Source organism: Rhipicephalus microplus, unplaced genomic scaffold (assembly GCF_043290135.1).
Source record: "Rhipicephalus microplus isolate Deutch F79 unplaced genomic scaffold, USDA_Rmic scaffold_13, whole genome shotgun sequence".
Taxonomy (NCBI): Eukaryota; Metazoa; Arthropoda; class Arachnida; order Ixodida; family Ixodidae; genus Rhipicephalus; species Rhipicephalus microplus.
Window position 1 is genome coordinate 26,376,193 of NW_027464586.1, and position 288,358 is coordinate 26,664,550.

The following is a 288,358-nucleotide window of genomic DNA, read 5'->3' on the forward strand; positions in this document are numbered from 1 at the left end:
CGTGGCCGCCACCGCGTACCCCGTGGTCATAAAACACGTGAAGCAGCTTTACAAGCAACTAGCTGCTCTCCTCTCTGTTTTTCCTTCGTTTCTTGCACTCTTGCCACTTCCGTTGCACTGCGTGTACCTGGCTCTATTTTCGGCTCTCTGGTTGTCAGACTAAAGCAGATGGTCTTGAAAAGACATGACCTTTTCTACAACTTGGCTCTACTTCTATTGACTGCGCAATGTTGAAGTTAGGCGCCCGATAAGAACAGGCTAGCCTTCTCTCTAAGGGGGGAGCAATCTGTAGCGACGTGGGCGCCACCGCTCACCCCACCGTCATAAAAACACGCGAAGCAGCATTACAATCAGCTCTGCTCTCCTCTCTGTTTAAACTTCGTTTCTTTCACTCTTGTAACTTCCTTTGCACTGCGTGAACCTGGCTCTATTTTTTGCCTCTCTGGTTGTCAGAATAAAGCAGATGTTGTTACTGAAAAGACATGTCCTTTTTTACAACCTGGCTCTACACTTCTATTGACTGCGCAATGTTGTAGTTAGGCGGCCGAAAAGAACAGGCCAGCTCCCTCTCTAAGGGGGGAGAAATCTGTAGCGACGTGGCCCCCACCGTTAACACCACCGTTATAAAAACACCCGAAGCAGCATTACAATCAACTTGCTTCTCTCCTCTCTGTTTAAACTTCGTTTCTTTCACTCTTTTTACTTTAGTTGCACTGCGTGCACATGGCTCCGTTTTCCACTTTCTGGTTGTCAGAATAAAGCAGATGTTGTTACTGAAAAGACATGTCCTTTTCTACAACCTGGCTCTACACTTCTATTGACTGCACAATGTTGCAGTTAGGCGGCCGATAAAAACAGGCGAGCTTCCTCACTAATGGAGGAGCAATCTGTAGCGACGTGGGCGCCACCGCTCACCCCACCGTCATATAAAATTCCACCATATCCACGAAGTTAATGATGATGATTGGCCGAAGCTCCGGAGGTAAACCTGGTAAACCACGAATTCTCTGTACATTTTGACCACTCGATTTTATTACATCGCTCCCCCTAGCGTACGTCGCCGCACTAAATCGAACGATTGCCTTCAACCAATGATACGCGCCATATGTGACATCATTCCTATTTTATAAGATCTCGTGTCTTTCATCAACTACAAGTACCGCTTTCTAGTTTATAACATCTTGCATCTTTTCATCATCAGCTACAAGTACCACCATCTAGTAAACACTACAAAAACTAAACGAGAGGTGGCTACATACAGAAGATGGTACCGCCATCTAGTGATCACAGCAACAACTAAACTAGAGGTGGCTACATACAGGGGACGGTACCACCATCTAGTGAACACTGCAAGAACTAAACTAGAGGTGGCTACATACAGGCTACAGGGGACGCAGAGCCCACGCCTTAAGGAGCTTCGCCCCTAAAGCACGCGAAGCAGCTTTACAATCATCTTGCTGCTCTCCTCTCTGTTTAAACTTCGTTTCTTTCACTCTTGCCACTTCCGTTGCACCGCGTGTACCTGGCTCTATGTTCGACTCTCTGGTTGTCAGAATAAAGCAGATGTTCTTGAAAAGACATGTCCTTTTCTACAACCTGGCTCTACACTTCTATTGACTGCGCATTGTTGTTGTTAGGCGGCCGTTAAGAACAGGCCAGCTCCCTCTATAAGGTGGGAGCAATCTATAGCGACGTGGCAGCCACCGCTAACACCACAGTCATAAAAACACCCGAAGCAGCATTACAATCAACTTGCTGCTCTCCTCTCTGTTTAAACTTCGTTTTTTTCACTCTTTTCACTTTCGTTGTACTGCGTGCACATGGCTCCGTTTTCCACTTTCTGGTTGTCAGAATAAAGCAGATGTTGTTTTTGAAAAGACATGTCCTTTTCTACAACCTGGCTCTACACTTCCATTGACTGCGCAATGTTGCAGTTAGGCATCCAAGAAAAACAGGGCAGCTTCCTCGCTAAGGGGGAGCAATCTGTAGCGACAAGGCCGCAACCACACATACCGCGGTCATAAAAAAAAAGAGAAGCAGCAATACAATCAACTTGTAGCTCTTCTCTCTGTTTTTCCTTCGTTTATTGCACTCTTGCCACTTCCGTTGCACTGTGTGCGCCTGTCTCTACTTTCGAGTCTGATTGTCAGAATAAAGCAGATGATGTTACTGAAAAGACATGTCCTTTTCTACAACCTGGCTCTACTCTTCCACAACTGCGCAATGTTGCAGTTAGGCGGCCGATAAACCCAGGCCAGCTTCCTCGCTAAGGGGGGAGAAATCTGTAGCGACATGGCCGCCACCGCGCACCCCGCGGTCGTAAAAACACATGAAGCAGCATTACAATCAACTTGTAGCTCTCCTCTCTGTTTTTCCTTCGTTTCTTTCACTCTTGCCACCTTCGTTGCACCGCGTGCACCTGGCTCTATTCTCGGCTCTCTGGTTGTCAGAATAATGCAGATGTTGTTACTTAAAAGACATGTTTTTTTTCTACAACCTGGCTTTACACTTCGTTTGACTGCGCAATGTTGCAGTTAGGCTGCCGATACAAACAGGTCAGCTTCTTCGCTAAGGTGGAGCAATCTGTAGCGACGTGGCCGCCACCGCACACACCGCAGTCATAAAAACACGCGAAGCAGCATTACAATCAACTTGTAGCTCTCCTCTCAGTTTTTCCTTCGTTTCTTGCACCCTTGCCGCTTCCGTTGCACTGCGTGTACCTGGCTCTATTTTCGACTCTCTGATTGTCGGAATAAAGCAGATGTTCTTGAAAAGACAAGTCCTTTTCTAAAACCTGGCTCTACACTTCCATTGACTTCGCAATGTTGCAGTTAGGCGGCCGATAAAATCAGTGCGGCTTCCTCTTTATTGGGGGAGCAATCTGAGGCCACTTGGCTGCCACCGCGCACCCCGCGGTCATAAAAACACGCGAAGCAGCCTTACCATCAACTTCTGCTCTCCTCTCTGTTTAAGCTTCGTTACTTTAACTCTTGCCACTTCTGTTGCACTGCGTGAACCTGGCTCTATTTTTTGTCTCTCTGGTTGTCAGAATAAAGCAGATGTGTTTACTGAAAAGTCATGTCCTTTTCTACAACCTGGCTTTACACTTTTACAACTGCGCAATGTTGCAGTTAGGCGGCCGATAAACACAGGCAAGCTTCCTCGCTAAGGGGCGAGCAATCTGTAAACACGTGGCCGCCACCGCGCACACCGCGGTCGTAAAAACACGCGAAGCAGCTATACAATCAACTTGTAGCTCTCCTCTCTGTTTTTCTTTCGTTTCTTTCACTCTTGCGACTTTCGTTGCGCTGCGTGCACCTGGCTCTACTTTCGACTCTGCGGTTTTCAGAATAAAGCAGTTGTTACCGAAGAGACATGTCCTTTTCTACAACCGGCTCTACACTTCCATTGACTGCGCAATGTTGTAGTTAGGCGGCCGATAATAAGAATCATGCTCCCTCTCTAAGGGGGGAGAAATCTGTAGCGACGTGGCCGCCACCGATAACAACACCGTCATAAAAACGCACGAAGCAGCATTACAATCAACTTGCTGCTCTCCTCTTGGTTTAAACTTTGTTTCTTTCACTCTATTTACTTTCTTTACACTGCGTGCACATGGCTCTATTTTCGACTTTCTGGTTTTCAGAATAAAGCAGATGTCTTTACTAAAAAGACATGTCCTTTTCTACAACCTGGCTCTACACTTCCACAACTGCGCAATGTTGCAGATAGGAGGCCGATAAAAACAGGCCAGCTTCCTCGCTAATGGAAGAGCAATCTGTAGCGACTTGGCCACCTCCGCACACCCCGCATTCATACAACACGTGAAGCAGATTTACAAGCAACTAGCTGCTCTCCTCTCTGTTTTTTCTTCGTTTCTTGCAGCCTTGCCACTTCCGTTGCACTGCGTGTACCTGGCTCTAGTTTTGACTCTCTGGTTGTAGGAATAAAGCAGATGTTCTTTAAAAGACAAGTCCTATTCTAAAACCTGGCTCTACACTTCTATTGACTGCGCAATGTTGTAGTTAGGCGGCCGATAAGAACAGTCCAGCTGCCTGTCTAAGGGGGGAGCAATCTCTAGCGACGTGGCCACTACCGCTAACAACACCGTCATAAAAACACCCGAAGCAGCATTACAATCAACTTGCTGCTCTCCTCTTGGTTTAAACTTTGTTTCTTTCACTCTATTTACTTTCTTTGCACTGCGTGCACATGGCTCCGTTTTCGACTTTCTGGTTGTCAGAATAAAGCAGATGTGGTTACTTGAAGGACATGTCCTTTTCTACAACCTGGCTCTATACTTCCATTGACTGCGCATTGTGTCAGTTAGGCGGCCGATAAAAACAGGCCAGCTTCCTTGCTAATGGACGAGCAATCTGTAGCGACGTGGCCGCCACCGCGCACACTGTGGTCATAAAAACACGCGAAGCAGCTTTACAAGCAACTAGCTGCTCTCCTCTCTGGTTTTCCTTCGTTTCTTGCACTCTTGCCACTTCCGTTGCACCCCGTGTACCTGGCTCTATTTTCGACTCTCTGGTTGTCAGAATAAAGCAGATGTTCTTGAAAAGACATGTCCTTTTTTACAACCTGGCTCTACACTTCCATTGACTTCGCAATGTTGCAGTTAGGTGGCCGATAAAATCAGTGCAGCTTCCTCTTTATTGGGGGAGTTCTCTGAGGCCACTTGGCTGCCACCGCGCACCCCGCGGTCATAAAAACACGCGAAGCAGCCTTACAATCAACTTCTGCTCTCCTCTCTGTTTCAGCTTCGTTACTTTCACTCTTGCCACTTCCGTTGCAATGCGTGCGCCTGGCTCTACTTTCGAGTCTGATTGTCAGAATAAAGCAGATGTTGTTACTGAAAAGACCTGTCTTTTTCTACAACCTGGCGCTACACTTCCATTGACTGCGCAATGTTGCAGTTAGGCGGCCCATAAAAACGTACCATCTTCCTCGCTAATGGAAGAGCGATCTGTAGCGACGTCGCCACCTCCACGCACCACGCGGTCATAAAACACGTGAAGCAGATTTACAAGCAACTAGCTGCTCTCCTCTCTGTTTTTTCTTCGTTTCTTGCACTCTTGCCACTTCCGTTGCACTGCGTGTACCTGGCTCTATTTTCGACTCTCTGGTTGTAGGAATAAAGCAGATTTTCTTGAAAAGACAAGTCCTTTTCTAAAACCTCGCTCTACACTTCTATTGACTGCGCAATGTTGTAGTTAGGCGGCCGATAAGAACAATCCAGCTGCCTGTCTAAGGGGGAGCAATCTGTAGCGACGTTGCCGCCACCGCTAACAACACCGTCATAAAAACACCCGAAGCAGCATTACAATCAACTTGCTGCTCTCTTCTTTGTTTAAACTTTGTTTCTTTCACTCTTTTTTACTTTCGTTGCACTGCGTGCACATGGCTCCGTTTTCGACTTTCTGGTTGTCAGAATAAAGCAGATGTTACTGAAGAGACATGTCCTTTTCTACAACCTGGCTCTACACTTCTATTGACTGCGGAATGTTGCAGTTAGGCGGCCGATAAAAACAGGCGAGCTTCCTCACTAATGGAGGAGCAATCCGTAGCAACGTAGCCGCTACGGCCCACCCTGTGGTCATAAAATATGCGAAGCAGCTTTACAAGCAACTTGCTGCTCTCCTCTCTGTTTTTCCTTCCTTTCTTTCACTCTAGCGACTTTCGTTGCACTGCGTGCACATGGCTCTATTTTCGACTTTCTGGTTGTCAGAATAAAGCAGATGTTGGTACTGAAAAGACATGTCCTTTTCTACAACCTGGCTCTACACTTCCACAACTGCGCAATGTCAGTTAGGCAGCCCATAAACAAAGGCTAGCTTCCTCGCTAAGGTGGGAGCAATCTGTAGCGACGCGGCCACCACGGCGCACCCCGCGGTCATAATAACACGCGAAGCAGCATCACAACCAACTTGCTGCTCTCCATTCTGTTTAAACTTCGTTTCTTTCACTCTTGCCACTTCCGTTGCGCGGCGTACCTGGCTCTATTTTTTGTCTCTCTGGTTGTCAAAATAAAGCAGATGTTACTGAAAAGACATCTCGTTTTCTACAACCTGGCTCTACACTTCCACTGACTGCGCAATGTGGCAGATAGGTGGCCGATAAACACAGGCTAGCTTCCTCGCTAAGGGGGAAGCAATCTGTAGCGACGCGGCCACCACGGCGCACCCCGCGGTCATAAAACACGTGAAGCAGATTTACAAGCAACTAGCTGCTCTCCTCTCTGTTTTTTCTTCGTTTCTTGCACCCTTGCCACTTCCGTTGCACTGCGTGTACCTGGCTCTATTTTTGACTCTCTGGTTGTCGGAATAAAGCAGATGTTCTTGAAAAGACAAGTCTTTTTCTAAAACCTGGCTCTACACTTCTATTGACTGCGCAATGTTGTAGTTGGGCGGCCGATAAGAACAATCCAGCTGCCTGTCTAAGGGGGGAGCAATCTCTAGCGTTGTGGCCGCCACTAACAACACCGTCATAAAAACACCCGAAGCAGCATTACAATCAACTTGCTGCTCTCCTCTTGGTTTAAACTTTGTTTCTTTCACTCTATTTAGTTTCTTTGCACTGCGTGCACATGGCTCCGTTTTCGACTTTCTGGTTGTCAGAATAAAGCAGATTTTGTTACTGAAAAGACATGTCCTTTTCTAAAACCTGGCTCTACACTTCTATTGACTGCGCAATGTCTGTTAGGCGGCCGATAAACACAGGCCAGCTTCCTCTCTAAGGGGGGAGCAATCTGTACTGACGTGGCCCTCACCGCATACAACACCGTCATAAAAACACCCGAAGCAGCATTGCAATCAACTTGGTGCTCTCCTCTTGGATTAAACTTTGTTTCTTTCACTCTATTTACTTTCTTTGCATTGCGTGCACATGGCTCCGTTTTCGACTTTCTGGTTGTCAGAATAAAGCAGATGTTGTTACTGAAAAAACATGTCCTTTTCTACACACTGGCTCTACACTTCCACAACTGCGCAGTGAAAGTTAGGCGGCCGATAAACACAGGCCAGCTTCCTCTCTAAGGGGGGAGCAATCTGTACCGACGTGGCCTCAAACGAGCACCCCGTGGTCTAAAGCACACGCGAAGCAGCATTACAATCAACTTGTAGCTTTTCTCGCTGTTTTTCCTTCGTTTCTTGCACTCTTGCCACTTCCGTTGCAATGCGTGCGCCTGACTCTACTTTCGAGTCTGATTGTCAGAATAAAGTAGATGTTGTTACTGAAAAGACATGTCCTTTTCTACAACCTGGCTCCATACTTCCATTGACTGCGCATTGTGTCAGTTAGGTGGCCGATAAAAACAGGCCAGCTTCCTCGCTAATGGAAGAGGAATCTGTAGCGACGTGGCCACAGCCGCGCACCCCGCAGTCATAAAACACGTGAAGCAGCTTTACAAGCAACTAGCTGCTCTCCTCTCTGTTTTTCCTTCGTTTCTTGCACTCTTGCCACTTCCGTTGCACTGCGTGTACCTGGCTCTATTTTCGACTCTCTGATTGTCGGAATAAAGCAGATGTTCTTCAAAAGACATGTCCTTTTCTACAACCTGGTTCTACACTTCCATTGACTTCGCAATGTTGCAGTTAGGCGGCCGATAAAATCAGTCCTGCTTCTTCTTTATTGGGGGAGCAATCTGAGGCCACTTGGCTGCCCCCGCGCACCCCGCGGTCATAAAAACACGCGAAGCAGCCTTACAATCAACTTCTGCTCTCCTCTCTGTTTAAGCTTCGTTACTTTCACTCTTGCCACTTCCGTTGCACTGCGTGAACCTGGCTCTATTTTTTGTCTCTCTGGTTGTCAGAATAAAGCAGATGCTGTTACTGAAAAGACAGGTCCTTTTCTACAACCTGGCTCTACACTTCCACAACTGCGCAATGTTGCAGTTAGGCGGCCGATAAACACAGGCCAGCTTCCTCGCTAACGGGAGAGCAATCTGTAAAGACGTGACCGCCACCGCGCATCCCGCGGTCGTAAAAACACATGAAGCAGCATTACAATCAACTTGTAGCTCTTCTCTCTGTTTTTCCTTCGTTTCTCTCACTCTTGCCACTTCCGTTTCAATGCGTGCGCCTGGCTCTACTTTCGAGTCTGATTGTCAGAATAAAGTAGATGTTACTGAAAAGACCTGTCTTTTTCTACAACCTGGCGCTACACTTCCATTGACTGCGCATCGTTGCAGTTAGGCGGCCGATAAAAACAGGCCAGCTTCCTCGCTAATGGAAGAGCAATCTGTAGCGACGTGGCCGCAACCGCGCAGCCCGCGGTCATAAAACACGTGAAGCAGATTTACAAGCAACTAGCTGCTCTCCTCTCTGTTTTTATCTTCGTTTCTTGCACCCTTGCCACTTCCGTTGCACTGCGTGTACCTGGCTTTATTTTTGACTCTCTGGTTGTCGGAATAAAGCAGATGTTCTTGAAAAGACAAGTCCTTTCCTAAAACCTGGCTCTACACTTCTAATGACTGCGCAATGTTGTAGGTGGGCGGCCGATAAGAACAATCCAGCTGCCTGTCTAAGGGGGGAGCAATCTCTAGCGTTGTGGCCGCCACTAACAACACCGTCATAAAAACACCCGAAGCAGCATTGCAATCAACTTGCTGCTCTCCTCTTGGTTTAAACTTTGTTTCTTTCACTCTATTTAGTTTCTTTGCACTGCGTGCACATGGCTCCGTTTTCGACTTTCTGGTTGTCAGAATAAAGCAGATTTTGTTACTGAAAAGACATGTCCTTTTCTAAAACCTGGCTCTACACTTCTATTGACTGCGCAATGTCTGTTAGGCGGCCGATAAACACAGGCCAGCTTCCTCTCTAAGGGGGGAGCAATCTGTACCGACGTGGCCCTCACCGCATACAACACCGTCATAAAAACACCCGAAGCAGCATTGCAATCAACTTGCTGCTCTCCTCTTGGATTAAACTTTGTTTCTTTCACTCTATTTACTTTCTTTGCATTGCGTGCACATGGCTCCGTTTTCGACTTTCTGGTTGTCAGAATAAAGCAGATGTTGTTACTGAAAAAACATGTCCTTTTCTACACACTGGCTCTACACTTCCACAACTGCGCAGTGTGAGTTAGGCAGCCGATAAACACAGGCCAGCTTCCTCTCTAAGGGGGGAGCAATCTGTACCGACGTGGCCTTAAACGAGCACCCCGTGGTCTAAAGCACACGCGAAGCAGCATTACAATCAACTTGTAGCTTTTCTCTATGTTTTTCCTTCGTTTCTTGCACTCTTGCCACTTCCGTTGCAATGTGTGCGCCTGACTCTACTTTCGAGTCTGATTGTCAGAATAAAGTAGATGTTGTTACTGAAAAGACATGTCCTTTTCTACAACCTGGCTCCATACTTCCATTGACTGCGCATTGTGTCAGTTAGGTGGCCGATAAAAACAGGCCAGCTTCCTCGCTAATGGAAGAGCAATCTGTTGCGACGTGGCCACAGCCGCGCACCCCGCTGTCATAAAACACGTGAAGCAGCTTTACAAGCAACTAGCTGCTATCCTCTCTGTTTTTCCTTCGTTTCTTGCACTCTTGCCACTTTCGTTGCACTGCGTGTACCTGGCTCTATTTTCGACTCTCTGATTGTCGGAATAAAGCAGATGTTCTTGAAAAGACATGTCCTTTTCTAAAACCTGGCTCTACACTTCCATTGACTTCGCAATGTTGCAGTTAGGCGGCCGATAAAATCAGTGCGGCTTCCTCTTTATTGGGGGAGCAATCTGAGGCCACTTGGCTGCCCCCGCGCACCCCGCGGTCATAAAAACACGCGAAGCAGCCTTACAATCATCTTCTGCTCTCCTCTCTGTTTAAGCTTCGTTACTTTCACTCTTGCCACTTCCGTTGCACTGCGTGAACCTGGCTCTATTTTTTGTCTCTCTGGTTGTCAGAATAAAGCAGATGCTGTTACTGAAAAGACAGGTCCTTTTCTACAACCTGGCTCTACACTTCCACAACTGCGCAATGTTGCAGTTAGGCGGCCGATAAACACAGGCCAGCTTCCTCGCTAACGGGAGAGCAATCTGTAAAGACGTGACCGCCACCGCGCATCCCGCGGTTGTAAAAACACATGAAGCAGCATTACAATCAACTTGTAGCTCTTCTCTCTGTTTTTCCTTCGTTTCTTGCACTCTTGCCACTTCCGTTGCAATGCGTGCGCCTGGCTCTACTTTCGAGTCTGATTGTCAGAATAAAGTAGATGTTGTTGAAAAGACCTGTCTTTTTCTACAACCTGGCGCTACACTTCCATTGCTTGCGCATCGTTGCAGTTAGGCGGCCGATAAAAACGGGCCAGCTTCCTCGCTAATGGAAGAGCAATCTGTAGCGACGTGGCCGCAACCGCGCAGCCCGCGGTCATAAAACGCGTGAAGCAGATCTACAAGCAACTAGCTGCTCTACTCTCTGTTTTTCCTTCGTTTCTTGCACTCTTGCCACTTCCGTTGCACTGCGTGTACCTGGCTCTATTTTCGACTCTCTGATTGTCGGAATAAAGCAGATGTTCTTGAAAAGACATGTCCTTTTCTAAAACCTGGCTCTACACTTCCATTGACTTCTCAATGTTGCAGTTAGGCGGCCGATAAAATCAGTGCGGCTTCCTCTTTATTGGGGGAGCAATCTGAGGCCACTTGGCTGCCACCGCGCACCCCGCGGTCATAAAAACACGCGAAGCAGCCTTACCATCAACTTCTGCTCTCCTCTCTGTTTAAGCTTCGTTACTTTAACTCTTGCCACTTCTGTTGCACTGCGTGAACCTGGCTCTATTTTTTGTCTCTCTGGTTGTCAGAATAAAGCAGATGTGTTTACTGAAAAGTCATGTCCTTTTCTACAACCTGGCTTTACACTTTTACAACTGCGCAATGTTGCAGTTAGGCGGCCGATAAACACAGGCAAGCTTCCTCGCTAAGGGGCGAGCAATCTGTAAAGACGTGGCCGCCACCGCGCACACCGCGGTCGTAAAAACACGCGAAGCAGCTATACAATCAACTTGTAGCTCTCCTCTCTGTTTTTCTTTCGTTTCTTTCACTCTTGCGACTTTCGTTGCGCTGCGTGCACCTGGCTCTACTTTCGACTCTGCGGTTTTCAGAATAAAGCAGTTGTTACCGAAGAGACATGTCCTTTTCTACAACCGGCTCTACACTTCCATTGACTGCGCAATGTTGTAGTTAGGCGGCCGATCACGCTCCCTCTCTAAGGGGGAAGAAATCTGTAGCGACGTGGCCGCCACCGATAACAACACCGTCATAAAAACGCCCGAAGCAGCATTACAATCAACTTGCTGCTCTCCTCTTGGTTTAAACTTTCTTTCTTTCACTCTATTTACTTTCTTTACACTGCGTGCACATGGCTCTATTTTCGACTTTCTGGTTTTCAGAATAAAGCAGATGTCGTTACTAAAAAGACATGTCCTTTTCTACAACCTGGCTCTACACTTCCACAACTGCGCAATGTTGCAGATAGGAGGCCGATAAAAACAGGCCCGACTTCCTCGCTAATGGAAGAGCAATCTGTAGCGACTTGGCCACCTCCGCGCACCCCGCGGTCATAAAAACACGCGAAGCAGCTTTACAAGCAACTAGCTGCTCTCCTCTCTCGTTTTCCTTCGTTTCTTGCACTCTTGCCACTTCTGTTTCACAGCGTGTACCTGGCTCTATTTTCAACTCTCTGGTTGTCAGAATAAAGCAGATGTTCTTGAAAAGACACGTCCTTTTCTACAACCTGGCTCTACACTTCCATTGACTGCGCATGGTTGCAGTTAGGCAGCCGATAAAAACAGGCCAGCTTCCTCGCTGATGGAAGAGCAATCTGTAGCGACGTGACCACCACCGCGAACCCTGCGGACATAAAAAACGTGAAGCAGTTTACAAGCAACTAGCTGCTCTCCTCCCTGTTTTTTCTTCGTTTCTTGCACTCTTGCCACTTCCGTTACACTGCGTATACCTGGCTCTATTTTCGACTCTCTGGCAGTCAGAATAAAGCAGATGTTGTTACTGAAAAGACATGTTCTTTTCTACAACCTGGCTCCACACTTCCATTGACTGCGCAATGTTGCAGTTAGGCGGTCCATAAAAACAGGCCAGCTTCCGCTCTAAGGGGGGAGCAAACTGTAGCGACGTGGCCGCCTACGCACACACCGCGGTCATAAACACATGCGAAGCAGCATTACAATCAACTTGTAGCTCTTCTCTCTGTTTTTCCTTCGTTTCTTGCACTCTTTCCACTTCCGTTGCACTGCGTGCACATGGCTCCATTTTCGACTTTCTGGTTGTCATAATAAAGCAGATGTTGTTGCTGAAAAGACATGTCCTTTTGTACAACCTGGCTCTACACTTCCATTGACTGCGCAATGTTGCAGTTAGGCGGCCGATAAAAACAGGCCAGCTTCCTCGATAATGGAAGAGCAATCTGTAGCGACGTGGCCGCCACCGCGCTCTCCACGGTCATAAAACACGTGAAGCAACATTACAAGCAGCTTGCTGCTCTCCTCTCTGTTTAAACTTCGTTTCTCTCATTCTTGCTACTTTCGTTGCACCGCGTGCACCTGGCTCTCTTCTCGGCTCTCTGGTTTTCAGAATAATGCAGATGTTGTTACTTAAAAGACATGTCCTTTTCTACAACCTGGCTCTACACTTCCATTGACTTAGCAATGTTGCAGTTAGGTGGCCGATAAAAATAGGCCAGCTGCCTCTTTATTGGGGGAGCAATCTGTAGCCACTTGGCCGCCACCGCGCACCCCGCGGTCATAAAAACACGCGAAGCAGCATTACAATCAACTTGCTGCTCTCCTCTCTGTTTTTGCTTCGTTTCTTTCACTCTTGCGACTTTCGTTGCGCTGCGTGCAACAGGCTCTACTTTCGACTCTCCGGTTTTAAGAATAAAGGAGTTGTGAACAAAAAGACTTGTCCTTTGCTACAACCTGGCTCCACACTTTCATTGACTGCGCAACGTTGCAGTCAGGTCGCCGATAAAAACAGGCCAGCTTCCTCTCTGAGGGGGAAGCAATCTGTAAAGACGTGGCCGCCACCGCACACACCGTGGTCGTAAAAACACGCGAAGCAGCTTTAAAATCACCTTGCTGCTCTCCTCTCTGTTTTTGCTTCGTTTCTTTCACTCTTGCGACTTTCGTTGCGCTGCGTGCACCTGGCTCTACTTTCGACTCTCCGGTTTTCAGAATAAAGGAGTTGTGAACAAAAAAACTTGTCCTTTTCTACAACCTGGCTTCACACTTTCATTGACTGCGCAACGTTGCAGTCAGGTCGCCGATAAAAACAGGCCAGCTTCCTCCCTAAGGGGGGAGCATTCTGTAAAGACGTGGCCGCCACCGCGCACACCGCGGTCGTAAAAACACGTGAAGCAGCATTACAATCATTTTGCTGCTCCCCTCCCTGTTTTTCTTTCGTTTCTTTCACTCTTGCCACTTCTGTTGCACTGCGTGCACATGGCTCTATTTTAGACTTTCTGGTTGTCAGAATAAAGCAGGTGTTGTTACTAAAAAGACTTGTCTTTTTTTACAACCTGGCTTTACACTTTCATTGACTGCGCAATGTTGCAGTTAGGCGCTCGATAACAACAGGACAGCTTCCTCGCTCAAGAGGGAGCAATCTCTAATGACGTGGACGCCACCACGCACCCCTTGGTCATAAAAACACGCGAAGCAGCATTACAATCAACTTGTAGCTCTCCTCGCTGTTTTTCTTTCGTTTCTTTCACTTTTGCCCCACCGCGGTGTTCTAGTGGATAATGTACTCAGCTGCTGACCCGCAGGTCGCGGGTTCGAATCCCAGCTGCGGCGGCTGCATTTCTGATGGAGGCGGTATTGTTGTAGGCCCGTGTGCTCAGATTTGGGTGCACGTTAAACAACCCCAGGTGGTCTAAATTTCCGAAGCCCTCCACTATGGCGTCTCTCATAATCATAGGGTGGTTTTGGACGTTAGGCTCCACATATAAATCAATTCTTTCACGCTTGCCGCTTCCCTTGCACTGCGTGCACCTGGTTCTATTTTCGACTCTCTGGTTATGAGAATAAAGCAGATATCGTTACTGAAAACATGTCCTTTTCTACAACCTGGCTCTACACTTCCATTGACTGCGCAATGTTGCAATTAGGCCGCCGATAAAAACAGGCCAGCTTCCTCTCTAATGCCTAGTTCACACTGAAACATCCGCTGTCTACAGCGACCTAAATTCTCCTGCCACCAAAACGCAGCGTCATTCGCACTGGACGCGCCCCGCGCCGCCGAATATGCCATCTAATACGGGGCGAACGCGGGATGGATGCGCTGTCACCCGGTTGCTGTCGTGGCTCGCAAACGCCACTACGCTATCCGGTGGTGTATAATTCCATGTTTCTGCTACGCAAGAAGCAAGAAAAGACAGTACTGCTTACTTTGCTGGCAAGTGGCTGTCTTGTAATGCACGAAGAGCAGAAAAACCACCGACGGCAACGGCTTTGGTGGGTTTCTTTTGCTTTGCAAGACCGCAGCAAGCTCGGTCACGCCAACAGCAAGCTCGGTCACCTCTTTCACGAAATACGGAGGCGAAGTAAGAACAGAGTAGGTTAAACTTCCGTTGGTTTCAAAATTCAGTTACGTGCACAGCGGCATAACAAGTGAGTAGGGCTTGGCCGCTATTTTTCAAAATTCGTTGACTAGAGCTTCTATCGGTCCGCGATGACCGATTCGGTGGCAGACGCCGCAAAAATTGATCCGAGAGCGATCGGCGCGGAGAGGGCCCTTTCGGCGGAACTCGCCGCCGCCAAACCGGATTCGGAGCACTTTCGGCGGCCGGAATGCTCAGTGTGAACGCGGCCTAAGGGGGGAGCAGTCTGTAGCGACGTGGCCTCCAACGTGCACCCCGTGGTCTCAAAAACACGCGAAGCAACATTACAATCACCTTGCTGCTCTCCTCCCTGTGTTTCTTTCGTTTCTTTCACTCTTGCCGCTTCTGTTGCACTGCGTGCACCTGGCTCTATTTTCGACTCTCTGGTAGTCAGAATAAAGCAGATGTTGTTACTGAAAAAACACGTCCTTTTCTACAACCTGGCTCTACACTTCCATTGACTGCACAGCGTTGCAGATAGGCGGCCAATAAAAACAGGCCAGCTTCCTCGCTAATGGGGAGCAATCTGTAGCGACGTGGCCGCAATCACACACCCCGCGGTCATAAAAAATTGCGAAACATCAATACAATAAACTTGTAGCTCTTCTCTCTGTTTTTCCTTCGTTTCTTGCACTTTTGCCACTTCCGTTGCACTGTGTGCACATGGCTCTATTTTCGACTTTCTGGTTGTCATAATAAAGCAGATGTTGCTGAAAAGACATATCCTTTTTTTCAACCTGGCTCTACACTTCCATTGACTGCGCATTGTTGCAGTTAGGTGGCCGATAAAACCAGGCGAGCTTCCTCACTTATGGAGGAGCATTCGGTAGCGACGTGGCCGCTACAGCGCACCCCGCGGTCTTAAAAATATGCGAAGCAGCTTTACAAGCAACTTGCTGCTCTTCTTTCTGTTTTTCCTTCGTTTCTTTCACTCTTGCGACTTTCCTGGCACTGCGTGCACCTGGCTCTACTTCCGACTCTCCGGTTTTCAGAATAAAGCAGATGTCACCGAAAAGAGATATCGTTTTCTACAACCTTGTTCCACACTTTCGTTGACTGCGCAATGTTGCAGTCAGGTGGCCGATAAAAACAGACCAGCTTCCTCTCTAAGGGGGGAGCAATCTGTAGCGACGTGGCCACCACCACTCACACCACCAGCATAAATACACACGATGCAGCATTACAATACTTGCTGCTCTGCTCTCTGTTTGAACTTCGTTTCTTTCACTTTTTTTACTTTCCTTGCACTGCGTGCACATGGCTCTATTTTCGACTCTCTGGCAGTCTGAATAAATCAGATGTTGTTACCTAAAAGATATGTCCTTTTCTACAACCTGGCTCTACACTTCCATTGACTTCGCTATGTTGCAGTTATGCGGCCGATAAAAACAGGCCAGCTTTCTCTTTATTGGGAGAGCATTCTGTAGCCACTTGGCTGCCACTGTGCACCCCGCGGTCATAAAAACACGCGAAGCAGCATTACAATCAAATTGCTGCTCTCCTCTCTGTTTAAACTTCATTTCTTTCACTCTCGCGACTTTCGTTGCGCTGCGTGCACCTGGCTCTACTTTCGAGTCTGATTGCCAGAATAAAGCAGATGTTGTTACTGAAAAGACATGTTCTTTTCTACAACCTGGGTCTACACTTCCATTGACGGCGCAATGTTGCAGTTAGGCGGCCGATAAAAACAGGCCAGCTTTCTCGCTAAGGGGGGAGCAATCTGTAGCGACGTGGCCGCAACCACAAACACCGCGGTCATAAAAACATGCGAAACAGCAATACAATAAACTTGTAGCTCTTCTCTCTGTTTTTCCTTCGTTTCTTGCACTCTTGCCACTTCCGTTGCACTGTGTGCACATGGCTCTATTTTCGACTTTCTGGTTGTCATAATAAAGCAGATGTTGCTGAAAAGACATATCCTTTTTTTCAACCTGGCTCTACACTTCCATTGACTGCGCATTGTTGCAGTTAGGTGGCCGATAAAACCAGGCAAGCTTCCTCACTTATGGAGGAGCATTCGGTAGCGACGTGGCCGGTACAGCGCACCCCGCGGTCTTAAAAATATGCGAAGCAGCTTTACAAGCAACTTGCTGCTCTTCTCTCTGTTTTTCCTTCGTTTCTTTCACTCTTGCGACTTTCCTTGCACTGCGTGCACCTGGCTCTACTTACGACTCTCCGGTTTTCAGAATAAAGCAGATGTCACGGAAAAGAGATGTCGTTTTCTACAACCTGGCTCCACACTTTCGTTGACTGCGCAATGTTGTAGTCAGGTGGCCGATAAAAACAGACCAGCTTCCTCTCTAAGGGGGGAGCAATCTGTAGCGACGTGGCCACCACCACTCACACCACCAGCATAAATACACACGAAGCAGCATTACAATACTTGCTGCTCTCCTCTCTGTTTGAACTTCGTTTCTTTCACTTTATTTACTTTCCTTGCACTGCGTGCACATGGCTCTATTTTCGACTCTCGGCAGTCTGAATAAATCAGATGTTGTTACCTAAAAGATATGTTCTTTTCTACAACATGGCTCCACACTTCTATCGACTGCGCAATGTTGCAGTTAGGTGGCCCATAAAAAGAGGCCAGCTGCCGCTCTAAGGGAGGAGCAATCTGTAGCGACGTGGCCGCCACCGCCCACACCGCGGTCATAAAAACATGCGAAGCAGCATTACAATCAACTTGTAGTTCTTCTCTCTGTTTTTCCTTCGTTTCTTTCACTCTTGCCACTTTCGTTGCACCGCGTGCACCTGGCTCTATTTTCGACTCTCTGGTTGTCAGAATAATTCAGATCTTGTTACTTAAAAGACATGTCCTTTTCTACAACCTGGCTTTACACTTCCATTGACTGCGCAATGTTGCAGTCAGGCTGCCGATACAAAAAGGTCAGCTTCTTCGCTAAGGTGGAGCACTCTGTAGTGACGTGGCCGCCACCGCACACACCGCGGTCATAAAAACACGCGAAGCAGCATTACAATCAACTTGTAGCTGTTTTCTCTGTTTTTCCTTCGTTTCTTGCACTCTTGCCACTTCCGTTGCACTGCGTGCACATGGCTCTATTTTCGACTTTCTGGTTGTCAGAATAAAGCAGATGTTACTGAAAAGACATGTCCTTTTCTACAACCTGGCTCTACACTTCCATTGACTGCGCATTGTTGCAGTTAGGCGGCCGATAAAAACAGGCCAGCTTCCTCGCCTATGGACGAGCAATCTGTAGCAACGTGGCCGCCACCGCGCACCCCGTGGTCATAAAAACACGTGAAGCAGCTTTACAAGCAACTAGCTGCTCTCCTCTGTGGTTTTCCTTCGTTTCTTGCACACTTGCGACTTCGGTTGCACCGCGTGTACCTGGCTCTATTTTCGACTCTCTGTTTGTCAGAATAAAGCAGATGTTCTTGAAAAGACATGTCCTTTTCTACAACCTGGCTCTACACTTCCATTGACTTCGCTATTTGTCAGTTATGCGGCCGATAAAAACAGGCCAACTTTCTCTTTATTGGGGGAGCAATCTGTAGCCACTTGGCTGCCACTGTGCACGCCGCGGTCATAAAAACACGCGAAGCAGCATTACAATCAACTTGCTGCTCTCCTCTCTGTTTAAACTTCATTTCTTTCACTCTCGCGACTTTCGTTGCGCTGCGTGCACCTGGCTCTACTTTCGAGTCTGATTGCCAGAATAAAGCAGTTGTTGTTACTGAAAAGACATGTTCTTTTCTACAACCTGGGTCTACACTTCCATTGACGGCGCAATGTTGCAGTTAGGCGGCCGATAAAAACAGGCCAGCTTTCTCGCTAAGGGGGGAGCAATCTGTAGCGACGTGGCCGCAACCACAAACACCGCGGTCATAAAAACATGCGAAACAGCAATACAATAAACTTGTAGCTCTTCTCTCTGTTTTTCCTTCGTTTCTTGCACTCTTGCCACTTCCGTTGCACTGTGTGCACATGGCTCTATTTTCGACTTTCTGGTTGTCATAATAAAGCAGATGTTGCTGAAAGGACATATTCTTTTTTTCAACCTGGCTCTACACTTCCATTGACTGCGCAATGTTGCAGTTAGGTGGCCGATAAAAACAGGCCAGCTTCCTCGCTAATGGAGGAGCAATCTGTAGCGACGTGGCCGCCACCACGCACCCCGCGGTCATAAAAACACGCGAAGCATCTTTACAAGCAACTAGCTGCTCTCCTCTCTGGTTTTCCTTCGTTTCTTGCACTCTTGCCACTTCCGTTGCACCGCGTGTACCTGGCTCTATTTTCGACTCTCTGGTTGTCAGAATAAAGCAGATGTTCTTGAAAAGACATGTCCTTTTCTACAACCTGGCTCTACACTTCCATTGACTGCGCATGGTTGCACTTAGGCAGCCGATAAAAACATGCCAGCTTCCTCGCTAATGGAAGAGCAATCTGTAGCGACGTGGCCGCCACCGCGCACCCCGCGGTCATAAAACACGTGAAGCAGCTTTATAAGCAACTAGCTGCTCTCCTCTCTGTTTTTCCTTTGTTTCTTGCACTCATGCCACTTCCGTTGCACTGCGTGTACCTGGCTCTATTTTCGGCTCCCTGGTTGTCAGAATAAAGCAGATGTTCTTGAAAAGACATGTCCTTTTTTACCACCTGGCTCTACACTTTCATTGACTGCGCAGGGTTGCAGTTAGGCAGCCGATAAAAACAGGCCAGCTTCCTCGCTAATGGAAGAGCAATCTGTAGCGGCGCGGCCGCCACCGCACACACCACGGTCATAAAAACACGCGAAGCAGCATTACAATCAACTTGTAGCTCTTCTCTCTGTTTTTCCTTCGTTTATTGCACTCTTGCCGCTACCGTTGCACTGCGTGCACATGGCTCTATTTTCGACTTTCTGGTTGTCAGAATAAAGCAGATGTTGTTACTGAAAAGACATCTCCTTTTCTACAACCTGGCTCTACACTTCCATTGACTGCGCATTGTTGTAGTTAGGCGGCTGATAAAAACAGGCCAGCTTCCTTGCTAATGGACGAGCAATCTGTAGAGACGTGGCCACCACCACGCACCCCGCGGTCATAAAAACACGCGAAGCATCTTTACAAGCAACTAGCTGCTCTCCTCTCTGGTTTTCCTTCGTTTCTTGCACTCTTGCCACTTCCGTTGGACCGCGTGTACCTGGCTCTATTTTCGACTTTCTGGTTGTCAGAATAAAGCAGATGTTTTTGAAAAGACATGTCCTTTTTTACAACCTGGCTCTACACTTTCATTGACTGCGCAGGGTTGCAGTTAGGCGGCCGATAAAAACAGGCCAGCTTCCTCGCTAATGGACGAGCAATCTGTAGCGACGTGGCCGCCACTGCGCATCCCGCGGTCATAAAAACACGCGAAGCATCTTTACAGGCAACTAGCTGCTCTCCTCTCTGGTTTTCCTTCGTTTCTTGCACTCTTGCGACTTCCGTTGCACCGCGTGTACCTGGCTCTACTTTCGACTCTCTGGTTGTCAGAATAAAGCAGATGTTCTTGAAAAGACATGTCCTTTTCTACATCCTGGCTCTACACTTCCATTGACTTCGCAATCTTGCAGTTGGGCGGTAGATAAAAACAGGCCAGCTCCGTCTCTAAGGGGGGAGCAATCTGTAGCGACCTGGCCGCCACCGCTCACCCCACCGTCATAAAAACACGCGAAGCAGCATTACAATCAGCTTGCTGCTCTCTTCTCTGTTTAAACATCGTTTCTTTCACTCTTGCCACTTTCGTTGCACTGCGTGCACCTGGCTCTATTTTCGGCTCTCTGGTTGCGAGAATAATGCAGATGTTGTTACTTAAACGACATGTCCATTTCTACAACCTGGCTTTACACTTCCATTGACTGCGCAATGTTGCAGTTAGGCTGCCGATACAAACAGGTCAGCTTCTTGGCTAAGGTGGAGCAATCTGTAGCGGCGTGGCCGCCACCGCACACACCACGGTCATAAAAACACGCGAAGCAGCATTACAATCAACTTGTAGCTCTTCTCTCTGGTTTTCCTTCGTTTCTTGCACTCTTGCCACTTCCGTTGCACTGCGTGCACATGGCTCTATTTTCGACTTTCTGGTTGTCAGAATAAAGCAGATGTTGTTACTGAAAAGACATCTCCTTTTCTACAATCTGGCTCTACACTTCCATTGACTGCGCATTGTTGCAGTTAGGCGGCCGATAAAATCAGGCCAGCTTCCCCGCTAATGGATGAGCAATCTGTAGAGACGTGGCCGCCACCACGCTCCCCTCGGTCATAAAAACACGCGAAGCAGCTTTACAAGCAACTAGCTGCTCTCCTCTCTGGTTTTCCTTCGTTTCTTGCACTCTTGCCACTTCCGTTGCACCGCATGTAACTGGCTCTACTTTCGGCTCTCCGGTTTTCAGAATAAAGCAGATGTTGTTACCGAAAAGACATGTCCTTTTCTACAACCTGGCTCTACTCTTCCATTGACTGCGCATGGTTGCAGTTAGGCAGCCGATAAAAACAGGCCAGCTTCCTCGCTAACGGAAGAGCAATCTGTAGCGACGTGGCCATCACCGCACACCCTGCGGTCATAAAAAACGTGAAGCAGCTTTACAAGCAACTAGCTGCTCTCCTCCCTGTTTCTTCTTCGTTTCTCTCATTCTTGCCACTTCCGTTACAGTGCGTATACCTGGCTCTATTTTCGACTCTCTGGCAGTCAGAATAAAGCAGATGTGGTTACTGAAAAGACATGTTCTTTTCTACAACCTGGCTCCACACTTCCATTGACTGCGCAATGTCGCAGTTAGGCGGCCCATAAAAACAGGCCAGCTTCCGCTCTAAGGGGGGAGCAATCTGTAGCGACGTTGCCCCCACCGCACACACCGTGGTCATAAACACATACGAAGCAGCATTACAATCAACTTGTAGCTATTCTCAGTGTTTTTCCTTCGTTTCTTGCACTCTTGCCACTTCCGTTGCACTGCGTGCACATGGCTCTATTTTCGACTTTCTGGTTGTCATAATAAAGCAGATGTTCTTGAAAACACATGTCCTTTTCTACAACCTGGCTCTACACTTTCATTGACTGCGCAGGGTTGCAGTTAGGCAGCCGATAAAAACAGGCCAGCTTCCTCGCTAATGGAAGAGCAATCTGTAGCGGCGCGGCCGCCACCGCACACACCACGGTCATAAAAACACGCGAAGCAGCATTACAATCAACTTGTAGCTTTTCTCTCTGTTTTTGCTTCGTTTCCTGCACTCGTGCCACTTCCGTTGCACAGCGTGCGCCTGGCTCTACTTTCGAGTTTGATTGTCAGAATAAAGCAGATGTTTTTACTGAAAAGACATGTCCTTTTCTACAACCTGGCTCTACACTTCCATTGACTGCGCATTGTTGCAGTTAGGCGGCTGATAAAAACAAGCCAGCTTCCTCGCCTATGGACGAGCAATCTGTAGCGACGTGGCCGCCACCGCGCACCCCGCGGTCATAAAAACACGTGAAACAGCTTTACAAGCAACTAGCTGCTCTCCTGTCTGTTTAAACTCCATTTCTTTTACTCTTGCCACTTCCGTTGCACTGCTTGAACCTGGCTCTATTTTTTGTCTCTCTGGTTGCCAGAATAAAGCAGATGTTGTTACTGAAAGGACATGCCCTTTTCTACAAACTGGCTCTACACTTCCACAACTGCGCAATGTTGCAGTTAGGCGGCCGATAAACACAGGCCAGCTTTCTCGCTAAGGGGGGAGCAATCTGTAGCGACATGGCCGCCACCGCGCACCCCGCGGTAGTAAAAACACGTGAAGCAGTATTACAATCAACTTGTAGCTCTCCTCTCTTTTTTTCTTTCGTTTCTTTCACTCTTGCCACTTCTGTTGCACTGCGTGCACCTGGCTCTATCTCGGCTCTTTGGTTGTCAGATTAATTCAGATCTTGTTACTTAAAAGACATGTCCTTTTCTACAACCTGGCTTTACACTTCTATTGACTGCGCAATGTTGCAGTTAGGCTGCCGATACAAACAGGTCAGCTGCTTCGCTAAGGTGGAGCAATCTGTAGCGACGTGGCCGCCGCCGCACACACCGCGGTGATAAAAACACGCGAAGCAGCATTACAATCAACTTGTAGCTCTTTTCTCTGTTTTTCCTTCGTTTCTTGCACTCTTGCCACATCCGTTGCACTGCTTGCACATGGCTCATTTTTTGACTTTCTGGTTGTCAGAATAAAGCATATGTTGTTACTGAAAAGACATGTCCTTTTATACAACCTGGCTTTACACTTCCATTGACTGCGCATTGTTGCAGTTAGGCGGCCGATAAAAACAGGCCAGCTTCCTCGCTTATGGACGAGCAATCTGTAGCGACGTGGCCGCCACCGCGCACCCCGCGGTCATAAAAACACGAGAAGCAGCTTTACAAGCAACTAGTTGCTCTTCTGTCTGTTTAAACTTCATTTCTTTCACTCTTGCCACTTCCGTTTCACTGCGTGAACCTGGCACTATTTTTTGTCTCTCTGGTTGCCAGAATAAAGCAGATGTTGTTACTGAAAGGACATGCCCTTTTCTACAACCTGGCTCTACGCTTCCACAACTGCGCAATGTTGCAGTTAGGCGGCCTATCAAAAACAGGCCAGCTTCCTCGCTAAGGGGGGAGCAATCTGTAGCGACATGGCCGCCACCGCGCACCCCGCGGTCGTAAAAACACATGAAGCAGTATTACAATCAACTTGTAGCTCTCCTCCCTTTTTTTCTTTCGTTTCTTTCACTCTTGCCACTTCTGTTGCACTGCGTGCACATGGCTCTATTTTCGACTCTATGGTTGTCAGATTAAAGCTGAAGTTGTTACTGAAAAGACATGTCCTTTCCTACAACCTGGCTCTACACTTCATTGGCCGATTTGACTGCGCAATGTTGCAGTTAGGCGGCCTATCAAAAACAGGCCAGCTTCATCGCTAAGGGGGGAGCAATCTTTAACGACATGGCCGCAACCACACACACCGCGGTTATAAAAACACGCGAAGCAGCAATAAAATCAACTTGTAGCTCTTCTCTCTGTTTTTCCTTCGTTTCTTGCACTTTTGCCACTTCCGTTGCACTGAGTGTGCCTGGCTCTACTTTCGAGTCTGATTGTCAGAATAAAGCAGATGTTGTTACTGAAAAGACATGTCCTTTTCTACAACCTGGCTCTACACTTCCATTGACTGCGCAATGTTGCAGTTAGGCGGCCGATAAAAACAGGCCAGCTTCCTCGCTAATGGAAGAGCAATCTGTAGCGACGTGGCCACCACCACGCACCCCGCGGTCATAAAACACGTGAAGCAGCTTTACAAGGAACTAGCTGCTCTCCTCTCTGTTCTTCCATCGTTTTTTGCACTCTTGCCACTTTCCTTGCACTGCGTGTACCTGGCTCTATTTTCGACTTTCTGGTTTTCAGAATAAAACAGATGTTGTTGCCGAAAAGACTTGTTCTTTTCTACAACCTGGCTTCACACTTTCATTGATTGCGCAACGTTGCAGTCAGGTCGCCGATAAAAACGGGCCAGTTTCCTCCCTAAGGGGGGAGCATTCTGTAAAGACGTGGCCGCCGCCGCGCACACCGCGGTCGTAAAAACACGTGAAGCAGCATTACAATCACCTTGCTGCTCTCCTCCCTGTTTTTCTTTCGTTTCTTTCACTCTTGCCACTTCCGTTGCACTGCGTGCACCTGGCTCTACTTTTTGTCTCTCTGGTTGTCAGAATAAAGCAGATGTTGTTACTGAAAAGACATGTCCTTTTCTATAACCTGGCTCTACACTTCCAGAACTGCGCAATGTCAGTTAGGCGGCCGATAAAAACAGGCCAGGTCCCTCTCTAAGGGGGGAGAAATCTGTAGCGACGTGGCCGCCACCGCTCACCCCGCCGTCATAAAAACACGCGAAGCAGCATTACAAGCAGCTTGCTGCTCTCCTCTCTGTTTAAACTTCGTTTCTTTCACTCTTGCCACTTTCGTTGCACCGCGTGCACCTGGCTCTATTCTCGGCTCTCTGGTTTTCAGAATAATGCAGATGTTGTCACCGAAAAGAGATGTGTTTTCTACAACCTGGCTCTACACTTCCACAACTGCGCAATGTTGCAGTTAGGTGGCCGATAAACACAGGCCAGCTTCCTCGCTAAGGGGGAGCAATCTGTAGCAACGTGGCCGCAACCACTCACGCCACCATCATAAAAACACACGAAGCAGCATTACAATCAACTTGCTGCTATCCTCTCTGTTTAAACTTCGTTTCTTTCACTTTTTTTACTTTCGTTGCACTGCGTGCACATGGCTCTATTTTTGACTTTCTGGTTGTCAGACTAAAGCAGATGTTGTTACTGCAAAGACTTGTCCTTTTCTACAACCTGGCTCTACACTTCCATTGACTGCGCATTGTTGCATTTAGGCGGCTGATAAGAACAGGCCAGCTCCCTCTCTAAGGGGGGAGAAATCTGTTGCGACGTGGCCGCCACCGCTCACCCCGCCGTCATAAAAACACGCGAAGCAGCATTACAAGCAGCTTGCTGCTCTCCTCTCTGTTTAAACTTCGTTTCTTTCACTCTTGCCACTTTCGTTGCACCGCGTGCACCTGGCTCTCTTCTCGGCTCTCTGGTTTTTAGAATAAAGCAGTTGTTGTTACCGAAAAGACTTGTCCTTTTCTACAACCTGGCTCCACACTTTCATTGACTGCGCAACGTTGCAGTCAGGTTGCCGATAAAAACAGGCCAGCTTCCTCTCCAAGGGGGAAGCAATCTGTAAAGACGTGGCCCATACCGCACACACCGTGGTCGTAAAAACACGCGAAGCAGCTTTACAATCACCTTGCTGCTCTCCTCCCTGTTTTTCTATCGTTTCTTTCACTCTTGCCACTTCCGATGCACTGCGTGCACCTGGCTCTATTTTCGACTCTCTGGTTGTCAGAATAAAGCAGATGTTGTTACTGAAACGACGTGTCCTTTTCTACAGCCTGGCTCTACACTTCCATTGACTGCGCAATGTTGCAATTAGGCGGCCGATAAAAACATGACAGCTTCCTCGCTATTGGGGAACAATCTGTAGCGATGTGGCTGCAATCACACACACCGTGGTCATAAAACACGTGAAGCAGCTTTACAAGCAACTAGCTGCTCTCCTCTCTGTTTTTCCTTCGTTTCTTGCACTCTTGCCACTTCCGTTGCACTGCGTGTACCTGGCTCTATTTTCGGCTCTCTGGTTGACAGAATAAAGCAGATGTTCTTGAAAAGACGTGTCTTTTTCTACAACCTGGCTCTACACTTCTATTGACTGCGCAATGTTGTAGTTAGGCGGCCGATAAGAACAGGCCAGCTCCCTCTCTAAGGGGGGAGAAATATGTAGCGACGTGGCCGCCACCGCTCACCCCACCGTGATAAAGACACGCGAAGCAGCATCACAAGCAGCTTGATGCTCTCCTCTCTGTTTAAACTTCGTTTCTTTCACTCTTGCCACTTTCGTTGCACCGCCTGCACCTGGCTCTATTCTCGGCTCTCTGGTTTTCAGAATAATGCAGATGTTGTCACCGAAAAGAGATGTCGTTTTCTACAACCTGGCTCTATACTTCCATTGAGTGCGCAATGTTGCAGTTAGGCGGCCGATAAAAACAGGCCAGCTTCCTCTCTAAGGGGGAAGCAATCTGTAAAGACGTGGCCGATACCGCACACACCGCGGTCGTAAAAACACGCGAAGCAGCATTACAATCACCTTGCTGCTCTCCTCCCTGTTTTTCTAGCGTTTCTTTCACTCTTGCCACTTCTGATGCACTGCGTGCACCTGGCTCTCATTTCGACTCTCTGGTTGTCAGAATAAAGCAGATGTTGCCACTGAAAAGACAAGTCCTTTTCTACAACTTGGCTCTACACTTCCATTGACTGCGCAATGTTGAAGTTAGGCGGCCGATAAAAACAGGCCAGCTTCCTCGCTAAGGGGGAGCAATCTGTAGCGACGTGGCCGCAACCACTCCCGCTACCATCATAAAAACACACGAAGCAGCATTACAATCAACTTGCTTCTCTCCTCTCTGTTTAAACTTCGTTTCTTTCACTTTTTGTACTTTCGTTGCACTGCGTGCACATGGCTCTATTTTCGACATTCTGGTCGTCAGAATAAAGAAGATGTTGTCACTTAAAAGACATGTCCTTTTCTACAACGTGGCTCTACACTTCCATTGACTGCGCAATGTTGCAGTTAGGTGGCCGATAAAAACAGGCCAGCTTTCTCTTTATTGGGGGAGCAATCTGTTGCCGCTTGGCCCCCACCACGCACCCCGCGGTCATAAAAACACGCGAAGCAGCATTACAATCAACTTGCTGCTCTCCTTTCTGTTTAAACTTCGTTTCTTTCACTCTTCCCACTTCCGTTGCACTGCGTGCACCTGGCTCAATTTTTTGTCTCTCTGGTTGTCAGAATAAGGCAGATGTTGTTACTGAAAAGACATGTCCTTTTCTACAACCTGGCTCTACACTTTCATTGACTGCGCAATGTTGCAGTTAGGCAGCCGATAAAAACAGGCCAGCTTCCTCGCGAAGGGAAGCAATCTGTAGCGACGTGGCCGCAACCACACACACCGCGGTCATAAAAACACGCGAAGCAGCAATACAATCAACTTATAGCTCTTCTCTTTGTTTTTCCTTCGTTTCTTGCACTCTTGCGACTTTCGTTGCGCTGCGTGCACCTGGCTCTACTTTCGAATATCCGGTTTTGAGAATAAAGCAGTTGTTGTTACCGAAAAGACTTGTCGTTTTCTGCAACCTGGCTCCAAACTTTCATAAACTGCACAACGTTGCAGTCAGGTCGCCGATAAAAACAGGCCAGCTTCCTCTGTAAGGGGGAAGCAATCTGTAAAGACGTGGCCGCCACCGCGCACACCGCGGTCGTAAAAACACGCGAAGCAGCAATACAATCAACTTGTAGCTCTTCTCTCTGTTTTTTCTTCGTTTCTTGCACTCTTGCCACTTCCGTTGCACTGCGTGCACATGGCTCTATTTTGGACTTTCTGGTTGACAGAATAAAGCAGATGTTGTTACTGAAAAGACTTGTCCTTTTCTACAACCTGGCTTTACACTTCCATTGACTGCGCATTGTTACAGTTAGGCGGCCGATGAAAACAGGCCAGCTCCCTCTCTAAGTGGGGAGAAATCTGTAGCGACGTGGCCGCCACCGCTAACCCCGCCATCATAAAAACACGCGAAGCAGCATTACAAGCAGCTTGCTGCTCACCTCTCTGTTTCAACTTCGTTTCTTTCACTCTTGCCACTTTCGTTGCACCGCGTGCACCTGGCTCTATTTTCGGCTCTCTGGTTTTCAGAATAAAGCAGTTGTTGTTACCGAAGAGACTTGTCCTTTTCTACAACCTGGCTCCACACTTTCATTGACTGCGCAACGTTGCAGTCAGGTTGCCGATAAAAACAGGCCAGCTTCCTCTCTAAGGGGGAAGCAATCTGTAAAGACGTGGCCGATACCGCACACACCGCGGTCGTAAAAACACGCGAAGCAGCATTACAATCACCTTGCTGCTCTCCTCCCTGTTTTTCTATCGTTTCTTTCACTCTTGACACTTCTGATGCACTGCGTGCACCTGGCTCTATTTTCGTCTCTCTGGTTGTCAGAATAAAGCAGATGTTGTTCCTGAAAAGACATGTCCTTTTCTACAACCTGGCTCTACACTTCCATTGACTGCGCATTGTTGCAGTTAGGCGGCCGATAAAAACAGGCCAGGTCCCTCTCTAAGGGGGGAGAAATCTGTAGCGACGTGGCCGTCACCGCTCACCCCGCCGTCATAAAAACACGCGAAGCAGCATTACAAGCAGCTTGCTGCTCTCCTCTCTGTTTAAACTTCGTTTCTTTCACTCTTGCCACTTTCGTTGCACCGCGTGCACCTGGCTCTATTCTCGGCTCTCTGGTTTTCAGAATAAAGCAGTTGTTGTTACCGAAAAGACTTGTCCTTTTCTACAACCTGGCTCCTTACTTTCATTGATTGCGCAACGTTGCAAACAGGTTGCCGATAAAAACAGGCCAGCTTCCTCTCTAAGGGGGAAGCAATCTGTAAAGACGTGGCCGATACCGCACACACCGCGGTCGTAAAAACACGCGAAGCATCATTACAATCACCTTGCTGCTCTCCTCCCTGTTTTTCTATCGTTTCTTTCACTCTTGCCACTTCCGATGCACTGCGTGCACCTGGCTCTATTTTCGACTCTCTGGTTGTCAGAATAAAGCAGATGTTGTTACTGAAAAGACATGTCCTTTTCTACAACCTGGCTCTACACTTCCATTGACTGCGCAATGTTGCAGTTAGGCAGCCGATAAAAACATGACAGCTTCCTCGCTATTTGGGAACAATCTGTAGCGACGTGGCCGCAATCACACACACCGTGGTCATAAAACACGTGAAGCAGCTTTACAAGCAACTAGCTGCTCTCCTCTCTGTTTTTCCTTCGTTTCTTGCACTCTTTCCACTTTCGTTGCATCGCGTGCACCTGGCTCTATTCTCGGCTCTCTGGTTTTCAGAATAATGCAGATGTTGTCACCGAAAAGAGATGTGTTTTCTACAACCTGGCTCTACACTTCCACAACTGCGCAATGTTGCAGTTAGGTGGCCGATAAACACAGGCCAGCTTCCTCGCTAAGGAGGGAGCAATCTGTAGCGACATGGCGGCCAACGCGCACCCCGCGGTCGTAATAACACGCGAAGCAGCATTACAATCACCTTGCTGCTCTCCTCCCTGTTTTTCTATCGTTTCTTTCACTCTTGCCACTTTTGTTACACTGCGTGCACTTGGCTGTATTTTCGACTCTCTGGTTGTCAGAATAAAGCAGTTGTTACTGAAAAGACATGTCCTTTTCTACAACCTGGCTCTACACTTCCATTGAGTGCGCAATGTTGCAGTTAGGCGGCCGATAAAAACAGGCCAGCTTCCTCGCTAATGGGGAGCAATCTGTAGCGACGTGGCCGCAATCACACACACCACGGTCATAAAAACATGCGAAGCAGCAATACAATCAACGTGTAGCTCTCCTCCCTGTTTTTCTATTGTTTCTTTCACTCTTGCCACTTCAGTTGCACTGCGTGCACCTGGCTCGATTTTCGACTCTCTGGTTGTCAGAATAAAGCAGATGTTGTTACCGAAAAGACTTGTCCTTTTCTACAAACTGGCTCCACACTTTCATTCACTGCGCAACGTTTCAGTCAGGTCGCCGATAAAAACAGGCCAGCTTCCTCTCTAAGGGGGAAGCAATCTGTAAAGACGTGGCCGCCACCGCGCACACCGCGGTCGTAAAAACACGCGAAACAGCATTACAATCACCTCGCTGCTCTCCTCCCTGTTTTTCTTTCGTTTCTTTCACTCTTGCCACTTCTGTTGAACTGCGTGCACCTGGCTCAATATTCGACTCTCTGGTTGTCAGAATAAAGCAGATGTTGTCACTGAAAAGACATGTCCATTTCTACAACCTGGCTCTACACTTCCATTGACTGCGCATTGTTGCATTTAGGCGGCCGATAAGAACAGGCCAGCTCCCTCTCTAAGGGGGGAGAAATCTGTTGCGACGTGGCCGCCACCGCTCACCCCGCCGTCATAAAAACACGCGAAGCAGCATTACAAGCAGCTTGCTGCTCTCCTCTCTGTTTAAACTTCGTTTCTTTCACTCTTGCCACTTTCGTTGCACCGCGTGCACCTGGCTCTCTTCTCGGCTCTCTGGTTTTCAGAATAAAGCAGTTGTTGTTACCGAAAAGACTTGTCCTTTTCTACAACCTGGCTCCACACTTTCATTGACTGCGCAACGTTGCAGTCAGGTTGCCGATAAAAACAGGCCAGCTTCCTCTCTAAGGGGGAAGCAATCTGTAAAGACGTGGCCGATACCGCACACACCGCGGTCGTAAAAACACGCGAAGCAGCTTTAGAATCACCTTGCTGCTCTCCTCCCAGTTTTTCTATCGTTTCTTTCACTCTTGCCACTTCCGATGCACTGCGTGCACCTGGCTCTATTTTCGACTCTCTGGTTGTCAGAATAAAGCAGATGTTGTTACTGAAACGACGTGTCCTTTTCTACAGCCTGGCTCTACACTTCCATTGACTGCGCAATGTTGCAGTTAGGCGGCCGATAAAAACATGACAGCTTCCTCGCTATTGGGGAACAATCCGTAGCGATGTGGCTGCAATCACACACACCGTGGTCATAAAACACGTGAAGCAGCTTTACAAGCAACTAGCTGCTCTCCTCTCTGTTTTTCCTTCGTTTCTTGCACTCTTGCCACTTCCGTTGCACTGCGTGTACCTGGCTCTATTTTCGGCTCTCTGGTTGACAGAATAAAGCAGATGTTCTTGAAACGACGTGTCTTTTCTACAACCTGGCTCTACACTTCTATTGACTGCGCAATGTTGTAGTTAGGCGGCCGATAAGAACAGGCCAGCTCCCTCTCTAAGGGGGGAGAAATCTGTAGCGACGTGGCCGCCACCGCTCACCCCACCGTGATAAAAACACGCGAAGCAGCATCACAAGCAGCTTGATGCTCTCCTCTCTGTTTAAACTTCGTTTCTTTCACTCTTGCCACTTTCGTTGCACCGCCTGCACCTGGCTCTATTCTCGGCTCTCTGGTTTTCAGAATAATGCAGATGTTGTCACCGAAAAGAGATGTTTTCTACAACCTGGCTCTACACTTCCATTGAGTGCGCAATGTTGCAGTTAGGCGGCCGATAAAAACAGGCCAGCTTCCTTTCTAAGGGGGAAGCAATCTGTAAAGACGTGGCCGATACCGCACACACCGCGGTCGTAAAAACACGCGAAGCAGCATTACAATCAACTTGTAGCTCTTCTCTCTGTTTTTTCTTCGTTTCTTGCACTCTTGCCACTTCCGTTGCACTGCGTGCACATGGCTCTATTTTGGACTTTCTGGTTGACAGAATAAAGCAGATGTTGTTACTGAAAAGACTTGTCCTTTTCTACAACCTGGCTTTACACTTCCATTGACTGCGCATTGTTGCAGTTAGGCGGCCGATGGAAACAGGCCAGCTCCCTCTCTAAGTGGGGAGAAATCTGTAGCGACGTGGCCGCCACCGCTCACCCCGCCATCATAAAAACACGCGAAGCAGCATTACAAGCAGCTTGCTGCTCACCTCTCTGTTTCAACTTCGTTTCTTTCACTCTTGCCACTTTCGTTGCACCGCGTGCACCTGGCTCTATTTTCGGCTCTCTGGTTTTCAGAATAAAGCAGTTGTTGTTACCGAAGAGACTTGTCCTTTTCTACAACCTGGCTCCACACTTTCATTGACTGCGCAACGTTGCAGTCAGGTTGCCGATAAAAACAGGCCAGCTTCCTCTCTAAGGGGGAAGCAATCTGTAAAGACGTGGCCGATACCGCACACACCGCGGTCGTAAAAACACGCGAAGCAGCATTACAATCACCTTGCTGCTCTCCTCCCTGTTTTTCTATCGTTTCTTTCACTCTTGACACTTCTGATGCACTGCGTGCACCTGGCTCTATTTTCGTCTCTCTGGTTGTCAGAATAAAGCAGATGTTGTTCCTGAAAAGACATGTCCTTTTCTACAACCTGGCTCTACACTTCCATTGACTGCGCATTGTTGCAGTTAGGCGGCCGATAAAAACAGGCCAGGTCCCTCTCTAAGGGGGGAGAAATCTGTAGCGACGTGGCCGCCACCGCTCACGCCGCCGTCATAAAAACACGCGAAGCAGCATTACAAGCAGCTTGCTGCTCTCCTCTCTGTTTAAACTTCGTTTCTTTCACTCTTGCCACTTTCGTTGCACCGCGTGCACCTGGCTCTATTCTCGGCTCTCTGGTTTTCAGAATAAAGCAGTTGTTGTTACCGAAAAGACTTGTCCTTTTCTACAACCTGGCTCCTTACTTTCATTGATTGCGCAACGTTGCAAACAGGTTGCCGATAAAAACAGGCCAGCTTCCTCTCTAAGGGGGAAGCAATCTGTAAAGACGTGGCCGATACCGCACACACCGCGGTCGTAAAAACACGCGAAGCATCATTACAATCACCTTGCTGCTCTCCTCCCTGTTTTTCTATTGTATCTTTCACTCTTGCCACTTCCGATGCACTGCGTGCACCTGGCTCTATTTTCGACTCTCTGGTTGTCAGAATAAAGCAGATGTTGTTACTGAAAAGACATGTCCTTTTCTACAACCTGGCTCTATACTTCCATTGACTGCGCAATGTTGCAGTTAGGCAACCGATAAAAACATGACAGCTTCCTCGCTATTTGGTAACAATCTGTAGCGACGTGGCCGCAATCACACACACCGTGGTCATAAAACACGTGAAGCAGCTTTACAAGCAACTAGCTGCTCTCCTCTCTGTTTTTCCTTCGTTTCTTGCACTCTTTCCACTTTCGTTGCATCGCGTGCACCTGGCTCTATTCTCGGCTCTCTGGTTTTCAGAATAATGCAGATGTTGTCACCGAAAAGAGATGTGTTTTCTACAACCTGGCTCTACACTTCCACAACTGCGCAATGTTGCAGTTAGGTGGCCGATAAACACAGGCCAGCTTCCTCGCTAAGGAGGGAGCAATCTGTAGCGACATGGCCGCCAACGCGCACCCCGCGGTCGTAATAACACGCGAAGCAGCATTACAATCACCTTGCTGCTCTCCTCCCTGTTTTTCTATCGTTTCTTTCACTCTTGCCACTTTTGTTACACTGCGTGCACTTGGCTGTATTTTCGACTCTCTGGTTGTCAGAATAAAGCAGTTGTTACTGAAAAGACATGTCCTTTTCTACAACCTGGCTCTACACTTCCATTGAGTGCACAATGTTGCAGTTAGGCGGCCGATAAAAACAGGCCAGCTTCCTCGCTAATGGGGAGCAATCTGAAGCGACGTGGCCGCAATCACACACACCACGGTCATAAAAAAATGCGAAGCAGCAATACAATCAACGTGTAGCTCTCCTCCCTGTTTTTCTATTGTTTCTTTCACTCTTGCCACTTCAGTTGCACTGCGTGCACCTGGCTCTATTTTCGACTCTCTGGTTGTCAGAATAAAGCAGATGTTGTTACCGAAAAGACTTGTCCTTTTCTACAAACTGGCTCCACACTTTCATTCACTGCGCAACGTTTCAGTCAGGTCGCCGATAAAAACAGGCCAGCTTCCTCTCTAAGGGGGAAGCAATCTGTAAAGACGTGGCCGCCACCGCGCACACCGCGGTCGTAAAAACACGCGAAACAGCATTACAATCACCTCGCTGCTCTCCTCCCTGTTTTTCTTTCGTTTCTTTCACTCTTGCCACTTCTGTTGAACTGCGTGCACCTGGCTCAATATTCGACTCTCTGGTTGTCAGAATAAAGCAGATGTTGTCACTGAAAAGACATGTCCATTTCTACAACCTAGCTCTACACTTCCATTGACTGCGCAATGTTGCAATTAGGCGGCCGATAAAAACAGGCCAGCTTCCTCGCTAAGGGGGAGCAATCTGTAGCAACGTGGCCGCAACCACTCACGCCACCATCATAAAAACACACGAAGCAGCATTACAATCAACTTGCTGCTCTCCTCTCTGTTTAAACTTCGTTTCTTTCACTTTTTTTACTTTCGTTGCACTGCGTGCACATGGCTCTATTTTCGAATTTCTGGTCGTCAGACTAAAGCAGATGTTGTTACTGCAAAGACTTGTCCTTTTCTACAACCTGGCTCTACACTTCCATTGACTGCGCATTGTTGCATTTAGGCGGCCGATAAGAACAGGCCAGCTCCCTCTCTAAGGGGGGAGAAATCTGTTGCGACGCTGCCGCCACCGCTCACCCCGCCGTCATAAAAACACGCGAAGCAGCATTACAAGCAGCTTGCTGCTCTCCTCTCTGTTTAAACTTCGTTTCTTTCGCTCTTGCCACTTTCGTTGCACCGCGTGCACCTGGCTCTCTTCTCGGCTCTCTGGTTTTCAGAATAAAGCAGTTGTTGTTACCGAAAAGACTTGTCCTTTTCTACAACCTGGCTCCACACTTTCATTGACTGCGCAACGTTGCAGTCAGGTTGCCGATAAAAACAGGCCAGCTTCCTCTCTAAGGGGGAAGCAATCTGTAAAGACGTGGCCGATACCGCACACACCGCGGTCGTAAAAACACGCGAAGCAGCTTTACAATCACCTTGCTGCTCTCCTCCCTGTTTTTCTATCGTTTCTTTCACTCTTGCCACTTCCGATGCACTGCGTGCACCTGGCTCTATTTTCGACTCTCTGGTTGTCAGAATAAAGCAGATGTTGTTACTGAAAAGACGTGTCCTTTTCTACAGCCTGGCTCTACACTTCCATTGACTGCGCAATGTTGCAGTTAGGCGGCCGATAAAAACAACACAGCTTCCTCGCTATTGGGGAACAATCTGTAGCGATGTGGCTGCAATCACACACACCGTGGTCATAAAACACGTGAAGCAGCATTACAATCACCTTTCTGCTCTCCTCCCTGTTTTTTTATCGTTTCTTTCACTCTTGCCACTTCAGTTGCACTGCGTGCACCTGGCTCTATTTTCGACTCTATGGTTGTCAAAATAAAGCAGCTGTTGTTACCGAAAAGACTTGTCCTTTTCTACAAACTGGCTCCACACTTTCATTCACTGCGCAACGTTTCAGTCAGGTCGCCGATAAAAACAGGCCAGCTTCCTCTCTAAGGGGGAAGCAATCTGTAAAGACGTGGCCGCCACCGCGCACACCGCGGTCGTAAAAACACGCGAAACAGCATTACAATCACCTCGCTGCTCTCCTCCCTGTTTTTCTTTCGTTTCTTTCACTCTTGCCACTTCTGTTGAACTGCGTGCACCTGGCTCAATATTCGACTCTCTGGTTGTCAGAATAAAGCAGATGTTGTCACTGAAAAGACATGTCCTTTTCTACAACCTGGCGCTACACTTCCATTGACTGCGCAATGTTGCAGTTAGGCGGCCGATAAAAACAGGCCAGCTTCCTCGCTAAGGGGGAGCAATCTGTAGCAACGTGGCCGCAACCACTCACGCCACCATCATAAAAACACACGAAGCAGCATTACAATCAACTTGCTGCTCTCCTCTCTGTTTAAACTTCGTTTCTTTCACTCTTGCCACTTTCGTTGCACCGCGTGCACCTGGCTCTATTCTCGGCTCTCTGGTTTTCAGAATAAAGCAGTTGTTGTTACCGAAAAGACTTGTCCTTTTCTACAACCTGGCTCCACACTTTCATTGACTGCGCAACGTTGCAGTCAGGTTGCCGATAAAAACAGGCCAGCTTCCTCTCTAAGGGGGAAGCAATCTGTAAAGACGTGGCCGATACCGCACACACCGCGGTCGTAAAAACACGCGAAGCAGCTTTACAATCACCTTGCTGCTCTCCTCCCTGTTTTTCTATCGTTTCTTTCACTCTTGCCACTTCCGATGCACTGCGTGCACCTGGCTCTATTTTCGACTCTCTGGTTGACAGAATAAAGAAGATGTTCTTGAAAAGACGTGTCTTTTTTTACAACCTGGCTCTACACTTCTATTGACTGCGCAATGTTGTAGTTAGGCGGCCGATAAGAACAGGCCAGCTCCCTCTCTAAGGGGGGAGAAATCTGTAGCGACGTGGCCGCCACCGCTCACCCCACCGTGATAAATACACGCGAAGCAGCATCACAAGCAGCTTGATGCTCTCCTCTCTGTTTAAACTTCGTTTCTTTCACTCTTGCCACTTTCGTTGCACCGCCTGCACCTGGCTCTATTCTCGGCTCTCTGGTTTTCAGAATAATGCAGATGTTGTCACCGAAAAGAGATGTCGTTTTCTACAACCTGGCTCTACACTTCCATTGAGTGCGCAATGTTGTAGTTAGGCGGCCGATAAAAACAGGCCAGCTTCCTCGCTAATGCGGAGCAATCTGTAGCAACGTGGCCGCAATCACACACACCACTATCATAAAAACATGCGAAGCAGCAATACAATCAACGTGTAGCTCTCCTCCCTGTTTTTCTATCGTTTCTTTCACTCTTGCCACTTCAGTTGCACTGCGTGCACCTGGCTCTATTTTCGACTCTGGTTGTCAGAATAAAGCAGATGTTCTTGAAAAGACATGTCCTTTTTTACAACCTGGCTCTACACTTCCATTGACTTCGCAATGTTGCAGTTAGGCGGCCGATAAAAACAAGCCAGCTTCCTCTTTATTGGGGGAGTAATCTGTAGCCACTTGGCTGCCACCGCGCACCCCGTGGTCATCAAAACACGCGAAGCAGCATTACAATGGACTTGCTGCTCTCCTCTCTGTTTGAACGTCGTTTCATTCACTCTTGCCACTTCCGTTGCACTGCGTGAACCTGGCTCTATTTTTTGTCTCTCTGGTTGTCAGAATAAAGCAGATGTTGTTACTGAAAAGACGTGTCCTTTTCTACAGCCTGGCTCTACACTTCCATTGACTGCGCAATGTTGCAGTTAGGCGGCCGATAAAAACATGACAGCTTCCTCGCTATTGGGGAACAATCTGTAGCGATGTGGCTGCAATCACACACACCGTGGTCATAAAACACGTGAAGCAGCATTACAATCACCTTTCTGCTCTCCTCCCTGTTTTTCTATCGTTTCTTTCACTCTTGCCACTTCAGTTGCACTGCGTGCACCTGGCTCTATTTTCGACTCTCTGGTTGTCAGAATAAAGCAGCTGTTGTTACCAAAAAGACTTGTCCTTTTCTACAAACTGGCTCCACACTTTCATTCACTGCGCAACGTTTCAGTCAGGTCGCCGATAAAAACAGGCCAGCTTCCTCTCTAAGGGGGAAGCAATCTGTAAAGACGTGGCCGCCACCGCGCACACCGCGGTCGTAAAAACACGCGAAACAGCATTACAATCACCTCGCTGCTCTCCTCCCTGTTTTTCTTTCGTTTCTTTCACTCTTGCCACTTCTGTTGAACTGCGTGCACCTGGCTCAATATTCGACTCTCTGGTTGTCAGAATAAAGCAGATGTTGTCACTGAAAAGACATGTCCTTTTCTACAACCTGGCTCTACACTTCCATTGACTGCGCAATGTTGCAGTTAGGCGGCCGATAAAAACAGGCCAGCTTCCTCGCTAAGGGGGAGCAATCTGTAGCAACGTGGCCGCAACCACTCACGCCACCATCATAAAAACACACGAAGCAGCATTACAATCAACTTGCTGCTCTCCTCTCTGTTTAAACTTCGTTTCTTTCACTCTTGCCACTTTCGTTGCACCGCGTGCACCTGGCTCTATTCTCGGCTCTCTGGTTTTCAGAATAAAGCAGTTGTTGTTACCGAAAAGACTTGTCCTTTTCTACAACCTGGCTCCACACTTTCATTGACTGCGCAACGTTGCAGTCAGGTTGCCGATAAAAACAGGCCAGCTTCCTCTCTAAGGGGGAAGCAATCTGTAAAGACGTGGCCGATACCGCACACACCGCGGTCGTAAAAACACGCGAAGCAGCTTTACAATCACCTTGCTGCTCTCCTCCCTGTTTTTCTATCGTTTCTTTCACTCTTGCCACTTCCGATGCACTGCGTGCACCTGGCTCTATTTTCGACTCTCTGGTTGACAGAATAAAGAAGATGTTCTTGAAAAGACGTGTCTTTTTCTACAACCTGGCTCTACACTTCTATTGACTGCGCAATGTTGTAGTTAGGCGGCAGATAAGAACAGGCCAGCTCCCTCTCTAAGGGGGGAGAAATCTGTAGCGACGTGGCCGCCACCGCTCACCCCACCGTGATAAAAACACGCGAAGCAGCATCACAAGCAGCTTGATGCTCTCCTCTCTGTTTAAACTTCGTTTCTTTCACTCTTGCCACTTTCGTTGCACCTCCTGCACCTGGCTCTATTCTCGGCTCTCTGGTTTTCAGAATAATGCAGATGTTGTCACCGAAAAGAGATGTCGTTTTCTACAACCTGGCTCTACACTTCCATTGAGTGCGCAATGTTGTAGTTAGGCGGCCGATAAAAACAGGCCAGCTTCCTCGCTAATGCGGAGCAATCTGTAGCAACGTGGCCGCAATCACACACACCACTATCATAAAAACATGCGAAGCAGCAATACAATCAACGTGTAGCTCTCCTCCCTGTTTTTCTATCGTTTCTTTCACTCTTGCCACTTCAGTTGCACTGCGTGCACCTGGCTCTATTTTCGACTCTGGTTGTCAGAATAAAGCAGATGTTCTTGAAAAGACATGTCCTTTTTTACAACCTGGCTCTACACTTCCATTGACTTCGCAATGTTGCAGTTAGGCGGCCGATAAAAACAAGCCAGCTTCCTCTTTATTGGGGGAGTAATCTGTAGCCACTTGGCTGCCACCGCGCACCCCGTGGTCATCAAAACACGCGAAGCAGCATTACAATGGACTTGCTGCTCTCCTCTCTGTTTGAACTTCGTTTCTTTCACTCTTGCCACTTCCGTTGCACTGCGTGAACCTGGCTCTATTTTTTGTCTCTCTGGTTGTCAGAATAAAGCAGATGTTGGTACCGAAAAGACTTGTCCTTTTCTACAACCTGGCTCCACACTTTCATTCACTGCGCAACGTTTCAGTCAGGTCGCCGATAAAAACAGGCCAGCTTCCTCTCTAAGGGGGAAGTAATCTGTAAAGACGTGGCCGCCACCGCGCACACCGCGGTCGTAAAAACACGCGAAACAGCATTACAATCATCTCGCTGCTCTCCTCCCTGTTTTTCTTTCGTTTCTTTCACTCTTGCCACTTCTGTTGCACTGCGTGCACCTAGCTCAATTTTCGACTCCCTAGTTGTCAGAATAAAGCAGATGTTGTCACTGAAAAGACATGTCCTTTTCTACAACCTGGCTCTACACTTCCATTGACTTCGCATTGTTGCAGTTAGGCGGACGATAAAAACAGGCCAGCTTCCTCGCTAATGGACGAGCAATCTGTAGCGACGTGTCCACCACTGCACACATCGCGGTGATAAAAACACGCGAAGCAGCATTACAATCAACTTGTAGCTCTTTTCTCTGTTTTTCCTTCGTTTCTTGCACTCTTGCCACTTCCGTTGCACTGCGTGCACATGGCTCATTTTTCGACTTTCTGGTTGTCAGAATAAAGCAGATGTTGTTGCTGAAAAGACATGTCCTTTTCTACAACCTGGCTCTACACTTCAATTGACTGCGCATTGTTGCAGTTAGGCGGCCGATAAAAACAGGCCAGCTTCCTCGCTTATGGACAAGCAATCTGTAGCGACGTGGCCGCCAACGCGCACCGCGTGGTTTAAAAAACACGCGAAGTAGCATCAAAATCAACTTGTAGCTCTCCTCTCTGTTTTTCCTTTGTTTCTTTCACTCTTGCGACTTTCGATGCACTGCGTGCACCTGGCTCTATTTTCGACTCTCCCGTTTTCAGAATAAAAGAGATGTTACCGAAAAGACATGTACTTTTCTACAACTTGGCTCCACGCTTCCATTGACTGCGCAACGTTGAAGTCAGGTCGCCGGTACACATATGCCAGCTTCTTCGCTAAGGTGGAGCAATCTGCAGCGACGTGGCCGCAACCGCACACACCACGGTCATAGAAACACGTGAAGCAGCTTTACAAGCAACTAGCTGCTCTCCTCTCTGGTTTTCCTTCGTTTCTTGCACACTTGCGGCTTCCGTTGCACCGCGTGTACCTGGCTCTATTTTCGACTCTCTGGTTGTCAGAATAAAGCAGATGTTTTTGAAAAGACATGTCCTTTTCTACAACCTGGCTCTACACTTCCATTGACTTCGCAATGTTGCAGTTAAGCAGCCGATAAAAACAGGCCAGCTTCCTCTTTTCGGGGGAGCAATCTGTAGCCACTTGGCTGCCATTGCGCACCCCGCGGTCATAAAAACACGCGAAGCAGCATTACAATCAACTTGCTGCTCTCCTCTCTGTTTAAACTTTATTTCTTTCACTCTTGCCACTTCCGTTGCACTGCGTGAACCTGGCTCTATTTTTCGTCTCTCTGGTTGCCAGAATAAAGCAGATGTTGTTACTGAAAGGACATGCCCTTTTCTACGACCTGGCTCTACACTTCCACAACTGCGCAATGTTGCAGTTAGGCGGCCGATAAACACAGGCCAGCTTCCTCGCTAAGGGGGGAGCAATCTGTAGCGACATGGCCGCCACCGCGCACCCCACGGTCGTAAAAACACATGAAGCAGTATTACAATCAACTTGTAGCTCTCCTCCCTGTTTTTCTATCGTTTCTTTCACTCTTGCCACTTCAGTTGCACTGCGTGCACCTGGCTATATTTTCGACTCTCTGGTTGTCAGAATAAAGCAGATGTTCTTGAAAAGAAATGTCCTTTTCTACAAGCTGGCTCTACACTTCCATTGACTTCGCAATGTTGCAGTTAGGCGGCCGATAAAAACAAGCCAGCTTCCTCTTTATTGGGGGAGCAATCTGTAGCCACTTGGCTGCCACCGCGCACACCGCGGTCATAAAAACACGCCAAGCAGCATTACAATCAACTTGCTGCTCTCCTCTCTGTTTAAACTTTATTTCTTTCACTCTTGCCACTTCCGTTGCACTGCGTGAACCTGGCTCTATTTTTCGTCTCTCTGGTTGCCAGAATAAAGCAGATGTTGTTACTGAAAGGACATGCCCTTTTCTACGACCTGGCTCTACACTTCCACAACTGCGCAATGTTGCAGTTAGGCGGCCGATAAACACAGGCCAGCTTCCTCGCTAAGGAGGGAGCAATCTGTAGCGACATGGCCGCCACCGCGCACCCCGCGGTCGTAAAAACACGCGAAGCAGCATTACAATCACCTTGCTGCTCTCCTCCCTGTTTTTCTATCGTTTCTTTCACTCTTGCCACTTCTGTTACACTGCGTTCACCTGGCTCTATTTTCGACTCTCTGTTTGTCAGAATAAAGCAGTTGTTGTTACTGAAAAGACATGTCCTTTTCTACAACCTGGCTCTACACTTCCATTGACTGCGCAATGTTGCAGTTAGGCGGCCGATAAAAACAGGCCAGCTTCCTCGCTAATGGGGAGCAATCTGTAGCGACGTGGCCGCAATCACACACACCATGGTCATAAAAACATGCGAAGCAGCAATACAATCAACGTGTAGCTCTCCTCCCTGTTTTTCTATCGTTTCTTTCACTCTTGCCACTTCAGTTGCACTGCGTGCACCTGGCTCTATTTTCGACTCTCTGGTTGTCAGAATAAAGCAGATGTTCTTGAAAAGAAATGTCCTTTTCTACAACCTGGCTCTACAGTTCCATTGACTTCGCAATGTTGCAGTTAGGCGGCCGATAAAAACAAGCCAGCTTCCTCTTTATTGGGGGAGCAATCTGTAGCCACTTGGCTGCCACCGCGCACCCCGTGGTCACAAAAACACGCGAAGCAGCATTACAATCTACTTGCTGCTCTCCTCTCTGTTTAAACTTCGTTTCTTTCACTCTTGCCACTTCCGTTGCACTGCGTGAACCTGGCTCTATTTTTTGTCTCTCTGGTTGTCAGAATAAAGCAGATGTTGTTACCGAAAAGACTTGTCCTTTTCTACAACCTGGCTCCACACTTTCATTCACTGCGCAACGTTTCAGTCAGGTCGCCGATAAAAACAGGCCAGCTTCCTCTCTAAGAGGGAAGCAATCTGTAAAGACGTGGCCGTCACCGCGCACACCACGGTCGTAAAAACACGCGAAACAGCATTACAATCACCTCGCTGCTCTCCTTCCTGTTTTTCTTTCGTTTCTTTCACTCTTGCCACTTCTGTTGTACTACGTGCCCCTGGCTCAATTTCAACTCTCTGGTTTTCAGAATAAAGCAGATGTTGTCACTGAAAAGACATGTCCTTTTCTACAACCTCGCTCTACACTTCCATTGACTGGGCAATGTTGCAGTTAGGCGGCCGATAAAAACAGGCCAGCTTCCTCGCTAAGGGGGAGCAATCTGTAGCGACGTGGCCGCAACCACTCACACCACCATCATAAAAACACACGAAGCAGCATTACTATTAACTTGCTGCTCTCCTCTCTGTTTAAACTTCGTTTGTTTCACTTTTTTACTTTCGTTGCACTGCGTGCACATGGCTCTATTTTCGACATTCTGGTTGTCAGAATAAAGGAGATGTCACCTAAAAGACATGTCCTTTTCTACAACGTGGCTTTACACTTCCATTGACTGCGCAATGTTGCAGTTAGGCGGCCGATAAAAACAGGCCAGCTTCCTCTTTATTGGGGGAGCAATCTGTAGCGACGTGGCCGCAACCACACACACCGCGGTCATAAAAACTTTCGAAGCAGCAATACAATCAACTTGTAGCTCTTCTCTCTGTTTTTCCTTCGTTTCTTGCACTCTTGCCACTTCCGTTGCACTGCGTGCACATGGCTCATTTTTCGAATTTCTGGTTGTCAGAATAAAGCAGATGTTGTTGCTGAAAAGACATCTCCTTTTCTACAACCTGGCTCTACACTTCCATTGACTGCGCATTGTTGCAGTTAGGCGGCCGATAAAAACAGGCCAGCTTCCTCGCTTATGGACAAGCAATCTGAAGCGACGTGGCCGCCACTGCGCACCGCGTGGTTTAAAATACACGCGAAGTAGCATCAAAATCAACTTGTAGCTCTCCTCTCTGTTTTTCCTTTGTTTCTTTCACTCTTGCGACTTTCGATGCACTGCGTGCACCTGGCTCTATTTCCGACTCTCCCGTTTTCAGAATAAAAGAGATGTTACCGAAAAGACATGTACTTTTCTACAACTTGGCTCCACGCTTCCATTGACTGCGCAACGTTAAGTCAGGTCGCCGGTACACACATGCCAGCTTCTTCGCTAAGGTGGAGCAATCTGCAGCGACGTGGCCGCAACCGCACACACCACGGTCATAGAAACACGTGAAGCAGCTTTACAAGCAACTAGCTGCTCTCCTCTCTGGTTTTCCTTAATTTCTTGCACACTTGCGGCTTCCGTTGCACCGCGTGTACCTGGCTCTATTTTCGACTCTCTGGTTGTCAGAATAAAGCAGATGTTTTTGAAAAGACATGTCCTTTTCTTCAACCTGGCTCTACACTTCCATTGACTTCGCAATGTTGCAGTTAAGCAGCCGATAAAAACAGGCTAGCTTCCTCTTTTCGGGGGAGCAATCTGTAGCCACTTGGCTGCCATCGCGCACCCCGCGGTCATAAAAACACGCGAAGCAGCATTACAATCAACTTGCTGCTCTCCTCTCTGTTTAAACTTTATTTCTTTCACTCTTGCCACTTCCGTTGCACTGCGTGAACCTGGCTCTATTTTTCGTCTCTCTGGTTGCCAGAATAAAGCAGATGTTGTTACTGAAAGGACATGCCCTTTTCTACGACCTGGCTCTACATTTCCACAACTGCGCAATGTTGAAGTTAGGCGGCCGATAAACACAGGCCAGCTTCCTCGCTAAGGGGGGAGCAATCTGTAGCGACATGGCCGCCACCGCGCACCCCGCGGTCGTAAAAACACATGAAGCAGTATTACAATCAACTTGTAGCTCTCCTCCCTGTTTTTCTTTCGTTTCTTTCACTCTTGCCACTTCTGTGGCACTGCGTGCACCTGGCTCTATTTTCGACTCTCTGTTTGTCAGAATAAAGCAGTTGTTGTTACTGAAAAGACATGTCCTTTTCTACAACCTGGCTCTACACTTCCATTGACTGCGCAATGTTGCAGTTAGGCGGCCGATAAAAACAGGCCAGCTTCCTCGCTAATGGGGAGCAATCTGTAGCGACGTGGCCGCAATCACACACACCATGGTCATAAAAACATGCGAAGCAGCAATACAATCAACGTGTAGCTCTCCTCCCTGTTTTTCTATCGTTTCTTTCACTCTTGCCACTTCAGTTGCACTGCGTGCACCTGGCTCTATTTTCGACTCTCTGGTTGTCAGAATAAAGCAGATGTTCTTGAAAAGAAATGTCCTTTTCTACAACCTGGCTCTACACTTCCATTGACTTCGCAATGTTGCAGTTAGGCGCCGATAAAAACAAGCCAGCTTCCTCTTTATTGGGGGAGCAATCTGTAGCCACTTGGCTGCCACCGCGCACCCCGCGGTCATAAAAACACGCGAAGCAGCATTACAATCTACTTGCTGCTCTCCTCTCTGTTTAAACTTCGTTTCTTTCACTCTTGCCACTTCCGTTGCACTGCGTGAACCTGGCTCTATTTCTTGTCTCTCTGGTTGTCAGAATAAAGCAGATGTTGTTACCGAAAAGACTTGTCCTTTTCTACAACCTGGCTCCACACTTTCATTCACTGCGCAACGTTTCAGTCAGGTCGCCAATAAAAACAGGCCAGCTTCCTCTCTAAGAGGGAAGCAATCTGTAAAGACGTGGCCGTCACCGCGCACACCACGGTCGTAAAAACACGCGAAACAGCATTACAATCACCTCGCTGCTCTCCTTCCTGTTTTTCTTTCGTTTCTTTCACTCTTGCCACTTCTGTTGTACTACGTGCACCTGGCTCAATTTTCAACTCTCTGGTTTTCAGAATAAAGCAGATGTTGTCACTGAAAAGACATGTCCTTTTCTACAACCTCGCTCTACACTTCCAATGACTGCGCAATGTTGCAGTTAGGCGGCCGATAAAAACAGGCCAGCTTCCTCTCTAAGAGGGAAGCACTCTGTAAAGACGTGGCCGTCACCGCGCACACCACGGTCGTAAAAACACGCGAAACAGCATTACAATCACCTCGCTGCTCTCCTTCCTGTTTTTCTTTCGTTTCTTTCACTCTTGCCACTTCTGTTGTACTACGTGCCCCTGGCTCAATTTCAACTCTCTGGTTTTCAGAATAAAGCAGATGTTGTCACTGAAAAGACATGTCCTTTTCTACAACCTCGCTCTACACTTCCATTGACTGGGCAATGTTGCAGTTAGGCGGCCGATAAAAACAGGCCAGCTTCCTCGCTAAGGGGGAGCAATCTGTAGCGACGTGGCCGCAACCACTCACACCACCATCATAAAAACACACGAAGCAGCATTACTATTAACTTGCTGCTCTCCTCTCTGTTTAAACTTCGTTTGTTTCACTTTTTTACTTTCGTTGCACTGCGTGCACATGGCTCTATTTTCGACATTCTGGTTGTCAGAATAAAGGAGATGTCACCTAAAAGACATGTCCTTTTCTACAACGTGGCTTTACACTTCCATTGACTGCGCAATGTTGCAGTTAGGCGGCCGATAAAAACAGGCCAGCTTCCTCTTTTTTGGGGGAGCAATCTGTAGCGACGTGGCCGCAACCACACACACCGCGGTCATAAAAACTTTCGAAGCAGCAATACAATCAACTTGTAGCTTTTCTCTCTGTTTTTCCTTCGTTTCTTGCACTCTTGCCACTTCCGTTGCACTGCGTGCACATGGCTCATTTTTCGACTTTCTGGTTGTCAGAATAAAGCAGATGTTGTTGCTGAAAAGACATGTCCTTTTCTACAACCTGGCTCTACACTTCCATTGACTGCGCATTGTTGCAGTTAGGCGGCCGACAAAAACAGGCCAGCTTCCTCGCTTATGGACAAGCAATCTGTAGCGACGTGGCCGCCACCGCGCACCGCGTGGTTTAAAAAACACGCGAAGTAGCATCAAAATCAACTTGTAGCTCTCCTCTCTGTTTTTCCTTTGTTTCTTTCACTCGTGCGACTTTCGATGCACTGCGTCCACATGGCTCTATTTTCGACTCTCCCGTTTTCAGAATAAAAGAGATGTTACCGAAAAGACATGTACTTTTCTACAACTTGGCTCCACGCTTCCATTGACTGCGCAACGTTAACTCAGGTCGCCGGTACACACATGCCAGCTTCTTCGCTAAGGTGGAGCAATCTGCAGCGACGTGCCGCAACCGCACACACCACGGTCATAGAAACACGTGAAGCAGCTTTACAAGCAACTAGCCGCTCTCCTCTCTGGTTTTCCTTCGTTTCTTGCACACTTGCGGCTTCCGTTGCACCGCGTGTACCTGGCTCTATTTTCGACTCTCTGGTTGTCAGAATAAAGCAGATGTTTTTGAAAAGACATGTCCTTTTCTACAACCTGGCTCTACACTTCCATTGACTTCGCAATGTTGCAGTTAAGCAGCCGATAAAAACAGGCCAGCTTCCTCTTTTCGGGGGAGCAATCTGTAGCCACTTGGCTGCCATCGCGCACCCCGCGGTCATAAAAACACGCGAAGCAGCATTACAATCAACTTGCTGCTCTCCTCTCTGTTTAAACTTTATTTCTTTCACTCTTGCCACTTCCGTTGCACTGCGTGAACCTGGCTCTATTTTTCGTCTCTCTGGTTGCCAGAATAAAGCAGATGTTGTTACTGAAAGGACATGCCCTTTTCTACGACCTGGCTCTACACTTCCACAACTGCGCAATGTTGCAGTTAGGCGGCCGATAAACACAGGCCAGCTTCCTCGCTAAGGGGGGAGCAATCTGTAGCGACATGGCCGCCACCGCGCTCCCCGCGGTCGTAAAAACACATGAAGCAGTATTACAATCAACTTGTAGCTCTCCTCCCTGTTTTTCTTTCGTTTCTTTCACTCTTGCTACTTCTGTTGCACTGCGTGCACCTGGCTCTATTTTCGACTCTCTGGTTGTCAGATTAAAGCAGATGTTACTGAAAAGACATGTTCTTTCCTACAACCTGGCGCTACACTTCCATTGACTGCGCAATGTTGCAGTTAGGCGGCCGATAAAAACGGGCCAGCTTCCTCCCTAAGGGGGGAGCATTCTGTAAAGACGTGGCCGCCACCGCGCACACCGCGGTCGTAAAAACACGTGAAGCAGCATTACAATCACCTTGCTGCTCTCTTCCCTGTTTCTCTTTTGTTTCTTTCACTCTTGCCACTTCCGATGCACTGCGTGCACCTGGCTCTATTTTTTCTCTCTGGTTGTCAGAAAAGCAGATGTTCTTAAAAAGACATGTCCTTTTCTACAACCTAGCTCTACACTTCTATTGACTGCGCAATGTTGTAGTTAGGCGGCCGATAAGAAAAGGCCAGCTCCCTCTCTAAGGGGAGAGAAATCTGTAGCGACGTGGCCGCCACCGCTCACCCCACCGTGATAAAAACACGCGAAGCAGCATTACAAGCAGCTTGATGCTCTCCTCTCTGTTTAAACTTTGTTTCTTTCACTCTTGCCACTTTCGTTGCACCGCGTGCACCTGGCTCTATTCTCGGCTCTCTGGGTTTCAGAATAATGCAGATGTTGTCACCGAAAAGAGATGTCGTTTTCTACAACCTGGCTCTACACTTCCACAACTGCGAAATGTTGCAGTTAGGCTGCCGATAAACACAGGCCAGCTTCCTCGCTAAGGAGGGAGCAATCTGTAGCGACATGGCCGCCACCGCGCCCCCCGCGGTCGTAAAAACACGCGAAGCAGCATTACAATCACCTTGCTGCTCTCCTCCCTGTTTTTCTATCGTTTCTTTCGCTCTTGCCACTTCTGTTACACTGCGTGCACCTGGCTCTATTTTCGACTCTCTGTTTGTCAGAATAAAGCAGTTGTTGTTACTGAAAAGACATGTCCTTTTCTACAACCTGGCTCTACACTTCCATTGACTGCGCAACGTTGCAGTTAGGCGGCCGATAAAAACAGGCCAGCTTCCTCGCTAATGGGGAGCAATCTGTAGCGACGTGGCCGCAATCACACACACAATGGTCATAAAAACATGCGAAGCAGCAATACAATCAACGTATAGCTCTCCTCCCTGTTTTTCTATCGTTTCTTTCACTCTTGCCACTTCAGTTGCACTGCGTGCACCTGGCTCTATTTTCGACTCTCTGGTTGTCAGAATAAAGCAGATGTTCTTGAAAAGAAATGTCCTTTTCTACAGCCTGGCTCTACACTTCTATTGACTTCGCAATGTTGCAGTTAGGAGACCGATAAAAACAAGCCAGCTTCCTCTTTATTGGGGGAGCAATCTGTAGCCACTTGGCTGCCACCGCGCACCCCGCGGTCATAAAAACACGCGAAGCAGCATTACAATCTACTTGCTGCTCTCCTCTCTGTTTAAACTTCGTTTCTTTCACTCTTGCCACTTCCGTTGCACTGCATGAACCTGGCTCTATTTTTTGTCTCTCTGGTTGTCAGAATAAAGCAGATGTTGTTACCGAAAAGACTTGTCCTTTTCTACAACCTGGCTTTACACTTCCATTGACTGCGCATTGTTGCAGTTAGGCAGCCGATAAAAACAGGCCAGCTTCCTCCCTTATGGACGAGCAATGTGTAGCGACGTGGCCGCCTCCGCGCACCCCGCGGTCGTAAAAACACATGAAGCAGTATTACAATCAACTTGTAGCTCTCCTCCCTGTTTTTCTTTCGTTTCTTTCACTCTTGCCACTTCTGTTGCACTGCGTGTACCTGGCTCTATTTTCGACTCTCTGGCAGTCAGAATAAAGCAGTTGTTGTTACTGAAAAGACATGTCCTTTTCTACAACCTGGCTCTACACTTCCATTGACTGCGCAACGTTGCAGTTAGGCGGCCGATAAAAACAGGCCAGCTTCCTCGCTAATGGGGAGCAATCTGTAGCGACGTGGCCGCAATCACACACACAATGGTCATAAAAACATGCGAAGCAGCAATACAATCAACGTATAGCTCTCCTCCCTGTTTTTCTATCGTTTCTTTCACTCTTGCCACTTCAGTTGCACTGCGTGCACCTGGCTCTATTTTCGACTCTCTGGTTGTCAGAATAAAGCAGATGTTCTTGAAAAGAAATGTCCTTTTCTACAGCCTGGCTCTACACTTCTATTGACTTCGCAATGTTGCAGTTAGGAGACCGATAAAAACAAGCCAGCTTCCTCTTTATTGGGGGAGCAATCTGTAGCCACTTGGCTGCCACCGCGCACCCCGCGGTCATAAAAACACGCGAAGCAGCATTACAATCTACTTGCTGCTCTCCTCTCTGTTTAAACTTCGTTTCTTTCACTCTTGCCACTTCCGTTGCACTGCATGAACCTGGCTCTATTTTTTGTCTCTCTGGTTGTCAGAATAAAGCAGATGTTGTTACCGAAAAGACTTGTCCTTTTCTACAACCTGGCTTTACACTTCCATTGACTGCGCATTGTTGCAGTTAGGCAGCCGATAAAAACAGGCCAGCTTCCTCCCTTATGGACGAGCAATGTGTAGCGACGTGGCCGCCTCCGCGCACCCCGCGGTCGTAAAAACACATGAAGCAGTATTACAATCAACTTGTAGCTCTCCTCCCTGTTTTTCTTTCGTTTCTTTCACTCTTGCCACTTCTGTTGCACTGCGTGTACCTGGCTCTATTTTCGACTCTCTGGCAGTCAGAATAAAGCAGATGTTGTTACTGAAAGACATGTTCTTTTCTACAACCTGGCTCCACACTTCCATTGACTGCGCAATGTTGCAGTTAGGCGGCTCATAAAAACAGGCCAGCTTCCGCTCTAAGGGGGGAGCAATCTGTAGCGACGTGGCCGCCACCGCTCACATCACTGTCATAAAAACACGCGAAGCAGCATTACAATCAACTTGCTGCTCTCCTCTCTGTTTAAACTTCGTTTCTTTCACTCTGTTTACTTTCGTTGCACTGCGTGCACAAGGCTCTATTTTTTACTTTCTGGTTCTCAGGATGAAGTAGATGTTACTGAAAAGACTTGTCCTTTTTTACAAGCTGGCTCTACACTTCCATTGACTGCGCAATGTTGCAGTTAGGCGCTCGATAACAACAGGACAGCTTTCTCGCTAAGGAGGGAGCAATCTCTAGTGTCGTGAAAAGTCCCTGATAAATAAACTAAAGTAGCACCAACCGCACCTCTTCGCCTCTACCTCCTCTCCCAGCAGCCACAGCTGCGCCTCTAGAGTGTCCACCAGGAAATGCGAATGCAAAAGCGCGTGGGCGAACTGGATGTGCAAGACGCTTGGGCAGCTCGGGCACTGCGGCGCCGTGCGTTTTTCATCGAGCGGCCGTGCCTCGGGTATGCTGAAAGGGTACGCCGGTGGCGTCTGTTCGGGCAGCGCGCGCTCGCTTCACAAAAGCAAAGTGTACGGCGGCCATCGTTCCGAGATTCTTCATCGCTGCTCCAGCGTGTGTGCGGCGTTGCCAGTATTTCGTATTCGGTACACTTCCTTTGCATTTTTTCGTCGCTGAACAGTTCTTTGTATCGTTAGTGTGGTGACATTACTCGTTCGTTCGTTGGTCGATTCGAGGGAATAGAAAGCTAACTACCCCTCGCAAATCAGGCAATGGATCGTTCTACGTTTTCAAAACAAGCGTTTTGTGCGAAGAAGCCAACCTTTCTACTGTATAAAAAACTACGAAAGCAACTATGACTTTGGCACGCTCTTCTCGGACCGTCGGTACCAAAAGCTTTAAAAGGTTGCCGCAGCAGTATTTGATAGAGCGCCGTGCGCAGCCGAAAAAAAGACTCAGATATACGTTGTCGGCGCGGGGCCGACCAGTTCGAGTTCATCGACAATTGCATGAAGCGACTGCGTGGGCGAGTGAGGCCATGTGATACTACTGGCAAGTGCTGACAAAATCAGGTCCCATGGTCATGCTGATTTTTTCTTCGGTCAGTGAGGTCATATGCTGCTCGCATCATTCGTTGTACAGTAATTTAAACAACTACTGAACATCGTGCGCATATATTGGCAGACGTGGCTTGTTAAAGTCCGCATAGAAGGTATATTGATATGTAAACTAGTGTAAAACTGGGTGAGTTCGCTCATATTTGAAAAAAAGCGCAGCGGGGGAGGCAATAGAGCCCACAAAAGTATTACGTAAGACAGGCGGTAAGCAAACGAAATACTATCTGAAGAATACAAAAAAAAGGTAGCGTTCGCGCATGCATAGTGCTTTTTAGCATCTCTCTGTAGCAGCTGAATGCGCAACCCAACAAATAAAACATATATGAAGACTGAACTTTGTCCTTTTTCCCTGCATTTCTCTTCTATCTGCCAACGTGTTTGAGAGTTTAACCTCCTCGACAGGACCAAAGAATCTGCGTACAAGGGGTGCATGCAGCCCGACCATACTAACATTTGCGATTGCTGTAAAACATATTCCAATTGAAGACTTGCAGTTGTTAGCCCAGCATGTGTCCAATGAAATTTTCTACCTATGTTCTCATCCATGCCTTTATTCTTTTAGTAGGTGTGTTAAAATACAATCAATAAAAATGAATAAGCATAGCTTGCTCCATAAAGAATAACGCATCTCAAGCTACTTGGTTATTATTATAAGGTACGATCAGCTCGCATTTCACAAGGACAGAGGTTGGGGTAGTGCGATAATGTGCAGAATGTTTTTCCTCTTTGTTCTGGTGAGGTCCATACTGTTTGTGTCCAGTGTTACATGAAGTTCCTTCTTTGCACATATGATTGTCCCCATTGTTTAGGCAGAATACATCTCTGTTAGAATAATGTTTTACACTTATATACCGGCTCTAGGCCACTCAACATCCATCACACCTCGGTCTTTCCTGGCATGAATACATAGGAATGACTGCGCCTGGGAAGGCAGCATTGAGTACACACGTATAATTGGGATGTTCATGGCATGACATGTTTATGCATATGCCATCATAATAGCATGCAATATGTCGAGTGAACAAAAGGGCCTGGTATTCATTAGGAAACCACATTCCATAATGTCATTTTATTGATAAACACCAAAGTTCAAGTACACTTCATTCTATGCAAAAACTGAATGAAGGGCACAAAACATGACATTTATTCAACATTTCATGACAATGCAGGACTGCCTCAATCATACATGATATTTATGCAGTGTACACAATAAATGACATGAAATATGTGTTCACGGTGTACTGTTGCTATACGTGCACATCACAATGACAAGAGTAAAGAAAAGCGATGGCATTCGTGGTGCACTCACAACTAGCGACAAGTGGACGCAATTTGTGCCAAACACCTTTATCAAGATTAACACTCCACAAGTGGAATTTAGTGAATGAAGTACACATATTGAACTTTTGAAAGCACAGGAAAAGGAAGAAGACAAGGAAAGCCCCTACTGGAGATATGCAAAACATATTATGCAGATATGTAGGCATGAAACAGGACATACACGTAAAAGACATAATAAAACAGATGTAATAGGCACAGCAAAACAACGGACCTAATCATAGACTAGTGAGGGTAACAACAGCTCTATCTGAAGAGAAGAAGAGTGAAACTAGCCACTAAAATAGAGGCCAACCCAGATGTAGTTGGAATAAAAACACACGAGCTTATAGTTACCCTCAACAACAAGTGCAAAGCTGTAAAATCACAGGGCAACAATAGCTTCAGCTTCAAGGCAACAAGAGGAAAACCAGCCACAGGCCAACCTAGCAGGAGTCAAAATAAAAATACACGAGTTTAGAATTGCGTTTGGAAAGAAATTCAAAGCAAAGAGAGGAAATACGAGAAAACAGACACAGAGGCAATGAGCAAAACCATTACTACACTGATATCTGAAGCAGAAATTTAAGGCGGTAAACCACCAAGGCAGAAAGTAAGCAAAATTTCCCGAGTGACGAGGAACATAATAAAAAACAGGGACACTTGACACAGAATATTAAAAATGGGCTTAGCTTAGTTAACAAAGCTTCTCATCAAGAACTTTAGTCACACAGAATTACAACGTAAAGAGATCAAGGCACCACCGAAGATACTTAAAGGGAACTGCTTTTAAAGGACCAAAATGTACACACTGAAACAAACAGGGCAAACGTGTTAGAAATTTTGATGACATTGTGACGGCAACTGAAAAGATATGCTCTGAACTGTACGGATTAAAGATAAGTAATTACTGTTGAAATGAAATCACAATAGGACAAAACACTGCCGTTCCTCATGTACGGTATTGGGGGATTCAAACACAACTTCAATTTTTGGGGATAACTGGTATGCACACCTGCTCGAAATAACTACGTCATGTCGTGATAAATATAGTCTCTAAGAATAATTTTGGCTCTGATATACACGTTCTAGTCGAAATTACGCCAATATGACCCGAACTTAACGCAGTGTCAACAAAAGTATGTGCGTTAATTTCTGCATTCCTGCACCATAATTCCTGCCTTTCAATCCGTGAGTACTGTACCTACAGACTAGGTTAAGAAGCTATACCACATATGCATCACAAAAAAAACGGAAGGAAAACACGAAAGAAATGAGGCATACACACTATTTTACATTGGTTGTAGCAGCTTGCTTTCCAATGCTACGACTGCCAGTTTTTGCATCTTTAGCTTCATCAGTTGCCAAATGCATATTCTCTTTCCGCAGAAGAATGTTAATTCTGATTTTAAAAAATGCTCTCAGCAACCTCTCCTGAATGTTGTGACAAGATGGAAAACACTTGACAGCTTGCACACTGTCATTAGTGGTGGCCACAAGTTGACCAATCGTAACTTCATTGCACAGAAGCTTGTTGCTATTCACTCTAAACATATTCTCAGCTGTTTTGAGCAATGAAGTACTGCTGGCCCTGGTGATACGAGCTTGCTGTAATCAATGTAGGATTTTAACTTTGTGAGCACACTAGCTTCGTTCGACACTGTGGCAGTTTTGCACTGCTCACAAATCCCTGTGTGCTTTGCAACACTCTTTCCCACAAACCCAGCAAGGTAAATAAAAGACTCATGCTCCATCGTGCTTATGCCGAGAAGATCTCTGGGATATTCAACAGCTTCTGTATCATTGCTGTTAGGAGCTCTTGCGTGGCAATTTTCGATGCCAACTAGGAAAGGAGCATCGTCGATAGCATAGCTTCCACTTCTACTGGGCCGAAAGAACTGTGCCAAAGTAGCAGCTCAAATAGCACTGCGAAATCGAAGAGCTTTTCGTACTGCATTCTTCGCCCTCAGAGTGGAGAACCAATTCTCAAGGGCATCTTGGGCAAATCGGCTGAGCAAAACAAAAAAGAAGCCCTTCTCAATAGTATAATAATGCTGCAGTTCCAATGCAACTTTACACACCAAAATTATGCCCGTCTGCACAGGCTTCTACACGTGTTTCGATGGAGAGCCTATCTTCAGATCTGTAAAAAGAGTTACGATATCCTTTAAAAAATCAGTGAGTCCTCATATTTCTGATCATTTACCTTGCTGATGGCAAGCTGCGTTGTACGTGATGTCAATACTTTGAACCACCTATAAATGGTTTCTATGAACCATGCTGTTGTCAACGCGTCTTGGGGCAAATCTCCCCTTCGGACCAGGAAACGTAGTGCAGCTGCAGTATCGTAATTTATCAACAAAAATGCAGGCTCCACTTTCATTTTCTCATAGTGTCCTGGGTACAAGAAGGATGGTTTCAAGTGCGGTGCTATGTTTCATTGCAGTTCAGAGTCTATTTCTACCAGCTTCTGAATCAGCACAAGGTTAACCTTATTCGAAGGCAGCTTGTGCTTTTCGACCACATTTTCGGAAAGGAAAATCGATTGACCACGTGTGAGGTGGTTCCTCAAGTTCTTTAGCAAATGTGCAGCGTCTGACATAAAATAAAGCTTGCGATTTTGGTCAACAGGACGACAACAAGAAACTCTTGACACAGAAAGATTTCCCACAACTATGTCAAATTCTCTCCTGAGCGCCATATTTCCCCCACCCTTGTCGCTAACGACTGCATCTATACGAACCTCGATTGTTTCACATTCCTGAATAATTTGAATCAACTTTTCTTGAACTGCAGCACTGCTAAACGAGTTTCCAGTAAGATTATAAGCAACTGTCAGCTTCCATCTTTCTGTAACCCCTACCGGCATGAACACAAGTCTATGCGTTGCCACTGCAGCTTGTAGCAGAGAACCGTCGGCCAAAGGTGAAGTTGGCCTTCCAATAACAGTGCCAGTCGTTTGGTCAAACGAAAGCCCTGAGCTCAACTGAATTTCATTGAGCATCAGAACTGCATGCCACTCATGCTCCTTCATGGTGGTTATCTGAAATATGCAACATGCATTAGGCAACAAAGGCAATAATAAAGACATTTAAAATACAATGCTTTTCAAGAATAAACAGGCAGTGCACAGTGCAAGCTGTATTTCGATGTTTGCATGCAAGAAGATTATCACCTATTGAAATTTATGTGGAATTGCGCCTAGTTAGAGGACGTGAAGTCATAAGTGAAGGAAAGGTGAGAATATGTTGTGGAAAATTTACGAATGGCCGCTAAAACGTGCACGACAAAAAGCGCAGTGACAGGCGCTAACACTGGCACTAGCAACACATGAAAGATTAATAAATATTAGGTTTTACTCGCGAAAACCATGATACGATCATGAAACATGCCATAGTAGAAGGCTCTGGAAAGGGTTTCACCTTTTGCTCAAGGTGTACTGCTGAAAGAGATGCTCACGAGAATATATGTACCAAATATATTCAGCTACACCATCCTTTCACCTTTGAAGCAAGGGACTTCAGAACCTCATGTAGAATTCCTGGAGAGAACTTGTAGTTTTCAACATGGCGTTGTAAAGTTCTTTGAATTGGAAGGGGTACAGCAAGCTCCCTGACCGCATTGTAGCCTCTGGATCCACATGCCAAACGGAGCTTGAGGCCTTTCTGTATAGTCTCTGTAGACCATTGCTTCCCTCGCATACTGGAAGTCCACATGCCTTGCAGTTGACCTGGTGACAGGTACTTCTTAATGTTTCGCGTGAGTTCATGGTTTCGGCGGTTTGCTCTGCTTTCCTGTTGTTGCAGTGTAGCAACTTTCTGCTTCATGTTGTTCAAGCACTCTTCCAATGTAGCTATGCTTTTGTGAAGGGCAGCTACTACTGCTTGATCAACATCCCAACTACTTGAACTGGAGCCTGCAAAGCACAGCTTGAGCAGGAAGTGACAAGAGTTTGAAATTTTCACTATTTAACCCAGACTAGCGTTTGAGGGAGAACCATAGGGATTTAAAGAAACAAAAAAATCAGTGCCACTCCATAGTATTCAGCAGCAAAGGTTAGGCGTAACTTTGAGAACACAACAGTGGTTTTAACAAACAGCATAAGTTGACACTGTTCCTCAATGAAGAAGGACAAATGTAGCTGCGCAGAACCCGCAATGCATGCAGCTGAACTATTTTTTAGTGGAGGCGTGTCCTTGATCCGAAATAGGGGCAGGACCGTCAAGTTTGGTCACGTCCCACATTGTACTCTGCGTGTGAAGGCAGAAAGACATTTTGGGAGTAGCAATTGTCCGGTGTACCACCTCCTAGCTATGCCAATAGTTAGTGATGAGTAAAGACATGAATATATGTCACGTACTCTCGGTTATAACGTGGGGTTATCAATGGCGGTGGCTATTTCAAACAAAGTGGGGAGAGTGCCACGGTTCCACTGTTGTAGCTTTTTTTACAGAGTCGCTACAAGACGGCGGCTGATTGCGTGTCACAAGTGATAGTGTGATGATGTTGCGCAGTGTGTAGCAGTGTGCTATGCACTGCTGTACACAAAACACAGCCTACATGTTCCTCCAATAAACTTACGTTTTGTGCGACTACTCTCGCTTTACAAGAATGAGCATACCAGCAAAAGAAAGAGAATAGGGCACCAGTACTAGGAGCGCATCCGCACTATTAAATCTACCATTATATCAATCTGTTATGAGCGTGCACGTAATTTCCTGTAGGCGGCGATGTGTCACACTCAAGCGTATATTGCATAGTGTGTGAGAACAGTAGCACTGAACACTTACCGGTGACATCAGCGGTGCCCTCAGCAGACAGAAATCCTCCACAGGCAGCACAAAAGTTCTGCTGAGCTGTAAATGACGGATAATCTTATTAGTAGTACTGAAGATCGGTACAGTCCCTAAAGCTTTAAATTAGCACAGTTGCAGCACAGGCAATGAGGGATGGCAAGTGACTAAAATAAAAAAATGTATATGATACTGAACAGAAATTTCACCCACACTCAACAGGCACCGTCAAAGCTTGAAATGGCTGGCAGCTCGATTCATGTGTGGTTTCCACACCTGCGCACATTAGATAGTTGAAACCAACAAAACCATCTGGCAGACATATGCCTATACAAATCATGAAAAGTAGCACTCACCTGCTTAACAAGCTGGCAATGCGTCACATTCACAGCTTGAAGGTGCATCTGCAACATGAGATCAACAATAAATTATGTGAAATTTCAAAGCAACATGCCACTGTCACTACCTTCTGGAAAATCCGATGGTGCTGAATCAGTGGCAGTGTGACCTAAAAAAGATCAAGACAAATTGAAGAAGACCATCATCTCTGTTACATGGCAGTTTGGCAAACAAGCATCAACACTACTTGAAGCATTTACAATAAGCACCGGTGCATTACAATTTTCCAGTAATAAGAATGCATGCCAAAACCCAAGCGACAATGATTGCAATGCTTGCAATGTGCTGAACACCCTACTGCGGAGCAAAATGTTGTGGATCTGCAGCACACCCCCACAGACATGATTGTAAAATACATAAACCAACAGATACAATTTACAAGCCGTTACAATGCTTCGACTACATGCAGCATGTGTGTTAGCTACGTTACCTTGTGAAGAACGTAACCTTGCTTGAGTGGCATCACTGTTGGCTCCATAGCCTGCAACTTATAAAACATCATTGAAGGCATAAAGCACGTTTGTAATTACGGTAAGTAATAAATACAGTAAGAACTCACCATCAACAGCAGATGGTGTGAGAAGCATATTCGTAGCTGATGGGCAGTGTGTCTCTTTGGCTTCTGCATAATCCAAACATGTATTAATGATAACGAAGAGGGAAGAGGCGTGAGATGTGCTTAACCGTCAATTCATCATCAACAAGAGCAGCTGCTGTTAGTAGAATATTAAGGCCACAAGATGAGCGGGCTGAATCATTGCATTCTGGAGAATGCATTAATTGGAAACTGCATTAATTATACCAAAGAAAAGGCATTAGCTATACACAAACAGCACACAACACCTACATGCAAGACGACATGTTTCAGGTTAGTTAAAGGCTGAGAAGTAATTATGGATGATGCAGAAAACAATGAAGACGGACTAAACATTCTCCAGTTTTTTAACGCGATTGGCTTACCTGACGTTTGAAAATGCTCTTGACTGAAGATCGTAGGCGCCGCGTCTCTCTTCAACTTTTTAGTACCAAACTTGCGCAGCAGTATCGGCTCGAATCGGTCCGCAGTGAAGTGGTCCTAGGTAAGGAAATATTCGCGGCTACTGTTACACAAATGAAACAGCACGCTTTAAAAGAAACTAAAATAACCTTTAATGTCAACACGTACACGACTACGCACTGTTTGTCACATTCTCTTCCCACCAGAGTAGCACACGGTGCGTTCAGTATGTAGAAATACGCACCATTTAGCCTTGCGTGTCCTTATTTCAACAACAGAGCTGAATACTGAGCGCGCTGGAGCACATGCCTAAACGAAATGATGCGACATTCAGGTCACTGCCCACGCGTTTATACATAAAGTCCTTACACCCATACGCACATACACGCGGGAGTCATTTAGCTATACGTCGGCCAATAAACAAAGTTTAGTTTAGCACTTGAATGTATCCATTACATTTACTTTGTAACATAATCGATGATTATTTCTGGATCAAACGAGTAATATTATTAATAATAATAATAATATCTGGCGTTTAACGTTCCAAAACCACAATTTGATTATGAGGGACGCCCTTTTCGAGGGCTACGGAAATTTCGACTACCTGGTATTCAATAATGTGCATATAATGCTAAGTACACAGGCACCAACATTTCCGCCTCAATCGAAAATGCAGCCGCAGCAGTCGGCATGGATCAAGCCAGAGACGCAAAGTTTACACGGCGCTAAACGCGGCACGCGTTTTAACTGGCATGAACGTTTACCATCGACGCGGTTACTCTCTTTGTGTGATGCTCGATCTTGACAATACCGCAACACTGTAAACACGAATACAAGCGAAACGAGATAGCTTAGCTTGCCGGTACTCACCTCAAAAAGCCGCGACAATACAGGGTCCAAGTCAGTCCTTCCACACTTCTAGCAGAGCGGCATTGTATTTTCCTCGCGGAAGCGAAAATAGCTTCTTTCCTCTGCTGTAGCTGCTTTTGCAACCGCTGGCACAGCAGGTCGGCATCCCGAAACGCGCAGGATTACCATGCACACACTCACGCGCAATCGAACTCCGGCGACACAACAATACCAAGCGCGCACGCCTAGCCACAAACACCGCGAAAGTGGACAAACAAAATGGCGTTTGCGATACCTTCACAAAGGCTAGTGCGTCATGCTGCAGATTCTTAGCACCGCCGAGTTTATTACACGGACAGCAGTCGCGCTGCCATCGAGAGCGTCACCGCTGAGCGCGTCTGCATGCAAACGGTGGGCTATCGCGTTGAGTATTGCGTGCTTGCGGTGATGTTATTTGCCACTGCATGCCACTTGCTTATATACACGTCACATCGTCGTATTTAACGTTACTTTTTATTTTTTTTTTCTTTCTCAATCACTCTTTCGGTGCATCGCCTAGAACCGCTGCGCCCAGATGCACTTTAACAGAAACATGAGCACAAGATCATTTTTGCAGCCAGGAGCCATACAGCCCCTCAACTAGCGTCGTTTACTATCTGCAATGCACGCGAGTTGAGAGAAGTCTGAACCTTGACACGAATGGCGCTACTTTAATTTATTTTTCAGGAACTTTAGTGACGTGCCCACCACCACGAATTCCGTGGTCATAAAAAACCCGCGAAGCAGCATTACAATCAACTTGTAGCTCTCCTCTCTGTTTTTCTTTTGTTTCTTTCACTCTTGCCCCGCCGCGGCGTTCTAGTGGATAATGTACTCGGCTGCTGACCCGCAGGTCGCGGGATTCGAATCCCGGCTGCGGCGACTGCATTTCCGATGAAGGTGGTATTGTTGAAGGCCCGTGTGCTCAGATTTGGCTGCACGTTAAACAACCCCAGGTGGTTAAGACTCTCCGGTTTTAAGAATAAAGGAGATGTTGTTATCGAAAAGACATGTACTTTTCGACAACCTGGCTCCACACTTACATTGACTGCGCAACGTTGCAGTCAGGTCGCCGATTCAAACAATTCAGCTTCTTCGCTAAGGTGGAGCAATCTGTAGCGACGTGGCCTCCAACGCGCACCCCGTGGTCTTAAAAACACGCGAAGAAGCATCAAAATCAACTTATAGCTATCCTCTCCATTTTTCCTTTGTTTCTTTCAATCTTGCGACTTTCGATGCACTGCGTGCACCTGGCTCTACTTTCGACTCTTCGGTTTTCAGAATAAAAAAGATGTAACCGAAAAGACATGTACTTTTCTACAACCTGGCTCCACACTTCTATTGACTGCGCAATGTTGCAGTTAGGCAGCCGATAAACACAGGCCAGCTTCCTCGCTAATGGAAGAGCAATCTGTAGCGACGTGGCCGCCACCGCGCAACCCGCGGTCATAATAACACGTGAAGCAGCTTTACAAGCAACTAGCTGCTCTCCTCCCTGTTTTTCCTTCGTTTCTTGCACTCTTGCCTTTTCCGTTACACTGCGTGTACCTGGCTCTATTTTCGACTCTGATTGTCAGAATAAAGCAGATGTTGTTACTGAAAAGACATGTCATTTTCTACAACCTGGCTCTACACTTCCACTGACTGTGCATTGTTGCAGTTAGGTGGCCTATAAACACAGGCCAGCATCCTCGCTAAGGGAGAAGCAATCTGTAGCGACGTGGCCACCACAGCGCACCCCTCTGTCATAAAAACACGCGAAGCAGCATTACAATAAACTTGTAGCTCTCCTCCCTGTTTTTCTTCGTTTCTTTCACTCTTGCGACTTTCGTTGCACTGCGTGCACCTGGCTCTACTTTTGACTCTCCGGTTTTCAGAATAAAGGAGATGTTGTTACCGAAAAGACGTTTACTTTTCTACAACCTGGCTCCACACTTCCATTGACTGCGCAACGTTGCAGTCAGGTCGCCGATACTAACATGACAGCTTCTTCGCTAAGGTGGAGCAATATGTAGCGACGTGGCCGCAACCGCACACACCGCGGTCATAAAAACACGCGAAGCAGCAATACAATTAACTTGTAGCTCTGATCTCTGTTTTCCTTCGTTTCTTGCACTTTTGCCACATCCGTTGTACTGCGTGCACCTTGCTCTACTTTCCACTCTTTTTGTCAGAATAAAGCAGATGTTGTGATTGAAAACACATGTCCTTTTCTACAACCTGGCTCTACACTTTCATTGACTGTGCATTGTTGCAGTTTGGCGGCCCATAAAAACAGGCCAGCTTCCTCTCCAAGAGGGGAGCAATCTGTAGCGACGTGGCCGCCACCGCGCATCCCGCGGTCTAAAAAACACGCGAAGCAGCATCACAATCAGCTTGCTGCTCTCCTCTCTATTTTTTTCGTTTTTTTCACTCTTGCTTTTTTCGTTGCACTGAGCGCACCTGGCTCTATTTTCGTCTCCCTGGTTGTTAAAATCAAGCAGTAGTTGATACTGAAAAGACATCTCCTTTTCTACAACCTGGCTCTACATTTCCACTGAGTGCACACTGTTGCAGTTAGGTGGCCGATAAAAACAGGCCAGCTTCCTCTCAAAGAGGGGAGCAATCTGTAGTGACGTGGCCGCCACCGCACACCCCGCGGTCTAAAAAACAAGCGAAGCAGCATCACAATCAGCTTGCTGCTCTCCTCTCTGTTTAAACTTCGTTCTTTCACTCTTGCGACTTTCGTTGCACTGCGTGCACCTGGCTCTACTTTCGACTCCCCAGGTTTCAGAATAAAGCAGATGTTACCGAAAAGACAAGTCCTTTTTTAAAACCTGGCTCCACACTTTCATTGACTGTGCAATGTTGCAGTCAGGTGGCCGATAAATACATGCCAGCTTCCTCTTTAAGGGGGAAGCACTCTGTAAATACGTGGCCGCCACCGCGCACGCTGTGGTCGTAAAAACATGCGAAGCAGCATTACAATCAACTTGCTGCTCTCCTCTCTGTTTAAACATCGTTTCTTTCACTTTTGCCACTTACGTTGCACTGCGTGCACCTGGCTCTATTTTTCGAGTCTGGTTGTCAGAATAAAGCAGATGTTGTTACTGAAAAGACATGTCCTTTTCTACAACCTGGCTCTACACTTCCACTGACTGCGCAATGTTGCAGTTAGGCGGCCGATAAACACAGGCCAGCTTCCTCGCTAAGGGGGGAGCAATCTGTAGCGACGTGGCCACCACCGCGCACCCCGCTGTCATAAAAACACGCGAAGCAGCATTACAATCAACTTGCAGCCCTCCTCTCAGTTTTTCCTTCGTTTATTTTACTCTTGCGACTTTCGTTGCACTGCGTGCACCTGGCTCTACTTTCGACTCCCCGGTTTTCAGAATAGAGGAGATGTTGTTACCGGAAAGACATGTACTTTTCTACAACCGGGCTGCACACTTCCATTGACCGCGCAACGTTGCAGTCAGGTCGCCGATACAAACATGTCAGCTTCTTCGCTAAGGTGAAGCAATCTGTAGCGACGTGGCCTCCAACCGCGCACCCCGTGGTCTTAAAAACACGTGAAGCAGCATTACAATCAACTTGTAGCCCTTCTCTCTGTTTTTCGTTTGTTTCTTGCACTCTTGCCACTTCCGTTGTACTGCCTGCACCTTGCTCTACTTTCGACTCTGGTTGTCAGAATAAAGCAGATGTTGTTACTGAAAAGACATGTCCTTTTCTACAACCTGGCTCTACACTTCCATTGACTGCGCAATGTTGCAGTTACGCGGCCGATAAAAACAGGCCAGCTTTCTCTCTAAGGGGGGAGCCATCTGTAGCGACGTGGCCTCCAACGCGCACCCAGTGGTCTAAAAAACACGCGAAGCAGCATCAAAATCAACTTGTAGCTCTCCTCTCTATTTTTCCTTCGTTTTTTTCACTCTTGCTACTTTCGTTGCACTGAGTGCACCTTGCTGTATTTTCGACTTTCTGGTTGTCAAAATAAAGCAGATGTTGTTACTGAAAAGGCATCTCCTTTTCTACAACCTGGCTCTACACTTCCACGGAGTGCGCACTGTTGCAGTTAAATGGCCGATAAAAACAGGCCAGCTTCCTCTCAAAGGGGGGAGCAATCTGTAGCGATGTGGCCGCCACCGCGCAACCCGCGGTAAAAAAAAACGCGAAGCAGTATCACAATCAGCTTGCTGCTCTCCTCTCTGTTTAAACTTCGTTTCTTTCACTCTTGCGACTTTCGTTGCACTGCGTGCACCTGGCTCTACTTTCGACTCTCCAGGTTTCAGAATAAAGCAGATGTTGTTACCGAAAAGACATGTGCTTTTCTACAACCTGGCTCTACACTTCCAATTACTGCGCAATGTTACAATTAGGCAGCCGATACAAACAGGTCAGCCTCTTCGTTAAGGGGGAGCAATCTGTAGCGACATGGCCGCCACCGCACCCACCGCGGTCCTAAAAACACGCGAAGCAGCTTTACAATCAACTTGTAGCTCTTCTCTCTGTTTTTTTTCGTTTTTTTCCCTCTTGGTAGTTTCGTTGCACTGCATGCCCCTGGCTCTACTTTCGACTCTAGTTGTTAGAATAAAGCAGATGTTTTTGAAAAGAGATGCCCTTTTCTACAACCTGGCTCTACATTTCTATTGACTGCGCAATGTTGCAGTTAGGCGGCCGATAAAAACAGGCCAGTTTCCTCTCTATTTGGGAAGCAATCTGTAGCCACTTGGCCGCCACCGCGCACCCTACGGTCATAAAAACACGCGATGCAGCAGTACAATCAACTTGCTGCTCTCCTCTCTGTTTAAACATCGTTTCTTTCACTCTTGCCACTTCCGTTGCACTGCGTGCACCTGGCTCTATTTTTCGACTCTGAATGTCAGAATAAAGCAGATGTTGTTACTGAAAAGACATGTCCTTGTCTACAACCTGGCTCCACACTTCCATTGACTGCGCAATGTGGCAGTTAGGCAGCCGATAAACACAGGCCAGCTTCCTCGCTAAGGGGGGAGCAATCTGTAGCGACGTGGCCACCACCGCGCACCCCACGGTCATAAAAACACGCGGAGCAGCAATACAATCAACTTGTAACTCTCCTCTCTGTTTTTCCTTCGTTTCTTGCACTCTTGCCACTTCCGTTACACTGCGTGTACCTGGCTCTATTTTCTACTCTGGTTGTCAGAATAAAGTATATGTTGTTACTGAAAAGACATGTCCTTTTCTACAACCTGGCTCTACACTTCCACTGACTGCGCAATGTTGCAGTTAGGCGGCCGATAAACAGAGGCCAGCTTCCTCGCTAAGGGGGGAGCAATCTGTAGCGACGTGGCCACCACCGCGCACCCCACGGTCATAAAAACACGCGAAGCAGCATTACAATCAACTTGTAGCTCTCCTCTCAGTTTTTCCTTTGTTTCTTTCACTCTTGCAACTTTCGTTGCACTGCGTGCACTTGGCTCTACTTTCCACTCTCCGGGTTTCAGAATAAAGGAGATGTTGTTACCGAAAAGACTTGTACTTTTCTACAACCTGGCTCCACACTTCCATTGACTGCGCAACGTTGCAGTCAGGTCGCCGATACAAACATGTCAGCTTCTTCGCTAAGGTGGAGCAATCTGTAGCGACGTGGCCGCAACCGCACACACCGCGGTCATAAAAACACGCGAAGCAGCATTTTAATCCACTTGTAGCTCTTCTCTCTGTTTTCTTCGTTTCTGGCACTCTTGCCACTTCCGTTGTACTGCGTGCACCTTGCTCTACTTTCGACTCTGGTTGTCAGAATAAAGCAGATGTTGTTACTGAAAAGACATGTCCTTTTCTGCAACCTGGCTCTACACTTCCATTGACTGCGCACTGTTGCAGTTAGGCGGCCGATTAAAACAGGCCAACTTCCTCGCTAATGGAAGAACAATCTGTAGTGACGTGGCCGCCACTGCGCACCGCGCCGTCATAAAAACACGCGAAGCAGCTTTACAAGCAACTAGCTGCTCTCCTCCCTGTTTTTCCTTCGTTTCTTGCACTCTTGCCACTTCCGTTACACTGCGTGTACATGGCTCTATTTTTGACTCAGGTTGTCAGAATAAAGCAGATGTTGTTACTGAAAATACGTGTCCTTTTCTACAACCTGGCTCTACACTTCCACTGACTGCACAATGTTGCAGTTAGGCGGCCGATAAACACAGGCCAGCTTCCTCGCTAAGGGGGGAGCAATCTGTAGCGACGTGGCCACCACCGCGCACCCCGCTGTCATAAAAACACGCGAAGCAGCATTACAATCAACTTGCAGCTCTCCTCTCAGTTTTTCCTTCGTTTCTTTTACTCTTGCGACTTTCGTTGCACAGCGTGCACCTGGCTCTACTTTCTACTTTCCTGTTTTCAGAATAAAGGAGATGTTGTTACCGAAAAGACGTTTACTTTTCTACAACCTGGCTCCACACTTCCATTGACACCGCAACGTTGCAGTCAGGTCGCCAATACTAACATGACAGCTTCTTCGCTAAGGTGGAGCAATATGTAGCGACGTGGCCGCAACCGCACCACCGCGGTCATAAAAACACGCGAAGCAGCAATACAATTAACTTGTAGCTCTTCTCTCTGTTTTTCCTTCGTTTCTTGCACTCTTGCCACATCCGTTGTACTGCGTGCACCTTGCTCTACTTTTCACTCTTTTTGTCAGAATAAAGCAGATGTTGTGACTGAAAAGACATGTCCTTTTCTACAACCTGGCTCTACACTTTCATTGACTGTGCATTGTTGCAGTTTGGCGGCCCATAAAAACAGGCCAGCTTCCTCTCCAAGAGGGGAGCAATCTGTAGCGACGTGGCCGCCACCGCGCATCCCGCGGTCTAAAACACACGCGAAGCAGCATCACAATCAGCTTGCTGCTCTCCTCTCTATTTTTTTCGTTTTTTTCACTCTTGCTTTTTTCGTTGCACTGAGCGCACCTGGCTCTATTTTCGTCTCCCTGGTTGTTAAAATCAAGCAGTAGTTGATACTGAAAAGACATCTCCTTTTCTACAACCTGGCTCTACATTTCCACTGAGTGCACACTGTTGCAGTTAGGTGGCCGATAAAAACAGGCCAGCTTCCTCTCAAAGAGGGGAGCAATCTGTAGTGACGTGGCCGCCACCGCACACCCCGCGGTCTAAAAAACAAGCGAAGCAGCATCACAATCAGCTTGCTGCTCTCCTCTCTGTTTAAACTTCGTTCTTTCACTCTTGCGACTTTCGTTGCACTGCGTGCACCTGGCTCTACTTTCGACTCCCCAGGTTTCAGAATAAAGCAGATGTTACCGAAAAGACAAGTCCTTTTTTAAAACCTGGCTCCACACTTTCATTGACTGTGCAATGTTGCAGTCAGGTGGCCGATAAATACATGCCAGCTTCCTCTTTAAGGGGGAAGCACTCTGTAAATACGTGGCCGCCACCGCGCACGCTGTGGTCGTAAAAACATGCGAAGCAGCATTACAATCAACTTGCTGCTCTCCTCTCTGTTTAAACATCGTTTCTTTCACTTTTGCCACTTACGTTGCACTGCGTGCACCTGGCTCTATTTTTCGAGTCTGGTTGTCAGAATAAAGCAGATGTTGTTACTGAAAAGACATGTCCTTTTCTACAACCTGGCTCTACACTTCCACTGACTGCGCAATGTTGCAGTTAGGCGGCCGATAAACACAGGCCAGCTTCCTCGCTAAGGGGGGAGCAATCTGTAGCGACGTGGCCACCACCGCGCACCCCGCTGTCATAAAAACACGCGAAGCAGCATTACAATCAACTTGCAGCCCTCCTCTCAGTTTTTCCTTCGTTTATTTTACTCTTGCGACTTTCGTTGCACAGCGTGCACCTGGCTCTACTTTCTACTTTCCTGTTTTCAGAATAAAGGAGATGTTTTTACCGGAAAGACATGTACTTTTCTACAACTTGGCTGCACACTTCCATTGACCGCGCAACGTTGCAGTCTGGTCGCCGATACAAACATGTCAGCTTCTTCGCTAAGGCGGAGCAATCTGTAGCGACGTGGCCTCCAACCGCGCAATCCGTGGTCTTAAAAACACGTGAAGCAGCATTACAATCAACTTGTAGCCCTTCTCTCTGTTTTTCGTTTGTTTCTTGTACTCTTGCCACTTCCGTTGTACTGCCTGCACCTTGCTTTACTTTCGACTCTGGTTGTCAGAATAAAGCAGATGTTGTTACTGAAAAGACATGTCCTTTTCTACAACCTGGCTCTACACTTCCATTGACTGCGCAATGTTGCAGTTAGGCGGCCGATAAAAACAGGCCAGCTTTCTCTCTAAGGTTGGAGCCATCTGTAGCGACGTGGCCTCCAACGCGCACCCCGTGGTCTAAAAAACACGCGAAGCAGCATCAAAATCAACTTGTAGCTCTCCTCTCTATTTTTCCTTCGTTTTTTTTTCACTCTTGCTACTTTCGTTGCACTGAGTGCACCTTGCTCTATTTTCGACTTTCTGGTTGTCAAAATAAAGCAGATGTTGTTACTGAAAAGGCATCTCCTTTTCTACAACCTGGCTCTACACTTCCACGGAGTGCGCACTGTTGAGGTTAAGTGGCCGATAAAAACAGGCCAGCTTCCTCTCAAAGGAGGGAGCAATCTTTAGCGACGTGGCCGCCACCGCGCAACCCGCGGTAAAAAAACACGCGAAGCAGTATCACAATCAGCTTGCTGCTCTCCTCTCTGTTTAAACTTCGTTTCTTTCACTCTTGCGACTTTCGTTGCACTGCGTGCACCTGGCTCTACTTTCGACTCTCCAAGTTTCAGAATAAAGCAGATGTTGTTACCGAAAAGACATGTGCTTTTCTACAACCTGGCTCTACACTTCCAATTACTGCGCAATGTTACAATTAGGCAGCGGATACAAACAGGTCAGCCTCTTCGTTAAGGGGGAGCAATCTGTAGCGACATGGCCGCCACCGCACCCACCGCGGTCTTAAAAACACGCGAAGCAGCTTTACAATCAACTTGTAGCTCTTCTCTCTGTTTTTTTTTGTTTTTTTCCCTCTTGGTAGTTTCGTTGCACTGCATGCCCCTGGCTCTACTTTCGACTCTAGTTGTTAGAATAAAGCAGATGTTTTTGAAAAGAGATGCCCTTTTTTACAACCTGGCTCTACATTTCTATTGACTGCGCAATGTTGCAGTTAGGCGGCCGATAAAAACAGGCCAGTTTCCTCTCTATTTGGGAAGCAATCTGTAGCCACTTGGCCGCCACCGCGCACCCTACGGTCATAAAAACACGCGATGCAGCAGTACAATCAACTTGCTGCTCTCCTCTCTGTTTAAACATCGTTTCTTTCACTCTTGCCACTTCCGTTGCACTTCGTGCACCTGGCTCTATTTTTCGACTCTGAATGTCAGAATAAAGCAGATGTTGTTACTGAAAAGACATGTCCTTGTCTACAACCTGGCTCCACACTTCCATTGACTGCGCAATGTGGCAGTTAGGCAGCCGATAAACACAGGCCAGCTTCCTCGCTAAGGGGGGAGCAATCTGTAGCGACGTGGCCACCACCGCGCACCCCACGGTCATAAAAACACGCGGAGCAGCAATACAATCAACTTGTAGCTCTCCTCTCTGTTTTTCCTTCGTTTCTTGCACTCTTGCCACTTCCGTTACACTGCGTGCACCTGGCTCTATTTTCTACTCTGGTTGTCAGAATAAAGTATATGTTGTTACTGAAAAGACATGTCCTTTTCTACAACCTGGCTCTACACTTCCACTGACTGCGCAATGTTGCAGTTAGGCGGCCGATAAACAGAGGCCAGCTTCCTCTCTAAGGGGGGAGCAATCTGTAGCGACGTGGCCACCACCGCGCACCCCGCGGTCATAAAAACACGCGAAGCAGCATTACAATCAACTTGTAGCTCTCCTCTCAGTTTTTCCTTCGTTTCTTTCACTCTTTCAACTTTCGTTGCACTGCGTGCACTTGGCTCTACTTTCCACTCTCCGGGTTTCAGAATAAAGGAGATGTTGTTACCGAAAAGACTTGTACTTTTCTACAACCTGGCTCCACACTTCCATTGACTGCGCAACGTTGCAGTTAGGCAGCCGATAAACACAGGCCAGCTTCCTCGCTAATGGAAGAGCAATCTGTAGCGACGTGGCCACCACCGCGCAACCCGCGGTCATAATAACACGTGAAGCAGCTTTACAAGCAACTAGCTGCTCTCCTCCCTGTTTTTCCTTCGTTTCTTGCACTCTTGCCTTTTCCGTTACACTGCGTGTACATGGCTCTATTTTTGACTCAGGTTGTCAGAATAAAGCAGATGTTGTTACTGAAAAGACATGTCCTTTTCTACAACCTGGCTTTACACTTCCATTGACTGCGCACTGTTGCAGTTAGGCGGCCGATTAAAACAGGCCAACTTCCTCGCTAATGGAAGAACAATCTGTAGTGACGTGGCCGCCACTGCGCACCCCGCCGTCATAAAAACACGCGAAGCAGCTTTACAAGCAACTAGCTGCTCTCCTCCCTGTTTTTCCTTCGTTTCTTGCACTCTTGCCACTTCCGTTACACTGCGTGTACATGGCTCTATTTTTGACTCAGGTTGTCAGAATAAAGCAGATGTTGTTACTGAAAATACGTGTCCTTTTCTACAACCTGGCTCTACACTTCCACTGACTGCGCAATGTTGCAGTTAGGCGGCCGATAAACACAGGCCAGCTTCCTCGCTAAGGGGGGAGCAATCTGTAGCGACGTGGCGACCACCGCGCACCCCGCTGTCATAAAAACACGCAAAGCAGCATAACAATCAACTTGCAGCTCTCCTCTCAGTTTTTCCTTCGTTTCTTTTACTCTTGCGACTTTCGTTGCACAGCGTGCACCTGGCTCTACTTTCTACTTTCCTGTTTTCAGAATAAAGGAGATGTTGTTACCGAAAAGACGTTTACTTTTCTACAACCTGGCTCCACACTTCCATTGACACCGCAACGTTGCAGTCAGGTCGCCGATACTAACATGACAGCTTCTTCGCTAAGGTGGAGCAATATGTAGCGACGTGGCCGCAACCGCACCACCGCGGTCATAAAAACACGCGAAGCAGCAATACAATTAACTTGTAGCTCTGCTCTCTGTTTTTCCTTCGTTTCTTGCACTCTTGCCACATCCGTTGTACTGCGTGCACCTTGCTCTACTTTTCACTCTTTTTGTCAGAATAAAGCAGATGTTGTGACTGAAAAGACATGTCCTTTTCTACAACCTGGCTCTACACTTTCATTGACTGTGCAATGTTGCAGTTTGGCGGCCCATAAAAACAGGCCAGCTTCCTCTCCAAGAGGGGAGCAATCTGTAGCGACGTGGCCGCCACCGCGCACCCCGCAGTCTAAAAAACACGCGAAGCAGCATCACAATCAGCTTGCTGCTCTCCTCTCTATTTTTTTTCGTTTTTTTCACTCTTGCTTTTTTCGTTGCACTGAGCGCACCTGGCTCTATTTTCGTCTCCCTGGTTGTTAAAATCAAGCAGTAGTTGATACTGAAAAGACATCTCCTTTTCTACAACCTGGCTCTACATTTCCACTGAGTGCACACTGTTGCAGTTAGGTGGCCGATAAAAACAGGCCAGCTTCCTCTCAAAGAGGGGAGCAATCTGTAGTGACGTGGCCGCCACCGCACATCCCGCGGTCTAAAAAACAAGCGAAGCAGCACCACAATCAGCTTGCTGCTCTCCTCTCTGTTTAAACTTCGTTCTTTCACTCTTGCGACTTTCGTTGCACTGCGTGCACCTGGCTCTACTTTCGACTCCCCAGGTTTCAGAATAAAGCAGATGTTACCGAAAAGACATGTCCTTTTTTAAAACCTGGCTCCACACTTTCATTGACTGTGCAATGTTGCAGTCAGGTGGCCGATAAATACATGCCAGCTTCCTCTCTAAGGGGGAAGCACTCTGTAAAGACGTGGCCGCCACCGCGCACGCTGTGGTCGTAAAAACATGTGAAGCAGCATTACAATCAACTTGCTGCTCTCCTCTCTGTTTAACCATCGTTTCTTTCACTTTTGCCACTTACGTTGCACTGCGTGCACCTAGCTCTATTTTTCGAGTCTGGTTGTCAGAATAAAGCAGATGTTGTTACTGAAAAGACATGTCCTTTTCTACAACCTGGCTCTACACTTCCACTGACTGCGCAATGTTGCAGTTAGGCGGCCGATAAACACAGGCCAGCTTCCTCGCTAAGGGGGGAGCAATCTGTAGCGACGTGGCCACCACCGCGCACCCCGCTGTCATAAAAACACGCGAAGCAGCATTACAATCAACTTGCAGCTCTCCTCTCAGTTTTTCCTTCGTTTATTTTACTCTTGCGACTTTCGTTGCACAGCGTGCACCTGGCTCTACTTTCTACTTTCCTGTTTTAAGAATAAAGGAGATGTTGTTACCGGAAAGACATGTACTTTTCTACAACTTGGCTGCACACTTCCATTGACCGCGCAACGTTGCAGTCTGGTCGCCGATACAAACATGTCAGCTTCTTCGCTAAGGTGGAGCAATCTGTAGCGACGTGGCCTCCAACCGCGCACCCCGTGGTCTTAAAAACACGTGAAGCAGCATTACAATCAACTTGTAGCCCTTCTCTCTGTTTTTCGTTTGTTTCTTGTACTCTTGCCACTTCCGTTGTACTGCCTGCACCTTGCTCTACTTTCGACTCTGGTTGTCAGAATAAAGCAGATGTTGTTACTGAAAAGACATGTCCTTTTCTAAAACCTGGCTCTACACTTCCATTGACTGCGCAATGTTGCAGTTAGGCGGCCGATAAAAACAGGCCAGCTTTCTCTCTAAGGGGGGAGCCATCTGTAGCGACGTGGCCTCCAACGCTCACCCCGTGGTCTAAAAAACACGCGAAGCAGCATCAAAATCAACTTGTAGCTCTCCTCTCTATTTTTCCTTCGTTTTTTTTTCACTCTTGCTACTTTCGTTGCACTCAGTGCACCTTGCTCTATTTTCGACTTTCTGGTTGTCAAAATAAAGCAGATGTTGTTACTGAAAAGGCATCTCCTTTTCTACAACCTGGCTCTACACTTCCACGGAGTGCGCACTGTTGAAGTTAAGTGGCCGATAAAAACAGGCCAGCTTCCTCTCAAAGGGGGGAGCAATCTTTAGCGACGTGGCCGCCACCGCGCAACCCGCGGTAAAAAAACACGCGAAGCAGTATCACAATCAGCTTGCTCCTCTCCTCTCTGTTTAAACTTCGTTTCTTTCACTCTTGCGACTTTCGTTGCACTGCGTGCACCTGGCTCTACTTTCGACTCTCCAAGTTTCAGAATAAAGCAGATGTTGTTACCGAAAAGACATGTGCTTTTCTACAACCTGGCTCTACACTTCCAATTACTGCGCAATGTTACAATTAGGCAGCGGATACAAACAGGTCAGCCTCTTCGTTAAGGGGGAGCAATCTGTAGCGACATGGCCGCCACCGCACCCACCACGGTCCTAAAAACACGCGAAGCAGCTTTACAATCAACTTGTAGCTCTTCTCTCTGTTTTTTTTTTCGTTTTTTTCCCTCTTGGTAGTTTCGTTGCACTGCATGCCCCTGGCTCTACTTTCGACTCTAGTTGTCAGAATAAAGCAGATGTTTTTGAAAAGAGATGCCCTTTTCTACAACCTGGCTCTACATTTCTATTGACTGAGCAATGTTGCAGTTAGGCGGCCGATAAAAACAGGCCAGTTTCCTCTCTATTTGGGAAGCAATCTATAGCCACTTGGCCGCCACCGCGCACCCTACGGTCATAAAAACACGCGATGCAGCAGTACAATCAACTTGTAGCTCTCCTGTCTGTTTTTTCTTCGTTTCTTGCACTCTTGCCACTTCCGTTACACTGCGTGTACCTGGCTCTATTTTCTACTCTGGTTGTCAGAATAAAGTATATGTTGTTACTGAAAAGACATGTCCTTTTCTACAACCTGGCTCTACACTTCCACTGACTGCGCAATGTTGCAGTTAGGCGGCCGATAAACAGAGGCCAGCTTCCTCGCTAAGGGGGGAGCAATCTGTAGCGACGTGGCCACCACCGCGCACCCCGCGGTCATAAAAACACGCGAAGCAGCATTACAATCAACTTGTAGCTCTCCTCTCAGTTTTTCCTTCGTTTCTTTCACTCTTGCAACTTTCGTTGCACTGCGTGCACTTGGCTCTACTTTCGACTCTCCGGTTTTCAGAATAAAGGAGATGTTGTTACCGAAAAGACTTGTACTTTTCTACAACCTGGCTCCACACTGCCATTGACTGCGCAACGTTGCAGTCAGGTTGCCGATACAAACATGTCAGCTTCTTCGCTAAGGTGGAGCAATCTGTAGCGACGTGGCCGCAACCGCACACACCGCGGTCATAAAAACACGCGAAGCAGCATTTTAATCGACTTGTAGCTCTTCTCTCTGTTTTCTTCGTTTCTTGCACTCTTGCCACTTCCGTTGTACTGCGTGCACCTTGCTCAACTTTCGACTCTGGTTGTCAGAATAAAGCAGATGTTGTTACTGAAAAGACACGTCCTTTTCTACAACCTGGCTCTACACTTCCATTGACTGCGCACTGTTGCAGTTAGGCGGCCGATTAAAATAGGCCAACTTCCTCGCTAATGGAAGAACAATCTGTAGTGACGTGGCCGCCACTGCGCACCCCGCCGTCATAAAAACACGCGAAGCAGCTTTACAAGCAACTAGCTGCTCTCCTCCCTGTTTTTCCTTCGTTTCTTGCACTCTTGCCACTTCCGTTACACTGCGTGTACCTGGCTCTATTTTCGACTCTGGTTGTCAGAATAAAGCAGATGTTGTTACTGAAAATACGTGTCCTTTTCTACAACCTGGCTCTACACTTCCACTGACTGCGCAATGTTGCAGTTAGGCGGCCGTTAAACACAGGCCAGCTTCCTCGCTAGGGGGGAGCGATCTGTAGCGACGTGGCCGCCACCGCGCACCCCGCTGTCATAAAAACACGCGAAGCAGCATTACAATCAACTTGCAGCTCTCCTCTCAGTTTTTCCTTCGTTTCTTTTACTCTTGCGACTTTCGTTGCACAGCGTGCACCTGGCTCTACTTTCTACTTTCCTGTTTTCAGAATAAAGGAGATGTTGTTACCGAAAAGACGTTTACTTTTCTACAACCTGGCTCCACACTTCCATTGACTGCGCAACGTTGCAGTCAGGTCGCCGATACTAACATGACAGCTTCTTCGCTAAGGTGGAGCAATATGTAGCGACGTGGCCGCAACCGCACCACCGCGGTCATAAAAACACGCGAAGCAGCAATACAATTAACTTGTAGCTCTGCTCTCTGTTTTTCCTTCGTTTCTTGCACTCTTGCCACATCCGTTGTACGGCGTGCACCTTGCTCTTTTTTCCACTCTTTTTGTCAGAATAAAGCAGATGTTGTGACTGAAAAGACATGTCCTTTTCTACAACCTGGCTCTACACTTTCATTGACTGTGCAATGTTGCAGTTTGGCGGCCCATAAAAACAGGCCAGCTTCCTCTCCAAGAGGGGAGCAATCTGTAGCGACGTGGCCGCCACCGCGCACCCCGCGGTCTAAAAAACACGCGAAGCAGCATCACAATCAGCTTGCTGCTCTCCTCTCTATTTTTTTTCGTTTTTTTCACTCTTGCTTTTTTCGTTGCACTGAGCGCACCTGGCTCTATTTTCGTCTCCCTGGTTGTTAAAATCAAGCAGTAGTTGATACTGAAAAGACATCTCCTTTTCTACAACCTGGCTCTACATTTCCACTGAGTGCACACTGTTGCAGTTAGGTGGCCGATAAAAACAGGCCAGCTTCCTCTCAAAGAGGGGAGCAATCTGTAGTGACGTGGCCGCCACCGCACACCCCGCGGTCTAAAAAACAAGCGAAGCAGCATCACAATCAGCTTGCTGCTCTCCTCTCTGTTTAAACTTCGTTCTTTCACTCTTGCGACTTTCGTTGCACTGCGTGCACCTGGCTCTACTTTCGACTCCCCAGGTTTCAGAATAAAGCAGATGTTACCGAAAAGACATGTCCTTTTTTAAAACCTGGCTCCACACTTTCATTGACTGTGCAATGTTGTAGTCAGGTGGCCGATAAATACATGCCAGCTTCCTCTCTAAGGGGGAAGCACTCTGTAAAGACGTGGCCGCCACCGCGCACGCTGTGGTCGTAAAAACATGCGAAGCAGCATCACAATCAACTTGCTGCTCTCCTCTCTGTTTAAACATCGTTTCTTTCACTTTTGCCACTTACGTTGCACTGCGTGCACCTGGCTCTATTTTTCGAGTCTGGTTGTCAGAATAAAGCAGATGTTGTTACTGAAAAGACATGTCCTTTTCTACAACCTGGCTCTACACTTCCACTGACTGCGCAATGTTGCAGTTAGGCGGCCGATAAACACAGGCCAGCTTCCTCGCTAAGGGGGGAGCAATCTGTAGCGACGTGGCCACCACCGCGCACCCCGCTGTCATAAAAACACGCGAAGCAGCATTACAATCAACTTGCAGCTCTCCTCTCAGTTTTTCCTTCGTTTATTTTACTCTTGCGACTTTCGTTGCACAGCGTGCACCTGGCTCTACTTTCTACTTTCCTGTTTTCAGAATAAAGGAGATGTTGTTACCGGGAGGACATGTACTTTTCTACAACTTGGCTGCACACTTCCATTGACCGCGCAACGTTGCAGTCTGGTCGCCGATACAAACATGTCAGCTTCTTCGCTAAGGTGGAGCAATCTGTAGCGACGTGGCCTCCAACCGCGCACCCCGTGGTCTTAAAAACACGTGAAGCAGCATTACAATCAACTTGTAGCCCTTCTCTCTGTTTTTCGTTTGTTTCTTGTACTCTTGCCACTTCCGTTGTACTGCCTGCACCTTGCTCTACTTTCGACTCTGGTTGTCAGAATAAAGCAGATGTTGTTACTGAAAAGACATGTCCTTTTCTACAACCTGGCTCTACACTTCCATTGACTTCGCAATGTTGCAGTTAGGCGGCCGATAAAAACAGGCCAGCTTTCTCTCTAAGGGGGGAGCCATCTGTAGCGACGTGGCCTCCAACGCTCACCCCGTGGTCTAAAAAACACGCGAAGCAGCATCAAAATCAACTTGTAGCTCTCCTCTCTATTTTTCTTTCGTTTTTTTTCACTCTTGCTACTTTCGTTGCACTGAGTGCACCTTGCTCTATTTTCGACTTTCTGGTTGTCAAAATAAAGCAGATGTTGTTACTGAAAAGGCATCTCCTTTTCTACAACCTGGCTCTACACTTCCACGGAGTGCGCACTGTTGAAGTTAAGTGGCCGATAAAAACAGGCCAGCTTCCTCTCAAAGGGGGGAGCAATCTTTAGCGACGTGGCCGCCACCGCGCAACCCGCGGTAAAAAAACACGCGAAGCAGTATCACAATCAGCTTGCTGCTCTCCTCTCTGTTTAAACTTCGTTTCTTTCACTCTTGCGACTTTCGTTGCACTGCGTGCACCTTGCTCTACTTTCGACTCTCCAAGTTTCAGAATAAAGCAGATGTTGTTACCGAAAAGACATGTGCTTTTCTACAACCTGGCTCTACACTTCCAATTACTGCGCAATGTTACAATTAGGCAGCGGATACAAACAGGTCAGCCTCTTCGTTAAGGGGGAGCAATCTGTAGCGACATGGCCGCCACCACACCCACCACGGTCCTAAAAACACGCGAAGCAGCTTTACAATCAACTTGTAGCTCTTCTCTCTGTTTTTTTTTCGTTTTTTTCCCTCTTGGTAGTTTCGTTCCACTGCATGCCCCTGGCTCTACTTTCGACTCTAGTTGTCAGAATAAAGCAGATGTTTTTGAAAAGAGATGCCCTTTTCTACAACCTGGCTCTACATTTCTATTGACTGCGCAATGTTGCGTTAGGCGGCCGATAAAAACAGGCCAGTTTCCTCTCTATTTGGGAAGCAATCTATAGCCACTTGGCCGCCACCGCGCACCCTACGGTCATAAAGACACGCGATGCAGCAGTACAATCAACTTGCTGCTCTCCTCTCTGTTTAAACATCGTTTCATTCACTCTTGCCACTTCCGTTGCACTGCGTGCACCTGGCTCTATTTTTAGACTCTGAATGTCAGAATAAAGCAGATGTTGTTACTGAAAAGACATGTCCTTGTCTACAACCTGGCTCCACACTTCCATTGACTGCGCAATGTGGCAGTTAGGCAGCCGATAAACACAGGCCAGCTTCCTCGCTAAGGGGGGAGCAATCTGTAGCGACGTGGCCACCACCGCGCACCCCACGGTCATAAAAACACGCGGAGCAGCAATACAATCAACTTGTAGCTCTCCTGTCTGTTTTTCCTTCGTTTCTTGCACTCTTGCCACTTCCGTAACACTGCGTGTACCTGGCTCTATTTTCTACTCTGGTTGTCAGAATAAAGTATATGTTGTTACTGAAAAGACATGTCCTTTTCTACAACCTGGCTCTACACTTCCACTGACTGCGCAATGTTGCAGTTAGGCGGCCGATAAACAGAGGCCAGCTTCCTCGCTAAGGGGGGAGCAATCTGTAGCGACGTGGCCACAACCGCACACACCGTGGTCATAAAAACACGCGAAGCAGCATTTTAATCGACTTGTAGCTCTTCTCTCTGTTTTCTTCGTTTCTTGCACTCTTGCCACTTCCGTTGTACTGCGTGCACCTTGCTCTACTTTCGAATCTGGTTGTCAGAATAAAGCAGAGGTTGTTACTGAAAAGACATGTCCTTTTCTACAACCTGGCTCTACACTTCCATTGACTGCGCACTGTTGCAGTTAGGCGGCCGATTAAAACAGGCCAACTTCCTCGCTAATGGAAGAACAATCTGTAGTGACGTGGCCGCCACCGCGCACCCCGCCGTCATAAAAACACGCGAAGCAGCTTTACAAGCAACTAGCTGCTCTCCTCCCTGTTTTTCCTTCGTTTCTTGCACTCTTGTCACTTCCGTTACACTGCGTGTACCTGGCTCTAATTTCGACTCTGGTTGTCAGAATAAAGCAGATGTTGTTACTGAAAATACGTGTCCTTTTCTACAACCTGGCTCTACACTTCCACTGACTGCGCAATGTTGCAGTTAGGCGGCCGATAAACACAGGCCAGCTTCCTCGCTAAGGGGGGAGCAATCTGTAGCGACGTGGCCACCACCGCGCACCCCGCTGTCATAAAAACACGTGAAGCAGCATTAAAATCAACTTGCAGTTTCCTCTCATTTTTGCCTTCGTTTCTTTTACTGTTTCGACTTTCGTTGCACAGCGTGCACCTGGCTCTACTTTCTACTTTCCTGTTATCAGAATAAAGAAGATGTTGCCGGAAAGACATGTCCTGTTCTACAACCTGGCTCTACACTTTCATTGACTGCACAATGTTGCAGTTAGGCGACCGATTAAAACAGGCCAGCTTCCTCGCTAATGGAAGAGCAATCTGTAGCGACGTGGCAGCCACCGCGCACCCCGCGGTCATAAAAACACGCGAAGCAGCTTTACAAGCAACTAGCTGCTCTCCTCTCTGTTTTTCCTTCGTTTCTTGCACTCTTGCCACTTCCGTTACACTGCGTGTACCTGGCTCTATTTTCGATACTGGTTGTCAGAATAAAGTATACGTTGTTACTGAAAAGACATGTGCTTTTCTACAACCTGGCTCTACACTTCCACTGACTGCGCAATGTTGCAGTTAGGCGGCCGATAAACAGAGGCCAGCTTCCTCGCTAAGCGGGGAGCAATCTGTAGCGACGTGGCCACCACCGTGCACCCCACGGTCATAAAAACACGCGAAGCAGCATTACAATCAACTTGTAGCTCTTCTCTCTGTTTTTCCTTCGTTTCTTTCACTCTTGCGACTTTCGTTGCACTGCGTCCACCTAGCTCTATTTTCGACTCTGGTTGTCAGAATAAAGTACATGTTGTTACTGAAAAGACATGTGTTTTTCTACAACCTGGATCTACACTTCCACTGACTGCGCAATGTTGCAGTTAGGCGGCCGATAAACACAGGCCAGCTTCCTCGCTAAGGGGGAAGCAATCTGTAGTGACGTGGCCACCACCGCGCACCCCGCGGTCATAAAAACACGCGAAGCAGCATTACAATCAACTTGCAGCTCTCCTCTCAGTTTTTCCTTCGTTTCTTTTACTCTTGCGACTTTCGTTGCACTGCGTGCACCTGGTTCTACTTTCTACTCTCCTGTTTTCAGAATAAAGGAGATGTTGTTACCGAAAATACATGTCCTTTTCTACAACCTGGCTCTACATTTCCATTGACTGCGCAATGTTGCAGTTAGGCGGCCGATGAAAACAGGCCAGCTTCCTCTCTAAGGGGGGAGCAATCTGTAACGACGTGACCTCCACCGCGCACCCCGTGGTCTAAAAAACACGCGAATCAGCATCAAAATCAAGTTGTAGCTCTCCTCTCTGTTTTTCCTTCGTTTCTTTCACTCTTGCATTTTTCGATGCACTGCGTGCACCTCGCTGTACTTTCGACTCTCCGGTTTTCAGAATAAATGAGATGTTACCGAAAAGACATGTACTTTTCTACAACTTGGCTCCACACTTCCATTGACTGCGCAACGTTGCAGTCAGGTCGCCGATACAAACATGTCAGCTTCTTCGCTAAGGTGGAGCAATCTGTAGCGACGTGGCCGCAACCGCACACACCGCGGTCATAACAACACGGCAAGCAGCATCAAAATGAACTTGTAGCTCTCCTCTCTGTTTTTCCTTTGTTTCTTTCACTCTTGCAACTTTCGATGCACTGCGTGCACCTGGCTCTATTTTCGACTCTCCGGTTCTCAGAATAAAGAAGATGTTACCGAAAAGACATATCCTTTTCTACAGCTTGGCTCCACACTTCCATTGACTGCGCAATGTTGCAGTCAGGTCGCCGATACAAACATGTCAGCTTCTTCGCAAAGGTAGAGAATCTGTAGCGACGTGTCCCCAACCGCCACACCGAGTTCATAAAAACACGCGAAGAAGCATTAAAATCAACTTGTAGCTCTTCTCTCTTTTTTTCCTTCGTTTCTTGCACTCTTGCCACTTTCGTTGTACTGCGTGCGCCTTGCTCTACTTTCGACTCTGGTTGTCAGAATAAAGCAGATGTTGTTACTAAAAAAACATGTTCTTTCTACAACCTGGCTCTACACTTCCATTGACTGCGCAATGTTGTAGTTAGGCGGCCGATGAAAACAGACCAGCTTCCTCTCTAAGGGGGGAGCAATCTGTAGTGACGTGGCCTCCAACGCGCACCCCCTGGTCTAAAAAACACGTGAAGCAGCATCAAAATCAACTTGTAGCACTCCTCTCTTTATTTCTTTCGTTTCTTTCACTATTGCAACTTTCGATGCACTGCGTGCACCTGGCTGTACTTTCGACTCTCCGGTTTTCAGAATAAAGGAGATGTTACCGAAAAGACTTGTACTTTTCTACAACTTGGCTCCACACTTCCATTGACTGCGCAACGTTGCAGTTAGGCGGCCGATAAACACAGGCCAGCTTCCTCCCTAAGGGGGCGCAATCTGTAGCGACGTGGCCACCACCGCGCACCCCGTGGTCATAAAAACACGCGAACCAGCATTTTAATCAACTTGTAGCTCTTCTCTCTGTTTTCCTTCGTTTCTTGCACTCTTGCCACTTCCGTTGTACTGCGTGCACCTTGCTCTACTTTCGGCTTTGGTTGTCAGAATAAAGCAGAAGTTGTTACTGAAAAGACATGTCCTTTTCTACAACCTGGTTCTGCACTTTTATTGACTGCGCAGTGTGGCAGTTAGGCGGCCGATTAAAACAGGCCAGCTTCCTCGCTAATGGAAGAGCAATCTGTAGTGACGTGGCCGCCACCGCGCACCCCGCCGTCATAAAAACACGCGAAGCAGCTTTACAAGCAACAAGCTGCTCTCCTCCCTGTTTTTCCTTCGTTTCTTTCACTCTTGCCACTTCCTTTACACTGCGTGTACCTGGCTCTATTTTCCACTCTGGTTGTCCCAATAAAGCAGATGTTGTTACTGAAAATACATGTCTTTTTCCAAAACCTGGCTCTACACTTCCATTGACTGCGCAATGTTGCAGTTAGGCGGCCGATAAAAACAGGCCAGCTTTCTCTCTAAGGGGGAAGCAATCTGTAGCGACGTGGCCTCCAACGCGCACACCTTAGTCATAGAAAAATGCGAAGCAGCATTACAATCAACTTGTAGCTCTTCTCTCTGTTTTTCCTTCGTTTCTTGCACTCTTGTGATTTTCGTTGCACTGCGTGCATCTGGCTCTACTTTCGACTCTCCTGTTTTCAGAATAAAGGAGATGTTGTTACCGAAAATACATGTCCTTTTCTACAACCTGGCTCTACACTTTCATTGACTGCGCAATGTTGCAGTTAGGCGGCCGATAAGAACAGGCAAGCTTCCTCTCTAACGGGGGTGCAATCTGTATGACGTGGCCTCCAATGCGCACCCCGTGGTCTAAAAAACACGCGAAGCAGCATTAAAATGAACTTGTAGCTCTCCTCTCTGTTTTTCCTTTGTTTCTTTCACTCTTGCAACTTTCGATGCACTGCGTGCACCTGGCTCTATTTTCGACTCTCCGGTTCTCAGAATAAAGAAGATGTTACCGAAAAGACATGTACTTTTCTACAGCTTGGCTCCACACTTCCATTGACTGCGCAATGTTGCAGTCAGGTCGCCGATACAAACATGTCAGCTTCTTCGCAAAGGTAGAGAATCTGTAGCGACGTGGCCGCAACCGCGCACACCGCGGTCACAAAAACACGCGAAGCAGCATTACAATCAACTTGTAGCTCTTCTCTCTGTTTTTCCTTCGTTTCTTGCACTCTTGCCACTTCCGTTGTACTGCGTGCACCTTGCTCTACCTTCGACTGTGGTTGCCAGAATAAAGCAGACGTTGTTACTGAAAAGACATGTCCTTTCTACAACCTGGCTCTACACATCCATTGACTGCGCAATGTTGCAGTTAGGCGGCCGATGACAACAGACCAGCTTCCTCTCTAAGGGGAGAGCAATCTGTAGCGACGTGGCCTCCTACGCGCACCCCGTGAACATAAAAACACGCGAAGCAGCTTTACAAGCAACTAGCTGCTCTCCTCTCTGTTTTTTCTTCGTTTCTTGCACTCTTGCCACTTCCGTTACACTGCGTGTACCTCGCTCTATCTTCGACTCTGGTTTTCAGAACAAAGTAGATGTTGTTACCGAAAAGACATGTACTCTTCTACAACCTGGCTCCACACTTCAATTGACTGCGCAACGTTGCAGTCAGGTCGCCGATACAAACATGTCAGCTTCTTCGCTAAGGTGGAGCAATCTGTAGCGACGTGGCCGCAACCGCACACACCGCGGTCATAAAAACACGCGAAGCAGCATCAAAATGAACTTGTAGCTCTTCTCTCTGTTTTTTATTCGTTTCTTGCACTCTTGCCACATCCGTTGTACTGCGTGCACCAGGCTCTACTTTCAAATCTGGTTGTCAGAATAAAGCAGATGTTGTTACTGAAAAGACATGTCCTTTTCTACAGCCTGGCTCTACACTTCCATTGACTGCGCAATGTTGCAGTTAGGCGGCCGATTAAAACAGGCCAGCTTCCTCTCTAAAGGGGAGCAATCTGTAGCGACGTGGCCTCCAACGCGCGCCCCGTGGTCTAAAAAACACCCGAAGGAGCATCAAAATCAACTTGAGCTCTCCTCTCTATTTTTCCTTTCTTTTTTCACTCTTGGCACTTTCGATGCACTGCGTTCAGCTGGCTCTACTTTCGACTCTCCGGTTTTCAGAATAAAAAAGATGTTGTTACCGAAAAGACATGTACTTTTCTACAACCTGGCTGGACATTTCCATTGACTGCGCAACGTTGCAGTCAGGTCACCGATACAAACATGTCAGCTTCTTCGCTAAGGTGTAGCAATCTGTAGCGACGTGGCCGCAACCGCACACACCGCGGTCATAAAAACATGCGAAGCAGCATTTTAATCGACTTGTAGCTCTTCTCTCTGTTTTCCTTCGTTTCTTGCACTCTTGCCACTTCCGTTGTACTGCGTTCACCTTGCTCTACTTTCGACTTTCGACTCTGGTTATCAGAATAAAGCAGATGTTGTTACTGAAAAGACATGTCCTTTTTTACAACCTGGCTCTACACTTCCGCTGACTGCGCAATGTTGCAGTTACGTGGCCAATAAACACAGACCAGCTTCCTCGCTAAGGGGGGAGCAATCTATATCGACGTGGCCGCAACCGCACACACCGCCGTCATAAAAACACGCGAAGCAGCATCAAAATGAACTTGTAGCTCTCCTCTCTGTTTTTCCTTTGTTTCTTTCACTCTTGCAACTTTCGATGCACTGCGTGCACCTGGCTCTATTTTCGACTCTCCGGTTCTCAGAATAAAGAAGATGTTACCGAAAAGACATGTACTTTTCTACAGCTTGGCTCCACACTTCCATTGACTGCGCAACGTTGCAGTCAGGTCGCCGATACAAACATGTCAGCTTCTTTGCAAAGGTAGAGAATCTGTAGCGACGTGTCCCCAAGCGCCACACCGAGTTTATAAAAACACGCGAAGAAGCATTAAAATCAACTTGTAGCTCTTCTCTCTGTTTTTTATTCGTTTCTTGCACTCTTTTCACATCCGTTGTACTGCGTGCACCTGGCTCTACTTTCGGCTTTGGTTGTCAGAATAAAGCAGAAGTTGTTACTGAAGAGACATGTCCTTTTCTACAACCTGGTTCTGCACTTCTATTGACTGCGCAGTGTGGCAGTTAGGCGGCCGATTAAAACAGGCCAGCTTCCTCGCTAATGGAAGAGCAATCTGTAGTGACGTGCCCGCCACCGCGCACCCCGTGGTCTAAAAAACACGTGAAGCAGCATCAAAATCAACTTGTAGCACTCCTCTCTTTATTTCTTTCGTTTCTTTCACTATTGCAACTTTCGATGCACTGCGTGCACCTGGCTGTACTTTCGACTCTCCGGTTTTCAGAATAAAGGAGATGTTACCGAAAAGACTTGTACTTTTCTACAACTTGGCTCCACACTTCCATTGACTGCGCAACGTTGCAGTTAGGCGGCCGATAAACACAGGCCAGCTTCCTCCCTAAGGGGGCGCAATCTGTAGCGACGTGGCCACCACCGCGCACCCCGTGGTCATAAAAACACGCGAACCAGCATTTTAATCAACTTGTTGCTCTTCTCTCTGTTTTCCTTCGTTTCTTGCACTCTTGCCACTTCCGTTGTACTGCGTGCACCTTGCTCTACTTTCGGCTTTGGTTGTCAGAATAAAGCAGAAGTTGTTACTGAAAAGACATGTCCTTTTCTACAACCTGGTTCTGCACTTTTATTGACTGCGCAGTGTGGCAGTTAGGCGGCCGATTAAAACAGGCCAGCTTCCTCGCTAATGGAAGAGCAATCTGTAGTGACGTGGCCGCCACCGCGCACCCCGCCGTCATAAAAACACGCGAAGCAGCTTTACAAGCAACAAGCTGCTCTCCTCCCTGTTTTTCCTTCGTTTCTTTCACTCTTGCCACTTCCTTTACACTGCGTGTACCTGGCTCTATTTTCCACTCTGGTTGTCCCAATAAAGCAGATGTTGTTACTGAAAATACATGTCTTTTTCCAAAACCTGGCTCTACACTTCCATTGACTGCGCAATGTTGCAGTTAGGCGGCCGATAAAAACAGGCCAGCTTCCTCTCTAAGGGGGAAGCAATCTGTAGCGACGTGGCCTCCAACGCGCACACCTTGGTCATAGAAAAATGCGAAGCAGCATTACAATCAACTTGTAGCTCTTCTCTCTGTTTTTCCTTCGTTTCTTGCACTCTTGTGATTTTCGTTGCACTGCGTGCATCTGGCTCTACTTTCGACTCTCCTGTTTTCAGAATAAAGGAGATGTTGTTACCGAAAATACATGTCCTTTTCTACAACCTGGCTCTACACTTTCATTGACTGCGCAATGTTGCAGTTAGGCGGCCGATAAGAACAGGCAAGCTTCCTCTCTAACGGGGGTGCAATCTGTATGACGTGGCCTCCAATGCGCACCCCGTGGTCTAAAAAACACGCGAAGCAGCATTAAAATGAACTTGTAGCTCTCCTCTCTGTTTTTCCTTTGTTTCTTTCACTCTTGCAACTTTCGATGCACTGCGTGCACCTGGCTCTATTTTCGACTCTCCGGTTCTCAGAATAAAGAAGATGTTACCGAAAAGACATGTACTTTTCTACAGCTTGGCTCCACACTTCCATTGACTGCGCAATGTTGCAGTCAGGTCGCCGATACAAACATGTCAGCTTCTTCGCAAAGGTAGAGAATCTGTAGCGACGTGGCCGCAACCGCGCACACCGCGGTCACAAAAACACGCGAAGCAGCATTACAATCAACTTGTAGCTCTTCTCTCTGTTTTTCCTTCGTTTCTTGCACTCTTGCCACTTCCGTTGTACTGCGTGCACCTTGCTCTACCTTCGACTGTGGTTGCCAGAATAAAGCAGACGTTGTTACTGAAAAGACATGTCCTTTCTACAACCTGGCTCTACACATCCATTGACTGCGCAATGTTGCAGTTAGGCGGCCGATGACAACAGACCAGCTTCCTCTCTAAGGGGAGAGCAATCTGTAGCGACGTGGCCTCCTACGCGCACCCCGTGAACATAAAAACACGCGAAGCAGCTTTACAAGCAACTAGCTGCTCTCCTCTCTGTTTTTTCTTCGTTTCTTGCACTCTTGCCACTTCCGTTACACTGCGTGTACCTCGCTCTATCTTCGACTCTGGTTTTCAGAACAAAGTAGATGTTGTTACCGAAAAGACATGTACTCTTCTACAACCTGGCTCCACACTTCAATTGACTGCGCAACGTTGCAGTCAGGTCGCCGATACAAACATGTCAGCTTCTTCGCTAAGGTGGAGCAATCTGTAGCGACGTGGCCGCAACCGCACACACCGCGGTCATAAAAACACGCGAAGCAGCATCAAAATAAACTTGTAGCTCTTCTCTCTGTTTTTTATTCGTTTCTTGCACTCTTGCCACATCCGTTGTACTGCGTGCACCAGGCTCTACTTTCAAATCTGGTTGTCAGAATAAAGCAGATGTTGTTACTGAAATGACATGTCCTTTTCTACAGCCTGGCTCTACACTTCCATTGACTGCGCAATGTTGCAGTTAGGCGGCCGAATAAAACAGGCCAGCTTCCTCTCTAAAGGGGAGCAATCTGTAGCGACGTGGCCTCCAACGCGCGCCCCGTGGTCTAAAAAACACCCGAAGGAGCATCAAAATCAACTTGAGCTCTCCTCTCTATTTTTCCTTTCTTTTTTCACTCTTGGCACTTTCGATGCACTGCGTTCAGCTGGCTCTACTTTCGACTCTCCGGTTTTCAGAATAAAAAAGATGTTGTTACCGAAAAGACATGTACTTTTCTACAACCTGGCTGGACATTTCCATTGACTGCGCAACGTTGCAGTCAGGTCACCGATACAAACATGTCAGCTTCTTCGCTAAGGTGTAGCAATCTGTAGCGACGTGGCCGCAACCGCACACACCGCGGTCATAAAAACATGCGAAGCAGCATTTTAATCGACTTGTAGCTCTTCTCTCTGTTTTCCTTCGTTTCTTGCACTCTTGCCACTTCCGTTGTACTGCGTTCACCTTGCTCTACTTTCGACTTTCCACTCTGGTTATCAGAATAAAGCAGATGTTGTTACTGAAAAGACATGTCCTTTTTTACAACCTGGCTCTACACTTCCGCTGACTGCGCAATGTTGCAGTTACGTGGCCAATAAACACAGACCAGCTTCCTCGCTAAGGGGGGAGCAATCTATATCGACGTGGCCGCAACCGCACACACCGCCGTCATAAAAACACGCGAAGCAGCATCAAAATGAACTTGTAGCTCTCCTCTCTGTTTTTCCTTTGTTTCTTTCACTCTTGCAACTTTCGATGCACTGCGTGCACCTGGCTCTATTTTCGACTCTCCGGTTCTCAGAATAAAGAAGATGTTACCGAAAAGACATGTACTTTTCTACAGCTTGGCTCCACACTTCCATTGACTGCGCAACGTTGCAGTCAGGTCGCCGATACAAACATGTCAGCTTCTTTGCAAAGGTAGAGAATCTGTAGCGACGTGTCCCCAAGCGCCACACCGAGTTCATAAAAACACGCGAAGAAGCATTAAAATCAACTTGTAGCTCTTCTCTCTGTTTTTTATTCGTTTCTTGCACTCTTTTCACATCCGTTGTACTGCGTGCACCTGGCTCTACTTTCGGCTTTGGTTGTCAGAATAAAGCAGAAGTTGTTACTGAAGAGACATGTCCTTTTCTACAACCTGGTTCTGCACTTCTATTGACTGCGCAGTGTGGCAGTTAGGCGGCCGATTAAAACAGGCCAGCTTCCTCGCTAATGGAAGAGCAATCTGTAGTGACGTGCCCGCCACCGCGCACGCCGCCGTCATAAAAACACGCGAAGCAGCTTTACAAGCAACTAGCTGCTCTCCTCCCTGTTTTTCCTTCGTTTCTTGCACTCTTTCCACTTCCTTTACACTGCGTGTACCTGGCTCTATTTTCGACTCTGGTTGTCCGAATAAAGCAGATGTTGTTACTGAAAATACATGTCTTTTTCCAAAACCTGGCTCTACACTTCCATTGACTGCGCAATGTTGCAGTTAGGCGGCCGATAAAAACAGGCCAGCTTCCTCTCTAAGGGGGAAGCAATCTGTAGCGACGTGGCTCCAACGCGCACACCGTGGTCATAGAAAACGCGAAGCAGCATTACAATCAACTTGTAGCTCTTCTCTCTGTTTTTTCCTTCGTTTCTTGCACTCTTGCCACTTCCGTTACACTGCGTGTACCTGGCTCTATCTTCGACTCTGGTTTTCAGAACAAAGTAGATGTTGTTACCGAAAAGACATGAACTTTTCTACAACTTTGCTCCACACTTTCATTGACTGCGCAACGTTGCAGTCAGGTCACCGATACAAACATGTCAGCTTCTTCGCTAAGGTGGAGCAATCTGTAGCGTTGTGGCCGCAACCGCACACACCGCGGTCATAAAAACACGCGAAGCAGCATTACAATCAACTTGTAGCTCTTCTCTCTGTTTTTCCTCCGTTTCTTGCACTCTTGCCACTTACGTTGTACTACGTGCACCTTGCTCTACTTACGACTCTGGTTGTCAGAATAAAGCAGATGTTGGTACTGAAAAGACATGTCCTTTTCTACAACCTGGCTCTACACTGCTATTGACTGCGCAATGTTGCAGTTAGGTGGCCGATTAAAACAGGCGAGCTTCCTCGCTATTGGAAGAGCAATCTGTAGCGAGGTGGCCACCACCGCGCACCCCGCGGCCATAAAAACACGCGAAGCAGCTTTACAAGCAACTAGTTGCTCTCCTCCCTGTTTTTCCTTCGTTTCTTGCACTCTTGCCACTTCCGTAACACTGCGTGTACCTGGCTCTATCTTCGACTCTGGTTTTCAGAATAAAGGAGATGTTGTTACTGGAAAGACATGTACTTTTCTACAAGCTGGCTCCACACTTCAATTGACTGCGCAACGTTGCAGTCAGGTCGCCGACACAAACATGTCAGATTCTTCTCTAAGGTGGAGCAATCTGTAGCGACGTGGCCGCAACCGCCACACCGAGGTCATAAAAACACGCGAAGAAGCATTACAATCAACTTGTAGCTCTTCTCTCTGTTTTTCCTTCGTTTCTTGCACTCTTGCCACTTTCGTTGCACTGCGTGCACCTGGCTCTACTTTCGACTCTCTGGTTGTCAAAATGAAGCAGATGTTGTTACTGAAAAGACATCCCCTTTTCTACAACCTGGCTCTACACTTCCACTGAGTGCGCACTGTTGCAGTTAGGTGGCCGATAAAAACACGCCAGCTTCCTCTCTAAGGGATCAGCAATCTGTAGCGACGTGGGCTCCAACGCGCGCCCCGTGGTCTAAAAAACACGCGAAGCAGCATCAAAATCAACATGTAGCTCTCCTCTCTATTTTTTCTTTGTTTTTGTCACTGTTGCTCTTTTCGTTGCACTGAGTGCACCTGGCTTTATTTTCGACTTTCTGGTTGTCAAAGCAAAGCAGATGTTGTTACTGAAAAGACATCTCCTTTTCTACAACCTTGCTCTAATCTTCCACTGAGTGGGCACTGTTGCAGTAAGGTGGCCGATAAAAACAGGCCAGCTTCCTTTAAAAGGAGGGAGTAATCTGTATCGACGTGTCCCCAACCGCCACACCGAGGTCATAAAAACACGCGAAGAAGCATTACAATCAACTTGTAGCTCTCCTCTCTTTTTTCCTTCGTTTCTTGCACTCTTGCCACTTTTGTTGTACTGCGTGCACCTTGCTCTACTTTCGACTCTGGTTGTCAGAATAAAGCAGATGTTACTAAAAAGACATGTCCTTTCTACAACCTGGCTCTACACTTCCATTGACTGCGCAATGTTGCAGTTAGGCGGCCGATTAAAACAGACCAGCTTCCTCTCTAAGTGGGGAGCAATCTGTAGCGACGTGGCCTCCTACGCGCACCCCGTGGTCTGAAAAACACGCGAAGCAGCATCAAAATCAACTTGTAGCTCTCCTCTCTGTTTTTCCTTCGTTTCTTTCACTCTTGCAACTTTCGATGCACTGCGTGCACCTGGCTGTACTTTCGACTCTCCGGTTTTCAGAATAAAGGAGATGTTACCGAAAAGACATGTACTTTTCTACAACTTGGCTCCACACTTCCATTGATTGCGCAACGTTGCAGTCAGGTCACCGATACAAACATGTCAGCTTCTTCGCTAAGGTGGAGCAATCTGTAGCGACGTGGCTGCAACCGCACACACCGCGGTCAAAAAAACACGCGAAGCAGCATTGCAATCAACTTGTAGCTCTTCTCTCTGTTTTTCCTTCGTTTCTTGCACTCTTGCCACTTACGTTGTACTACGTGCACCTTGTTCTACTTTCGACTCTGGTTGTCAGAATAAAGCAGATGTTGTTACTGAAAAGACATGTCCTTTTCTACAACCTGGCTCTACACTTCTATTGACTGCGCAATGTTGCAGTTAGGTGGCCGAATAAAACAGGCCAGCTTCCTCGCTATTGGAAGAGCAATCTGTAGCGAGGTGACCGCCACCGCGCACCCCGCGGCCATAAAAACACGCGAAGCAGCTTTACAAGCAACTAGTTGCTCTCCTCCCTGTTTTTTCTTCGTTTCTTGCACTCTTGCCACTTCCGTTACACTGCGTGTACCTGGCTCTATCTTCGACTCTGGTTTTCAGAATAAAGGAGATGTTGTTACTGAAAAGACATGTACTTTTCTACAAGCTGGCTCCACACTTCAATTGACTGCGCAACGTTGCAGTCAGGTCGCCGACACAAACATGTCAGCTTCTTCTCTAAGGTGGAGCAATCTGTAGCGACGTGGCCGCAACCGCCACACCGAGGTCATAAAAACACGCGAAGAAGTATTACAATCAACTTGTAGCTCTTCTCTCTGTTTTTCCTTCGTTTCTTGCACTCTTGCCACTTTCGTTGCACTACGTGCACCTGGCTCTACTTTCGACTCTCTGGTTGTCAAAATGAAGCAGGTGTTGTTACTGAAAAGACATCCCCTTTTCTACAACCTGGCTCTACACTTCCACTGAGTCCGCGCTGTTGCAGTTAGGTGGCCGATAAAAACACGCCAGCTTCCTCTCTAAGGGGGGAGCAATCTGTAGCGACGTGGCCTCCAACGCGTGCCCCGTGGTCTAAAAAACACGCGAAGCAGCATAAAAATCAACTTGTAGCTCTCCTCTCTATTTTTTATTTGTTTTTTTCACTGTTGCTCTTTTCGTTGCACTGAGTGCACCTGGCTTTATTTTCGACTTTCTGGTTGTCAAAACAAAGCAGATGTTGTTACTGAAAAGACATCTCCTTTTCTACAACCTTGCTCTATTCTTCCACTGAGTGCGCACTGTTGCAGTAAGGTCGCCGATAAAAACAGGCCAGCTTCCTTTAAAAGGAGGGAGTAATCTGTAGCGACGTGTCGCCAACCGCCACACCGAGGTCATAAAAACACGCGAAGAAGCATTACAATCAACTTGTAGCTCTCCTCTCTTTTTTCCTTCGTTTCTTGCACTCTTGCCACTTTTGTTGTACTGCGTGCACCTTGCTCTACTTTCGACTCTGGTTGTCAGAATAAAGCAGATGTTGTTACTAAAAAGACATGTCCTTTCTACAACCTGGCTCTACACTTCCATTGACTGCGCAATGTTGCAGTTAGGCGGCCGATTAAAACAGACCAGCTTCCTCTCTAAGGGGGGAGCAATCTGTAGTGACGTGGCCACCTACGCGCACCCCGTGGTCTAAAAAACACGCGAAGCAGCATCAAAATCAACTTGTAGCTCTCCTCTCTGTTTTTCCTTCGTTTCTTTCACTCTTGCAACTTTCGATGCACTGCGTGCACCTGGCTGTACTTTCGACTCTCCGGTTTTTAGAATAAAGGAGATGTTGCCGAAAAGACATGTACTTTTCTACAACTTGGCTCCACACTTCCATTGACTGCGCAACGTTGCAGTCAGGTCACCGATACAAACATGTCAGCTTCTTTGCTAAGGTGGAGTAATCTGTAGCGACGTGGCCGCAACCGCACACACCGCGGTCATAAAAACACGCGAAGCAGCATTACAATCAACTTGTAGCTCTTCTCTCTGTTTTTCCTTCGTTTCTTGCACTCTTGCTACTTACGTGATACTACGTGCACCTTGCTCTACTTTCGACTCTGGTTGTCAGAATAAAGCAGATGTTGTTACTAAAAAGACATGTCCTTTCTACAACCTGGCTCTACACTTCCATTGACTGCGCAATGTTGCAGTTAGACAGCCAATGAAAACAGTCCAGCTTCCTCTCTAAGGAGAGAGCAATCTGTAGCGACGTGGCCTCCTACGCGCACCCCGCGAACATAAAAACACGCGAAGCAGCTTTACAAGCAACTAGCTGCTCTCCTCTCTGTTTTTCCTTCGTTTCTTGCACTCTTGCCACTTCCGTTACACTGCGTGTACCTGGCTCTATCTTCGACTCTGGTTTTCAGAACAAAGTAGATGTTACCGAAAAGACATGTACTCTTCTACAACCTGGCTCCACACTTCAATTGACTGCGCAACGTTGCAGTCAGGTCGCCGACACAAACATGTCAGCTTCTTCTCTAAGGTGGAGCAATATGTAGCGACGTGGCCGCAACCGCCACAACGAGGTCATAAAAACACGCGAAGAAGCATTACAATCAACTTGTAGCTCTTCTCTCTTTTTTTCCTTTGTTTTTTGCACTCTTGCCACTTTCGTTGTACTGCGTGCACCTTGCTCTACTTTCGACTCTGGTTGTCAGAATAAAGCAGATGTTGTTACTGAAAAGACATGTCCTTTTCTACAGCCTGGCTCTACACTTTCATTGACTGCGCAATGTTGCAGTTATGCGGCCGATGAAAACAGGCAAGCTTCCTCTCTAAGGGGGGAGCAATCTGTAGCGACGTGGCCTCCAACGCGCACCCCGTGGTCTGAAAAACACGCGAAGCAGCATCAAAATCAACTTGTAGCTCTCCTCTCTATTTTTTCTTTCTTTTTTTCACTGTTGCTCTTTTCGTTGCACTGAGTGCACCTGGCTTTATTTTCGACTTTCTGGTTGTGAAAACAAAGCAGATTTTGTTACTGAAAAGACATCTCTTTTTCTACAACTTTGCTCTATTCTTCCACTGAGTACGCACTGTTGCAGTAAGGTGGCCGATAAAAACAGGCCAGCTTCCTCTAAAAGGAGGGAGTAATCTGTAGCGACGTGGCCACCACCGCGCACCCCGCGGTCATAAAAACACGCGAAGCAGCATTACAATCAACTTGTAGCTCTCCTCTCAGTTTTGCCTTCGTTTCTTTCACTCTTTCGACTTTCGTTGAACTGCGTGCACCTGGCTCTACTTTCGACTCTCCGGTTTTCAGAATAAAGGAGATGTTGTTACCGAAAAGACATGTACTTTTCTACAACCTGGCTCCACACTTCAATTGACTGCGCAACGTTGCAGTCAGGTCGCCGACACAAACATGTCAGCTTCTTCTCTAAGGTGGAGCAATCTGTAGCGACGTGGCCGCAACCGCCACACCGAGGTCATAAAAACACGCGAAGAAGCATTACAATCAACTTGTAGCTCTTCTCTCTGTTTTTCCTTCGTTTCTTACACTCTTGCCACTTTCGTTGCACTGCGTGCACCTGGCTCTATTTTTTGTCTCTCTGGTTGTCAGAATAAAGCAGATGTTGTTACTGAAAAGGCATGTCTTTTTCTACAACCTGGCTCTACACTTCCACTGACTGCGCAATGTTGCAGTTAGGCGCCGATAAACACAGACCAGCTTCCTCGTTAAGGGGGGAGCAATCTTTAGCGACGTGGCCACCACCGCGCACCCCGTGGTCATAAAAACACGCGAAGCAGCATTAAAATCAACTTGTAGCTCTCCTCTCTGTTTTTCCTTCGTTTCTTTAACTCTTGCGACTTTCGTTGCACTGCGTGCACCTGGCTCTACTTTCGACTCCCCGGTTTTCAGAATAAAGGAGGTGTTGTTACCGAAAAGACATGTTCTTCCTACAACCTGGATCTACACTTCCATTGACTGCGCAATGTTGCAGTTAGGCGGCCGATAAAAACACGCCAGCTTCCTCTCTAAGGGGGCAGCAATCTGTAGCGACGTGGCCTCCAACGCGCGCCCCGTGTTCTAAAAAACACGCGAAGCAGCATCAAAATCAACTTGTAGCTCTCCTCTCTATTTTTTCTTTGTTTTTTTCACTGTTGCTCTTTTCGTTGCACTGAGTGCACCTGGCTTTATTTTCGACTTTCTGGTTGTCAAAACAAAGCAAATTTTGTTACTGAAAAGACATCTCCTTTTCTACAACTTTGCTCTATTCTTCCACAGAGTACGCACTGTTGCAGTAAGGTGGCCGATAAAAACAGGCCAGCTTCCTCTAAAAAGAGGGAGTAATCTGTAGCGACGTGTCCCCAACCGCCACACCGAGGTCATAAAAACACGCGAAGAAACATTACAATCAATTTGTAGCTCTCCTCTCTTTTTTCCTTAGTTTCTTGCACTCTTGCCACTTTTGTTGTACTGCGTGCACCTTGCTCTACTTTCGACTCTGGTTGTCAGAATAAAGCAGATGTTGTTACTAAAAAGACATGTCCTTTCTACAACCTGGCTCTACACTTCCATTGACGGCGCAATGTTGCAGTTAGGCGGCCGATTAAAACAGACCAGCTTCCTCTCAAAGGGGGGAGCAATCTGTAGCGACGTGGCCTCATACGCGCACCACGTGGTCTAAAAAACACGCGAAGCAGATCAAAATCAACTTGTAGCTCTCCTCTCTGTTTTTCCTTCGTTTCTTTCACTCTTGCAACTTTCGATGCACTGCGTGCACCGGGCTCTATTTTCGACTCTCCGGTTTTCAGAATAAAGGCGATGTTACCGAAAAGACATGTACTTTTCTACAGCTTGGCTCCACACTTCCATTGACTGCGCAACGTTGCAGTCAGGTCGCTGATACAAACATGTCAGCTTCTTCGCAAAGGTAGAGCAATCTGTAGCGACGTGGCCACAACCGCACACATCGCAGTCATAAAAAGACGCGAAGCAGCATTACAATCAACTTATAGCTCTTCTCTCTGTTTTTCCTTCGTTTCTTGCACTCTTGCCACTTCTGTTGTACTGCGTGCACCTTGCTCTAATTTCGACTCTGGTTGTCAGAATAAAGCAGATGCTGTTACTGAAAACAAATGTCCTTTCTACAACCTGGCTCTACACTTCCATTGACTGCGCAATGTTGCAGTTATGCGGCCGATGAAAACAGGCAAGCTTCCTCTCTAAGGGGGGAGCAATCTTTAGCGACGTGGCCTCCAACGCGCACCCCGTGGTCTAAAAAACACGCAAAGCCGCATCAAAATCAACTTGAAGCTCTCCTATCTGTTTTTCCTTCGTTTTTTTAACTCTTGCGACTTTCGTAGCACTGCGTGCACCTGGCTCTACTTTCTACTCTCCGGTTTTCAGAATAAAGGAGATGTTACCGTAAAGACATGTACTTTTCTACAGCTTGGCTCCACACTTCCATTGACTGCGCAACGTTGCAGTCAGGTCGCCGATACAAACATGTCAGCTTCTTCGCAAAGGTAGAGAATCTGTAGCGACGTGGCCGCAACCGCACACACCGCGGTCATAAAAACACGCGAAGCAGCATTACAATCAACTTGTAGCTCTTCTCTCTGTTTTTCCTTCGTTTCTTGCACTCTTGCCACTTACGTTATACTACGTGCACCTTGCTCTACTTTTGACTGTGGTTGTCAGAGTAAAGGAGATGTTGTTACTGAAAAGACATGTCCTTTCTACAACCTGGCTCTACACTTCCATTGACTGCGCAATGTTGCAGTTAGGCGGCCGATGAAAACATACCAGCTTACTCTCTAAGGGGAGAGCAATCTGTAGCGACGTGGCCTCCTACGCGCACCCCGCGAACATAAAAACACGCGAAGCAGCTGTACAAGCAACTAGCTGCTCTCCTCTCTGTTTTTCCTTCGTTTCTTGCACTCTTGCCACTTCCGTTACACTGCGTGTACCTGGCTCTATCTTCGACTCTGGTTTTCAGAACAAAGTAGATGTTGTTACCGAAAAGACATGTACTCTTCTACAACCTGGCTCCACACTTCAATTGACTGCGCAACGTTGCAGTCAGGTCGCCGACACAAACATGTCAGCTTCTCCTCTAAGGTGGAGCAATATGTAGCGACGTGGCCGCAACCGCCACACCGAGGTCATAAAAACACGCGAAGAAGCATTACAATCAACTTGTAGCTCTTCTCTCTTTTTTTCCTTTGTTTTTTGCACTCTTGCCACTTTCGTTGTACTGCGTGCACCTTGCTCTACTTTCGACTCTAGTTGTCAGAATAAAGCAGATGTTGTTACTGAAAAGACATGTTCTTTTCTACAGCCTGGCTCTACACTTTCATTGACTGCGCAATGTTGCAGTTATGCGGCCGATGAAAACAGGCAAGCTTCCTCTCTAAGGGGGGAGCAATCTGTAGCGACGTGGCCTCCAACGCGCACCCCGTGGTCTAAAAAACACGCAAAGCAGCATCAAAATCAACTTGAATCTCTCCTATCTGTTTTTCCTTCGTTTCTTTAACTCTTGCGACTTTCGTAGCACTGCGTGCACCTGGCTCTACTATCTACTCTCCGGTTTTCAGAGTAAAGGAGATGTTATCGTAAAGACATGTACTTTTCTACAGCTTGGCTCCACACTTCCATTGACTGCGCAACGTTGCAGTCAGGTCGCCGATACAAACATGTCAGCTTCTTCGCAAAGGTAGAGAATCTGTAGCGACGGGGCCGCAACCGCACACACCGCGGTCATAAAAACACGCGAAGCAGCATTGCAATCAACTTGTATCTCTTCTCTCTATTTTTCCTTCGTTTCTTGCACTCTTGCCACTTACGTTGTACTACGTGCACCTTGCTCTACTTTCGACTGTGGTTGTCAGAGTAAAGCAGATGTTGTTACTGAAAAGACATGTCCTTTCTACAACCTGGCTCTACACTTCCATAGACTGCGCAATGTTGCAGTTAGGCGGCCGATGAAAACATACCAGCTTACTCTCTAAGGGGAGAGCAATCTGTAGCGACGTGGCCTCCTACGCGCACCCCGCCGTCATAAAAACACGCGAAGCAGCTTTACAAGTAACTAGCTGCTCTCCTCCCTGTTTTTCCTTCGTTTCTTGCACTCTTGCCACTTCCGTTACACCGCGTGTACCTGGCTCTATTTTCGACTCTGGTTGTCCGAATAAAGCAGATGTTGTTACTGAAAATACATGTCTTTTTCCAAAACCTGGCTCTACACTTCCATTGACTGCGCAATGTTGCAGTTAGGCGGCCGATAAAAACAGGCCAGCTTCCTCTCTAAGGGGGAAGCAATCTGTAGCGACGTGGCCGCAACCGCCACACCGAGGTCATAAAAACACGCGAAGAAGCATTACAATCAACTTGTAGCTCTTCTCTCTTTTTTCCTTTGTTTTTTTGCACTCTTGCCACTTTCGTTGTACTGCGTGCACCTTGCTCTACTTTCGACTCTGGTTGTCAGAATAAAGCAGAAGTTGTTACTGAAAAGACATGTCCTTTTCTACAACCTGGTTCTGCACTTCTATTGACTGCGCATTGTTGCAGTTAGGCGGCCGTATAAAACAGGCCAGCTTCCTCGCTAATGGAAGAGCAATCTGTAGCGACGTGGCCTCCAACGCGCACCCTGTGGTCTGAAAAACACGCGAAGCAGCATCAAAATCAACTTGTAGCTTTCCTCTCTGTTTTTCCTTCGTTTCTTTCACTCTTGCAACTTTCGATGCACTGCATGCACCTGGCTGTACTTTCGACTCTCCGGTTTTCAGAATAAAGGAGATGTTACCGAAAAGACATGTACTTTTCTACAACTTTGCTCCACACTTCCATTGACTGCGCAACGTTGCAGTCAGGTCACCGATACAAACATGTCAGCTTCTTCGCTAAGGTGGAGCAATCTGTAGCGACGTGGCCGCAACCGCACACACCGCGGTCATAAAAACACGCGAAGCAGCATTACAATCAACTTGCTGCTCTCCTCTCTGTTTAAACTTCGTTTCTTTCACTCTTGCGACTTTCGTTGCACTGCCTGCACCTGGCTCTACTTTCGACTCTCCAGGTTTCAGAATAAAGCAGATGTTGTTACTGAAAAGACATGTCCTTTTCTACAACCTGGCTCTACACTTCTATTGACTGCGCAATGTTGCAGTTAGGTGGCCGATAAAAACACGCCAGCTTCCTCTCTAAGGGGGCAGCAATCTGTAGCGACGTGGCCTCCAACGCGCGCCCCGTGGTCTAAAAAACACGCGAAGAAACATTACAATCAATTTGTAGCTCTCCTCTCTTTTTTCCTTCGTTTCTTGCACTCTTGCCACTTTCGTTGTACTGCGTGCACCTTGCTCTACTTTCGACTTTGGTTGTCAGAATAAAGCAGATGTTGTTACTAAAAAGACATGTCTTTTCTACAACCTGGCTCTACACTTCCATTCACGGCGCAATGTTGCAGTTAGGCGGCCGATTAAAACAGACCAGCTTCCTCTCAAAAGGGGGAGCAATCTGTAGCGACGTGGCCTCATACGCGCACCACGTGGTCTAAAAAACACGCGAAGCAGATCAAAATCAACTTGTAGCTCTCCTCTCTGTTTTTTCTTCGTTTCTTTCACTCTTGCAACTTTCGATGCACTGCGTGCACCGGGCTCTATTTTCGACTCTCCGGTTTTCAGAATAAAGGAGATGTTACCGAAAAGACATGTACTTTTCTACAGCTTGGCTCCACACTTCCATTGACTGCGCAACGTTGCAGTCAGGTCGCCGATACAAACATGTCAGCTTCTTCGCAAATGTAGAGCAATCTGTAGCGACGTGGCCACAACCGCACACATCGCGGTCATAAAAAGACGCGAAGCAGCATTACAATCAACTTAAAGCTCTTCTTTCTGTTTTTCCTTCGTTTCTTGCACTCTTGCCACTTTTTTGTACTGCGTGCACCTTGCTCTAATTTCGACTCTGGTTGTCAGAATAAAGCAGATGTTGTTACTGAAAACAAATGTCCTTTCTACAACCTGGCTCTACACTTCCATTGACTGCGCAATGTTGCAGTTATGCGGCCGATGAAAACAGGCAAGCTTCCTCTCTAAGGGGGGAGCAATCTTTAGCGACGTGGCCTCCAACGCGCACCCCTTGGTCTAAAAAACACGCAAAGCAGCATCAAAATCAACTTGAAGCTCTCCTCTCTGTTTTTCCTTTGTTTCTTTAACTCTTGCGACTTTCGTAGCACTGCGTGCACCTGGCTCTACTTTCTACTCTCCGGTTTTCAGAATAAAGAAGATGTTACCGAAAAGTATGTACTTTTCTACAAGCTGGCTCCACACTTCCATTGACTGTGCAACGTTGCAGTCAGGTCGCCGATACAAACATGTCATCTTCTTCGCTAAGGTGGAGCAATCTGTAGCGACGTGGCCGCAACCACACACACCGCGGTCATATAAACAAGCGAAGCAGCATTACAATCAACTTGTAGCTCTTCTCTCTGTTTTTCGTTCGTTTCTTGCGCTCTTGCCACTTTCGTTGTACTGCGTGCACCTTGCTCTACTTTCGACTCTGGTTGTCAGAATAAAGCAGATGTTGTTACTAAAAAGACATGTCTTTTTCTACAACCTGGCTCTACACTTCCATTGACTGCGCAATGTTGCAGTTAGGCGGCCGATAAGAACAGGCACGCTTCCTCTCTAAGGGGGGTGCAATCTGTAGCGACGCGGCTTCCAATGCGCAGCCCGTGGTCTAAAAAACACGTGAAGCAGCATCACAATCAGCTTGCTGCTCTCCTCTCGGTGTAAACTTCGTTTCTTTCACTCTTGCGACTTTCGTTGCACTGCGTGCACCTGGCTCTACTTTCGACTCTCCAGGTTTCAGAATAAAGCAGATGTTGTTACCGAAAAGACATGTTCTTTTTTACAACCTGGCTTCACATCTTCATTGACTGCGCAATGTTGCAGTCAGGTGGCCGATAAAAACAGGCCAGCTTCCTCTTTAAAGGGGGAGCAATCTGTAAAGACGTGGCCGCCACCACGCACGCCGTGTTCGTAAAAACACGCGAAGCAGCATTACAATCAACTTGCTGCTCTCCTCCCTGTGTTTGTTTTGTTTCTTTCACTCTTGCCACTTCCGTTACACTGCGTGCGCCTGGCTCTATTTTCGACTCTCTGGTTGCCAGAATAAAGCAGATGTTGTTACTGAAAATACGTGTCATTTTCTACAACCTGGCTCTACACTTCCAATTACTGCGCAATGTTGCGGTTCGGCGGCCGATAAACACAGGCCAGCTTCCTTGCTAAGGGGGGAGCAATCTGTAGCGACGTGGCCAACACCGCGCACCCCGCGGTCATAAAAACACGCGAAGCAGCATTACAATCAACTTGTAGCTCTCCTCTCAGTTTTGCCTTCGTTTCTTTCACTCTTTCGACTTTCGTTGAACTGCGTGCACCTGGCTCTACTTTCGACTCTCCGGTTTTCAGAATAAAGGAGATGTTGTTACCGAAAAGACATGTACTTTTCTACAACCTGGCTCCACACTTCAATTTACTGCGCAACGTTGCAGTCAGGTCGCCGACACAAACATGTCAGCTTCTTCTCTAAGGTGGAGCAATCTGTAGCGACGTGGCCGCAACCGCCACACCGAGGTCATAAAAACACGCGAAGAAGCATTACAATCAACTTGTAGCTCTTCTCTATGTTTTTCCTTCGTTTCTTGCACTCTTGCCACTTTCGTTGCACTTCGTGCACCTGGCTCTACTTTCGACTCTCTGGTTGTCAAAATGAAGCAGGTGTTGTTACTGAAAAGACATCCCCTTTTCTACCACCTGGCTCTACACTTCCACTGAGTGCGCACTGTTGCAGTTAGGTGGCCGATAAAAACACGCCAGCTTCCTCTCTAAGGGGGGAGCAATCTGCAGCGACGTGGCCTCCAACGCGCGCCCCGTGGTCTAAAAAACACGCAAAGCAGCATCAAAATCAACTTGTAGCTCTCCTCTCTATTGTTTCTTTGTTTTTTTCACTGTTGCTACTTTCGTTGCACTGAGTGCACCTGGCTCTATTTTCGACTTTCTGGTTGTCAAAATAAAGCAGATGTTGTTACTGAAAAGACATCTCCTTTTCTACAACCTTGCTCTATTCTTCCACTGAGTGCGCACTGTTGCAGTAAGGTGGCCGATAAAAACAGGCCAGCTTCCTCTAAAAGGAGGGAGTGATCTGTAGCGACGTGGCCGCAACCGCGCACACTGCGGTAAAAAAAACAGGCGAAGCAGCAATATAATCGACTAGCTGCTCTCTTCTCAGTTTATTCTTCGTTTCTTTCACTCTTGCCACATCCGTTGCACTGCTTGAACCTGGCTCTATTTTTTGTCTCTCTGGTTGTCAGAATAAAGCAGATGTTGTTACTGAAAAGACATGTCCTTTTCTACAACCTGGCTTTACGCTTCCACTGACTGCGCAATGTTGCAGTTAGGCGGCCGATAAACACAGGCCAGCTTCCTCGCTAAGGGGGGAGCAATCTGTATCGACGTGGCCACCACCGCGCACCCCGCGGTCATAAAAACACGCGAAGCAGCATTACAATCAACTTGTAGCTCTCCTCTCTCTTTTTCCTTCGTTTCTTTCACTCTCCCGACTTTCGTTGCACTGCGTGCACCTGGCTCTACTTTCAACTCTCCGGTTTTCAGATTAAAGGAGAAGTTGTTACCGAAAAGACATGTACTTTTCTACAACCTGGCTCCACACTTCTATTGACTGCGCAACGTTGCAGTCGGGTCGCCGATACAAACATGCCAGCTTCTTCGCTAAGGTGGAGAAATCTGTAGCGACGTGGCCGCAACCGCAAACACCGCGGTCATAAAGAAAGGCGAAGCAGCATTTTATTCGACTTGTAGCTCTTCTCTCTGTTTTTCCTTCGTTTCTTGCACTCTTGCCACTTTCGTTGCACTGCGTGCACCTGGCTCTACTTTCGACTCTCTGGTTGTCAAATTAAAGCAGGTGTTGTTACTGAAAAGACGCCTCCTTTTCTCTAACCTGGCTCTACACTTCCACTGAGTGCGCACTGTTGCAGTTAGGTGGCCGATAAAAACAGGCCAGCTTCCTCTCTGATGGGGGGAGCAATCTGTAGCGACGTGGCCTCCAACGCGCGCCCCGTGGTCCAAAAAACACGCGAAGAAGCATCAAAATCAACTTGTAGCTCTCCTCTCTATTTTTCCTTTGTTTTTTTCACTCTTGCTACTTTCGTTGCACTGAGTGCACCTGGCTCTATTCTCGACTTTCAGGTTGTCAAAATAAAGCAGATGTTGTTACTGAAAAGGCATCTTCTTTTCTACAACCTTGCTCTACACTTCCACTAGTGCGCACTGTTGCAGTAAGGTGGCCGATAAAAACAGGCCATCTTCCTCTAAAAGGGGGGAGCAATCTGTAGCGACGTGGCCGCCACCGCGCACCCTGCGGTAAAAAAAAACACGCGAAGCAGCATCACAATCAGCTTGCTGCTCTCCTCTCTGTTTAAACTTCGTTTCTTTCACTCTTGCGACTTTCGTTGAACTGCGTGCACCTGGCTCTAGTTTCGACTTTCCAGGTTTCAGAATAAAGCAGATGTTGTTACCGAAAAGACATATTCTTTTTTACAACCTGGCTCAACATCTTCATTGACTGCGCAATGTGGCAGTCAGGTGGTCGATAAAAACAGGCCAGCTTCCTTTGTAAGGGGGGAGCAATCTGTAAAGACGTGGCCACCACCGCGCACGCCGTGGTCGTAAAAACACGCGAAGCAGCATTACAATCAACTTGCTGCTCCCCTCCCTGTGTTTGTTTTGTTTTTTTCACTCTTGCCACTTCCGTTGCACTGCGTGCGCCTGGCTCTATTTTCGACTCTCTTGTATTCAGAATAAAGCAGATGTTGTTACTGAAAGGACATGTCATTTTCTACAACCTAGCTCTACACTTCCAATTACTGCGCAATGTTGCGGTTAGGTGGCCGATAAACACAGGCCAGCTTCCTTGCTAAGGGGGGAGCAATCTGTAGCGACGTGGCCACCACCGCGCACCCCGCGGTCATAAAAACACGCGAAGCAGCATTAAAATCAACTTGTAGCTTTCCTCTCTGTTTTTCCTTCGTTTCTTTCACTCTTGCGACTTTCGTTGCAATGCGTGCACCTGGCTCTACTTTCGACTCCCCGGTTTTCAGAATAAAGGAGGTGTTGTTACCGAAAAGACATGTTCTTCCTACAACGTGGCTCTACACTTCCATTGACTGCGCAATGTTGCAGTTAGGCGGCCGATGAAAACAGACCAGCTTCCTCTCTAAGGCGGGAACAATCTGTAGCGACGTGGCCTCCTACGCGCTCCCCATGCTCTAAAAACACGCGAAGCAGCATCAAAATCAACTTGTAGCTCTCCTCTCTGTTTTTCCTTCGTTTCTTTCACTCTTGCAACTTTCGATGCACTGCGTGCACCTGCCTCTTCGTTCGACTCTCCTGTTTTCAGAATAAAGGAGATGTTACCTTAAAGACATCTACTTTTCTACAGCTTAGCTCCACACTTCTATTGACTGCGCAACGTTGCAGTCAGGTCGCCGATACAAACATGTCAGCTTCCTCTCTAATGGGACAGCAATCTGTAGCGACGTGGCCTCCAACGCGCGCCCCGTGGTCTAAAAAACACGCGAAGAAACATTACAATCAATTTGTAGCTCTCCTCTCTTTTTTCCTTCGTTTCTTGCACTCTTGCCACTTTCGTTGTACTGCGTGCACCTTGCTCTACTTTCGACTTTGGTTGTCAGAATAAAGCAGATGTTGTTACTAAAAAGACATGTCTTTTCTACAACCTGGCTCTACACTTCCATTGACGGCGCAATGTTGCAGTTAGGCGGCCGATTAAAACAGACCAGCTTCCTCTCAAAAGGGGGAGCAATCTGTAGCGACGTGGCCTCATACGCGCACCACGTGGTCTAAAAAACACGCGAAGCAGATCAAAATCAACTTGTAGCTCTCCTTTCTGTTTTTTCTTCGTTTCTTTCACTCTTGCAACTTTCGATGCACTGCGTGCACCGGGCTCTATTTTCGACTCTCCGGTTTTCAGAATAAAGGAGATGTTACCGAAAAGACATGTACTTTTCTACAGCTTGGCTCCACACTTCCATTGACTGCGCAACGTTGCAGTCAGGTCGCCGATACAAACATGTCAGCTTCTTCGCAAATGTAGAGCAATCTGTAGCGACGTGGCCACAACCGCACACATCGCGGTCATAAAAAGACGCGAAGCAGCACTACAATCAACTTAAAGCTCTTCTTTCTGTTTTTCCTTCGTTTCTTGCACTCTTGCCACTTCTGTTGTACTGCGTGCACCTTGCTCTAATTTCGACTCTGGTTGTCAGAATAAAGCAGATGTTGTTACTGAAAACAAATGTCCTTTCTACAACCTGGCTCTACACTTCCATTGACTGCGCAATGTTGCAGTTATGCGGCCGATGAAAACAGGCAAGCTTCCTCTCTAAGGGGGGAGCAATCTTTAGCGACGTGGCCTCCAACGCGCACCCCTTGGTCTAAAAAACACGCAAAGCAGCATCAAAATCAACTTGAAGCTCTCCTCTCTGTTTTTCCTTTGTTTCTTTAACTCTTGCGACTTTCGTAGCACTGCGTGCACCTGGCTCTACTTTCTACTCTCCGGTTTTCAGAATAAAGCAGCCGTTGTTACCGAAACGATATGTACTTTTCTACAACCTGGATCCACACTTCCATTGACTGCGCAACGTTGTAGTCAGGTCGCCGACACAAACATGTCAGCTTTTTTGCTAAGGTGGAGCAATCTGTAGCGACGTGGCCGCAACCACACACACCGCTGTCATAAAAACAAGCGAAGCAGCATTACAATCAACTTGTAGCTCTTCTCTCTGTTTTTCGTTCGTTTCTTGCGCTCTTGCCACTTTCGTTGTACTGCGTGCACCTTGCTCTACTTTCGACTCTGGTTGTCAGAATAAAGCAGATGTTGTTACTAAAAAGACATGTCTTTTTCTACAACCTGGCTCTACACTTCCATTGGCTGCGCAATGTTGCAGTTAGGCGGCCGATAAGAACAGGCACGCTTCCTCTCTAAGGGGGGTGCAATCTGTAGCGACGCGGCTTCCAATGCGCAGCCCGTGGTCTAAAAAACACGTGAAGCAGCATCACAATCAGCTTGCTGCTCTCCTCTCTGTGTAAACTTCGTTTCTTTCACTCTTGCGACTTTCGTTGCACTGCGTGCACCTGGCTCTACTTTCGACTCTCCAGATTTCAGAATAAAGCAGATGTTGTTACCGAAAAGACATGTTCTTTTTTACAACCTGGCTTCACATCTTCATTGACTGCGCAATGTTGCAGTCAGGTGGCCGATAAAAACAGGCCAGCTTCCTCTTTAAAGGGGGAGCAATCTGTAAAGACGTGGCCGCCACCACGCACGCCGTGTTCGTAAAAACACGCGAAGCAGCATTACAATCAACTTGCTGCTCTCCTCCCTGTGTTTGTTTTGTTTCTTTCACTCTTGCCACTTCCGTTACACTGCGTGCGCCTGGCTCTATTTTCGACTCTCTGGTTGCCAGAATAAAGCAGATGTTGTTACTGAAAATACGTGTCATTTTCTACAACCTGGCTCTACACTTCCAATTACTGCGCAATGTTGCGGTTCGGCGGCCGATAAACACAGGCCAGCTTCCTTGCTAAGGGGGGAGCAATCTGTAGCGACGTGGCCAACACCGCGCACCCCGCGGTCATAAAAACACGCGAAGCAGCATTACAATCAACTTGTAGCTCTCCTCTCAGTTTTGCCTTCGTTTCTTTCACTCTTTCGACTTTCGTTGAACTGCGTGCACCTGGCTCTACTTTCGACTCTCCGGTTTTCAGAATAAAGGAGATGTTGTTACCGAAAAGACATGTACTTTTCTACAACCTGGCTCCACACTTCAATTGACTGCGCAACGTTGCAGTCAGGTCGCCGACACAAACATGTCAGCTTCTTCTCTAAGGTGGAGCAATCTGTAGCGACGTGGCCGCAACCGCCACACCGAGGTCATAAATACACGCGAAGAAGCGTTACAATCAACTTGTAGCTCTTCTCTCTGTTTTTCCTTCGTTTCTTGCACTCTTGCCACTTTCGTTGCACTGCGTGCACCTGGCTCTACTTTCGACTCTCTGGTTGTCAAAATGAAGCAGGTGTTGTTACTGAAAAGACATCCCCTTTTCTACCACCTGGCTCTACACTTCCACTGAGTGCGCACTGTTGCAGTTAGGTGGCCGATAAAAACACGCCAGCTTCCTCTCTAAGGGGGGAGCAATCTGCAGCGACGTGGCCTCCAACGCGCGCCCCGTGGTCTAAAAAACACGCAAAGCAGCATCAAAATCAACTTGTAGCTCTCCTCTCTATTGTTTCTTTGTTTTTTTCACTGTTGCTACTTTCGTTGCACTGAGTGCACCTGGCTCTATTTTCGACTTTCTGGTTGTCAAAATAAAGCAGATGTTGTTACTGAAAAGACATCTCCTTTTCTACAACCTTGCTCTATTCTTCCACTGAGTGCGCACTGTTGCAGTAAGGTGGCCGATAAAAACAGGCCAGCTTCCTCTAAAAGGAGGGAGTGATCTGTAGCGACGTGGCCGCAACCTCGCACCCTGCGGTAAAAAAAACAGGCGAAGCAGCAATATAATCGACTAGCTGCTCTCTTCTCAGTTTATTCTTCGTTTCTTTCACTCTTGCCACATCCGTTGCACTGCTTGAACCTGGCTCTATTTTTTGTCTCTCTGGTTGTCAGAATAAAGCAGATGTTGTTACTGAAAAGACATGTCCTTTTCTACAACCTGGCTTTACGCTTCTACTGACTGCGCAATGTTGCAGTTAGGCGGCCGATAAACACAGGCCAGCTTCCTCGCTAAGGGGGGAGCAATCTGTATCGACGTGGCCACCACCGCGCACCCCGCGGTCATAAAAACACGCGAAGCAGCATTACAATCAACTTGTAGCTCTCCTCTCTCTTTTTCCTTCGTTTCTTTCACTCTCCCGACTTTCGTTGCACTGCGTGCACCTGGCTCTACTTTCAACTCTCCGGTTTTCAGATTAAAGGAGAAGTTGTTACCGAAAAGACATGTACTTTTCTACAACCTGGCTCCACACTTCTATTGACTGCGCAACGTTGCAGTCGGGTCGCCGATACAAACATGCCAGCTTCTTCGCTAAGGTGGAGAAATCTGTAGCGACGTGGCCGCAACCGCACACACCGCGGTCATAAAGAAAGGCGAAGCAGCATTTTATTCGACTTGTAGCTCTTCTCTCTGTTTTTCCTTCGTTTCTTGCACTCTTGCCACTTTCGTTGCACTGCGTGCACCTGGCTCTACTTTCGACTCTCTGGTTGTCAAAATAAAGCAGGTGTTGTTACTGAAAAGACGTCTCCTTTTCTACAACCTGGCTCTACACTTCCACTGAGTGCGCACTGTTGCAGTTAGGTGGCCGATAAAAACAGGCCAGCTTCCTCTCTGATGGGGGGAGCAATCTGTAGCGACGTGGCCTCCAACGCGCGCCCCGTGGTCCAAAAAACACGCGAAGAAGCATCAAAATCAACTTGTAGCTCTCCTCTCTATTTTTCCTTTGTTTTTTTCACTCTTGCTACTTTCGTTGCACTGAGTGCACCTGGCTCTATTCTCGACTTTCAGGTTGTCAAAATAAAGCAGATGTTGTTACTGAAAAGGCATCTTCTCTTCTACAACCTTGCTCTACACTTCCACTAGTGCGCACTGTTGCAGTAAGGTGGCCGATAAAAACAGGCCAGCTTCCTCTAAAAGGGGGGAGCAATCTGTAGCGACGTGGCCGCCACCGCGCACCCTGCGGTAAAAAAAACACGCGAAGCAGCATCACAATCAGCTTGCTGCTCTCCTCTCTGTTTAAACTTCGTTTCTTTCACTCTTGCGACTTTCGTTGAACTGCGTGCACCTGGCTCTAGTTTCGACTTTCCAGGTTTCAGAATAAAGCAGATGTTGTTACCGAAATGACATGTTCTTTTTTACAACCTGGCTCAACATCTTCATTGACTGCGCAATGTGGCAGTCAGGTGGTCGATAAAAACAGGCCAGCTTCCTTTGTAAGGGGGGAGCAATCTGTAAAGACGTGGCCACCACCGCGCACGCCGTGGTCGTAAAAACACGCGAAGCAGCATTACAATCAACTTGCTGCTCCCCTCCCTGTGTTTGTTTTGTTTTTTTCACTCTTGCCACTTCCGTTGCACTGCGTGCGCCTGGCTCTATTTTCGACTCTCTTGTATTCAGAATAAAGCAGATGTTGTTACTGAAAGGACATGTCATTTTCTACAACCTAGCTCTACACTTCCAATTACTGCGCAATGTTGCGGTTAGGTGGCCGATAAACACAGGCCAGCTTCCTTGCTAAGGGGGGAGCAATCTGTAGCGACGTGGCCACCACCGCGCACCCCGCGGTCATAAAAACACGCGAAGCAGCATTAAAATCAACTTGTAGCTTTCCTCTCTGTTTTTCCTTCGTTTCTTTCACTCTTGCGACTTTCGTTGCAATGCGTGCACCTGGCTCTACTTTCGACTCCCCGGTTTTCAGAATAAAGGAGGTGTTGTTACCGAAAAGACATGTTCTTCCTACAACGTGGCTCTACACTTCCATTGACTGCGCAATGTTGCAGTTAGGCGGCCGATGAAAACAGACCAGCTTCCTCTCTAAGGCGGGAACAATCTGTAGCGACGTGGCCTCCTACGCGCTCCCCATGCTCTAAAAACACGCGAAGCAGCATCAAAAACAACTTGTAGCTCTCCTCTCTGTTTTTCCTTCGTTTCTTTCACTCTTGCAACTTTCGATGCACTGCGTGCACCTGCCTCTTCGTTCGACTCTCCTGTTTTCAGAATAAAGGAGATGTTACCTTAAAGACATGTACTTTTCTACAGCTTAGCTCCACACTTCTATTGACTGCGCAACGTTGCAGTCAGGTCGCCGATACAAACATGTCAGCTTCTTCGCTAAGGTGGAGCAATCTGTAGTGACGTGGCCGCAACCACACACACAGCAGTCATAAAAACAAGCGAAGCAGCATTACAAACAACTTGTAGCTCTTCTCTCTGTTTTTCCTTCGTTTCTTGCGCTCTTGACACTTTCGTTGTACTGCGTGCACCTTGCTCTACTTTCGACTCTGGTTATCACAATAAAGCAGATGTTCTTACTGAAAAGACATGTTCTTTTCTACAACCTGGCTCTACACTTCCATTGACAGCGCAATGTTGCAGTTAGGCGGCTGATTAAAACAGGCCAGCTCCCTCGCTGATGGAAGAGCAATCTGTAGCGACGTGGCTGCCACCGCGCACCCCGCGGTCATAAAAACACGCGAAGCAGCATTACAATCAACTTGCTGCTCTCCTCTCTGTTTAAACTTTGTTTCTTTCACTCTTGCGACTTTCGTTGCACTGCGTGCACCTGGCTCTACTTTCGACTCTCCGGTTTTCAGATTAAAGGAGAAGTTGTTACCGAAAAGACATGTACTTTTCTACAACATGGCTCCACACTTCTATTGACTGCGCAACGTTGCAGTCGGGTCGCCGATACAAACATGCCAGCTTCTTCGCTAGGGTGGAGAAATCTGTAGCGACGTGGCCGCAACCGCACACACCGCGGTCATAAAGAAAGGCGAAGCAGCATTTTATTCGACTTGTAGCTCTTCTCTCTGTTTTTCCTTCGTTTCTTGCACTCTTGCCACTTTCGTTGCACTGCGTGCACCTGGCTCTACTTTCGACTCTCTGGTTGTCAAAATAAAGCAGGTGTTGTTACTGAAAAGACGTCTCCTTTTCTACAACCTGGCTCTACACTTCCACTGAGTGCGCACTGTTGCAGTTAGGTGGCCGATAAAAACAGGCCAGCTTCCTCTCTGAGGGGGGGAGCAATCTGTAGCGACGTGGCCTCCAACGCGCGCCCCGTGGTCCAAAAAACACGCGAAGCAGCATCAAAATCAACTTGTAGCTCTCCTCTCTATTTTTCCTTTGTTTTTTTCACTCTTGCTACTTTCGTTGCACTGAGTGCACCTGGCTCTATTCTCGACTTTCAGGTTGTCAAAATAAAGCAGATGTTGTTACTGAAAAGGCATCTTCTTTTCTACAACCTTGCTCTACACTACCACTGAGTGCGCACTGTTGCAGTAAGGTGGCCGATAAAAACAGGCCAGCTTCCTCTAAAAGGGGGGAGCAATCTGTAGCGACGTGGCCGCCACCGCGCACCCTGCGGTGAAAAAACACGCGAAGCAGCATCACAATCAGCTTGCTGCTCTCCTCTCTGTTTAAACTTCGTTTCTTTCACTCTTGCGACTTTCGTTGCACTGCGTGCACCTGGCTCTACTTTCGACTCTCCAGGTTTCAGAATAAAGCAGATGTTGTTACCGAAAAGACATGTTCTTTTTTACAACCGGGCTCCACATCTTCATTGACTGCGCAATGTTGCAGTCAGGTGGCCGATAAAAACAGGCCAGCTTCCTCTTTAAGGGGGGAGCAATCTGTAAAGACGTGGCAGCCACCGCGCACGCCGTGGTCGTAAAAACACGTGAAGCAGCATTACAATCAACTTGCTGCTCTCCTCTCAGTTTTTCCTTCGTTTCTTTCACTCTTGCGACTTTCGTTGCACTCGTGCACCTGGCTCTACTTTCGACTCTCCGGTTTTCAGAATAAAGGAGATGTTGTTACCGAAAAGATATGTACTTTTCTACAACCTGGCTCCGCACATCCATTGACTGCGCAACGTTGCAGTCAGGTCGCCGACACAAACATGTCAGCTTTTTTGCTAAGGTGGAGCAATCTGTAGCGACGTGGCCGCAACCACACCCACCGCTGTCATAAAAACAAGTGAAACAGCACTACAATCAACTTGTAGCTCTTCTCTCTGTTTTCCTTCGTTTCTTGCGTTCTTGCCACTTCCGTTGTACTGCGTGCGCTTTGCTCTATTTTCGACTCTGGTTGTCAGAATAAAGCAGATGTTGTTACTGAAAAGACATGTCCTTTTCTACAACCTGACTTTACACTTCAACTGACTGCGCAATGTTGCAGTTAGGTGGCCAATAAACACAGGCCAGCTTTTTCTATAAGGGGGGAGTAATCTGTAGCGAAGTGGCCTCCAACGCGCACCCCGTGGTCTAAAAAACACGCGAAGCAGCATTACAATCAACTTGTAGCTCTTCTCTCTGTTTTTCCTTCGTTTCTTGCACTCTTGCCACTTCCATTGTACTGCGTGCACCTTGCTCTACTTTCGACAGTGGTTGTCAGAATAAAGGAGATGTTGTTACCGAAAAGACATGTACTTTTCTACAAACTGGCTCCACAATTCCAGTGACTGCGCAACGTTTCTGTCAGGTCGCCAATACAAACATGTCAGCTTCTTCGCTAAGGTGAAGCAATCTGTAGCGACGTGGCCACCACCGCGCACCCAGCGGTCATAAAAACACGCGAAGCAGCATTACAATCAACTTGTAGCTCCCCTCTCTGTTTTTCCTTTGTATTTTTCACTCTTGCTACTTTCGTTGCACTGAGTGCACCTGGCTCTACTTTCAACTTTCTGGTTGTCAAAATAAAGCAGATGTTGTTACTGAAAAGACATCTCCTTTTCTACAACCTTGCTCTACACTTCCACTGAGTGCGCACTGTTGCAGTAAGGTGGCCAATAAAAACAGGCCAGTATCCTCTAAAATGGGGGAGCAATCTGTAGCGACGTGGCCGCCACCGCGCACCCTGCTGTAATAAAACACGCGAAGCAGCATCACAATCAGCTTGCTGCTATCCTCTCTGTTTAAACTTCGTTTCTTTCACTCTTGCGACTTTCGTTGCACTGTGTGCACCAGGCTCTACTTTCAACTTTCCGGTTTTCAGAATAAAGGAGATGTTGTTACCAAAAAGACATGTACTTTTCTACAACCTGGCTCCACACTTCCATTGACTGCGCAACGTTGCAGTCAGGTCGCTGATACAAACATGTCAGCTTCTTCGCTAAGGTGGAGCAATCTGTAACGACGTGGCCGCAACCACACACTGCGGTCATAAAACACGCGAAGCAGCATTTTATTCGACTTGTAGCTCTTCTCTCTCCTTTCCTTCGTTTCTTGAACTTTTGCCACTTCCGTGGTACTGCGTGCACCTTGCTCTACTTTCGACTCTGGTTGTCAGAATAAAGCAGATGTTGTTGCTGAAAAGACATGTCCTTTTCTACAACCTGGCTCTACACTTCCACTGACTGCGCATCGATGCAGTTAGGCGGCCGATAAACACAGGCCAGCTCCCTCGCTAAGGGGGGAGCAATCTGTATCGACGTGGCCACCACCACGCACCCCGCGGTCATAAAAACACGCGAAGCAGCATTACAATCAACTTGTAGCTCTCCTCTCTGTTTTTCCTTCGTTTCTTTAATATTGCGACTTTCGTTGCACTGCGTGCACCTGGCTCTACTTTCGACTCCCCGGTTTTCAGAATAAAGGAGGTGTTGTTACCGAAAATACATGTTATTCCTACAACCTGGCTCTACACTTCCATTGACTGCGCAAATTTGCAGTTAGGCGGCCGATGAAAACAGACCAGCTTCCTCTCTAAGGCGGCAGCAATCTGTAGCGACGTGGCCTCCTACGCGCTCTCCATGGTCTAAAAAACACGCGAAGCAGCATCAAAATTAACTTGTAGCTCTCCTCTTTGTTTTTCCTTCGTTTCTTTCACTCTTGCAACTTTCGATGCACTGCGTGCACCTGGCTCTATTTTCGACTCTCCGGTTCTCAGAATTAAGAAGATGTTACCGAAAAGACATGTACTTTTCTACAACCTGGCTCCACACTTCCATTGACTGCGCAACGTTGCAGTCAGGTCGCTGATACAAACATGTCAGCTTCTTCGCTAAGGTGGAGCAATCTGTAGCGACGTGGCCGCAACCACACACTGCGGTCATAAAACACGCGAAGCAGCATTTTAATCGACTTGTAGCTCTTCTCTCTGTTTTTCCTTCGTTTCTTGCGCTCTTGCCACTTCCGTTGTACAGCGTGCACCTTGCTCTACTTTCGACTCTGGTTATCAGAATAAAGCAGATGTTCTTACTGAAAAGACATGTTCTTTTCTACAACCTGGCTCTACACTTCCATTGACTGCGCAATGTTGCAGTTAGGTAGCTGATTAAAGTAGGCCAGCTCCCTCGCTGATGGAAGAGGAATCTGTAGCGACGTGGCTGCCACCGCGCACCCCGCGGTCATAAAAACACGCGAAGCAGCATTACAATCAACTTGCTGCTCTCCTCTCTGTTTAAACATTGTTTCTTTCACTCTTGCCACTTCCGTTACAGTGCGTATACCTGGCTCTATTTTCGACTCTGGTTGTCAGAATAAAGCAGATGTTGTTACTGAAAAGACATGTCCTTTTCTACAACCTGGCTTTACACTTCCACTGACTGCGCAATGTTTCAGTTAGGCGGCCGATAAACACAGGCCAGCTTCCTCGCTAAGCGTGGAGCAATCTGTATCGATGTGGCCACCACCGCGCACCCCGCGGTCATAAAAACACGCGAAGCAACATTACAATCTACTTGTAGCTCTCCTTTCTGTTTTTCCTTCGTTTCTTTCACTCTTGCGACTTTCGTTGCACTGCGTGCACCTGGCTCTACTTCCTACTCTCCGGTTTTCAGAATAAAAGAGATGTTGTTACCGAAAAGACATGTACTTTTCTACAAACTGGCTCCACACTTCCATTGACTGCGCATTGTTGCAGTTAGGTGGCCGAATAAAGCAGGCCAGCTTCCTCGCTAATGGAAGAGCAATCTGTAGCGAGGTGGCCGCCACCGCGCACCCCGCGGTAATAAAAACACGCGAAGCAGCTTTACAAGCAACTAGCTGCTCTCCTCCCTGTTTTCCTTCGTTTCTTGCACTCTTGCCACTTCCGTTACACTGCGTGTACCTGGCTCTATCTTCGACTCTGGTTTTCAGAATAAAGGAGATGTTGTTACCGAAAAGACATGTACTTTTCAACAACCTGGCTCCACACTTCAATTGACTGCGCAACGATGCAGTCAGGTCGCCGACACAAACATGTCAGCTTCTTCTCTAAGGCGGAGCATTCTGTAGCGACGTGGCCGCAACCGCCACACCGAGGTCATAAAAACACGCGAAGAAGCATTACAATCAACTTGTAGCTCTTCTCGCTGTTTTTCCTTCGTTTATTGCACTCTTGCCACTTTCGTTGCCTTGCGTGCAACTGGCTCTACTTTCGACTCTCTGGTTGTGAAAATAAAGCAGATGTTGTTACTGAAAAGACATCCCCTTTTCTACAACCTGGCTCTACACTTCCACTGAGTGCGCACTGTTGCAGTTAGGTGGCCGATAAAAACACGCCAGCTTCCTCTCTAAGGGGGGAGCAATCTGCAGCGACGTGGAGTCCAACGCGCGCCCTGTGGTCTAAAAAACACGCGAAGCAGCATCAAAATCAACTTGTAGCTCTCCTCTCTATTTTTTCTTTGTTTTTTCACTGTGGCTACTTTCGTTGCACTGAGTGCACCTGGCTCTATTTTCGACTTTCTGGTTGTCAAAATAAAGCAGATGTTGTTAGTGAAAAGACATCTCCCTTTCTACAACCTTGCTCTATTCTTCCACGGAGTGCGCACTGTTGCAGTAAGGTGGCCGATAAAAACAGGCCAGCTTCCTCTAAAAGGAGGGAGTGATCTGTAGCGACGTGGCCGCCACCGCGCACCCTGCGGTAAAAAAAACAGGCGAAGCAGCATTACAATCAACTTGCTGCTCTCCTCTCAGTTTTTCCTTCGTTTCTTTCACTCTTGCGACTTTCGTTGCACTGCGTGCACCTGGCTCTACTTTCGACTCCCCGGTTTTCAGAATAAAGGAGGTGTTGTTACCGAAAAGACATGTTCTTCCTACAACCTGGCTCTACACTTCCATTGACTGCGCAATGTTGCAGTTAGGCGGCCGATGAAAACAGACCAGCTTCCTCTCTAAGGCGGGAGCAATCTGTAGCGATGTGGCCTCCTACGCGCTCCCCATGGTCTAAAAAATACGCGAAGCAGCATGAAAATCAACTTGTAGCTCTCCTCTCTGTTTTTCCTTCGTTTCTTTCACTCTTGCAACTTTCGATGCACTGCGTGCACCTGGCTCTTCGTTCGACTCTCCGGTTTTCAGAATAAAGGAGATGTTACCGTAAAGACATGTACTTTTCTACAGCTTGGCTCCACACTTCCATTGACTGCGCAACGTTGCAGTCAGGTCGCCGATACAAACATGTCAGCTTCTTCGCTAAGGTGGAGCAATCTGTAGCGACGTGGCCGCAACCACACACACAGCAGTCATAAAAACAAGCGAAGCAGCATTACAATCAACTTGTAGCTCTTCTCTCTGTTTTTCCTTCGTTTCTTGCGCTCTTGCCACTTCCGTTGTACTGCGTGCACCTTGCTCTACTTTCGACTCTGGTTATCAGAATAAAGCAGATGTTCTTACTGAAAAGACATGTTCTTTTTTACAACCTGGCTCTACACTTCCATTGACTGCGCAATGTTGCAGTTAGGCGGCTGAATAAAACAGGCCAGCTCCCTCGCTGATGGAAGAGCAATCTGTAGCGACGTGGCTGCCACCGCGCACCCCGCGGTCATAAAAAAACGCGAAGCAGCATTACAATCAACTTGCTGCTCTCCTCTCTGTTTAAACTTTGTTTCTTTCACTCTTGCGACTTTCGTTGCACTGCATGCACCTGGCTCTACTTTCGACTCTTCGGTTTTCAGAATAAAGCAAATGTTGTTACCGAAAAGATATGTGCTTTTCTACAACCTGGCTCCACACTTCCATTGACTGCGCAACGTTGCAGTCAGGTCGCCGACACAAACATGTCAGCTTTTTTGCTAAGGTGGAGCAATCTGTAGCGACGTGGCCGCAACCACACACACCGCTGTCATAAAAACAAGTTAAACAGCATTACAATCAACTTGTAGCTCTTCTCTCTGTTTTCCTTCGTTTCTTGCGTTCTTGCCACTTCCGTTGTCCTGCGTGTACCTGGCTCTATTTTCGACTCTGGTTGTCAGATTAAAGCAGATGTTGTTACGGAAAAGGCATGTCCTTTTCTACAACCTGGCTTTACACTTCCATGACTGCGCAATGTTGCAGTTAGGCGGCCGATAAACACAGGCCAGCTTCCTCGCTAAGGGTGGAGCAATCTGTATCGACGTGGCCACCACCGCGCACCCCGCGGTCACAAAAACACGCAAAGAACATTACAATCAACTTGTAGCTCTCCTCTCTGTCTTTCCTTCGTTTCTTTCACTCTTGCGACTTTCAATGCACTGCGTGCACCCGGCTCTACTTTTAACTCTCCGGTTTTCAGAATAAAGGAGATGTTGTTACCGAAAAGACATGTACTTTTCTACAACCTGGCTCCACACTTCCATTGTCGGCGCAACGTTGCAGTCAGGTCGCCGATACAAACATGTCAGCTTCTTCGCTAAGGTGGAGACATCTGTAGTGACGTGTTCGCAACCGCACACACCGCGGTCATAAAAACACACGAAGCAGCATTACAATCAACTTGTAGCTCTTCTCTCTGTTTTTCCTTCGTTTCTTGCACTCTTACCACTTCCATTGTACTGCGTGCACCTTGCTCTACTTTCGACTCTGGTTGTCAGAATAAAGCAGATGTTGTTACTGAAAAGACATGTTCTTTTCTACAGCCTGGATCTACACTTCCATTGACTGCGCAATGTTGCAGTTACGCGGCGGATGAAAACAGGCCAGCTTCCTCTATAAGGGGGGAGCAATCTGTAGCGAAGTGGCCTCCAACGCGCACCCCGTGGTCTAAAAAACACGCGAAGTAGCATCAAAATCAACTTGTAGCTCACCTCTCTGTTTTTCTTTCGTTTCTTTCAATCTTGCAACTTTCGATGCACTGCGTGCACCTGGCTCTACTTTCGACAGTGGTTGTCAGAATAAAGGAGATGTTGTTACCGAAAAGACATGTACTTTTCTACAAACTGGCTCCACACTTCCAGTGACTGCGCAACGTTTCTGTCAGGTCGCCGATACAAACATGTCAGCTTCCTCTAAAATGGGGGAGCAATTTGTAGCGACGTGGCCGCCACCGCGCACCCTGCTGTAAAAAAACACGCGAAGCAGCATCACAATCAGCTTGCTGCTCTCCTCTCTGTTTAAACTTCGTTTCTTTCACTCTTGCGACTTTCGTTGCACTGTGTGCACCAGGCTCTACTTTCAACTTTCCGGTTTTCAGAATAAAGGAGATGTTGTTACCAAAAAGACATGTACTTTTCTACAACCTGGCTCCACACTTCCATTGACTGCGCAACGTTGCAGTCAGGTCGCTGATACAAACATGTCAGCTTCTTCGTTAAGGTGGAGCAATCTGTAGCGACGTGGCCGCAACCACACACTGCGGTCATAAAACACGCGAAGCAGCATTTTAATCGACTTGTAGCTCTTCTCTCTCCTTTCCTTCGTTTCTTGCACTCTTGCCACTTTCGTAGTACTGCGTGCACCTTGCTCTACTTTCGACTCTGGTTGTCCGAATAAAGCAGATGTTGTTGCTGAAAAGACATGTCCTTTTCTACAACCTGGCTCTACACTTCCACTGACTGCGCATCGTTGCAGTTAGGCGGCCGATAAACACAGGCCAGCTTCCTCGCTAAGAGGGGAGCAATCTGTATCGACGTGGCCACCACCACGCACCCCGCGGTCATAATGACACGCGAAGCAGCATTACAATCAACTTGTAGCTCTCCTCTCTGTTTTTCCTTCGTTTCTTTTATATTGCGACTTTCGTTGCACTGCTTGCACCTGGCTCTACTTTCGACTCCCCGGTTTTCAGAATAAAGGAGGTGTTGTTACCGAAAAGACATGTTCTTCCTACAACCTGGCTCTACACTTCTATTGACTGCGCAATTTTGCAGTTAGGCGGCCGATGAAAACAGACCAGCTTTCTCTCTAACGCGGTAGCAATCTGTAGCGACGTGGCCTCCTACGCGCTCCCCATGGTCTAAAAAACACGCGAAGCAGCATCAAAATTAACTTGTAGCTCTCCTCTCTGTTTTTCCTTCGTTTCTTTCACTCTTGCAACTTTCGATGCACTGCGTGCACCTGGCTCAATTTTCGACTCTCCGGTTCTCAGAATAAAGAAGATGTTACCGAAAAGACATGTACTTTTCTACAACCTGGCTCCACACTTCCATTGACTGCGCAACGTTGCAGTCAGGTCGCTGATACAAACATGTCAGCTTCTTCGCTAAGGTGGAGCAATCTGTAGCGACGTGACCGCAACCACACACTGCGGTCATAAAAGACGCGAAGCAGCATTTTAATCGACTTGTAGCTCTTCTCTCTGTTTTTCCTTCGTTTCTTGCGCTCTTGCCACTTCCGTTGTACTGCGTGCACCTTGCTCTACTTTCGACTCTGGTTATCAGAATAAAGCAGATGTTCTTACTGAAAAGACATGTTCTTTTCTACAACCTGGCTCTACACTTCCATTGACTGGGCAATGTTGCAGTTAGGCGGCTGATTAAAGTAGGCCAGCTCCCTCGCTGATGGAAGAGCAATCTATAGGCGACGTGGCTGCCACCGCGCACCCCGCGGTCATAAAAACACGCGAAGCAGCATTACAATCAACTTGCTGCTCTCCTCTCTGTTTAAACATTGTTTCTTTCACTCTTGCGACTTTCGTTGCACTGCATGCACCTGGCTCTACTTTCGACTCTTCGGTTTTCAGAATAAAGCAGATGTTGTTACCGAAAAGACATGTTCTTTTTCACAACCTGGCTCCCCATCTTCATTGACTGCGCAATGTTGCAGTCAGGTGGCCGATAAAAACAGGCCAGCTTCCTCTAAAAGGGGGGAGCAATTTGTAGCGACGTGGCCGCCACCGCGCACCCTGTGGTAAAAAAACACGCGAAGCAGCATCACAATCAGCTTGCTGCTCTCCTCTCTGTTTAAACTTCGTTTCTTTCACTCTTGCGACTTTCGTTGCACTGCGTGCACCTGGCTCTACTTTCGACTCTCCAGGTTTCAGAATAAAGCAGATGTTGTTACCGAAAAGACATGTTCTTTTTTACAACCTGGCTCCACATCTTCATTGACTGCGCAATGTGGCAGTCAGGTGGTCGATAAAAACAGGCCAGCTTTCTTTTTAAGGGGGGAGCAATCTGTGAAGACGTGGCCGCCACCGCGCACGCCGTGGTCGTAAAAACACGCGAAGCAGCAGTAATATCAACTTGCTGCTCTCCTCCCTGTGTTTGTTTTGTTTTTTTCACTCTTGCCACTTCCGTTGCACTGCGTGCGCCTGGCTCTATTTGCGACTCTCTGGTTGTCAGAATAAAGCAGATGTTTTTACCATAAAGACATGTACTTTTCTACAACGTGGCTCCACACTTCCATTGACTGCGCAACGTTGCAGTCAGGTCACCGATACAAACATGTCAGCTTCGTCGCTAAGGTGGAGCAATCTGTAGTGACGTGGCCGCAACCGCACACACCGCGGTCATAAAAACACGCGAAGCAGCATTACAATCAACTTGTAGCTCTTCTCTCTGTTTTTCTTTCGTTTTTTGCACTCTTGACACTTCCATTGTACTGCGTGCACCTTGCTCTACTTTCGACAGTGGTTGTCAGAATAAAGAAGATGTTTTTACCGAAAAGACATGTACTTTTCTACAAACTGCCTCCACACTTCCAGTGACTGCGCAACGTTTCTGTCAGGTCGCCGATACAAACATGTCAGCTTCTTCGCTAAGGTGGAGCAATCTGTAGCGACGTGGCCACCACCGCGCACCCCGCGGTCATAAAAACACGCGAAGCAGCATTACAATCAACTTGTAGCTCTCCTCTCTGTTCTTCCTTTGTATTTTTCACTCTTGCTACTTTCGTTGCTCTGAGTGCACCTGGCTCTACTTTCAACTTTCTGGTTGTCAAAATAAAGCAGATGTTGTTACTGAAAAGACATCTCCTTTTCTACAACCTTGCTCTACACTTCCACTGAGTGCGCACTGTTGCAGTAAGGTGGCCAATAAAAACCGGCCAGCTTCCTCTAAAATGAGGGAGCAATCTGTAGCGCGTGGCCGCCACCGCGCACCCTGCTGTGAAAAAACACGCGAAGCAGCATCACAATCAGCTTGCTGCTCTCCTCTCTGTTTAAACTTCGTTTCTTTCACTCTTGCGACTTTCGTTGCACTGTGTGCACCAGGCTCTACTTTCAACTTTCCGGTTTTCAGAATAAAGGAGATGTTGTTACCAAAAAGACATGTACTTTTCTACAACCTGGCTCCACACTTCTATTGACTGCGCAACGTTGCAGTCAGGTCGCTGATACAAACATGTCAGCTTCTTCGCTAAGGTGGAGCAATCTGTAGCGACGTGGCCGCAACCACACACTGCGGTCATAAAAACACGCGAAGCCGCATTTTAATCGACTTGTAGCTCTTCTCTCTCCTTTCCTTCGTTTCTTGCACTCTTGCCACTTCCGTGGTACTGCGTGCACCTTGCTCCACTTTCGACTCTGGTTGTCAGAATAAAGCAGATGTTGTTGCTGAAAAGACATGTCCTTTTCTACAACTGGCTCTACACTTCCACTGACAGCGCATCGTTGCAGTTAGGCGGCCGATAAACACAGGCCAGCTTCCTCGCTAAGGGGGGAGCAATGTGTATCGACGTGGCCCCCACCACGCACCCCGCGGTCATAAAAACACGCGAAGCAGCATTTTATACGACTTGTAGCTCTTCTTTCTGTTTTCCTTCGTTTCTTGCACTCTTGCCACTTCCGTGGTACTGCGTGCACCTTGCTCTACTTTCGACTCTGTTTGTCAGAATAAAACAGATGTTGTTGCTGAAAAGACACGTCCTTTTCTACAACCTGGCTCTACACTTCCACTGACTGCGCAATGTTGTAGTTAAGCGGCCGATAAACACAGGCCAGCTTCCTCGCTAAGGAGGAGCAATCTGTATCGACGTGGCTACCACCACGCACCCCGAGGTCATAAAAACACGCGAAGAAGCTTTACAAGCAACTAGCTGCTCTCCTCCCTGTTTTTCCTTCGTTTCTTGCACTCTTGCCACTTCCGTTACACTGCGTGTACGTGGCTCTAATTTCGACTCTGGTTGTCAGAATAAACCAGATGTTGTTACTGAAAAGACATGTATTTTTCTAAAACCTGGCTTTACACTTCCACTGACTGCGCAATGTTGCAGTTAGGCGGCCGATAAACACAGGCCAGCTTCCTCGCTAAGGGGGGAGCAATCTGTATCGACGTGGCCACCACCGCGCACCCCGCGGTCAAAAAAACACGCGAAGCAGCACTACAATCAACTTGTAGCTCTCCTCTCTGTTTTTCCTTCGTTTCTTTCACTCTTGCGACTTTCGTTGCACTGCGTGCACCTGGCTCTACTTTCAACTCTCCTGTTTTCAAAATAAAGGAGATGTTGTTACCGAAAAGACATGTACTTTTCTACAACCTAGCTCCACACTTCCATTGACTGCGCAACGTTGCAGTCAGGTCGGCGATACAAACATGTCAGCTTCTTGGCTAAGGTGGAGCAATCTGTAGCGATTTGGCCGCAACCGCACACACCGCGGTCATAAAAACAGGCGAAGCAGCATTTTATTCGACTTGTAGCTCTCCTCTCTGTTTTTTCTTCGTTTCTTTCACTCTTGCGACTTTCGTTGCACTGCGTGCATCTGGCTGTACTTTTGACTCTCCGGTTTTCAGAATAAAGGAGATGTTACCGAAAAGACATGTACTTTTCTACAGCTTGGCTCCACACATTCATTGACTGCGCAACGTTACAGTCAGGTCGCCGATACAAACATGTCAGCTTCTTCGCAAAGGTGGAGCAGTCTGTAGCGACGTGGCCGCAACCACACACACAGCGGTCATAAAAACAAGCGAAGCAGCATTACAATCAACTTGTAGCTCTTCTCTCTGTTTTTCCTTCGTTTCTTGCGCTCTTGCCACTTCCGTTGTACTGCGTGCACCTTGCTCTACTTTCGACTCTGGTTGTCAGAATAAAGCAGATGTTGTTACTCAAAAGACATGTCCTTTTCTACAACCTGGCTCTACCCTTCCATTGACTGCACAATGTTGCAGTTAGGCGGCCGATTAAAACAGGCCGGCTCCCTCGCTAATGGAAGAGCAATCTGTATTGACGTGGCTACCACCACGCACCCCGAGGTCATAAAAACACGCGAAGCAGCATTACAATCAACTTGTAGCTCGCCTCTCTGTTTTCTCTTCGTTTCTTTCACTCTTGCGACTTTCGTTGCACTGCGTGCACCTGGCTGTACTTTTGACTCTCCGGTTTTCAGAATAAAGGAGATGTTACCGAAAAGACATGTACTTTTCTACAGCTTGGCTGCACACTTTCATTGACTGCGCAACGTTGCAGTCAGGTCGCCGATACAAACATGTCAGCTTCTTCGCTTAGATGGAGCAGTCTGTAGCGATGTGGCCGCAACCACACACACCGCGGTCATAAAAACAAGCGAAGCAGCATTAAAATGAACTTGTAGCACTTCTGTTTGTTTTTCCTTCGTTTCTTGCGCTCTTGCCACTTTCGTTGTAATGCGTGAGCCTTGCTCTACTTTCGACTCTGGTTGTCAGAATAAAGCAGATGTTGTTACTGAAAAGACATGTCCTTTTCTACAACCTGGCTCTACACTTCCATTGACTGCGCAATGTTGCAGTTAGGCGGCCGATTAAAACAGGCCAGCTTCCTTGCTATTGGAAGAGCAATCTGTAGCGACGTGGCCGCCACCGCATACCCCTTGGTCATAAAAACACGCCTAGCAGCTTTACAATCAACTTGTAGCTCTTCTCTCTGTTTTTCCTTCGTTTCTAGCACTCTTGCCACTTCCGTTGCACTGCGTGCACCTGGCTGTACTTTTGACTGTCCGGTTTTCAGAATAAAGGAGATGTTACCGAAAAGACACGTACTTTTCTACAGTTTGGCTCCACACTTTCATTGACTGCGCAACGTTGCAGTCAGGTCGCCGATACAAACATGTCAGCTTCTTAGCTAAGGTTGAGCAATCTGTAGCGACGTGGCCGCTACCACACACCGTGGTCATAAAAACAAACGAAGCACCATTACAATCAACTTGTAGCTCTTCTCTCTGTTTTTCCTTTGTTTCTTGCGCTCTTGCCACTACCGTTGTACTGCGTGCACCTTGCTCTACTTTCGACTCTGGTTGTCAGAATAAAGCAGATGTTGTTACTGAAAAGACATGTCCTTTTCTACAACCTGGCTCTACACTTCCATTGACTGCGCAATGTTGCAGTTAGGCGGCTAATTAAAACAGGCCAGCTCCCTCGCTAATGGAAGAGCATCTGTAACGACGTGGCCGCCACCGCGCACCCCGCGGTCATAAAAACACGCGAAGCAGCTTTACAAGCAACTAGCTGCTCTCCTCCCTGTTTTTCCTTCGTTTCTTGCACTCTTGCCACTTCCGTTACACTGCAAGTACATGTCTCTACTTTCGACTCTAAGGTTTTCAGAATAAAGGAGATGTTACCGAAAAGACATGTACTTTTCTACAGCTTGGCTCCACACTTCCATTGACTGCGCAACGTTGCAGTCAGGTCGCCGTTACAAACATGTCAGCTTCTTCGCTAAGGTGGAGCAATATGTAGCGACGTGGCCGGAACCACACACAACGCGGTCATAAAAACAAACGAAGCAGCATTACTATCAACTTGTAGCTCTTCTCTCTGTTTTTCCTTCGTTTCTTGCGCTCTTGCCACTTCCGTTGTACTGCGTGCACCTTGCTCTACTTTCAACTCTCCGGTTTTCAAAATAAAGGAGATGTTGTTACCGAAAAGGCATGTACTTTTCTACAACCTGGCTCCACACTTCCATTGACTGCGCAACGTTGCAGGCAGGTCGCCGATACAAACATGTCAGCTTCTTGGCTAAGGTGGAGCAATCTGTAGCGACGTGGCCGCAACCGCACACACCGCAGTCATAAAAACAGGCGAAGCAGCATTTTATTAGACTTGTAGCTCTTCTCTCTGTTTTCCTTCGTTCCCTGCACTCTTGCCCCTTCCGTTGTACTGCGTGCACCTTGCTCTACTTTCGACTCTGGTTGTCAGAATAAAGCAGATGTTGTTACTGAAAAGACATGTCCTTTTCTACAACCTGGCCCTACACTTCCACTGACTGCGCAATGTTGCAGTTAGGCGGCAGATAAACACAGGCCAGCTTCCTCGCTAAGGGGGGGGCAATCTGTATTGACGTGGCCACCACTACGCACCCAGCGGTCATAAAAACACGCGAAGCAGCATTACAATCAACTTCAAGCTCTCCTCTCTGTTTTTCCTTCGTTTCTTTCACTCTTGCGACATTCGTTGCACTGCGTGCACCTGGCTCTACTTTCGACTTTCCGGTTTTCAGAATAAAGGAGATGTTGTTACCGAAAAGACATGTACTTTTCTACAAACTGGCTCAACACTTCAATTGACTGCGCAACGTTGCAGTCAGGTCGCCGACAAAAACATGTCAGCTTCTTCTCTAAGGTGAAGCAATCTGTAGCGACGTGGCCGCAACCGCCACACCGAGGTCATAAAAACACGCGAAGAAGCATTACAATCAACTTGTAGTTCTTCTCGATGTTTTTCTTTCGTTTCTTGCACTCTTGCCACTTTCGTTGCACTGCGTGCACCTGGCTCTACTTTCGGCTCTCTGGTTGTCAAAATAAAGCAGATGTTGTTACTGAAAAGACAGCTCCTTTTCTACAACCTGGCTCTACACTTCCATTGACTGCACAATGTTGCAGTTAGGCGGCCGATTAAAACAGGCCGGCTCCCTCGCTAATGGAAGAGCAATCTGTATTGACGTGGCTACCACCACGCACCCCGAGGTCATAAAAACACGCGAAGCAGCATTACAATCAACTTGTAGCTCGCCTCTCTGTTTTCTCTTCGTTTCTTTCACTCTTGCGACTTTCGTTGCACTGCGTGCACCTGGCTGTACTTTCGGCTCTCTGGTTGTCAAACTAAAGCAGATGTTGTTACTGAAAAGACAGCTCCTTTTCTACAACCTGGCTCTACACTTCCACTGAGTGCGCACTGTTGCAGTCAGGTCGCCGACACAAACATGTCAGCTTCTTCGCTAAGGTGGAGCAATCTGTAGCGACGTGGCTGCAACCGCACACACCGCAGTCATAAAAACACGCGAAGCAGCATTTTATACGACTTGTAGCTCTTCTTTCTGTTTTCCTTCGTTTCTTGCACTCTTGTCACTTCCGTGGTACTGCGTGCACCTTGCTCTACTTTCGACTCTGTTTGTCAGAATAAAACAGATGTTGTTGCTGAAAAGACACGTCCTTTTCTACAACCTGGCTCTACACTTCTACTGACTGCGCAATGTTGCAGTTAGGCGGCCGATAAACACAGGCCAGCTTCCTCGCTAAGGAGGAGCAATCTGTATCGACGTGGCTACCACCACGCACCCCGAGGTCATAAAAACACGCGAAGCAGCATTACAATCAACTTGTAGCTTTCCTCTCTGTTTTTCCTTCGTTTCTTTCACTCTTGCGACTTTCGTTGCACTGCGTGCACCTGGCTGTACTTTTGACTCTCCTGTTTTCAGAATAAAGGAGATGTTACCGAAAAGACATGTACTTTTCTATAGCTTGGCTCCAAACTTTCATTCACTGTGCAACGTTGCAGTCAGGTCGCCGATACAAACATGTCAGCTTCTTCGCTAAAATGAAGCAGTCTGTAGCGACGTGGCCGCAACCACACACACAGCGGTCATAAAAACAAGCGAAGCAGCGTTACAATAAACTTGTAGCTCTTCTCGTTGTTTTTCCTTCGTTTCTTGCGCTCTTGCCAGTTCCGTTGTACTGCGTGCACCTTGCTCTACTTTCGACTCTGGTTGTCAGAATAAAGCAGATGTTGTTACTGAAAAGACACGTTCTTTTCTAAAACCTGGGTCTACACTTCCATTGGCTGCGCAATGTTGCAGTTAGGCGGCCGATTAAAACAGGCCGGCTCCCTCGCTAATGGAAGAGCAATCTGTATCGACGTGGCTACCACCACGCACCCCGAGGTAATAAAAACAAGCGAAGCAGCATTACAATCAACTTGTAGCTCTCCTCTCTGTTTTTCCTTCGTTTCTTTCACTCTTGCGACTTTCGTTGCACTGCGTGCACCTGGCTGTACTTTTGACTATCCGGTTTTCAGAATAAAGGAGATTTTACCGAAAAGACATGTACTTTTCTACAGCTTGGCTTTACACCTCATTGACTGCGCAACGTTGCAGTCAGGTCGCCGATACAAACATGTCAGCTTCTTCGCTTAGATGGAGCAGTCTGTAGCGACGTGGCCGCAACCACACACACTGCGGTCATAAAAACAAGCGAAGCAGCATTAAAATGAACTTGTAGCTCTTTTCTTTGTTTTTCCTTCGTTTCTTGCGCTCTTGCCACTTTTGTTGTAATGCGTGCACCTTGCTCTACTTTCGACTCTGGTTGTCAGAATAAAGCAGATGTTGTTACTGAAAAGACATGTCCTTTTCTACAACCTGGCTCTACACTTCCATTGACTGCGCAATGTTGCAGTTAGGCGGCCGATTAAAACAGGCCAGCTTCCTTGCTATTGGAAGAGCAATCTGTAGCGACGTGGCCGCCACCGCATACCCCGTGGTCATAAAAACACGCCTAGCAGCTTTACAATCAACTTGTAGCTCTTCTCTCTGTTTTTCCTTCGTTTCTAGCACTCTTGTCACTTTCGTTGTAATGCGTGCACCTTGCTCTACTTCCGACTCTGGTTGTCAGAATAAAGCAGATGTTTTTACTGAAAAGACATGTCCTTTTCTACAACCTGGCTCTACACTTCCATTGACTGCGCAATGTTGCAGTTAGGCGGCAGATGAAAACAGGCCAGCTTCCTCTCTAACGGGGGAGCAATCTGTAGCGACTTGGCCTCCAACGCGCACCCCGTGGTCTAAAAAACACGCGAAGCAGCATCAAAATCAACTTGTAGCTCTCCTCTCTGTTTTTCCTTCGTTTCTATCACTTTGCGAGTTTCGTTGCACTGCGTGCACCTGGCTCTACTTTCAACTCTCCGGTTTTCAAAATAAAGGAGATGTTGTTACCGAAAAGACATGTACTTTTCTACAACCTGGCTGCACACTTCCATTGACTGCGCAACGTTGCAGTCAGGTCGCCGATACAAACATGTCAGCTTCTTGGCTAAGGTGGAGCAATCTGTAGCGATGTGGCCGCAACCGCACACACCGCGGTCATAAAAACAGGCGAAGCAGCATTTTATTCGACTTGTAGCTCTCCTCTCTTTTTTTCCTTCGTTTCTTTCACTCTTGCGACTTTCGTTGCACTGCGTGAACCTGGCTGTACTTTTGACTCTCCGGTTTTCAGAATAAAGGAGATGTTACCGAAAAGACATGTCCTTTTCTACAACCTGGCTCTACACTTCCATTGACTACGCAATGTTGCAGTTAGGCAGCCGATTAAAACAGGCCAGCTTCCTTGCTAATGGAAGAGCAATCTGTAGCGACGTGGCCGCCACCGCGCACCCCGTAATCATAAAAACACGCCTAGCAGCTTTACAATCAACTTGTAGCTCTTCTCTCTGTTTTTCCTTCGTTTCTTGCACTCTTGTCATTTTCGTTGTAATGCGTGCACCTTGCTCTACTTCCGACTCTAGTTGTCAGAATAAAGCAGATGTTGTTACTGAAAAGACATGTCCTTTTCTACAACCTGGCTCTACAGTTCCATTGACTGCGCAATGTTGCAGTTAGGCGGCCGATTAAAACAGGCCAGCTCCCTCGCTAATGGAAGAGCAATCTGTAACGACGTGGCTGCCACCGCGCACCCCGCGGTCATAAAAACATGAGAAGCAGATTTACAAGCAACTAGCTGCTCTCCTCCCTGTTTTTCCTTCGTTTCTTGCACTCTTGCCACTTCCGTTGCACTGCGTGCACCTGGCTGTACTTTTGATTCTCCGGTTTTCAGAATAAAGGAGATGTTACCGAAAAGACATGTACTTTTCTACGGCTTGGCTGCACACTTTCATTGACTGCGCAACGTTGCAGTCAGGTCGCCGATACAAACATGTCAGCTTCTTCGCTAAGATGGAGCAGTCTGTAGCGACTTAACCGCAACCACACACACCGCGGTCATAAAAACAAGCGAAGCAGCATGAAAATCAACTTGTAGCTCTTCTCTTTGTTTTTCCTTCGTTTCTTGCGCTCTTGCCACTTTCGTTGTAATGCGTGCACCTTGCTCTACTTTCGACTCTGGTTTTCAGAATAAAGCAGATGTTGTTACTGAAAAGACATGTCCTTTTCTACAACCTGGCTCTACACTTCCATTGACTGCGCAATGTTGCAGTTTGGCGGCCGATTAAAACAGGCCAGCTTCTTCGCTAAGGTGGAGCAATCTGTAGCGACGTGGCGGCAACCGCACACACCGCGGTCATAGAAACACGCGAAGCAGCATTACAATCAACTTGTAGCTCTTCTCTCTGTTTTTCCTTCGTTTCTTGCGCTCTTGCCACTTCCGTTGTACTGCGTGCACCTTGCTCTACTTTCGACTCTGGTTGTCGGAATAAAACAGATGTTGTTACTGAAAAGACATGTCCTTTTCTACAACCTGGTTCTACACTTCTATTGACTGCGCAATATTGCAGTTAGGCGGCCGATTAACACAGGCCAGCTTCCTCGCTAATGGAAGAGCAATCTGTAGCGACGTGGCCGCCACCGCGCATCCCGCGGTCATAAAAACACGCGAGGAAGCTTTACAAGCAACTAGCTGCTCTCCTTCCTGTTTTTCCTCCGTTTCTTGCACTCTTGCCACTTCCGTTACACTGCGTGTACCTGGCTCTAATTTCGACTCTGGTTGTCAGAATAAAGCAGATGTTGTTACTGAAAAGACATGTCCTTTTCTACAACCTGGCTTTACACTTCCACTGACTGCGCAATATTGCAGTTAGGCGGCCGATAAACACAGGCCAGCTTCCTCGTTAAGGGGGGAGCAATCTGTATCGACGTGGCCACCACCGCGCACCCCGCGGTCATAAAAACACGCGAAGCAGCTTTACAAGAAACTAGCTGCTCTCCTCACTGTTTTTCCTTCGTTTCTTGCACTCTTGCCACTTCCGTTACACTGCGTGTACCTGGCTCTACTTTAGACTTTCCGGTTTTCAGAATAAAGGAGATGTTACCGAAAAGACATGTACTTTTCTACAGCTTGGCTCCACACTTCCATTGACTGCGCAACGTTGTAGTCAGGTCGCCGTTACAAACATGTCAGCTTCTTCGCTAAGGTGGAGCAATCTGTAGCGACGTGGCCGCAACCACAAACAACGCGGTCATAAAAACAAGCGAAGCAGCATTACAATCAACTTGTAGCTCTTTTCTCTGTTTTTCCTTCGTTTCTTGCGCTCTTGCCACTTCCGTTGTACTGCGTGCACCTTGCTCTACTTTCGACTCTGGTTGTCAGAATAAAGCAGATGTTGTTACTCAAAAGACATGTCCTTTTCTACAACCTGGCTCTACCCTTCCATTGACTGCACAATGTTGCAGTTAGGCGGCCGATTAAAACAGGCCGGCTCCCTCGCTAATGGAAGAGCAATCTGTATTGACGTGGCTACCACCACGCACCCCGAGGTCATAAAAACACGCGAAGCAGCATTACAATCAACTTGTAACTCGCCTCTCTGTTTTCTCTTCGTTTCTTTCACTCTTGCGACTTTCGTTGCACTGCGTGCACCTGGCTGTACTTTTGACTCTCCGGTTTTCAGAATAAAGGAGATGTTACCGAAAAGACATGTACTTTTCTACAGCTTGGCTGCACACTTTCATTGACTGCGCAACGTTGCAGTCAGGTCGCCGATACAAACATGTCAGCTTCTTCGCTTAGATGGAGCAGTCTGTAGCGATGTGGCCGCAACCACACACACCGCGGTCATAAAAACAAGCGAAGCAGCATTAAAATGAACTTGTAGCACTTCTGTTTGTTTTTCCTTCGTTTCTTGCGCTCTTGCCACTTTCGTTGTAATGCGTGAGCCTTGCTCTACTTTCGACTCTGGTTGTCAGAATAAAGCAGATGTTGTTACTGAAAAGACATGTCCTTTTCTACAACCTGGCTCTACACTTCCATTGACTGCGCAATGTTGCAGTTAGGCGGCCGATTAAAACAGGCCAGCTTCCTTGCTATTGGAAGAGCAATCTGTAGCGACGTGGCCGCCACCGCATACCCCTTGGTCATAAAAACACGCCTAGCAGCTTTACAATCAACTTGTAGCTCTTCTCTCTGTTTTTCCTTCGTTTCTAGCACTCTTGCCACTTCCGTTGCACTGCGTGCACCTGGCTGTACTTTTGACTGTCCGGTTTTCAGAATAAAGGAGATGTTACCGAAAAGACACGTACTTTTCTACAGTTTGGCTCCACACTTTCATTGACTGCGCAACGTTGCAGTCAGGTCGCCGATACAAACATGTCAGCTTCTTAGCTAAGGTTGAGCAATCTGTAGCGACGTGGCCGCTACCACACACCGTGGTCATAAAAACAAACGAAGCACCATTACAATCAACTTGTAGCTCTTCTCTCTGTTTTTCCTTTGTTTCTTGCGCTCTTGCCACTACCGTTGTACTGCGTGCACCTTGCTCTACTTTCGACTCTGGTTGTCAGAATAAAGCAGATGTTGTTACTGAAAAGACATGTCCTTTTCTACAACCTGGCTCTACACTTCCATTGACTGCGCAATGTTGCAGTTAGGCGGCTAATTAAAACAGGCCAGCTCCCTCGCTAATGGAAGAGCATCTGTAACGACGTGGCCGCCACCGCGCACCCCGCGGTCATAAAAACACGCGAAGCAGCTTTACAAGCAACTAGCTGCTCTCCTCCCTGTTTTTCCTTCGTTTCTTGCACTCTTGCCACTTCCGTTACACTGCAAGTACATGTCTCTACTTTCGACTCTAAGGTTTTCAGAATAAAGGAGATGTTACCGAAAAGACATGTACTTTTCTACAGCTTGGCTCCACACTTCCATTGACTGCGCAACGTTGCAGTCAGGTCGCCGTTACAAACATGTCAGCTTCTTCGCTAAGGTGGAGCAATATGTAGCGACGTGGCCGGAACCACACACAACGCGGTCATAAAAACAAACGAAGCAGCATTACTATCAACTTGTAGCTCTTCTCTCTGTTTTTCCTTCGTTTCTTGCGCTCTTGCCACTTCCGTTGTACTGCGTGCACCTTGCTCTACTTTCAACTCTCCGGTTTTCAAAATAAAGGAGATGTTGTTACCGAAAAGGCATGTACTTTTCTACAACCTGGCTCCACACTTCCATTGACTGCGCAACGTTGCAGGCAGGTCGCCGATACAAACATGTCAGCTTCTTGGCTAAGGTGGAGCAATCTGTAGCGACGTGGCCGCAACCGCACACACCGCAGTCATAAAAACAGGCGAAGCAGCATTTTATTAGACTTGTAGCTCTTCTCTCTGTTTTCCTTCGTTCCCTGCACTCTTGCCCCTTCCGTTGTACTGCGTGCACCTTGCTCTACTTTCGACTCTGGTTGTCAGAATAAAGCAGATGTTGTTACTGAAAAGACATGTCCTTTTCTACAACCTGGCCCTACACTTCCACTGACTGCGCAATGTTGCAGTTAGGCGGCAGATAAACACAGGCCAGCTTCCTCGCTAAGGGGGGGGCAATCTGTATTGACGTGGCCACCACTACGCACCCAGCGGTCATAAAAACACGCGAAGCAACATTACAATCAACTTGAAGCTCTCCTCTCTGTTTTTCCTTCGTTTCTTTCACTCTTGCGACATTCGTTGCACTGCGTGCACCTGGCTCTACTTTCGACTTTCCGGTTTTCAGAATAAAGGAGATGTTGTTACCGAAAAGACATGTACTTTTCTACAAACTGGCTCAACACTTCAATTGACTGCGCAACGTTGCAGTCAGGTCGCCGACAAAAACATGTCAGCTTCTTCTCTAAGGTGAAGCAATCTGTAGCGACGTGGCCGCAACCGCCACACCGAGGTCATAAAAACACGCGAAGAAGCATTACAATCAACTTGTAGTTCTTCTCGATGTTTTTCTTTCGTTTCTTGCACTCTTGCCACTTTCGTTGCACTGCGTGCACCTGGCTCTACTTTCGGCTCTCTGGTTGTCAAAATAAAGCAGATGTTGTTACTGAAAAGACAGCTCCTTTTCTACAACCTGGCTCTACACTTCCATTGACTGCACAATGTTGCAGTTAGGCGGCCGATTAAAACAGGCCGGCTCCCTCGCTAATGGAAGAGCAATCTGTATTGACGTGGCTACCACCACGCACCCCGAGGTCATAAAAACACGCGAAGCAGCATTACAATCAACTTGTAGCTCGCCTCTCTGTTTTCTCTTCGTTTCTTTCACTCTTGCGACTTTCGTTGCACTGCGTGCACCTGGCTGTACTTTCGGCTCTCTGGTTGTCAAACTAAAGCAGATGTTGTTACTGAAAAGACAGCTCCTTTTCTACAACCTGGCTCTACACTTCCACTGAGTGCGCACTGTTGCAGTCAGGTCGCCGACACAAACATGTCAGCTTCTTCGCTAAGGTGGAGCAATCTGTAGCGACGTGGCTGCAACCGCACACACCGCAGTCATAAAAACACGCGAAGCAGCATTTTATACGACTTGTAGCTCTTCTTTCTGTTTTCCTTCGTTTCTTGCACTCTTGTCACTTCCGTGGTACTGCGTGCACCTTGCCCTACTTTCGACTCTGTTTGTCAGAATAAAACAGATGTTGTTGCTGAAAAGACACGTCCTTTTCTACAACCTGGCTCTACACTTCTACTGACTGCGCAATGTTGCAGTTAGGCGGCCGATAAACACAGGCCAGCTTCCTCGCTAAGGAGGAGCAATCTGTATCGACGTGGCTACCACCACGCACCCCGAGGTCATAAAAACACGCGAAGCAGCATTACAATCAACTTGTAGCTTTCCTCTCTGTTTTTCCTTCGTTTCTTTCACTCTTGCGACTTTCGTTGCACTGCGTGCACCTGGCTGTACTTTTGACTCTCCTGTTTTCAGAATAAAGGAGATGTTACCGAAAAGACATGTACTTTTCTATAGCTTGGCTCCAAACTTTCATTCACTGTGCAACGTTGCAGTCAGGTCGCCGATACAAACATGTCAGCTTCTTCGCTAAAATGAAGCAGTCTGTAGCGACGTGGCCGCAACCACACACACAGCGGTCATAAAAACAAGCGAAGCAGCGTTACAATAAACTTGTAGCTCTTCTCGTTGTTTTTCCTTCGTTTCTTGCGCTCTTGCCAGTTCCGTTGTACTGCGTGCACCTTGCTCTACTTTCGACTCTGGTTGTCAGAATAAAGCAGATGTTGTTACTGAAAAGACACGTTCTTTTCTAAAACCTGGGTCTACACTTCCATTGGCTGCGCAATGTTGCAGTTAGGCGGCCGATTAAAACAGGCCGGCTCCCTCGCTAATGGAAGAGCAATCTGTATCGACGTGGCTACCACCACGCACCCCGAGGTAATAAAAACAAGCGAAGCAGCATTACAATCAACTTGTAGCTCTCCTCTCTGTTTTTCCTTCGTTTCTTTCACTCTTGCGACTTTCGTTGCACTGCGTGCACCTGGCTGTACTTTTGACTATCCGGTTTTCAGAATAAAGGAGATTTTACCGAAAAGACATGTACTTTTCTACAGCTTGGCTTTACACCTCATTGACTGCGCAACGTTGCAGTCAGGTCGCCGATACAAACATGTCAGCTTCTTCGCTTAGATGGAGCAGTCTGTAGCGACGTGGCCGCAACCACACACACTGCGGTCATAAAAACAAGCGAAGCAGCATTAAAATGAACTTGTAGCTCTTTTCTTTGTTTTTCCTTCGTTTCTTGCGCTCTTGCCACTTTTGTTGTAATGCGTGCACCTTGCTCTACTTTCGACTCTGGTTGTCAGAATAAAGCAGATGTTGTTACTGAAAAGACATGTCCTTTTCTACAACCTGGCTCTACACTTCCATTGACTGCGCAATGTTGCAGTTAGGCGGCCGATTAAAACAGGCCAGCTTCCTTGCTATTGGAAGAGCAATCTGTAGCGACGTGGCCGCCACCGCATACCCCGTGGTCATAAAAACACGCCTAGCAGCTTTACAATCAACTTGTAGCTCTTCTCTCTGTTTTTCCTTCGTTTCTAGCACTCTTGTCACTTTCGTTGTAATGCGTGCACCTTGCTCTACTTCCGACTCTGGTTGTCAGAATAAAGCAGATGTTTTTACTGAAAAGACATGTCCTTTTCTACAACCTGGCTCTACACTTCCATTGACTGCGCAATGTTGCAGTTAGGCGGCAGATGAAAACAGGCCAGCTTCCTCTCTAACGGGGGAGCAATCTGTAGCGACTTGGCCTCCAACGCGCACCCCGTGGTCTAAAAAACACGCGAAGCAGCATCAAAATCAACTTGTAGCTCTCCTCTCTGTTTTTCCTTCGTTTCTATCACTTTGCGAGTTTCGTTGCACTGCGTGCACCTGGCTCTACTTTCAACTCTCCGGTTTTCAAAATAAAGGAGATGTTGTTACCGAAAAGACATGTACTTTTCTACAACCTGGCTGCACACTTCCATTGACTGCGCAACGTTGCAGTCAGGTCGCCGATACAAACATGTCAGCTTCTTGGCTAAGGTGGAGCAATCTGTAGCGATGTGGCCGCAACCGCACACACCGCGGTCATAAAAACAGGCGAAGCAGCATTTTATTCGACTTGTAGCTCTCCTCTCTTTTTTTCCTTCGTTTCTTTCACTCTTGCGACTTTCGTTGCACTGCGTGAACCTGGCTGTACTTTTGACTCTCCGGTTTTCAGAATAAAGGAGATGTTACCGAAAAGACATGTCCTTTTCTACAACCTGGCTCTACACTTCCATTGACTACGCAATGTTGCAGTTAGGCAGCCGATTAAAACAGGCCAGCTTCCTTGCTAATGGAAGAGCAATCTGTAGCGACGTGGCCGCCACCGCGCACCCCGTAATCATAAAAACACGCCTAGCAGCTTTACAATCAACTTGTAGCTCTTCTCTCTGTTTTTCCTTCGTTTCTTGCACTCTTGTCATTTTCGTTGTAATGCGTGCACCTTGCTCTACTTCCGACTCTAGTTGTCAGAATAAAGCAGATGTTGTTACTGAAAAGACATGTCCTTTTCTACAACCTGGCTCTACAGTTCCATTGACTGCGCAATGTTGCAGTTAGGCGGCCGATTAAAACAGGCCAGCTCCCTCGCTAATGGAAGAGCAATCTGTAACGACGTGGCTGCCACCGCGCACCCCGCGGTCATAAAAACATGAGAAGCAGATTTACAAGCAACTAGCTGCTCTCCTCCCTGTTTTTCCTTCGTTTCTTGCACTCTTGCCACTTCCGTTGCACTGCGTGCACCTGGCTGTACTTTTGATTCTCCGGTTTTCAGAATAAAGGAGATGTTACCGAAAAGACATGTACTTTTCTACGGCTTGGCTGCACACTTTCATTGACTGCGCAACGTTGCAGTCAGGTCGCCGATACAAACATGTCAGCTTCTTCGCTAAGATGGAGCAGTCTGTAGCGACTTAACCGCAACCACACACACCGCGGTCATAAAAACAAGCGAAGCAGCATGAAAATCAACTTGTAGCTCTTCTCTTTGTTTTTCCTTCGTTTCTTGCGCTCTTGCCACTTTCGTTGTAATGCGTGCACCTTGCTCTACTTTCGACTCTGGTTTTCAGAATAAAGCAGATGTTGTTACTGAAAAGACATGTCCTTTTCTACAACCTGGCTCTACACTTCCATTGACTGCGCAATGTTGCAGTTTGGCGGCCGATTAAAACAGGCCAGCTTCTTCGCTAAGGTGGAGCAATCTGTAGCGACGTGGCGGCAACCGCACACACCGCGGTCATAGAAACACGCGAAGCAGCATTACAATCAACTTGTAGCTCTTCTCTCTGTTTTTCCTTCGTTTCTTGCGCTCTTGCCACTTCCGTTGTACTGCGTGCACCTTGCTCTACTTTCGACTCTGGTTGTCGGAATAAAACAGATGTTGTTACTGAAAAGACATGTCCTTTTCTACAACCTGGTTCTACACTTCTATTGACTGCGCAATATTGCAGTTAGGCGGCCGATTAACACAGGCCAGCTTCCTCGCTAATGGAAGAGCAATCTGTAGCGACGTGGCCGCCACCGCGCATCCCGCGGTCATAAAAACACGCGAGGAAGCTTTACAAGCAACTAGCTGCTCTCCTTCCTGTTTTTCCTCCGTTTCTTGCACTCTTGCCACTTCCGTTACACTGCGTGTACCTGGCTCTAATTTCGACTCTGGTTGTCAGAATAAAGCAGATGTTGTTACTGAAAAGACATGTCCTTTTCTACAACCTGGCTTTACACTTCCACTGACTGCGCAATATTGCAGTTAGGCGGCCGATAAACACAGGCCAGCTTCCTCGTTAAGGGGGGAGCAATCTGTATCGACGTGGCCACCACCGCGCACCCCGCGGTCATAAAAACACGCGAAGCAGCTTTACAAGAAACTAGCTGCTCTCCTCACTGTTTTTCCTTCGTTTCTTGCACTCTTGCCACTTCCGTTACACTGCGTGTACCTGGCTCTACTTTAGACTTTCCGGTTTTCAGAATAAAGGAGATGTTACCGAAAAGACATGTACTTTTCTACAGCTTGGCTCCACACTTCCATTGACTGCGCAACGTTGTAGTCAGGTCGCCGTTACAAACATGTCAGCTTCTTCGCTAAGGTGGAGCAATCTGTAGCGACGTGGCCGCAACCACAAACAACGCGGTCATAAAAACAAGCGAAGCAGCATTACAATCAACTTGTAGCTCTTTTCTCTGTTTTTCCTTCGTTTCTTGCGCTCTTGCCACTTCCGTTGTACTGCGTGCACCTTGCTCTACTTTCGAATCTGGTTGTCAGAATAAAACAGATGTTGTTACTGAAAAGACATGTCCTTTTCTACAACCTGGCTCTACACTTCCATTGACTGCGCAATATTGCAGTTAGGCGGCGGATTAAAACAGGCCAGCTCCCTCGCTAATGGAAGAGCAATCTGTAGCGACGTGGCCGCCACCGCGCACCCCGCGGTCATAAAAACACGCGAAGAAGCTTTACAAGCAACTAGCTGCTCTCCTCCCTGTTTTTCCTTCGTTTCTTGCACTCTTGCCACTTCCGTTACACTGCGTGTACCTGGCTCTAATTTCGACTCTGGTTGTCAGAATAAAGCAGATGTTGTTAATGAAAAGACATGTTCTTTTTTACAACCTGGCATTACACTTCCACTGACTGCGCAAAGTTGCAGTTAGGCGGCCGATAAACACAGGTCAGCTTCCTCGCAGATTGCTCCTCGGGGGAGCAATCTGTATCGACGTGGCCACAACCGCGCACCCCGCGGTCCTAAAAACACGCGAAGCAGCTTTACAATCAACTTGTAGCTCTCCTCTCTGTTTTTCCTTCGTTTCTTTCACTCTTGCGACTTTCGTTGCAGTGCGTGCACCTGGCTCTACTTTCAACTCTCCGGTTTTCAAAATAAAGGAGATGTTACCGAAAAGACATGTACTTTTCTACAACCTGGCTCCACACTTCCATTGACTGCGCAACGTTGCAGTCAGGTCGCCGATACAAACATGTCAGCTTCTTGGCTAAGGTGGAGCAATCTGTAGCGATGTGGCCGCAACCGCACACACCGCGGTCATAAAAACAGGCGAAGCAGCATTTTATTCGACTTGTAGCTCTCCTCTCTGTTTTTCCTTCGTTTCTTTCACTCTTGCGACTTTCGTTGCACTGCGTGCACCTGGCTGTACTTTTGACTCTCCGGTTTTCAGAATAAAGGAGATGTTACCGAAAAGACATGTACTTTTCTACAGCTTGGCTCCACACTTTCATTGACTGCGCAACGTTACAGTCAGGTCACCGATACAAACATGTCAGCTTCTTCGCAAAGGTGGAGCAGTCTGTAGCGACGTGGCCGCAACCACACACACCGCGGTCATAAAAACAAGCGAAGCAGCATTAAAATCAACTTGTAGCTCTTCTCTTTGTTTTTCCTTCGTTTCTTGCGCTCTTGCCACTTTCGTTGTAATGCGTGAGCCTTGCTCTACTTTCGACTCTGGTTGTCAGAATAAAGCAGATGTTGTTACTCAAAAGACATGCCCTTTTCTACAACCTGGCTCTACACTTCCATTGACTGCGCAATATTGCAGTTAGGCGGCCGATTAAAACAGGCCGGCTCCCTCGCTAATGGAAGAGCAATCTGTATTGACGTGGCTACCACCACGCACCCCGAGGTCATAAAAACACGCCAAGCAGCATTACAATCAACTTGTATCTCTCCTCTCTGTTTTCTCTTCGTTTCTTTCACTCTTGCGACTTTCGTTGCACTGCGTGCACCTGGCTGTACTTTTGACTCTCCGGTTTTCAGAATAAAGGAGATGTTACCGAAAAGACATGTACTTTTCTACAGCTTGGCTGCACACTTTCATTGACTGCGCAACGTTGCAGTCAGGTCGCCGATACAAACATGTCAGCTTCTTCGCTTAGATGGAGCAGTCTGTAGCGACGTGGCCGCAACCACACACACTGCGGTCATAAAAACAAGCGAAGCAGCATTAAAATGAACTTGTAGCTCTTTTCTTTGTTTTTCCTTCGTTTCTTGCGCTCTTGCCACTTTCGTTGTAATGCGTGCACCTTGCTCTACTTTCGACTCTGGTTGTCAGAATAAAGCAGATGTTGTTACTGAAAAGACATGTCCTTTTCTACAACCTGGCTCTACACTTCCATTGACTGCGCAATGTTGCAGTTAGGCGGCCGATTAAAACAGGCCAGCTTCCTTGCTATTGGAAGAGCAATCTGTAGCGACGTGGCCGCCACCGCATACCCCGTGGTCATAAAAACACGCCTAGCAGCTTTACAATCAACTTGTAGCTCTTCTCTCTGTTTTTCCTTCGTTTCTAGCACTCTTGTCACTTTCGTTGTAATGCGTGCACCTTGCTCTACTTCCGACTCTGGTTGTCAGAATAAAGCAGATGTTTTTACTGAAAAGACATGTCCTTTTCTACAACCTGGCTCTACACTTCCATTGACTGCGCAATGTTGCAGTTAGGCGGCAGATGAAAACAGGCCAGCTTCCTCTCTAACGGGGGAGCAATCTGTAGCGACTTGGCCTCCAACGCGCACCCCGTGGTCTAAAAAACACGCGAAGCAGCATCAAAATCAACTTGTAGCTCTCCTCTCTGTTTTTCCTTCGTTTCTATCACTTTGCGAGTTTCGTTGCACTGCGTGCACCTGGCTCTACTTTCAACTCTCCGGTTTTCAAAATAAAGGAGATGTTGTTACCGAAAAGACATGTTCTTTTCTACAACCTGGCTGCACACTTCCATTGACTGCGCAACGTTGCAGTCAGGTCGCCGATACAAACATGTCAGCTTCTTGGCTAAGGTGGAGCAATCTGTAGCGATGTGGCCGCAACCGCACACACCGCGGTCATAAAAACAGGCGAAGCAGCATTTTATTCGACTTGTAGCTCTCCTCTCTGTTTTTCCTTCGTTTCTTTCACTCTTGCGACTTTCGTTGCACTGCGTGAACCTGGCTGTACTTTTGACTCTCCGGTTTTCAGAATAAAGGAGATGTTACCGAAAAGACATGTCCTTTTCTACAACCTGGCTCTACACTTCCATTGACTACGCAATGTTGCAGTTAGGCAGCCGATTAAAACAGGCCAGCTTCCTTGCTAATGGAAGAGCAATCTGTAGCGACGTGGCCGCCACCGCGCACCCCGTAATCATATAAACACGCCTAGCAGCTTTACAATCAACTTGTAGCTCTTCTCTCTGTTTTTCTTTCGTTTCTTGCACTCTTGTCATTTTCGTTGTAATGCGTGCACCTTGCTCTACTTCCGACTCTAGTTGTCAGAATAAAGCAGATGTTGTTACTGAAAAGACATGTCCTTTTCTACAACCTGGCTCTACAGTTCCATTGACTGCGCAATGTTGCAGTTAGGCGGCCGATTAAAACAGGCCAGCTCCCTCGCTAATGGAAGAGCAATCTGTAACGACGTGGCTGCCACCGCGCACCCCGCGGTCATAAAAACATGAGAAGCAGATTTACAAGCAACTAGCTGCTCTCCTCCCTGTTTTTCCTTCGTTTCTTGCACTCTTGCCACTTCCGTTGCACTGCGTGCACCTGGCTGTACTTTTGATTCTCCGGTTTTCAGAATAAAGGAGATGTTACCGAAAAGACATGTACTTTTCTACGGCTTGGCTGCACACTTTCATTGACTGCGCAACGTTGCAGTCAGGTCGCCGATACAAACATGTCAGCTTCTTCGCTAAGATGGAGCAGTCTGTAGCGACTTAACCGCAACCACACACACCGCGGTCATAAAAACAAGCGAAGCAGCATGAAAATCAACTTGTAGCTCTTCTCTTTGTTTTTCCTTCGTTTCTTGCGCTCTTGCCACTTTCGTTGTAATGCGTGCACCTTGCTCTACTTTCGACTCTGGTTTTCAGAATAAAGCAGATGTTGTTACTGAAAAGACATGTCCTTTTCTACAACCTGGCTCTACACTTCCATTGACTGCGCAATGTTGCAGTTTGGCGGCCGATTAAAACAGGCCAGCTTCTTCGCTAAGGTGGAGCAATCTGTAGCGACGTGGCGGCAACCGCACACACCGCGGTCATAGAAACACGCGAAGCAGCATTACAATCAACTTGTAGCTCTTCTCTCTGTTTTTCCTTCGTTTCTTGCGCTCTTGCCACTTCCGTTGTACTGCGTGCACCTTGCTCTACTTTCGACTCTGGTTGTCGGAATAAAACAGATGTTGTTACTGAAAAGACATGTCCTTTTCTACAACCTGGTTCTACACTTCTATTGACTGCGCAATATTGCAGTTAGGCGGCCGATTAACACAGGCCAGCTTCCTCGCTAATGGAAGAGCAATCTGTAGCGACGTGGCCGCCACCGCGCATCCCGCGGTCATAAAAACACGCGAGGAATCTTTACAAGCAACTAGCTGCTCTCCTTCCTGTTTTTCCTCCGTTTCTTGCACTCTTGCCACTTCCGTTACACTGCGTGTACCTGGCTCTAATTTCGACTCTGGTTGTCAGAATAAAGCAGATGTTGTTACTGAAAAGACATGTCCTTTTCTACAACCTGGCTTTACACTTCCACTGACTGCGCAATATTGCAGTTAGGCGGCCGATAAACACAGGCCAGCTTCCTCGCTAAGGGGGGAGCAATCTGTATCGACGTGGCCACCACCGCGCACCCCGCGGTCATAAAAACACGCGAAGCAGCATTACAATCAACTTGTAGCTCTCCTCTCTGGTTTTCCTTCATTTCTTTCATTCTTGTGACTTTCGTTGACTTGCGTGCACCTGGGTTTACTTTCGACTCTCTGGTTTTCAGAATAAAGGAGATGTTACCGAAAAGACATGTACTTTTTTACAGCTTGGCTCCACACTTTCATTGACTGCGCAACGTTTCAGTCAGGTCGCCGATACAAACATGTCAGCTTCTTCGCTAAGGTGGAGCAGTCTGTAGCGACGTGGCCGCAACCACACACACAGCAGTCATAAAAACAAGCGAAGCAGCATTACAATCAACTTGTAGCTCTTCTCTCTGTTTTTTTCTTCGTTTCTTGCGCTTTCGCCACTTCCGTTGTACTGCGTGCACCTTGCTCTACTTTCGACTACGGTTGTCAGAATAAACAGATGTTTTTACTGAAAAGACATGTCCTTTTCTACAACCTGGTTCTACACTTCCATTGAATGCGCAATGTTGCAGTTAGGCGGCCGATTAAAACAGGCCAGCTCCCTTGCTAATGGAAGAGCAATCTGTAACGACGTGGCCGCCACCGCGCACCCCGCGGTCATAAAAACACGCGAAGCAGCTTTACAAGAAACTAGCTGCTCTCCTCCCTGTTTTTCCTTCGTTTCTTGCACTCTTGCCACTTCCGTTACACTGCGTGTACCTGGCTCTACTTTAGACTCTCCGGTTTTCAGAATAAAGGAGATGTTACCGAAAAGACATGTACTTTTCTACAGCTTGGCTCCACACTTCCATTGACTGCGCAACGTTGTAGTCAGGTCGCCGTTACAAACATGTCAGCTTCTTCGCTAAGGTGGAGCAATCTGTAGCGACGTGGCCGCAACCACAAACAACGCGGTCATAAAAACAAGCGAAGCAGCATTACAATCAACTTGTAGCTCTTTTCTCTGTTTTTCCTTCGTTTCTTGCGCTCTTGCCACTTCCGTTGTACTGCGTGCACCTTGCTCTACTTTCGAATCTGGTTGTCAGAATAAAACAGATGTTGTTACTGAAAAGACATGTCCTTTTCTACAACCTGGCTCTACACTTCCATTGACTGCGCAATATTGCAGTTAGGCAGCCGATTAAAACAGGCCAGCTCCCTCGCTAATGGAAGAGCAATCTGTAGCGACGTGGCCGCCACCGCGCACCCCGCGGTCATAAAAACACGCGAAGAAGCTTTACAAGCAACTAGCTGCTCTCCTCCCTGTTTTTCCTTCGTTTCTTGCACTCTTGCCACTTCCGTTACACTGCGTGTACCTGGCTCTAATTTCGACTCTGGTTGTCAGAATAAAGCAGATGTTGTTAATGAAAAGACATGTTCTTTTTTACAACCTGGCATTACACTTCCACTGACTGCGCAAAGTTGCAGTTAGGCGGCCGATAAACACAGGTCAGCTTCCTCGCAGATTGCTCCTCGGGGGAGCAATCTGTATCGACGTGGCCACAACCGCGCACCCCGCGGTCCTAAAAACACGCGAAGCAGCTTTACAATCAACTTGTAGCTCTCCTCTCTGTTTTTCCTTCGTTTCTTTCACTCTTGCGACTTTCGTTGCAGTGCGTGCACCTGGCTCTACTTTCAACTCTCCGGTTTTCAAAATAAAGGAGATGTTACCGAAAAGACATGTACTTTTCTACAACCTGGCTCCACACTTCCATTGACTGCGCAACGTTGCAGTCAGGTCGCCGATACAAACATGTCAGCTTCTTGGCTAAGGTGGAGCAATCTGTAGCGATGTGGCCGCAACCGCACACACCGCGGTCATAAAAACAAGCGAAGCAGCATTAAAATCAACTTGTAGCTCTTCTCTTTGTTTTTCCTTCGTTTCTTGCGCTCTTGCCACTTTCGTTGTAATGCGTGAGCCTTGCTCTACTTTCGACTCTGGTTGTCAGAATAAAGCAGATGTTGTTACTGAAAAGACATGTCCTTTTCTACAACCTGGCTCTACACTTCCATTGACTACGCAATGTTGCAGTTAGGCAGCCGATTAAAACAGGCCAGCTTCCTTGCTAATGGAAGAGCAATCTGTAGCGACGTGGCCGCCACCGCGCACCCCGTAATCATAAAAACACGCCTAGCAGCTTTACAATCAACTTGTAGCTCTTCTCTCTGTTTTTCCTTCGTTTCTTGCACTCTTGTCATTTTCGTTGTAATGCGTGCACCTTGCTCTACTTCCGACTCTAGTTGTCAGAATAAAGCAGATGTTGTTACTGAAAAGACATGTCCTTTTCTACAACCTGGCTCTACAGTTCCATTGACTGCGCAATGTTGCAGTTAGGCGGCCGAATTAAACAGGCCAACTCCCTCGCTAATGGAAGAGCAATCTGTAACGACGTGGCTGCCACCGCGCACCCCGCGGTCATAAAAACATGAGAAGCAGATTTACAAGCAACTAGCTGCTCTCCTCCCTGTTTTTCCTTCGTTTCTTGCACTCTTGCCACTTCCGTTACACTGCGTGTACCTGGCTCTACTTTAGACTCTCCGGTTTTCAGAATAAAGGAGATGTTACCGAAAAGACATGTACTTTTCTACAGCTTGGCTCCACACTTCCATTGATTGCGCAACGTTGTAGTCAGGTCGCCGTTACAAACATGTCAGCTTCTTCGCTAAGGTGGAGCAATCTGTAGCGACGTGGCCGCAACCACACACAACGCGGTCATAAAAAGAAGCGAAACAGCATTACAATCAACTTGTAGCTCCTTTCTCTGTTTTTCCTTCGTTTCTTGCGCTCTTGCCACTTCCGTTGTACTGCGTGCACCTTGCTCTACTTTCGACTCTGGTTGTCAGAATAAAACAGATGTTGTTACTGAAAAGACATGTCCTTTTTTACAACCTGGCTCTACACTTCCATTGACTGCGCAATGTTGCAGTTAGGCAGCCGATTAAAACAGGCCAGCTCCCTCTCGAATGGAAGAGAAATCTGTAACGACGTGGCCGCCACCGCGCATCCCGCGGTCATAAAAACACGCGAAGCAGCTTTACAAGCAACTAGCTGCTCTCCTCCCTGTTTTTCCTTCGTTTCTTGCACCCTTGCCACTTCCGTTACACTGCGTGTACCTGGCTCTAGTTTAGACTCTCAGGTTTTCAGAATAAAGGAGATGTTACCGAAAAGACATGTACTTTTCTACAGCTTGGCTCCACACATCCATTGACTGCGCAACGTTGTAGTCAGGTCGCCGTTACAAACAGGCCAGCTCCCTCGTTAATGGAAGAGCAATTTGTAGCGACGTGGCCGCCACCGCGCACCCCGCGGTCATAAAAATATGCGAAGAAGCTTTACAAGCAACTAGCTGCTCTCCTCCCTGTTTTTCCTTCGTTTCTTGCACTCTTGCCACTTCCGTTACACTGCGTGTACCTGGCTCTAATTTCGACTCTGGTTGTCAGAATAAAGCAGATGTTGTTACTGAAAAGACATGTCCTTTTTTACAACCAGGCATTACACTTCCACTGACTGCGCAATGTTGCAGTTAGGCGGCCGATAAACACAGGCCAGCTTCCTCGCTAAGGGGGGAGCAATCTGTATCGACGTGGCCACCACCGCGCACCCCGCGGTCATAAAAACACGCGAAGCAGCATTACCATCAACTTGTAGATCTCCTCTCTGTTTTTCCTTCGTTTCTTTCACTCTTGCGACTTTTTGCACTGCATGCACCTGGCTCTACTTTTGACTCTCTGGTTGTCAAAATAAAGCAGATGTTGTTACAGAAAAGACAGCTCCTTTTCTACAACCTAACTCTACACTTCCACTGAGTGCGCACTGTTTCAGTCAGGTCGCCGACACAAACATGTCAGCTTCTTCGCTAAGAAAGAGCAATCTGTAGCGACGTGGCCGCAACCGCACACACCGTGGTCATAAAAACACGCGAAGCACCATTTTATACGACTTGTAGCTCTTCTCTCTGTTTTCCTTCGTTTCTCGCACTCTTGCAACTTCCGTGGTACTGCGTGCACCTTGCTCTACTTTCGATTCTGTTTGTCAGAATAAAGCAGATGTTGTTGCTTAAAAGACACGTTCTTTTCAACAACCTGGCTCTACACTTCCACTGACTGCGCAATGTTGCAGTTAGGCGGCAGATAAACACAGGCCAGCTTCCTCGCTAAGGAGGAGAAATCTGTATCGACGTGGCTACCACCACGCACCCAGAGGTCATAAAAACACGCGAAGCAGCATTAAAATCAACTTGTACCTCTCCTCTCTGTTTTTCCTTCGTTTCTTTCACTCTTGCGACTTTCGTTGCACTGCGTGCACCTGGCTGTACTTTTGATTCTCCGGTTTTCCGAATAAAGGAGATGTTACCGAAAAGACATGTACTTTTCTACAGCTTGGCTCCACACTTTCATTGACTGCGCAACGTTGCAGTCAGGTCGCCGATACAAACATGTCAGCTTCTTCGCTAAGGTGGAGCAGTCTGTAGCGACGTGTCCGCAACCCCACGCACCGCGGTCATAAAAACAAGCGAAGCAGCATTACAATCAACTTGTAGCTCTTCTCTCTGTTTTTTCTTCGTTTCTTGCACTCTTGCCACTTCCGTTGTACTGCGTGCACCTTGCTCTACTTTCGACTCTGGTTGTCAGAATAAAGCAGATGTTGTTACTGAAAAGGCATGTCCTTTTTACAACCTGTCTCTACACTTCCATTGACTGCGCAATGTTGCAGTTAGGCGGCCGATTAAAACAGGCCAGCTTCCTCGCGAATGAAAGAGAAATCTGTAACGACGTGGCCGCCACCGCGCACCCCGTGGTCATAAAAACACGCGAAGCAGCTTTACAAGCAACTAGCTGCTCTCCTCCCTGTTTTTCCTTCGTTTCTTGCACTCTTGCCACTTCCGTTACACTGCGTGTACCTGGCTCTACTTTAGACTCTCCGGTTTTCAGAATAAAGGAGATGTTACCGAAAAGACATGTACTTTTCTACAGCTTGGCTCCACACTTCCATTGACTGCGCAACGTTGCAGTCAGGTCGCCGATACAAAAATGTCAGCTTCTTGGCTAAGGTGGAGCAATCTGTAGCGATGTGGCCGCAACCGCACACACCGCGGTCATAAAAACAGGCGAAGCAGCATTTTATTCGACTTGTAGCTCTCCTCTCTGTTTTTCCTTCGTTTCTTTCACTCTTGCGACTTTCGTTGCAGTGCGTGCACCTGGCTCTACTTTCAACTCTCCGGTTTTCAAAATAAAGGAGATGTTACCGAAAAGACATGTACTTTTCTACAACCTGGCTCCACACTTCCATTGACTGCGCAACGTTGCAGTCAGGTCGCCGATACAAACATGTCAGCTTCTTGGCTAAGGTGGAGCAATCTGTAGCGATGTGGCCGCAACCGCACACACCGCGGTCATAAAAACAGGCGAAGCAGCATTTTATTCGACTTGTAGCTCTCCTCTCTGTTTTTCCTTCGTTTCTTTCACTCTTGCGACTTTCGTTGCACTGCGTGCACCTGGCTGTACTTTTGACTCTCCGGTTTTCAGAATAAAGGAGATGTTACCGAAAAGACATGTACTTTTCTACAGCTTGGCTCCACACTTTCATTGACTGCGCAACGTTACAGTCAGGTCACCGATACAAACATGTCAGCTTCTTCGCAAAGGTGGAGCAGTCTGTAGCGACGTGGCCGCAACCACACACACCGCGGTCATAAAAACAAGCGAAGCAGCATTAAAATCAACTTGTAGCTCTTCTCTTTGTTTTTCCTTCGTTTCTTGCGCTCTTGCCACTTTCGTTGTAATGCGTGAGCCTTGCTCTACTTTCGACTCTGGTTGTCAGAATAAAGCAGATGTTGTTACTGAAAAGACATGTCCTTTTCTACAACCTGGCTCTACACTTCCATTGACTACGCAATGTTGCAGTTAGGCAGCCGATTAAAACAGGCCAGCTTCCTTGCTAATGGAAGAGCAATCTGTAGCGACGTGGCCGCCACCGCGCACCCCGTAATCATAAAAACACGCCTAGCAGCTTTACAATCAACTTGTAGCTCTTCTCTCTGTTTTTCCTTCGTTTCTTGCGCTCTTGCCACTTCCGTTGTACTGCGTGCACCTTGCTCTACTTTCGACTCTGGTTGTCAGAATAAAACAGATGTTGTTACTGAAAAGACATGTCCTTTTTTACAACCTGGCTCTACACTTCTATTGACTGCGCAATGTTGCAGTTAGGCAGCCGATTAAAACAGGCCAGCTCCCTCTCGAATGGAAGAGAAATCTGTAACGACGTGGCCGCCACCGCGCATCCCGCGGTCATAAAAACACGCGAAGCAGCTTTACAAGCAACTAGCTGCTCTCCTCCCTGTTTTTCCTTCGTTTCTTGCACCCTTGCCACTTCCGTTACACTGCGTGTACCTGGCTCTAGTTTAGACTCTCAGGTTTTCAGAATAAAGGAGATGTTACCGAAAAGACATGTACTTTTCTACAGCTTGGCTCCACACTTCCATTGACTGCGCAACGTTGTAGTCAGGTCGCCGTTACAAACAGGCCAGCTCCCTCGCTAATGGAAGAGCAATTTGTAGCGACGTGGCCGCCACCGCGCACCCCGCGGTCATAAAAATATGCGAAGAAGCTTTACAAGCAACTAGCTGCTCTCCTCCCTGTTTTTCCTTCGTTTCTTGCACTCTTGCCACTTCCGTTACACTGCGTGTACCTGGCTCTAATTTCGACTCTGGTTGTCAGAATAAAGCAGATGTTGTTACTGAAAAGACATGTCCTTTTTTACAACCAGGCATTACACTTCCACTGACTGCGCAATGTTGCAGTTAGGCGGCCGATAAACACAGGCCAGCTTCCTCGCTAAGGGGGGAGCAATCTGTATCGACGTGGCCACCACCGCGCACCCCGCGGTCATAAAAACACGCGAAGCAGCATAACCATCAACTTGTAGATCTCCTCTCTGTTTTTCCTTCGTTTCTTTCACTCTTGCGACTTTTTGCACTGCATGCACCTGGCTCTACTTTTGACTCTCTGGTTGTCAAAATAAAGCAGATGTTGTTACAGAAAAGACAGCTCCTTTTCTACAACCTAACTCTACACTTCCAATGAGTGCGCACTGTTTCAGTCAGGTCGCCGACACAAACATGTCAGCTTCTTCGCTAAGAAAGAGCAATCTGTAGCGACGTGGCCGCAACCGCACACACCGTGGTCATAAAAACACGCGAAGCACCATTTTATACGACTTGTAGCTCTTCTCTCTGTTTTCCTTCGTTTCTCGCACTCTTGCAACTTCCGTGGTACTGCGTGCACCTTGCTCTACTTTCGATTCTGTTTGTCAGAATAAAGCAGATGTTGTTGCTTAAAAGACACGTTCTTTTCAACAACCTGGCTCTACACTTCCACTGACTGCGCAATGTTGCAGTTAGGCGGCAGATAAACACAGGCCAGCTTCCTCGCTAAGGAGGAGCAATCTGTATCGACGTGGCTACCACCACGCACCCCGAGGTCATAAAAACACGCGAAGCAGCATTACAATCAACTTGTACCTCTCCTCTCTGTTTTTCCTTCGTTTCTTTCACTCTTGCGACTTTCGTTGCACTGCGTGCACCTGGCTGTACTTTTGATTCTCCGGTTTTCCGAATAAAGGAGATGTTACCGAAAAGACATGTACTTTTCTACAGCTTGGCTCCACACTTTCATTGACTGCGCAACGTTGCAGTCAGGTCGCCGATACAAACATGTCAGCTTCTTCGCTAAGGTGGAGCAGTCTGTAGCGACGTGTCCGCAACCCCACGCACCGCGGTCATAAAAACAAGCGAAGCAGCATTACAATCAACTTGTAGCTCTTCTCTCTGTTTTTTCTTCGTTTCTTGCACTCTTGCCACTTCCGTTGTACTGCGTGCACCTTGCTCTACTTTCGACTCTGGTTGTCAGAATAAAGCAGATGTTGTTACTGAAAAGGCATGTCCTTTTTACAACCTGGCTCTACACTTCCATTGACTGCGCAATGTTGCAGTTAGGCGGCCGATTAAAACAGGCCAGCTTCCTCGCGAATGAAAGAGAAATCTGTAACGACGTGGCCGCCACCGCGCACCCCGCGGTCATAAAAACACGCGAAGCAGCTTTACAAGCAACTAGCTGCTCTCCTCCCTGTTTTTCCTTCGTTTCTTGCACTCTTGCCACTTCCGTTACACTGCGTGTACCTGGCTCTACTTTAGACTCTCCGGTTTTCAGAATAAAGGAGATGTTACCGAAAAGACATGTACTTTTCTACAGCTTGGCTCCACACTTCCATTGACTGCGCAACGTTGCAGTCAGGTCGCCGATACAAACATGTCAGCTTCTTGGCTAAGGTGGAGCAATCTGTAGCGATGTGGCCGCAACCGCACACACCGCGGTCATAAAAACAGGCGAAGCAGCATTTTATTCGACTTGTAGCTCTCCTCTCTGTTTTTCCTTCGTTTCTTTCACTCTTGCGACTTTCGTTGCACTGCGTGCACCTGGCTGTACTTTTGACTCTCCGGTTTTCAAAATAAAGGAGATGTTACCGAAAAGACATGTACTTTTCTACAGCTTGGCTCCACACTTTCATTGACTGCGCAACGTTACAGTCAGGTCACCGATACAAACATGTCAGCTTCTTCGCAAAGGTGGAGCAGTCTGTAGCGACGTGGCCGTAACCACACACACCGCGGTCATAAAAACAAGCGAAGCAGCATTAAAATCAACTTGTAGCTCTTCTGTTTGTTTTTCCTTCGTTTCTTGCGCTCTTGCCACTTTCGTTGTAATGCGTGAGCCTTGCTCTACTTTCGACTCTGGTTGTCAGAATAAAGCAGATGTTGTTACTGAAAAGACATGTCCTTTTCTACAACCTGGCTCTACACTTCCATTGACTACGCAATGTTGCAGTTAGGCGGCCGATTAAAACAGGCCAGCTTCCTTGCTAATGGAAGAGCAATCTGTAGCGACGTGGCCGCCACCGCGCACCCCGTGGTCATAAAAACACGCCTAGCAGCTTTACAATCAACTTGTAGCTCTTCTCTCTGTTTTTCCTTCGTTTCTTGCACTCTTGTCATTTTCGTTGTAATGCGTGCGCCTTGCTCTACTTCCGACTCTAGTTGTCAGAATAAAGCAGATGTTGTTACTGAAAAGACATGTCCTTTTCTACAACCTGGCGCTACAGTTCCATTGACTGCGCAATGTTGCAGTTAGGCGGCCGATTAAAACAGGCCAGCTCCCTCGCTAATGGAAGAGCAGTCTGTAACGACGTGGCTGCCACCGCGCACCCCGCGGTCATAAAAACATGAGAAGCAGATTTACAAGCAACTAGCTGCTCTCCTCCCTGTTTTTCCTTCGTTTCTTGCACTCTTGCCACTTCCGTTACACTGCGTGTACCTGGCTCTACTTTAGACTCTCCGGTATTCAGAATAAAGGAGATGTTACCGAAAAGACATGTACTTTTCTACAGCTTGGCTCCACACTTCCATTGATTGCGCAACGTTGTAGTCAGGTCGCCGTTACAAACATGTCAGCTTCTTCGCTAAGGTGGAGCAATCTGTAGCGACGTGGCCGCAGCCACACACAACGCGGTCATAAAAAGAAGCGAAACAGCAATACAATCAACTTGTAGCTCCTTTCTCTGTTTTGCCTTCGTTTCTTGCGCTCTTGCCACTTCCGTTGTACTGCCTGCACCTTGCTCTACTTTCGACTCTGGTTGTCAGAATAAAACAGATGTTGTTACTGAAAAGCCATGTCTTTTCCTACAACCTGGCTCTACACTTCCATTGATTGCGCAATATTGCAGTTAGGCGGCCGATTAAAACAGGCCAGCTCCCACGCTAATGGAAGAGCAATCTGTAGCGACGCGGCCGCCACCGCGCACCCCGCGATCATAAAAACACGCGAAGAAGCTTTACAAGAAACTAGCTGCTCTCCTCCCTGTTTTTCCTTCGTTTCTTGCACTCTTGCCACTTCCGTTACACTGCGTGTACCTGTCTCTAATTTCGACTCTGGTTGTCAGAATAAAGCAGATGTGGTTACTGAAAAGGCATGTTCTTTTTTACAACCTGGCATTACACTTCCACTGACTGCGCAAGGTTGCAGTTAGGCGGCCGATAAACACAGGTCAGCTTCCTCGCAGATTGCTCCTCGGGGGAGCAATCTGTATCGACGTGGCCACCACCGCGCACCCCGTGGTCATAAAAACACGCGAAGCAGCTTTACAATCAACTTGTAGCTCTCCTCTCTGTTTTTCCTTCGTTTCAAGTTTCAGTTTCAGTTTTTATTGAGCATTTTCTTCACAGAGTTGCGAAAAAGAAAACGCAAGGATAGGAGCAAAAACTGCTATATTAGCAGCTTGACGAGGCTCCTACCCCGTTTCACTTGGCATTACAAAATCAGCAGAGCACAAAACATGAAAAAGCAATTTGACGTCGATTTTCAAAACTTCAATAAATTAGGAAATAAAAAGAAAATGCATCAAAATTACATCAGTTTCAGGTTTACATAAAATAAGCAAACCACATAGAGAGAAAAACAACAAAAAACAAAAGAAAACAGCGTGCGGCCAATCATGAAACAATGCACACGTTGCTAAACGGCTACCAAAGTATTACAAAATGATTATACAACGTTTACAACAGTGGGCATGCGAAAAGCACGAGTTTTAATGCACAAGGGAAACACTGACGAGTGAAATGTTGTATGTTTTACTCGTAAAAAAAAGCAACGAAAAAAATGTCAAAGAAAGCAAACATTATACGATGCCATGTTACACAAGCACTATTATAGGGTGTTTCTTTTACATATAGTACTGTAGCCGGACAACTAGAAGATGCTAAACTACACGGCGCCATTTTGGATGAGAAGGTTCTTTTGTTGTTTTTATGTATATTAAAGATGTCGATGTTTTTATTTTCAAACAAGTTAAAACAAGCTGGAATACAGTGTTCAAGTCTTCTCAAACCGTGATTAGTTCGCGAATAAGGAACAAACCAGGAAGGCCTTTTCCGAATGTCATAATAGGATTGCTTATTTTTCCTGAGGTTACACAGTTTAAGAAAACAAGCATTGTTTGATAGCAAGCTTTGTTTGTATTTCATAATAAGGTTGAAACTGTGTATGTGATCGATCGGTAAAATCTTATATTCTCTGAATAAATGACTTGTATGTGCGTCGTATGGTACGTTTGCAATATGACGAATCGCTTTTTTCTGCAGTAAAAATATTTTGTTCCGATTTGCTTTAGATGTATGTGCCCACACTAGACTACAATAGTTTATGTGAGATGAAAACAACGTATTATAGAGTAAAAGTTTAATGTTTGCTGGAAGTATCTGTCGAAGTTTAGAGAGAGCACCACACGTCCTAGCTATATTTCTAGTTACTTTATTAACGTGTTCATCCCAATTAAGATTTTCATTAAAAATTACTCCTAAGAATGAAACTTCTTTGACAACCTCAATTTTTCGGGCCCGAGATATATATCCAAACCACGACAGACAGCCTTCTGAACCGGTGCGAATACCACAGCTTTGGATTTTTTCGTGTTGATCGTTAAATAATTTGCAGTACTCCAAATGAAGATGTCGTTAAGAATGTTGTTGGCTGAGTCTGCAAGCTTACCTAAATCATTACCATGAAAAAATATACTAGTGTCATCTGCATAAATTATAAAGTCCACATATTTGCTGACACTTGTTATGTCATTTATATAAATATTAAACAGTAGGGGCCCTAATATGCTGCCCTGAGGTACACCTGACGTTATGGTTAGTAGGGAGGATTGGCTGTCATTTATAACTACAGATTGCTTTCTTTGTGATAAATAAGATTTCAGAAAGTCAAGTGGGGTTCCCCGAAAACCATAATGACGCAATTTTGCATAGAGTACTTCGTGGTTGATTCTATCGAACGCTTTGGAATAGTCAATAAAAACACCCAATGTTAACAGTTTCTTTTCAAATGAGTTAAGTATGAGTTCTTTTTGTGTGAGGAGAGCCAGTTCCGTGGACATGCCCCGTCGGAAGCCAAATTGATGCGGTGATAATATAGAGTACTTTTCACAAAAAGACATGACACGTTGATATATTATTTTCTCTAGCCCTTTAGATATAACAGGAAGTATCGAGATCGGACGATAATTAGAAAAAATATTTCGGTCACCAGATTTGTATAAGACACTAACTCTCGCATGCTTCATTTTTTCTGGGAAAACTCCCGTGGATAAGCAGATATTAAACAGATGGGTAAGAACAGGTAAGAAAAGATCAAGTGCTGCTTTAATAGGTCTAATTTGTAGGTCATCTATGTCCCGAGCAGTAGTGTTCTTTAGTGACATAAATACAGACAGTACTTCTTCAGGAGTTGTGTTTAAAAAATATGCAGTGCTCATGTTTGGCACACCTAGAAAGTCCCTGTAATCACTATTACAGGCACGAGAAGGGTTTGATAAATCAGAGGACACCAGCGTTGTGAAGTACACGTTAAATTTATTAGCAAGTTCTTGACCCTTTACTATCTTGTTATCTATGTTTAACTCAAGTGCGTTGTCTCGAGAGCAACTTCTATTTAGAAGCTTATTTATTTCTCGCCAAAGCACGTCGCCACGAGTGCTAACCCTCTTGAAGAGAGCTTCATAGTACGCATCCTTAGTTTTTCTCAGTTGCTTCGTTACAAAATTTCTATACCGCTTGAATTCCGAAAGATCGTTGTGGTGTCTTGTTTTCACGAATTTCGCGTACAGAAGATTTTTCTTCTTAATCATTTCCAGACATTCTCGCGTCATCCATTGTTTCCGACCTTTCTTCAGGGTTTCGACAGTTTTATATTTAAAACACTTATGGTAAGTTTTTCTTAACAGGCACATGAATATTTCATACGCCTCGTTAGCGTTAACTGATTTATAGACAGGATCCCAACAAATCTGCGCAATTTCACGCCTAAAAGTGTCTAATGTTTTGTCACTAATTTCCTGTATTTTGTATGATTCTGGAGTTGATACTTTTGCACGATTAAGATACTCGTTGCGATTTTGAAACATGTATATAGGGTAGTGATCACTAATATCGGCAATAACAGTTCCAGATACGGTTGAATCACTTATGTCATTTGTAATAAGTAAGTCGATAAGGCTTTCAGTATCTAAAGTGACACGTGTAGGTTCAGTAATAATATTAGCACACGCAAAGGAATCAAGTAGTAGTTGGAAGTTACGAGTGGTTTCAGTTTGCTGTAAAAGGTTTATATTGCAGTCGCCCCCTATGATAATGTGCAACTTGTTAGTGCACGCATACGTAAGCAGATTTTCAAGAAATTGAAAAAACGCTTCTGTTTTCCGTCAGGTGGACGATAAACTACCACATATACATACTTGTGACATGCTAATGATAATGCCTCATAGTCTGGTGTAATCGCTGAAAATTCTGAGAGAATGCTGCAAACTAAGTGGTCAGCAATTAGTTGCAAAACACCTCCCCCTCGACGAGAGGGCCTGTTTAAAAAGAACGATTTATACGTTGGCAAGCATAGTACCTCATCATTGCACGTGTACCAAGTTTCAGAAATCATGATGATGTCGAATTTAAACGAGAATTCGTCGAGAAACGTAGTTAGATCATCGTGCTTGTTGCGAGCTGAGCGAGCATTTAAGTGCATGATACTGCAATATCCACTAGTGTAAGGTATATTGACATCACGTGGTAATATCGCCATTTTAACAAAAGGAAAAAAAGAAAAAGAAAAAAAAAGGTCGCGCCGAAAAAACGAAAAGTGCTAATCAGATAAGCCTACGGCATGCTAGATGCCCCGCGGCTGCTTGAAGTGGCCGCGTGCATTTTGTGCAAGTCAGCTTCACATGTGATTTGAACTGCACGAGATGTTTCCGTTTCACGCGCAAATATTTTGCCACCACTTGCCCACGCGAAGCGCCAGTTCATTTCCCGTTTCCGAGCAATCGTCATACCCAGCAATTTTTTCAGTTGGGGACAAAGGTGCTCATTTACGAAAACAGACTGTCTAGTTGTGAAACCCAGTTCCTCAGCTGTGAATCGAGTTCTCCTTGCTTTCTTAACGATGGCATCCCTCTTAGCTCGGCGATTGAAAACAACCACGATGTTTTCGTTCAGGGGGGCATCACTGCCTGCTTTGCTACCCTGATCGGGAACAGCGCTTGCATGAGGGCGTACCTCGTTGTTCTTTGCAACACCTGGATCTGGTGCCGTGTTACTTTGCGAAGTGGCACTCCTCGCTGGCAAACGGTGGCATATTTCTATGTCTTGTTCACTTATTGGCTACCCCAAGGCGTCACCAACTTTCACTCTTGCGACTTTCGTTGCACTGCGTGCACCTGGCTCTACTTTCAACTCTCCGGTTTTCAAAATAAAGGAGATGTTACCGAAAAGACATGTACTTTTCTACAACCTGGCTCCACACTTCCATTGACTGCGCAACGTTGCAGTCAGGTCGCCGATACAAACATGTCAGCTTCTTGGCTAAGGTGGAGCAATCTGTAGCGATGTGGCCGCAACCGCACACACCGCGGTCATAAAAACAGGCGAAGCAGCATTTTATTCGACTTGTAGCTCTCCTCTCTGTTTTTCCTTCGTTTCTTTCACTCTTGCGACTTTCGTTGCACTGCGTGCACCTGGCTGTACTTTTGACTCTCCGGTTTTCAGAATAAAGGAGATGTTACCGAAAAGACATGTACTTTTCTACAGCTTGGCTCCACACTTTCATTGACTGCGCAACGTTACAGTCAGGTCACCGATACAAACTTGTCAGCTTCTTCGCAAAGGTGGAGCAGTCTGTAGCGACGTGGCCGTAACCACACACACCGCGGTCATAAAAACAAGCGAAGCAGCATTAAAATCAACTTGTAGCTCTTCTGTTTGTTTTTCCTTCGTTTCTTGCGCTCTTGCCACTTTCGTTGTAATGCGTGAGCCTTGCTCTACTTTCGACTCTGGTTGTCAGAATAAAGCAGATGTTGTTACTGAAAAGACATGTCCTTTTCTACAACCTGGCTCTACACTTCCATTGACTACGCAATGTTGCAGTTAGGCGGCCGATTAAAACAGGCCAGCTTCCTTGCTAATGGAAGAGCAATCTGTAGCGACGTGGCCGCCACCGCGCACCCCGTGGTCATAAAAACACGCCTAGCAGCTTTACAATCAACTTGTAGCTCTTCTCTCTGTTTTTCCTTCGTTTCTTGCACTCTTGTCATTTTCGTTGTAATGCGTGCACCTTGCTCTACTTCCGACTCTAGTTGTCAGAATAAAGCAGATGTTGTTACTGAAAAGACATGTCCTTTTCTACAACCTGGCTCTACAGTTCCATTGACTGCGCAATGTTGCAGTTAGGCGGCCGATTAAAACAGGCCAGCTCCCTCGCTAATGGAAGAGCAATCTGTAACGACGTGGCTGCCACCGCGCACCCCGCGGTCATAAAAACATGAGAAGCAGATTTACAAGCAACTAGCTGCTCTCCTCCCTGTTTTTCCTTCGTTTCTTGAACTCTTGCCACTTCCGTTACACTGCGTGTACCTGGCTCTACTTTAGACTCTCCGGTATTCAGAATAAAGGAGATGTTACCGAAAAGACATGTACTTTTCTACAGCTTGGCTCCACACTTCCATTGATTGCGCAACGTTGTAGTCAGGTCGCCGTTACAAACATGTCAGCTTCTTCGCTAAGGTGGAGCAATCTGTAGCGACGTGGCCGCAGCCACACACAACGCGGTCATAAAAAGAAGCGAAACAGCATTACAATCGACTTGTAGCTCCTTTCTCTGTTTTTCCTTCGTTTCTTGCGCTCTTGCCACTTCCGTTGTACTGCCTGCACCTTGCTCTATTTTCGACTCTGGTTGTCAGAATAAAACAGATGTTGTTACTCAAAGACATGTCCTTTTTTACAACCTGGCTCTACACTTCCATTGACTGCGCAATGTTGCAGTTAGGCAGCCGATTAAAACAGGCCAGCTCCCTCTCGAATGGAAGAGAAATCTGTAACGACGTGGCCGCCACCGCGCACTCCGCGGACATAAAAACACGCGAAGCAGCTTTACAAGCAACTAGCTGCTCTCCTCCCTGTTTTTCCTTCGTTTCTTGCACCCTTGCCACTTCCGTTAAACTGCGTGTACCTGGCTCTACTTTAGACTCTCCGGTTTTCATAATAAAGGAGATGTTACCGAAAAGACATGTACTTTTTTACAGCTTGGCTCCACACTTCCATTGACTGCGCAACGTTGCAGTCAGGTCACCGTTACAAACATGTCAGCTTCTTCGCTAAGGTGGAGCAATCTGTAGCGACGTGGCCGCAACCGCACACACCGCGGTCATAAAAACACGAGAAGCAGCATTTTAATCGACTTGTAGCTCTTCTCTCTGTTTTCCTTCGTTTCTTGCACTCTTGCCACTTCCGTTGTACTGCGTGCACCTTGCTCTACTTTCGACTCTGGTTGTCAGAATAAAGCAGATGTTGTTGCTGAAAAGACAATATTTTTTCTACAACCTGGCTATACACTTCCACTGACTGCGCAATGTTGCAGTTAGGCAGCCGATAAACACAGGCCAGCTTCCTCGCTAAGGGGGGAGCAATCTGTATCAACGTGGCCACCACCACGCACCCCGCGGTCATAAAAACACGCGAAGCAGCATTACACTCAACTTGTAGCTTTCCTCTCTGTTTTTCCTTCGTTTTTTCACTCTTGCGACTTTCGTTGCACTGCGTGCACCTGGCTCTACTTTCGACTCTCCGGTTTTCAGAATAAAGGAGATGTTGTTACCGAAAGGACATGTACTTTTCTACAAACTGGCTCCACACTTCCAGTGACTGCGCAACGTTTCTGTCAGGTCGCCGATACAAACATGTCAGCTTCTTCGCTAAGGTGGAGCAATCTGTAGCGACGTGGCCACCACCGCGCACCCCGCGGTCATAAAAACACGCGAAGCAGCATTACAATCAACTTGTAGCTCTCCTCTCTGTTTTTTCTTCGTTTCTTTCACTCTTGCGACTTTCGTTGCACTGCGTGCACCTTGCTCTACTTTCGACTCTTGTTGTCAGAATAAAGCAGATGTTGTTACTGAAAAGACATGTCCTTGTCTACAACCTGGCTCTACACTTCCATTGACTGCGCAATGTTGCAGTTAGGCGGCAGATGAAAACAGGCCAGCTTCCTCTCTAAGAGGGGAGCAATCAACTTGTAGCTCTCCTCTCTATTTTTCCTTTGTTTTTTCACTCTTGCTACTTTCGTTGCACTGAGTGCACCTGGCTCTATTTTCGACTTTCTGGTTGTCAAAATAAAGCAGATGTTGTTACTGAAAAGACATCTCCTTTTCTACGACCTGGCTCTACACTTCCACTGAGTGCGCAATGTTGCAGTAAGGTGGCCGATAAAAACAGGCCAGCTTCCTCTAAAAGGTGGGAGCAATCTGTAGCGACGTGGCCGCCACCGCACACTCCGCGGTAAAAGAACACGCGAAGCAGCATCACAATCAGCTTGCTGCTCTCCTCTCTGTTTAAAGTTTCTTTCTTTCACTCTTGCGACTTTCGTTGCACTGCGTGCACCTGGCTCCACACTTCCATTGACTGCATTTGGTTGCAGTCAGGTCGCCGATACAAACATGTCAGCTTCTTCGCTAAGGCGGAACAATCTGTAGCGACGTGGCCACAACCGCACACACCGCGGTCATAAAAACACGCGAAGCAGCATTACAATGAACTTGTAGCTCTTCTCTCTGTTTTTCCTTCGTTTCTTGCACTCTTGCCACTTCCGTTGTACTGCGTGCACCTTGCTCACCTTTCGACTCTGGTTGTCAGAATAAAGCAGATGTTGTTACTGAAAAGACATGACCTTTTTTACAACCAGGCATTACACTTCCACTGACTGCGCAATGTTGCAGTTAGGCGGCCGATAAACACAGGCCAGCTTCCTCGCTAAGGGGGGAGCAATCTGTATCGACGTGGCCACCACCGCGCACCCCGCGGTCATAAAAACACGCGAAGCAGCATTACCATCAACTTGTAGCTCTCCTCTCTGTTTTTCCTTCGTTTCTTTCACTCTTGCGACTTTTTGAACTGCGTGCACCTGGCTCTACTTTTGACTCTCTGGTTGTCAAAATAAAGCAGATGTTGTTACAGAAAAGACAGCTCCTTTTCTACAACCTAACTCTACACTTCCACTGAGTGCGCACTGTTTCAGTCAGGTCGCCGACACAAACATGTCAGTTTCTTCGCTAAGAAAGAGCAATCTGTAGCGACGTGGCCGCAACCGCACACACCGTGGTCATAAAAACACGCGAAGCACCATTTTATACGACTTGTAGCTCTTCTCTCTGTTTTCCTTCGTTTCTCGCACTCTTGCAACTTCCGTGGTACTGCGTGCACCTTGCTCTACTTTCGATTCTGTTTGTCAGAATAAAGCAGATGTTGTTGCTGAAAAGACACGTTCTTTTCTACAACCTGGCTCTACACTTCCACTGACTGCGCAATGTTGCAGTTAGGCGGCAGATAAACACAGGCCAGCTTCCTCGCTAAGGAGGAGCAATCTGTATCGACGTGGCTACCACCACGCACCCCGAGGTCATAAAAACACGCGAAGCAGCATTACAATCAACTTGTACCTCTCCTCTCTGTTTTTCCTTCGTTTCTTTCACTCTTGCGACTTTCGTTGCACTGCGTGCACCTGGCTGTACTTTTGATTCTCCGGTTTTCCGAATAAAGGAGATGTTACCGAAAAGACATGTACTTTTCTACAGCTTTGCTCCACACTTTCATTGACTGCGCAACGTTGCAGTCAGGTCGCCGATACAAACATGTCAGCTTCTTCGCTAAGGTGGAGCAGTCTGTAGCGACGTGTCCGCAACCCCACGCACCGCGGTCATAAAAACAAGCGAAGCAGCATTACAATCAACTTGTAGCTCTTCTCTCTGTTTTTTCTTCGTTTCTTGCACTCTTGCCACTTCCGTTGTACTGCGTGCACCTTGCTCTACTTTCGACTCTGGTTGTCAGAATAAAGCAGATGTTGTTACTGAAAAGGCATGTCCTTTTTACAACCTGGCTCTACACTTCCATTGACTGCGCAATGTTGCAGTTAGGCGGCCGATTAAAACAGGCCAGCTTCCTCGCGAATGAAAGAGAAATCTGTAACGACGTGGCCGCCACCGCGCACCCCGCGGTCATAAAAACACGCGAAGCAGCTTTACAAGCAACTAGCTGCTCTCCTCCCTGTTTTTCCTTCGTTTCTTGCACTCTTGCCACTTCCGTTACACTGCGTGTACCTGGCTCTACTTTAGACTCTCCGGTTTTCAGAATAAAGGAGATGTTACCGAAAAGACATGTACTTTTCTACAGCTTGGCTCCACACTTCCATTGACTGCGCAACGTTGCAGTCAGGTCACCGTTACAAACATGTCAGCTTCTTCGCTAAGGTGGAGCAGTCTGTAGTGACGTGGCCGCAACCACACACAATGCGGTCATAAAAACAAGCGAAGCAGCATTACAATCAACTTGTAGCTCTTCTCTCTGTTTTTCCTTCGTTTCTTGCGCACTTGCCACTTCGTTGTACTGCGTGCACCTTGCTCTACTTTCGACTCTGGTTGTCAGAATAAAACAGATGTTGTTACTGAAAAGCCATGTCTTTTTCTACAACCTGGCTCTACACTTCCATTGATTGCGCAATATTGCAGTTAGGCGGCCGATTAAAACAGGCCAGCTCCCACGCTAATGGAAGAGCAATCTGTAGCGACGTGGCCGCCACCGCGCACCCCGCGATCATAAAAACACGCGAAGAAGCTTTACAAGCAACTAGCTGCTCTCCTCCCTGTTTTTCCTTCGTTTCTTGCACTCTTGCCACTTCCGTTACACTGCGTGTACCTGTCTCTAATTTCGACTCTGGTTGTCAGAATAAAGCAGATGTTGTTACTGAAAAGGCATGTTCTTTTTTACAACCTGGCATTACACTTCCACTGACTGCGCAAGGTTGCAGTTAGGTGGCCGATAAACACAGGCCAGCTTCCTCGCTAAGGGGGGAGCAATCTGTATCGACGTGGCCAACACCGCGCACCCCGCGGTCATAAAAACACGCGAAGCAGCATTACAATCAACTTGTAGCTCTTCTCTCTGTTTTTCCTTGGTTTCTTTCACTCTTGCGACTTTTTGCACTGCGTGCACCTGGCTATACTTTTGACTCTCTGGTTGTCAAAATAAAGCAGATGTTGTTACAGAAAAGACAGCTCCTTTTCTACAACCTGGCTCTACACTTCCACTGAGTGCGCACTGTTGCAGTCAGGTCGCCGACACAAACATGTCAGCTTCTTCGCTAAGAAGGAGCAATCTGTAGCGACGTGGCCGCAACCGCACACACCGTGGTCATAAAAACACGCGAAGCACCATTTTATACGACTTGTAGCTCTTCTCTCTGTTTTCCTTCGTTTCTCGCACTCTTGCGACTTTCGTTGCACTGCGTGCACCTGGCTGTACTTTTGACTCTCCGGTTTTCAGAATAAAGGAGATGTTACCGAAAAGACATGTACTTTTCTACAGCTTGGCTCCACACTTTCATTGACTGTGCAACGTTGCAGTCAGGTCGCCGATACAAACATGTCAGCTTCTTCGCTAAGGTGGAGCAGTCTGTAGCGACGTGTCCGCAACCCCACACAACGCGGTCATAAAAACAAGCGAAGCCGCATTACAATCAACTTGTAGCTCTTCTCTCTGTTTTTTCTTCGTTTCTTGCCCTCTTGCCACTTCCGTTGTACTGCGTGCACCTTGCTCTACTTTGGACTCTGGTTGTCAGAATAAAGCAGATGTTGTTACTGAAAAGGCATGTCCTTTTCTACAACCTGGCTCTACACTTCCATTGACTGCGCAATGTTGCAGTTAGGCGGCCGATTAAAACAGGCCAGCTCCCTCGCGAATGAAAGAGAAATCTGTAACGACGTGGCTGCCACCGCGCACCCCGCGGTCATAAAAACACGCGAAGCAGCTTTACAAGCAACTAGCTGCTCTCCTCCCTGTTTTTCCTTCGTTTCTTGCACTCTTGCCACTTCCTTTACACTGCGTGTACCTGGCTCTACTTTAGACTCTCCGGTTTTCAGAATAAAGGAGATGTTACCGAAAAGACATGTACTTTTCTACAGCTTGGCTCCACACTTCCATTGACTGCGCAACGTTGCAGTCAGGTCACCGTTACAAACATGTCAGCTTCTTCGCTAAGGTGGATAAATCTGTAGTGACGTGGCCGCAACCACACACAATGTGGTCATAAAAACAAGCGAAGCAGCATTACAATCAACTTGTAGCTCTTTTCTCTTTTTTCCCTTCGTTTCTTGCGCACTTGCCACTTCCGTTGTACTGCGTGCACCTTGCTCTACTTTCGACTCTGGTTGTCAGAATAAAACAGATGTTGTTACTGAAAAGCCATGTCTTTTTCTACAACCTGGCTCTACACTTCCATTGATTGCGCAATATTGCAGTTAGGCGGCCGATTAAAACAGGCCAGCTCCCACGCTAATGGAAGAGCAATCTGTAGCGACGTGGCCGCCACCGCGCACCCCCCGATCATAAAAACACGCGAAGAAGCTTTACAAGCAACTAGCTGCTCTCCTCCCTGTTTTTCCTTCGTTTCTTGCACTCTTGCCACTTCCGTTACACTGCGTGTACCTGTCTCTAATTTCGACTCTGGTTGTCAGAATAAAGCAGATGTTGTTACTGAAAAGGCATGTTCTTTTTTACAACCTGGCATTACACTTCCACTGACTGCGCAAGGTTGCAGTTGGGCGGCCGATAAACAAAGGTCAGCTTCCTCGCAGATTGCTCCTCGGGGGAGCAATCTGTATCGACGTGGCCACCACCGCGCACCCCGCGGTCATAAAAACACGCGAAGCAGCTTTACAATCAACTTGTAGCTCTCCTCTCTGTTTTTCCTTCGTTTCTTTCACTCTTGCGACTTTCGTTGCACTGCGTGCACCTGGCTCTACTTTCAACTCTCCGGTTTTCAAAATAAAGGAGATGTTACCGAAAAGACATGTACTTTTCTACAACCTGGCTCCACACTTCCATTGACTGCGCAACGTTGCAGTCAGGTCGCCGATACAAACATGTCAGCTTCTTGGCTAAGGTGGAGCAATCTGTAGCGATGTGGCCGCAACCGCACACACCGCGGTCATAAAAACAGGCGAAGCAGCATTTTATTCGACTTGTAGCTCTCCTCTCTGTTTTTCCTTCGTTTCTTTCACTCTTGCGACTTTCGTTGCACTGCGTGCACCTGGCTGTACTTTTGACTCTCCGGTTTTCAGAATAAAGGAGATGTTACCGAAAAGACATGTACTTTTCTACAGCTTGGCTCCACACTTTCATTGACTGCGCAACGTTACAGTCAGGTCACCGATACAAACATGTCAGCTTCTTCGCAAAGGTGGAGCAGCCTGTAGCGACGTGGCCGTAACCACACACACCGCGGTCATAAAAACAAGCGAAGCAGCATTAAAATCAACTTGTAGCTCTTCTCTTTGTTTTTCCTTCGTTTCTTGCGCTCTTGCCACTTTCGTTGTAATGCGTGAGCCTTGCTCTACTTTCGACTCTGGTTGTCAGAATAAAGCAGATGTTTTTACTGAAAAGACATGTCCTTTTCTACAACCTGGCTCTACACTTCCATTGACTACGCAATGTTGCAGTTAGGCGGCCGATTAAAACAGGCCAGCTTCCTTGCTATTGGAAGAGCAATCTGTAGCGACGTGGCCGCCACCGCGCACCCCGTGGTCATAAAAACACGCCTAGCAGCTTTAGAATCAACTTGTAGCTCTTCTTTCTGTTTTTCCTTCGTTTCTTGCACTCTTGTCATTTTCGTTGTAATGCGTGCACCTTGCTCTACTTCCGAGTCTAGTTGTCAGAAGAAAGCAGATGTTGTTACTGAAAAGACATGTCCTTTTCTACAACCTGGCTCTACAGTTCCATTGACTGCGCATTGTTGCAGTTAGGCGGCCGATTAAAACAGGCCAGCTCCCTCGCTAATGGAAGAGCAATCTGTAACGACGTGGCTGCCACCGCGCACCCCGCGGTCATAAAAACATGAGAAGCAGATTTACAAGCAACTAGCTGCTCTCCTCCCTGTTTTTCCTTCGTTTCTTGCACTCTTGCCACTTCCGTTACACTGCGTGTACCTGGCTCTACTTTAGACTCTCCGGTTTTCAGAATAAAGGAGATGTTACCGAAAAGACATGTACTTTTCTACAGCTTGGCTCCACACTTCCATTGATTGCGCAACGTTGTAGTCAGGTCGCCGTTACAAACATGTCAGCTTCTTCGCTAAGGTGGAGCAATCTGTAGCGACGTGGCCGCAACCACACACAACGCGGTCATAAAAAGAAGCGAAACAGCATTACAATCAACTTGTAGCTCCTTTCTCTGTTTTTCCTTCGTTTCTTGCGCTCTTGCCACTTCCGTTGTACTGCCTGCACATTGCTCTACTTTCGACTCTGGTTGTCAGAATAAAACAGATGTTGTTACTGAAAAGACAAGTCCTTTTTTACAACCTGGCTCTACACTTCCATTGACTGCGCAATGTTGCAGTTAGGCAGCCAATTAAAACAGGCCAGCTCCCTCTCGAATGGAAGAGAAATCTGTAATGACGTGGCCGCCACCGCGCACTCCGCGGTCATAAAAACACGCGAAGCAGCTTTACAAGCAACTAGCTGCTCTCCTCCCTGTTTTTCCTTCGTTTCTTGCACCCTTGCCACTTCCGTTACACTGCATGTACCTGGCTCTACTTTAGACTCTCCGGTTTTCATAATAAAGGAGATGTTACCGAAAAGACATGTACTTTTTTACAGCTTGGCTCCACACTTCCATTGACTGCGCAACGTTGCAGTCAGGTCACCGTTACAAACATGTCAGCTTCTTCGCTAAAGTGGAGCAATCTGTAGCGACGTGGCCGCAACCGCACACACCGCGGTCATAAAAACACGAGAAGCAGCATTTTAATCGACTTGTAGCTCTTCTCTCTGTTTTCCTTCGTTTCTTGCACTCTTGCCACTTCCGTTGTACTGCGTGCACCTTGCTCTACTTTCGACTCTGGTTGTCAGAATAAAGCAGATGTTGTTGCTGAAAAGACAATATTTTTTCTACAACCTGGCTATACACTTCCACTGACTGCGCAATGTTGCAGTTAGGCAGCCGATAAACACAGGCCAGCTTCCTCGCTAAGGGGGGAGCAATCTGTATCGACGTGGCCACCACCACGCACCCCGCGGTCTTAAAAACACGCGAAGCAGCATTACACTCAACTTGTAGCTTTCCTCTCTGTTTTTCCTTCGTTTTTTCACTCTTGCGACTTTCGTTGCACTGCGTGCACCTGGCTTTACTTTCGACTCTCCGGTTTTCAGAATAAAGGAGATGTTGTTACCGAAAGAACATGTACTTTTCTACAAACTGGCTCCACACTTCCAGTGACTGCGCAACGTTTCTGTCAGGTCGCCGATACAAACATGTCAGCTTCTTCGCTAAGGTGGAGCAATCTGTAGCGACGTGGCCACCACAGCGCACCCCGCGGTCATAAAAACACGCGAAGCAGCATTACAATCAACTTGTAGCTCTCCTCTCTGTTTTTCCTTCGTTTCTTTCACTCTTGCGACTTTCGTTGCACTGCGTGCACCTTGCTCTACTTTCGACTCTTGTTGTCAGAATAAAGCAGATGTTGTTACTGAAAAGACAGGTCCTTGTCTACAACCTGGCTCTACACTTCCATTGACTGCGCAATGTTGCAGTTAGGCGGCCAATTAAAACAGGCCAGCTCCCTCTCGAATGGAAGAGAAATCTGTAACGACGTGGCCGCCACCGCGCACTCCGCGGTCATAAAAACACGCGAAGCAGCTTTACAAGCAACTAGCTGCTCTCCTCCCTGTTTTTCCTTCGTTTCTTGCACCCTTGCCACTTCCGTTACACTGCGTGTACCTGGCTCTACTTTAGACTCTCCGGTTTTCATAATAAAGGAGATGTTACCGAAAAGACATGTACTTTTTTACAGCTTGGCTCCACACTTCCATTGACTGCGCAACGTTGCAGTCAGGTCACCGTTACAAACATGTCAGCTTCTTCGCTAAGGTGGAGCAATCTGTAGCGACGTGGCCGCAACCGCACACACCGCGGTCATAAAAACACGAGAAGCAGCATTTTAATCGACTTGTAGCTCTTCTCTCTGTTTTCCTTCGTTTCTTGCACTCTTGCCACTTCCGTTGTACTGCGTGCACCTTGCTCTAATTTCGACTCTGGTTGTCAGAATAAAGCAGATGTTGTTGCTGAAAAGACAATATTTTTTCTACAACCTGGCTATACACTTCCACTGACTGCGCAATGTTGCAGTTAGGCAGCCGATAAACACAGGCCAGCTTCCTCGCTAAGGGGGGAGCAATCTGTATCGACGTGGCCACCACCACGCACCCCGCGGTCATAAAAACACGCGAAGCAGCATTACACTCAACTTGTAGCTTTCCTCTCTGTTTTTCCTTCGTTTTTTCACTCTTGCGACTTTCGTTGCACTGCGTGCACCTGGCTCTACTTTCGACTCTCCGGTTTTCAGAATAAAGGAGATGTTGTTACCGAAAGGACATGTACTTTTCTACAAACTGGCTCCACACTTCCAGTGACTGCGCAACGTTTCTGTCAGGTCGCCGATACAAACATGTCAGCTTCTTCGCTAAGGTGGAGCAATCTGTAGCGACGTGGCCACCACCGCGCACCCCGCGGTCATAAAAACACGCGAAGCAGCATTACAATCAACTTGTAGCTCTCCTCTCTGTTTTTCCTTCGTTTCTTTCACTCTTGCGACTTTCGTTGCACTGCGTGCACCTTGCTCTACTTTCGACTCTTGTTGTCAGAATAAAGCAGATGTTGTTACTGAAAAGACAGGTCCTTGTCTACAACCTGGCTCTACACTTCCATTGACTGCGCAATGTTGCAGTTAGGCGGCAGATGAAAACAGGCCAGCTTCCTCTCTAAGAGATGAGCAATCAACTTGTAGCTCTCCTCTCTATTTTTCCTTTCTTTTTTCACTCTTGCTACTTTCGTTGCACTGAGTGCACCTGGCTCTATTTTCGACTTTCTGGTTGTCAAAATAAAGCAGATGTTGTTACTGAAAAGACATCTCCTTTTCTACGACCTGGCTCTACACTTCCACTGAGTGCGCAATGTTGCAGTAAGGTGGCCGATAAAAACAGGCCAGCTTCCTCTAAAAGGTGGGAGCAATCTGTAGCGACGTGGCCGCCACCACACACTCCGCGGTAAAAGAACACGCGAAGCAGCATCATAATCAGCTTGCTGCTCTCCTCTCTGTTTAAAGTTTCTTTCTTTCACTCTTGCGACTTTCGTTGCACTGCGTGCACCTGGCTCCACACTTCCATTGACTGCGCAACGTTGCAGTCAGGTCGCCGATACAAACATGTCAGCTTCTTCGCTAAGGCGGAACAATCTGTAGCGACGTGGCCACAACCGCACACACCGCGGTCATAAAAACACGCGAAGCAGCATTACAATGAACTTGTAGCTCTTCTCTCTGTTTTTCCTTCGTTTCTTGCACTCTTGCTACTTCCGTTGTACTGCGTGCACCTTGCTCTACTTTCGACTCTGGTTGTCAGAATAAAGCAGATGTTGTTACTGAAAAGACATGTCCTTTTCTACAGCCTGGCTCTACACTTCCATTGACTGCGCAATGTTGCAGTTAGGCGGCCAATTAAAACAGGCCAGCTTCCTCGCTAATGGAAGAGCAATCTGTAGCGACGTGGCCGCCACCGCGCACCCCGCGGTCATAAAAACACGCGAAGCAGCTTTACAAGCAACTAGCTGCTTTCCTCCCTGTTTTTCCTTCGTTTCTTGCACCCTTGCCACTTCCGGTACACTGCGTGTACCTGGCTCTATCTTCGACTCTGGTTTTCAGAATAAAGGAGATGTTGTTACCGAAAAGACATGTACTTTTCTACAACCTGGCTCAACACTTCAATTGACTGCGCAACGTGGCAGTCAGGTCGCCGACACAAACATGTCAGCTTCTTCTCTAAGGTGGAGCAATCTGTAGCGACGTGGCCGCAACCACCACACCGTGGTCAGAAAAACACGTGATGAAGCATTACAATCAACTTGTAGCTCTTCTTTCTGTTTCTTCTTCGTTGCTTGCACTCTTGCCACTTTCGTTGCACTGCGTGCACCTGGCTCTACTTTCGACTCTCTGGTTGTCAAAATAAAGCAGATGTTGTTACTGAAAAGGCATCTCCTTTTCTACAACCTGGCTCTACACTTCCACTAAGTGCGCACTGTTGCAGTGAGGTCGCCGACACAAACATGTCAGCTTCTTCTCTAAGGTGGAGCAATCTGTAGCGACGTGGCCGCAACCGCCACACCGTGGTCATAAAAACAGGCGAAGAAGCATTACAACCAACTTGTAGCTCTTCTCTCTGCTTCTTGTTCGTTTCTTGCACTCTTGCCACTTTCGTTGCACTGCGTGCACCTGGCCTTACTTTCGAATCCCCGGTTTTCAGAATAAAGGAGGAGTTGTTACCGAAAAGACATGTTATTCCTACAACCTGGCTCTACACTTCCATTGACTGCGCAAATTTGCAGTTAGGCGGCCGATGAAAACAGACCAGCTTCCTCTCTAAGGCGGCAGCAATCTGTAGAGACGTGGCCTCCTACGCGCTCTCCATGGTCTAAAAAACACGCGAAGCAGCATCAAAATTAACTTGTAGCTCTCCTCTCTGTTTTTCCTTCGTTTCTTTCACTCTTGCAACTTTCGATGGACTGCATGCACCTGGCTCTATTTTCGACTCTCCGGTTCTCAGAATAAAGAAGATGTTACCGAAAAGACATGTACTTTTCTACAACCTGGCTCCACACTTCCATTGACTGCGCAACGTTGCAGTCAGGTCGCTGATACAAACATGTCAGCTTCTTCGCTAAGGTGGAGCAATCTGTAGCGACGTGGCCGCAACCACACACTGCGGTCATAAAACACGCGAAGCAGCATTTTAATCGACTTGTAGCTCTTCTCTCTGTTTTTCCTTCGTTTCTTGCGCTCTTGCCACTTCCGTTGTACTGCGTGCACCTTGCTCTACTTTCGACTCTGGTTATCAGAATAAAGCAGATGTTCTTACTGAAAAGACATGTTGTTTTCTAAAACCTGGCTCTACAATTGCATTGACTGCGCAATGTTGCAGTTAGGCGGCTGATTAAAGTAGGCCAGCTCCCTCGCTGATGGAAGAGCAATCTGTAGCGACGTGGCTGCCACCGCGCACCCCGCGGTCATAAAAACACGCGAAGCAGCATTACAAACAACTTGCTGCTCTCCTCTCTGTTTAAACATTGTTTCTTTCACTCTTGCGACTTTCGTTGCACTGCGTGCACCTGGCTCTACTTTCGACTCTCCGGTTTTCAGAATAAAGGAGATGTTGTTACCGAAAAGATATGTACTTTTCTACAACCTGGCTCCACACTTCCATTGTCTGCGCAACGTTGCAGTCAGGTCGCCGATAGAAACATGTCAGCTTCTTCGCTAAGGTGGAGACATCTGTAGTGACGTGTTCGCAACCGCACACACCGCGGTCATAAAAACACGCGAAGCAGCATTACAATCAACTTGTAGCTCTTCCTTCTGTTTTTCCTTCGTTTCTTGCACTCTTGCCACTTCCATTGTACTGCGTGCACCTTGCTCTACTTTCGACTCTGGTTGTCAGAATAAAGCAGATGTTGTTACTGAAAAGACATGTTGTTTTCTACAGCATTTTCACTGGTATAGCGCACCACGACAAGGACACACACAAAGGAGAGATTCACACACACACAGCGCTAACTTGCAACTAATGTTTTATTTGCGATCACACACGCTGTTTATACAACAGGAGACGGATAAAACATGGATAATGTCACGTCAAGAATACAGCACAGCCCATGCACGTGTCATCACTGATAGCGACAATCTACACTAGCTCGTCAAAGCGAAAATTCCAGATACTTCTTTTTTTTAGATGATAATGCTATGGAAGCCACACTCACACAATTTTCTTTCATTTTGTCTATTTCAAAAGCTTCAATAATTTCACGTGTGGTTCTGTCACGGGCCTTAAAGAGTATACGGGTGTTTTGGAACATAGGGACGCAACCGCACCTCTGACAGTGAAGGGCCAAATGACCACATACAGCTCTTTCTACATTGTACTTGTGCTCCTTTAGTCTTTCATTCACACACCTTCCAGATTGGCCTATGTATTCGCAACCGCAAGTCAAAAGAGTGCTATAGACAACACCACAACAACAATTCACAAATTTCTCCCGGTGCTTAATCTTACAAACCTGTTTCCCGCTTCTCTCTGCATTGACCTTTTTGCACATTCCTTGCAACTTTTCGGGAGCAGAAAACACTACATCCGCACCCGCCTTCCTTGCTATCCTTCGCAAGTTATGCGAAATGGCATGCATGTAAGGCACTACAGCAACCTTGCCTGCCTTAGTGGCGGTTGCCTGGTCTTTGCCGTTTGCCCTTCCTTTCCTGTTTATAGATTCGGCGACAGCGGTCAACAAGTGCGAGGGGTAGCCAGAGTTTAATAAACGTTTTGCTTGAGCCCACAAGCTCAACATTATCCATGACATGACGTGACATTATCCATGTTTTATCCGTCTCCTGTTGTATAAACAGCGTGTGTGATCGCAAATAAAACATTAGTTGCAAGTTAGCGCTGTGTGTGTGTGAATCTCTCCTTTGTGTGTGTCCTTGTCGTGGTGCGCTGTACCAGTGAAAATGATGAATCCCAACCAACTAGCCCGGCAACGTGCCTTAGCTTTTCTACAGCCTGGATCTACACTTCCATTGACTGCGCAATGTTGCAGTTACGCGGCCGATGAAAACAGGCCAGCTTCCTCTATAAGGGGGGAGCAATCTGTAGCGAAGTGGACTCCAACGCGCACCCCGTGGTCTAAAAAACACGCGAAGTAGCATCAAAATCAACTTGTAGCTCACCTCTCTGTTTTTCCTTCGTTTCTTTCAATCTTGCAACTTTCGATGCACTGCGTGCACCTGGCTGTACTTTCGACTCTCCGGTTTTCAGAATAAAGGAGATGTTACCATAAAGACATGTACTTTTCTACAACGTGGCTCCACACTTCCATTGACTGCGCAACGTTGCAGTCAGGTCACCGATACAAACATGTAAGCTTCTTCGCTAAGGTGGAGCAATCTGTAGTGACGTGGCCGCAACCACACACACCGCGGTCTTAAAAACACGCGAAGCAGCATTACAATCAACTTGTAGCTCTTCTCTCTGTTTTTCCTTCGTTTCTTGCACTCTTGCCACTTACATTGTACTGCGTGCACCTTGCTCTACTTTCAACAGTGGTTGTCAGAATAAAGGAGATGTTGTTATTGAAAAGACATCTCCTTTTCTACAACCTTGCTCTACACTTCCACTGAGTGCGCACTGTTGCAGTAAGGTGGCCAATAAAAACAGGCCAGCTTCCTCTAAAATGGGGGAGCAATCTGTAGCGACGTGGCCGCCACCGCGCACCCTGCTGTAAAAAAACACGCGAAGCAGCATCACAATCAGCTTGCTGCTCTCCTCTCTGTTTAAACTTAGTTTCTTTCACTCTTGCGACTTTCGTTGCACTGTGTGCACCAGGCTCTACTTTCAACTTTCCGCTTTTCAGAATAAAGGAGATGTTGTTACCAAAAAGACACGTACTTTTCTACAACCTGGCTCCACACTTCCATTGACTGCGCAACGTTGCAGTCAGGTCGCTGATACAAACATGTCAGCTTCTTCGCTAAGGTGGAGCAATCTGTAGCGACGTGGCCGCAACCACACACTGCGGTCATATAACACGCGAAGCAGCATTTTAATGGACTTGTAGCTCTTCTCTCTCCTTTCCTTCGTTTCTTGCACTCTTGCCACTTCCGTAGTACTGCGTGCACCTTGCTCTACTTTCGACTCTGGTTGTCAGAATAAAGCAGATGTTGTTGCTAAAAAGACATGTCCTTTTCTACAACCTGGCTCTACACTTCCACTGACTGCGCATCGTTCCAGTTAGGCGGCCGATAAACACAGGCCAGCTTCCTCGCTAAGGGGGGAGCAATCTGTATCGACGTGGCCACCACCACGCACCCCGCGGTCATAAAAACACGCGAAGCAGCATTACAATCAACTTGTAGCTCTCCTCTCTGTTTTTTCTTCGTTTCTTTCATATTGCGACTTTCTTTGCACTGCGTGCACCTGGCTCTACTTTCGACTCTCTGGTTGTCAAAATAAAGCAGGTGTTGTTACTGAAAAGACGTCTCCTTTTCTACAACCTGGCTCAACACTTCCACTGAGTGCGCACTGTTGCAGTTAGGTGGCCGATAAAAACAGGCCAGCTTCCTCTCTGAGGGGGGGAGCAATCTGTAGTGACCTGGCCTCCAACGCGCGCCCCGTGGTCCAAAAAACACGCGAAGCAGCATCAAACTAAACTTGTAGCTCTGCTCTCTATTTTTCCTTTGTTTTTTTCACTCTTGCTACTTTCGTTGCACTGAGTGCACCTGGCTCTATTCTCGACTTTCAGGTTGTCAAAATAAAGCAGATGTTGTTACTGAAAAGGCATCTTCTTTTCTACAACCTTGCTCTACACTTCCACTGAGTGTGCACTGTTGCAGTAAGGTGGCCGATAAAAACAGGCCAGCTTCCTCTAAAACGGGGGAGCAATCTGTAGCGACGTGGCTGCCAACGCGCACCCTGCGGTAAAAAAACACGCGAAGCAGCATCACAATCAGCTTGCTGCTCTCCTCTCTGTTTAAACTTCGTTTCTTTCACTCTTGCGACTTTCGTTGCACTGCGTGCACCTGGCTCTACACTTCCATTGACTGCGCAACGTTGCAGTCAGGTCGCCGATACAAACATGTCAGCTTCTTCGCTAAGGCGGAACAATCTGTAGCGACGTGGCCGCAACCGCACACACCGCGGTCATAAAAACACGAGAAGCAGCATTTTAATCGACTTGTAGCTCTTCTCTCTGTTTTCCTTCGTTTCTTGCACTCTTGCCACTTCCGTTGTACTGCGTGCACCTTGCTCTACTTTCGACTCTGGTTGTCAGAATAAAGCAGATGTTGTTGCTGAAAAGACAATATTTTTTCTACAACCTGGCTATACACTTCCACTGACTGCGCAATGTTGCAGTTAGGCAGCCGATAAACACAGGCCAGCTTCCTCGCTAAGGGGGGAGCAATCTGTATCGACGTGGCCACCACCACGCACCCCGCGGTCTTAAAAACACGCGAAGCAGCATTACACTCAACTTGTAGCTTTCCTCTCTGTTTTTCCTTCGTTTTTTCACTCTTGCGACTTTCGTTGCACTGCGTGCACCTGGCTTTACTTTCGACTCTCCGGTTTTCAGAATAAAGGAGATGTTGTTACCGAAAGAACATGTACTTTTCTACAAACTGGCTCCACACTTCCAGTGACTGCGCAACGTTTCTGTCAGGTCGCCGATACAAACATGTCAGCTTCTTCGCTAAGGTGGAGCAATCTGTAGCGACGTGGCCACCACAGCGCACCCCGCGGTCATAAAAACACGCGAAGCAGCATTACAATCAACTTGTAGCTCTCCTCTCTGTTTTTCCTTCGTTTCTTTCACTCTTGCGACTTTCGTTGCACTGCGTGCACCTTGCTCTACTTTCGACTCTTGTTGTCAGAATAAAGCAGATGTTGTTACTGAAAAGACAGGTCCTTGTCTACAACCTGGCTCTACACTTCCATTGACTGCGCAATGTTGCAGTTAGGCGGCCAATTAAAACAGGCCAGCTCCCTCTCGAATGGAAGAGAAATCTGTAACGACGTGGCCGCCACCGCGCACTCCGCGGTCATAAAAACACGCGAAGCAGCTTTACAAGCAACTAGCTGCTCTCCTCCCTGTTTTTCCTTCGTTTCTTGCACCCTTGCCACTTCCGTTACACTGCGTGTACCTGGCTCTACTTTAGACTCTCCGGTTTTCATAATAAAGGAGATGTTACCGAAAAGACATGTACTTTTTTACAGCTTGGCTCCACACTTCCATTGACTGCGCAACGTTGCAGTCAGGTCACCGTTACAAACATGTCAGCTTCTTCGCTAAGGTGGAGCAATCTGTAGCGACGTGGCCGCAACCGCACACACCGCGGTCATAAAAACACGAGAAGCAGCATTTTAATCGACTTGTAGCTCTTCTCTCTGTTTTCCTTCGTTTCTTGCACTCTTGCCACTTCCGTTGTACTGCGTGCACCTTGCTCTAATTTCGACTCTGGTTGTCAGAATAAAGCAGATGTTGTTGCTGAAAAGACAATATTTTTTCTACAACCTGGCTATACACTTCCACTGACTGCGCAATGTTGCAGTTAGGCAGCCGATAAACACAGGCCAGCTTCCTCGCTAAGGGGGGAGCAATCTGTATCGACGTGGCCACCACCACGCACCCCGCGGTCATAAAAACACGCGAAGCAGCATTACACTCAACTTGTAGCTTTCCTCTCTGTTTTTCCTTCGTTTTTTCACTCTTGCGACTTTCGTTGCACTGCGTGCACCTGGCTCTACTTTCGACTCTCCGGTTTTCAGAATAAAGGAGATGTTGTTACCGAAAGGACATGTACTTTTCTACAAACTGGCTCCACACTTCCAGTGACTGCGCAACGTTTCTGTCAGGTCGCCGATACAAACATGTCAGCTTCTTCGCTAAGGTGGAGCAATCTGTAGCGACGTGGCCACCACCGCGCACCCCGCGGTCATAAAAACACGCGAAGCAGCATTACAATCAACTTGTAGCTCTCCTCTCTGTTTTTCCTTCGTTTCTTTCACTCTTGCGACTTTCGTTGCACTGCGTGCACCTTGCTCTACTTTCGACTCTTGTTGTCAGAATAAAGCAGATGTTGTTACTGAAAAGACAGGTCCTTGTCTACAACCTGGCTCTACACTTCCATTGACTGCGCAATGTTGCAGTTAGGCGGCAGATGAAAACAGGCCAGCTTCCTCTCTAAGAGGGGAGCAATCAACTTGTAGCTCTCCTCTCTATTTTTCCTTTCTTTTTTCACTCTTGCTACTTTCGTTGCACTGAGTGCACCTGGCTCTATTTTCGACTTTCTGGTTGTCAAAATAAAGCAGATGTTGTTACTGAAAAGACATCTCCTTTTCTACGACCTGGCTCTACACTTCCACTGAGTGCGCAATGTTGCAGTAAGGTGGCCGATAAAAACAGGCCAGCTTCCTCTAAAAGGTGGGAGCAATCTGTAGCGACGTGGCCGCCACCACACACTCCGCGGTAAAAGAACACGCGAAGCAGCATCATAATCAGCTTGCTGCTCTCCTCTCTGTTTAAAGTTTCTTTCTTTCACTCTTGCGACTTTCGTTGCACTGCGTGCACCTGGCTCCACACTTCCATTGACTGCGCAACGTTGCAGTCAGGTCGCCGATACAAACATGTCAGCTTCTTCGCTAAGGCGGAACAATCTGTAGCGACGTGGCCACAACCGCACACACCGCGGTCATAAAAACACGCGAAGCAGCATTACAATGAACTTGTAGCTCTTCTCTCTGTTTTTCCTTCGTTTCTTGCACTCTTGCTACTTCCGTTGTACTGCGTGCACCTTGCTCTACTTTCGACTCTGGTTGTCAGAATAAAGCAGATGTTGTTACTGAAAAGACATGTCCTTTTCTACAGCCTGGCTCTACACTTCCATTGACTGCGCAATGTTGCAGTTAGGCGGCCAATTAAAACAGGCCAGCTTCCTCGCTAATGGAAGAGCAATCTGTAGCGACGTGGCCGCCACCGCGCACCCCGCGGTCATAAAAACACGCGAAGCAGCTTTACAAGCAACTAGCTGCTTTCCTCCCTGTTTTTCCTTCGTTTCTTGCACCCTTGCCACTTCCGGTACACTGCGTGTACCTGGCTCTATCTTCGACTCTGGTTTTCAGAATAAAGGAGATGTTGTTACCGAAAAGACATGTACTTTTCTACAACCTGGCTCAACACTTCAATTGACTGCGCAACGTGGCAGTCAGGTCGCCGACACAAACATGTCAGCTTCTTCTCTAAGGTGGAGCAATCTGTAGCGACGTGGCCGCAACCACCACACCGTGGTCAGAAAAACACGTGATGAAGCATTACAATCAACTTGTAGCTCTTCTTTCTGTTTCTTCTTCGTTGCTTGCACTCTTGCCACTTTCGTTGCACTGCGTGCACCTGGCTCTACTTTCGACTCTCTGGTTGTCAAAATAAAGCAGATGTTGTTACTGAAAAGGCATCTCCTTTTCTACAACCTGGCTCTACACTTCCACTAAGTGCGCACTGTTGCAGTGAGGTCGCCGACACAAACATGTCAGCTTCTTCTCTAAGGTGGAGCAATCTGTAGCGACGTGGCCGCAACCGCCACACCGTGGTCATAAAAACAGGCGAAGAAGCATTACAACCAACTTGTAGCTCTTCTCTCTGCTTCTTGTTCGTTTCTTGCACTCTTGCCACTTTCGTTGCACTGCGTGCACCTGGCTTTACTTTCGAATCCCCGGTTTTCAGAATAAAGGAGGAGTTGTTACCGAAAAGACATGTTATTCCTACAACCTGGCTCTACACTTCCATTGACTGCGCAAATTTGCAGTTAGGCGGCCGATGAAAACAGACCAGCTTCCTCTCTAAGGCGGCAGCAATCTGTAGAGACGTGGCCTCCTACGCGCTCTCCATGGTCTAAAAAACACGCGAAGCAGCATCAAAATTAACTTGTAGCTCTCCTCTCTGTTTTTCCTTCGTTTCTTTCACTCTTGCAACTTTCGATGGACTGCATGCACCTGGCTCTATTTTCGACTCTCCGGTTCTCAGAATAAAGAAGATGTTACCGAAAAGACATGTACTTTTCTACAACCTGGCTCCACACTTCCATTGACTGCGCAACGTTGCAGTCAGGTCGCTGATACAAACATGTCAGCTTCTTCGCTAAGGTGGAGCAATCTGTAGCGACGTGGCCGCAACCACACACTGCGGTCATAAAACACGCGAAGCAGCATTTTAATCGACTTGTAGCTCTTCTCTCTGTTTTTCCTTCGTTTCTTGCGCTCTTGCCACTTCCGTTGTACTGCGTGCACCTTGCTCTACTTTCGACTCTGGTTATCAGAATAAAGCAGATGTTCTTACTGAAAAGACATGTTGTTTTCTAAAACCTGGCTCTACAATTGCATTGACTGCGCAATGTTGCAGTTAGGCGGCTGATTAAAGTAGGCCAGCTCCCTCGCTGATGGAAGAGCAATCTGTAGCGACGTGGCTGCCACCGCGCACCCCGCGGTCATAAAAACACGCGAAGCAGCATTACAAACAACTTGCTGCTCTCCTCTCTGTTTAAACATTGTTTCTTTCACTCTTGCGACTTTCGTTGCACTGCGTGCACCTGGCTCTACTTTCGACTCTCCGGTTTTCAGAATAAAGGAGATGTTGTTACCGAAAAGATATGTACTTTTCTACAACCTGGCTCCACACTTCCATTGTCTGCGCAACGTTGCAGTCAGGTCGCCGATAGAAACATGTCAGCTTCTTCGCTAAGGTGGAGACATCTGTAGTGACGTGTTCGCAACCGCACACACCGCGGTCATAAAAACACGCGAAGCAGCATTACAATCAACTTGTAGCTCTTCTTTCTGTTTTTCCTTCGTTTCTTGCACTCTTGCCACTTCCATTGTACTGCGTGCACCTTGCTCTACTTTCGACTCTGGTTGTCAGAATAAAGCAGATGTTGTTACTGAAAAGACATGTTGTTTTCTACAGCATTTTCACTGGTATAGCGCACCACGACAAGGACACACACAAAGGAGAGATTCACACACACACAGCGCTAACTTGCAACTAATGTTTTATTTGCGATCACACACGCTGTTTATACAACAGGAGACGGATAAAACATGGATAATGTCACGTCAAGAATACAGCACAGCCCATGCACGTGTCATCACTGATAGCGACAATCTACACTAGCTCGTCAAAGCGAAAATTCCAGATACTTCTTTTTTTAGATGATAATGCTATGGAAGCCACACTCACACAATTTTCTTTCATTTTGTCTATTTCAAAAGCTTCAATAATTTCACGTGTGGTTCTGTCACGGGCCTTAAAGAGTATACGGGTGTTTTGGAACATAGGGACGCAACCGCACCTCTGACAGTGAAGGGCCAAATGACCACATACAGCTCTTTCTACATTGTACTTGTGCTCCTTTAGTCTTTCATTCACACACCTTCCAGATTGGCCTATGTATTCGCAACCGCAAGTCAAAAGAGTGCTATAGACAACACCACAACAACAATTCACAAATTTCTCCCGGTGCTTAATCTTACAAACCTGTTTCCCGCTTCTCTCTGCATTGACCTTTTTGCACATTCCTTGCAACTTTTCGGGAGCAGAAAACACTACATCCGCACCCGCCTTCCTTGCTATCCTTCGCAAGTTATGCGAAATGGCATGCATGTAAGGCACTACAGCAACCTTGCCTGCCTTAGTGGCGGTTGCCTGGTCTTTGCCGTTTGCCCTTCCTTTCCTGTTTATAGATTCGGCGACAGCGGTCAACAAGTGCGAGGGGTAGCCAGAGTTTAATAAACGTTTTGCTTGAGCCCACAAGCTCAACATTATCCATGACATGACGTGACATTATCCATGTTTTATCCGTCTCCTGTTGTATAAACAGCGTGTGTGATCGCAAATAAAACATTAGTTGCAAGTTAGCGCTGTGTGTGTGTGAATCTCTCCTTTGTGTGTGTCCTTGTCGTGGTGCGCTATACCAGTGAAAATGATGAATCCCAACCAACTAGCCCGGCAACGTGCCTTAGCTTTTCTACAGCCTGGATCTACACTTCCATTGACTGCGCAATGTTGCAGTTACGCGGCCGATGAAAACAGGCCAGCTTCCTCTATAAGGGGGGAGCAATCTGTAGCGAAGTGGCCTCCAACGCGCACCCCGTGGTCTAAAAAACACGCGAAGTAGCATCAAAATCAACTTGTAGCTCACCTCTCTGTTTTTCCTTCGTTTCTTTCAATCTTGCAACTTTCGATGCACTGCGTGCACCTGGCTGTACTTTCGACTCTCCGGTTTTCAGAATAAAGGAGATGTTACCATAAAGACATGTACTTTTCTACAACGTGGCTCCACACTTCCATTGACTGCGCAACGTTGCAGTCAGGTCACCGATACAAACATGTAAGCTTCTTCGCTAAGGTGGAGCAATCTGTAGTGACGTGGCCGCAACCACACACACCGCGGTCTTAAAAACACGCGAAGCAGCATTACAATCAACTTGTAGCTCTTCTCTCTGTTTTTCCTTCGTTTCTTGCACTCTTGCCACTTACATTGTACTGCGTGCACCTTGCTCTACTTTCAACAGTGGTTGTCAGAATAAAGGAGATGTTGTTATTGAAAAGACATCTCCTTTTCTACAACCTTGCTCTACACTTCCACTGAGTGCGCACTGTTGCAGTAAGGTGGCCAATAAAAACAGGCCAGCTTCCTCTAAAATGGGGGAGCAATCTGTAGCGACGTGGCCGCCACCGCGCACCCTGCTGTAAAAAAACACGCGAAGCAGCATCACAATCAGCTTGCTGCTCTCCTCTCTGTTTAAACTTAGTTTCTTTCACTCTTGCGACTTTCGTTGCACTGTGTGCACCAGGCTCTACTTTCAACTTTCCGCTTTTCAGAATAAAGGAGATGTTGTTACCAAAAAGACACGTACTTTTCTACAACCTGGCTCCACACTTCCATTGACTGCGCAACGTTGCAGTCAGGTCGCTGATACAAACATGTCAGCTTCTTCGCTAAGGTGGAGCAATCTGTAGCGACGTGGCCGCAACCACACACTGCGGTCATATAACACGCGAAGCAGCATTTTAATGGACTTGTAGCTCTTCTCTCTCCTTTCCTTCGTTTCTTGCACTCTTGCCACTTCCGTAGTACTGCGTGCACCTTGCTCTACTTTCGACTCTGGTTGTCAGAATAAAGCAGATGTTGTTGCTAAAAAGACATGTCCTTTTCTACAACCTGGCTCTACACTTCCACTGACTGCGCATCGTTCCAGTTAGGCGGCCGATAAACACAGGCCAGCTTCCTCGCTAAGGGGGGAGCAATCTGTATCGACGTGGCCACCACCACGCACCCCGCGGTCATAAAAACACGCGAAGCAGCATTACAATCAACTTGTAGCTCTCCTCTCTGTTTTTTCTTCGTTTCTTTCATATTGCGACTTTCGTTGCACTGCGTGCACCTGGCTCTACTTTCGACTCTCTGGTTGTCAAAATAAAGCAGGTGTTGTTACTGAAAAGACGTCTCCTTTTCTACAACCTGGCTCAACACTTCCACTGAGTGCGCACTGTTGCAGTTAGGTGGCCGATAAAAACAGGCCAGCTTCCTCTCTGAGGGGGGGAGCAATCTGTAGTGACCTGGCCTCCAACGCGCGCCCCGTGGTCCAAAAAACACGCGAAGCAGCATCAAACTAAACTTGTAGCTCTGCTCTCTATTTTTCCTTTGTTTTTTTCACTCTTGCTACTTTCGTTGCACTGAGTGCACCTGGCTCTATTCTCGACTTTCAGGTTGTCAAAATAAAGCAGATGTTGTTACTGAAAAGGCATCTTCTTTTCTACAACCTTGCTCTACACTTCCACTGAGTGTGCACTGTTGCAGTAAGGTGGCCGATAAAAACAGGCCAGCTTCCTCTAAAACGGGGGAGCAATCTGTAGCGACGTGGCTGCCAACGCGCACCCTGCGGTAAAAAAACACGCGAAGCAGCATCACAATCAGCTTGCTGCTCTCCTCTCTGTTTAAACTTCGTTTCTTTCACTCTTGCGACTTTCGTTGCACTGCGTGCACCTGGCTCTACTTTCGACTCTCCAGGTTTCAGAATAAAGCAGATGTTGCTACCGAAAAGACATGTTCTTTTTTACAACCTGGCTCCACATCTTCATTGACTGCGCAATGTGGCAGTCAGGTGGTCGATAAAAACAGGCCAGCTTCCTTTTTAAGGGGGGAGCAGTCTGTGAAGACGTGGCCGCCACCGCGCACGCCGTGGTCGTAAAAACACGCGAAGCAGCAGTACAATCAACTTGCTGCTCTCCTTCCTGTGTTTGCTTTGTTTTTATCACTCTTGCCGCTTCCGTTGCACTGCGTGCGCCTGGCTCTATTTTCGACTCTCTGGTTGTCAGAATAAAGCAGATGTTTTTACCATAAAGACATGTACTTTTCTACAACGTGGCTCCACACTTCCATTGACTGCGCAACCTTGCAGTCAGGTCACGATACAAACATGTCAGCTTCTTCGCTAAGGTGTAGCAATCTGTAGTGACGTGGCCGCAACCGCACACACCGCGGTCATAAAAACACGCGAAGCATCATTACAATCAACTTGTAGCTCTTCTCTCTGTTTTCCTTCGTTTTTTGCACTCTTGACACTTCCATTTTACTGCGTGCACCTTGCTCTAATTTCGACAGTGGTTGTCAGAATAAAGGAGATGTTTTTACCGAAAAGACATGTACTTTTCTACAAACTGGCTCCACACTTCCAGTGACTGCGCAACGTTTCTGTCAGGTCGCCGATACAAACATGTCAGCTTCTTCGCTAAGGTGGAGCAATGTGTAGCGACGTAGCCACCACCGCGCACCCCGCGGTCATAAAAACACGCGAAGCAGCATTACAATCAATTTGTAGCTCTCCTCTTTGTTTTTCCTTTGTAATTTTCACTCTTGCTACTTTCGTTGCACTGAGTGCACCTGGCTCTACTTTCAACTTTCTGGTTGTCAAAATAAAGCAGATGTTGTTACTGAAAAGACATCTCCTTTTCTACAACCTTGCTCTACACTTCCACTGAGTGCGCACTGTTGCAGTAGGGTGGCCAATAAAAACAGGCCAGCTTCATCTAAAATGAGGGAGCAATCTGTAGCGCGTGGCCGCCACCGCGCACCCTGCTGTGAAAAAACACGCGAAGCAGCATCACAATCAGCTTGCTGCTCTCCTCTCTGTTTAAACTTCGTTTCTTTCACTCTTGCGACTTTCGTTGCACTGCGTGCACCCGGCTCTACTTTCAACTCTCTGGTTTTCAGAATAAATGAGATGTTTTTACCGAAAAGACGTACTTTTCTATAACCTGGCTCCACATTTCCATTGACTGCGCATTGTTGGAGTTAGGTGGCCGATTAAAGCAGGCCAGCTTCCTCGCTAATGGAAGAGCAATCCGTAGCGACGTGGCCGCCACCGCGCACCCCGCGGTCATAAAAACACGCGAAGAAGCTTTAAAAGCGACTAGCTGCTCTCCTCCCTGTTTTTCCTTCGTTTCTTGCACTCTTGCCACTTCCGTTACACTGCGTGTACCTGTCTCTAATTTCGACTCTGGTTGTCAGAATAAAGCAGATGTTGTTACTGAAAAGACATGTTCTTTTTTACAACCTGGCATTACACTTCCACTGACTGCGCAATGTTGCAGTTAGGCGGCCGATAAACACAGGTCAGCTTCCTCGCAGATTGCTCCTCGGGGGAGCAATCTGTATCGACGTGGCCACCACCGCGCACCCCGCGGTTATAAAAACACGCGAAGCAGCATTACAATCAACTTGTAGCTCTCCTCTCTGTTTTTCCTTCGTTTCTTTCACTCTTGCGACTTTCGTTGCACTGCGTGCACCTGGCTCTACTTTCAACTCTCCGGTTTTCAAAATAAAGGAGATGTTACCGAAAAGACATGTACTTTTCTACAACCTGGCTCCACACTTCCATTGACTGCGCAACGTTGCAGTCAGGTCGCCGATACAAACATGTCAGCTTCATGGCTAAGGTGGAGCAATCTGTAGCGATGTGGCCGCAACCGCACACACCGCGGTCATAAAAACAGGCGAAGCAGCATTTTATTCAACTTGTAGCTCTCCTCTCTGTTTTTCCTTTGTTTCTTTCACTCTTGCGACTTTCGTTGCACTGCGTGCACCTGGCTGTACTTTTGACTGTCCGGTTTTCAGAATAAAGGAGATGTTACCGAAAAGACATGTACTTTTCTACAGCTTGGCTCCACACTTTCATTGACTGCGCAACGTTACAGTCAGGTAACCGATACAAACATGTCAGCTTCTTCGCAAAGGTGGAGCAGTCTGTAGCGACGTGGCCGCAACCACACACACAGCGGTCATAAAAACAAGCGAAGCAGCATTACAATCAACTTGTAGCTCTTCTCTCTGTTTTTTCTTCGTTTCTTGCGCTTTTGCCAATTCCGTTGTACTGCGTGCACCTTGCTCTACTTTCGACTCTGGTTGTCAGAATAAAGCAGATGTTGTTACTCAAAAGACATGTCCTTTTCTACAACCTGGCTCTACACTTCCATTGACTGCGCAATGTTGCAGTTAGGCGGCCGATTAAAACAGGCCGGCTCCCTCGCTAATAGAAGAGCAATCTGTATCGACGTGGCTACCACCACGCACCCCGAGGTCATAAAAACACGCGAAGCAGCATTACAATCAACTTGTAGCTCTCCTCTCTGTTTTCCCTTCGTTTCTTTCACTCTTGCGACTTTCGTTGCACTGCGTGCACCTGGCTGTACTTTTGACTCTCCGGTTTTCAGAATAAAGGAGATGTTACCGAAAAGACATGTACTTTTCTACAGCTTGGCTGCACACTTTCATTGACTGCCCAATGTTGCAGTCAGGTCGCCGATACAAACATGTCAGCTTCTTCGCTAAGGTGGAGCAGTCTGTAGCGACGTGGCCGCAACCACACACACCGCGGTCATAAAAACAAGCGAAGCAGCATTAAAATCAACTTGTAGCTCTTCTCTTTGTTTTTCCTTCGTTTCTTGCGCTCTTGCCACTTTCGTTGTAATGCGTGAGCCTTGCTCTACTTTCGACTCTGGTTGTCAGAATAAAGCAGATGTTGTTACTGAAAAGACATGTCCTTTTTTACAACCTGGCATTACAGTTCCATTGACTGCGCAATGTTGCAGTTAGGCGGCCGATTAAAACAGGCCAGCTCCCTCGCAGATTGCTCTTCGGGGGAGCAATCTGTATCGACGTGGCCACCACCGCGCACCCCGCGGTCATAAAAACACGCGAAGCAGCATTACAATCAACTTGTAGCTCTCCTCTCTGTTTTTCCTTCGTTTCTTTCACTCTTGCGACTTTCCTTGCACTGCGTGCACCTGGCTCTACTTTCAACTCTCCGGTTTTCAAAATAAAGGAGATGTTACCGAAAAGACATGTACTTTTCTACAACCTGGCTCCACACTTCCATTGACTGCGCAACGTTGCAGTCAGGTCGCCGATACAAACATGTCAGCTTCTTGGCTAAGGTGGAGCAATCTGTAGCGATGTGGCCGCAACCGCACACACCGCGGTCATAAAAACAGGCGAAGCAGCAATTTATTCGACTTGTAGCTCTCCTCTCTGTTTTTCCTTCGTTTCTTTCACTCTTGCGACTTTCGTTGCACTGCGTACACCTGGCTGTACTTTTGACTCTCCGGTTTTCAGAATAAAGGAGATGTTACCGAAAAGACATGTACTTTTCTACAGCTTGGCTCCACACTTTCATTGACTGCGCAACGTTACAGTCAGGTCACCGATACAAACATGTCAGCTTCTTCGCAAAGGTGGAGCAGTCTGTAGCGACGTGGCCGCAACCACACACACAGCGGTCATAAAAACAAGCGAAGCAGCATTACAATCAACTTGTAGCTCTTCTCTCTGTTTTTTCTTCGTTTCTTGCGCTTTTGCCACTTCCGTTGTACTGCGTGCACCTTGCTCTACTTTCGACTCTGGTTGTCAGAATAAAGCAGATGTTGTTACTCAAAATACATGTCCTTTTCTGCAACCTGGCTCTACACTTCCATTGACTGCGCAATGTTGCAGTTAGGCGGCCGATTAAAACAGGCCGGCTTCCTCGCTAATGGAAGAGCAATCTGTATCGACGTGGCTACCACCACGCACCCCGAGGTCATAAAAACACGCTAAGCCGCATTAGAATCAACTTGTAGCTCTCCTCTCTGTTTTCCCTTCGTTTCTTTCACTCTTGCGACTTTCGTTGCACTGCGTGCACCTGGCTGTACTTTTGACTCTCCGGTTTTCAGAATAAAGGAGATGTTACCGAAAAGACATGTACTTTTCTACAGCTTGGCTGCACACTTTCATTGACTGCGCAACGTTGCAGTCAGGTCGCCGATACAAACATGTCAGCTTCTTCGCTAAGGTGGAGCAGTCTGTAGCGACGTGGCCGCAACCACACACACCGCGGTCATTAAAACAAGCGAAGCAGCATTAAAATCAACTTGTAGCTCTTCTCTTTGTTTTTCCTTCGTTTCTTGCGCTCTTGCCACATTCGTTGTAATGCGTGAGCCTTGCTCTACTTTCGACTCTGGTTGTCAGAATAAAGCAGATGTTGTTACTGAAAAGACATGTCCTTTTTTACAACCTGGCATTACAGTTCCATTGACTGCGCAATGTTGCAGTTAGGCGGCCGATTAAAACAGGCCAGCTCCCTCGCTAATGGAAGAGCAATCTGTAACGACGTGGCCGCCACCGCGCACCCCGAGGTCATAAAAACACGCGAAGCAGCATTACAATCAACTTGTAGCTCTCCTCTCTGTTTTCCCTTCGTTTCTTTCACTCTTGCGACTTTCGTTGCACTGCGTGCACCTGGCTGTACTTTTGACTCTCCGGTTTTCAGAATAAAGGAGATGTTACCGAAAAGACATGTACTTTTCTACAGCTTGGCTCCACACTTTCATTGACTGCGCAACGTTACAGTCAGGTAACCGATACAAACATGTCAGCTTCTTCGCAAAGGTGGAGCAGTCTGTAGCGACGTGGCCGCAACCACACACACAGCGGTCATAAAAACAAGCGAAGCAGCCTTACAATCAACTTGTAGCTCTTCTCTCTGTTTTTTCTTCGTTTCTTGCGCTTTTGCCAATTCCGTTGTACTGCGTGCACCTTGCTCTACTTTCGACTCTGGTTGTCAGAATATAGCAGATGTTGTTACTCAAAAGACATGTCCTTTTCTACAACCTGGCTCTACACTTCCATTGACTGCGCAATGTTGCAGTTAGGCGGCCGATTAAAACAGGCCGGCTCCCTCGCTAATGGAAGAGCAATCTGTATCGACGTGGCTACCACCACGCACCCCGAGGTCATAAAAACACGCGAAGCAGCATTAAAATCAACTTGTAGCTCTTCTCTTTGTTTTTCCTTCGTTTCTTTCACTCTTGTGACTTTCGTTGCACTGCGTGCACCTGGCTCTACTTTCAACTCTCCGGTTTTCAAAATAAAGGAGATGTTACCGAAAAGACATGTACTTTTCTACAACCTGGCTCCACACTTCCATTGACAGCGCAACGTTGCAGTCAGGTCGCCGATACAAACATGTCAGCTTCTTGGCTAAGGTGGAGCAATCTGTAGCGATGTGGCCGCAACCGCACACACCGCGGTCATAAAAACAGGCGAAGCAGCAATTTATTCGACTTGTAGCTCTCCTCTCTGTTTTTCCTTCGTTTCTTTCACTCTTGCGACTTTCGTTGCACTGCGTACACCTGGCTGTACTTTTGACTCTCCGGTTTTCAGAATAAAGGAGATGTTACCGAAAAGTCATGTACTTTTCTACAGCTTGGCTCCACACTTTCATTGACTGCGCAACGTTACAGTCAGGTCACCGATACAAACATGTCAGCTTCTTCGCAAAGGTGGAGCAGTCTGTAGCGACGTGGCCGCAACCACACACACAGCGGTCATAAAAACAAGCGAAGCAGCATTACAATCAACTTGTAGCTCTTCTCTCTGTTTTTTCTTCGTTTCTTGCGCTTTTGCCACTTCCGTTGTACTGCGTGCACCTTGCTCTACTTTCGACTCTGGTTGTCAGAATAAAGCAGATGTTGTTACTCAAAAGACATGTCCTTTTCTACAACCTGGCTCTACACTTCCATTGACTGCGCAATGTTGCAGTTAGGCGGCCGATTAAAACAGGCCGACTTCCTCGCTAATGGAAGAGCAATCTGTATCGACGTGGCTACCACCACGCACCCCGAGGTCATAAAAACACGCGAAGCAGCATTACAATCAACTTGTAGCTCTCCTCTCTGTTTTCCCTTCGTTTCTTTCACTCTTGCGACTTTCGTTGCACTGCGTGCACCTGGCTGTACTTTTGACTCTCCGGTTTTCAGAATAAAGGAGATGTTACCGAAAAGACATGTACTTTTCTACAGCTTGGCTGCACACTTTCATTGACTGCGCAACGTTGCAGTCAGGTCGCCGATACAAACATGTCAGCTTCTTCGCTAAGGTGGAGGAGTCTGTAGCGACGTGGCCGCAACCACACACACCGCAGTCATAAAAACAAGCGAAGCAGCATTAAAATCAACTTGTAGCTCTTCTCTTTGTTTTTCCTTCGTTTCTTGCGCTCTTGCCACTTTCGTTGTAATGCGTGAGCCTTGCTCTACTTTCGACTCTGGTTGTCAGAATAAAGCAGATGTTGTTACTGAAAAGACATGTCCTTTTTTACAACCTGGCATTACAGTTCCATTGACTGCGCAATGTTGCAGTTAGGCGGCCGATTAAAACAGGCCAGCTCCCTCGCTAATGGAAGAGCAATCTGTAACGACGTGGCCGCCACCGCGCACCCCGAGGTCATAAAAACACGCGAAGCAGCATTACAATCAACTTGTAGCTCTCCTCTCTGTTTTCCCTTCGTTTCTTTCACTCTTGCGACTTTCGTTGCACTGCGTGCACCTGGCTGTACTTTTGACTCTCCGGTTTTCAGAATAAAGGAGATGTTACCGAAAAGACATGTACTTTTCTACAGCTTGGCTCCACACTTTCATTGACTGCGCAACGTTACAGTCAGGTAACCGATACAAACATGTCAGCTTCTTCGCAAAGGTGGAGCAGTCTGTAGCGACGTGACCGCAAAACACACACAGCGGTCATAAAAACAAGTGAAGCAGCCTTACAATCAACTTGTAGCTCTTCTCTCTGTTTTTTCTTCGTTTCTTGCGCTTTTGAAAATTCCGTTGTACTGCGTGCACCTTGCTCTACTTTCGACTCTGGTTGTCAGAATAAAGCAGATGTTGTTACTCAAAAGACATGTCCTTTTCTACAACCTGGCTCTACACTTCCATTGACTGCGCAATGTTGCAGTTAGGCGGCCGATTAAAACAGGCCGGCTCCCTCGCTAATGGAAGAGCAATCTGTATTGACGTGGCTACCACCACGCACCCCGAGGTCATAAAAACACGCGAAGCAGCATTACAATCAACTTGTAGCTCTCCTCTCTGTTTTCCCTTCGTTTCTTTCACTCTTGCGACTTTCGTTGCACTGCGTGCACCTGCCTGTACTTTTGACTCTCCGGTTTTCAGAATAAAGGAGATGTTACCGAAAAGACATGTACTTTTCTACAGCTTGGCTGCACACTTTTATTGACTGCGCAACGTTGCAGTCAGGTTGCCGATACAAACATGTCAGCTTCTTCGCTAAGGTGGAGCAGTCTGTAGCGACGTGGCCGCAACCACACACACCGCGGTCATAAAAACAAGCGAAGCAGCATTAAAATCAACTTGTAGCTCTTCTCTTTGTTTTTCCTTCGTTTCTTGCGCTCTTGCCACTTTCGTTGTAATGCGTGAGCCTTGCTCTACTTTCGGCTCTGGTTGTCAGAATAAAGCAGATGTTGTTACTGAAAAGACATGTCCTTTTTTACAACCTGGCATTACAGTTCCATTGACTGCGCAATGTTGCAGTTAGGCGGCCGATTAAAACAGGCCAGCTCCCTCGCAGATTGCTCCTCGGGGGAGCAATCTGTATCGACGTGGCCACCACCGCGCACCCCGCGGTCATAAAAACACGCGAAGCAGCATTACAATCAACTTGTAGCTCTCCTCTCTGTTTTTCCTTCGTTTCTTTCACTCTTGCGACTTTCGTTGCACTGCGTGCACCTGGCTCTACTTTCAACTCTCCGGTTTTCAAAATAAAGGAGATGTTACCGAAAAGACATGTACTTTTCTACAACCTGGCTCCACACTTCCATTGACAGCGTAACGTTGCAGTCAGGTCGCCGATACAAACATGTCAGCTTCTTGGCTAAGGTGGAGCAATCTGTAGCGATGTGGCCGCAACCGCACACACCGCGGTCATAAAAACAGGCGAAGCAGCAATTTATTCGACTTGTAGCTCTCCTCTCTGTTTTTCCTTCGTTTTTTTCACTCTTGCGACTTTCGTTGCACTGCGTACACCTGGCTGTACTTTTGACTCTCCGGTTTTCAGAATAAAGGAGATGTTACCGAAAAGACATGTACTTATCTACAGCTTGGCTCCACACTTTCATTGACTGCGCAACGTTACAGTCAGGTCACCGATTCAAACATGTCAGCTTCTTCGCAAAGGTGGAGCAGTCTGTAGCGACGTGGCCGCAACCACATACACAGCGGTCATAAAAACAAGCGAAGCAGCATTACAATCAACTTGTAGCTCTTCTCTCTGTTTTTTCTTCGTTTCTTGCGCTTTTGCCACTTCCGTTGTACTGCGCGCACCTTGCTCTACTTTCGACTCTGGTTGTCAGAATAAAGCAGATGTTGTTACTCAAAAGACATGTCCTTTTCTACAACCTGGCTCTACACTTCCATTGACTGCGCAATGTTGCAGTTAGGCGGCCGATTAAAACAGGCCGGCTTCCTCGCTAATGGAAGAGCAATCTGTATCGACGTGGCTACCACCACGCACCCCGAGGTCATAAAAACACGCGAAGCAGCATTACAATCAACTTGTAGCTCTCCTCTCTGTTTTCCCTTCGTTTCTTTCACTCTTGCGACTTTCGTTGCACTGCGTGCACCTGGCTGTACTTTTGACTCTCCGGTTTTCAGAATAAAGGAGATGTTACCGAAAAGACATGTACTTTTCTACAGCTTGGCTGCACACTTTCATTGACTGCGCAACGTTGCAGTCAGGTTGCCGATACAAACATGTCAGCTTCTTCGCTAAGGTGGAGCAGTCTGTAGCGACGTGGCCGCAACCACACACACCGCGGTCATAAAAACAAGCGAAGCAGCATTAAAATCAACTTGTAGCTCTTCTCTTTGTTTTTCCTTCGTTTCTTGCGCTCTTGCCACTTTCGTTGTAATGCGTGAGCCTTGCTCTACTTTCGGCTCTGGTTGTCAGAATAAAGCAGATGTTGTTACTAAAAAGACATGTCCTTTTTTACAACCTGGCATTACAGTTCCATTGACTGCGCAATGTTGCAGTTAGGCGGCCGATTAAAACAGGCCAGCTCCCTCGCAGATTGCTCCTCGGGGGAGCAATCTGTATCGACGTGGCCACCACCGCGCACCCCGCGGTCATAAAAACAAGCGAAGCAGCATTAAAATCAACTTGTAGCTCTTCTCTCTGTTTTTTCTTCGTTTCTTGCGCTTTTGCCACTTCCGTTGTACTGCGCGCACCTTGCTCTACTTTCGACTCTGGTTGTCAGAATAAAGCAGATGTTGTTACTCAAAAGACATGTCCTTTTCTACAACCTGGCTCTACACTTCCATTGACTGCGCAATGTTGCAGTTAGGCGGCCGATTAAAACAGGCCGGCTTCCTCGCTAATGGAAGAGCAATCTGTATCGACGTGGCTACCACCACGCACCCCGAGGTCATAAAAACACGCGAAGCAGCATTACAATCAACTTGTAGCTCTCCTCTCTGTTTTTCCTTCGTTTCTTTAACTCTTGCGACTTTCGTTGCACTGCGTGCACCTGGCTCTACTTTCAACTCTCCGGTTTTCAAAATAAAGGAGATGTTACCGAAAAGACATGTACTTTTCTACAACCTGGCTCCACACTTCCATTGACAGCGCAACGTTGCAGTCAGGTCGCCGGTACAAACATGTCAGCTTCTTGGCTAAGGTGGAGCAATCTGTAGCGATGTGGCCGCAACCGCACACACCGCGGTCATAAAAACAGGCGAAGCAGCAATTTATTCGACTTGTAGCTCTCCTCTCTGTTTTTCCTTCGTTTCTTTCACTCTTGCGACTTTCGTTGCACTGCGTACACCTGGCTGTACTTTTGACTCTCCGGTTTTCAGAATAAAGGAGATGTTACCGAAAAGACATGTACTTATCTACAGCTTGGCTCCACACTTTCATTGACTGCGCAACGTTACAGTCAGGTCACCGATTCAAACATGTCAGCTTCTTCGCAAAGGTGGAGCAGTCTGTAGCGACGTGGCCGCAACCACATACACAGCGGTCATAAAAACAAGCGAAGCAGCATTACAATCAACTTGTAGCTCTTCTCTCTGTTTTTTCTTCGTTTCTTGCGCTTTTGCCACTTCCGTTGTACTGCGTGCACCTTGCTCTACTTTCGACTCTGGTTGTCAGAATAAAGCAGATGTTGTTACTCAAAAGACATGTCCTTTTCTACAACCTGGCTCTACACTTCCATTGACTGCGCAATGTTGCAGTTAGGCGGCCGATTAAAACAGGCCGGCTTCCTCGCTAATGGAAGAGCAATCTGTATCGACGTGGCTACCACCACGCACCCCGAGGTCATAAAAACACGCGAAGCAGCATTAGAATCAACTTGTAGCTCTCCTCTCTGTTTTCCCTTCGTTTCTTTCACTCTTGCGACTTTCGTTGCACTGCGTGCACCTGGCTGTACTTTTGACTCTCCGGTTTTCAGAATAAAGGAGATGTTACCGAAAAGACATGTACTTTTCTACAGCTTGGCTGCACACTTTCATTGACTGCGCAACGTTGCAGTCAGGTCGCCGATACAAACATGTCAGCTTCTTCGCTAAGGTGGAGCAGTCTGTAGCGACGTGGCCGCAACCACACACACCGCGGTCATAAAAACAAGCGAAGCAGCATTAAAATCAACTTGTAGCTCTTCTCTTTGTTTTTCCTTCGTTTCTTGCGCTCTTGCCACTTTCGCTGTAATGCGTGAGCCTTGCTCTACTTTCGACTCTGGTTGTCAGAATAAAACAGAAGTTGTTACTGAAAAGCCATGTCCTTTTCTACAACCTGGCTCTACACTTCCATTGATTGCGCAATCTTGCAGTTAGGCGGCCGATTAAAACAGGCCAGCTCCCACGCTAATGGAAGAGCAATCTGTAGCGACGTGGCCGCCACCGCGCACCCTGTGGTCATAAAAACACGCGAAGAAGCTTTACAAGCAACTAGCTGCTCTCCTCCCTGTTTTTCTTTCGTTTCTTGCACTCTTGCCACTTCCGTTACACTGCGTGAACCTGTCTCTAATTTCGACTCTGGTTGTCAGAATAAAGCAGATGTTGTTACTGAAAAGACATGTTCTTTTTTACAACCTGGCATTACACTTCCACTGACTGCGCAATGTTGCAGTTAGGCGGCCGATAAACACAGGTCAGCTTCCTCGCAGATTGCTCCTCGGGGGAGCAATCTGTATCGACGTGGCCACCACCGCGCACCCCGCGGTCATAAAAACACGCGAAGCAGCATTACAATCAACTTGTAGCTCTCCTCTCTGTTTTTCCTTCGTTTCTTTCACTCTTGCGACTTTCGTTGCACTGCGTGCACCTGGCTCTACTTTCAACTCTCCGGTTTTCAAAATAAAGGAGATGTTACCGAAAAGACATGTACTTTTTTACAACCTGGCTCCACACTTCCATTGACTGCGCAACGTTGCAGTCAGGTCGCCGATACAAACATGTCAGCTTCATGGCTAAGGTGGAGCAATCTGTAGCGATGTGGCCGCAACCGCACACACCGCGGTCATAAAAACAGGCGAAGCAGCATTTTATTCAACTTGTAGCTCTCCTCTCTGTTTTTCCTTCGTTTCTTTCACTCTTGCGACTTTCGTTGCACTGCGTGCACCTGGCTGTACTTTTGACTCTCCGGTTTTCAGAATAAAGGAGATGTTACCGAAAAGACATGTACTTTTCTACAGCTTGGCTCCACACTTTCATTGACTGCGCAACGTTACAGTCAGGTAACCGATACAAACATGTCAGCTTCTTCGCAAAGGTGGAGCAGTCTGTAGCGACGTGGCCGCAACCACACACACAGCGGTCATAAAAACAAGCGAAGCAGCATTACAATCAACTTGTAGCTCTTCTCTCTGTTTTTTCTTCGTTTCTTGCGCTTTTGCCAATTCCGTTGTACTGCGTGCACCTTGCTCTACTTTCGACTCTGGTTGTCAGAATAAAGCAGATGTTGTTACTCAAAAGACATGTCCTTTTCTACAACCTGGCTCTACACTTCCATTGACTGCGCAATGTTGCAGTTAGGCGGCCGATTAAAACAGGCCGGCTCCATCGCTAATGGAAGAGCAATCTGTATCGACGTGGCTACCACCACGCACCCCGAGGTCATAAAAACACGCGAAGCAGCATTACAATCAACTTGTAGCTCTCCTCTCTGTTTTCCCTTCGTTTATTTCACTCTTGCGACTTTCGTTGCACTGCGTGCACCTGGCTGTACTTTTGACTCTCCGGTTTTCAGAATAAAGGAGATGTTACCGAAAAGACATGTACTTTTCTACAGCTTGGCTGCGCACTTTCATTGACTGCGCAACGTTGCAGTCAGGTCGCCGATACAAACATGTCAGCTTCTTCGCTAAGGTGGAGCAGTCTGTAGCGACGTGGCTGCAACCACACACACCGCGGTCATAAAAACAAGCGAAGCAGCATTAAAATCAACTTGTAGCTCTTCTCTTTGTTTTTCCTTCGTTTCTTGCGCTCTTTCCACTTTCGTTGTAATGCGTGAGCCTTGCTCTACTTTCGACTCTGGTTGTCAGAATAAAGCAGATGTTGTTACTGAAAAGACATGTCCTTTTTTACAGCCTGGCATTACAGTTCCATTGACTGCGCAATGTTGCAGTTAGGCGGCCGATTAAAACAGGCCAGCTCCCTCGCTAATGGAAGAGCAATCTGTAACGACGTGGCCGCCACCACGCACCCCGAGGTCATAAAAACACGCGAAGCAGCATTACAATCAACTTGTAGCTCTCCTCTCTGTTTTCCCTTCGTTTCTTTCACTCTTGCGACTTTTTGCACTGCGTGCACCTGGCTCTACTTTCGACTCTCTGGTTGTCAAAATAAAGCGATGTTGTTACAGAAAAGACAGCTCCTTTTCTACAACCTGGCTCTACACTTCCACTGAGTGCGCACTGTTGCAGTCAGGTCGCCGACACAAACATGTCAGCTTCTTCGCTAAGAAGGAGCAATCTGTAGCGACGTGGCCGCAACCGCACACACCGCGGTCATAAAAACACGCGAAGCAGCATTTTATACGACTTGTAGCTCTTCTCTCTGTTTTCCTTCGTTTCTTGCACTCTTGCCACTTCCGTGGTACTGCGTCCACCTTGCTCTACTTTCGACTCTGTTTGTCAGAATAAAGCAGATGTTGTTGCTGAAAAGACACGTTCTTTTCTACAACCTGGCTCTACACTTCCACTGACTGCGCAATGTTGCAGTTAGGCGGCTGATAAACTCAGGCCAGCTTCCTCGCTAAGGAGGAGCAATCTGTATCGACGTGGCTACCACCACGCACCCCGAGGTCATAAAAACACGCGAAGCAGCATTACAATCAACTTGTACCTCTCCTCTCTGTTTTTCCTTCGTTTCTTTCACTCTTGCGACTTTTGTTGCACTGCGTGCACCTGGCTGTACTTTTGACTCTCCGGTTTTCAGAATAAAGGAGATGTTACCGAAAAGACATGTACTTTTCTACAACCTGGCTCCACACTTCCATTGACTGCGCAACGTTGCAGTCAGGTCGCCGATACAAACATGTCAGCTTCTTGGCTAAGGTGGAGCAATCTGTAGCGATGTGGCCGCAACCGCACACACCGCGGTCATAAAAACAGGCGAAGCAGCATTTTATTCGACTTGTAGCTCTCCTCTCTGTTTTTCCTTCGTTTCTTTCACTCTTGCGACTTTCGTTGGACTGCGTGCACCTGGCTGTACTTTTGACTCTCCGGTTTTCAGAATAAATTAGATGTTACCGAAAAGACAAGTCCTTTTTTACAACCTGGCTCTACACTTCCATTGACTGCGCAATGTTGCAGTTAGGCAGCCGATTAAAACAGGCCAGCTCCCTCTCGAATGGAAGAGAAATCTGTAACGACGGGGCCGCCACCGCGCACCCCGCGGTCATAAAAACACGCGAAGCAGCTTTACAAGCAACTAGCTGCTCTCCTCCCTGTTTTTCCTTCGTTTCTTGCACCCTTGCCACTTCCGTTACACTGCGTGTACCTGGCTCTACTTTAGACTCTCCGGTTTTCATAATAAAGGAGGTGTTACCGAAAACACATGTACTTTTTTACAGCTTGGCTCCACACTTCCATTGACTGCGCAACGTTGCAGTCAGGTCACCGTTACAAACATGTCAGCTTCTTCGCAAAGGTAGATCAATCTGTAGCGACGTGGCCGCAACCACACACAACGCGGTCATAAAAACAGGCGAAGACGCATTTTATTCGACTTGTAGCTCTTCTCTCTGTATTTCCTTCGTTTCTTGCACTCTTGCCACTTCCGTTGTACTGCGTGCACCTTGCTCTACTTTCGACTCTGGTAGTCAGAATAAAGCAGATGTTGTTACTGAAAAGACTTGTCCTTTTCTACAACTTGGCTCTACACTTCCACTGACTGCGCAATGTAGCAGTTAGGCGGCCGATAAACACAGGCCAGCTTCCTCGCTAAGAGGGGGCAATGTGTATCGACGTGGCCACCACCACGCACCGCGCGGTCGTAAAAACACGCGAAGCAGCATTACAACCAACTTGAAACTCTCCTCTCTGTTTTTCCTTCGTTTCTTTCACTCTTGCGACTTTCGTTGCACTGCGTGCACCTGGCTGTACTTTTGACTCTCCGGTTTTCAGAATAAAGGAGATGTTACCGAAAAGACATGTACTTTTCTACAGCTTGGCTCCACACTTTCATTGACTGCGCAACGTTACAGTCAGGTAACCGATACAAACATGTCAGCTTCTTCGCAAAGGTGGAGCAGTCTGTAGCGACGTGGCCGCAACAACACACACAGCGGTCATAAACACAAGCGAAGCAGCATTACAATCAACTTGTAGCTCTTCTCTCTGTTTTTTCTTCGTTTCTTGCGCTTTTGCCAATTCCGTTGTACTGCGTGCACCTTGCTCTACTTTCGACTCTGGTTGTCAGAATAAAGCAGATGTTGTTACTCAAAAGACATGTCCTTTTCTACAACCTGACTCTACACTTCCATTGACTGCGCAATGTTGCAGTTAGGCGGCCGATTAAAACAGGCCGGCTCCATCGCTAATGGAAGAGCAATCTGTATCGACGTGGCTACCACCACGCACCCCGAGGTCATAAAAACACGCGAAGCAGCATTACAATCAACTTGTAGCTCTCCTCTCTGTCTTCCCTTCGTTTATTTCACTCTTGCGACTTTCGTTGCACTGCGTGCACCTGGCTGTACTTTTGACGCTCCGGTTTTCAGAATAAAGGAGATGTTACCGAAAAGACATGTACTTTTCTACAGCTTGGCTGCACACTTTCATTGACTGCGCAACGTTGCAGTCAGGTCGCCGATACAAACATGTCAGCTTCTTCGCTAAGGTGGAGCAGTCTGTAGCGACGTGGCTGCAACCACACACACCGCGGTCATAAAAACCAGCGAAGCAGCATTAAAATCAACTTGTAGCTCTTCTCTTTGTTTTTCCTTCGTTTCTTGCGCTCTTGCCACTTTCGTTGTAATGCGTGAGCCTTGCTCTACTTTCGACTCTGGTTGTCAGAATAAAGCAGATGTTGTTACTGAAAAGACATGTCCTTTTTTACAGCCTGGCATTACAGTTACATTGACTGCGCAATGTTGCAGTTAGGCGGCCGATTGAAACAGGCCAGCTCCCTCGCTAATGGAAGAGCAATCTGTAACGACGTGGCCGCCACCGCGCACCCCGAGGTCATAAAAACACGCGAAGCAGCATTACAATCAACTTGTAGCTCTCCTCTCTGTTTTCCCTTCGTTTCTTTCACTCTTGTGACTTTTTGCACTGCGTGCACCTGGCTCTACTTTCGACTCTCTGGTTGTCAAAATAAAGCGATGTTGTTACAGAAAAGACAGCTCCTTTTCTACAACCTGGCTCTACACTTCCACTGAGTGCGCACTGTTGCAGTCAGGTCGCCGACACAAACATGTCAGCTTCTTCGCTAAGAAGGAGCAATCTGTAGCGACGTGGCCGCAACCGCACACACCGCGGTCATAAAAACACGCGAAGCAGCATTTTATACGACTTGTAGCTCTTCTCTCTGTTTTCCTTCGTTTCTTGCACTCTTGCCACTTCCGTGGTACTGCGTCCACCTTGCTCTACTTTCGACTCTCCGGTTTTCAGAATAAATTAGATGTTACAGAAAAGACATGTCCTTTTTTACAACCTGGCTCTACACTTCCATTGACTGCGCAATGTTGCAGTTAGGCAGCCGAATAAAACAGGCCAGCTCCCTCTCGAATGGAAGAGAAATCTGTAATGACGTGGCCGCCACCGCGCACCCCGCGGTCATAAAAACACGCGAAGCAGCTTTACAAGCAACTAGCTGCTCTCCTCCCTGTTTTTCCTTCGTTTCTTGCACCCTTGCCACTTCCGTTACACTGCGTGTACCTGGCTCTACTTTAGACTCTCCGGTTTTCATAATAAAGGAGATGTTACCGAAAACACATGTACTTTTTTACAGCTTGGCTCCACACTTCCATTGACTGCGCAACGTTGCAGTCAGGTCACCGTTACAAACATGTCAGCTTCTTCGCAAAGGTGGATCAATCTGTAGTGACGTGGCCGCAACCACACACAACGCGGTCATAAAAACAGGCGAAGACGCATTTTATTCGACTTGTAGCTCTTCTCTCTGTATTTCCTTCGTTTCTTGCACTCTTGCCACTTCCGTTGTACTGCGTGCACCTTGCTCTACTTTCGACTCTGGTAGTCAGAATAAAGCAGATGTTGTTACTGAAAAGACTTGTCCTTTTCTACAACTTGGCTCTACACTTCCACTGACTGCGCAATGTAGCAGTTAGGCGGCCGATAAACACAGGCCAGCTTCCTCGCTAAGAGGGTAGCAATCTGTATCGACGTGGCCACCACCACGCACCGCGCGGTCGTAAAAACACGCGAAGCAGCATTACAACCAACTTGAAACTCTCCTCTCTGTTTTTCCTTCGTTTCTTTCACTCTTGCGACTTTCGTTGCACTGCGTGCACCTGGCTCTACTTTCGACTCTCCGGTTTTCAGAATAAAGGAGATGTTACCGAAAAGACATGTACTTTTCTACAGCTTTGCTGCACACTTTCATTGACTGCGCAACGTTGCAGTCAGGTAACTGATACAAACATGTCAGCTTCTTCGCAAAGGTGGAGCAGTCTGTAGCGACGTGGCCGCAACCACACACACAGCGGTCATAAAAACAAGCGAAGCAGCCCTACAATCAACTTGTAGCTCTTCTCTCAGTTTTTTCTTCGTTTCTTGCGCTTTTGCCAATTCCGTTGTACTGCGTGCACCTTGCTCTACTTTCGACTCTGGTTGTCAGAATAAAGCAGATGTTGTTACTGAAAAGACATGTCCTTTTTTACAACCTGGCATTACAGTTCCATTGACTGCGCAATGTTGCAGTTAGGCGGCCGATGAAAACAGGCCAGCTTCCTCGCTAATGGAAGAGCAATCTGTAACGACGTGGCCGCCACCGCGCACCCCGAGGTCATAAAAACACGCGAAGCAGCATTACAATCAACTTGTAGCTCCTTTCTATGTTTTTCCTTCGTTTCTTGCGCTCTTGCCACTTCCGTTGTACTGCGTGCACCTTGCTCTACTTTCGACTCTGGTTGTCAGAATAAAACAGATGTTGTTACTGAAAAGACATGTCCTTTTTTACAACCTGGCATTACACTTCCACTGACTGCGCAATGTTGCAGCTAGGCGGCCGATAAACACAGGCCAGCTTCCTCGCTAAGGGGGGAGCAATCTGTATCGACGTGGCCACCACCTCGCCCCCCGCGGTCATAAAAACACGCGAAGCACCATTAAAATCAAGTTGTAGCTCTCCTCTCTGTTTTTCCTTCGTTTCTTTCACTCTTGCGACTTTTTGCACTGCGTGCACCTGGCTCTACTTTCAACTCTGGTTGTCAGAATAAAACAGATGTTGTTACTGAAAAGCCATGTCCTTTTCTACAACCTGGCTCTACACTTCCATTGATTGCGCAATATTGCAGTTAGGTGGCCGATTAAAACAGGCCAGCTCCCACGCTAATGGAAGAGCAATCTGTAGCGACGTGGCCGCCACCGCGCACCCCGCGGTCATAAAAACACGCGAAGAAGCTTTACAAGCAACTAGCTGCTCTCCTCCCTGTATTTCCTTCGTTTCTTGCACTCTTGCCACTTCCGTTACACTGCGTGTACCTGTCTCTAATTTCGACTCTGGTTGTCAGAATAAAGCAGATGTTGTTACTGAAAAGACATGTTCTTTTTTACAACCTGGCATTACACTTCCACTGACTGCGCAATGTCGCAGTTAGGCGGCCGATAAACACAGGTCAGCTTCCTCGCAGATTGCTCCTCGGGGGAGCAATCTGTATCGACGTGGCCACCACCGCGCACCCCGCGGTCATAAAAACACGCGAAGCAGCATTACAATCAACTTGTAGCTCTCCGCTCTGTTTTTCCTTCGTTTCTTTCACTCTTGCGACTTTCGTTGCACTGCGTGCACCTGGCTCTACTTTCAACTCTCCCGTTTTCAAAATAAAGGAGATGTTACCGAAAAGACATGTACTTTTCTACAACCTGGCTCAACACTTCCATTAACTGCGCAACGTTGCAGTCAGGTCGCCGATACAAACATGTCAGCTTCTTGGCTAAGGTGGAGCAATCTGTAGCGATGTGGCCGCAACCGCACACACCGCGGTCATAAAAACAGGCGAAGCAGCATTTTATTCGACTTGTAGCTCTCCTCTCTGTTTTCCCTTCGTTTCTTTCACTCTTGCGACTTTCGTTGCACTGCGTGCACCTGGCTGTACTTTTGACTCTCCGGTTTTCAGAATAAAGGAGATGTTACCGAAAAGACATGTACTTTTCTACAGCTTGGCTGCACACTTTCATTGACTGCGCAACGTTGCAGTCAGGTCGCGGATACAAACATGTCAGCTTCTTCGCTAAGGTGGAGCAGTCTGTAGCGACGTGGCCGCAACCACACACACCGCGGTCATAAAAACAAGCGAAGCAGCATTAAAATCAACTTGTAGCTCTTCTCTTTGTTTTTCCTTCGTTTCTTGCGCTCTTGCCACTTTCGTTGTAATGCGTGAGCCTTGCTCTACTTTCGACTCTGGTTGTCAGAATAAAACAGAAGTTGTTACTGAAAAGCCATGTCCTTTTCTACAACCTGGCTCTACACTTCCATTGATTGCGCAATATTGCAGTTAGGCGGCCGATTAAAACAGGCCAGCTCCCACGCTAATGGAAGAGCAATCTGTAGCGACGTGGCTGCCACCGCGCACCCTGCAATCATAAAAACACGCGAAGATGCTTTACAAGCAACTAGCTGCTCTCCTCCCTGTTTTTTCTTCGTTTCTTGCACTCTTGCCACTTCCGTTACCCTGCGTGTACCTGTCTCTAATTTCGACTCTGGTTGTCAGAATAAAGCAGATGTTGTTACTGAAAAGACATGTTCTTTTTTACAACCTGGCATTACACTTCCACTGACTGCGCAATGTTGCAGTCAGGCGGCCGATAAACACAGGTCAGCTTCCTCGCAGATTGCTCCTCGGGGGAGCAATCTGTATCGACGTGGCCACCACCGCGCACCCCGCGGTCATAAAAACACGCGAAGCAGCATTGCAATCAACTTGTAGCTCTCCTCTCTGTTTTTCCTTCGTTTCTTTCACTCTTGCGACTTTCGTTGCACAGCGTGCACCTGGCTGTACTTTTGACTCTCCGGTTTTCAGAATAAAGGAGATGTTACCGAAAAGACATGTACTTTTCTACAGCTTGGCTCCACACTTTCATTGACTGCGCAACGTTACAGTCAGGTAACCGATACAAACATGTCAGCTTCTTCGCAAAGGTGGAGCAGTCTGTAGCGACGTGGTCGCAACCACACACACAGCGGTCATAAAAACAAGCGAAGCAGCATTACAATCAACTTGTAGCTCTTCTCTCTGTTTTTTCTTCGTTTCTTGCGCTTTTGCCACTTCCGTTGTACTGCGTGCACCTTGCTCTACTTTCGACTCTGGTTGTCAGAATAAAGCAGATGTTGTTACTCAAAAGACATGTCCTTTTCTACAACCTGGCTCTACACTTCCATTGACTGCGCAATGTTGCAGTTAGGCGGCCGATTAAAACAGGCCGGCTCCCTCGCTAATGGAAGAGCAATCTGTATCGACGTGGCTACCACCACGCACCCCGAGGTCATAAAAACACGCGAAGCAGCATTACAATCAACTTGTAGCTCTCCTCTCTGTTTTCCCTTCGTTTCTTTCACTCTTGCGACTTTCGTTGCACTGCGTGCACCTGGCTGTACTTTTGACTCTCCGGTTTTCAGAATAAAGGAGATGTTACCGAAAAGACATGTACTTTTCTACAGCTTGGCTGCACACTTTCATTGACTGCGCAATGTTGCAGTCAGGTCGCCGATACAAACATGTCAGCTTCTTCGCTAAGGTGGAGCAGTCTGTAGCGACGTGGCCGCAACCACACACACCGCGGTCATAAAAACAAGCGAAGCAGCATTAAAATCAACTTGTAGCTCTTCTCTTTGTTTTTCCTTCGTTTCTTGCGCTCTTGCCACTTTCGTTGTAATGCGTGAGCCTTGCTCTACTTTCGACTCTGGTTGTCAGAATAAAGCAGATGTTGTTACTGAAAAGACATGTCCTTTTTTACAACCTGGCATTACAGTTCCATTGACTGCGCAATGTTGCAGTTAGGCGGCCGATTAAAACAGGCCAGCTCCCTCGCAGATTGCTCTTCGGGGGAGCAATCTGTATCGACGTGGCCACCACCGCGCACCCCGCGGTCATAAAAACACGCGAAGCAGCATTACAATCAACTTGTAGCTCTCCTCTCTGTTTTTCCTTCGTTTCTTTCACTCTTGCGACTTTCCTTGCACTGCGTGCACCTGGCTCTACTTTCAACTCTCCGGTTTTCAAAATAAAGGAGATGTTACCGAAAAGACATGTACTTTTCTACAACCTGGCTCCACACTTCCATTGACTGCGCAACGTTGCAGTCAGGTCGTCGATACAAACATGTCAGCTTCTTGGCTAAGGTGGAGCAATCTGTAGCGATGTGGCCGCAACCGCACACACCGCGGTCATAAAAACAGGCGAAGCAGCAATTTATTCGACTTGTAGCTCTCCTCTCTGTTTTTCCTTCGTTTCTTTCACTCTTGCGACTTTCGTTGCACTGCGTACACCTGGCTGTACTTTTGACTCTCCGGTTTTCAGAAGAAAGGAGATGTTACCGAAAAGACATGTACTTTTCTACAGCTTGGCTCCACACTTTCATTGACTGCGCAACGTTACAGTCAGGTCACCGATACAAACATGTCAGCTTCTTCGCAAAGGTGGAGCAGTCTGTAGCGACGTGGCCGCAACCACACACACAGCGGTCATAAAAACAAGCGAAGCAGCATTACAATCAACTTGTAGCTCTTCTCTCTGTTTTTTCTTCGTTTCTTGCGCTTTTGCCACTTCCGTTGTACTGCGTGCACCTTGCTCTACTTTCCACTCTGGTTGTCAGAATAAAGCAGACGTTGTTACTCAAAATACATGTCCTTTTCTGCAACCTGGCTCTACACTTCCATTGACTGCGCAATGTTGCAGTTAGGCGGCCGATTAAAACAGGCCGGCTTCCTCGCTAATGGAAGAGCAACCTGTATCGACGTGGCTACCACCACGCACCCCGAGGTCATAAAAACACGCTAAGCCGCATTAGAATCAACTTGTAGCTCTCCTCTCTGTTTTCCCTTCGTTTCTTTCACTCTTGCGACTTTCGTTGCACTGCGTGCACCTGGCTGTACTTTTGACTCTCCGGTTTTCAGAATAAAGGAGATGTTACCGAAAAGACATGTACTTTTCTACAGCTTGGCTGCACACTTTCATTGACTGCGCAACGTTGCAGTCAGGTCGCCGATACAAACATGTCAGCTTCTTCGCTAAGGTGGAGCAGTCTGTAGCGACGTGGCCGCAACCACACACACCGCGGTCATAAAAACAAGCGAAGCAGCATTAAAATCAACTTGTAGCTCTTCTCTTTGTTTTTCCTTCGTTTCTTGCGCTCTTGCCACATTCGTTGTAATGCGTGAGCCTTGCTCTACTTTCGACTCTGGTTGTCAGAATAAAGCAGATGTTGTTACTGAAAAAACATGTCCTTTTTTACAACCTGGCATTACAGTTCCATTGACTGCGCAATGTTGCAGTTAGGCGGCCGATTAAAACAGGCCAGCTCCCTCGCTAATGGAAGAGCAATCTGTAACGACGTGGCCGCCACCGCGCACCCCGAGGTCATAAAAACACGCGAAGCAGCATTACAATCAACTTGTAGCTCTCCTCTCTGTTTTCCCTTCGTTTCTTTCACTCTTGCGACTTTCGTTGCACTGCGTGCACCTGGCTGTACTTTTGACTCTCCGGTTTTCAGAATAAAGGAGATGTTACCGAAAAGACATGTACTTTTCTACAGCTTGGCTCCACACTTTCATTGACTGCGCAACGTTACAGTCAGGTAACCGATACAAACATGTCAGCTTCTTCGCAAAGGTGGAGCAGTCTGTAGCGACGTGGCCGCAACCACACACACAGCGGTCATAAAAACAAGCGAAGCAGCCTTACAATCAACTTGTAGCTCTTCTCTCTGTTTTTTCTTCGTTTCTTGCGCTTTTGCCAATTCCGTTGTACTGCGTGCACCTTGCTCTACTTTCGACTCTGGTTGTCAGAATAAAGCAGATGTTGTTACTCAAAAGACATGTCCTTTTCTACAACCTGGCTCTACACTTCCATTGACTGCGCAATGTTGCAGTTAGGCGGCCGATTAAAACAGGCCGGCTCCCTCGCTAATGGAAGAGCAATCTGTATCGACGTGGCTACCACCACGCACCCCGAGGTCATAAAAACACGCGAAGCAGCATTAAAATCAACTTGTAGCTCTTCTCTTTGTTTTTCCTTCGTTTCTTTCACTCTTGCGACTTTCGTTGCACTGCGTGCACCTGGCTCTACTTTCAACTCTCCGGTTTTCAAAATAAAGGAGATGTTACCGAAAAGACATGTACTTTTCTACAACCTGGCTCCACACTTCCATTGACAGCGCAACGTTGCAGTCAGGTCGCCGATACAAACATGTCAGCTTCTTGGCTAAGGTGGAGCAATCTGTAGCGATGTGGCCGCAACCGCACACACCGCGGTCATAAAAACAGGCGAAGCAGCAATTTATTCGACTTGTAGCTCTCCTCTCTGTTTTTCCTTCGTTTCTTTCACTCTTGCGACTTTCGTTGCACTGCGTACACCTGGCTGTACTTTTGACTCTCCGGTTTTCAGAATAAAGGAGATGTTACCGAAAAGACATGTACTTTTCTACAGCTTGGCTCCACACTTTCATTGACTGCGCAACGTTACAGTCAGGTCACCGATACAAACATGTCAGCTTCTTCGCAAAGGTGGAGCAGTCTGTAGCGACGTGGCCGCAACCACACACACAGCGGTCATAAAAACAAGCGAAGCAGCATTACAATCAACTTGTAGCTCTTCTCTCTGTTTTTTCTTCGTTTCTTGCGCTTTTGCCACTTCCGTTGTACTGCGTGCACCTTGCTCTACTTTCGACTCTGGTTGTCAGAATAAAGCAGATGTTGTTACTCAAAAGACATGTCCTTTTCTACAACCTGGCTCTACACTTCCATTGACTGCGCAATGTTGCAGTTAGGCGGCCGATTAAAACAGGCCGACTTCCTCGCTAATGGAAGAGCAATCTGTATCGACGTGGCTACCACCACGCACCCCGAGGTCATAAAAACACGCGAAGCAGCATTACAATCAACTTGTAGCTCTCCTCTCTGTTTTCCCTTCGTTTCTTTCACTCTTGCGACTTTCGTTGCACTGCGTGCACCTGGCTGTACTTTTGACTCTCCGGTTTTCAGAATAAAGGAGATGTTACCGAAAAGACATGTACTTTTCTACAGCTTGGCTGCACACTTTCATTGACTGCGCAACGTTGCAGTCAGGTCGCCGATACAAACATGTCAGCTTCTTCGCTAAGGTGGAGGAGTCTGTAGCGACGTGGCCGCAACCACACACACCGCGGTCATAAAAACAAGCGAAGCAGCATTAAAATCAACTTGTAGCTCTTCTCTCTGTTTTTTCTTCGTTTCTTGCGCTTTTGCCACTTCCGTTGTACTGCGTGCACCTTGCTCTACTTTCCACTCTGGTTGTCAGAATAAAGCAGACGTTGTTACTCAAAATACATGTCCTTTTCTGCAACCTGGCTCTACACTTCCATTGACTGCGCAATGTTGCAGTTAGGCGGCCGATTAAAACAGGCCGGCTTCCTCGCTAATGGAAGAGCAACCTGTATCGACGTGGCTACCACCACGCACCCCGAGGTCATAAAAACACGCTAAGCCGCATTAGAATCAACTTGTAGCTCTCCTCTCTGTTTTCCCTTCGTTTCTTTCACTCTTGCGACTTTCGTTGCACTGCGTGCACCTGGCTGTACTTTTGACTCTCCGGTTTTCAGAATAAAGGAGATGTTACCGAAAAGACATGTACTTTTCTACAGCTTGGCTGCACACTTTCATTGACTGCGCAACGTTGCAGTCAGGTCGCCGATACAAACATGTCAGCTTCTTCGCTAAGGTGGAGCAGTCTGTAGCGACGTGGCCGCAACCACACACACCGCGGTCATAAAAACAAGCGAAGCAGCATTAAAATCAACTTGTAGCTCTTCTCTTTGTTTTTCCTTCGTTTCTTGCGCTCTTGCCACATTCGTTGTAATGCGTGAGCCTTGCTCTACTTTCGACTCTGGTTGTCAGAATAAAGCAGATGTTGTTACTGAAAAAACATGTCCTTTTTTACAACCTGGCATTACAGTTCCATTGACTGCGCAATGTTGCAGTTAGGCGGCCGATTAAAACAGGCCAGCTCCCTCGCTAATGGAAGAGCAATCTGTAACGACGTGGCCGCCACCGCGCACCCCGAGGTCATAAAAACACGCGAAGCAGCATTACAATCAACTTGTAGCTCTCCTCTCTGTTTTCCCTTCGTTTCTTTCACTCTTGCGACTTTCGTTGCACTGCGTGCACCTGGCTGTACTTTTGACTCTCCGGTTTTCAGAATAAAGGAGATGTTACCGAAAAGACATGTACTTTTCTACAGCTTGGCTCCACACTTTCATTGACTGCGCAACGTTACAGTCAGGTAACCGATACAAACATGTCAGCTTCTTCGCAAAGGTGGAGCAGTCTGTAGCGACGTGGCCGCAACCACACACACAGCGGTCATAAAAACAAGCGAAGCAGCCTTACAATCAACTTGTAGCTCTTCTCTCTGTTTTTTCTTCGTTTCTTGCGCTTTTGCCAATTCCGTTGTACTGCGTGCACCTTGCTCTACTTTCGACTCTGGTTGTCAGAATAAAGCAGATGTTGTTACTCAAAAGACATGTCCTTTTCTACAACCTGGCTCTACACTTCCATTGACTGCGCAATGTTGCAGTTAGGCGGCCGATTAAAACAGGCCGGCTCCCTCGCTAATGGAAGAGCAATCTGTATCGACGTGGCTACCACCACGCACCCCGAGGTCATAAAAACACGCGAAGCAGCATTAAAATCAACTTGTAACTCTTCTCTTTGTTTTTCCTTCGTTTCTTTCACTCTTGCGACTTTCGTTGCACTGCGTGCACCTGGCTCTACTTTCAACTCTCCGGTTTTCAAAATAAAGGAGATGTTACCGAAAAGACATGTACTTTTCTACAACCTGGCTCCACACTTCCATTGACAGCGCAACGTTGCAGTCAGGTCGCCGATACAAACATGTCAGCTTCTTGGCTAAGGTGGAGCAATCTGTAGCGATGTGGCCGCAACCGCACACACCGCGGTCATAAAAACAGGCGAAGCAGCAATTTATTCGACTTGTAGCTCTCCTCTCTGTTTTTCCTTCGTTTCTTTCACTCTTGCGACTTTCGTTGCACTGCGTGCACCTGGCTGTACTTTTGACTCTCCGGTTTTCAGAATAAAGGAGATGTTACCGAAAAGACATGTACTTTTCTACAGCTTGGCTGCACACTTTCATTGACTGCGCAACGTTGCAGTCAGGTCGCCGATACAAACATGTCAGCTTCTTCGCTAAGGTGGAGGAGTCTGTAGCGACGTGGCCGCAACCACACACACCGCGGTCATAAAAACAAGCGAAGCAGCATTAAAATCAACTTGTAGCTCTTCTCTCTGTTTTTTCTTCGTTTCTTGCGCTTTTGCCACTTCCGTTGTACTGCGTGCACCTTGCTCTACTTTCCACTCTGGTTGTCAGAATAAAGCAGACGTTGTTACTCAAAATACATGTCCTTTTCTGCAACCTGGCTCTACACTTCCATTGACTGCGCAATGTTGCAGTTAGGCGGCCGATTAAAACAGGCCGACTTCCTCGCTAATGGAAGAGCAATCTGTATCGACGTGGCTACCACCACGCACCCCGAGGTCATAAAAACACGCGAAGCAGCATTACAATCAACTTGTAGCTCTCCTCTCTGTTTTCCCTTCGTTTCTTTCACTCTTGCGACTTTCGTTGCACTGCGTGCACCTGGCTGTACTTTTGACTCTCCGGTTTTCAGAATAAAGGAGATGTTACCGAAAAGACATGTACTTTTCTACAGCTTGGCTGCACACTTTCATTGACTGCGCAACGTTGCAGTCAGGTCGCCGATACAAACATGTCAGCTTCTTCGCTAAGGTGGAGGAGTCTGTAGCGACGTGGCCGCAACCACACACACCGCGGTCATAAAAACAAGCGAAGCAGCATTAAAATCAACTTGTAGCTCTTCTCTCTGTTTTTTCTTCGTTTCTTGCGCTTTTGCCACTTCCGTTGTACTGCGTGCACCTTGCTCTACTTTCCACTCTGGTTGTCAGAATAAAGCAGACGTTGTTACTCAAAATACATGTCCTTTTCTGCAACCTGGCTCTACACTTCCATTGACTGCGCAATGTTGCAGTTAGGCGGCCGATTAAAACAGGCCGGCTTCCTCGCTAATGGAAGAGCAACCTGTATCGACGTGGCTACCACCACGCACCCCGAGGTCATAAAAACACGCTAAGCCGCATTAGAATCAACTTGTAGCTCTCCTCTCTGTTTTCCCTTCGTTTCTTTCACTCTTGCGACTTTCGTTGCACTGCGTGCACCTGGCTGTACTTTTGACTCTCCGGTTTTCAGAATAAAGGAGATGTTACCGAAAAGACATGTACTTTTCTACAGCTTGGCTGCACACTTTCATTGACTGCGCAACGTTGCAGTCAGGTCGCCGATACAAACATGTCAGCTTCTTCGCTAAGGTGGAGCAGTCTGTAGCGACGTGGCCGCAACCACACACACCGCGGTCATAAAAACAAGCGAAGCAGCATTAAAATCAACTTGTAGCTCTTCTCTTTGTTTTTCCTTCGTTTCTTGCGCTCTTGCCACATTCGTTGTAATGCGTGAGCCTTGCTCTACTTTCGACTCTGGTTGTCAGAATAAAGCAGATGTTGTTACTGAAAAAACATGTCCTTTTTTACAACCTGGCATTACAGTTCCATTGACTGCGCAATGTTGCAGTTAGGCGGCCGATTAAAACAGGCCGACTTCCTCGCTAATGGAAGAGCAATCTGTATCGACGTGGCTACCACCACGCACCCCGAGGTCATAAAAACACGCGAAGCAGCATTACAATCAACTTGTAGCTCTCCTCTCTGTTTTCCCTTCGTTTCTTTCACTCTTGCGACTTTCGTTGCACTGCGTGCACCTGGCTGTACTTTTGACTCTCCGGTTTTCAGAATAAAGGAGATGTTACCGAAAAGACATGTACTTTTCTACAGCTTGGCTGCACACTTTCATTGACTGCGCAACGTTGCAGTCAGGTCGCCGATACAAACATGTCAGCTTCTTCGCTAAGGTGGAGGAGTCTGTAGCGACGTGGCCGCAACCACACACACCGCGGTCATAAAAACAAGCGAAGCAGCATTAAAATCAACTTGTAGCTCTTCTCTCTGTTTTTTCTTCGTTTCTTGCGCTTTTGCCACTTCCGTTGTACTGCGTGCACCTTGCTCTACTTTCCACTCTGGTTGTCAGAATAAAGCAGACGTTGTTACTCAAAATACATGTCCTTTTCTGCAACCTGGCTCTACACTTCCATTGACTGCGCAATGTTGCAGTTAGGCGGCCGATTAAAACAGGCCGACTTCCTCGCTAATGGAAGAGCAATCTGTATCGACGTGGCTACCACCACGCACCCCGAGGTCATAAAAACACGCGAAGCAGCATTACAATCAACTTGTAGCTCTCCTCTCTGTTTTCCCTTCGTTTCTTTCACTCTTGCGACTTTCGTTGCACTGCGTGCACCTGGCTGTACTTTTGACTCTCCGGTTTTCAGAATAAAGGAGATGTTACCGAAAAGACATGTACTTTTCTACAGCTTGGCTGCACACTTTCATTGACTGCGCAACGTTGCAGTCAGGTCGCCGATACAAACATGTCAGCTTCTTCGCTAAGGTGGAGGAGTCTGTAGCGACGTGGCCGCAACCACACACACCGCGGTCATAAAAACAAGCGAAGCAGCATTAAAATCAACTTGTAGCTCTTCTCTCTGTTTTTTCTTCGTTTCTTGCGCTTTTGCCACTTCCGTTGTACTGCGTGCACCTTGCTCTACTTTCCACTCTGGTTGTCAGAATAAAGCAGACGTTGTTACTCAAAATACATGTCCTTTTCTGCAACCTGGCTCTACACTTCCATTGACTGCGCAATGTTGCAGTTAGGCGGCCGATTAAAACAGGCCGGCTTCCTCGCTAATGGAAGAGCAACCTGTATCGACGTGGCTACCACCACGCACCCCGAGGTCATAAAAACACGCTAAGCCGCATTAGAATCAACTTGTAGCTCTCCTCTCTGTTTTCCCTTCGTTTCTTTCACTCTTGCGACTTTCGTTGCACTGCGTGCACCTGGCTGTACTTTTGACTCTCCGGTTTTCAGAATAAAGGAGATGTTACCGAAAAGACATGTACTTTTCTACAGCTTGGCTGCACACTTTCATTGACTGCGCAACGTTGCAGTCAGGTCGCCGATACAAACATGTCAGCTTCTTCGCTAAGGTGGAGCAGTCTGTAGCGACGTGGCCGCAACCACACACACCGCGGTCATAAAAACAAGCGAAGCAGCATTAAAATCAACTTGTAGCTCTTCTCTTTGTTTTTCCTTCGTTTCTTGCGCTCTTGCCACATTCGTTGTAATGCGTGAGCCTTGCTCTACTTTCGACTCTGGTTGTCAGAATAAAGCAGATGTTGTTACTGAAAAAACATGTCCTTTTTTACAACCTGGCATTACAGTTCCATTGACTGCGCAATGTTGCAGTTAGGCGGCCGATTAAAACAGGCCGACTTCCTCGCTAATGGAAGAGCAATCTGTATCGACGTGGCTACCACCACGCACCCCGAGGTCATAAAAACACGCGAAGCAGCATTACAATCAACTTGTAGCTCTCCTCTCTGTTTTCCCTTCGTTTCTTTCACTCTTGCGACTTTCGTTGCACTGCGTGCACCTGGCTGTACTTTTGACTCTCCGGTTTTCAGAATAAAGGAGATGTTACCGAAAAGACATGTACTTTTCTACAGCTTGGCTGCACACTTTCATTGACTGCGCAACGTTGCAGTCAGGTCGCCGATACAAACATGTCAGCTTCTTCGCTAAGGTGGAGGAGTCTGTAGCGACGTGGCCGCAACCACACACACCGCGGTCATAAAAACAAGCGAAGCAGCATTAAAATCAACTTGTAGCTCTTCTCTTTGTTTTTCCTTCGTTTCTTGCGCTCTTGCCACTTTCGTTGTAATGCGTGAGCCTTGCTCTACTTTCGACTCTTGTTGTCAGAATAAAGCAGATGTTGTTACTGAAAAGACATGTCCTTTTTTACAACCTGGCATTACAGTTCCATTGACTGCGCAATGTTGCAGTTAGGCGGCCGATTAAAACAGGCCAGCTCCCTCGCTAATGGAAGAGCAATCTGTAACGACGTGGCCGCCACCGCGCACCCCGAGGTCATAAAAACACGCGAAGCAGCATTACAATCAACTTGTAGCTCTCCTCTCTGTTTTCCCTTCGTTTCTTTCACTCTTGCGACTTTCGTTGCACTGCGTGCACCTGGCTGTACTTTTGACTCTCCGGTTTTCAGAATAAAGGAGATGTTACCGAAAAGACATGTACTTTTCTACAGCTTGGCTCCACACTTTCATTGACTGCGCAACGTTACAGTCAGGTAACCGATACAAACATGTCAGCTTCTTCGCAAAGGTGGAGCAGTCTGTAGCGACGTGACCGCAACCACACACACAGCGGTCATAAAAACAAGCGAAGCAGCCTTACAATCAACTTGTAGCTCTTCTCTCTGTTTTTTCTTCGTTTCTTGCGCTTTTGCCAATTCCGTTGTACTGCGTGCACCTTGCTCTACTTTCGACTCTGGTTGTCAGAATAAAGCAGATGTTGTTACTCAAAAGACATGTCCTTTTCTACAACCTGGCTCTACACTTCCATTGACTGCGCAATGTTGCAGTTAGGCGGCCGATTAAAACAGGCCGGCTCCCTCGCTAATGGAAGAGCAATCTGTATCGACGTGGCTACCACCACGCACCCCGAGGTCATAAAAACACGCGAAGCAGCATTACAATCAACTTGTAGCTCTCCTCTCTGTTTTCCCTTCGTTTCTTTCACTCTTGCGACTTTCGTTGCACTGCGTGCACCTGGCTGTACTTTTGACTCTCCGGTTTTCAGAATAAAGGAGATGTTACCGAAAAGACATGTACTTTTCTACAGCTTGGCTGCACACTTTTATTGACTGCGCAACGTTGCAGTCAGGTTGCCGATACAAACATGTCAGCTTCTTCGCTAAGGTGGAGCAGTCTGTAGCGACGTGGCCGCAACCACACACACCGCGGTCATAAAAACAAGCGAAGCAGCATTAAAATCAACTTGTAGCTCTTCTCTTTGTTTTTCCTTCGTTTCTTGCGCTCTTGCCACTTTCGTTGTAATGCGTGAGCCTTGCTCTACTTTCGGCTCTGGTTGTCAGAATAAAGCAGATGTTGTTACTGAAAAGACATGTCCTTTTTTACGACCAGGCATTACAGTTCCATTGACTGCGCAATGTTGCAGTTAGGCGGCCGATTAAAACAGGCCAGCTCCCTCGCAGATTGCTCCTCGGGGGAGCAATCTGTATCGACGTGGCCACCACCGCGCACCCCGCGGTCATAAAAACACGCGAAGCAGCATTACAATCAACTTGTAGCTCTCCTCTCTGTTTTTCCTTCGTTTCTTTCACTCTTGCGACTTTCGTTGCACTGCGTGCACCTGGCTCTACTTTCAACTCTCCGGTTTTCAAAATAAAGGAGATGTTACCGAAAAGACATGTACTTTTCTACAACCTGGCTCCACACTTCCATTGACAGCGCAACGTTCGAGTCAGGTCGCCGATACAAACATGTCAGCTTCTTGGCTAAGGTGGAGCAATCTGTAGCGATGTGGCCGCAACCGCACACACCGCGGTCATAAAAACAGGCGAAGCAGCAATTTATTCGACTTGTAGCTCTCCTCTCTGTTTTTCCTTCGTTTCTTTCACTCTTGCGACTTTCGTTGCACTGCGTACACCTGGCTGTACTTTTGACTCTCCGGTTTTCAGAATAAAGGAGATGTTACCGAAAAGACATGTACTTATCTACAGCTTGGCTCCACACTTTCATTGACTGCGCAACGTTACAGTCAGGTCACCGATTCAAACATGTCAGCTTCTTCGCAAAGGTGGAGCAGTCTGTAGCGACGTGGCCGCAACCACATACACAGCGGTCATAAAAACAAGCGAAGCAGCATTACAATCAACTTGTAGCTCTTCTCTCTGTTTTTTCTTCGTTTCTTGCGCTTTTGCCACTTCCGTTGTACTGCGTGCACCTTGCTCTACTTTCGACTCTGGTTGTCAGAATAAAGCAGATGTTGTTACTCAAAAGACATGTCCTTTTCTACAACCTGGCTCTACACTTCCATTGACTGCGCAATGTTGCAGTTAGGCGGCCGATTAAAACAGGCCGGCTTCCTCGCTAATGGAAGAGCAATCTGTATCGACGTGGCTACCACCACGCACCCCGAGGTCATAAAAACACGCGAAGCAGCATTACAATCAACTTGTAGCTCTCCTCTCTGTTTTCCCTTCGTTTCTTTCACTCTTGCGACTTTCGTTGCACTGCGTGCACCTGGCTGTACTTTTGACTCTCCGGTTTTCAGAATAAAGGAGATGTTACCGAAAAGACATGTACTTTTCTACAGCTTGGCTGCACACTTTCATTGACTGCGCAACGTTGCAGTCAGGTTGCCGATACAAACATGTCAGCTTCTTCGCTAAGGTGGAGCAGTCTGTAGCGACGTGGCCGCAACCACACACACCGCGGTCATAAAAACAAGCGAAGCAGCATTAAAATCAACTTGTAGCTCTTCTCTTTGTTTTTCCTTCGTTTCTTGCGCTCTTGCCACTTTCGTTGTAATGCGTGAGCCTTGCTCTACTTTCGGCTCTGGTTGTCAGAATAAAGCAGATGTTGTTACTGAAAAGACATGTCTTTTTTTACAACCTGGCATTACAGTTCCATTGACTGCGCAATGTTGCAGTTAGGCGGCCGATTAAAACAGGCCAGCTCCCTCGCAGATTGCTCCTCGGGGGAGCAATCTGTATCGACGTGGCCACCACCGCACACCCCGCGGTCATAAAAACACGCGAAGCAGCATTACAATCAACTTGTAGCTCTCCTCTCTGTTTTTCCTTCGTTTCTTTAACTCTTGCGACTTTCGTTGCACTGCGTGCACCTGGCTCTACTTTCAACTCTCCGGTTTTCAAAATAAAGGAGATGTTACCGAAAAGACATGTACTTTTCTACAACCTGGCTCCACACTTCCATTGACAGCGCAACGTTGCAGTCAGGTCGCCGATACAAACATGTCAGCTTCTTGGCTAAGGTGGAGCAATCTGTAGCGATGTGGCCGCAACCGCACACACCGCGGTCATAAAAACAGGCGAAGCAGCAATTTATTCGACTTGTAGCTCTCCTCTCTGTTTTTCCTTCGTTTCTTTCACTCTTGCGACTTTCGTTGCACTGCGTACACCTGGCTGTACTTTTGACTCTCCGGTTTTCAGAATAAAGGAGATGTTACCGAAAAGACATGTACTTATCTACAGCTTGGCTCCACACTTTCATTGACTGCGCAACGTTACAGTCAGGTCACCGATTCAAACATGTCAGCTTCTTCGCAAAGGTGGAGCAGTCTGTAGCGACGTGGCCGCAACCACATACACAGCGGTCATAAAAACAAGCGAAGCAGCATTACAATCAACTTGTAGCTCTTCTCTCTGTTTTTTCTTCGTTTCTTGCGCTTTTGCCACTTCCGTTGTACTGCGTGCACCTTGCTCTACTTTCGACTCTGGTTGTCAGAATAAAGCAGATGTTGTTACTCAAAAGACATGTCCTTTTCTACAACCTGGCTCTACACTTCCATTGACTGCGCAATGTTGCAGTTAGGCGGCCGATTAAAACAGGCCGGCTTCCTCGCTAATGGAAGAGCAATCTGTATCGACGTGGCTACCACCACGCACCCCGAGGTCATAAAAACACGCGAAGCAGCATTAGAATCAACTTGTAGCTCTCCTCTCTGTTTTCCCTTCGTTTCTTTCACTCTTGCGACTTTCGTTGCACTGCGTGCACCTGGCTGTACTTTTGACTCTCCGGTTTTCAGAATAAAGGAGATGTTACCGAAAAGACATGTACTTTTCTACAGCTTGGCTGCACACTTTCATTGACTGCGCAACGTTGCAGTCAGGTCGCCGATACAAACATGTCAGCTTCTTCGCTAAGGTGGAGCAGTCTGTAGCGACGTGGCCGCAACCACACACACCGCGGTAATAAAAACAAGCGAAGCAGCATTAAAATAAACTTGTAGCTCTTCTCTTTGTTTTTCCTTCGTTTCTTGCGCTCTTGCCACTTTCGTTGTAATGCGTGAGCCTTGCTCTACTTTCGACTCTGGTTGTCAGAATAAAACAGAAGTTGTTACTGAAAAGCCATGTCCTTTTCTACAACCTGGCTCTACACTTCCATTGATTGCGCAATCTTGCAGTTAGGCGGCCGATTAAAACAGGCCAGCTCCCACGCTAATGGAAGAGCAATCTGTAGCGACGTGGCCGCCACCGCGCACCCTGTGGTCATAAAAACACGCGAAGAAGCTTTACAAGCAACTAGCTGCTCTCCTCCCTGTTTTTCTTTCGTTTCTTGCACTCTTGCCACTTTCGTTACACTGCGTGTACCTGTCTCTAATTTCGACTCTGGTTGTCAGAATAAAGCAGATGTTGTTACTGAAAAGACATGTTCTTTTTTACAGCCTGGCATTACAGTTCCATTGACTGCGCAATGTTGCAGTTAGGCGGCCGATTAAAACAGGCCAGCTCCCTCGCTAATGGAAGAGCAATCTGTAACGACGTGGCCGCCACCGCGCACCCCGAGGTCATAAAAACACGCGAAGCAGCATTACAATCAACTTGTAGCTCTCCTCTCTGTTTTCCCTTCGTTTCTTTCATTCTTGCGACTTTTTGCACTGCGTGCACCTGGCTCTACTTTCGACTCTCTGGTTGTCAAAATAAAGCGATGTTGTTACAGAAAAGACAGCTCCTTTTCTACAACCTGGCTCTACACTTCCACTGAGTGCGCACTGTTGCAGTCAGGTCGCCGACACAAACATGTCAGCTTCTTCGCTAAGAAGGAGCAATCTGTAGCGACGTGGCCGCAACCGCACACACCGCGGTCATAAAAACACGCGAAGCAGCATTTTATACGACTTGTAGCTCTTCTCTCTGTTTTCCTTCGTTTCTTGCACTCTTGCCACTTCCGTGGTACTGCGTCCACCTTGCTCTACTTTCGACTCTGTTTGTCAGAATAAAGCAGATGTTGTTGCTGAAAAGACACGTTCTTTTCTACAACCTGGCTCTACACTTCCACTGACTGCGCAATGTTGCAGTTAGGCGGCTGATAAACTCAGGCCAGCTTCCTCGCTAAGGAGGAGCAATCTGTATCGACGTGGCTACCACCACGCACCCCGAGGTCATAAAAACACGCGAAGCAGCATTACAATCAACTTGTACCTCTCCTCTCTGTTTTCCCTTCGTTTCTTGCACCCTTGCCACTTCCGTTACACTGCGTGTACCTGGCTCTACTTTAGACTCTCCGGTTTTCATAATAAAGGAGATGTTACCGAAAACACATGTACTTTTTTACAGCTTGGCTCCACACTTCCATTGACTGCGCAACGTTGCAGTCAGGTCACCGTTACAAACATGTCAGCTTCTTCGCAAAGGTGGATCAATCTGTAGCGACGTGGCCGCAACCACACACAACGCGGTCATAAAAACAGGCGAAGACGCATTTTATTCGACTTGTAGCTCTTCTCTCTGTATTTCCTTCGTTTCTTGCACTCTTGCCACTTCCGTTGTACTGCGTGCACCTTGCTCTACTTTCGACTCTGGTAGTCAGAATAAAGCAGATGTTGTTACTGAAAAGACTTGTCCTTTTCTACAACTTGGCTCTACACTTCCACTGACTGCGCAATGTAGCAGTTAGGCGGCCGATAAACACAGGACAGCTTCCTCGCTAAGAGGGTAGCAATCTGTATCGACGTGGCCACCACCACGCACCGCGCGGTCGTAAAAACACGCGAAGCAGCATTACAACCAACTTGAAACTCTCCTCTCTGTTTTTCCTTCGTTTCTTTCACTCTTGCGACTTTCGTTGCACTGCGTGCACCTGGCTCTACTTTCGACTCTCCGGTTTTCAGAATAAAGGAGATGTTACCGAAAAGACATGTACTTTTCTACAGCTTTGCTGCACACTTTCATTGACTGCGCAACGTTGCAGTCAGGTAACTGATACAAACATGTCAGCTTCTTCGCAAAGGTGGAGCAGTCTGTAGCGACGTGGCCGCAACCACACACACAGCGGTCATAAAAACAAGCGAAGCAGCCCTACAATCAACTTGTAGCTCTTCTCTCAGTTTTTTCTTCGTTTCTTGCGCTTTTGCCAATTCCGTTGTACTGCGTGCACCTTGCTCTACTTTCGACTCTGGTTGTCAGAATAAAGCAGATGTTGTTACTGAAAAGACATGTCCTTTTTTACAACCTGGCATTACAGTTCCATTGACTGCGCAATGTTGCAGTTAGGCGGCCGATTAAAACAGGCCAGCTCCCTCGCTAATGGAAGAGCAATCTGTAACGACGTGGCCGCCACCGCGCACCCCGAGGTCATAAAAACACGCGAAGCAGCATTACAATCAACTTGTAGCTCCTTTCTATGTTTTTCCTTCGTTTCTTGCTCTCTTTCCACTTCCGTTGTACTGCGTGCACCTTGCTCTACTTTCGACTCTGGTTGTCAGAATAAAACAGATGTTGTTACTGAAAAGACATGTCCTTTTTTACAACCTGGCATTACACTTCCACTGACTGCGCAATGTTGCAGCTAGGCGGCCGATAAACACAGGCCAGCTTCCTCGCTAAGGGGGAAGCAATCTGTATCGACGTGGCCACCACCTCGCCCCCCGCGGTCATAAAAACACGCGAAGCACCATTAAAATCAAGTTGTAGCTCTCCTCTCTGTTTTTCCTTCGTTTCTTTCACTCTTGCGACTTTTTGCACTGCGTGCACCTGGCTCTACTTTCAACTCTGGTTGTCAGAATAAAACAGATGTTGTTACTGAAAAGCCATGTCCTTTTCTACAACCTGGCTCTACACTTCCATTGATTGCGCAATATTGCAGTTAGGTGGCCGATTAAAACAGGCCAGCTCCCACGCTAATGGAAGAGCAATCTGTAGCGACGTGGCCGCCACCGCGCACCCCGCGGTCATAAAAACACGCGAAGAAGCTTTACAAGCAACTAGCTGCTCTCCTCCCTGTATTTCCTTCGTTTCTTGCACTCTTGCCACTTCCGTTACACTGCGTGTACCTGTCTCTAATTTCGACTCTGGTTGTCAGAATAAAGCAGATGTTGTTACTGAAAAGACATGTTCTTTTTTACAACCTGGCATTACACTTCCACTGACTGCGCAATGTTGCAGTTAGGCGGCCGATAAACACAGGTCAGCTTCCTCGCAGATTGCTCCTCGGGGGAGCAATCTGTATCGACGTGGCCACCACCGCGCACCCCGCGGTCATAAAAACACGCGAAGCAGCATTACAATCAACTTGTAGCTCTCCTCTCTGTTTTTCCTTCGTTTCTTTCACTCTTGCGACTTTCGTTGCACTGCGTGCACCTGGCTCTACTTTCAACTCTCCCGTTTCAAAATAAAGGAGATGTTACCGAAAAGACAAGTACTTTTCTACAACCTGGCTCCACACTTCCATTGACTGCGCAACGTTGCAGTCAGGTCGCCGATACAAACATGTCAGCTTCTTGGCTAAGGTGGAGCAATCTGTAGCGATGTGGCCGCAACCGCACACACCGCGGTCATAAAAACAGGCGAAGCAGCATTTTATTCGACTTGTAGCTCTCCTCTCTGTTTTCCCTTCGTTTCTTTCACTCTTGCGACTTTCGTTGCACTGCGTGCACCTGGCTGTACTTTTGACTCTCCGGTTTTCAGAATAAAGGAGATGTTACCGAAAAGACATGTACTTTTCTACAGCTTGGCTGCACACTTTCATTGACTGCGCAACGTTGCAGTCAGGTCGCGGATACAAACATGTCAGCTTCTTCGCTAAGGTGGAGCAGTCTGTAGCGACGTGGCCGCAACCACACACACCGCGGTCATAAAAACAAGCGAAGCAGCATTAAAATCAACTTGTAGCTCTTCTCTTTGTTTTTCCTTCGTTTCTTGCGCTCTTGCCACTTTCGTTGTAATGCATGAGCCTTGCTCTACTTTCGACTCTGGTTGTCAGAATAAAACAGAAGTTGTTACTGAAAAGCCATGTCCTTTTCTACAACCTGGCTCTACACTTCCATTGATTGCGCAATATTGCAGTTAGGCGGCCGATTAAAACAGGCCAGCTCCCACGCTAATGGAAGAGCAATCTGTAGCGACGTGGCTGCCACCGCGCACCCTGCAATCATAAAAACACGCGAAGAAGCTTTACAAGCAACTAGCTGCTCTCCTCCCTGTTTTTCCTTCGTTTCTTGCACTCTTGCCACTTCCGTTACACTGCGTGTACCTGTCTCTAATTTCGACTCTGGTTGTCAGAATAAAGCAGATGTTGTTACTGAAAAGACATGTTCTTTTTTACAACCTGGCATTACACTTCCACTGACTGCGCAATGTTGCAGTTAGGCGGCCGATAAACACAGGTCAGCTTCCTCGCAGATTGCTCCTCGGGGGAGCAATCTGTATCGACGTGGCCACCACCGCGCACCCCGCGGTCATAAAAACACGCGAAGCAGCATTACAATCAACTTGTAGCTCTCCTCTCTGTTTTTCCTTCGTTTCTTTCACTCTTGGCACTTTCGATGCACTGCGTGCACCTGGCTCTACTTTCGACTCTCCGGTTTTCCGAATGAAGGAGATGTTACCGAAAAGACATGTACTTTTCTACAACTTGGCTCCACACTTCCATTGACTGCACAACGTTGCAGTCAGGTCGCCGATACAAGCATGTCAGCTTCTTCGCTAAGGTGGAGCAATCTGTAGCGGCGGGGCCGCAACCGCACACACCGCGGTCATAAAAACACGCGAAGCAGCATTTTAATCGACTTCTAGCTCTTCTCTCTGTTTTCCTTCGATTCTTGCACTCTTGCCACTTCCGTGGTACATCGTGCACCTTGCTCTACTTTCGACTCTGGTTGTGAGAATAAAGCAGAAGTTTTTGCTGAAAAGACATGTTCTTTTCTACAACCTGGCTCTACACTTGCACTGACTGCGCAATGTTGCAGTTAGGCGGCCGATAAACACAGGCCAGTTTTCTCGCTAAGGGGGGAGCAATCTGTATTGACGTGGCCACCACAACGCACGCCGCGGTCATAAAAACACGCGAAGCAGCATCAAAATCAACTTGTAGCTCTCCTCTCTATTTTTTCCTTCGTTTCTTTCGCTCTTGCGACTTTCGTTGCACTGCGTGCACCCGGCTCTACTTTCGTCTCTCTGGTTGTCAGAATAAAGCAGAAGTTATTGCTGAAAAGACATGTCCTTTTCTACAACTTGGCTCTACACTTCCACTGACTGCGCAACGTTGCAGTTAGGTGGCCTATAAACACAGGCCAGCTTCCTCGCTAAGGGGGGAGCAATCTGTAGCGACGTGGCCACCACCGCGCACCCCGCGGTCATAAAAACACGCGAAGCAGCATTACAATAATCTTGTAGCTCTTCTCCCTGTTTTTCCTTCGTTTCTTTCACTCTTGCCACTTCCGTTACAATGCGTGTACCTGGCTCTATTTTCGACTCTGGTTGTCAGAATAAAGCAGATGTTGTTACTGAAAAGACATGTCCTTTTCTACAACCTGGCTCTACACTTCCCCTGAATGTGCAATGTTGCAGTTAGGCGGCCGATAAACACAGGCCAGCTTCCTCGCTTAGGGGGGGAGCAATCTGTAGCGACGTGACCACCACTGCGCACCCCGTGGTCATAAAAACACGCGAAGCAGCATCACAATCCCCTTGCTGCTCACCTCTCTGTTTGGACTTCGTTTCTTTCACTCTTGCGACTTTCGTTGCACTGCGTGCACCTGGCTCTACTTTCGACTCTCTGGTTGTCAAAATAAAGCAGATGTTGTTACTGAAAAGACATTTACTTTTCTACAACCTGGCTCTAAACTTCCACTGAGTGCGCACTGTTGCATTTAGGTGGCCGATAACAACAGGCCAGCTTCCTCTCAAAGGGGGGAGCAATCTGTAGCGACGTGGCCTCCACCGCGCATCCCGCGGTAAAGAAACATGAGAAACAGCATCACAATCAGCTTGCTGCTCTCCTCTCTGTTTAAACTTCGTTTCTTTCATTCTTGCGACTTTCGTTGCACTGCTTGCACCTGGCTCTACTTTCGACTCTCCGGTTTTCAGAATAAAAAAGATGTTGTTACCGAAAAGACATGTACTTTTCTACAAACTGGCTCCACACTTCCAGTGACTGCGCAACGTTGCAGTCAGGTCGCCGATACAAACATGTCAACTTCTTCTCTAAGGTGGAGCAATCTGTAGCGACGTGGCCACCACCACGCACCCCGCGGTCATAAAAACACGCGAAGCAGCATTACGGTCAACTTGTAGCTCTCCTCTCTGTTTTTCCTTCGTTTCTTTCACTCTTGCGACTTTCGTTGCACTGCGTGCACCTTGCTCTATTTTCAACTCTGGTTGTAAGAATAAAGCAGATGTTGTTACTGAAAAGACATGTCCTTGTCTACAACCTGGCTCTACACTTCCATTGACTGCGCAATGTTGCAGTTAGGCGGCAGATGAAAACAGGCCAGCTTCCTCTCAAAGGTCGGAGCAAAATGTAGCGACTTGGCCTCCAACGCGCACCCCGTGGTCTAAAATACACGCGAAGCAGCATCAAAATCAACTTGTAGCTCTCCTCTCTGTTTTTCCTTTGTTTCTTTCACTCTTGCGACTTTCGATGCACTGCGTGCACCTGCTTCTACTTTCGACTCTCTTGTTTTCAGAATGAACGAGACGTTACCGAAAAGACATGTACTTTTCCACAACTTGGCTCCAGTCTTCCATTGACTGCGCAACGTTGCAGTCAGGTTGCCGATACACACATGTCAGCTTCTTCGCTAAGGTGGAGCAATCTGTAGCGACGTGGCCCTCAACGCGCACCCCGAGGTCTAATAAACACGCGAGCAGCATTACAATAAACTTGTAGCTCTCCTCCCTGTTTTTCCTTCGTTTCTTGCACTCTTGCCACTTCCGTTACAATGCGTGTACCTGGCTCTATTTTCGACTGTGGTTGTCAGAATAAAGCAGATGTTGTTACTGAAAAGACATGTCCTTTTCTACAACCTGGCTCTACACTTCCACTGAATGTGCAATGTTGCAGTTAGGTGGCCGATAAACACAGGCCAGCTTCCTCTCTAAGGGGGGAGCAACCTGTAGCGACGTGGCCTCCAACACGCACCCCTAGGTCTTAAACACATGCGAAGCAGCATCAAAATCAACTTGTAGCTCTTCTCTGTTTTTCTTTCATTTCTTTCACTCTTGCCACTTTCGATGCACTGCGTGCACCTGGCTCTACTTTCGACTCTCCGGTTTTCAGAATAAAGGAGATGTTACCGAAAAGACATTGCGATGATGTTTAATGGAACAGAGGAGCGGCAACGAAGTCGCGACGGAAAATGGGCGAACAGCAAGTCTGGCAATGGCGGCACAGGTTCTCGCGCAATCAGAGCACGGGCTTTTTGTTGTCTTCCGAAGGCGCATACGCGTTGGTGCGTATGCTCCACTACAATACCCCCGGGGTGAAGGGTAGCCATCCTGGCGACTCAGGGAGTAGGCACAATGAGGGGGTCGTAGTAGGGCTTGAGACGGTCGACGTGTACGGTCTCGCGTCCTCGACGGCGCAAATCTGGTGATTGTGTTAATGGCTCGATGATGTATTTCACCGGGGAGGTCGCGTCAATGACACGGTAGGGACCATGGTACCGGGCCAGAAGTTTAGAAGACAGGCCAGGATCGTGCGGGGGCACCCAAAGCCACACAAGGGAGCCAGCACGAAATGTAGGAGCTATGCGGGGAGCGTCGTCGTGTCGAGTCTTTTGTAGACCTTGAGCCTCACTTGTCAGGGACCGAGACAACTGACGGCAGTCTTCAGCGTATCTGGCGACTTCCGAAAGCGGGGAGCACTCAGATGCATCAGGGCGGTACGGTAGTATAGTGTCGAGTGGGTGGGAAGGTTCGCGGCCGTACAATAGAAAGAACGGGGAAAAACCGGTAGTCGCTTGCGTCGCGGTGTTATAAGCGAAGGTAACAAAGGGCAATACAGCGTCCCAGTTAGTGTGGTCGGAGGAGGTGTACATCCTCAGCATGTCGCCAAGTGTGCGGTTGAACCGCTCAGTAAGATCATTTGTCTGTGGATGGTATGCGGTAGATTTCCGGTGGATAATGTTGCATTCAGCGAGGATAGCTTGGATGACCTCCGACAGGAACACTCGACCCCTATCACTGAGTAATTCCCGCGGAGCACCATGACGTAGAATGAAGCTGCGGAGAATGAAGAGTGCAACTTCGTGGGCGGTGGCTGCCGGTAGAGCTGCAGTCTCAGCGTAGCGTGTCAGATGATCGACTCCGACAATAATTCACCGGTTTCCAGAGCTACTATATGGGAGGGGGCCATATAGGTCTATACCCACGCGGTCGAATGGGCGAGCCGGGCACGGGAGCGGCTGTAACGTGCCAGTAAGGTGCCGCGGAGGTGTCTTGTTCTGTTGGCAAGTGGTGCAAGACTGAACGTATTTCTGCACAAAGCGATACATTCCTCGCCAGTAATAGCGTTGGCGCAGCCTTTCGTAGGTTTTCAGGACCCCTGCGTGAGCACTTTGGGGATCTGCATGGAAATTCATGAAGATGTCAGAGCGCATATGAGTTGGGACAGCAAGGAGCCACTTCCGACCACCAAGCATGTAGTTGCGGCGGTACAGAATGTTGTCTCGTAAGGAAAAGTGGGCTGCTTGCCGGCGTAGCGCTCTCGTGGAAGGGACAGCAGACGGATCGGTAAGTAGTCGACTAACAAGGCAAGGTATGGGTCTTTACGCTGCTCCGAAAGCATGTCAGTCGTGTCGAGTGGTGACAAGGTGGTAAAAGGGGGAGACAAAGAAGCCACATCTGGTGTTAATGGCGATCGCGAAAGTGCATCGGCATCCGCATGTTTGCGACCGGAAAGATATACGACACGGATGTCGTATTCTTGCAATCGAAGTGCCCAACGCCCCAGGCGTCCGGACGGGTCTTTCAAGGTGGACAGCCAACATAGAGCGTGGTGGTCTGTGACCACGTCGAAAGGACGGCCGTAAAGGTACGGGCGAAACTTCGTCAACGCCCAGATTATGGCCAAACACTCCTTCTCTATCACGGAGTAATTCAATTCAGCCTTCTTGAGAGCGCGACTTGCATAGGCGACTACGTATTCAGCTTGGGTGCCTTTCCGTTGTGCCAAAACTGCACCGAGACCGATGCCACTTGCATCGGTGCGAATTTCTGTGGCCGCAGCAGGGTCGAAGTGACGAAGAATAGGTGGTGAGGTCAGCAGGCGGCGCAGCTGGCGAAATGCATCGTCACATGCAGGTGACCATGCAGATATGCCTTTGCTGTTGGAAAGCAGACTCGCGAGAGGTGCGATGATGGACGCGAAGTTGCGCACGAAGCGACGAAAGTAAGAGCAGAGACCGACGAAACATCTTAGGGCTTTCAGTGATGTGGGCAACGGAAAGTCAGCGACAGCTCGAAGCTTATCGGGATCCGGAAGAACACCGTCTCTTGTGATGACATGTCCCAAGATGGTTAGTTTTCGTGCTGCGAAGTGGCACTTCTTGGAGTTGAGTTGTAGGCCTGCAGAAGTTAGACACGTCAGAATCTCGTGGAGGCGAGCAAGATGTGTCGGGAAATCAGATGAAAAGACTACGATGTCGTCCAGGTAACATAAGCAGGTTTTCCACTTGTGGGCACGCAAGATGGTGTCGATCATGCGCTCAAATGTGGCAGGCGCGTTGCAGAGCCCAAATTGCATGACTTTGAACTCATATAGGCCATCCGGCGTTACAAAGGCTGTTTTAGGGCGATCACATTCAGCCATTAGCACCTGCCAATACCCACAACGCAGATCCAAAGATGTAAAGTACTCGGCGCCTTGTAAACAGTCAAGAGCATCGTCTATTCGTGGTAGCGGGTAGACATCTTTTTTCGTAATATTGTTTAAGTGGCGATAGTCCACGCAAAATTGTACGGTGCCATCTTTTTTCTTGACCAGAACCACAGGTGATGACCAAGCGCTTTGAGAAGGCTGTATCACTCCACGTTTAAGCATGTCATCTACTTGCTCCGTAATGACGCGGCGCTCTTCGGCGGAAACGCGGTAAGGGCGCTGTCGCAGAGGCGAATGTGAGCCGGTGTCAATAGTATGAGTGATAGTCGTGGTGCGGCCCAAAGCAGGTTCTTGAAAGTCGAAAGAAGAACGAAACTTGTTAAGGAGAGCAACAAGTTGGCGGCGATGCGAGAGGAGAAGGTCTGCGTCAATAGCATTGTCGAAGGCTGACGAACTTGACGGCTCAGATGCATGAGTGATTGCAGCAATGTGACATGGCGTTTCGTCGGGAAGAATAATATCATCGATATGGTCGACAGGTTGCACATATCCTAACGTTTCACCACGAAGTAAGCCAATGGGGTAGTTGCAGTGGTTGGTGACCAGCATTACGGTTAAACCAGATGCAATTGTAAGAACAGCAAATGGGAGAACGATGCCCTTGCGTTCAGTAAAAACCGGAGATGGTGTAAACACCACCGTGCCGTCAGGTTGCGCCACACATGAAAGGCTAATAGGGACCGAAGCTTCAGGAGGCAAGGTGATGTCGTCATCAGCGGAGAGTTTGCAGAGCAGAGGAGAGCGGTCGGGTGGTGTAAATTCACATGTTGGCACAAGGGACACTTCGGCACGGGAACAATCAATGATAGCTTCATGACGTGATAAGAAATCCCAACCCAGGATAAGGTCATGAGAGCAAGATGGTAGAACAAAAAACTGTACGACGTACAAAACGTCTCGGATGACGACGCGCGCCGTACACACAGCCGAGGGATGAATGCGTAGCGCGCTAGCCGTGGACAGCACCAAGCCACTGAGAGATGTGGTCACTTTGTTCAGCTTCCTACAAAATTTTGCGTTCATCACAGAAACGGCGGCCCCGGTATCAATTAACGCTAATGTGGCGACTCCCTCAACATCGACATCAACAACATTTTGCGGCGAAAATGGAGGCCTTGGGAATTGCGCACAAGGTGCAGTTCTTGCCTCCGGAACTGCACTGATTAGTTTCCCTCCTCAGGAGGTGGTCGACGACGCATAGGCGATGGCGATCGGCGACGAGGTGATGAGAAACGAGCAGTCGATGGGTGGTGATCCGAGTCGGAGTGCCTCTGTTCATATCTAGACGTGGTAGTCTGCTGCGGTGCGTAGGTAGGAGCTCCGAAGTATGCGTGTGCAGGTGTGGGACGGCGGCGGCAGAAGCGTGCAATGTGGCCAGCGATGCCACACGCGAAGCAGATGGGACGATTGTCTCGGGTGCGCCACTCATTAGATGGACGGAAAAAGCGAGGCGGGGGCCTGTAAACTGGAGGCGAGGCCGGAGGAGGTGGAGCCGATAAGGCGACTGGATGCGGTGGAGGCCGCGCGACCACAGCTGCGTAGCTGAGAGGTGAAGGCGGCGCAGTTGGTGCGTAGCTAGCAGTTGAGAGATCAGATGGCACCGAAGTGCATGGGTAAGAGGCCGGAACTGTAGGGAGGGCATTGCAAATTTCAGTGCGTATGGCCTGCTGCATATTCGAAGGGAGGCTTGTCGTGGGCGCGTCGCTATGCGGCAGCAGGGAGAGCTGTCGGGCGACTTCCTCCCTGATGAAGTCTTTAATCTGGTTCGACAGAGTTCCTTGGTGAACGTTGCCATTTGCGAGTGCGACGGCCGAGATTGAATCTGGTGATGGGACACTCTGTCGGGCGATGGTACGCTGACGACGCAATTCATCGAAGCTCTGGCACAGGCTTACGAGGGCTGCTATTGTGGTCGGGCTTTTCGCCAGCAACATCTGGAATGCGCCATCCTCGATGCCTTTAAGAATATGTCGAATTTTCTCTTCTTCAGGCATGGATGAGTTAACACGCTTGCAGAGGTCGAGCACATCCTCAATATAGCTAGTAAAGGTCTCGCCAGGCTGCGGGGCTCGGTGGCGCAGACGCTGGTCAGCGCGGAGCTTGCGGACCTCTGGTCGGCCGAACGCTTCGGTCACGAGGGTCTTAAAGGTGGACCAGCTGGCGATGGCGGTTTCGCGGTTGGTGAACCATAGCTTGGCGACGTTAGCCAAGTAAAAGATAACATAGGCAAGCTTAGAGTCATTGTCCCATTTGTTGCTGGCACTCACGCGTTCGTACAAGGAGAGCCAGTCTTCGACGTCTTGCTCACCACTGCCGCTGAAGATTGGTGGGTCCCGCTGACGGGTAGCACCGGGGCAGGTCGACGGGGCAGCCGATGGTGCTGGCTGTGCTGGGATGGGCTGGTTGGCGACTGCGTCAGTCATGTTGTACGGTGGTCTTTCGGCCAACTTGCGAGAGCGGAGCTCCAGGTCTGCCTTGGGATCTCAGCAGCCTCCACCAAATGCGATGATGTTTAATGGAACAGAGGAGCGGCAACGAAGTCGCGACGGAAAATGGGCGAACAGCAAGTCTGGCAATGGCGGCACAGGTTCTCGCGCAATCAGAGCACGGGCTTTTTGTTGTCTTCCGAAGGCGCATACGCGTTGGTGCGTATGCTCCACTACAACATGTACTTTTCTACAACTAGGCTCCACACTTCCATTGACTGCGCAACGTTGCAGTCAGGTCGCCGATACAAACATGTCAGCATCTCGCTAAGGTGGAGCAATCTGTAGCGGCGTGGCCGCAACCGCACACACCGCGGTCATAAAAACACGCGAAGCAGCATTTTAATCAACTTCTAGCTCTTCTCTCTGTTTTCCTTCGTTTCTTGCACTCTTGCCACTTCTGTGGTACTGCGTGCACCTTGCTCTAGTTTCGACTCTGGTTGTCAGAATAAAGCAGAAGTTGTTGCTGAAAAGACATGTCCTTTTCTACAACCTGGCTCTACACTTCCACTGACTTCGCAATGTTGCAGTTAGGCGGCTGATAAACACAGGCCAGCTTCCTCGCTAAGGGGGAAGCAATCTGTATAGACGTGACCACCACCACGCACCCAGCGGTCATAAAAACACGCGAAGCAGCATTACAATCAACTTGTAGCTCTCCTCTCTTTTTTTCCTTCGTTTCTTTCACTCTTGCGACTTTCGTTGAGCTGCGTGCACTTGGCTCTACTTTCGACTCTCCGGTTTTCAGAATAAAGAAGATGTTGTTACCGAAAAGACATGTACTTTTCTACAAGCTGGCTCCACATTTCCATTGACTGCTCAACGTTGCAGTCAGGTCGCCGATACAAACATGTCAGCTTCTTCGCTAAGGTGGAGCAATCTGTAGCGACGTGGCCCTCAAGGCGCACCCCGTGGTCTAATAAACACGCGAAGCACCATTACAATAAACTTGTAGCTCTCCTCCCTGTTTTTCCTTCGTTTCTTGCACTCTTGCCACTTCCGTTACAATGCGTGTACCTGGCTCTATTTTCGATTCTGGTTGTCAGAATAAAGCAGATGTTGTTACTGAAAAGACATGTCCTTTTCTACAACCTGGCTCTACACTTCCACTGAAGGTGCAATGTTGCAGTTAGGCGGCCGATAAACACAGGCCAGCTTCCTCGCTAAGGGGGGAGCAATCTGTAGCGACGTGGCCACCACCGCGCACCCCGCGGTCATAAAAACACGCGAAGCTGCATCACAATCAGCTTGCTGCTCTCCTCTCTGTTTAAACTTCGTTTCTTGCACTCTTGCCACTTCCGTTGTACTGCGTGCACCTTGCTCTACTTTCGACTCTGGTTGTCAGAATAAAGCAGATGTTGTTACTGAAAAGACATGTCCTTTTCTACAACCTGGCCCTACACTTTCATTGACTGTGCAATGTTGCAGTTAGGCGGCCGATTAAAACAGGCCAGCTTCCTCGCTACTGGAAGAGCAGTCTGTAGTGACGTGGCCACCACCGTGCACCCCGTGGTCATAAAAACACGCGAAGCAGCTTTACAAGCAACTAGCTGCTCTCCTCCCTGTTTTTCCTTCGTTTCTTGCACTCATGCCACTTCCGTTACACTGCGTGTACCTGGCTCTATTTTCGAATCTTGTTGTCAGATTAATGCAGATGTTGTTACTGAAAAGACATGTCCTTTTCTACATCCTGACTCTACACTTCCACTGACTGTGCAATGTTGCAGTTAGGCGGCCGATAAACACAGGCCAGCTTCCTCGCTAAGGGGGGAGCAATCTGTAGCGATGTAGCCACCACCGCACACGCCGCGGTCATAAACACACGCGAAGCAGCATTACAATGAATTGTAGCTCTCCTCTCCGTTTTTCCTTCGTTGCTTTCACTCTTGCGACTTTCGTTGCACGGCGTGCACCTGGCTCTACTTTCGACTCTCCGGTTTTAAGAATACAGGAGATGTTGTTACCGAAAAGACATGTCCTTTTCTACAACCTGGCTCTACACATCCATTGAGTGCGCACTGTTGCAGCTAGGCGGCTGATAAACACAGGCCAGCTTCCTCGCTAAGGTGGAGCAATCTGTAGCGACGGGGCCGCAACCGCACACACCGCGGTCTAAAAACACGCGAAGCAGCATCAAAATCAACTTGTAGCTCTCCTCCCTATTTTTCCTTTGTTTTTTTCACTCTTGCTACTTTCGTTGCACTGAGTGCACCTGGCTCTATTTTCGACTCTCTGGTTGTCAAAATAAAGCAGATGTTGTTACTGAAAAGACATCTCTTTTTCTACAACCTGGCTCTACATTTCCACTGAGTGCGCACTGTTGCAGTTAGGTGGCCGATAAAAACCGGCCAGCTTCCTCTCAAAGGGGGGAGCACTCTGTAGCGACGTGGCTGCCAGCGCGCACCCCACGGTAAAAAAACACGCGAAGCAGCATCACAATCAGCTTGTTGCTCTCCTCTCTGTTTAAACTTCGTTTCTTTCACTCTTGCGACTTTCGTTCCACTGCGTGCACCTGGCTCTACTTTCGACCCTCCGGTTTTCAAAATAAAGGAGATGTTGTTACCGAAAAGACATGTACTTTTCTACAACCTGGCTCCACACTTCCATTGACTGTGCAACGTTGTAGTCAGGTCGCCGACACAAACATGTCAGCTTCTTCGCTAAGGTGGAGCAATCTGTAGCCATGTGGCCACCACCGCGCACCCCGCGGTCATAAAAACACGCGATGCAGCATTACAACCAACTTGTAGCTCTCCTCTCTGTTTTTCCTTCGTTTCTTTCACTCTTGCGACTTTCGTTGCACTGCGTGCACCTTGCTCTACTTTCGACTCTGGTTGTCAGAATAAAGCAGATGTTGTTACTGAAAAGACATGTCCTTGTCTACAACCTGGCTCTACACTTTCATTGACTGCGCAATGTTGCAGTTAGGCGGCAGATGAAAACTGGCCAGCTTCCTCTCAAAGGTCGGAGCAAACTGTAGCGACTTGGCCTCCAACGCGCACCTTGTGGTCTAAAAAACACGCGAAGCAGCATCAAAATCAACTTGTAGCTCTCCTCTCTATTTTTCCTTTGTTTCTTTCACTCTTGCGACTTTCGATGCACTGCGTGCACCTGCTTCTACTTTCGACTCTCTCGTTTTCAGAATGAAAGAGACGTTACCGAAAAGACATGTACTTTTCCACAACTTGGCTCCACTCTTCCATTGACTGCGCAACGTGGCAGTCAGGTTGCCGATACACACATGTCAGCTTCTTCGCTAAGGTGGAGCAATCTGTAACGACGTGGCCGCAACCAAACACACCGCGGTCATAAAAACACGCGAAGCAGCATTACAATCAACTTGTAGCTCTTCTTTCTGCTTTTTATTCGTTTCTTGCACTCTTGCCACTTCTGTTACACTGCGTGCACCTGGCTCTACATTCGACTCTTTGGTTTTCAGAATAAAGGAGATATTGTTACCGAAAAGACATGTACTTTTCTAAAACTTGCTCAACACTTCCATTGACTGCGCAACGTTGCAGTAAGGTTGCCGATTAAAACAGGCCAGCTCCCTCGCTAATGGAAGAGCAATCTGTAGCGACGTGGCCACCACCGCGCACCCCGCGGTCATAAAAACACGCGAAGCAGCTTTACAAGCAACTAGCTGCTCTTCTCCCTGTTTTTTCTTCGTTTCTTGCACTCTTGCCACTTCCGTTACACTGCGTGTACCTGGTTCTATTTTCGACTCTGGTTGTCAGAATAAAGCAGATGTTGTTACGGAAAAGACATGTCCTTTTCTATAACCTGGCTTTACACTTCTACTGACTGCGCAATGTTGCAGTTAGGCGGCCGATAAACACAGGCGAGCTTCCTCGCTAAGGGGGGAGCAATCTGTATCGGCGTGGCCACCACCGCGCACTCCGCGGTCATAAAAACAGGCGAAGCAGCATTACAATCAACTTGTAGCTCTCCTCTCTTTTTTTCCTTCGTTCCTTTCACTCTTGCGACTTTCGTTGAACTGCGTGCACTTGGCTCTACTTTCGACTCTCCGGTTTTCAGAATAAAGAAGATGTTGTTACCGAAAAGACATGTACTTTTCTACAAGCTGGCTCCACATTTCCATTGACTGCTCAACGTTGCAGTCAGGTCGCCGATACAAACATGTCAGCTTCTTCGCTAAGGTGGAGCAATCTGTAGCGACGTGGCCCTCAAGGCGCACCCCGTGGTCTAATAAACACGCGAAACAGCAGTACAATAAACTTGTAGCTCTCCTCCCTGTTTTTCCTTCGTTTCTTGCACTCTTGCCACTTCCGTTACAATGCGTGTACCTGGCTCTATTTTCGACTCTGGTTGTCAGATTAAAGCAGAAGTTGTTACTGAAAAGACATGTCCTTTTCTACAACCTGGCTCTACACTTCCACTGAATGTGCAAAGTTGCAGTTAGGTGGCCGATAAACAAAGGCCAGGTTCCTCTCTAAGGGGGGAGCAACCTGTAGCGACGTGGCCTCCAACACGCACCCCTAGGTCTTAAAAACATGCGAAGCAGCATCAAAATCAACTTGTAGCTCTTCTCTGTTTTTCTTTCATTTCTTTCACTCTTGCCACTTTCGATGCACTGCGTGCACCTGGCTCTACTTTCGACTCTCCGGTTTTCAGAATAAAGGAGATGTTACCGAAAAGACATGTACTTTTCTACAACTAGGCTCCACACTTCCATTGACTGCGCAACGTTGCAGTCAGGTCGCCGATACAAACATGTCAGCATCTCGCTAAGGTGGAGCAATCTGTAGCGGCGTGGCCTGAACCGCACACACCGCGGTCATAAAAACACGCGAAGCAGCATTTTAATCAACTTCTAGCTCTTCTCTCTGTTTTCCTTCGTTTCTTGCACTCTTGCCACTTCTGTGGTACTGCGTGCACCTTGCTCTAGTTTCGACTCTGGTTGTCAGAATAAAGCAGAAGTTGTTGCTGAAAAGACATGTCTTTTTCTACAACCTGGCTCTACACTTCCACTGACTTCGCAATGTTGCAGTTAGGTGGCTGATAAACACAGGCCAGCTTCCTCGCTAAGGGGGGAGCAATCTGTATCGACGTGGCCACCACCACGCACCCAGCGGTCATAAAAACACGCGAAGCTGCATTACAATCAACTTGTAGCTCTCCTCTCTTTTTTTCCTTCGTTTCTTTCACTCTTGCGACTTTCGTTGAACTGCGTGCACTTGGCTCTACTTTCGACTCTCCGGTTTTCAGAATAAAGAAGATGTTGTTACCGAAAAGACATGTACTTTTCTACAAGCTGGCTCCACATTTCCATTGACTGCTCAACGTTGCAGTCAGGTCGCCGATACAAACATGTCAGCTTCTTCGCTAAGGTGGAGCAATCTGTAACGATGTGGCCGCAACCAAACACACCGCGGTCATAGAAACACGCGAAGCATCATTACAATCAACTTGTAGCTCTTCTTTCTGCTTTTTATTCGTTTCTTGCACTCTTGCCACATTCGTTGTACTGCGTGCACCTTGCTCTATTTTCGACTCTCTGGTTGTCAAAATAAAGCAGATGTTGTTACTGAAAAGACATTTACTTTTCTACAACCTGGCTCTACACTTCCACTGAGTGCGCACTGGTGCAGTTAGGAGGCCGATAACAACAGGCCAGCTTCGTCTCAAAGGGGGGAGCAATCTGTAGCGACGTGGCCGCCACCGCGATTCCCTAGGTAAAAAAACACGCGAAGCAGCATCACAATCAGCTTGCTGTTCTCCTCTCTGTTTAAACTTCGTTGCGTTCACTCTTGCGACTTTCGTTGCACTGCGTTCCCCTGGCTCTACTTTCGACTTTCCAGGTTTGAGAAAAAAGCAGATGTTACCGAGAAGACATGTTCTTTTTTACAACCTGGCTGCACACCTTCATTGACTGGGCAATGTTGCAGTCGGGTGGCCGATAAAAACAGGCCAGCTTCCTCCCTAAGGGGGGAGCAATCTGTACAGACGTGGCCGCCCCGCGCACGCCGTGGTCGTAAAAACTCGTGAAGCAGCATTACAATCAACTTGCTGCTCTCCTCCCTGTGTTTGTTTCATTTCTTTCCCTCTTGCCACTTCTGTTACACTGCGTGCACCTGGCTCTACATTGGACTCTTTGGTTTTCAGAATAAAGGAGATGTTGTTACCGAAAAGACATGTACTTTTCTAAAACTTGCTCAACACTTCCATTGACTGCGCAACGTTGCAGTCAGGTTGCCGATTAAAACAGGCCAGCTCCCTCGCTAATGGAAGAGCAATCTGTAGCGACGTGGCCACCACCGCGCACCCCGCGGTCATAAAAACACGCGAAGCAGCTTTACAAGCAACTAGCTGCTCTTCTCCCTGTTTTTTCTTCGTTTCTTGCACTCTTGCCACTTCCGTTACACTGCGTGTACCTGGTTCTCTTTTCGACTCTGGTTGTCAGAATAAATCAGAAGTTGTTGCTGAAAAGACATGTCCTTTTCTACAACCTGGCTCTACACTTCCACTGACTTCGCAATGTTGCAGTTAGGCTGCTGATAAACACAGGCCAGCTTCCTCGCTAAGGGGGGAGCAATCTGTATCGACGTGGCTACCACCACGCACCCAGCGGTCATAAAAACACGCGAAGCAGCATTACAATCAACTTGTAGCTCTCCTCTCTTTTTTTCCTTCGTTTCTTTCACTCTTGCGACTTTCGTTGAACTGCGTGCACTTGGCTCTACTTTCGACTCTCCGGTTTTCAGAATAAAGAAGATGTTGTTACCGAAAAGACATGTACTTTTCTACCAGCTGGCTCCACATTTCCATTGACTGCTCAACGTTGCAGTCAGGTCGCCGATACAAACATGTCAGCTTCTTCGCTAAGGTTGAGCAATCTGTAGCGACGTGGCCCTCAAGGCGCACCCCGTGGTCTAATAAACACGCGAAGCAGCAGTACAATAAACTTGTAGCTCTCCTCCCTGTTTTTCCTTCGTTTCTTGCACTCTTGCCACTTCCGTTACAATGCGTGTACCTGGCACTATTTTCGACTCTGGTTGTCAGAATAAAGCAGATGTTGTTACTGAAAAGACATGTCCTTTTCTACAACCTGGCTCTACACTTCCACTGAAGGTGCAATGTTGCAGTTAGGCGGCCGATAAACACAGGCCAGCTTCCTCGCTAAGGGGGGAGCAATCTGTAGCGACGTGGCCACCACCGCGCACCCCGCGGTCATAAAAACACGCGAAGCTGCATCACAATCAGCTTGCTGCTCCTCTCTGTTTAAACTTCGTTTCTTACACTCTTGCGACTTTCGTTGCACTGTGTGCACCTGGCTCTACTTTCGACTCTCTGGTTGTCAAAATAAAGCAGATGTTGTTACTGAAAAGACATTTCCTTTTCTACAACCAGGCTCTACACTTCCACTGAGTGCGCATTGTTGCAGTTAAGTGGCTGATAACAACAGGCCACCTTCGTCTCAAAGGGGGAGCAATCTGTAGCGACGTGGCCGCCACCGCGCACCCCGCGGTAAAAAACACGCGAAGCAGCATCACAATCAGCTTGCTGCTCTCCTCTCTGTTTAAACTTCGTTTCTTTCACTCTTGCGACTTTCGTTGCACTGTGTTCACCTGGCTTTACTTTCGACTCTCAGGTTTTCAGAATAAAGGAGATGTTACCGAAAAGACATGTACTTTTCTGCGCAACGTTGCAGTCAGGTCGCCGATACAAACATGTCAGATTCTTCGCTAAGGTGAAGCAATCTGTACGACGTGGCCGCAACCGCACGCACCACGGTCATAAAAACACGCGAAGCAGCATTTTAATCAACTTGTAGCTCTTCTTTGTGTTTTCCTTCGTTTCTTGCACTCTTGCCACTTCCGTTGTACTGCGTGCACCTTGCTCTACTTTCGACTCTGGTTGTCAGAATAAAGCAGATGTTGTTACTGAAAAGACATGTCCTTTTCTACAACCTGGCCCTACACTTCCATTGACTGTGCAATGTTGCAGTTAGGCGGCCGATTAAAACAGGCCAGCTTCCTCGCTAATGGAAGAGCAGTCTGTAGTGACGTGGCCACCACCGTGCACCCCGTGGTCATAAAAACACGCGAAGCAGCTTTACAAGCAACTAGCTGCTCTCCTCCCTGTTTTTTCTTCGTTTCTTGCACTCATGCCACTTCCGTTACACTGCGTGTACCTGGCTCTATTTTCGAATCTGGTTGTCAGATTAAAGCAGATGTTGTTACTGAAAAGACATGTCCTTTTCTACAACCTGGCTCTACACTTCCACTGACTGTGCAATGTTGCAGTTAGGCGGCCGATAAACACAGGCCAGCTTCCTCGCTAAAGGGGGAGCAATCTGTAGCGATGTAGCCACCACCGCACACGCCGCGGTCATAAACACACGCGAAGCAGCATTACAATGAATTGTAGCTCTCCTCTCTGTTTTTCCTTCGTTGCTTTCACTCTTGCGACTTTCGTTGCACGGCGTGCACCTGGCTCTACTTTCGACTCTCCGGTTTTAAGAATACAAGAGATGTTGTTACCGAAAAGACATGTCCTTTTCTACAACCTGGCTCTACACATCCATTGAGTGCGCACTGTTGCAGTTAGGCGGCTGATAAACACAGGCCAGCTTCCTCGCTAAGGTGGAGCAATCTGTAGCGACGTGGCCGCAACCGCACACACCGCGGTCTAAAAACACGCGAAGCAGCATCAAAATCAGCTTGTAGCTCTCCTCCCTATTTTTCCTTTGTTTTTTTCACTCTTGCTACTTTCGTTGCACTGAGTGCACCTGGCTCTATTTTCGACTCTCTGGTTGTCAAAATAAAGCAGATGTTGTTACTGAAAAGACATCTCTTTTTCTACAACCTGGCTCTACACTTCCACTGAGTGCGCACTGTTGCAGTTAGGTGGCCGATAAAAACAGGCCAGCTTCCTCTCAAAGGGGGGAGCACTCTGTAGCGACGTGGCTGCCAGCGCGCACCCCACGGTAAAAAAACACGTGAAGCAGCATCACAATCAGCTTGTTGCTCTCCTCTCTGTTTAAACTTCGTTTCTTTCACTCTTGCGACTTTCGTTGCACTGCGTGCACCTGGCTCTACTTTCGACCCTCCGGTTTTCAGAATAAAGGAAATGTTGTTACCGAAAAGACATGTACTTTTCTACAACCTGACTCCACACTTCCATTGACTGTGCAACGTTGTAGTCAGGTCGCCGACACAAACATGTCAGCTTCTTCGCTAAGGTGGAGCAATCTGTAGCGATGTGGCCACCACCGCGCACCCCGCGGTCATAAAAACACGCGATGCAGCATTACAACCAACTTGTAGCTCTCCTCTCCGTTTTTCCTTCGTTTCTTTCACTCTGGCGACTTTCGTTGCACTGCGTGCACCTGGCTCGACTTGCGACTCTCCGGTTTTCAGAATAAAGGAGATGTTGTTACCAAAAAGACGTACTTTTCTACAACCTGGCTCCACACTTCCATTGACTGCGCAAGGTTGCAGTCAGGTCGCCGATACAAACATGTCAGCTTCTTCGCTAAGGTGGAGCAATCTGTAGCGACGTGGCCGTAACCGCACACACCGCAGTCATAAAAACACGCGAAGCAGCATTACAATCAACTTTTAGCTCTTCTCTCTGTTTTTTCTTCGTTTCTTGCACTCTTGCCAGTTCCGTTGTGCTGCGTGCACCTTGCTCTACTTTCGACTCTGGTTGTCAGAAGAAAGCAAATGTTGTTACTGAAAAGACAGGTCCTTTTCTACAACCTGGCTCTACACTTCCATTGACTGCGCAATGTTGCAGTTAGGCGGCCGACTAAAACAGGCCAGCTTCCTCGCTAATGGAAAAGCAATCTGTAGCGACGTGGCCGCCCCGCGCACCCCGCGGTCATAAAAACACGCGAAGCAGCTTTACAAGCAACAAGCTGCTCTCCTCCCTGTTTTTCCTTCGTTTCTTGCACTCTTGCCACTTCCGTTACACTGCGCGTACCTGGCTCTATTTTCGACTCTGGTTGTTAGAATAAAGCAGATGTTGTTACTGAAAAGACATGTCCTTTTCTAAAACCTGGCTCTACACTTCCACTGACTGTGCAATGTTGCAGTCAGGCCACCGATACAAACATGTCAGCTTCTTCTCTAAGGTGGAGCAATCTGTAGCGACGTGGCCGCAACCGCCACACTGAGGTCATAAAAACACTTGAAGCAGCATCATATTCAGCTTGCTGCTCACCTCTCTGTTTAAACTTCGTTTCTTTCACTCTTGCGACTTTCGATGCACTGCGTGCACCTGGCTCTACTTTCGACCCTCCAGGTTTCAGTATAAAGCAGATGTTGTTACCGAAAAGACATGTTCTTCTTTACAACTTGGCTCCACACCTTCATTGACTGCGCAATGTTGAGGTCAGGTTGCCGATAAACACAGGCCAGCTTCCTCGCTAATGGGGGAGCAATCTGTAGCGACGTGGCTACCACCGCGCACCCCGCGGTCATAAAAACACGCGAAGCAGCATTACAATGAACTTGCAGCTCTCCTCTCTGTTTTTCCTTCGTTTGTTTCACTCTTGCGACTTTCGTTGCACTGCGTCTACCTGGCTCTACTTTCGACTCTCCGGTTTTCAGAATAAAGGAGATGTTACCGAAAAGACATGTACTTTTCTACAACTAGGCTCCACACTTCCATTGACTGCGCAACGTTGCAGTCAGGTCGCCGATACAAACATGTCAGCATCTCGCTAAGGTGGAGCAATCTGTAGCGGCGTGGCCTGAACCGCACACACCGCGGTCATAAAAACACGCGAAGCAGCATTTTAATCAACTTCTAGCTCTTCTCTCTGTTTTCCTTCGTTTCTTGCACTCTTGCCACTTCTGTGGTACTGCGTGCACCTTGCTCTAGTTTCGACTCTGGTTGTCAGAATAAAGCAGAAGTTGTTGCTGAAAAGACATGTCTTTTTCTACAACCTGGCTCTACACTTCCACTGACTTCGCAATGTTGCAGTTAGGTGGCTGATAAACACAGGCCAGCTTCCTCGCTAAGGGGGGAGCAATCTGTATCGACGTGGCCACCACCACGCACCCAGCGGTCATAAAAACAGGCGAAGCTGCATTACAATCAACTTGTAGCTCTCCTCTCTTTTTTTCCTTCGTTTCTTTCACTCTTGCGACTTTCGTTGAACTGCGTGCACTTGGCTCTACTTTCGACTCTCCGGTTTTCAGAATAAAGAAGATGTTGTTACCGAAAAGACATGTACTTTTCTACAAGCTGGCTCCACATTTCCATTGACTGCTCAACGTTGCAGTCAGGTCGCCGATACAAACATGTCAGCTTCTTCGCTAAGGTGGAGCAATCTGTAACGATGTGGCCGCAACCAAACACACCGCGGTCATAGAAACACGCGAAGCATCATTACAATCAACTTGTAGCTCTTCTTTCTGCTTTTTATTCGTTTCTTGCACTCTTGCCACATTCGTTGTACTGCGTGCACCTTGCTCTATTTTCGACTCTCTGGTTGTCAAAATAAAGCAGATGTTGTTACTGAAAAGACATTTACTTTTCTACAACCTGGCTCTACAATTCCACTGAGTGCGCACTGGTGCAGTTAGGAGGCCGATAACAACAGGCCAGCTTCGTCTCAAAGGGGGGAGCAATCTGTAGCGACGTGGCCGCCACCGCGATTCCCTAGGTAAAAAAACACGCGAAGCAGCATCACAATCAGCTTGCTGTTCTCCTCTCTGTTTAAACTTCGTTGCGTTCACTCTTGCGACTTTCGTTGCACTGCGTTCCCCTGGCTCTACTTTCGACTTTCCAGGTTTGAGAAAAAAGCAGATGTTACCGAGAAGACATGTTCTTTTTTACAACCTGGCTGCACACCTTCATTGACTGGGCAATGTTGCAGTCGGGTGGCCGATAAAAACAGGCCAGCTTCCTCCCTAAGGGGGGAGCAATCTGTACAGACGTGGCCGCCCCGCGCACGCCGTGGTCGTAAAAACTCGTGAAGCAGCATTACAATCAACTTGCTGCTCTCCTCCCTGTGTTTGTTTCATTTCTTTCCCTCTTGCCACTTCTGTTACACTGCGTGCACCTGGCTCTACATTGGACTCTTTGGTTTTCAGAATAAAGGAGATGTTGTTACCGAAAAGACATGTACTTTTCTAAAACTTGCTCAACACTTCCATTGACTGCGCAACGTTGCAGTCAGGTTGCCGATTAAAACAGGCCAGCTCCCTCGCTAATGGAAGAGCAATCTGTAGCGACGTGGCCACCACCGCGCACCCCGCGGTCATAAAAACACGCGAAGCAGCTTTACAAGCAACTAGCTGCTCTTCTCCCTGTTTTTTCTTCGTTTCTTGCACTCTTGCCACTTCCGTTACACTGCGTGTACCTGGTTCTCTTTTCGACTCTGGTTGTCAGAATAAATCAGAAGTTGTTGCTGAAAAGACATGTCCTTTTCTACAACCTGGCTCTACACTTCCACTGACTTCGCAATGTTGCAGTTAGGCTGCTGATAAACACAGGCCAGCTTCCTCGCTAAGGGGGGAGCAATCTGTATCGACGTGGCTACCACCACGCACCCAGCGGTCATAAAAACACGCGAAGCAGCATTACAATCAACTTGTAGCTCTCCTCTCTTTTTTTCCTTCGTTTCTTTCACTCTTGCGACTTTCGTTGAACTGCGTGCACTTGGCTCTACTTTCGACTCTCCGGTTTTCAGAATAAAGAAGATGTTGTTACCGAAAAGACATGTACTTTTCTACCAGCTGGCTCCACATTTCCATTGACTGCTCAACGTTGCAGTCAGGTCGCCGATACAAACATGTCAGCTTCTTCGCTAAGGTTGAGCAATCTGTAGCGACGTGGCCCTCAAGGCGCACCCCGTGGTCTAATAAACACGCGAAGCAGCAGTACAATAAACTTGTAGCTCTCCTCCCTGTTTTTCCTTCGTTTCTTGCACTCTTGCCACTTCCGTTACAATGCGTGTACCTGGCTCTATTTTCGACTCTGGTTGTCAGAATAAAGCAGATGTTGTTACTGAAAAGACATGTCCTTTTCTACAACCTGGCTCTACACTTCCACTGAAGGTGCAATGTTGCAGTTAGGCGGCCGATAAACACAGGCCAGCTTCCTCGCTAAGGGGGGAGCAATCTGTAGCGACGTGGCCACCACCGCGCACCCCGCGGTCATAAAAACACGCGAAGCTGCATCACAATCAGCTTGCTGCTCCTCTCTGTTTAAACTTCGTTTCTTACACTCTTGCGACTTTCGTTGCACTGTGTGCACCTGGCTCTACTTTCGACTCTCTGGTTGTCAAAATAAAGCAGATGTTGTTACTGAAAAGACATTTCCTTTTCTACAACCAGGCTCTACACTTCCACTGAGTGCGCATTGTTGCAGTTAAGTGGCTGATAACAACAGGCCACCTTCGTCTCAAAGGGGGAGCAATCTGTAGCGACGTGGCCGCCACCGCGCACCCCGCGGTAAAAAACACGCGAAGCAGCATCACAATCAGCTTGCTGCTCTCCTCTCTGTTTAAACTTCGTTTCTTTCACTCTTGCGACTTTCGTTGCACTGTGTTCACCTGGCTTTACTTTAGACTCTCAGGTTTTCAGAATAAAGGAGATGTTACCGAAAAGACATGTACTTTTCTGCGCAACGTTGCAGTCAGGTCGCCGATACAAACATGTCAGATTCTTCGCTAAGGTGAAGCAATCTGTACGACGTGGCCGCAACCGCACGCACCACGGTCATAAAAACACGCGAAGCAGCATTTTAATCAACTTGTAGCTCTTCTTTGTGTTTTCCTTCGTTTCTTGCACTCTTGCCACTTCCGTTGTACTGCGTGCACCTTGCTCTACTTTCGACTCTGGTTGTCAGAATAAAGCAGATGTTGTTACTGAAAAGACATGTCCTTTTCTACAACCTGGCCCTACACTTCCATTGACTGTGCAATGTTGCAGTTAGGCGGCCGATTAAAACAGGCCAGCTTCCTCGCTAATGGAAGAGCAGTCTGTAGTGACGTGGCCACCACCGTGCACCCCGTGGTCATAAAAACACGCGAAGCAGCTTTACAAGCAACTAGCTGCTCTCCTCCCTGTTTTTTCTTCGTTTCTTGCACTCATGCCACTTCCGTTACACTGCGTGTACCTGGCTCTATTTTCGAATCTGGTTGTCAGATTAAAGCAGATGTTGTTACTGAAAAGACATGTCCTTTTCTACAACCTGGCTCTACACTTCCACTGACTGTGCAATGTTGCAGTTAGGCGGCCGATAAACACAGGCCAGCTTCCTCGCTAAAGGGGGAGCAATCTGTAGCGATGTAGCCACCACCGCACACGCCGCGGTCATAAACACACGCGAAGCAGCATTACAATGAATTGTAGCTCTCCTCTCTGTTTTTCCTTCGTTGCTTTCACTCTTGCGACTTTCGTTGCACGGCGTGCACCTGGCTCTACTTTCGACTCTCCGGTTTTAAGAATACAAGAGATGTTGTTACCGAAAAGACATGTCCTTTTCTACAACCTGGCTCTACACATCCATTGAGTGCGCACTGTTGCAGTTAGGCGGCTGATAAACACAGGCCAGCTTCCTCGCTAAGGTGGAGCAATCTGTAGCGACGTGGCCGCAACCGCACACACCGCGGTCTAAAAACACGCGAAGCAGCATCAAAATCAGCTTGTAGCTCTCCTCCCTATTTTTCCTTTGTTTTTTTCACTCTTGCTACTTTCGTTGCACTGAGTGCACCTGGCTCTATTTTCGACTCTCTGGTTGTCAAAATAAAGCAGATGTTGTTACTGAAAAGACATCTCTTTTTCTACAACCTGGCTCTACACTTCCACTGAGTGCGCACTGTTGCAGTTAGGTGGCCGATAAAAACAGGCCAGCTTCCTCTCAAAGGGGGGAGCACTCTGTAGCGACGTGGCTGCCAGCGCGCACCCCACGGTAAAAAAACACGTGAAGCAGCATCACAATCAGCTTGTTGCTCTCCTCTCTGTTTAAACTTCGTTTCTTTCACTCTTGCGACTTTCGTTGCACTGCGTGCACCTGGCTCTACTTTCGACCCTCCGGTTTTCAGAATAAAGGAAATGTTGTTACCGAAAAGACATGTACTTTTCTACAACCTGACTCCACACTTCCATTGACTGTGCAACGTTGTAGTCAGGTCGCCGACACAAACATGTCAGCTTCTTCGCTAAGGTGGAGCAATCTGTAGCGATGTGGCCACCACCGCGCACCCCGCGGTCATAAAAACACGCGATGCAGCATTACAACCAACTTGTAGCTCTCCTCTCCGTTTTTCCTTCGTTTCTTTCACTCTGGCGACTTTCGTTGCACTGCGTGCACCTGGCTCGACTTGCGACTCTCCGGTTTTCAGAATAAAGGAGATGTTGTTACCAAAAAGACGTACTTTTCTACAACCTGGCTCCACACTTCCATTGACTGCGCAAGGTTGCAGTCAGGTCGCCGATACAAACATGTCAGCTTCTTCGCTAAGGTGGAGCAATCTGTAGCGACGTGGCCGTAACCGCACACACCGCAGTCATAAAAACACGCGAAGCAGCATTACAATCAACTTGTAGCTCTTCTCTCTGTTTTTTCTTCGTTTCTTGCACTCTTGCCAGTTCCGTTGTGCTGCGTGCACCTTGCTCTACTTTCGACTCTGGTTGTCAGAATAAAGCAAATGTTGTTACTGAAAAGACAGGTCCTTTTCTACAACCTGGCTCTACACTTCCATTGACTGCGCAATGTTGCAGTTAGGCGGCCGACTAAAACAGGCCAGCTTCCTCGCTAATGGAAAAGCAATCTGTAGCGACGTGGCCGCCCCGCGCACCCCGCGGTCATAAAAACACGCGAAGCAGCTTTACAAGCAACAAGCTGCTCTCCTCCCTGTTTTTCCTTCGTTTCTTGCACTCTTGCCACTTCCGTTACACTGCGCGTACCTGGCTCTATTTTCGACTCTGGTTGTTAGAATAAAGCAGATGTTGTTACTGAAAAGACATGTCCTTTTCTAAAACCTGGCTCTACACTTCCACTGACTGTGCAATGTTGCAGTCAGGCCACCGATACAAACATGTCAGCTTCTTCTCTAAGGTGGAGCAATCTGTAGCGACGTGGCCGCAACCGCCACACTGAGGTCATAAAAACACTTGAAGCAGCATCATATTCAGCTTGCTGCTCACCTCTCTGTTTAAACTTCGTTTCTTTCACTCTTGCGACTTTCGATGCACTGCGTGCACCTGGCTCTACTTTCGACCCTCCAGGTTTCAGTATAAAGCAGATGTTGTTACCGAAAAGACATGTTCTTCTTTACAACTTGGCTCCACACCTTCATTGACTGCGCAATGTTGAGGTCAGGTTGCCGATAAACACAGGCCAGCTTCCTCGCTAATGGGGGAGCAATCTGTAGCGACGTGGCTACCACCGCGCACCCCGCGGTCATAAAAACACGCGAAGCAGCATTACAATGAACTTGCAGCTCTCCTCTCTGTTTTTCCTTCGTTTGTTTCACTCTTGCGACTTTCGTTGCACTGCGTCTACCTGGCTCTACTTTTGACTCTCCGGTTTTCAGAATAAAGGAGATGATGTTACCGAAAAGACATGTACTTTTTTACAACCTGGCTCCACACTTCAATTGACTGCGCAACGTTGCAGTCAGGCTGCCGATACAAACATGTCAGCTTCTTCGCTAAGGTGGAGCAATCTGTAGCGATGTGGCCACCACCGCGCACCCCGAGGACATAAAAACACGCGATGCAGCATTACAATCAACTTGTAGCTCTCCTCTCTGTTTTTCCTTCATTTCTTTCACTCTTGCGACTTTCGTTGCACTGCGTGCACCTGACTCTACTTGCGACTCTCCGGTTTTCAGAATAAAGGAGATGTTGTTACCAAAAAGACGTACTTTTCTACAAACTGGCTCCACACTTCCATTGACTGCGCAACGTTGCAGTCAGGTCACCGATACAAACATGTCAGCTTCTTCGCTAAGGTTGAGCAATCTGTATCGACGTGGCCGTAACCGCACACACAACGGTCATACAAACACGCGAAGCAGCATTACAATCAACTTGTAGCTCTTCTCTCTGTTTTTCCTTCGTTTCTTGCACTCTTGCCAGTTCCGTTGTACTGCGTGCACCTTGCTCTAATTTCGACTCTTGTTGTCAGAATAAAGCAGATGTTGTTACTGAAAAGACATGTCCTTTTCTACAACCTGGCTCTACACTTCCATTGACTGCGCAATGTTGCAGTTAGGCAGCCGATTAAAACAGGCCAGCTTCCTCGCTAATGAAAGAGCAATCTGTAGCGACGTGGCCTCCAACGCGCACCCCGTGGTCTAAAAAACACGCGAAGCAGCATTACAATCAACTTGTAGCTCTCCTCTCTGTTTTTCCTTCGTTTCTTTCACTCTTGCGGCTTTCGTAGCACTGCGTGCTCCTGGCTCTACTTTCAACTCTTCGGTTTTCAGAATAAAGGAGATGTTGTTACCGAAAATACATGTCCTTTTCTAAAACCTGGCTCTACACTTGCATTGACTGCGCAAGCGCAATGTTGCAGTTAGGAGGCCGATAAGAAAAGGCCAGCTTCCTTTCTAAGGGGGGAGCAATCTGTAGCGACATGGCCGCCACCGCGCGCCGCGGTAAAAAAACACGCGAAGCAGCATCACAATCAGCTTGCTGCTCTACTCTCTGTTTAAACTTCGTTTCTTTCACTCTTGCGACTTTCGTTGCACTGCGTGCACCTGGCTCTACTTTCGACTGTCCGGTTTTCAGAATAAGGAAGATGTTACCGAAAATACATGTACTTTTCTACAAACTGGCTCCACACTTCCATTGCCTGCGCAACGTTGCAGTCAGGTCGCCGATACAAACATGTCAGCTTCTTCGCTAAGGTGGAGCAATCTGTAATGACGTGGCCGCAACCGCACACACCGCGGCCATACAAACACGCGAAGCAGCATTACAATCAACTTTTAGCTCTTCTCTCTGTTTTTCCTTCGTTTCTTGCACTCTTGCCACTTCCGTTGAACTGCGTGCACCTGGCTCTATTTTCGACTCTCTGGTTGTCAGAATAAAGCAGATGTTGTTACTGAAAAGACATGTCATTTTCTACAACCTGCCTCTACACTTCCAATTACTGCGCAATGTTGCAATTAGGCAGCCGATACAAACAGGTCAGCTTCTTCGCTAAGGGGGAGCAATCTGTAGCGACATGCCCGCCACCGCACACACCGCGGTCTTAAAAACACGCGAAGCAGCATTGCAATCAACTTGTAGCTCTTCTCTCTGTATTTCCTTCGTTTTTTTCACTCTTGCTACTTTCGTTGCACTGAGTGCACCTGGCTCCGGTTGTCAAAATAAAGCAGATGTTACTGAAAAGACATCTCCTTTTCTACAACCTGGCTCTACACTTCCATTGAGTGCGCAATGTTGCAGTTAGGCGGCTGATAAACACAGGCCAGCTTCCTCGCTAAGGTGGGGCAATTTGTAGCGACGTGACCTCCAACGTCCACACCATGGTTGAAAAAACACGCGAAGCAGCATCAAAATCAACTTGTAGCTCTCCTCCCTATTTTTTCTTTGTTTTTTTTTCACTCTTGCTACTTTCGTTGCACTGAGTGCACGTGGCTCTATTTTCGACTCTCTGGTTGTCCAAATAAAGCAGATGTTGTTACTGAAAAGACATCTTCTTTTCTACAACCTGGCTCTACACTTCCACGAAGTTCGCACTGTTGCAGTTAGGTGGCCGATAAAAACAGGCCAGCTTTCTCTCAAAGTGGGGAGCAATCTGTAGCGACGTGGCCGCCACCGTGCACCCCGCGGTATAAAAACACGCGAAGCAGCATCACAATCAGCTTGCTGCTCTCCTCTCTGTTTAAACTTCGTTTCTTTCACTCTTGCGACTTTAGTTGCACTGCGTGCACCTGGCTCTACTTTCGACTCTCCAGGTTTCAGAATAAAGCAGATGTTGTTACCGAAAAGACAAGCTCTTCTTTACAACCTGGCTCCACACTTTCATTGACTGCGCAATGTTGCAGTCAGGTGGCCGATAAAAACAGGCCAGCTTCCTCTTTAAGGGGGGAGCAATCTGTAGAGACGTGGCCGCCACCGTGCACGCCGCGGTCGTAAAAACACGCGAAGCAGTAATACAATCAACTTGCTGCTCTCCTTCCTGTGTTTGTTTCGTTTCCTTCACTCTTGCCACTTCCGTTGAACTGCGTACACCAGGCTCTATTTTCGACCCTCTTGTTTTCAGAATAAAGGAGATGTTACCGAAAAGACTTGTACTTTTCTACAACTTGTCTCCACACTTTCATTGACTGCGCAACGTTGCAGTCAGGTCGCCGATACAAACATGTCAGCTTCTTCGCTGAGGTGGAGCAATTTGTAGCGACGTGGCCGCAACCGCACACACCGCGGTCATAAAAACACGCGAAGCAGCAGTACAATCAACTTGTAGCTCTTATCTCTGTTTTTCTTCGTTTCTTGCACTCTTGCCACTTCCGTTGTACTGCTTGCACCTTGCTCTACTTTCGACTCTCCCGTTTTCAGAATAAAAGAGATGTTACCGAAAAGACATGTACTTTTCTACAACTTGGCTCCAAACTTCCATTTACTGCGCAACGTTGCAGTCAGGTGGCCGATACAAACATGTCAGCTTCTTCGCTAAGGTGGATTAATCTGTAGCGACGTGGCCACAACCGCACACACCTCGGTCATAGAAACACGCGAAGCAGCATTACAATCAACTTGTAGCTCTTCTCTCTGTTGTTCCTTCGTTTCTGGCACTCTTGCCACTTCCGTTGCACTGCGTGCACCTGGGTCTATTTTCGACTCTCTGGTTGTCAAAATAAAGCAGATGTTGTTACTGAAAAGGCATGTCATTTTCTACAACCTGCCTCTACACTTCCAATTACTGCGCAATGTTGCAATTAGGGAGCCGATACAAACAGGTCAGCTTCTTCGCTAAGGGGGAGCAATCTGTAGCGACGTTGCCTCAACCGCACACACCGAGGTCATAATAACACGCGAAGCAGCATTACAATCAACTTGTAGCTCTTCTCTCTGTTTTTCCTTCGTTTCTTGCACTCTTGCCACTTCCGTTGTACTGCGTGCACCTTGCACTACTTTCGACTCTCCCGTTTTCAGAATAAAAGAGATGTTACGAAAAGACATGTACTTTTCTACAACTTGGCTCCAACCTTCCATTTACTGCGGAACGTTGCAGTCAGGTGGCCGATACAAACATGTCAGCTTCTTCGCTAAGGTGGATTAATCTGTAGCGACGTGGCCACAACCGCACACACCGCGGTCTTAAAAACACGCGAAGCAGCATTGAAATCAACTTGTAGCTCTTCTCTATGTTTTTCCTTCGTTTTTTTCACTCTTGCTACTTTCGTTGCACTGAGTGCACCTGGCTCTATTTTATACTCTGGTTGTCAAAATAAAGCAGATGTTACTGAAAAGACATCTCCTTTTCTACAACCTGGCTCTACACTTCCATTGAGTGCGCACTGTTGCAGTTAGGCGGCTGATAAACACAGGCCAGCTTCCTCGCTAAGGTGCAGCAATCTGTAGCGACGTGGCCGCAACCGCACACACCGCGGTCATAGAAACACGCGAAGTAGCTTTACAAGCAACTAGCTGCTCTCCTCCCTGTTTTTCCTTTGTTTCTTGCACTCTTGCCACTTCCGTTACACTGCGTGTACCTGGCTCTACTTTCGACTCTGGTTCTCAGAATAAAGCAGATGTTGTTACTGAAAAGACATGCCCTTTTCTACAACCTGGCTCTACACTTCCATTGAGTGCGCACGGTTGCAGTTAGGCGGCTGATAAACACAGGCCAGCTTCATCGCTAAGGTGGAGCAATCTGTAGTGACGTGGCCGCAACCGCCCACACCGCGGTCATAGAAACACGCGAAGTAGCATTACAATCAACATGTAGCTCTTCTCTCTGTTTTTTCTTCATTTCTTGCACTCTTGCCACTTCCGTTGTACTGCGTGCACCTTGCTCTACTTTCGACACTGGTTGTCAGAATAAAGCAGATGTTGTTACTGAAAAGACATGTCCTTTTTTCAACCTGGCTCTACACATCCCTTGACTGCGCAATGTTGCCGTTAGGCGGCCGATTAAAACAGGCCAGCTTCCTCGCTAATGGAAGAGCAATCTGTAGCGACGTGGCCTCCACCGCGCACCCCACAGTCAGGAAAACACGCGTAGCAGCTTTACAATAAACTTGTAGCTCTTCTCTCTGTTTTTCTTTCGTTTTTTTCACTCTTGCTACTTTTGTTGCAATGAGTGTAGTACCTGGCTCTATTTTCGACTCTGGTTGTCAAAATAAAACAGATGTTGTTACTGAAAAGACATGTTCTTTTCTACAACCTTGCTCTACACTTCCATTGACTGCGCAATGTTGGAGTTAGGCGGCAGATGAAAACAGGCCAGCTTCCTCTCTGAGGGGGGAGCATTCTGTAGCGACTTGGCCGCCAGCGCGCACCCCACGGTAAAAAAACACGCGAAGCAGCATCACATTCAGCTTGCTGCTCTCCTCTCTGTTTAAAATTCGTTTCTTTCACTCTTGCGACTTTCGTTGCACTGCGTGCACCTGGCTCTACTTTTGACCCTCCAGGTTTCAGAATAAAGCAGATGTTGTTACCGAAAAGACATGTTCTTCTTTACAACCTGGCTCCACACCTTCATTGACTGCGCAAAGTTGCAGTCAGGTTGCCGATAAACACAGGCCAGCTTCCTCGCTAATGGGGGAGCAATCTGTAGCGACGTGGCCGCCACCAGACACACCGCGGTCTTAAAAACACGCGAAGCAGCATTGCAATCAACTTGTCGCTCTTCTCTCTGTTTTTCCTTCGTTTTTTTCACTCTTGCTACTTTCGTTGCACTGAGTGCACCTGGCTCTATTTTAGACTCTGGTTGTCAAAATAAAGCAGATGTTACTGAAAAGACATCTCCTTTTCTACAACCTGGCTCTACACTTCCATTGAGTGCGCACGGTTGCAGTTAGGCGGCTGATAAACACAGGCCAGCTTCCTCGCTAAGGTGGAACAATCTGTACCGACGTGGCCGCAACCGCACACACCGCGGTCTAAAAAACACGCGAAGCAGCATCAAAATCAACTTGTAGCTCTCCTTCCTATTTTTCCTTTGTTTTTTTTTTCACTCTTGCTACTTTCATTGCACTGAGTGCACCTGGCTCTATTTTCGACTGTCTGGTTGTCAAAATAAAGCAGATGTTGTTACAGAAAAGACATCTCTTTTTCTACAACCTGGCTCTACACTTCCACTGAGTGCGCACTGTTGCAGTTAGGTGGCCGATAAAAACAGGCCAGCTTCCTCTCAAAGGGGGGAGCACTCTGTAGCGACGTGGCTGCCAGCGCGGACCCCACGGTAAAAAAACACGCGAAGCAGCATCACAATCAGCTTGTTGCTCTCCTCTCTGTTCAAACTTCGTTTCTTTCACTCTTGCGACTTTCGTTGCACTGCGTGCACCTGGCTCTACTTTCGACCCTCCGGTTTTCAGAATAAAGGAGATGTTGTTACCGAAAAGACATGTACTTTTCTACAACCTGGCTCCACACTTCCATTGACTGTGCAACGTTGTAGTCAGGTCGCCGACACAAACATGTCAGCTTCTTCGCTAAGGTGGAGCAATCTGTAGCGATGTGGCCACCATCGCGCACCCCGTGGTCATAAAAACACGCGATGCAGCATTACAACCAACTTGTAGCTCTCTTCTCCGTTTTTCCCTCGTTTCTTTCACTCTGGCGACTTTCGTTGCACTGCGTGCACCTGGCTCTACTTGCGACTCTCCGGTTTTCAGAATAAAGGAGATGTTGTTACCAAAAAGACGTACTTTTCTACAACCTGGCTCCACACTTCCATTGACTGCGCAACGTTGCAGTCAGGTCGCCGATACAAACATGTCAGCTTCTTCGCTAAGGTGGAGCAATCTGTAGCGACGTGGCCGTAACCGCACACACCGCGGTCATAAAAACACGCGAAGCAGCATTACAATCAACTTGTAGCTCTTCTCTCTGTTTTTTCTTCGTTTCTAGCACTCTTGCCGGTTCCGTTGTACTGCGTGCACCTTGCTCTACTTTCGACTCTGGTTGTCAGAATAAAGCAGATGTTGTTACTGAAAAGACAGGTCCTTTTCTACAACCTGGCTCTACACTTCCATTGACTGCGCAATGTTGCAGTTAGGCGGCCGACTAAAACAGGCCAGCTTTCTCGCTAATGGAAAAGCAATCTGTAGCGACGTGGCCGCCCCCGCGCACCCCGCGGTCATAAAAACACGCGAAGCAGCTTTACAAGCAACATGTAGCTCTTCTCTCTGTTTTTCCTTCATTTCTTGCACTCTTGCCACTTCCGTTGTACTGCGTGCACCTTGCTCTAATTTCGACTCTTGTTGTCAGAATAAAGCAGATGTTGTTACTGAAAAGACATGTCCTTTTCTACAACCTGGCTCTACACTTCCATTGACTGCGCAATGTTGCAGTTAGGCAGCCGATTAAAACAGGCCAGCTTCCTCGCTAATGAAAGAGCAATCTGTAGCGACGTGGCCTCCAACGCGCACCCCGTGGTCTAAAAAACACGCGAAGCAGCATTACAATCAACTTGTAGCTCTCCTCTCTGTTTTTCCTTCGTTTCTTTCACTCTTGCGGCTTTCGTAGCACTGCGTGCTCCTGGCTCTACTTTCAACTCTTCGGTTTTCAGAATAAAGGAGATGTTGTTACCGAAAATACATGTCCTTTTCTAAAACCTGGCTCTACACTTGCATTGACTGCGCAAGCGCAATGTTGCAGTTAGGAGGCCGATAAGAAAAGGCCAGCTTCCTTTCTAAGGGGGGAGCAATCTGTAGCGACATGGCCGCCACCGCGCGCCGCGGTAAAAAAACACGCGAAGCAGCATCACAATCAGCTTGCTGCTCTACTCTCTGTTTAAACTTCGTTTCTTTCACTCTTGCGACTTTCGTTGCACTGCGTGCACCTGGCTCTACTTTCGACTGTCCGGTTTTCAGAATAAGGAAGATGTTACCGAAAATACATGTACTTTTCTACAAACTGGCTCCACACTTCCATTGCCTGCGCAACGTTGCAGTCAGGTCGCCGATACAAACATGTCAGCTTCTTCGCTAAGGTGGAGCAATCTGTAATGACGTGGCCGCAACCGCACACACCGCGGCCATACAAACACGCGAAGCAGCATTACAATCAACTTTTAGCTCTTCTCTCTGTTTTTCCTTCGTTTCTTGCACTCTTGCCACTTCCGTTGAACTGCGTGCACCTGGCTCTATTTTCGACTCTCTGGTTGTCAGAATAAAGCAGATGTTGTTACTGAAAAGACATGTCATTTTCTACAACCTGCCTCTACACTTCCAATTACTGCGCAATGTTGCAATTAGGCAGCCGATACAAACAGGTCAGCTTCTTCGCTAAGGGGGAGCAATCTGTAGCGACATGCCCGCCACCGCACACACCGCGGTCTTAAAAACACGCGAAGCAGCATTGCAATCAACTTGTAGCTCTTCTCTCTGTATTTCCTTCGTTTTTTTCACTCTTGCTACTTTCGTTGCACTGAGTGCACCTGGCTCCGGTTGTCAAAATAAAGCAGATGTTACTGAAAAGACATCTCCTTTTCTACAACCTGGCTCTACACTTCCATTGAGTGCGCAATGTTGCAGTTAGGCGGCTGATAAACACAGGCCAGCTTCCTCGCTAAGGTGGGGCAATTTGTAGCGACGTGACCTCCAACGTCCACACCATGGTTGAAAAAACACGCGAAGCAGCATCAAAATCAACTTGTAGCTCTCCTCCCTATTTTTTCTTTGTTTTTTTTTCACTCTTGCTACTTTCGTTGCACTGAGTGCACGTGGCTCTATTTTCGACTCTCTGGTTGTCCAAATAAAGCAGATGTTGTTACTGAAAAGACATCTTCTTTTCTACAACCTGGCTCTACACTTCCACGAAGTTCGCACTGTTGCAGTTAGGTGGCCGATAAAAACAGGCCAGCTTTCTCTCAAAGTGGGGAGCAATCTGTAGCGACGTGGCCGCCACCGTGCACCCCGCGGTATAAAAACACGCGAAGCAGCATCACAATCAGCTTGCTGCTCTCCTCTCTGTTTAAACTTCGTTTCTTTCACTCTTGCGACTTTAGTTGCACTGCGTGCACCTGGCTCTACTTTCGACTCTCCAGGTTTCAGAATAAAGCAGATGTTGTTACCGAAAAGACAAGCTCTTCTTTACAACCTGGCTCCACACTTTCATTGACTGCGCAATGTTGCAGTCAGGTGGCCGATAAAAACAGGCCAGCTTCCTCTTTAAGGGGGGAGCAATCTGTAGAGACGTGGCCGCCACCGTGCACGCCGCGGTCGTAAAAACACGCGAAGCAGTAATACAATCAACTTGCTGCTCTCCTTCCTGTGTTTGTTTCGTTTCCTTCACTCTTGCCACTTCCGTTGAACTGCGTACACCAGGCTCTATTTTCGACCCTCTTGTTTTCAGAATAAAGGAGATGTTACCGAAAAGACTTGTACTTTTCTACAACTTGTCTCCACACTTTCATTGACTGCGCAACGTTGCAGTCAGGTCGCCGATACAAACATGTCAGCTTCTTCGCTGAGGTGGAGCAATTTGTAGCGACGTGGCCGCAACCGCACACACCGCGGTCATAAAAACACGCGAAGCAGCAGTACAATCAACTTGTAGCTCTTATCTCTGTTTTTCTTCGTTTCTTGCACTCTTGCCACTTCCGTTGTACTGCTTGCACCTTGCTCTACTTTCGACTCTCCCGTTTTCAGAATAAAAGAGATGTTACCGAAAAGACATGTACTTTTCTACAACTTGGCTCCAAACTTCCATTTACTGCGCAACGTTGCAGTCAGGTGGCCGATACAAACATGTCAGCTTCTTCGCTAAGGTGGATTAATCTGTAGCGACGTGGCCACAACCGCACACACCTCGGTCATAGAAACACGCGAAGCAGCATTACAATCAACTTGTAGCTCTTCTCTCTGTTGTTCCTTCGTTTCTGGCACTCTTGCCACTTCCGTTGCACTGCGTGCACCTGGGTCTATTTTCGACTCTCTGGTTGTCAAAATAAAGCAGATGTTGTTACTGAAAAGGCATGTCATTTTCTACAACCTGCCTCTACACTTCCAATTACTGCGCAATGTTGCAATTAGGGAGCCGATACAAACAGGTCAGCTTCTTCGCTAAGGGGGAGCAATCTGTAGCGACGTTGCCTCAACCGCACACACCGAGGTCATAATAACACGCGAAGCAGCATTACAATCAACTTGTAGCTCTTCTCTCTGTTTTTCCTTCGTTTCTTGCACTCTTGCCACTTCCGTTGTACTGCGTGCACCTTGCACTACTTTCGACTCTCCCGTTTTCAGAATAAAAGAGATGTTACGAAAAGACATGTACTTTTCTACAACTTGGCTCCAACCTTCCATTTACTGCGGAACGTTGCAGTCAGGTGGCCGATACAAACATGTCAGCTTCTTCGCTAAGGTGGATTAATCTGTAGCGACGTGGCCACAACCGCACACACCGCGGTCTTAAAAACACGCGAAGCAGCATTGAAATCAACTTGTAGCTCTTCTCTATGTTTTTCCTTCGTTTTTTTCACTCTTGCTACTTTCGTTGCACTGAGTGCACCTGGCTCTATTTTATACTCTGGTTGTCAAAATAAAGCAGATGTTACTGAAAAGACATCTCCTTTTCTACAACCTGGCTCTACACTTCCATTGAGTGCGCACTGTTGCAGTTAGGCGGCTGATAAACACAGGCCAGCTTCCTCGCTAAGGTGCAGCAATCTGTAGCGACGTGGCCGCAACCGCACACACCGCGGTCATAGAAACACGCGAAGTAGCTTTACAAGCAACTAGCTGCTCTCCTCCCTGTTTTTCCTTTGTTTCTTGCACTCTTGCCACTTCCGTTACACTGCGTGTACCTGGCTCTACTTTCGACTCTGGTTCTCAGAATAAAGCAGATGTTGTTACTGAAAAGACATGCCCTTTTCTACAACCTGGCTCTACACTTCCATTGAGTGCGCACGGTTGCAGTTAGGCGGCTGATAAACACAGGCCAGCTTCATCGCTAAGGTGGAGCAATCTGTAGTGACGTGGCCGCAACCGCCCACACCGCGGTCATAGAAACACGCGAAGTAGCATTACAATCAACATGTAGCTCTTCTCTCTGTTTTTTCTTCATTTCTTGCACTCTTGCCACTTCCGTTGTACTGCGTGCACCTTGCTCTACTTTCGACACTGGTTGTCAGAATAAAGCAGATGTTGTTACTGAAAAGACATGTCCTTTTTTCAACCTGGCTCTACACATCCCTTGACTGCGCAATGTTGCCGTTAGGCGGCCGATTAAAACAGGCCAGCTTCCTCGCTAATGGAAGAGCAATCTGTAGCGACGTGGCCTCCACCGCGCACCCCACAGTCAGGAAAACACGCGTAGCAGCTTTACAATAAACTTGTAGCTCTTCTCTCTGTTTTTCTTTCGTTTTTTTCACTCTTGCTACTTTTGTTGCAATGAGTGTAGTACCTGGCTCTATTTTCGACTCTGGTTGTCAAAATAAAACAGATGTTGTTACTGAAAAGACATGTTCTTTTCTACAACCTTGCTCTACACTTCCATTGACTGCGCAATGTTGGAGTTAGGCGGCAGATGAAAACAGGCCAGCTTCCTCTCTGAGGGGGGAGCATTCTGTAGCGACTTGGCCGCCAGCGCGCACCCCACGGTAAAAAAACACGCGAAGCAGCATCACATTCAGCTTGCTGCTCTCCTCTCTGTTTAAAATTCGTTTCTTTCACTCTTGCGACTTTCGCTGCGCTGCGTGCACCTGGCTCTACTTTCGACTCTCCGGTTTTCAGAATAAAGGAGATGTTGTTACCGAAAAGACATGTACTTTTTACAACCTGGCTCCACACTTCAATTGACTGCGCAACGTTGCAGTCAGGGATCCGATACAAACATGTCAGATTCTTCTCTAAGGTGGAGCAATCTGTAGCGACCTGGCCAATACCGCGCACCCCGCGGTCATAAAAACAGGCGAAGCAGCATTACAAACAACTTGTAGCTCTCCTCCCTGTTTTTCCTTCGTTTCTTGCACTCTTGCCACTTTCGTTACACTGCGTGTACCTGGCTCTATTTTCGACTCTGGTTGTCAGAATAAAGCAGATGTTGTTACTGAAACGACATGTCCCATTCTACAACCTGGCTCTACACTTCCACTGACTGCGCAATGTTGCAGTTAGGCGGCCGATAAACACAGGCCAGCTTCCTCGCTAAGGGGGGAGCTATATGTAGCATTGTGGCCACCACCGCGCACCCCGTGGTCATAAACACACGCGAAGCAGCATTACAATCAACTTGTAGCTTTCCTCTCTGTTTTTCCTTCGTTTCTTTCACTCTTGCGACTTTCGTTGCACTGCGTGCAACTGGCTCTACCTTCGACTTACCGGTTTTCAGAATAAAGGAGATGTTGTTACTAAAAAGACATGTCCTTTTCTACAACCTGGCTCTACATTTCCATTGACTGCGCAATGTTGCAGTTAGACGGTAGTTATAGCGCGAGAACAAAACGACGACACAGAGACAAGAAGGACACGAAAGACTCTCTGTGTCATCGTTTTGTTCTCGCGCTATAACTATCGTCATGCCATACCAACTAGCCCAAGCTGCCACACTTCTAAGTTGCAGTTAGGCGGCCGATTAAAACAGGCCAGCTTTCTCGCTAATGGAAGAGCATTCTGTAGCGACGTGGCCGCAACCGCGCACCCCGCAGTCATAAAAAAACTCGAAGCCGCTTTACAAGCAACTAGCAATTTCCTCCCTGTTTTTCCTTCGTTTCTTGCACTCTTGCCACTTCCGTCACACTGCGTGTACCTGGCTCTATTTTCGACTGTGGTTGTCAGAATAAAGCAGACGTGTTTACTGAAAAGACATGTCCTATTCTACAACCTGTCTCTACACTTCCACTGACTGCGCAATGTTGCAGTTAGGCGGCCGATAAACACAGGCCAGCTTCCTTGCTAAGGGGGGAGCTATATGTAGCATTGTGGCCACCACCGCGCACCCCGTGGTCATAAACACACGCGAAGCAGCATTACAATCAACTTGTAGCTTTCCTCTCTGTTTTTCCTTCGTTTCTTTCACTCTTGCGACTTTCGTAGCACTGCGTGCACCTGGCTCTACTTTCAACTCTCCGGTTTTCAGAATAAAGGAGATGTTGTTACCGAAAATACATGTCCTTTTCTAAAACCTGGCTCTACACCTCCATTGACTGCGCAAGCGCAATGTTGCAGTTAAGCGGCCGATAAGAACAGGCCAGCTTCCTCTCTAAAGGGGGAGCAATCTGTAGCGATGTGGCCGCCACCGCGCACGCCGTGGTCGTAAAAACACGCGAAGCAGCATTACAATCAATTTGCTGCTCTCCTCCCTGTGTTTGTATCGTTTCTTTCACTCTTGCCACATCCGTTGCACTGCGTGCACCTGGCTCTATTTTCGACTCTCTGGTTGTCAGAATAAAGCAGATTTTGTTACTGAAAAGACATGTCCGTTTCTACAACCTGGCTCTACACTTCCAATTACTGCGCGATGTTGCAATTAGGCAGCCGATACAAACAGGTCAGCTTCTTCGCTAAGGGGGAGCAATCTGTAGCGACATGGCCGCCACCACACACATCGCGGTCTTAAAAACACGCGAAGCAGCATTACAATCAACTTGTAGCTCTTCTCCCTGTTTTTCCTACGTTTTTTTCACTCTTGCTACTTTCGTTGCGCTGAGTGCACCTGGCTCTATTTTCGACTATCTGGGTGTCAAAATAAAGCAGTTGTTGTTTTGAATAGGCATCTCCTTTTCTACAACCTGGCTCTACACTTCCATTGAGTGCACACTGTTGCAGTTAGGTGGCCGATAAAACAGGCCAGCTTCCACTCAAAGGGGGGAGCAATCTGTAGCAACGTGGCGGCCACCGCACACCCCGCGGTAAAAAAAAACACGTGAAGCAGCATCACAATCAGCTTGCTGCTCTCCTCTCTGTTTAAACTTCGTTTCTTTCACTCTTGCGACTTTCGTTGCACTGCGTGCACCTGGCTCTACTTTCGACTCTCCAGGTTTCAGAATAAAGCAGATGTTGTTACTGAAAAGACATGTGCTTTTCTACAACCTGGCTCTACACTTCCAATTACTGTGCAATGTTACAAATAGGCAGCCGATACAAACAGGTCAGCCTCTTCGTTAAGGGGGAGCAATCTGTAGCGACATGGCCGCCACCGCACCCACCACGGTCCTAAAAACACGCGAAGCAGCTTTACAATCAACTTGTAGCTCTTCTCTCTGTTTTTTTCGTTTTTTTCCCTCTTGGTAGTTTCGTTGCACTGCATGCCCCTGGCTCTACTTTCGACTCTCGCTGTCAGAATAAAGCAGATGTTGTTACTGAAAATACATGTCTTTTGCTACAACCTGGCTCTACACTTCCATTGACTGCGCAATGTTGCAGTTAGGCGGCCGATAAAAACAGGCCAGCTTCCTCTCTAATGGAAGAGCAATCTGTAGTGACGTGACCGCCACCGCGCACCCCGCGGTCATAAAAACACGCGAAGCAGCTTTTCAAGCAACTAGCTGCTCTCCTCCCTCTTTTTCCTTCGTTTCTTGCACTCTTGCCACTTTCGTTACATTGCGTGTACCTGGCTCTATTTTCGAATCTGGTTGACAGAATAAAGTAGATGTTGTTACTGAAAAGACATGTTCTTTTCTAAAACCTGGCTCTACACTTCCACTGACTGCGCAATGTTGCAGTTAGGCGGCCGATAAACACAGGCCAGCTTCCTCGCTAAGGGGGGAGCAAACTGTAGCGACGTGGCCACCACCGCGCACCCCGTGGTCATAAAAACACGCGAAGCAGCATTACAATCAACTTCTAGCTCTTCTCTTGGTTTTTCCTTCGTTTCTTGCACTCTTGCCACTTCCGTTGTACTGCGTGCACCTGGCTCTACTTTCGACTCTCCAGGTTTCAGAATAAAGCAGATGTTGTTACCGAAAAGACAAGTTCTTCTTTACAACCTGGCTCCACACTATCATTGACTGCGCAATGTTGCAGCCAGGTGGCCGATAAAAACAGGCCAGCTACCTATTTAAGGGGGGAGCAATCTGTAAAGACGTGGCCGCCACCGTGCACGCCGCGGTCGTAAAAACACGCGAACTAGTATTACAATCAACTTGCTGCTCTCCTCCCTGTGTTTGTTTCGTTTCCTTCACTATTGCCACTTCCGTTGCACTGCGTGCACCAGGCTCTATTTTCGACCCTCTTGTTTTCAGAATACAGGAGATGTTACCGAAAAGACATGTACTTTTCTACAACTTGTCTCCACACTTCCATTGACTGCGCAACGTTGCAGTCAGGTCGCCGATACAAACATGTCAGCTTCTTCGCTGATGTGGAGCAATCTGTAGCGACGTGGCCGCAACCGCCACACCGAGGTCATAAAAACACGCGAAGCAGCATTACAATCAACTTGTAGCTCTTCTCTCTGTTTTTCCTTCGTTTTTGCGCTCTTGCCACTTCCGTTGTACAGCGTGCACCTTGCTCTACTTTCGACTCTGGTTGTCAGAATAAAGCAGAGTTTGTTACTGAAAATACACGTCCTTTTCTACAACCTGGCTCTACACTTCCATGGACTGCGCAATGTTGCAGTTAGGCGGCCGATAAAAACAGGCCAGCTTCCTCTCTAAGGGGGGAGCAATCTGTAGCGACGTGGCCTCGAACGCGCTCCCCGTGGTCTAAAAAACACGTGAAGCAGCATTACAATCTACTTGTAGCTCTCCTCTCTGTTTTTCCTTCGTTTCTTTCACTCTTGCGACTTTCGTTGCACTGCGTGCACCTGGCTCACTTTCGACTCTCCGGTTTTCAGAATAAAGGAGATGTTACCGAAAAGACATGTACTTTTCTACAAACTAGCTCCACACTTCCATTGACTGCGCAACGTTGCAGTCAGGTCGCCGATACAAACATGTCAGCTTCTTCGCTAAGGTGGAGCAATCTGTAATGACGGGGCCGCAACCGCACACACCGCGGTCATAAAAACACGCGAAGCAGCACTTTAATCAACTTGTAGCCCTTCTCTCTGTTTTTTCTTCGTTTCTTGCACTCTTGCCACTTCCGTTGTACTGCGTGCACCTAGCTCTACTTTCGACTCTGGTTGTCAGAATAAAGCAGATGTTGTTACTGAAAAGACATGTCCTTTTCTACAACCTGGCTCTACACTTTAATTGACTGCGCAATGTTGCAGTTAGGCGGCCGAATAAAACAGGCCAGCTTCCTCGCTAAGGGTTGAGCAATCTGTAGTGACCTGGCCACTTCCGCGCACCCCGCGGTCATAAAAACACGCGAAGCAGCATTACAGTCAACTTGTAGCTCTCCTCCCTGTTTTTCCTTCGTTTCTTGCACTCTTGCCACTTTCGTTACACTGCGTGTACCTGGCTCTATTTTCGACTCTGGTTGTCAGAATAAAGCAGATGTTGTTATGAAACGACATGTCCTTTTCTACAACCTGGCTCTACACTTCCACTGATTGTGCAATGTTGCAGTTAGGCGGCAGATGAAAACAGGCCAGCTTCCTATCATAGGGGGGAGCAATCTGTAGCGACTTGGCCTCCAACGCGCACCCCGAGGTCTAAAAAACACACGAAGCAGCATCAAAATCAACTTGTAGCTCTCCTCTCTGTTTTTCTTTCGTTTCTTTCACTCTTGCGACTTTCGATGCACTGCGTGCACCTGGCTCTACTTTCGACTCTCCCGTTTTCAGAATAAAGCAGATGTTACTGAAAAGAAATGTCATTTTCTACAACCTGGCTCCACCCTTCCATTGACTGAGCAACGTTGCAGTCAGGCCGCCGATACGAACATGTCAGCTTCTTCGCTAAGGCGGAGCAATCTCTAGCGACGTGGCCGCAACTGCACACACCGTGGGCATAGAAACACGCGAAGCAGCATTACAATCAACTTGTAGCTCTTCTCTCTGTTTTTCCTTCGTTTCTTGCACTCTTGCCACATCCGTTGTTCTGCGTGCACCTGGCTCTATTTTCGACTCTCTGGTTGTCAGAATAAAGCAGATGTTGTTACTGAAAAGAAATGTCCTTTTCTACAACCTGGCTCTACACTTCCAATTACTGCGCAATGTTGCAATTAGGCAACCGATACAAACAGGTCAGCTTCTTCGCTAAAAGGGAGCAATCTGTAGCGACGTGGCCGCCACCGCACACACCGCGGTCTTACAAACACGCGAAGCAGCATTACAATCAACTTGTAGCTCTTCTCTCTGTTTTTCCTTCGTTTTTTTCACTCTTGCTCCTTTCGTTGCACTGAGTGTACCTGGCTCTATTTTCGACTCTGGTTGTCAGAGTAAAGCAGATGTTGTTACTGAAAAGACATGTCCTTTTCTACAACCTGACTCTACACTTCCACTGACTGCGCACTGTTGCAGTTAGGCGGCCGATAAACACAGGCCATCTTCCTCGTTAAGGGGGGAGCAATCTGTAGTGTCGTGGCCACCACCGCGCACCCCGCGGTCATAAAAACACGCGAAGAAGCATTACAATCAACTTGTAGCTCTCCTCTCTGTTTTTCCTTCGTTTCTTGCACTCTTGCTACTTCCGTTGAACTGCGTGCACCTTGCTCTACTTTCGAGTCTGGTTGTCAGAATAAAGCAGATGTTGTTACTGAAAATACATGTCCTTTTCTACAACCTGACTCTACACATCCATTGACTGCGCAATGTTGCAGTTAGCCGGCCGATAAAAACAGGCCAGCTTCCTCTCTAAGGGGGGAGCAATCTGTAGCGACGTGGCCACCGACGCGCACCCCGTGGTCTAATAAACACATGAAGCAGCATCAAAATGAACTTGTAGCTCTTTTCTCTATTTTTCCTTTGTTTTTTTCACTCATGCTACTTTCGTTGCACTGAATGCACCTGGCTCTATTTTCGACTCTCTGGTTGTCAAAATAAAGCAGATGTTGTTACTGAAAAGACATCTCCTTTTCTAAAACCTGGCTCTACACTTCCACTGAGTGCGCACTGTTGCAGTTAGGTGGCCGATAAAAACAGGCCAGCTTTCTCTCAAAGGGGGGAGCAATCAGTAGCGACGTGGCCGCCACCGCGCACCTCGCGGTAAAAAAACACGCGAAGCAGCATCACAATCAGCTTGCTGCTCTCCTCTCTGTTTAAACTTCGTTTCTTTCACTCTTGCGACTTTCGTTGCACTGCATGCACCAGGCTCTACTTTCAACTCTCTGGTTTTCAGAATAAAGGAGATGTTGTTACCGAAAAGACATGTACTTTTCTACAACCTGGCTTCACACTTCAATTGACTGCGCAACTTTGCAGTCAGGTCGCCGATACAAACATGTCAGCTTCTTCTCTAAGGTGGAGCAATCTGTAGCGACGTGGCCGCAACCGCACACACCGCGGTCTTACAAACACGCGAAGCAGCACTACAATCAACTTGTAGCTCTTCTCTCTGTTTTTCCTTCGTTTTTTCACTCTTGCTACTTCCGTTGTACTGCGTGCACCTTGCTCTACTTTCGACTCTGGTTGTCAGAATAAAGCAGATGTTGTTACTGAAAATACATGTCCTTTTCTACAACCTGACTCTACACATCCATTAATTGCGCAATGTTGCAGTTAGGCAGCCTATAAAAACAGGCCAGCTTCTTTTCTTAGGGGGGAGCAATCTGTAGCGACGTGGCCACCGATGCGCACCCCGTGGTCTAATAAACACGCGAAGCAGCATCAAAATCAACTTGTAGCTCTTCTCTCAATTTTTCCTTCGTTTCTTTCGCTCTTGCGAGATTCGATGCACTGCGTGCACCTGGCTTTACTTTCGACTTTCCCGTTTTTAGAATAAAGGAGATGTTACCGAAAAGACATGTACTTTTCTACAACTTGGCTCCACACTTCCATTGACTGAGCAACGTTGCAGTCAGGTCGCTGATACGAATATGTCAGCTTCTTCGTTACGGTGGAGCAATCTGTAGCGACGTGGCCGCAACCGCAAACACCGTGGTCATAAAAACACGCGAGGCAGCATTACAATCAACTTGTAGCTCTTCTCTCTGTTTTTTCTTCGTTTCTTGCACTCTTGCCACATCCGTTGTACTGCGTGCACCTTGCTCTATTTTCGACTCTCTGGTTGTCAGAATAAAGCAGATGTTGTTACTGAAAAGAAATGTCATTTTCTACAACCTGGCTCTACACTTCCAATTACTGCGCAATGTTGCAATTAGGCAGCCGATACAAACAGGTCAGCTTCTTCGCTAAGGGGGAGCAATCTATAGCGCCATGGCCGCCACCGCACACACAGCGGTCTTACAAACACGCGAAGCACCATTACAATCAACTTGTAGCTCTTCTCTCTGTTTTTTCTTCGTTTTTTTCACTCTTGGCACTTTCGTTGCACTGAGTGTACCTGGCTCTATTTTCGACTCTGGTTGTCAGAATAAAGCAGATGTTGTTACTGAAACGACATGTCCTTTTCTACAACCTGGCTCTACACGTCCACAGACTGCGCACTGTTGCAGTTAGGCGGCCGATAAACACAGGCCAGCTTCCTCGCTAAGGGGGGAGCAATCTGTAGCGTCGTGGCCACCACCGCGCACCCCGCGGTCATAAAAACACGCGAAGCAGCATTACAATCAACTTGTAGCTCTCCTCTCTGTTTTTCCTTCGTTGCTTTCACTCTTGCGACTTTCGTTGCACTGCGTGCACCTGGCTCTACTTTCGACTCTCCGGTTTTCATAATAAAGGAGATGTTGTTACTGAAAATACATGTCCTTTTCTACAACCTGGCTGTACACTTCCATTGACTGCGCAAGCGCAATGTTGCAGTTGGGCGGCCGATAAGAAAAGGCCAGCTTCCTCTCTAAGGGGGGAGCAATCTGTAGCGACGTGGCCTCCAACGTGCACCCCGCGGTCATAAAAACACGCGAAGCAGCATTACAAGCAACTTGTAGCTCTCCTCTCTGTTTTTCCTTCGTTGCTTTCACTCTTGCGACTTTCGTTGCACTACGTGCACCTGGCTCTACTTTCGACCCTCCGGTTTTCAGAATAAAGGAGATGTTGTTACCGAAAAGACGTACTTTTCTACAACCTGGCTCCACACTTCCTTTGACTGCGCAATGTTGCAGTTAGGTCGCCGATGCAAACATGTCAGCTTCTTCGCTAAGGTGGAGCAATCTGTAGCGACGTGGCCGCAACCGCACACACCGCGGTCTTAAAAACACGCGAAGCAGCATTAAAATCAACTTGTAGCTCTCCTCTCTGTTTTTCCTTCGTTTCTTTCACACTTGCGACTTTCGATGCACTGCGTGCACCTGGCTTTACTTTCGACTCTCCCGTTTTCAGAATAAAGCAGATGTTGTTACTGAAAAGAAATGTCATTTTCTGCAACCTGGCTCTACTCTTCCATATACTGCGCAATGTTGCAATTAGGCAGCCGATACAAACATGTCAGCTTCTTCGCTAAGGGGGAGCAATCTGTAGCGACATGGCCGCCACCGCACACACCGCGGTATTACAAACACGCGAAGCAGCATTACAATCAACTTGTAGCTCTTCTCGCTGTTTTTCCTTCGTTATTTGCACTCTTGCCACATCCGTTGTACTGCGTGCACCTGGCTCTATTTTCGACTCTCTGGTTGTCAGAATAAAGCAGATGTTGTTACTGAAAAGAAATGTCATTTTCTACAACCTGGCTCTACACTTCCAATTACTGCGCAATGTTGCAATTAGGCAACCGATACAAACAGGTCAGCTTCTTCACTAAAAGGGAGCAATCTGTAGCGACGTGGCCGCCACCGCACACACCGCGGTCTTACAAACACGCGAAGCAGCATTACAATCAACTTGTAGCTCTTCTCGCTGTTTTTCCTTCGTTATTTGCACTCTTGCCACATCCGTTGTACTGCGTGCACCTGGCTCTATTTTCGACTCTCTGGTTGTCAGAGTAAAGCAGATGTTGTTACTGAAAAGACATGTCCTTTTCTAAAACCTGACTCTACACTTCCACTGACTGCGCACTGTTGCAGTTAGGCGGCCGATAAACACAAGCCATCTTCCTCGTTAAGGGGGGAGCAATCTGTAGCGTCGTGGCCACCAACGCGCACCCCGCGGTCATAAAAACACGCGAAGAAGCATTACAATCAGCTTGCTGCTCTCCTCTCTGTTTAAACTTTGTTTCTTACACTCTTGCGACTTTCGTTGCACTGCATGCACCAGGCTCTACTTTCAACTCTCTGGTTTTCAGAATAAAGGAGATGTTGTTACCGAAAAGACATGTACTTTTATACAACCTGGCTTCACACTTCAATTGACTGCGCAACTTTGCAGTCAGGTCGCCGATACAAACATGTCAGCTTCTTCTCTAAGGTGGAGCAATCTGTAGCGACGTGGCCGCAACCGCACACACCGCGGTCTTACAAACACGCGAAGCAGCATTACAATCAACTTGTAGCTCTTCTCTCTGTTTTTCCTTCGTTTTTTCACTCTTGCTACTTCCGTTGTACTGCGTGCACCTTGCTCTACTTTCGACTCTGGTTGTCAGAATAAAGCAGATGTTGTTACTGAAAATACATGTCCTTTTCTACAACCTGACTCTACACATCCATTAATTGCGCAATGTTGCAGTTAGGCAGCCTATAAAAACAGGCCAGCTTCTTTTCTAAGGGGGGAGCAATCTGTAGCGACGTGGCCACCGATGCGCACCCCGTGGTCTAATAAACACGCGAAGCAGCATCAAAATCAACTTGTAGCTCTTCTCTCAATTTTTCCTTCGTTTCTTTCGCTCTTGCGACTTTCGATGCACTGCGTGCACCTGGCTTTACTTTCGACTTTCCCGTTTTTAGAATAAAGGAGATGTTACCGAAAAGACATGTACTTTTCTACAACTTGGCTCCACACTTCCATTGACTGAGCAACGTTGCAGTCAGGTCGCTGATACGAACATGTCAGCTTCTTCGTTACGGTGGAGCAATCTGTAGCGACGTGGCCGCAACCGCAAACACCGTGGTCATAAAAACACGCGAAGCAGCATTACAATCAACTTGTAGCTCTTCTCTCTGCTTTTTCTTCGTTTCTTGCACTCTTGCCACATCCGTTGTACTGCGTGCACCTTGCTCTATTTTCGACTCTCTGGTTGTCAGAATAAAGCAGATGTTGTTACTGAAAAGAAATGTCATTTTCTACAACCTGGCTCTACACTTCCAATTACTGCGCAATGTTGCAATTAGGCAGCCGATACAAACAGGTCAGCTTCTTCGCTAAGGGGGAGCAATCTATAGCGACATGGCCGCCACCGCACACAAAGCGGTCTTACAAACACGCGAAGCAGCATTACAATCAACTTGTAGCTCTTCTCTCTGTTTTTCCTTCGTTTTTTTCACTCTTGGCACTTTCGTTGCACTGAGTGTACCTGGCTCTATTTTCGACTCTGGTTGTCAGAATAAAGCAGATGTTGTTACTGAAAAGACATGTCCTTTTCTACAACCTGGCTCTACACGTCCACTGACTGCGCACTGTTGCAGTTAGGCGGCCGATAAACACAGGCCAGCTTCCTCGCTAAGGGGGGAGCAATCTGTAGCGTCGTGGCCACCACCGCGCACCCCGTGGTCATAAAAACACGCGAAGCAGCATTACAATCAACTTGTAGCTCTCCTCTCTGTTTTTCCTTCGTTGCTTTTACTCTTTCGACTTTCGTTGCACTGCGTGCACCTGGCTCTACTTTCGACTCTCCGTTTTTCAGAATAAAGGAGATGTTGTTACCGAAAAGACGTACTTTTCTACAACCTGGCTCCACACTTCCTTTGACTGCGCAATGTTGCAGTTAGGTCGCCGACACAGACATGTCAGCTTCTTCGCTAAGGTGGAGCAATCTGTAGCGACGTGGCCGCAACCGCACACACCGCGGTCTTAAAAACACGCGAAGCAGCATTACAATCAACGTATAGCTCTTCTCTCTGTTTTTCCTTCGTTTTTTTCACTCTTGCTACTTTCGTTGCACTGCGTGCACCTGGCTCTACTTTCGACTCTCCGGTTTTCATAATAAAGGAGATGTTGTTACTGAGAATACATGTCCTTTTCTACAACCTGGCTCTACACATCCATTAATTGCGCAATGTTGCAGTTAGGCAGCCTATAACAACAGGCCAGCTTCTTTTCTAAGGGGGGAGCAATCTGTAGCGACGTGGCCACCGATGCGCACCCCGTGGTCTAATAAACACGCGAAGCAGCATCAAAATCAACTTGTAGCTCTTCTCTCAATTTTTCCTTCGTTTCTTTCGCTCTTGCGACTTTCGATGCACTGCGTGCACCTGGCTTTACTTTCGACTTTCCCGTTTTTAGAATAAAGGAGATGTTACCGAAAAGACATGTAATTTTCTACAACTTGGCTCCACACTTCCATTGACTGAGCAACGTTGCAGTCAGGTCGCTGATACGAACATGTCAGCTTCTTCGTTACGGTGGAGCAATCTGTAGCGACGTGGCCGCAACCGCAAACACCGTGGTCTTAAAAACACGCGAAGCAGCATTACAATCAACGTATAGCTCTTCTCTCTGTTTTTCCTTCGTTTTTTTCACTCTTGCTACTTTCGTTGCACTGCGTGCACCTGGCTCTACTTTCGACTCTCCGGTTTTCATAATAAAGGAGATGTTGTTACTGAAAATACATGTCCTTTTCTACAACCTGGCTCTACACTTCCATTGACTGCGCAAGCGCAATGTTGCAGTTAGGCGGCCGATAAGAAAAGGCCAGCTTCCTCTCTAAGGGGGGAGCAATCTGTAGCGACGTGGCCGCAACCGCACACACCGTGGTCATAGAAACATGCGAAGCAGCATTACAATCAACTTGTAGCTCTTCTCTCTGTTTTTCCTTCGTTTCTTGCACTCTTGCCACATCCGTTGTACTGCGTGCATCTGTCTCTATTTTCGACTCTCTGGTTGTCAGAATAAAGCAGACGTTGTTACTGAAAAGAAATGTCATTTTCTACAACCTGGCTCTACACTTGTCTCTGTGTCGTCGTTTTGTTCTCGCGCTATAACTATCGTCATGCCATACCAACTAGCCCAAGCTGCCACACTTCTACACTTCCAATTACTGCGCAATGTTGCAATTAGGCAGCCGATACAAACAGGTCAGCTTCTTCGCTAAGGGGGAGCATTCTGTAGCGAGGTGGCCGCAACCGCACACACCGCGGTCATAGAAACACGCGAACCAGCATTACAATCAACATGTAGCTCTTCTCTCTGTTTTTCCTTCGTTTCTTGCACTCTTGCCACTTCCGTTGCACTGCGTGCACCTTGCTCTACTTTCGACTCTGGTCGTCAGAATAAAGCAGACGTTATTACTGAAAAGACATGTCCTTTTCTACAACCTGGCTCTACACATCCATTGACTGCGCAATGTTGCAGTTAGGCGGCCGATAAAAACAGGCCAGCTTCCTCTCTAAGGGGGAGCAATCTGTAGCGACGTGGCCACCGACGCGCACCCCGTGGTCTAATAAACACGCGAAGCAGCATCAAAATCAACTTGTAGCTCTCCTCTCTATTTTTCCTTTGTTTTTTTCACTCATGCTACTTTCGTTGCACTGAATGCACCTGGCTCTATTTTTTACTCTCTGGTTGTCAAAATAAAGCAGATGTTGTTACTGAAAAGACATCTCCTTTTCTACAACCTGGCTCTACACTTCCACTGAGTGCGCACTGTTGCAGTTAGGTGGTCGATAAAAACAGGCCAGCTTTCTCTCAAAGGGGGGAGCAATCAATAGCGACGTGGCCGCCACCGCGCACCCCGCGGTAAAAAAACACGCGAAGCAGCATCACAATCAGCTTGCTCCTCTCCTCTCTGTTTAAACTTCGTTTCTTTCACTCTTGCGACTTTCGTTGCACTGCGTGCACCAGGCTCTACTTTCGACTCTCCGGTTTTCAGAATAAAGGAGGTGTTGTTACCGAAAAGACATGTACTTTTCTACAACCTGGCTCCACACTTCAATTGACTCCGCAACGTTGCAGTCAGGTCGCCGATCCAAACATGTCAGCTTCTTCTCTAAGGTGGAGCAATCTTTAGCGACGTGGCCGCAACCGCCACACCGAGGTCATAAAAACACGCGAAGCAGCATTACAATCAACTTGTAGCTCTTCTCTCTGTTTTTCCTTCGTTTCTTGCACTCTTGCCACTTCCGTTGTACTGCGTGCACCTTGCTCTACTTTCGACTCTGGTTGTCAGAATAAAGCAGATGTTGTTACCGAAAATACATGTCCTTTTCTGCAACCTGGCTCTACACTTCCAATTACTGCGCAATGTTGCAGTTAGGCGGCCGATAAAAATAGGCCAGCTTCCTCTCTAAGGGGGAGCAATCTGTAGCGACGTGGCCTCCGACGCGCACCCCGTGGTCTAATAAACACGCGTAGCAGCATCAAAATCAACTTGTAGCTCTCCTCTCTATTTTTCCTTTGTTTTTTTTTCATTCATGGTACTTAAGTTGCACTGAATGCGCTGGCTCTATTTTCGACTCTCTGGTTGTCAAAATAAAGCAGATGTTGTTACTGAAAACACATCTCCTTTTCTAACACCTGGCTCTACACTTCCACTGAGTGCGCACTGTTGCAATTAGGTGGCCGATAAAAACAGGCCAGCTTTCTCTCCAAGGGGGGAGCAATCTGTAGCGACGTGGCCGCCACCGCACACCCCGCGGTAAAAAAACACGCGAAGCAGCATCAAAATCAACTTGTAGCTCTCCTCTCTTTTTTTCCTTCGTTTCTTTCGCTCTTGCGACTTTCGATGCACTGCGTGCACCTGGCTTTACTTTCGACTTTCCCGTTTTCAGAATAAAGGAGATGTTACCGAAAAGACATGTACTTTTCTACAACTTGGCTCCACACTTCCAATGACTGAGCAACGTTGCAGTCAGGTCGCTGATACGAACATGTCAGCTTCTTCGCTAAGGTGGAGCAATCTGTAGCGACGTGGCCACAACCGCACACACCGTGGTCATAGAAACATGCGAAGCAGCATTACAATCAACTTGTAGCTCTTCTCTTTGTTTTTCCTTCGTTTCTTGCACTCTTGCCACATCCGTTGTACTGCGTGCATCTGGCTCTATTTTCGACTCTCTGGTTGTCAGAATAAAGCAGATGTTGTTACTGAAAAGAAATGTCATTTTCGACAACCTGGCTCTACACTTCCAATTACTGCGCAATGTTGCAATTAGGCAGCCGATACAAACAGGTCAGCTTCTTCGCTAAGGGGGAGCAATCTGTAGCGACATGGCCGCCACCGCACACACCGCGGTCTTACAAACACGCGAAGCACCATTACAATCAACTTGTAGCTCTTCTCTCTGTTTTTCCTTCGTTTTTTTCACTCTTGCTACTTTCGTTTCACTGAGTGTACCTGGCTCTATTTTCGACTCTGGTTGTCAGAATAAAGCAGATGTTGTTACTGAAAAGAAATGTCATTTTCTACAACCTGGCTCTACACTTCTTTTGACTGCGCATGGTTGCAGTTAGGTCGCCGATACAAACATGTCAGCTTCTTCGCTAAGGTGGAGCAATCTGTAGCGACGTGGCCGCAACCGCACACACCGCGGTCTTAAAAACACGCGAAGCAGCATTACAATAAACTTATAGCTCTTCTCTCTGTTTTCCTTCGTTTTTTTCACTCTTGCTACTTTCGTTGCACTGAGTGCACCTGGCTCTATTTTCGACTCTCTGGGTGTCAAAATAAAGCAGATGTTGTTACTGAAAAGACATCTCCTTTTCTACAACCTGGCTCTACAATTCCAATGAGAGCGCACTGTTGCAGTTAGGCGGCTGATAAACACAGGCCAGCTTCCTCGCTAAGGTGGAGCAATCTGTAGCGACGTGGCCGCAACCGCACACACCGTGGTCATATAAACACGCGAACCAGCATTACAATCAACATGTAGCTCTTCTCTCTGTTTTTCCTTCGTTTCTTGCACTCTTGCCACTTCCGTTGCACTGCGTGCACCTTGCTCTACTTTCGACTCTGGTTATCAGAATAAAGCAGATGTTATTACTGAAAAGACATGTCCTTTTTATAACCTGGCTCTTCACTTCCGTTGTCTGCGCAATGTTGCAGTTAGGCGGCCGATTACAACAGGCCAGCTTCCTTGCTAATGGAAGAGCAATCTGTAGCGGTGTGGCCGCCACCGCGCACTCCGCGGTCAGAAAAACACGCGAAGCAGCTTTACAATCAACTTGTAGCTCTCCTCTCTGTTTTTCCTTCGTTTCTTTCACTCTTGCGAATTTCGTAGCACTGCGTGCACCTGGCTCTACTTTCGACTCTCCAGTTTTCATAATAAAGGAGATGTTGTTACTGAAAATACATGTCCTTTTCTACAACCTGGCTCTACACTTTCATTTACTGCGCAAGCGCAATGTTGCAGTTAGGCGGCCGATAAGAACAGGCCAGCTTCCTCGCTAAGGGGGGAGCAATCTGTAGCGTCGTGGCCACCACCGCGCACTCCGCGGTCATAAAAACACGCGAAGCAGCATCAAAATCAACTTGTAACTCTCCTCTCTCTTTTTCCTTCGTTTCTTTCACACTTGCGACTTTCGATGCACTGCGTGCACCTGGCTTTACTTTCGACTCTCCCGTTTTCAGAATAAAGGAGATGTTACCGAAAAGACGTACTTTTCTACAACCTGGCTCCACACTTCCTTTGACTGCGCAATGTTGCAGTTAGGTCGCCGATACAAACATGTCAGCTTCTTCGCTAAGGTGGAGCAATCTGTAGTGACGTGGCCGCAACCGCACACACCGCGGTCTTAAAAACACGCGAAGCAGCATTACAATCAACCTATAGCTCTTCTCTCTGTTTTTCCTTCGTTTTTTTCACTCTTGCTACTTTCGTTGCACTGAGTGCACCCGGCTCTATTTTCGACTCTCTGGGTGTCAAAATAAAGCAGATGTTGTTACTGAAAAGACAACTTCTTTTCTACAACCTGGCTCTACGATTCCATTGAGAGCGCACTGTTGCAGTTAGGCGGCTGATAAACACAGGCCAGCTTCCTCGCTAAGGTGGAGCAATCTGTAGTGACGTGGCCACAACCGCACACACCGCGGTCATAGTAACACGCGGACCAGCATTACAATCAACATGTAGCTCTTCCATCTGTATTTGCTTCGTTTCTTTCACTCTTGCGAATTTCGTAGCACTGCGTGCACCTGGCTCTATTTTCGACTCTCCGGTTTTCATAATAAAGGAGATGTTGTTACTGAAAATACATGTCCTTTTCTACAACCTGGCTGTACACTTCCATTGACTGCGCAAGCGCAATGTTGCAGTTGGGCGGCCGATAAGAAAAGGCCAGCTTCCTCTCTAAGGGGGGAGCAATCTGTAGCGACGTGGCCTCCAACGTGCACCCCGCGGTCATAAAAACACGCGAAGCAGCATTACAATCAACTTGTAGCTCTCCTCTCTGTTTTTCCTTCGTTGCTTTCACTCTTGCGACTTTCGTTGCACTGCGTGCACCTGGCTCTACTTTCGACTCTCCAGTTTTCAGAATAAAGGAGATGTTGTTACCGAAAAGACGTACTTTTCTACAACCTGGCTCCACACTTCCTTTGACTGCGCAATGTTGCAGTTAGGTCGCCGATGCAAACATGTCAGCTTCTTCGCTAAGGTGGAGCAATCTGTAGCGACGTGGCCGCAACCGCACACACCGCGGTCTTAAAAACACGCGAAGCAGCATTAAAATCAACTTGTAGCTCTCCTCTCTGTTTTTCCTTCGTTTCTTTCACACTTGCGACTTTCGATGCACTGCGTGCACCTGGCTTTACTTTCGACTCTCCCGTTTTCAGAATAAATGAGATGTTGTTACTGAAAAGAAATGTCATTTTCTACAACCTGGCTCTACACTTCCAATTACTGCGCAATGTTGCAATTAGGCAGCCGATACAAAAGGTCAGCTTTTTCGCTAAGGGGGAGCAATCTGTAGCGACATGGCCGCCACCGCACACACCGCGGTCTTACAAACACGCGAAGCAGCATTACAATCAACTTGTAGCTCTTCTCTCTGTTTTTCCTTCGTTTTTTGCACTCTTGCCACATCCGTTGTACTGCATGCACCTGGCTCTATTTTCGACTCTCTGGTTGTCAGAATAAAGCAGATGTTGTTACTGAAAAGAAATGTCATTTTCTACAACCTGACTCTACACATCCATTAATTGCGCAATGATGCAGTTAGGCAGCCGATAAAAACAGGCCAGCTTCTTTTCTAAGGAGGAGCAATCTGTAGCGACGTGGCCACCGATGCGCACCGCGAGGTCTAATAAACACGCGAAGCAGCATCAAAATCAACTTGTAGCTCTCCCCTCTATCTTTCCTGTGTTTTTTTTTTCACACGTGTTACTTTCGTTGCACTGAGTGCACCTGGCTCTATTTTTGACGCTCTGGTTGTCAAAATAAAGCAGATGTTGTTACTGAAAAGACATCTCCTTTTCTACAACCTGGCTTCACACTTCAACTGAGTGCGCACTGTTGCAGATAGGTGGCCGATAAAAACAGGCCAGCTTTCTCTCAAAGGGGGGAGCAATCTGTAGCGACGTGGCCGCCACCGCACACCCCGCGGTCATAAAAACACGCGAAGAAGCATTACAATCAACTTGTAGCTCTCCTCTCTCTTTTTCCTTCGTTTCTTTCGCTCTTGCGACTTTCGATGCACTGCGTGCACCTGGCTTTACTTTCGACTTTCCCGTTTTTAGAATAAAGGAGATGTTACCGAAAAGACGTACTTTTCGACAACTTGGCTCCACACTTCCATTGACTGAGCAACGTTGCAGTCAGGTCGCTGATACGAACATGTCAGCTTCTTCGTTACTATGGAGCAATCTGTAGCGACGTGGCCGCAACCGCAAACACCGTGGCCATAAAAACACGCGAAGCAGCCTTACAATCAACTTTAGCTCTTCTCTCTGTTCTTCCTTCGTTTCTTGCACTCTTGCCACATCCGTTGTACTGCGTGCACCTCGCTCTATTTTCGACTCTCTGGTTGTCAGAATAAAGCAGATGTTGTTACTGAAAAGAAATGTCATTTTCTGCAACCTGGCTCTACACTTCCATATACTGCGCAATGTTGCAATTAGGCAGCCGATACAAACATGTCAGCTTCTTCGCTAAGGGGGAGCAATCTGTAGCGACATGGCCGCCACCGCACACACCGCGGTATTACAAACACGCGAAGCAGCATTACAATCAACTTGTAGCTCTTCTCGCTGTATTTCCTTCGTTATTTGCACTCTTGCCACATCCGTTGTACTGCGTGCACCTGGCTCTATTTTCGACTCTCTGGTTGTCAGAATAAAGCAGATGTTGTTACTGAAAAGAAATGTCATTTTCTACAACCTGGCTCTACACTTCCAATTACTGCGCAATGTTGCAATTAGGCAACCGATACAAACAGGTCAGCTTCTTCACTAAAAGGGAGCAATCTGTAGCGACGTGGCCGCCACCGCACACACCGCGGTCTTACAAACACGCGAAGCAGCATTACAATCAACTTGTAGCTCTTCTCTCTGTTTTTCCTTCGTTTTTTTCACTCTTGCTACTTTCGTTGCACTGAGTGTACCTGGCTCTATTTTCGACTCTGGTTGTCAGAGTAAAGCAGATGTTGTTACTGAAAAGACATGTCCTTTTCTACAACCTGACTCTACACTTCCACTGACTGCGCACTGTTGCAGTTAGGCGGCCGATAAACACAAGCCATCTTCCTCGTTAAGGGGGGAGCAATCTGTAGCGTCGTGGCCACCACCACGCACCCCGCGGTCATAAAAACACGCGAAGAAGCATTACAATCAGCTTGCTGCTCTCCTCTCTGTTTAAACTTTGTTTCTTTCACTCTTGCGACTTTCGTTGCACTGCATGCACCAGGCTCTACTTTCAACTCTCTGGTTTTCAGAATAAAGGAGATGTTGTTACCGAAAAGACATGTACTTTTATACAACCTGGCTTCACACTTCAATTGACTGCGCAACTTTGCAGTCAGGTCGCCGATACAAACTTGTCAGCTTCTTCTCTAAGGTGGAACAATCTGTAGCGACGTGGCCGCAACCGCACACACCGCGGTCTTACAAACACGCGAAGCAGCATTACAATCAACTTGTAGCTCTTCTCTCTGTTTTTCCTTCGTTTTTTCACTCTTGCTACTTCCGTTGTACTGCGTGCACCTTGCTCTACTTTCGACTCTGGTTGTCAGAATAAAGCAGATGTTGTTACTGAAAATACAAGTCCTTTTCTACAACCTGAATCTACACATCCATTAATTGCGCAATGTTGCAGTTAGGCAGCCTATAAAAACAGGCCAGCTTCTTTTCAAAGGGGGGAGCAATCTGTAGCGACGTGGCCACCGATGCGCACCCCGTGGTCTAATAAACACGCGAAGCAGCATCAAAATCAACTTGTAGCTCTCCTCTCTATTTTTCCTTTGTTTTTTTTTCATTCATGGTACTTAAGTTGCACTGAATGCACCTGGCTCTATTTTCGACTCTCTGGTTGTCAAAATAAAGCAGATGTTGTTACTGAAAACACATCTCCTTTTCTAACACCTGGCTCTACACTTCCACTGAGTGCGCACTGTTGCAGTTAGGTGGCCGATAAAAACAGGCCAGCTTTCTCTCCAAGGGGGGAGCAATCTGTAGCGACGTGGCCGCCACCGCACACCCCGCGGTAAAAAAACACGCGAAGCAGCATCAAAATCAACTTGTAGCTCTCCTCTTTTTTTTTCCTTCGTTTCTTTCGCTCTTGCGACTTTCGATGCACTGCGTGCACCTGGCTTTACTTTCGACTTTCCCGTTTTCAGAATAAAGGAGATGTTACCGAAAAGACATGTACTTTTCTACAACTTGGCTCCTCACTTCCAATGACTGAGCAACGTTGCAGTCAGGTCGCTGATACGAACATGTCAGCTTCTTCGCTAAGGTGGAGCAATCTGTAGCGACGTGGCCGCAACCGCACACACCGTGGTCATAGAAACATGCGAAGCAGCATTACAATCAACTTGTAGCTCTTCTCTTTGTTTTTCCTTCGTTTCTTGCACTCTTGCCACATCCGTTGTACTGCGTGCATCTGGCTCTATTTTCGACTCTCTGGTTGTCAGAATAAAGCAGATGTTGTTACTGAAAAGAAATGTCATTTTCGACAACCTGGCTCTACACTTCCAATTACTGCGCAATGTTGCAATTAGGCAGCCGATACAAACAGGTCAGCTTCTTCGCTAAGGGGAGCAATCTGTAGCGACATGGCCGCCACCGCACACACCGCGGTCTTACAAACACGCGAAGCAGCATTACAATCAACTTGTAGCTCTTCTCTCTGTTTTTCCTTCGTTTTTTTCACTCTTGCTACTTTCGTTTCACTGAGTGTACCTGGCTCTATTTTCGACTCTGGTTGTCAGAATAAAGCAGATGTTGTTACTGAAAAGACATGTCCTTTTCTACAACCTGGCTCTACACTTCCACTGACTGCGCACTGTTGCAGTTAGGCGGCCGATAAACACAGGCCAGCTTCCTCGTTAAGGGGGGAGCAATCTGTAGCGTCGTGGCCACCACCGCGAACCCCGCGGTTATAAAAACACGCGAAGCAGCATTACAATCAACTTGTAGCTCTCATCTCTGTTTTTACTTCGTTTATTCACTGTTGCGACTTTCGTTGCACTGCATGCACTTGGCTCTACTTTCGACTCTCTGGTTTTCAGAATAAAGGAGATATTGTTACCGAAAAGACGTACTTTTCTACAACCTGGCTCTACACTTCTTTTGACTGCGCATGGTTGCAGTTAGGTCGCCGATACAAACATGTCAGCTTCTTCGCTAAGGTGGAGCAATCTGTAGCGACGTGGCCGCAACCGCACACACCGCGGTCTTAAAAACACGCGAAGCAGCATTACAATCAACTTATAGCTCTTCTCTCTGTTTTCCTTCGTTTTTTTCACTCTTGCTACTTTCGTTGCACTGAGTGCACCTGGCTCTATTTTCGACTCTCTGGGTGTCAAAATAAAGCAGATGTTGTTACTGAAAAGACATCTCCTTTTCTACAACCTGGCTCTACAATTCCAATGAGAGCGCACTGTTGCAGTTAGGCGGCTGATAAACACAGGCCAGCTTCCTCGCTAAGGTGGAGCAATCTGTAGTGACGTGGCCACAACCGCACACACCGCGGTTATTGTAACACGCGGACCAGCATTACAATCAACATGTAGCTCTTCCATCTGTATTTGCTTCGTTTCTTTCACTCTTGCGAATTTCGTAGCACTGCGTGCACCTGGCTCTACTTTCGACTCTCCGGTTTTCATAATAAAGGAGATGTTGTTACTGAAAATACATGTCCTTTTCTACAACCTGGCTGTACACTTCCATTGACTGCGCAAGCGCAATGTTGCAGTTGGGCGGTCGATAAGAAAAGGCCAGCTTCCTCTCTAAGGTGGAGCAATCTGTAGCGACGTGGCCGCAACCGCACACACCGCGGTCTTAAAAACACGCGAAGCAGCATTAAAATCAACTTGTAGCTCTCGTCTCTGTTTTTCCTTCGTTTCTTTCACACTTGCGACTTTCGATGCACTGCGTGCACCTGGCTTTACTTTCGACTCTCCCGTTTTCAGAATAAATGAGATGTTGTTACTGAAAAGAAATGTCATTTTCTACAACCTGGCTCTACACTTCCAATTACTGCGCAATGTTGCAATTAGGCAGCCGATACAAAAGGTCAGCTTTTTCGCTAAGGGGGAGCAATCTGTAGCGACATGGCCGCCACCGCACACACCGCGGTCTTACAAACACGCGAAGCAGCATTACAATCAACTTGTAGCTCTTCTCTCTGTTTTTCCTTCGTTTTTTGCACTCTTGCCACATCCGTTGTACTGCATGCACCTGGCTCTATTTTCGACTCTCTGGTTGTCAGAATAAAGCAGATGTTGTTACTGAAAAGAAATGTCATTTTCTACAACCTGACTCTACACATCCATTAATTGCGCAATGTTGCAGTTAGGCAGCCGATAAAAACAGGCCAGCTTCTTTTCTAAGGGGGGAGCAATCTGTAGCGACGTGGCCACCGATGCGCACCGCGTGGTCTAATAAACACGCGAAGCAGCATCAAAATCAACTCTTAGCTCTCCCCTCTATCTTTCCTGTGTTTTTTTTTCACACGTGTTACTTTCGTTGCACTGAGTGCACCTGGCTCTATTTTTGACTCTCTGGTTGTCAAAATAAAGCAGATGTTGTTACTGAAAAGACATCTCCTTTTCTACAACCTGGCTTCACACTTCAACTGAGTGCGCACTGTTGCAGATAGGTGGCCGATAAAAACAGGCCAGCTTTCTCTCAAAGGGGGGAGCAATCTGTAGCGAAGTGGCCGCCACCGCACACCCCGCGGTCATAAAAACACGCGAAGAAGCATTACAATCAACTTGTAGCTCTCCTCTCTCTTTTTCCTTCGTTTCTTTCGCTCTTGCGACTTTCGATGCACTGCGTGCACCTGGCTTTACTTTCGACTTTCCCGTTTTTAGAATAAAGGAGATGTTACCGAAAAGACGTACTTTTCGACAACTTGGCTCCACACTTCCATTGACTGAGCAACGTTGCAGTCAGGTCGCTGATACGAACATGTCAGCTTCTTCGTTACGGTGGAGCAATCTGTAGCGACGGGGCCGCAACCGCAAACACCGTGGCCATAAAAACACGCGAAGCAGCCTTACAATCAACTTTAGCTCTTCTCTCTGTTCTTCCTTCGTTTCTTGCACTCTTGCCACATCCGTTGTACTGCGTGCACCTCGCTCTATTTTCGACTCTCTGGTTGTCAGAATAAAGCAGATGTTGTTACTGAAAAGAAATGTCATTTTCTGCAACCTGGCTCTACACTTCCATATACTGCGCAATGTTGCAATTAGGCAGCCGATACAAACATGTCAGCTTCTTCGCTAAGGGGGAGCAATCTGTAGCGACATGGCCGCCACCGCACACACCGCGGTATTACAAACACGCGAAGCAGCATTACAATCAACTTGTAGCTCTTCTCGCTGTTTTTCCTTCGTTATTTGCACTCTTGCCACATCCGTTGTACTGCGTGCACCTGGCTCTATTTTCGACTCTCTGGTTGTCAGAATAAAGCAGATGTTGTTACTGAAAAGAAATGTCATTTTCTACAACCTGGCTCTACACTTCCAATTACTGCGCAATATTGCAATTAGGCAACCGATACAAACAGGTCAGCTTCTTCACTAAAAGGGAGCAATCTGTAGCGACGTGGCCGCCACCGCACACACCGCGGTCTTACAAACACGCGAAGCAGCATTACAATCAACTTGTAGCTCTTCTCGCTGTTTTTCCTTCGTTATTTGCACTCTTGCCACATCCGTTGTACTGCGTGCACCTGGCTCTATTTTCGACTCTCTGGTTGTCAGAATAAAGCAGATGTTGTTACTGAAAAGAAATGTCATTTTCTACAACCTGGCTCTACACTTCCAATTACTGCGCAGTGTTGCAATTAGGCAACCAATACAAACAGGTCAGCTTCTTCACTAAAAGGGAGCAATCTGTAGCGACGTGGCCGCCACCGCACACACCGCGGTCTTACAAACACGCGAAGCAGCATTACAATCAACTTGTAGCTCTTCTCTCTGTTTTTCCTTCGTTTTTTTCACTCTTGCTACTTTCGTTGCACTGAGTGTACCTGGCTCTATTTTCGACTCTGGTTGTCAGAGTAAAGCAGATGTTGTTACTGAAAAGACATGTCCTTTTCTACAACCTGACTCTACACTTCCACTGACTGCGCACTGTTGCAGTTAGGCGGCCGATAAACACAAGCCATCTTCCTCGTTAAGGGGGGAGCAATCTGTAGCGTCGTGGCCACCACCGCGCACCCCGCGGTCATAAAAACTCGCGAAGAAGCATTACAATCAGCTTGCTGCTCTCCTCTCTGTTTAAACTTTGTTTCTTTCACTCTTGCGACTTTCGTTGCACTGCATGCACCAGGCTCTACTTTCAACTCTCTGGTTTTCAGAATAAAGGAGATGTTGTTACCGAAAAGACATGTACTTTTATACAACCTGGCTTCACACTTCAATTGACTGCGCAACTTTGCAGTCAGGTCGCCGATACAAACATGTCAGCTTCTTCTCTAAGGTGGAGCAATCTGTAGCGACGTGGCCGCAACCGCACACACCGCGGTCTTACAAATACGCGAAGCAGCATTACAATCAACTTGTAGCTCTTCTCTCTGTTTTTCCTTCGTTTTTTCACTCTTGCTACTTCCGTTGTACTGCGTGCACCTTGCTCTACTTTCGACTCTGGTTGTCAGAATAAAGCAGATGTTGTTACTGAAAATACATGTCCTTTTCTACAACCTGACTCTACACATCCATTAATTGCGCAATGTTGCAGTTAGGCAGCCTATAAAAACAGGCCAGCTTCTTTTCTAAGGGGGGAGCAATCTGTAGCGACGTGGCCGCCACCGCACACACCGCGGTCTTACAAACACGCGAAGCAGCATTACAATCAACTTGTAGCTCTTCTCTCTGTTTTTCCTTCGTTTTTTTCACTCTTGCTACTTTCGTTGCACTGAGTGTACCTGGCTCTATTTTCGACTCTGGTTGTCAGAGTAAAGCAGATGTTGTTACTGAAAAGACATGTCCTTTTCTACAACCTGACTCTACACTTCCACTGACTGCGCACTGTTGCAGTTAGGCGGCCGATAAACACAGGCCAGCTTCCTCGCTAAGGGGGGAGCAATCTGTAGCGTCGTGGCCACCACCGCGCACCCCGTGGTCATAAAAACACGCGAAGCAGCATTACAATCAACTTGTAGCTCTCCTCTCTGTTTTTCCTTCGTTGCTTTTACTCTTTCGACTTTCGTTGCACTGCGTGCACCTGGCTCTACTTTCGACTCTCCGGTTTTCAGAATAAAGGAGATGTTGTTACCGAAAACACGTACTTTTCTACAACCTGGCTCCACACTTCCTTTGACTGCGCAATGTTGCAGTTAGGTCGCCGACACAAACATGTCAGCTTCTTCGCTAAGGTGGAGCAATCTGTAGCGACGTGGCCGCAACCGCACACACCGCGGTCTTAAAAACACGCGAAGCAGCATTACAATCAACGTATAGCTCTTCTCTCTGTTTTTCCTTCGTTTTTTTCACTCTTGCTACTTTCGTTGCACTGCGTGCACCTGGCTCTACTTTCGACTCTCCGGTTTTCATAATAAAGGAGATGTTGTTACTGAAAATACATGTCCTTTTCTACAACCTGGCTCTACACTTCCATTGACTGCGCAAGCGCAATGTTGCAGTTAGGCGGCCGATAAGAAAAGGCCAGCTTCCTCTCTAAGGGGGGAGCAATCTGTAGCGACGTGGCCGCAACCGCACACACCGTGGTCATAGAAACATGCGAAGCAGCATTACAATCAACTTGTATATCTTCTCTCTGTTTTTCCTTCGTTTCTTGCACTCTTGCCACATCCGTTGTACTGCGTGCATCTGGCTCTATTTTCGACTCTCTGGTTGTCAGAATAAAGCAGATGTTGTTACTGAAAAGAAATGTCATTTTCTACAACCTGGCTCTACACTTCCAATTACTGCGCAATGTTGCAATTAGGCAGCCGATACAAACAGGTCAGCTTCTTCGCTAAGGGGGAGCATTCTGTAGCGACGTGGCCGCCACCGCACACACCATGTGCATAGAAACACGCGAAGCCGCATTACAATCAACTTGTTGCTCTTCTCTCTGTTTTTCCTTCGTTTCTTGCCCTCTTGCCACATCCGTTGTTCTGCGTGCACCTGGCTCCATTTTCGACTCTCTGGTTGTCAGAATAAAGCAGATGTTGTTACTGAAAAGAAATGTCATTTTCTACAACCTGGCTCTACACTTCCAATTACTGCGCAATGTTGCAATTAGGCAGCCGATACAAACAGGTCAGCTTCTTCGCTAAGGGGGAGCAATCTGTAGCGACATGGCCGCCACCGCACACACCGCGGTCTTAAAAACACGCGAAGCAGCATTGCAATCAACTTGTAGCTCGTCTCTCTGTTTTTCCTTCGTTTTTTCACTCTTGCTACTTTCGTTGCACTGAGTGTACCTGGCTCTATTTTCGACTCTGGTTGTCAAAATAAAGCAGATGTTGTTACTGAAAAGACATGTTCTTTTTTAAAACCTGGCTCTACACTTACACTGACTGCGCACTGTTGCAGTTAGGCGGCCGATAAACACAGGCCAGCTTCCTCGCTAAGGGGGGAGCAATCTGTAGCGACGTGGCCGCAACCGCACACACCGCGGTCATAGAAACACGCGAACCAGCATTACAATCAACATGTAGCTCTTCTCTCTGTTTTTCCTTCGTTTCTTGCACTCTTGGCACTTCCGTTGCACTGCGTGCACCTTGCTCTACTTTCGACTCTGGTCGTCAGAATAAAGCAGACGTTATTACTGAAAAGACATGTCTTTTTCTACAACCTGGCTCTACACTTCCGTTGACTGCGCAATGTTGCAGTTAGGCGGCCGATTAAAACACGCCAGCTTCCTCGCTAATGGAAGAGCAATCTATAGCGACGTGGCCGCCACCTCGCACCCCACGGTCATAAACACACGCGAAGCAGCATTACAATCAACTTGTAGCTCTCCTCTCTGTTTTTCCTTCGTTTCTTTCACTCTTGCTACTTTCGTTGCACTGAGTGTACCTGGCTCTATTTTCAACTCTGGTTGTCAGAATAAAGCAGATGTTGTTACTGAAAAGACATGTCCTTTTCTACAACCTGGCTCTACACTTCCAGTGACTGCGCACTGTTGCAGTTAGGCGGCCGATAAACACAGGCCAGCTTCCTCGCTAAGGGGGGAGCAATGTGTAGCGTCTTGGCCACCACCGCGCACCCCGGGGTCATAAAAACACGCGAAGCAGCATCAAAATCAACTTGTAGCTCTCCTCTCTCTTTTTCCTTCGTTTCTTTCACACTTGCGACTTTCGATGCACTGCGTGCACTTGGCTTTACTTTCGACTCTCCCGTTTTCAGAATAAAGGAGATGTTACCGAAAAGACATGTACTTTTCTACAACTTGGCTCCACACTTCCATTGACTGAGCAACGTTGCAGTCAGGTCACTGATACGAACATGTCAGCTTCTTCGCTAAGGTGGAGAAATCTGTAGCGACGTGGCCGCCACACCGAGGTCATAAAAACACGCGAAGCAGCATTACAATCAACCTGAAGCTCTTCTCTCTGTTTTTGCTTCGTTTCTTGCACTCTTGCCACTTTCATTGTACTGCGTGCACCTTGCTCTACTTTCGACTCTGGTTGTCAGAATAAAGCAGATGTTGTTACTGAAAATACATGTCCTTTTCTGCAACCTGGCTCTACACTTCCAATTACTGCGCAATGTTGCAGTTAGGTGGCCGATAAAGAAAGGCCAGCTTCCTCTCTAAGGGGGGAGCAATCTGTAGCGACGTGGCCTCCGACGCGCACCCCGTGGTCTAATAAACACGCGAAGCAGCATTACAATCAACTTGTAGCTCTCCTCTCTGTTTTTCCTTCGTTGCTTTCACTCTTGCGACTTTCGTTGCACTGCGTGCACCTGGCTCTACTTTCGACTCTCCGGTTTTCAGAATAAAGGAGATGTTGTTACCGAAAAGACGTACTTTTCTACAACCTGGCTCCACACTTCCTTTGACTGCGCAATGTTGCAGTTAGGTCGCCGATGCAAACATGTCAGCTTCTTCGCTAAGGTGGAGCAATCTGTAGCGACGTGGCCGCAACCGCACACACCGCGGTCTTAAAAACACGCGAAGCAGCATTAAAATCAACTTGTAGCTCTCGTCTCTGTTTTTCCTTCGTTTCTTTCACACTTGCGACTTTCGATGCACTGCGTGCACCTGGCTTTACTTTCGACTCTCCCGTTTTCAGAATAAATGAGATGTTACCGAAAAGAAATGTCATTTTCTACAACCTGGCTCTACACTTCCAATTACTGCGCAACGTTGCAATTAGGCAGCCGATACAAAAGGTCAGCTTTTTCGCTAAGGGGGAGCAATCTGTAGCGACATGGCCGCCACCGCACACACCACGGTCTTACAAACACGCGAAGCAGCATTACAATCAACTTGTAGCTCTTCTCTCTGTTTTTCCTTCGTTTTTTGCACTCTTGCCACATCCGTTGTACTGCATGCACCTGGCTCTATTTTCGACTCTCTGGTTGTCAGAATAAAGCAGATGTTGTTACTGAAAAGAAATGTCATTTTCTACAACCTGACTCTACACATCCATTAATTGCGCAATGTTGCAGTTAGGCAGCCGATAAAAACAGGCCAGCTTCTTTTCTAAGGGGGGAGCAATCTGTAGCGACGTGGCCACCGATGCGCACCGCGTGGTCTAATAAACACGCGAAGCAGCATCAAAATCAACTCTTAGCTCTCCCCTCTATCTTTCCTGTGTTTTTTTTCACACGTGTTACTTTCGTTGCACTGAGTGCACCTGGCTCTATTTTTGACTCTCTGGTTGTCAAAATAAAGCAGATGTTGTTACTGAAAAGACATCTCCTTTTCTACAACCTGGCTTCACACTTCAACTGAGTGCGCACTGTTGCAGATAGGTGGCCGATAAAAACAGGCCAGCTTTCTCTCAAAGGGGGGAGCAATCTGTAGCGAAGTGGCCGCCACCGCACACCCCGCGGTCATAAAAACACGCGAAGAAGCATTACAATCAACTTGTAGCTCTCCTCTCTCTTTTTCCTTCGTTTCTTTCGCTCTTGCGACTTTCGATGCACTGCGTGCACCTGGCTTTACTTTCGACTTTCCCGTTTTTAGAATAAAGGAGATGTTACCGAAAAGACGTACTTTTCGACAACTTGGCTCCACACTTCCATTGACTGAGCAACGTTGCAGTCAGGTCGCTGATACGAACATGTCAGCTTCTTCGTTACGGTGGAGCAATCTGTAGCGACGGGGCCGCAACCGCAAACACCGTGGCCATAAAAACACGCGAAGCAGCCTTACAATCAACTTTAGCTCTTCTCTCTGTTCTTCCTTCGTTTCTTGCACTCTTGCCACATCCGTTGTACTGCGTGCACCTCGCTCTATTTTCGACTCTCTGGTTGTCAGAATAAAGCAGATGTTGTTACTGAAAAGAAATGTCATTTTCTGCAACCTGGCTCTACACTTCCATATACTGCGCAATGTTGCAATTAGGCAGCCGATACAAACATGTCAGCTTCTTCGCTAAGGGGGAGCAATCTGTAGCGACATGGCCGCCACCGCACACACCGCGGTATTACAAACACGCGAAGCAGCATTACAATCAACTTGTAGCTCTTCTCGCTGTTTTTCCTTCGTTATTTGCACTCTTGCCACATCCGTTGTACTGCGTGCACCTGGCTCTATTTTCGACTCTCTGGTTGTGAGAATAAAGCAGATGTTGTTACTGAAAAGAAATGTCATTTTCTACAACCTGGCTCTACACTTCCAATTAATGCGCAATGTTGCAATTAGGCAACCGATACAAACAGGTCAGCTTCTTCACTAAAAGGGAGCAATCTGTAGCGACGTGGCCGCCACCGCACACACCGCGGTCTTACAAACACGCGAAGCAGCATTACAATCAACTTGTAGCTCTTCTCGCTGTTTTTCCTTCGTTATTTGCACTCTTGCCACATCCGTTGTACTGCGTGCACCTGGCTCTATTTTCGACTCTCTGGTTGTCAGAATAAAGCAGATGTTGTTACTGAAAAGAAATGTCATTTTCTACAACCTGGCTTCACACTTCAATTGACTGCGCAACTTTGCAGTCAGGTCGCCGATACAAACATGTCAGCTTCTTCTCTAAGGTGGAGCAATCTGTAGCGACGTGGCCGCAACCGCACACACCGCGGTCTTACAAACACGCGAAGCAGCATTACAATCAACTTGTTGCTCTTCTCTCTGTTTTTCCTTCGTTTTTTCACTCTTGCTACTTCCGTTGTACTGCGTGCACCTTGCTCTACTTTCGACTCTGGTTGTCAGAATAAAGCAGATGTTGTTACTGAAAATACATGTCCTTTTCTACAACCTGACTCTACACATCCATTAATTGCGCAATGTTGCAGTTAGGCAGCCTATAAAAACAGGCCAGCTTCTTTTCTAAGGGGGGAGCAATCTGTAGCGACGTGGCCACCGATGCGCACCCCGTGGTCTAATAAACACGCGAAGAAGCATCAAAATCAACTTGTAGCTCTTCTCTCAATTTTTCCTTCGTTTCTTTCGCTCTTGCGACTTTCGATGCACTGCGTGCACCTGGCTTTACTTTCGACTTTCCCGTTTTTAGAATAAAGGAGATGTTACCGAAAAGACATGTACTTTTCTACAACTTGGCTCCACACTTCCATTGACTGAGCAACGTTGCAGTCAGGTCGCTGATACGAACATGTCAGCTTCTTCGTTACGGTGGAGCAATCTGTAGCGACGTGGCCGCAACCGCAAACACCGTGGTCATAAAAACACGCGAAGCAGCATTACAATCAACTTGTAGCTCTTCTCTCTGCTTTTTCTTCGTTTCTTGCACTCTTGCCACATCCGTTGTACTGCGTGCACCTTGCTCTATTTTCGACTCTCTGGTTGTCAGAATAAAGCAGATGTTGTTACTGAAAAGAAATGTCATTTTCTACAACCTGGCTCTACACTTCCAATTACTGCGCAATGTTGCAATTAGGCAGCCGATACAAACAGGTCAGCTTCTTCGCTAAGGGGGAGCAATCTATAGCGACATGGCCACCACCGCACACACAGCGGTCTTACAAACACGCGAAGCAGCATTACAATCAATTTGTAGCTCTTCTCCCTGTTTTTCCTTCGTTTTTTTCACTCTTGGCACTTTCGTTGCCCTGAGTGTACCTGGCTCTATTTTCGACTCTGGTTGTCAGAATAAAGCAGATGTTGTTACTGAAAAGACATGTCCTTTTCTACAACCTGGCTCTACACGTCCACTGACTGCGCACTGTTGCAGTTAGGCGGCCGATAAACACAGGCCAGCTTCCTCGCTAAGGGGGGAGCAATCTGTAGCGTCGTGGCCACCACCGCGCACCCCGTGGTCATAAAAACACGCGAAGCAGCATTACAATCAACTTGTAGCTCTCCTCTCTGTTTTTCCTTCGTTGCTTTTACTCTTTCGACTTTCGTTGCACTGCGTGCACCTGGCTCTACTTTCGACTCTCCGGTTTTCAGAATAAAGGAGATGTTGTTACCGAAAAGACGTACTTTTCTACAACCTGGCTCCACACTTCCTTTGACTGCGCAATGTTGCAGTTAGGTCGCCGACACAAACATGTCAGCTTCTTCGCTAAGGTGGAGCAATCTGTAGCGACGTGGCCGCAACCGCACACACCGCGGTCTTAAAAACACGCGAAGCAGCATTACAATCAACGTATAGCTCTTCTCTCTGTTTTTCCTTCGTTTTTTTCACTCTTGCTACTTTCGTTGCACTGCGTGCACCTGGCTCTACTTTCGACTCTCCGGTTTTCATAATAAAGGAGATGTTGTTACTGATAATACATGTCCTTTTCTACAACCTGGCTCTACACTTCCATTGACTGCGCAAGCGCAATGTTGCAGTTAGGCGGCCGATAAGAAAAGGCCAGCTTCCTCTCTAAGGGGGGAGCAATCTGTAGCGACGTGGCCGCAACCGCACACACCGTGGTCATAGAAACATGCGAAGCAGCATTACAATCAACTTGTAGCTCTTCTCTCTGTTTTTCCTTCGTTTCTTGCACTCTTGCCACATCCGTTGTACTGCGTGCATCTGGCTCTATTTTCGACTCTCTGGTTGTCAGAATAAAGCAGATGTTGTTACTGAAAAGAAATGTCATTTTCTACAACCTGGCTCTACACTTCCAATTACTGCGCAATGTTGCAATTAGGCAGCCGATACAAACAGGTCAGCTTCTTCGCTAAGGGGGAGCATTCTGTAGCGACGTGGCCGCCACCGCACACACCATGTGCATAGAAACACGCGAAGCAGCATTACAATCAACTTGTTGCTCTTCTCTCTGTTTTTCCTTCGTTTCTTGCCCTCTTGCCACATCCGTTGTTCTGCGTGCACCTGGCTCCATTTTCGACTCTCTGGTTGTCAGAATAAAGCAGATGTTGTTACTGAAAAGAAATGTCATTTTCTACAACCTGGCTCTACACTTCCAATTACTGCGCAATGTTGCAATTAGGCAGCCGATACAAACAGGTCAGCTTCTTCGCTAAGGGGGAGCAATCTGTAGCGACATGGCCGCCACCGCACACACCGCGGTCTTAAAAACACGCGAAGCAGCATTGCAATCAACTTGTAGCTCGTCTCTCTGTTTTTCCTTCGTTTTTTCACTCTTGCTACTTTCGTTGCACTGAGTGTACCTGGCTCTATTTTCGACTCTGGTTGTCAAAAGAAAGCAGATGTTGTTACTGAAAAGACATGTTCTTTTTTAAAACCTGGCTCTACACTTACACTGACTGCGCACTGTTGCAGTTAGGCGGCCGATAAACACAGGCCAGCTTCCTCGCTAAGGGGGGAGCAATCTGTAGCGACGTGGCCGCAACTGCACACACCGCGGTTATTGTAACACGCGGACCAGCATTACAATCAACATGTAGCTCTTCCATCTGTATTTGCTTCGTTTCTTTCACTCTTGCGAATTTCGTAGCACTGCGTGCACCTGGCTCTACTTTCGACTCTCCGGTTTTCATAATAAA